Consider the following 208,886-nt stretch of genomic DNA (forward strand, 5'->3'; position numbering starts at 1 on the left):
TCCTGCAGATTTGTCACGTCATGTCCTTCTGATTGCTGGTTTTCTTCTGTTTCCATGCAAGCATGTGAATTCCTTGAGGACAAGGGTAGTGCCTTGTTCACCATGAAATTTCTGGCATCATGCTTTGCACATAATAGTTATCCAACAAATGTGGGTCGAATGAATGAATTGTATGCAACACCGGATCAGGAGCTATGATACAAGTATTTTGGTGGCATAGGCCTGTCTCAGAGAAGCCTCTAAGCCTCCCTAAGAGTTCATGGCCATAAACCAATAGTTTCAGAGCTACTCCTTTTTTGATATGGATATATCTTGGGCTTATTAAATTGAAAGCATATATTTTATTTTTTAAATGTTATTAAGTTAACTAGGGGCATCGCTCCATCCTCAAAATTGTTTTGGAGACACCATTAACCCACCCAAATTATTAATTTAAAAAAGCCATTTATTCCACACAAATAGCTGTTTGAGGCTGTCCTGCTTACCTACAGATATTCGTCTAAGAGCCCATAGACATTCAGACACCCGCAAACACAACTTACTTTCTGGACCTCCCACAACATTCTTCACTTTAGATCTTTTTTTTCTTATCCCCTGTCTTTCAGCTTTCCCATTGCAGAACTGCTGAGAATAATCGAAAATGCTCTGCCTGGCAACTTCCAAGAACAAAACCCCAGGGACTAAGAGAATGCGGTGATTTTTAAGCTGCCAGTTAAGATGTAGCTCCTTCATCATCACAGGTGAAGCACCAATGCCTCTCGCACGTGAAATCCGTACACTCCTAGAGTCTTACTACCTAATGCATTTCCGCAATCCGGGACGCCTGTCATTAGCGTCTCCAATAGTTCTGGGAACGAGGTGGACTGCGGAAGTACTGTATTAAAAAGTTAACGTTTTTCCCTGGGACACCCTCTCCTCACAGCTATTAACGAGGTGAGAGAAATCAGGTGACTCCCAGTCATCATGCAGAGGTTTCCTCACCATTTACGATCCAGTCAAATTAAAGAATAAAAATAAAATCCTATTGGCGCAGCGGCCACCAAGTCTTCGAGGCCTGGCCTCAGTGGGCGGGGCCGAGGCCGGAGGAGAGGGGCTGCACGAGTGGGCGTGACCTCGCGGAAGGAGCTGCGGAGGGCGGGGCCAACGGGGAGCGGCGCGGCTGTCGGGTGGGTGGGACCTCGCCGGAAGAGCTGCGGAGGGCGGGACCAACCAGGAAAGGGCGGGGCTGTCGGGTAGGCGGGACCTTACGAGAGAAACTGCGGAGGGCGGGACCAACTAGGGAGGGGCGGGCCTGTCGGATGGGCGGGACCTCGAGGGAGGATCTACGGAAGGTGGAGCTGGTGAGGGGAGGGGCTAGTCAAGAGGAGGAGCCGGTCGAGGGGAGGGGCTGGTCGAGGGGAGGGGTTTGTCGAGGGGAGGAGCCGGTCGAGAGGAGGGGCCGGTCGAGGGGAGGGGCCGGTCGGGGGGAGGGGCCGTTCGGGGGGAAGGGCCGGTCGAGGGGAGGGGAGGGGTTGGGGGCTGGTTGAGGGGAGGGCAGGGGAGGGGAGGGGAGGGGTTGGGGGCTGGTTGAGGGGGAGGAGAGGGGAGGGAAGGGGAGGGGAGGCGGGGCCTAGCGGGGTCCCGCGAAACAGCCGCTCTCTCGGTTCCCGGGCCTCTCTGTGCGCCTCAGTGCAAAGCGTGCGGGGCACTCTTGACTGCAGCGAGACCTGCGGCGGTGAGGGGGCAAGGCCAGGAGGCCACGGTTCACGCCTCGCCGGCTGCAGAAGTTGTTGCCATACATTTCAAATGTGCATTTCCTACGTCTCACGCTCTGTCTTGCGCCTCCACAGCGGGCCACGGCCCTATCACCGCAATCGCAGCCACACGCTCCCTCCCCTGACTTGGCTCGGCTCTGCTCTGCGGCCAGGCCCGTGCCCTGAGGCCGCGGCCTGCCTTAGGCCGGCTCGCGGCGACTCGCGACGGAGAGCGCGGGTGTGAACGGGTCGCGCGGAGAGGGTGGGGGGAGCGGGGAGCGTTAGGGCACGTGGGGGCGCGTCGACCAATGGCAGGGCGCAGTTGAGGGCAGCGGGGCGGGCCCGGGCGCGGGGGCGGGGCGAGAGGCGAGCAGGCGGGGCGGGGCGGGCGGCCGGCCGGGGGTGGGAGTGCACGCCTCGCCGCCANAAACAGGTCAATTAAGGCCAGCGAGGGGAAAAGACTTGCCCAAGGTCACACAGCAAACCCGGGACAGCGCAGTGGTTCGGACCCCAGGCTCTCACTTCCCCGCCCTCGTCCCAAACAGGGGCCCTGACCACCGCCCCAGGGCCCCCAGGTGGGTTGCGACCCAGGGTGGCCGTGTCTGGGGGTCGGGCCGCGACCTCGCCCGGGGAAGGAGGGGCAAGGCCGTCCGGACGACCAGAGGATGCCCGAGAGGCAGGGCAGAGGATGCTCCGGCTCGCGGGACAGCAAAGCCAGGCGGAGGCGCGGGCGCGGGTCGCAGGGAAAATCCCAGGCGGCCACAGGATAAGCCCTGCTCGGCGGGCGCCCGGCCCCCCCCACCCACCTGCGGCCCCAGCCGAAAGCGGACGGCGGCGGCGGCGGCGGCGGGGGGGGCCGCGGGGGCGCGACGGCCGGGGTGGGGGCGCTGCTGCTGCGGGGGCAGGCGGCGGCAGGGGCGGCGGCGGCGGAGGTGGCCCGCTCCAGCCATGCCGAATAAAAACAAGAAGGAGAAAGTGAGTCCGGGCCCGGCCGGGGGACGGAGGTAGCGGGGAGGGACTGCCGCGGGAGGGCGCGACGGCACCGGGGTCCTGCGCCCGGGCCCCAGCTCAGCCTCCCCGCCCGACACCGCGGGCTCCCCGTCCCCGAGGGCGGCCGGGCCAGGCATACCCTGGCTTCTCTCGCCCTCAAGCCTGGTGGGGGCGGGGAGCCCGGGGATCGCGCCGGAACCGCGGGGCCCAGGCCCGGGCCGCGGGGACCTTCGTGACGGGCCGGGGTTGAGCGTGGAGGGAGGGCGCGGCTCGGGGAGAGGGTCGGAGGGGCGCCGGCCCCCGACAGCGCGCCGTGGGCCTGGGCGGGCAGGTGCGGCCGCCGAGGGGTTTCGCAGCCTCGCAGTCTCCCGGAAAGGAGCTTCAGGGATGGGGGCTGTAGACTCCTGGGGAGAGACCCCTGGACGGGGGAAAGGGAGCGGGAAGGGACCCCGCTGAAAGCTGGTAAGGAATTCTGTGCCGCCCCAGAGGGACGCTCTGAGGCTCTCAAACACTATTATTATCCTGGGTGGCGGCGGCGGTGAGGGCTGCGAGCAAGGGTGCTGCGTTTGCATTCGAGGGGGGCGGGTATGTTTCTGCTTCAGGTGGAGCTCTGTAGCGTAAGAAAGGGATGTGATATGGATCTCAAAATGCCAGAAGCACTGTGTAAAATTGGATATATCTGTTTTCTGCTTGAAGTTTTCAACCTCAAATGCAGATAAAACGAAAGGAATCTGAATGGGGGGTGGGGGGCATTGCACTGTTGGAATCCTAAACAATGTGATATAGAATTTCCTAATGGGATGAATTAAAAATATCAGAAGCTCTAGTTAAGTTGTATAAATCACTTTTAAAACTGCATTTGGCTTATCTGATGTTTACCTGTCTAAAAAGTGAGAAGACTAATTGCCTTTGCTTGATGTTTACCAGGAATCACCAAAAGCAGGGAAGAGTGGAAAAAGTTCAAAAGAAGGACAAGACACAGTAGAATCAGAGGTAACTGTCATCAAATATTGACTTTGTATTTCATACACAGCTTTTAACTTAAGGTAGAAAAACTGAGTGATAAAGCCTAGAATCTTCTAAAATGCTTCTCTCTGTGAGGTTGTTTTTTTTTTGTGGTGTCTTTCATAACCCTCAATTTTAGTTGTTTAGGTATTTACTGTTTTGCTTTGGAAAACTATTAATGATTTTATGAAAATTGTGCTTGCCTATGGAGTTGGTTTGTGGGTCTTTTGGGGGTATTTTGTTTGTTTTTGAGACTGGGTCTCACTTTGTCACCCAGGCTGGAGTGCAGTGGCTCAATCTCTGCTCACTGCTACCCCTCACCTCCCAGGCTCAAGTGATCCTCTTACCTCAGCCTCCCAAGTAGCTGGGACCACAGGCACATGCCCCCACATGCAGCTAATTTTTTTTTTTTTTTAATGGAGTCTCACTCTGCCACCCAAGCTGGAGTGCAGTGGCTCGATCTCGGCTCACTGCAACTTCTGCCTCCTGAGTTCAAGCGATTCTCCTGCCTCAGCCTCCTGAGTAGCTGGGATTACAGGTGCCCACCACCATACCCGGCTAATTTTTGTATTTTTATTAGAGATGGGGTTTCACCATGTTGGTCAGGCTGGTCTTGAACTCCTGACCTCGTGACCTGCCCACCTCAGCCTCCCAAAGTGCTGGAATTATAGGCCTGAGCCACTGTGCCCAGCCTGGAACTGGTATTTTTAAGTTCATTTCCCACACCTCAAACCCAGCAGCCCTCCTGTATAGGTTGGTGTTATGGGGTCTATGGTGGGTGTTGCTATGTTGCTTTTAGCTTTAGGGTCATCCCCCCACCACCGCCACTTCTTTGAAAGCTGCCAGGCGACTCAGTGGTTGGTTCTTTTTCTTCCATCACCTTTGTTTTCCTTCATACTATCTCTGCTACTGACGTCCTGGGCTAGCTCCCTATTTCTGTTGATGATTCCTTGGCCTCTTTCCCCCGTAATGTTGGTATTTGAAAAATTTACCTGATTTTGATATGTTATTGTTGTTCACATTCTGTATGTGTGTGTGTGCACGCCTGTGTGCGTGCACGCGCGTGCACTGGCCACTTGTGAATTTCTTTGCTTCTTGGCTTTGGCCTCATTGAGCAACAGCTGGAATGCCAAGTGAGGACTGCATCTACTTGAACAAGGTTGATACTGTTCCTTCACACCGTGAAGTGCCTTCAGAGGATTTGCAGAGTCACCACTTTCCTTTGCCTTTTCTTCCTTGTGACTTATTGTTGAACTGGAGCACCTGGGGCCAAGGGTTCAGGAGCTGCGTGGACCCAGGCAGAGCTGATGGGTCCTTTTGAATCCATGGGTAGCAGATAATTGGCTTAATAGAGTGTCATTTCTCCAGAGCTGGATCATTGAGGTCCCAGTCTTATCACAAACGACATTTATTTGCCAGTGTCAGACTTCCTCCTGTAAGCCAAATTAGAATGAGTTCAGTTCTGTCTGGGAAGCACAGTGAACTGGCGATGATCTGCAGTGGACTTTTTTTTAGCTCTGCGTTCTCTCTTTTCTATCACTTGGTGTATTCTGAACCTCCCTCCTCTTCAGCAGGTGGTTTATTCCAGCAAATCTGTTGCCCTCCCCAAAGCAAAAAGCAGAAATCCAAAAGGTTCCTTAAATGTCAATAGTTAGGATCATTTGTGCCAGTCTGTCCCTCCCTGTCTTTATAGCAGACAACTGAGGTTTACTGTGCCATGCTTGGATTTCACTTGCTTATTTCTTCCCTGTCACCCTTTTGACTAAATTCATTTAGATGAAGACGAAATGTAGGTGCTTCATGGAGGTGTATGCGATATGCCTTTTTTTTTTTTTTTTTGGTCTTTTGATCTTTCATTAAAACTGCTAAGATTTCTTCTCCCCATAACTTTCTTGCTAATGTACCTATATCCTCTTACTTTAGGGATATTCCTTATACAAAGGAGCATCAATGTGTATATTTCATTTATTCCTATTTTTAGTAGGAAGATCCTGGCTGTAAGGATGAATAATGTTAAGTTTAAACCTGAAAAGTCTGTCAGTAACTCAAAGATACCAAAACCACTACTATGTGAAATGTGTGTTTTGAAAGCAGTTTGCCAGCCATGTAAGACCTGCGGTGTAGCCTGCAGTGCCTGAGTATGATGCCCCACTTGTCTTTTTGTATTTTTTCTAGTGCTACTGTCTAAGAGCTGGAGCTACAGAGCTTGAAATTACCACTGAAAAATACTGAAATGTTGGGCCCTTCACTGCTTCCTCATAAGGATACCAGAGGCAACATGGCATATTAACACTTGGCAGTTCACTGTGTAAATTGTTTTTCAGGAATACAAATTGGGACACTTCTGTTCATTTGACCTTTGAGTTGACCCTTAACTTTTTTATTATTGTTTTTTTTCCCCTCAGTCTTCAGCTGACTGCTTCACTTCTAGTTCCACCCACTTACCAAATATGATTGACTCATGCAGGTGAATTAAACCATTATTGCACACTTTTTCCCTCTCCTCTCTTTCAGTATTACTCTTAACTTGAATATTTTAACCTGAGCGGTTTAAATAGGCTTGACAGTCCCATGCTGCTTTCAAGCCCTTTTATTTTATTTTATTTTATTTTATTTTTGAGACCGAGTTTTGCTCTTGTTCCCATGCTGGAGTGCAATGGCGTGATCTCGGCTCACTGCAGCCTCCACCTCCCGGGTTCAAGTGATCCTCCTGCCTCAGCCTCCCAAGTAGCTGGGATTACAGGCTCCCGCCACCATGCCCAGCTAATTTATGTGTGTGTGTGTGTATTTTTAGTAGAGACAGGGTTTTACCATGTTGGCCAGGCTAGTCTCAAACTCCTGACCTCAGGTGATCCGCCCACCTCAGCATCCCAAAGTGCTGGGATTACAGATGTGAGTCACCATGCACAGCCCCTTTCAAGCCTTTTAACATCATGTCACCTTCACAATGAGCAGTTGCTCCCATTACCCAGTGAACTCACCTTCTGATGGGACAGTTACCCTACTTGGGGCTTCACAGCCTTAAGAGATGTGCAAAGCAGGGACCTGCCCAGGGCAGAGCAGCCAGACGGCATGGAAATAATCCCAACAGAGAAAGCATTCAAGAAGCTGGCCTCTGGTTGACGTAACACACTACTTCAAGTATATGGCAAGTCCGTATAATAAAATCCTGCCTGGCTATTCTTCAGCCTCGTAGAAAGCAAGAAAGCAGGTGGCGTATGTTGCAGAACAATTCTTGGGTAGAACAAGGGGATATTTGATGGTTTGGGTTTTTCAGTAAGAAAGATAAAGTCCTGGAGTATAGGATAGAGTGGTAGAGTGGAAAATATTTCAGCCTGGGGGTTAGAAAATAAACATGCCGATTCTTGCTTTGTCATAAATGATGTCACCTAATTTGTGTGACCCTGTTTTCTCATCCCTAAAATGATTGGATGAGTTTAAGATTAGGCTCTTTTTAAATGTATGGGACAGATGGGGTGCTATCCTTCTTGAAAGACATTTTCCCTGCAGGTATGGCAGGCTGTATCTTTCAGTGTAGCAAAATTCTGTTAAAGGTCATAACTGCTGCCCTGTAACTTTTGCCTTATTCTAGAAACTTCTCTTTCAATGACATGTGTTGGTACATGTTTCTTCTCTTTCAGATAGAATGGTTAATTTTGACTTGTTGCTTATGTACATGTGTCCTGGAAATAAAAGTTTCTTCCCACTCCTTATTGCTGATTTATTTCATAGGAAGTCTAAGGAACGAGGCAACAAATGGGCTCATGGGTCACCTGAAGTTGGAAAATTCTGTGGAGACTAACAAAGGAGACTCACTTTTGAGCATCTGTTCTCAGTGTAACTTTCAAATCTGTGGAAACATAACTAGGCACATTTTCTGATTATTTAGAATGTTAATAAATTGCTCTGAGATTCCTCAAGTCCATTTTGTAAGATCAGACCATAGGTGGGTGGTGTTTCTTTTAAGTTTGTGTACTGTGTCCAATGTTACATTTTTAAAAGTGTTCATGCTTTTTGTAAAGTGATTTGTTTTAAACACATTAAAGGTTGTTTGAGTATTGTCATGTGTTTTACACCTGCTTCAGCTGAGTTTTGTTTGAAAGTCTCTACAGCAACTCTTACATAATATCTGTTGCTGAAGAGAAAGAACAGTCCTCTCTCCAACTCCTTAGCTAGCTTTGCCACCTTCTACCTTTAGTAACAACTTTTTTCCTGTTATAATCTCTCCCTTTACATTCCGGTGCCACCACTCTGATGGTCTAGACCTAGGGAGACTGACAGTCGCCTTGGGTCGCATAGGTGCTAGGCGAGGAGTAATTTTTTTAGAAATTAAAACTGAAATTTAAAAAATATTTATCTAATAATACACCCATTAAATGTTAACAACATTTTTATGAAAAATATCTTTGCAAGAAATACTCCTTCTTTTCACAGTCTCTGTAGCAAGTTTTCACCTGAGTTAGTGGGAGGAAGACAAGGACAGTCCTTTTGTTCAGTATGACCCCTCCAAGGAGGGCTCCTGACACCCTGTAGGCTCATTTCTGAGCTTGGGGCTTGCGCTAGAACCTCCCATGCCTTCGCTTCCATCAGTCTTTTCCCAACTTTTTCCATATAACCCTAAGCTGAACTTCAGTGAAACCCAGAGAAGACCAAGAGAAATAATACTTTAAAAATCTTTTTGAAATTCATATGTAATGATTATGGAGCAAATGGAATCCTTTGCTTTTAATTGCCGCGTCTTGGCTCACTCTTCCCAGCGCCTCCCCATGGTCTTTCCTTAGAGCCCAGGGGCATGGGAAAGAGGTGCTGCAGGGCGGATCCATCCCCCACGGCCACTGCAGCCCAGCGCAGCCCCGAGCTTTGGGGTTGTTAGCAGGCAGCTGTCCTGAGCTTGCTGCCCTTGGGGCATGAGAGAGTGGTGGGTTCTTCCTTAAGTGGCTCCCTCCTCTAGCCCCCATTCCCGTCCTACATCACAAGCTGCAAGGTCGGTAGACCCCAGGTACCTCCTTTGTGACCTCCACCGCTCTAGACCAAGGGTTCCAATCGGAATACTTGACTGTGGGGCCAGATGTTTTGTCGCGGGGCTGCCCAGTGGCCCTGTACTTTGTAGGACATTCACCAGCGTCCCGGGCCTTACCCCTCAATGCCAGTGGCCCACGGCCCCCACCAAGTGTGACGACCAAAATGCCTCCAGACATTGCCTAACATCTCCTGGAGGATCAAATCGCCCCCTGTTGAGCCACTGCACTATGGAGTATGTACATTTGCTTACAAACCATGCCTGGCACATATACATCTCAGCACTGTATTTCCTTTAGAACAGCAGTGAGTGCTTACACAGAAGGGGGATCACTCCTTTATACTCTTCAAAATGATCGAGCACCCCAAAGAGCTTTTATTTAGTGGGTTATGTATATATACTGATATTTTTCCTTAGAAATTAAAGCTGAAAGTTTTTAAATAGTTCAGCTAATAATAACAATAACACCCATCACATGTCGGCATAAAAAACATTTATGTGGAAAGAATTTTTTTTTTAATTTGCTGAGAAAAGTGGCATGGCTCTGTTTTTGCAAATCTCTTTAACATCTGGCTCTGTCGAAGGTAGCTGTCTGCCCCTGCACGCAAGCTGTTCTGATTTTGTATGTGTAGCCTGTGAAAAACTCCCCATAATGACACTTTAAAGGGCAAATCACGTCTTCATGTTATCATAAAAGCAGTTTTGACCTTGTGGACCCCTGAAAGGGTCAAGGGACACCCTCCGGTCCCCAGACCACACTTTGAGAACCACTGTTTTAGAATACTCTTCCCCCATCCTCTGCTGGCCATCTGACTCCTTTCATCGTTTTTTTTGTGTGTGGGTTTTTTTTTTTTTTTTTTTTTTGGAGATGGAGTCTCGCTGTGTCACCCAGGCTGGAGTGCAGTGGCGCAATCTTGGCTCACTGCAAGCTCTGCCTCCCAGGTTCATGCCATTCTCCTGCCTCAGCCTCCCAAGTAGCTGGGACAACAGGCGCCTGCCACCACACCCAGCTCATTTTTTTTGTATTTTTAGTAGAGATGGGGTTTCACCGTGTTAGCCAGGATGGTCTGGATCGCCTGACCTCGTGATCTGCCCTCCTCAGCCTCCCAAAGTGCTGGGATTATAGGCATGAGCTACCGTGCCCGGCCCCTTTCATCTTTGTAGCTCCAACTTAAGCTCATCTATCCAGAAACGTCAGTGAAGCTGTTTCTCACCATCTTGGACTATGCATTTTCCATCTTTTAAATGCTTATAGCAATTACTTACTAGACCAGTGGCTGGCTGTGCATAGTTCTCTGCCACGTATCCTGTGTTAGATGACCTTTGTTCCCCTGTGACTTGCCTTCCTAGCTAGATTCAGTCCTCGAAGGCATCAGTTGAGTTTGATTCTTCTTTGATCTTGCCGTATATATTAGGACCTAGAGTCAAGAAGTATTGAGTTGGTGGGTTCTGAAAGTACTGAAAAGGAGAGCTTCAAATCAGTTAGGTTGCTGATTTTTCTGATACTGTAAATTAGCAACAACAATAAAACAACTTGTTTATTAAGAGGCTTATATATCACTTTTTTGATCCAATAAGGGAATTTTAATGTAGAATTTTTATTCAGTGTAATTCATTTTAAATAAATAACATTATTCTAAAGCAGAAGATTATGGTATTTAGGTCTTTTTCTAATGTCTGGTAAAAAATTTAAAAACTAGAGTATTTTGGTTTTTTCTTAGTTTTCTTTTACATACTTAGTGGAAAAAAGTGTAGTCTCATAAGATCTTGGTTAAAAGGTCAGTGGTAAAAAGTATAACCTCATAAGATCTTATTTTAATTAAAGCATTTCAAAATAGGATTTCCATTTAAATACAGTTACGCATCGCTTAATGAGGGGGGTACATTCTGAGAGCTCCGCTGTTAGGCGATGTTGTCATTTTGTAAACATGATGGCATGTGCTTAACACAAACAGGTGGTACAGTCTGCTACACACCTAGGGCCTAGGGAATAGCCTGTCACTCCAGGCTACACACCTGTGCAGCATGTCATTGTACTGAACCCTGTAGGCACCTGTAACACAATGGCAAGCATTTGTATATCTAAACATAGAAAAGATACCATAAAAATATGGTGTTATAATCTAAGGCACCAGCATCATTTGTGCAGTGTGTTGTTAAATGTTGGTATGTGGCAGTGACTGTAAAGGTTTCCCTGTGATCTTTTGTGCTTTGTATATCTTAATTTAAATTTATTTTGGGAATGTTTCTCAGTAGAGCATAGTTACATATCTATTTAATGTGTTTTATAAGATAGGTTTTGTTTTGAGCACGTCTTGTTCTGTGCGAGCACTGTGTTGAGGATTGAGGAGATAAAAAAGAATAAGGAAGTATTGACCTGTTAGGAACGGAAGTATTGGCCGTTCCCATCATTTTTGAAGTGTAGCACCTGTTGCTTCTGGACATCCAGTACACTTAGGAGTAACTTGGCCCCCATTCAGTTAGATCTTGTTGTCCTTGAGTGGATGGGACAAGATGGAAGCCATTTCATGTAAAGAGCCACCTGGAGTTTTGGGTGAGAAAATCAGATGCTTTAAAGCATCTAAGCAGACACAGGCTCACCACTAAATTATGGAGCTCCAGAAAGCCAGTGGATCCTAGGGTGTGTATTATGGTTAAGGCCAGTAGATAAGATCAGCATTCCTCTCCCTCTTTCAGTAAAAGCTTCGCTACAGTATATGCAATTCTAGAAAGAGCTCATCAAGCAAATGATATGAAATCTGAAGTTTTCCAGTTCAAGAAAGATGCTCAAAGTTCCTACATTAAAGCAACAGCAGGGTGAACAGCAGCTTATGGCCCTGCCATGTGATGGTGGAAGGGTTTCCACCTGCATCCTTAGTGGAGCTGAGTGAGTCCGTCTGCCACCAACATGAAATGCGGTGATGTTTTCCTAAGTCACAGGAAGATTCATCTGGAATATTTCCATTTGAAGACAGGTCTCCAGTGTTTCCTAAAACACTGGGTACCTGCCGAAGGGCAGGGCACAGCGGTGTCTGATTTAGCACAACGTCCTATCTAAGCACCTCGCACGTTCCTATCAGTGTGTTGTGTTAAGCAGAGACTCTCCAGTGCTCCTGCAGTGAAACAAGTGCTGCTTCCCAAACCCAGACAACATTGTCATCTTCATGTTCTCCACCTGGGGGAGTGAGAGAACAAGCCTGGAAATTAAGCTCTCCAGAAGGGGAAAAAATTGCTTTATTAAGGACATTTGGCTTTGTCTTCATCTTGTATGTGTGTGTGTGTGTGTGTGTGTGTGTGTGTGTTTGAGATGGAGTCTCACACTGTCACCCAGGCTGGAGTGCAGTGGCGCGATCTTGGCTCACCACAACCTCCGCCTCCCGAGTTCAAGCTGTTCTCCTGCCCCAGCCTCCCAAGTAGCTGGGATTACAGGTGCGTGCCACCACACTGTCTGGTATATATTTTTTTAATATAAGATTGAGCAGCCGGGCGCGGTGGCTCATGCCTATAATCCCAGCAATTTGGGAGGCCCAGGCGGGTGGGTCACGAGGTCAGGAGTTCAAGACCAGCCTGGCCATGATGGTGAAACCCCATCTCCTCTAAAACTACAAAAATTAGCTGGGCGCAGTGGCAGGCACCTGTAATCCCAGCTACTCGGGAGGCTGAGGCATGAGAATCGCTTGAACCTGGGAGGCAGAGGTTGCAGTGAGCTGAGATTGCACCACTATACTCCAGCCTGGGTGACAGAGTGAGACTCCACCTCAACAGCAACAACAACAAAAATGGCCCTCAAGAGATTAATTTCAGATACCCTGCAGCCTGCAGGTGTTAGCTCTGACCAAGGGCTGGCATTGCCCAGTAGTAAAATCAAAGTACTAAGGGGCTCTGAAGGGGTTAGACCTGCCCTGGCCAAGATGTTCATTGTTTGCTGCATATGGCTATTTTAAATTTAAATTTAAATTAATGAAAGTTAAAATTATGTAAATAATTCAGTCCCTCAGTTGCACAGGCCACATTTCAGATGCTCAGTAGCCACATGTGGCCAGCAGCTACTCTGTGGACCAGCAGATGTGGAACATTTGCAGCTTCACAGAAAGTTCTATTGGACAGAGCTACTTCAGACCCTAACAGTATTTTCCAAAATAATTCTTATGTGAGTGTATTTAATTTAGTTTAACGTATTTTGTTATCTATCACTCTTCATATGAAATATCAAATTTAAGGTTAAATTTAAAGGAAGAGAAGGCATATATTGGCAAAAGAGAAGAGCGAGAAGAAGAGGGAGTGTGTGGTGAGACGGGAGGGAGGCCCTGTCTGCTGGTTGGTCTGTGGTTGGCCTACACCTGATACCCATATGAGAAAGACTCCATTGCCCATAAGAGTGGGACCTGGACAGACCCAAGAGCGGTTAAGACCTTTTGTCCTCCTAGTCTTTTATAGACATTTTCTCTTATTTATTTATTTATTTTGGGGCCAAAACACACATGGTTAAAAAATACAGTAATACAGCTGGGTGCAGTGGCTCACGCCTGTAATCCTAGCACTTTGGGAGGCCGAGTCGGGCGGATCACCTAAGGTCAGGAGTTCAAGACCAGCCTGGCCAACATGGTGAAACCTCGTCTCTACTAAAAATTTTTTTAAAAAAATAAAAAATAAAATTAGCCAAGCGCGGTGGCATGTGCCTGCTGTCCCACCTATTCAGCAGGCTGAGGCAGGAGAATCCCTTGAACCCGGGAGGCAGAGGTTGCAATGAGCCGAGATTGCACCACTGCACTCCAGCCTGGGTGACAGAGTGCAACTCTGTCTCAAAAAATAAATAGATAAATAAATAAATAATACGGAAATCAAGCTTCTCCCTTCATCTTCCTCCCGTTCTCAGACCTGCTTCACAGAGCACAGCCGCTTTGACTGTCCTGCTGATTAGGAATGGGGCCACTGTCCAGATCAGGGAAGCTGTGCAGTGTGGCAGAGGCTGGGCTCTGGAGTCAGGTCCCCCTTCTGTCCCCTGGAGGGATCATACCCTCTCTCTGTATCATGTTCCTGTTTATCTTGGCTGTTTTCTCTGACATTGCGGCTTCCCTCCAGGGGATTCCTTCATTCTCAGTCATCCCGCAGGTTCATTCTGACATCCAGCATGTGCTGAGCACCATGGAGAGTGCAGAGTTCCTGCACTCGTGGACTGTGCCTCCAGGGAGGGCACAAAAACAGAGTGCGGTGCTGCAGGTGTTTTCCGCAGGGCACTAGTGACATTGGGCGTGAGAGTGTCTCACCTTTGCAGAGCAGTGGCCCTGGGGATCTCAACACCATGGTGACAACCAAAGCCCCTCACATGGCTCCACACACTGCTGGTGGACAGGACCCTCTGGCAGCCCCTCTGCTGGAGATTGGGAGGCTGCTTCAAGGGGTCAGGGATGGTCTCACCAAGCAGGTGACATGCAAAGTGAAAATGTAAATGTCAAGAAGGAGGCCACAGTGCAAAGATCTAGGGCAAGATATTCACTCAGCCAGAGGCAGCAGGTAGTGCAGAGGCCCCATGGAAGAAGTGAGTGTGTCGTGTCCACTGCCAGGTGTTCAGTTGGCGAAGGAGAAGTGAGGGTAGGCAGAGCGGGAGGGATGGAGGCAGGGAGCCGGGCACAGACAAGGTGGGGCAGGGTCTTCTGAACTGCCGCCTCTGCAGGGTTTTGGGATTTTGGTGAGGAGGGGGAGTTGTTCTGGGGTTTTGTTTTTAGAGACAGGGTCTCACTCTGTTGCCCAGGCTGGAGTGCCGTAGTGCAGTCATAGCTCACTGCAGCCTTGAACTACTGGGCTCGAGCAATCCTCCCGCCTCAGCCTCCCAAGTGGCTGAGACTACAGGTGTGTACCACCATGCCCAGCTGATTTTTGTATTTTTTTTTGTAGAGAAGGGATCTCACTGCGTCTCCCAGGCTAGTCTGAAACTCCTGGCCTCAAGCGATCCTCCTACCTCGGCCTTCCAAAGTGCAGGGATTACAGGCATGAACCACTGAGTCTAGTTGGGCTTTGAGTTTTTATTCTGAGGGAAGCCACTAGGGTGTTTTGAGTAGGGAAGTAAGAGGATCTTCCTATTTGCTGTGTGGGAACAAGGGGCAAGAGCTGAACAAGGAGACCAACTGGAAGACTCTGCTTCTCAGATGAAGGGTTTCTTTGTTCACACAGGCAAGGATGAGGCACTGGCACAGCTGGCCGCGGGCGGGCTTGTCAGCTGACCACTTGCTTTAGAGGCCTTGGCTGAGAGCTGGCTCTTGTGACTTTTGGCCCCTAGAGACTAAACTGCAGAGAATTTGCTTTGAGGTGCCGGCTCCTGCATTAGCAGCCTTAGTTTTTCCTCGACAGACTGGTTTCTTTGGAGAATCCCTTTTTCTTGTCACAACCACTCAGTTTACTGATGTTCTGCAGAGGAGGTGTGTGGGGATAAGGTGGCTATGGACAGATCAGTATTCAGACCTAACATCAATCTCCTTTTCAGCTGCATATCTCACTCCTATCCTCTGCTATACCCAGTCTCCGAGTGCGTGGCCTCAGGGGGATTCTGTAGGGACAGAGCACCTGCTTTCTCCCTGCAGCCCCACCCTGCTTTGTGGTTGCCAGATGGAAGTTGCATCTGTTGACTGTTCCTATGCTGAGATGCACCAGTGACTGCCTCCGCAGATCTTTTTATTACTGGAGGTCGTAACTTGCCTCTTCCTTCACTGTCACTTGTAAGGCAGGCTCAGGAGGTTTGCTGATTGTGAGTGCATCATCAGACTTGATCAGGGAAATCTGTCCTGTTTTCCATTATTTCTTCCTCTCATCCAGAAACTGTTGTCCTGGCACAAGAATCAGTAAACCTTTTTCTGTAAAGGGCCATATAGTAAATATTCAAGGCTTTAGGGGGCACGTGGTCTCTACTGCAACTACTTAACTCTTGCTGTTGCAGCAAGAGAGAAGTCGTAGACAGTAGGTGGATAAATAGACATGACTGTATGCCAACAAAACTTTATTTACAAAAATAACCAGGAGGCCAGATGTGGCTCATGGGCTGTGGCTTCCCCAGCCCCGGCCTACTGGAATCCAAATCAGGTTCAGCACTTGGAGAAGCTGCTGCTATGGATCCCTGGGCCCGTATCTGAAACCAGTACTAGTTATGGTCTGTGGAAGAGGTATCTTTTGTGTTTAACTCTATTCAGCATCTAAGAGATACTGAGAGATCAGTGATTTGGCCCTGCCCACCTGAACAATAAATATCTTATATCTAGTTGTGAATTTTTAGAATTGCAGTGTTTAAATGAAGAGAAAGAACGGCTTGTTTCATTTGGTAATTCCTTACATGATAAAACATCTAGGAGAGAGGCTTTGTCACAAATCCAGTTGCCCATTTTGCTGTTTCCATGAAATATTTCAAAGTAGAGAGACTAATAGACATCCATGTATCTGCTGCACAGATTGCCTTTTTACTCCAAATATATTGGGGTGCTGTTGCCTGGCTGCATGGAAGGTTGTGCGCTGTGAGGGCAGCTGGACACTTGGACTTGCTGTGTCTCTGTTAGAAACTAATGGGGTGTTGTCCCTGAGCGTGAGGGACGCCTCTGGCGTCATTTCCTCTACCTGAGGAAGTGCGGCCACGCTTGTTGGGAAGACTTGGGAGAGAGAGGGCCATGTACCACTGAGGCAGGCGACGCCCTTTGCCTTTGGACCTCCCTGGGCCTGGCAGCGGGGCTGGGCTCGGGGCCAGCAGCTCATCTACCCTGGCTGGGAACCTGAACTCCTGCATAATTTCAAGGCCCATCTGGGCAGCACCTTGCCTTGCCATGTGGACTGGCCACCTCATCTTCCATCCTCTCCAGACACTCCCACCACATCCTTCCCCCCAGCCACAGACTCCAGAATCCCAGATCCTCACAGCAATAGACACCTCCACCCCCAGGGACCCCGTGTCTCTTCAGTGGAGAGGCTCTGGGAAGGGGAGGGAACGACTTCCTCTTTATTCCCGTAGCTTCCATTTGAGTGGCCGACAAGTGTTTCAAATAGCATTTCAGATTGTGGCCCCCCATCCACTCCACCCCCGCCTTCCTCCTAGAAAATGCAGCTGCTGCTCGGGTGCAGCCACTGTTCAGACAGGTGGGGGCCGCAGTGCTCTCTTGGAACCCTCCGAGACCACCGACTTTCAGTGGCTTCTACTGAAGGGAAAGGCCAACTATTTTGATTTGGGTTTGACAGATAATCTGAGTTCAAAAAATAATTTCCCATCATTAAGCCAGACATCAAGAGGCTAAAGTAAATTCTAGGTCATCTCTCCCCTCACTGAGTGGGTAGAATAAAATAAAACTCCCCATAACCAGCATTCCAGAAGAGGGCGAATGGGGAAGAATCAAGTCCTTTTTTTCAGATGTTGCCCAAGCCGGATCGCTAAACAGTATCATACTTCTTTACAGCGATTTCTTATCGCTTTAAGATAGATATCCAGTTTTTATTTCAGGAGTAAGCACTTAAACTGAGGAAGCACACCTGTTGTTTCTCACTTCGCGTTCAGCCAACACTAATGCCTTCTCTGTGCCGAGAACAGCTGATCCTCCCAAAGCATGTGTGTCTCCCTGGCTTCGTGGGGCCCTTGCTGTTGTCACCATAAGCCCCGAAGACTCAAGGATGCTGAGGGTAGTGCAGCCCTCTCCACCACCTATTCCAGAAAGCCCCCCTCACCCCAAAAGGAAACCCCATTTGCACTAGCAGTCACTCCTCACTCCCCTTCCCCCAGCCTCTGGCAACCACCAGTCTGCTCTCTATGAATTTGCCGATTCTGAATAGTTCATAGAAATGGAATCATGCAATATTTGTCCTTCTGTGTCTGGCTTCTTTTACTTCGCAGAATGCTTTCAGGGTCCATCCGTGTTGTAGCAAGTGTCATACCTCATTCCCTTTTTTTTTTTTTTTTTGAGATGGAGTCTCGCTCTGTTGCCAGGCTGGAGTGCAATGGCATGATCTCGGCTCGCTGCAACCTCCGCCTCCCAGGTTCAAGCGATTCTCCCGCCTCAGCCTCCTGAGTAGCTGGGACTACAGGTGCACACCACCACGCCCAGTTAATTTTTGTATTTTTAGTAGAGAGGGGGTTTCACCATGTTGACCAGGATGGTCTCGATCTCCTGACCTCATGACCCGCCTGCCTTGGCCTCCCAAACCCTCATTTCTTTTTATAGCTAATATTCTATCGTTTGGATATAGCACATTTCGTTTCATCAGTTGATGGAAATTTGAGTTGTTTCTACCTTTTGGCTATTGTGAATAATGCTGCTGTGAACATTGTGTACAGATTTTTGTTTGAACACTTTGTTTTCAGTTCTTTTGGGTATATGCCTAGGAGTGAGATTGCTGGGTCATATGGATGGTAATTTTTGTGTGTGTGTTTGAGATAGTCTCTCTCTGTTGCCCAGGCTGGAGTGCAGTGGCGCTATCTCAGCTCACTGCAACCTCTGACTCCTGGGATCAAGCGATTCTCCTGCCTCAGCCTCCCAAGTAGCTGGGATTACAGGCAAACACCACCATGCCCGGCTAATTTTTGTATTCTTAGTAGAGATGGGGTTTCACCATGTTGGCCAGGCTGGTCTCGAACTTCCGACCTCAGGTGATCTTCCCGTCTCGGCCTCCCAAAGTGTTGGGATTACAAGCATGAGCTACCGTACCTGGCTTTGGATGGTAATTTTAAGTTTAACTTGCTGAAGAACCACCAAACTGTTTTCCTTATCAGCTGCCCCATTTTACATTCTCACCACGATAGACAGGGGTTCCAATTGTTGTTCCACGTCCTTTATGACACTTGTCTTTTTGTTGAGACAGGGTCTCATTCTGTCACCTAGACTGGAGTGCGATGGTACAATGATAGCTCACTGCAGCCTTGAATTCCTGGGCTCAAGCTATCCTCTCGCCTCAGCTTCCTGAGTAGCTGGGACTACAGGTGCATGCCACCACAACTGGCTATTTTTTTCTTTTTAATGGAGAAAAGGGGTCTCACTATATTGCCCAGGCTAGTCTTGAACTTACGGGCTCAAGCAATCCTCCCAAAGTGCTGGGGTTAGAGGCGTGAGCCTGGCCATGCTAACATGTTATTTTTCAATTTGAAAAAGAATAGGTATCCCAGCGGGTGTGAAGTCATTGTAATTTTCATTTACATTTCCCTGACATCTAAAGGTGGTGGGCGTCTTTTCATGTGCTTGTTTGGCCATTTGTATATCTTTTTTGGTGAAATGTCTGTTCAAGTCCTTTGCCTATTTTTTAATCGGGTTTTCTTTTTGTTATTGAGTTGTTAGAGTTCTTTTCATATTCTGGATACTAGACCCTTATGTAATTTGCAAATATGCTCTCCCATTCTGTGGGTTGTCTTTTCACTTTCTTAATAGTGTCCTCTGCACAAAAATGTTTAATTTTTATGAAGTCTGGTTTATCTGTTTTCTTTTTAGTTGCTCGTGCCTTTGGTGTCATAGCTAAGGAACCATTATCAAATCCAGGGTCATGAAGCTTTACCTTTGTATTCTTCTAAGAGTTGTGTGGTTTCAGCTCTTCTGTTTAGGTTTGTGATCCATGTTGAATTAGATTTTTTCCTGTGGTGTGAGGGGGGATTCAACTTCATTCTTGTCCATGTGGCTCTCCATTTGTCCCAGCATCATTTGTTAAAGAGACTGTTCTTTCCCCAGTGAATGGGCTTGGCTCTCAATTGTATTCCATCAGTCTGTATGTCTATCCTTATGCCAGTATCATACTACCTTGAGCCAAATGCACTTTTAAAAGATCTGAGGCTGGGTGCAGTGGCTCACCACACCTGTAATCCTAGCACTTTGGGAGGCCACAGTGGGAAGATTGAGCTCAGGAGTTCAAGACCAGGCTGGACAACGTAGTGAGACCTTGTCTCTACAAAAAACACAAAAATTAGCCAGACATGGTGGCGAGTGCCTGTAGACTAAGCTACTCAGGAGGCTGAAGGAGGAGAATCACTTGAGCCCAGCAGGTTGAAGCTGCAGTGAGCCATGGTTGTGCCACTGTACTCCAGCCTGAGTGACAGACAGACCCTGTCTCAAAAAAAAAAAATTAATTAAAAATAAATAAAATATCTGAAAAGACATACAAAACTAGGTTTTGTCTGGGAGGACAAGTAGTTTGGTATTGCTGGAACATCAGGTGTGCATGGAAGTGGTTGTGTGAAGGCTGGAATTAAAGACCTGAGAGACGGTGACTGTGTGAAGGAGATGCAGCAAGCTCTGGAGCCTCCTGAGTGTTGCCAGATAACGGGGACATGAGATGTGTCCGTGCTCTCAACAAGCTCAGAATCTCTTTGTAGAAGCAGACGTGGGATTCCAAGCCTGACGTTAAGTGTAAGGGAACCCTCCTAAGAACACTGAGGAGATGGTGGGGCCTGACTGCATGTGTGAGGAGTGGGGAACACGTTAAAGAGAATGGCGTTTGAGCTAGAGCTGAAGGCTGAGTAGATCAAAAGCTTTGTGTGGGGGTGAGAGTTTGGAAACGGGAAGAGGGCATTTCATGCTGGAGAAACAGGCATTGAAACAGGGCAGGGTCAGAAGACATTTGAGAATCTGAGAGTGGCCCAGCATTCCTGAAATAAAGGAGAGATGAGTCCTGGAAAAATAAGTGTAGGGGAGACAGCGGCCGAGCTCAACCCCATGCTTTGGAGTTTGAACTTTCTCCTGCAGGCAGTGGGGAGCCGCTGGCATCTCGTGAGCAGGGCAGTGGTCTGATGGACCTTTAGAAAAGTCAGTCCGGTAACCGTATGAAAATATGATCGGAGGCAGCTGTGGTCACCACTGTACCACCAACACTGAAAATATGATTGGGAGAAAGATGAGGGAAGGTGTTCTGATTGTCTGGTCTACAGGAGCTGGGGTTAATGCAGGGCGGAATAACGTGTTCATTTGAACTATTTTCACATACACAGTAGTCGAGGGAATCATATAGGGAAGCCCCAGGTCCCTCTTGCCCAGCCTTGGCCGTCATCCACATGCAACCCGGCTTGTCTTATCCAGGCCTCCTCCTCCACGGGCATGGCCCTCTTCCCACACTACATTATTTTGAAGCAAATCTCAGTCATCATATTTTATTTGTAAGTCCCACTTGTGGTATCCTCCAGCAAGGACTCTAAGAACCAGAACGTGATTGTCACACCTAAGAATATTAACTGCAATTGCTTAGTCTCAGGAGTAAGCATTAAATCTCCTCTCCTCTCCTCCCTCTTTCAGTTGATTGGTTTGAGTCCTGAATTGAATTGAGTCCTGAGGTCCAAATCAGGTACATACACTACACTAGGTTGTGATATGTGCTGGTTCCTCCTCTCCTTCTTCTCCCTGAAATTTAATTGTTAAATCAGGTTGTTCCCATACATTTGAGGGATATGATAGTCAACCAAGGGTGATTTTGCCCCCCAAGGGACATTTGGCAATGTTTGGAGACGTTCTTAGTTGTCACCGCTTGGTGGTGGGGGCTGCTTGCATGTAAGGGTCAGAGCCCACAGCGGAGGCTCACCTGGGCTGAAGTGTGGTGGCGCGACTGCGGGGTGCTGCGGGGAGGACCGCTCCTGCCATTCCCCCACGTTCCCCGCGTGCAGATCGCATCCCTGTTGGTTCACACACTCCCCTCTCTCTTGTATTTTCCTAAGAACTGGTGGTTAGACCTCAGGGCTTGATCAGATTCAGGCTGGACTTTCCGGCATTAAAAATACTTCTTAAGTGGCATATCACTTAGTCCTTAGCACATAAGTGGTGGCAGTTTGTTCCGTTTATGATAAAATTGCAGAGAGGGAGGATTTTGAGAGGCACTGGAGCATGGACTTGCGCGGGTGTCGGGGGTAAGGGGGAGTTGGGGCCCAGCGTTTGGCTCAACCCCAGACCCAGAGTCCAGGGACTGAGGCTCGGGCTTGGCTGCAGCACTGACTGGGTGATTTCAGGCGCTCACCCCACAGCCTGAGCCCTGCTTTCCTCTCTGTAAGCTAAGGATGCACCAGCTCGGCCTGAACCATGGAATAACACGGGGCAGCCGCTCCCCAGCCTTCCTCCCTAGCTGTCTCCCTCAAGCTACAGGTGCCTTGCAGTGCCGCCACCGGAGGAGTAGTTTTACGGGACATCCGAGGAGCAGGGAGGGAGCCGGGTGTCGGGGCTGCGGCAGGGTCCCCTCCGGGCTGTCCGCGAACCAGCGGTGTTGGTGGTGTCTGGCACCCAGGAGGAGGGCTTGTTTACAGCCACCGTGTTTCCCGGGACCCTGGCTTCTGTCCTCTGCCCAGGGACCCCTTCAGACCTTCCCCACCCTCCCAAGCCTCAACCCGCCCTGCGTCTCCCGGTGGCACAGCGACCTTGGCGGCTTTGACCCCTGAGCCGCTAGGCTGCCGGGCGCGCTGTACATGGGGGGCCAGGCTCGACCTCACTCCTGTTGTCGCCGCGGACCCGCGTGGGCTCCCGCTGGGCCCTCCTGCCGCCCCCCAGCCTCCCCGCCCCTGTCCTAGCTAGCCTGCGCCTTCCTGGGCGCCTGACGCACCCCTCTGCCCCAACCACGTTTTCTCGAGTGTCGTCTGTCGCGGCCTTCCAAGGAGACCCTCAGCTCCCACCGGCCGCCTCCAGAGCCTCCGGCATGGGCCCCAGGACGCGGTCCCGCCTCGGCCCCGGAGCCCGGAGGAGGGGAGCCGGCTCCCCGGGGAAGAAGCGGAGGATGCGGATCTGGCCTCCTACACTGCGCCTCCAACCCTCTGCTTGGCCACATGCGAACTGCGCTCTCCCGTTTCCTTTCCGTCCCGTCTCGGGGGCTTCGTCCTCTCGCTGTGGCCGTGGCCAGGCGTCCCGGAGCGGCACCCAGGATCCCGCCCCAGCACCCGCTCCCGCTCCCACCCTCGTCTGCGCCCACCCGCCCTGGGCAGCTGCTCCCAAGGGAGCCCCTCGCCCTTCCTCTCTCCTTCCCTCCTTCCCTCCATTCTTCTCTCCCTGTGTTCCTCCTTCCCTCTCTCTCTCCTTCCCTCCCTCCCTCTCTCCCCCTTCTTTCTCTTTCTCCCTCTTGCCACTCCCTCTCTCCCCACCCTTTCTTCCCCCCTCCCCGTTTCTCTCCCCCTCCCCCTCCCTCTCTCTCCTCTCTTTCTCCCCATCCCCCTCCCTCTCTCCCCCCTTTCTCCCCCTCCCCCTCTCCCCCTTTCTCTTTCTCCCCCTCCCTCTGTCTCCCCTCTTTCTCCCCTTCCCCTCCCTCTCTTTCCCCTTTCTCTCCCTTTCTCCCATCCCCCTCTCTCTCTCTCCCTCTGTTTCTCCCCCTCTCCCTTCCCCTCCCTCTTTCTCCCCCTTCCCCTCCCTCTTTCTCCCCCTCCCCCCCTCCGCCTGTCTTTCTCCCCCTTCCCCTCCCTCTCTCCCCCCCTCTCTCTTTCTCCCCCTGCCTCTCTTTCTGCTTTTTCTTTCTCCACCTCACTCTCTCTCCCCTCTCTCTCTTTCTCCCCCTTCCCCCCCTCTCCTCCCTCTCTTTCTCCCCCTCCCCGCTTCCCCTCCCTCTCTCTTTTTCCTCCTCCCCCTTCTCTCCCCCTCCCCCTCTCTCTTTCTCCCCCTCCCTCTCTCCCCCTTCTCTCCCCCCCCTTCCCCTTCCTCTCTACCCCTCTCTGTCTTTCTCCCCTTCTCCCCTCCCTCTTTCCCCCTGTCTCTTTTCTCCCCCTCCCCCTCCCTCTCTCCTCCTCTCTCTTTCTCCCCCTCCCCCTTTCCTCTCTATCCCCTCTTTTTCCCCCTCCCCCTTCCTCTCTCCTCCTCTCTTTCTGCCCCTCCCCCCTCCCTTTCTCCCCCGTCCCCCCCCTTTTTCTCTCCTTGTCCCCTCCCTCTCTCCCCCTCTCCTTTCTCCCCCTCCTCCTCCTCTCCTTTCTCCCCCTCCTCCTCCCTCTCTCCCCCCACTCTCTCTCTCTCCCTCCCCCCTCCCTTTCTTCCCCTCCCTCTCTCTCCCCCTCTCTCTCCTTCTTCCCCTCTTTGAGCCCAAGTTCTTGGTGGCATCTGCTTTGGGCAGCTCTGCAGCTCCTTCCTCGGGGAGGTCACCTCACCTTCCCAGGGACAGACAGTGTCTCATGCAGACAGAGCCTGCCCTCCTGAGCTGATGTCCCATCAGGGAGGAAGATGTCCCCTCAGAGTTGGTGGGAGCATCAAGTCACAGTGTTGTGGGGCAGGCAGTGGGTGGCTGGTCTGGGCAGGGCCGGCAGAGTGGCTCCTCTCTCTGGCCTTGGCTGTGACAAGAGAGAGGAGTGGGGCGTGGTGGCCAAAGGGCCAAGGGCCCCTTCGGAACTGTGCCCGAGGGCTGACTTCTTGTTGTCTCAGGGGCAGAAGCCTATCCTCAGTGTGTCCCCATGGCAGTCAGGACCCATGGGCTCGCCTCCCAGCCCCCAGGCCGGGCCACCTTCCTTGTGGCTGACCTTCCAGCTGGGGTCAGAAGCCACGGGGGAGCCCTGTCGTTGGCCTCTACCCAAGGTCCTCGCTGTGAGTGCTGGGCTGGCACTATAGTGAAATGAAAAGGAGATGGAGAGGGTTATCTACTGGAGCACGCACATATGTGACTGAACATCTAAAGCCGGGACAGCTCCTAGGAGCAGCTCCTCCAGACTGTGGAATCAATGCCAGGGGCGCCCAGAGAAGGCGGAGCAGAAACTGTCTAACTGGGGGATCTGTGGAGGAGCTGGTTATGGAGGGGCTTTTAGGGAAGAAAGACCCAGGCTTTCATGATAAAAGATTGACAGATGTCAAGCTCAGAGCCCAAGAAAGTACCTTTTGTGAAAAAAGCCACAGACTGAGGGAGAGAAGGGAAGGGAACTGAGGCCCCTGCCTCCCAGGTCAGAGTCTGCCTGCTGTTCCAACAGTCTGTCACATCAGACAGCGCTTTGCAGGAGTTCCTAAGCACCTTAGTAGAAAGTAAAGCAGCTCTTACTGCTTATGAAAATTTCATTCAAGGATGAGAACAAATTAATGTTTGGGGCTGCAGTTGGTGTGTCTGCTCTCCTTGACCCTAAACTGGATGGGTTTGTGTCTCCAGGATGGAGTCTATATTAGTTCATTTTCACTATAAAAAACTACTTGAGATTGGGTAATTTATAAACAAAAGATGTGTAATTGACTAACAGTTTCACATGGCTGGGGAGGCCTCAGGAAACTTACCATCATGGCAGAAGGCGAAGGCGAAGCAAGGCACTTCTTACACGGTGGCAGGAGAGAGAGAGAAAGGGAGGGGGGAGCTGCCAAACACTTTTAAGCCATCAGATCTCGTGAGAACTCAATATCACAAGATCAACATGGGGGAAACTGCCCCCACGATCCAGTCACCTCCCACCAGGTCCCTCCCTCGACTCCTGAGGATTACCATTTGAGATGAGATTTAGGTGGGGACACAGAAGCAAACTGTCTCGGAGTGGGACAGCCTTTTTAAAGAGCACATAGGCAGACACAGACTCCCTTTCTTTGGGCAGACAAGAAGGGTGGGCAACAAGCACATTGTGTAAATCATCTTGACGGTCGACACAGCAGCTGTTGGCTGTCACTGCTGGACAGTGGTGGCAGCAAACAGTTGTGGGCCAGGTCACTGCTTGCTACCCAGAGAGCCCTTCAGCTGGGGGGCCCAGAGGATTGCTGAGCTCCACAGACCCCCTTGGTGAGCTCCTTTGGCCTGTGTGGATGACAGGGGACCCCTGGTTCCTCTGCTTCGTGCATCCTCAGACTCTCTCTGCCTCTACTGAGTAGTTCAGATGGCAGCGTTGCAGGTTGGCCACAGGGGTGTTGACCAGCCCTGGAGCTATGGTGCAGCCTGGGAATGAGCACACACACCAGGAGCCTGGGGCAATGGCAGCAGAACCGCTCCAGCAGAGCCTTTTCCTGGGGCTCAAGGGAAAGCACTCAGAGGCCTGCTCTCCGTGTGTTCAAGGCTGAGTGGTGAGCCAGCAGGGAGCATGTAGCATTTTGTGAGATACTCAGCTGTATTCATCTCCTCGCACCACTGTACAAGTTACACATGCAGCGGCTCCAAAGAGCATAAACTTACTATGTTACAGTTCTGGCATGCAGGTCTGAAATGAGGCCAAAATGAAGGTGTCAGCAGGGTGGTGATGGCTCTGGAGGTTCTAGAGGAGAATCTATTTCCAGCCTTTCCCAGTTTCTAGAGGCCGCCTGCCTGCCTTGGCTCGTGGCCACTTCCCTGCATCTTCCAACCCAGCCATGTAGCATCTTCGGATCTCTCTCTGACCCCTGCTTTTGTCATCCCATTGCCTTCTCTTGTCTCCCTCCTGCCTCCCTCTTGTAAGGACCTGTGTGATTCCCTTGGGCCCACTTGGATGATCCAGGATCATCTTCCCATCTCAAGATTTTTAACTGAATCCCATCTGCAGAGTCCCTGTCGCCAAGCAAGGTCCCATATTCACCAGTTCCAGGAATTAGGATGTGGACATCTTTAAGGGTCATTGTTTAGTCTGCCACATCAACCTATGTGGTAAATATTTAGCAATCAAAAGTTTGAAGGAAGATACGAGAAATTAGGTGTATCTTTGAATCTCTCAGTCTAGCGTTGCTGAAGGTGGGACATAAGCCCCATACTCCAGCCACTGTAAGGAATGATGTCTTCCATGGAGTGCAGGGGAATGCCCCAGAGTCAGACTCGTGTATATGCTTTTCTATATTTTAATAGTGCTAACAAATACAACCATTGTACATATTCATTTGTTTTTGTTTTTGTTTTGGAAGCAAATTTCCGTCAGGAAAAACAGCCTTGTTGCTGTCCCGTCTACAGTATCTGCTAAAATAAAAGTACCAGTCTCTCAGCCCATAGTGAAGAAAGACAAACGGCAAAATTCTTCAAGGTTTAGCGCAAGCAATAATAGAGAACTTCAAAAACTACCATCCTTAAAAGGTAATTTTTATCTGTCTTTTAAAAGTTAAATTGTGGCTATTGGAGTGAAGGAGCAATGTTTTGATAGTGTGCTAACTTATTCCTTTGCTGTGTTTGTATTTTGCAGGGTCGTCTTTTCTGTATTGAGGTGTTTTTTGTTTTGTTTTGTTTTTTTTAGGTTGCATGTCATTAACTTGTTTACTCAATTAACATTTTAAGTTCCAGAGCTATTTAAGATAAAAGTTTAACAACACAATATAGGCATAATACACTAAGAAGACAGGAAAAGCTGAACATTTTTTTATGTATGGTATTAAGCTAGCCAGTTTTTCTTTTAAATTACTTCTCATTTGTTTGTCTTAGAACTGTAGCAATTCTGAAAGGAATTACTCCAAGTAGAATAATTGTAAAAATTATCGTTGAAGTTCTCTACGTTTCTAAAGTAAGGACTGTAGCTGTAGTACATTATGGACTTGCTTTGTTATGAGTCATTAGGGATTACCTCAAGCGTTCCTTATATGAAATTAGGAAAAAGTGCTCTTTACTTTGAATTTCCCCCCAAATGACACAGCCATCCCTTTCCATCTCAGGTTGTTTAATCCCTAAAAGTCTTCCTTTAGATTTTGAGATTGAGGTGCTTAAAACCTTATCAAGGAAAACAGAGTAAGGACCTTAAAGTCAAATGTGAACCTCTTAAAGCCTTTACAATTACTAAAATATAAGACAGATATACTAAATAAAATACCATTTTTCATACCTTAAATTTATAATAATGGATCTTTTATTATTAATTTCCACTGAATATTAATTCAGCAACCAGTCCAGTGACTCTCGCTTATAATCCCATTACTTTGGAAGGCTGAGGCACAAGGACCACTTGAGCCCAGGAGTTCGAGACCAGCCTAGGCAACACAGGGAGACTCTGTCTCTACAAAAAAATAAAATCTGCTGGGCATGGTGGCACACACCTGTGGTCCCGGCTACTCGGGAGGCTGAGGTGGCAGGATTGCTTGAGCCTGGGAGGCCACGGCTACAGTGAGCCATGATCATGCCACTGCACTTCAACCTGGATGACAGAGTGAGATCCTGTCTCAGAAAAAAAAAAGTAAATATGAACTCAGTGAGAGCAGCAGTCTGTCATGTTTATAGCTGTATTCCCAGGCCTTGCACACTGTGAAGCAGATAGCAGATTTGCCAGGTGGAAGGAGGGAGGGAGGACAGGAGGCAGATCTACCAGGTGGAAGTGGGGAGGGAAGACGGGAGGCAGATCTGCCAGGTGGAAGGAGGGAGGGAGGATGGGAGCTGGGTGGATGGGTGGGTGGATTTATGGGTTGATGAATTTTCTTGCGCCCCACTTGCTAGAAATTCAGGTTCTCAGCCGGGCACAGTGGCTCACGCCTGTAATCCCAGCACTTTGGGAGGCCGAAGAGAGCAGATCACGAGGTCAGGAGATCTAGACCATCCTGACTAACACGGTGAAACCCCGTCTTTACTAAAAATACAAAAACAAAATTAGCTGCGCGTGGTGGCGGGCGCCTATAGTCCCAGCTACTTGGGAGGCTGAGGCGGGAGAATGGCGTGAACCCGGGAGGCGGAGCTTGCAGTGAGTCGAGACTGTGCCACTGCACTCCAGCCTGGGTGACAGCGAGACTCCGTCTCAAACAAACAAACAAAAAAAGAAATTCAGGTTCTCGCTTGCATTTTCTAGAGCTTGTATTGTATTTGGCTTATAATTGGTTTACCTTTGTGGTAGATAATATGCATGCTAAGTCATTTTTTATTTGTCTTCCCAAATAGAATATACGTTTCTCATGCTGTTCATTCATTCAGCAAATACGTGTTGAGTGCCTGTGTAAGCTATTCTAGGTACTAGGGGTACAGAATTAAACAAAACCAAGCCCCTATTCTCCTGGAGTGAGCAACCCATTGGTGAGACAGCAAGGAAAGGGATAGGTACCGCCTCCTCCTTCCAGTACCCTCCGGAGGCCGAGAGTCAGAGGGAGGGAAAAGGCTTTGTATAACCATCGTTGGGCCTTCGTATCCCAAGCCCTGTCCCTAATGCCCGTCACAGCTGGGGCTTGGATCTGCCATGATACAGAAGGTTGGCCATGTGCTGCACCTTTCCATGCATGCCCTGCCTCAGCCAGTGCATGCTGGGTGTGTACTGCTGCTGAGTTTGGTCAAATGCCATATGATTTTTCTCCTTAAGATGTTAAGATTATAATTGCTGTGTTGATAGGTTTTTCCGGTTTTGAACCAGCTTTGCATTTGTCACTTTTGTCGTCGTATATTATTCCATGCACGGGGCACAGCCCATGCAAGTACCGGTGTATGCCGGCCTCCAGCATACTTCCTTTACCTTTTCTGAGGAGTCTCTGCACAAGCCTCTTTCTACAACTGTTCTACATCTGTTTTCTATTCTCAATCTCCATTTCCTTCGTTTTTTATTATACCTAGTAAGAATGGCATGCAATGTACTTCCACTGACACTTACATTTTCACTGTTCCCGAAAAGAGTAAATTCTCCATAGTAAATCCACATATCCAGGAGAATTTCACATGGATCAAGCCAGTTCCCCTCACTGGTCTTGTTTGATAACTCTTTCTTGGCTGTTCTAAAACATTAATGTTTCTGTATATATACTAAAATAATTTCGTCTAGTTCAGAAAAATAATTGATTGGAATTAAAGTTATATATTAATTTGGTGAAAATTGAGATCTTTTTTCCATCTAGGAGGATGGTATATATCCCCCATTTTTCTGGGTCTTGTTTTCTGACTTACAAAATTTTATGGTTTTCTTGTGAATCTTTAACTTTCCAGTAAATTTATTTCTAAATACTCTATAGCTTTTGCTTGTCACTCTTGTGACTGGGTTATATTTTTTCCCATTTCCACTTCTGATTGGTTTTTGCTAATCTCATCTAGAGCTATTGGTTTTTAAATATTTTGCCATCACCTTACCACATTTTCATATTAGTCTTAATGTTTCCACCACAGTCTGCATATATAGTCCTGTTGTTTGCAATGGATTCTTTTATCTCTCTTCCACTATTTATGCCAACATACACCAGTTATTTTAATTTTATTCTGCCACTAAGAAGGACCAACGAAACCTAGAACAGAGGTGATAGCAGGCATTCCTGTTTTCTCCTGTTTCAGTAAATGGCTTCAGCGTTTCCTAATTTGATGGGAAAGTGGCTCTTGGTTTCTGGTAAGCGGTCTTTGCAAGGCTGCCAGTGCTCCAGAGTCCACACTCACAGGACTCTTCCTGGACCCATGCAGGCGGGTTGGCGCCATGCCAGTGCATGCTGGGTGGGTACCGCTGCTGAATTTGGTCAAATGCCACATGATTTTTCTCTTTAAGATGTTACTATTATAATTGCTGTGTTGACAGCTTTTTCTGGTTTTGAAATATCTTTGCATTTTGTCAATTTTGTCACAGTGTGTTTTCATAGTGTTTGGAACTAATTTTCTTTAGAGTATTTGCTTCCATATTTACTACATGGAGCTGGTCTATGGTTTACTTCTTTTTCATAAACCTGTATTTTGTCCCATCTAAGATTAATTGTCACCAGCACTTCGTGATGGTTCCTGGGGTGCCCTGCAGAAGCTTTTCCCGCAGCTCCCTCACACTGCCACCTGATGACAGGGATGATGAGATGGACCCAGATTTCAGAAACAATACAATGTGGAATGTGTCCATGAAATAGGGTTGAAAGGTTGACTTGGAACTCAGTGGGCCTGTTGCTTTTCTCTATGAAACATCTGTAGCTTCTTTCCATAGTGGGTTCATTTAGAAGGGGGGGGTCTGTTCACTAGTACATGGTCATTGTTTAACGGCCCTTTTAATCTCTTCCCCATCTGTGGTGGTTATGTCTCCTTGTAAGTTCATTTATTCTTTTGACTGTTCTGTTTGTGTTCAATATTATTCATCTGCACTTTTATCTGTAATTATCCTGTGTCTTTTATTTTAACCTCTTCGTCATTTACTAAGTTGAGTAGAGAGTTCACTTATTTTTAGTTTGCTTTTTAATAATAAAAGAATTTAAAGCCATGTGTGCATTCTGAGTGTAACTTTCAGCCCTATCCCTAGATTTTCTTTTTTTCCTAACTTTTCAAGTCATAGGCTTTTCTTTTTTAGAGTTAATTGAGGCATAATTTACATATCCTAAAATTTACCCATTGTAACTGGAAAATTTAGTTATTTTAGCAAATACATACAGTTGTGCAACCATCACCACAGTTCTATTTTAGAATGTTTCCATCTTCCTCCAAAAGTTACCTTGTGCCCATTCACCATTAATTTCCACGCCCAACCCCAGATGCAGGCACCCACTGATCTGCTTCTGTCTCTAGACTTACTTTCTTCCGGACACTTCATGTAAGCGAAATCATACCATAGGTAGTCTTTTACATCTGCTGTAATGTTTTTGAGGTTCATCTGTGTTGAGTAGTTTGTTTCTTTTTAATGCTGGGTCATATTCAGTCAGATGGATATACCACATTTTGTTTATCCATTCACCAGTTAATGGACATTCGGGCTGTTTCTTAGCTGGTATGAGTAACTGCTGCTGTGAACATTTGCATAGAAGTCTGTGTGAGCATATATTCCATTTCTCTTGAGTAGATACCTAGGAGTGGAATTCCTGGCTTGTATGGTAAGTTTATGTTTAGCTTTTTAAGAAACTGCTGGCTGGGCACCATGGCTCACGCCTGTAATCCCAGCACTTTGGGAGGCTGAGGCGGGCAGATCACCAGGTCAGGAGATCAAGGCCATCCTGGCTAACACGGTGAAACCCCGTCTCTACTAAAAATACAAAAAATTAGCCGAGTGTGGTGGTGGGCGCCTGTAGCCCCAGCTACTCTGGAGGCTGAGGCAAGAGAATTGCTTGAACCTGGGAGGTAGAGGTTGCAGTGAGCTGAGATCACACCACTGCACTCCTGCTGGGCGATAGAGCAAGACTGTGTCTCAAAAAAAAAAAAAGAAAAAGAAACTGCCAAACTGTATTCCAAAGTGGTTGCACTATTTTACGTTTCCATCAGCAATGTGTGAGGATGTGTCCACATTCTTGCCAATATTATTATTGTCTTTCTAATTATAGCTTAATTCTTGTGGGTGTGTAATGGTGTCTCACTGTGGTTTCAATTTGCATTTCCCCAGTGACTGGAAATATTAAGCATCTTTTCATATGCCTGTTAGCCATTTGTCTGCCTTCTTTGATGAGATGTCTACTTGTATCTTTTGTCTATTTTTAAGTTGGTTGTCTTCTTGTTGTTGAATTATAAGAGTATGTTATCCCAGCTATGAATCCTTTATTTTATCAGAAAATAAAATACAATAAAAATAAATTATTACAGAAGTGAAGTACAAAATACACCCACAAGGTTTTTATTATTCAGTAAACATAAGATTGCCCTGTTAAGTTGATATGAAAGTTTCAAAACGCATACTTCTCAATTTTTGTTATTCATTGTAAATCTTCAGATGTGTCTATATGTGTTAAACCCTTCTTTTGAGCTTTTAATTTCAGGGTTTTTTTTTTTTTTCATTGGTGAAAGTTCTGTTTGGTTCTTTTTTCAGTCTGCAGTGTCATTTTAAAATATTTTCCTATTCTCTTGAACACACCATCAAAACTTATCATAAGAATAGTAAACGCAGCTGTTTTATAGCCTGTGTCAGGTCATACTAGTATCTGAGGTGTTTGTTACATTTTGTTCATGATGTCTTATTTCCTTGTGTACCTGATTTTTTTTTTTTTTTTTGTATATTGGTCATTGTATTCAGATATTTGAAATAAATTGAAACCTAGAATCAAAGTGTCTTGTTCAATAGGGATTTGTTTTTGCTCTGCCAGACACCTGGAGGCACTGCCAATCTGGGAGTGCCTTAAACCACAACACTGGTTTGTTAAATTAACTGACCCAGTTGTTCTGCAGTATATCCCACTTACCCCCCTGTGGTTCCTGTAAATGGAAACCTTTTTTTTTGGCTGAAGTACATCGATGGCAATGCTTTATAACTTAGGAGATAGTGTCATTATTGTGAGAGATACATAGCCTCTGGTTGCCTATCATCAGAAATGATGCTAAATTTTCAATTTTACTAGTGAATTCAGTTGATGATAGATTGATATCTCTATTGAACAATTACGTATTTCCCTTTACAACTCAAAAAGTACTAGTAATAATCTGCAGTGTATATTTTGGCGTCCTGCCAATGTGTATTCCCTGTCAACCATATGCTAATGTCTTGAACAACAGTTGATAATCCTTTCCTGAGTCAGTAGTTTCACTAGAGAATTCAACATTTACTCTAACATTCTTCTGAAAGCAGTGATTTTTCTTACCAACCAGAGATACTTGGTTATCTTGAAATGGAACTCCTACTGAAAAAGAAGGATAAGCGTAATTCTTTGCCTTTTATTACCAGTTCCCTCTAATGGTGACAGCTGAAGCTTTTTTCTAGCTTTCTCTTTGTTTTAATATCATTGTGGACTAATGTATTATTGTTGATTTCAGTGCGTTTTTGTGTGCTAAAATCATTAGTCTTTCTGGCGTTCAGATGGCATAATTTCAATCACTGAGTGCCACAGTGCTACTGTGGTTTTTTTTACATAGCCTCGTTTATTTTTGATTCCTTGATTTCTGACACAGTGAGATGTCCCTTGGGCTCATTTAGTACCTTCTCTTCCCCAGACTTAAAATCAGCCATTTTTCTTTTTCTTTTTTCTTTTTATCTTTTTTTTTTTTTTTTTTTTTGAGACAATCTCGCTGTCTCATCCAGGTTGGAGTACAGTGGTGCGATCTTGGCTCACTGCAGCCTCTACCTGCCACGTTCAAGTGATTCTCCTGCCTCAGCCTCTCAAGTCACTGGAATTACAGGTGTGTGCCACCAAGCCCAGCTAATTTTTGTATTTTTTATAAATATGGGGTTTCACCATGTTGGCCAGGCCGGTCTCAAACTCCTGACCTCAAGTGATTCACCCACCTCAGCCTCCCAAAGTGCTGAGACTATAGGTATGAGCCACCACACCTGGCCAAATCAGACATTTTTCAAAGAGCCCAGGTTCCTTTCAGTGGTAAATATATTAGCAACCAAAATCTGGGTCAGAGGGATGTTTATTGCTACTGGTCTGACATTACTTTTAAATGCTTTCAGTGGAGGAGCTAGAATATAAATTTTCTGAATTGTACATTCATATTGATATTTTAAATTTAATTTTAACATTATAGTGTTTTTGAAGCAGGTTATTTCCCTGAGCACTTCACGGCGGAAACTGGAGTGCATGGGTGTGGGAACTAGCTGGCCTCTTCAGCAGCAGCAGAGGCGAACTCCACTTACTCGCTGCTCCACCCCCTATGGGAGGGGGAGGGCAGGTGAGCTGGTGCAGGAGCCAGGGTGAGCACTTTTGGGCACCAGCAGGAGCAAACCCCATACCAGCCCCATGGCAGCATCTTCGGGGGTCCCTGTGATCCCTGAAGCCCCAGAGAAAGTATGGCAATACTCTTTTAGCTCTGCCATCCATGGACAACTTAAGTGTCAACAGCTCAGTGGAGGGTCAGTGTGACCACGTTTTACACCCTCACTCATGGCACCCGAGTTGTTGTCCAGCCATCCAGGAGGAATGAAGTTGCACGAACGAATTGAAGATGGTAAATGAAGGAGATTTTATCGCCAGTGAAAGTGGCTCTCAGTGGGAAGGGAAGCTAGAAAGGAGACAGAGTGGGAAGGTCATCTTCCCCTGAAGTCTAGCTGTCTCCATCCAGATTCATCTCTGAAGTTACGTCATCAAGCTGTCCCTCTGAAGTCAAGCCACTTCTTTCCAACATCCAACTGTAGTCTGCAATGTCCAGTTGCTTCTCTTCTCTCTGCCAGCTGAGCCTGGGGTTTTTATGGGCACGGGATGGAGGTACGGGGCAAGCCATTGGTGGTTTTGGAAAAGGCAACATTCAAGTGAGAAAGCAGGGATGCATGTTCTCACTTTGGGCCAAGGTTCCAGGCTTTTCGGCTTGAGGCTGGGGCCCTCACCGAGGACCTGCCCTCTTCTGCCCAGAACTTCCCTGCCTCCTGTTCTTATCATTTTCACTCATTTCTTGGCTTTTCATAGTTTTATCTCTGTCTTACACTGAAAATGTTGATTTCTAGCATCATTAATATAATTATGGGTATATTCTCTTAAACAGTTCCCCAAAACAATATTGATATTACTGCAAACAGTTGGAACTTTGAATTGACCCATAGTCATTGCAGAAAGAAATGGCTGTTGACTTTATTTATTTATTTATTTTAGAGACAGGGCCATGTGATGTGGCCCAAGCTGGTCTTGAACTCCTGGGCTTAAATGATCCTCCTGCCTCAGCCTCCCAAGTACCTGGGATTACAGGCATGCACCACCATGCCTGGCTACTGTTGGCATTTTTGTTGAGATCCTGTTACATTTTGCAACTATCTGAGGGAGGGCTGGCATCTTGTGATGTTTGCCTCCTCTAAGAGTATGCTGTGACTATTTTCCAAGGCCACTTTCATGTCCTTTATGGCTGTTTTTAAGTTTCCCTTGTAGGTTTTGCATGTCTCCTACTAAGCTAATGCCTAGATAATCAATTATCATTGCTGTTGTAAATGGGGTCTTTTCTTCCATTGTGTCTTCTAGTTATTAGTTGTTTATATGAAGGCTATTGAATTTGGGGGGCTTGCTTTCATAACCTGCTTCCTTACTGAATTACCTGATTGTTTTCATCAGTTTTTCAGTTGATTCTTTTGAATATTCAGGTATTAGAGCATCTGCAGATAATTTCACCTCTGTTTATAATTGTAAACTCACATGTCTTTGTCTCCAGTTGAATTTACTAAAAAATTCAGTAAAACAATTTCAGTAAAATGTTACATAGTGGTGGTGAGAGTGGGCATACTTGTCTTGTTTCTGACATTAGTGGGAATGAAAGGCATTATTTTTAGCAACCATTTATTATTTCATTCTGTGGATACCCCAGTTTTTCAGCCATTATAAATGATACTGTTCTGTTAATCTTTTGTTACCATTGTTGTTCACATCTTTGAACCTTTCCTTAAACTTGATGAAGGAAATACTGGATCAAAGAGCAGGGATTTTCAAAAACCCTTAATAGATATTGTCTACACACTTTGCAGAGAGTGGCACCACATACTCTCCCCAGAGTGTGTGAACTGCCTGTCCATCATATCTCTCCAATGCTGAGATCATGTAAAAGTTGTAGTTATTTGATAAGTAGAAAAAGGTATTTCATATTTTTATTTTTTTTAACAGTGAGGTTGAATATAGCCCTCAAACCTGTTCATTGAAATATTATTCTGAATGAATGCCTTCATTTAACATTTTTGGACCAGAATGTAGAAGGGTTAAATGTTAAATAAAGAGACCCTTTTTTAAAAGATATTTATAGGAGGAGTAAGTTAATCAGGGACTTGTTTTTTTGAGGCCATTTTTAGAAAAGAAAAGACTGGGAGAAGTCAAAGTTATAACGGAATAATGTAAGACTTATTATTGGCTAATTAGAGACCCTGGGGTAAAAGAGTTGCTGAGTATTTGGCCTTTTGTGAAAGAAGTCGTTGCATTATTGTTAGAATTTACTTGAATTGTTTAAAATTGGCTTTTGAATACCAGTTAAATATTTTATATCTCTTGCCTTCCTCTTGTGCAAATACAATACTTCATCCTCATTCAAAGCAGTTTATTTTCTTTTCTGTTTTTTTTTTTGTTTTTTGTTTTTTAAGACAGTCTGTCTCCCAGGCTGGAGTGCAATGGCATGATGTCAGCTCACTGCAGCCTGGACCTCCCAGACTCAAGCAATCCTGCCAGCTCAGCCTTCTGAGTAGCTGGGACCACAGGTGTGCACCACCATGCACAGCTAATTTTTGTATTTTTAGTAGAGACGGGGTTTCACCATGTTGCCCAGGCTGGTCTCGAACTCCTGGGCTCAAGTGATCCACCCACCTCCGCCTTCCAAAGTGCTAGGATTACAGGCGTGAGCCACTGCACCCTGCCTATTTTCTGATACAATTGAAAGCTTTACCATAAATTTAACTGCTTACAAATGAATTATGCATATATTTACAGGAACTTTGGCTTCTGGCCTGTTAGTTGAAGAATAATAAAAATGGACTGTGCGGAAGCTATCGAGTGCCTGCTGCTCTTCCGGTTGGCTTAGAAAGAGCCAAGCAGGGAACCTCTGCTTTCGTTAGTCTTTTCTTCTCTCACGTTTTGACTTTTGTTTCTTCTCGTGATTACCCCTAGTATCTTGAGGAGAGGACACAGTCCCTGGATTGGTGAGGCAGCACACTGGCCGTCTGTGCTGCTCAAAGCAAGGGGAGGTGTTCAGAGCAATGACCCAAGGTGGCCCTTGCCCTCAGGGAACCAGTGGGCCCAGAGTCACAGTGGTGTTCTAGCTTCAGCCCCTCTAAGCCACAGAGAGGCACCACCAGGGCCGCTCCCTCTTTGGAACACTGGGGAGCCCGTTGCCTGTCAGACAGCCTGAGCCCAGCCAGCCAGCCCAGCCTCTCCAGGGTACCCACTCTCCATGGCCCAGGGGCCACACACATGACCTTGACCGTTACTCCATGGTCAGTCTCAGCTCTCTCTGGGTGGCACCCACAGGGTTTGGTTTCCACATGCCAGCTGTAATCTCAGCTCATTATCACACACAGAGACCACTCCTTGGACATTCCCATCCTCTGTCTGGTCCAGAACCTGCTGCCTCTGCTCCTCAAGTGTTTCCTGAACTGTCCTGGCTCAAGCTGTCCTTATCCAAAAAAAAAAAAAAAAAACTAAAAAACAGGTAAAATACACATGTTAAAACATATTATTTATTATTTTAACCATTCATAAGTGTACAACTTGGTGGTATTAAATACATTCAAAATGCTATACACCCATCACCACTATCCATACCCAAAACCTTTTCATCATCCCAACAAAGACTCCATTAAACAGTAAGTTGCTGTCTCCCGCCGGGCGCGGTGGCTCAAGCCTGTAATCCCAGCACTTTGGGAGGCCGAGGCGGGTGGATCACAAGGTCAGGAGATCGAGACTATCCTGGCTAACATGGTGAAACCCCGTCTCTACTAAAAATACAAAAAACTAGCCGGGCGCGGTAGCGGGCGCCTGTAGTCCCAGCTTCTTGGGAGGCTGAGGCGGGAGAATGGCGTGAACCCGGGGGGCGGAGCTTGCAGTGAGCCGAGATCGCGCCACTGCACTCCAGCCTGGGAGACACAGTGAGACTCCGTCTCAAAAAAAAAAAAAAAAAAAAAAAAAAAAAAAAAAAAAAAAAAAAAAAAGTTGCTGTCTCCCCATTCTGCTTTCTGTCTCTATGATTTTGCCCAGGGTAGCAGCCTGTTATAAGCGGAATCGTACAGTATCTGTCCTTCTGGGCCTGGCTTATTTCCCTAAACATAATATCTTCCAGGTCCCCCCACGTTGTAGCATGTGCCAGACCCTCGCTCCCGTTGAAGGCTGATGCCATCCCACTGTGTGGTTGGACCCATTCCGCATATCCCCTCATCAGTGGATGGATGCGTGGGTCGCAGAGCACACCACACACATTCACTCAGTATACATGTTAACAGTTGCACGCGGGTCTGCCTGGGTCGTCCATTCGGGCATCTGCCAAGGACCCAGGAAACACACAGTGTGTCCCCCAAAGGAATGAAAAGCCCTCCTAGCCCCTCTGCCCTCTTTCTCTGCTCCCTCCATTTTCACAGAGGGTGGCCAAAACCTCAGCCAGGCCCACCACTCCCTTCACCTCCCTCCGCCTCGGATTTCCTCTTGGAAAATGAGGCTTCTGACTCGCTTGACCTACTGTGTAGGCTCCTAAGGGTGTCAGCAAATTAAAAAAAAAAAAAACCATTAGCATGAAAGCACTCCGATGTATGCATACTTTTACTTCGCGTTGGTTCCCTACATTCTTAGAACAAGGAAGGAGTGTGAGTACTTGCTTTGGATTGGAAGGTTTTCCAGACTAGCTGTAGGAAGTATGAAAGTAACCAAGGTCTCACACACAGCCCCAGCACTCTGGGTAGATTTCACTTCATCTACTCCCCTCGCCTACGCTGAGCTTCCCTGTGGACAAGCTCGTCCGTCCTCTTTAATCACTCCCAGGCCTCGCTCACACAGCAACAAGTGCCTGTCCCTGTGTGCTTGCTGTTGGCAAGCAGAGGTTCCCTGGCAGCCTTTGAACATGGCTGAATGTTAGGTATCTTTGATCTGTCTAAGGAAAAAGTCTATTTTAAACTGTGAAGTGAAGCCCATTTTTTTAGGTCAGATTCTTACCCAACAAAGCATACATCATCCATGCTCATACAGTTTCCAGTTCAAAAAAAAAAAAAAATAGTGCTGGCCAGCGCAGTGTCAGTGCACTGTGCTCGTGATGCCACAGTTCTGTAGGTTCAGGACACCAGCCTTCTGTTAATTACGATAAAACGTCTTCACTAAAATAGAAGCATATTTAATTTGCCTTCAAAGTTGCTTGGAGAGACTTAAAAAATAAAACCTTCAACTGAATGATGTAGAAAGGAAAAGTTGAAAGTTTTATTCAGAAATACTACCTAGAAATAAAATCAGTGGGATGTATTTACAGGCAGTTTGTTTCTACGTAAAGAATAAAACAGTGACAGAGGGATCAAAGAATAAAGAATAATTCCTTTTCAAGCCAGGCACAGTGGTGTGCGCCTGATTTCTCAGCTACTCACTAGGCTGAGGAGGGGGAGAATCGTGAGTTCAAGCCCAGCCTGGGCAAAATAGGGAGACATTGTGTCCAAAAAAAAAAAAAAAATGAAATAAAGAATTATTTCTTCATTATTGTCTAGTATATAGATTATTGTAGTTATGGCATTTGATGGGAGACCATATTGAGCACTGTGGGCTTGTTGGCCCATTGAGCTGTGGAAGGCATGCTAGGTGGGCTGGGCCCAGCAAAGCGCCCTTCCTTGGTCCTCGCTCAAGCCCTTCACAGGCAGCCGCAGCTTCAGGAAAGGTTCAGAACATTGCTGTGAGGCCAGCGTAGAAGGCAGGTAGGCATGTCACAGGTGGTGAGTGGAAGGCGTCCACTCCTTAGCAAGTGCATCATGGGAAGCCTGGAATGGAGTCTGCGTTCAGGGGAGAGGGAAATGCTGTTCTTGGGATGATTTGACGGCATATCCCTCTTAATTATATGCTACCTGGAGGAGGTGTAAAGGGTAGTGAGGTGGTTTTGTAAGATCAGAATTGGGTGCGACTGCTTGATTCATTCATTCATTCAGTACATTTGACGGAACATCTCCATGCCAGCCATTCTCTAGGAGCTGGACCCAGGAAGAGCTTGTGGACCGAGCCACAGACCCGGAGGGAAGAGGAAGCCTGCCTGGATGAGGGTCATCTAAGCAGAGATTGTCCTCAGGTGGCTCTGCTGCATCCCCCTGCGGCAGCTGAAGGGATCTTTCTGTTGGCTGATGGCCTGTCTTTTTCTAGTGGGACAATGCCCACTGCTTCCTGCACTCTGCTCTGATGGCCGGAGTTGCATTTAGGTGTATCCTGCCTCAGTCCCTCCCAAGCTGTCCACCTCAGCTCAGCATGGAGAGCGCACTCCGTATCTGACGCTGGCTTACCTAAACGTGAGGGGGTAGGGAGATCACATATACGCCCGTTTACAGGTGAGGAAAGGACCAGCAGGGTTTAGTGAAGGCAGCCCTGCTCCCCATGCTGAGCTCCCCCTGTCTAGCCCCTCCCTGAGCAGGTGATGAAAACATGGCCCAGTGCGAGGGGCGTGGTTGCATTATGAGCCTCTTCTGGGTTGCAGTTATTGAGAGTTTGTTTCATCAGTGAGGAAAGTACTCTGGAGACCCAGTTGAACCCTGATAGCTTCAGTGAGCGTACAGTCTCAATGCAAAGGTGACGGGCTTACAGCAGAAGGTCCAGGCAGTTCAAAACTGATTTGAGACGGGGAGTCAACCTCCTCTAATCTATGTTGGTTCCATTTTTCATGCCTCATTTCAGCTAATTTTTGTTTGTGTTTTTTACGTGCCTGATCTCATTTATCCAGATTTCCTTGGTTCAGATTTTCTTGGTTCTCATCACAGCCCTTCCTTTGTTCCTAGCCTGTGCCTAAGAGACAGTATTCATTAAGGGATTCTCCCTGCAGTGACTTAATCTATATCTCTTTGTAAAAATTATTTTTAGGCCAGGTGTGGTGGCTCACGCCTATAATCCCAGCAATTTGGGAGACCAAGACGGGTGGATCCCTTGAGTCTAGGAGTTTGAGACCAGCCCGGACAACCTTGGCCCTACAAAAAATTTAAAAATTAGCCAGCCATGCCGGTGCATACCTGTAGTCCCAGCTACTTGGGAGGCTGAGGTGGGAGGATCACGTGAACTCAGGATGTCAAGGTTTCAGTGAGCTGTGGTCGTGCCACTAGGTTCCAGGGTGGTAGAGTGAGACCCTGTCTCAAAAAATATATGTATTTTTTTAAATTGTTACTTTATGGTGGCTCATGCCTGTAATCCTAGAACTTTGGGAGGCCGAGACAGGGGAATCACCTGAGCTCAGGAGTTTGAGACCAGCCTGGGCAACATGGCAAAACCCTGTCTCTACTAAAAGTACAAAAAGTTAGCCAGGTGTGATGATGCGTGCCTGTAATCTCAGCTACTCAGGAGGCTGAAGCACAAGAATTGCTTGAATCCAGGAGGCAGAGGTTGCAGTGAGCCAAGATCGTGCCATTGCACTCCAGCCTGGGCAACAGAGCAAGACTCTGTCTCAAAATGAAATAAAAATTTTAAAAATATATAAAATAAAATTGTTACTTTTAATTACTCTGAAAGTAATATGTGCTTGTTTTAGCAATACTGAAAAAAAAAAACAGGGAAGTTTTAGAAATAAAAAACATCCATATGATCCTACAGCCTTACTGCTGTGGGAATATATCCAAAAGAAAGAAAATGAGTATATCCCGGGGACACCGCACTGCCGTATTTGTTGTAGCACCACTCACAATAGCCAAAAAATGGAATCAACCTAAGTGTCAATCAGTGGATGAATGACTAAACAAAATGTAGGACGTATACACAATGGAATATTATTCAGCTGTAAAAAAGAATAGAAACTTGTCATTTGCAGCAACATGGATGGAACTGGAGGTGATTGTGTTACGTGAACTAAGCCACGCACAGAGAGACAAATACCATGTAATCTTACTCGTGGGAGGTGGGAAACAAAAGTGGATCTCATGGAGGTAGAGAGGAGAATGGTGGTTACCAGAGGCTGGAAAGGGAAGGTAGGGAGAGAAGGTGGTTAAGGGCTACAAAAATTCAGTCAGAAGGAATAAGTTCTAGAATTCAACAGTACAGTAGCTGATTTGTAGTTAACAATAATTTATTATCTATTTCAAAGTAGCTGGAAGAGAAGAATTGTAATGTTTCCAACACAAAGAAAATATACATGCTGGAGGCGTTAGGTATCCCCGTTCCCCTGACCTGGTCATGACACACTGTTAACAGGTATCAAAATATCACATGTCCCCTCCAAATATGCACAACTATTATATATCAATTTTAAAAAAGAAAAACTCGTACCCATACCAGCCAGTGATGACACTGTGGATATTTGGGGAGTGATTCTTCCTATGATCACACTATTTCTGATTATACACCGCCTCTTTCACTTATATTTTCATTTTATACATTTATAAGTATTTCTGATGGATGTGGAATATTTCACTAGGTATGTGGGACAATCCCTTTGGCATTAAAGTAGTTTCCAGTATTTTAGAACCATAAATAAAACATGCCCTCAAAAAGAGTCAGATAGTTAGAAATGAAGTTATCAAGGAGAGAAAAGACGTGCACACTGCAAACTATGAAATGTTGCTGAAAGAAACAAAAGAATATACCAATCAATGGAAAAACATCTCTTGTTTATAGATTGGAAGACTTAATGTTGTTAAGATGTCAATACTACCCAAAGCAATCTACAAATTCAGTGCAATCCCTATTAAAACTTTTACAACATTCTTTTCCAAAAATAGAAAAGTCCATCCTAAGATTCATAGGGAATGTCAAAGAGATAAGCATAGCCAAAACAATCTTGAAAAAGAAGACCAAAGTTGGAGGACTCACACATCCTGATTTTAAAACTTACAGCAAAGCTACAGTAATCAAGACTCTGTAGTACTGGCATAAAGATGAGCCCAGAAACAAACCCTCACACAGGTGGTCAAATGAGTTTTGATAAGGTTGCCTAGACCATTCAATGGGGAAAACACAGTCTTTTCAACAAATGGTATTGGGAAAACTGGGTACTCACATACAAAAGAATGAAGTGGGACCTGGCCGGGTGCGGTGGCTCACGCCTGCAGTCCCAGCACTTTGGGAGGCTGAGGTGGGCGGATCATGAGGTCAGGAGATAGGGACCATCCTGACCAACATGGTGAAACCCTGTCTGTATTAAAAATACAAAAATTAGCCGGGCGTGGTGGCGGGTGCCTGTAGTCCCAGCTACTCGGGAGGCTGAGGCAGGAGAATCGCTTGAACCTGGGAGGCAGAGATTGCAGTGAGCCGAGATCGCGCCACTGCACACCAGCTTGGTGACACAGCGAGACTCTGTCTCAAAAATAAAAATAAAAATAAAGAATGAGGTGGGACCCTTACCTTCACAACACATACAAAGATTAGCTCAAAATGGATTAAACACCTAAACCTAAGAGTTAAAACTGTAATGTTTGAGAAGAAAACGTAGGGGAAAGATTCCATGACATTGGATTTGAATGATTTCTTGGCTATAACACCAAAAGCTCAGGCGACAAAAATAAAAATAGATAAATTGGACTACATAAAAATGTAAAACGCCTCTGCATTAAAGGGGCCAGTCAGCAAGAAAAGGCAGGCCACAGAATGGGGGAGATACTCGGAAAATCATATAACTGATAAGGAGTTAATATCCAGAATATCTAAAGAACTCCTACAACTCAGCAACACAGCTTGAGTTTTTAAATGTGTGAAATACTTAAATAGACATTTCTCCAAAGAATGTAACATCTGCAAATGACCAGTAAGCACATGAAAAGATCCTCAACATCTCTGTCATTAGGAAAATGAAAATAAAAATTACAGTGAGATACTTGACACCCACTAGGATGGCTACTAATTTAAAAAAAAGAAGAGCCAAGGCAGGCAGATCACTTGAGCTCAAGAGTTTGAGACCAGCCTGGGCAACATGGTGAAATCCCATCTCTACTAAAAATACAAAAACTAGCCGGGTGTGGTAGCACGTGCCTGTGGTCCCAGCTACTCCGGAGGCTGAGGTGAGAGGATTGCTTGAGCCCAGAGGGTCAAGGCTGCAGTGAGCCAAGATCATGCCACTACACTCCAGCCTGGGTGACAGAGCAAGACCCTCCCTGTCTCTAAAAATAAAACTAGTGCTCGCTTCAGCAGCGTATAAACTAAAATTGGAATGGTACAGAGATTAGCACGGCCCCTGCGCAAAGATGACATGCAAATTCGTGAAGCAGTTGCATATTTTTAATAAGTGGTGTTGGGAAAACTGGATATTCATATGCAGAATGAAACTAGACCCCTCTCTCACTGTATACAAAAATCAAATCAAAATGGATTAAAGAAATCTAAGACCTCGGCCGGGTGCAGTGGCTCACACCTGTAATCCCAGCACTTTGGGAGGCTGAGGCGGGTGGATCACGAGGTCGGGAGATGGAGACCATCCTGGCTAACACGGTGAAACCCCATCCCTACTAAAAATTCAAAAAAATTAGCCAGGCATTGTGGCGGGCACCTGTAGTCCCAGCTACTCGGGAGGCTGAGGCAAGAGAATTGCTTGAATCTGGGAGGTGGAGGTTGCAGGTGAGCGGAGATCACATCACTGCACTCCAGCCTGGGCGACAAGAGCAAGACTCCATCTCAAAAAAAAAAAAAAAAAAAAAAATCTGAGACCTCAGACTGTGACACTGCGACAAGAAAACATTGGGGAAAATCTGCAGGACGTTGGTCTAGGCAAAAATTCCTTGAGCAGTACCCCACAAGCACAGGCAACCAAAGCAAACAGGGACAAATGGGATCACATCAGGCTAAAAAGCTTCTGCACAGCAAAGGATGCAATCAATAAAGTGAAGAGACGACCCACAGAATGGGAGAAAATATTTGCAAACTACCCATCTGACAAGGGATTAATAACTAGAATATATAAGGAGCTCAAACAACTCTATAGGAAAAAAATTAATAATCTGATCAAACGATAGGCAAAAGATTTGAGTAGACATTTCTCAGAAGACAGACAAATGGCAAACAGGCATATGAAAAGGTGCTCAACATCATTGATCATTAGAGAAATGCAAATGAAAACCACAATGAGATACTATCTCATACCAGTTAAAATGGCTTATCCAAAAGACAAGCAATAACAAATGCTGGAGAGGATGTGGGGAAAAGGGAACCCTCGTACTCTGTTGTTAGGAATGTAAATTAGTACAACCACTATAAAGAACAGTTTGGATGTTGCTTAAAAAAGTAAAATTGAGCTATCATATATTCAGCAGTCCCACTGCTGGGCACATACCCCAAAGAAAGAAAATCAGTATATCAAAGAGATATCTGCACTCCTATGTTTGTCACAGCACTGTTGACAATAGCTAAGTGTCCATCAACAGATGAATGAATAAAAAAAATATGGTATATATACACAATGGAGTACTATTCAGTCATGAAAAAGAATGAGATCCAGTCATTTGCAACAACATGGATGGAACTGGAGATCTTTATGTTAAGTGAAATAAGCCAAGTACAGAAAGACAAACATCACATGTTCTCACATATTAATGGGATCTAAAAATCAAAACAATTGAACTCACGGACAGAGACAGTAGAAGAATGGTTACCAGAGACTGGGAGGGGTAGTGGGGAGGGGGATGGTCAATGGGTACAAAAAAAGTTAGAATAAATAAGACCCACTTGATAGCACAACAGGGTGATTATAGTCAACAATAACTTAATTGTACATTTTAAAATAATATTAAGAATGTAATTGGATTGTTTGTAACTCAAAGGATAAATGCTTGAGGGGATGAATACCCCATTCCCATTCTCCATGATATGCTTATTTCACATTGGATGCCTGTATCAAAACATCTCATGTGTCTCTTAAATATATACACCTACTACGTACCCACAGAAACTAAAAATAAGTTTTAAAAAGTAAGTGTTAATGTCCTCATGGAGGAATTGGAACCGCTGCTGTGTACTGTTTTTTGTTTTTTAGGGTTGGTTGGTTTGTTTGAGACAGAGTCTGGCTCTATCACCCAGGCCGGAGTGCAGTGATATGATCTTGGCTCACTGCAAACTCTGCCTCCCGGGTTCACGCCATTCTCCTGCCTCAGCCTCCCGAGTAGCTGGGACTACAGGCACACACCACCAGGCCCGGCTAATTTTTGTACTTTCAGTAGAGATGGGGTTTTGCCATGTTGGCCAGGCTGGTCTCGAACTCTTGTCCTCAAGCGATCTGCCTGCCTCAGCCTCCCAAAGAAAGTGCTGGGATTACAGGTGTGAGCCACCACGCCCGGCCCTGTGCACTGTCAGTGGGAATGTGAAATGGTGCAGCCACTGTGGAAAACAATATGGCAGTTCTTCCAGATATTACACATATACCTTGCAACTATGTATCGCTATTATGCATCAATTAAAAATAAATAAAAAATAGAATGGGAAAAAAATAAAAATAGAACTGCCATATGATCCAGCAATTTCATTTCTTGGGTATACACCCAAAATAACTGAAAACAGAGGCATGAGCAGATACTTGTAGCCCCATGTTCGTGGCAGCATTATTCACAGTTGACGAAAGGTGGAAGCAACCTAAGTGTCCGTAAACAGAAGAGTGAATAAACAACTTCAGTGTGTGCCAGTGGAATGTCACTCAGCCCTGTAACGGAAAGAAATTCTAGCACTTGCTACAACATGGATGAACCTCGCAGACATTATGCTAAGTGAAGTAAGCCAGTCCCAAAAGGACAAACACTATAAGATCCCCTTATGTGAAGTACCAAGAGTAGACAAGTTCATAGAGACTGAAAATAGAGTGATGGTTGCCAGCACTGGAAGGAGGGGGAATGGAAGGTTCCTGTTTAATGGGGACAGAGTGTCCATTTTGCAAGATGAAGAGTTATGTGGGTGGATGGTAGTGAGGGTTGCAACACACTGTGAATGTGCTTAATGCCACTGAACTGTATGCTGGAAACAGGTAAGATGGTAAATTCTGCGTTGATGTGTATTTTAGCACAATTTTTTTTATTTTTTTGTTTTTATTTTACTTTAAGTCCTGGGGTACATGTGCAGAACGTGCAGGTTTGTTACATAGGTATACATGTGCCATGGTGGTTTGCTGCACCTATCAATCCGTCATCTAGGTTTTAAGCCCCACATGCATTAGATATTTGTCCAAATGCTCTCCCATCCCTTGCCCCCCACCCCCCAACAGGCCCTGGTGTGTGATGTTCCCCTCCCTGTGTCCATGTGTTCTCCTTGTTCACCTCCCACTTATGAGTGAGAACATGCAGCGTTTGGTTTTCTGTTCCTGTGTTAGTTTGCTGAGAATGATGGCTTCCAGTTTCATCCATGTCTCTACAAAAGACATGAACTCATTCTTTTTTATGGCTGCATAGTATTCCATGGTGTGTATGTGCCACATTTTCTTTATCCAGTCTATCATTAATGGGCATTTGGCTTGGTTCCAGGTCTTTGCTGTTGTAAATAGTGGCACAATTTTTAGACGATTGTTTTTTAATCCATTATAATATTATTAACTCCTTGTATTTATAGCATTTTATTTCCTTTTGCTTGCTTTTGGAGAGAACATACAGAAATTTGTGATTTTAAGGCCGGGCATGGTGGCTCACACCTGCAATCCCAGCACTTTGGGAGGCTGAGGCTGGAGGATCACTTGAGCCCAGGAGTTAAAGACTACTCTGGGCAACATAGTAGAGACCTCATCTCTATTGAAAATGAAAAAAATGAGCAGGTGTGGTGACACAAGCCTGTGGTCCCGACTCTGCAGGAGGCTGAGGCAGGAGGATCACTTGGGCCCACAAGGTCGAGGCTGCAGTGAGCAGAGATCATACCACTTCACTCCAGCCTGGGTGACAGAGCAAGACCCTGCCTCCAAAAAAACAAACCACAGAAATTTGTCATTTTTAATATGAGCACTCTTCCTGAGGGGTTTGTTCAGAAGTATTTAAATGTTCTTTTTTTGTTTGAGAATTGATTATTCACTTTCCCTTTCTTCTAAAAGTTATAGGGATTTGGGGGTGGTGGTTTTGATTGATTTTTATTTAACTGTTTAAGCCATCTCAAATTTTATTTTGGTGTGATGTGAAAACACTTTAATTGACTTTTTTCTGCATGTAGTTAATCAGTTGTCTGCCCCAAGATTGCCAAGCAATTATCTAATTCTTCCCCTTCCACTGATTTGAGATACACTCTTTATTATATTACATTTGTGTCAACATATTTCTCAGTTTGGGGCTGTGGCTTCTGTTCCATTAATCTGCCTCTTTTGCCCCATCACACTGTCATTAATTCATACAGCTTTACAGTTGGTAGGACTAGCCTTTCTCATTAGTAGTGTTCTCATTCTTCTTGTTCTTTTAGTTTTTGCAGGTGAACTTTCGAATACTTTTGCTAAGTACCTGGAAAAATAGAGGCCCACCAGAATTTTAATTGGAAATACTTTAAACCTGTAGATCAGTTTGGGGGAAAATTATCAGCGTAGCTGCAGTATTTATATTTTTATATTTCCAATTCAGAAGTACACCTTACCTTTATTCAAGTCTTCTTTTCTTCCCTCATATTATTTGTTTATTTATTTCTATCTTAGAGTCTGTTTTATCAGTGATGGCCAGATCAGCCTTGGTATTCTTTAAAGAACTACTTACATGCATAGGGTTTCAAAAGAGCGTGGGGTAAATCACTAATAAAGGCGAGATCCTTAGATCTGAGATCATTAGGAAAAATACATCAAAAAGTGTCTTCACTTTCTTTGACTGCTGTTCCGTATATTAGATATAAAGCTCTCAGGAGCCTTTCCCCCTTATTTCTGTATTCCCACTCATCAGCACAGTCATAGGCTAGGCACATTTTTTCATCTTATCTCATATGAAATATTAAATCATTGGCGAGCAGGTCTCTGTCTCTTTAAAGCCCAGATCTTCAATAAGCATCTGCTCCTGGGCTCCTTCCTGAGCCACTGAACGCCTCGTTCCTAATTGTGTCTGAGTTCATCTGGCATCACTCGGAGGAGGAGGAGGAGGCTGGGGTATGTGGCAGTGAGAGCCATCAACACTGCTTCGTAGTGGTCGTTGGTGATCGGTGGCCGTCCCCACCAGACACACAACCCACAGGTCAGCAGTGAAGGCCCAGAGGCAAGAGGGCAGCTAAGATCTAAATTCCTGTTACCCAACTGAAAGCACGTGCTCTTTAAAAAAAAAAATTAATTCTGCTGTTCAGATAGCGGCAAAGCCAGGGCAGGTGTGAGGCCAGCAGGCTGCTCAGGTGGTGCGTGCCCACTGCCCACATGTGTCAGAAATCACATCATCTCCTGGCCAGCTATGGAATCCAGCAGTGTCTTGTCAGCTCTGGGGAAAGAGGGGGAAGAGAGGGATTTGGTTTGCTTTTATCTATTTATTTATTTTAATTGCTATTGATACACACAATAAAAGCTACATTCTTGTGAGGGAGGACTTGATTAGCAGCCCTGACGGGTGGTGGCAGGTCCCTTATTCATTGGATGTACCTGGCGCTAAACCCTCAGCTGGAACTGCGAGCCCTAGCTATGTCTCAGGTGTTTCTTACTCTACTATGAATTATGTTTAGGAACTAAAGGGCTTTTGTATCGTTCACAAGTGGGGGAAAAGAGCAGAGAAGTTGTGTGAGAGACTATTAAAAATGAGGAGCCATAGTTTGGACAAAGTTTCTTGTTGGTGTGAAGAAAGGAGGAATTTTTTTCAGTTCTACCTGCCAAAGAGGCTTTTCTTATAGTTTGTTTTCATTTGGAACTACTAATAACACTGATTTTTGTAGGGAATCATCTCACCGCACCCCCTCATGGGATCCTGCAATACTCCAATTCAGAAATAATGTTTTTCTCCTTGGAATAGCTTTTTATATTAAGCTTATTTGAAGATAGAAAACTAAGATCTGAATAGTAGCTTTTAATAGCCCCATAAAAATAAGTGAAATATCTTTAAGTTTAAATTTGAACAATATCTAAAACTTAAAAAGTATTTAATATGTCAGCATCTTTGCAATACAAAAATAAACACACTGAATTTCATTTTATGCCTTTTTACTCCCAAGGCCAGGTGATACAAATATTTCAATTTGTGTCACTTTCTAGCTATGGAATTTATAAAACAGCTTTCATTTTCTATGTAAGCTTTTAAGCTTAATTTTTTCAGGAAAAAATAGATCTCAAGAAAAAAAGTGTTTGGGATCATAAGTTAATAACTTGTCCTATTGGTAAAGGAAGTTGAATAAGAGTCCAAACTAATGGTTAGAATTGTGTAATATTTGATTAGCCATTTGTTAAAAAACAACGAAACAAAACAAACACTGAGTTGCCAGAATCCTACCTAAGATGCAGATATTAATTAGAACTAGCAAGTCGAAGTTGCACAGGTGGGTATAAAATGAATTTGGGATCCCTAACTGGGAAATGCTGAAGTTCACGCAGATGTATACACACACTTTTTTTTTTTTTTTTTTTTTTGGTAGCTCCCTCGGAATCATTTGTTTACAGTCTGGCCAGGGTTGTGGCCTCCAGTACTTCCCCTAAGAGATGGGACCTTTGCCTAAAAGTTACTGAGAAACGAAGGCTGCAGAAAGCCGGAAAATGTCCAAGCTTTTAATGCACACTGACAGCCAAACAGAACGCTCTTTCCGTTTGCAGTTTTTTTTAGTGTCATTTTAAGTTGCAGCTTCCGGCCAATCAGCGCGCTTCATGCCTGCTGACATCACGAACCAGCCAGTTCCCTCCAGCTGCAGAGAGCTTCAGTTTGCCTTTTTTTTTTAAACTAAAATGGAGGCTGGTTTCTTGCCTTAAGGAGCCCATTGCCTTTCCCGCTGAAGTCTAGATGTTGACATGTAATAAAGCGGGCAGCAGGATGGTGGTGGATGCGGCCAACTCCAATGGGCCTTTCCAGCCCGTGGCCCTTCTCCATATTCGAGGTAAGTTATTGTGTGTTTCACTGAATCGGAACCTTCCGTGGGTAGTTAATAAATGGCTATTGTGCTTCAGATAAGAAAAGCAGGAAGTCCTTTCTAGCAGAATTCCCCCCATTTCGCTGCAGACTGAAGCAGAGGAGGTTGGGTGTGTCAACTGCAGTTTGGCATTTTACGAACTACTTACAGAATTTGAGGCTTGAAAGAGGCCTTGCATGCATAGTTCAAAGCTGGTTTTTCTGCTTTCTGCTCGCTCTCCCATCCCCCTTTCAAAGCTGTGCTGATGTCAAAGGATGTGAAGTCACTGCCCAGGGAAGGTATTGGGTGGGGGTAGGAAGGAGAGGCGGGCCCGTCGCGCCTGGCCAAGTTGTCCGTACGCAGAGTTTCTGTTACATCTGTGTTGCTTAATGCTGCAAAGGTTTTGTCGAGGACACATCTCAGAATTAAAGATGAATTGCAGTCAGAAAATATGCACAATGAATTAGAAAAGAACTTCCTTTAAACGGATTGTTTTCATTCTTGCCGTGGAGCCTGAGAGAGAAATATGCTCCACTTTGAAATACTGAAATCTGTCCTGGGTCATCGTTTTTGAAATGTTAACGTTTTCGTGGAATATTAGGAAATATTTTGCATTTAAATAGGCTCTGTATTGCCATTTGACTTTTAAAATGTTAAATGGCAACAAGTTTTCAAGGTATATGGAGATCATTATTAATAATTACAGTTTGCCTCTTTTTATGCATATTTTGGTTTCAAAACTGAGCCTAAAAGCACAGCTACTCTAGTAATTAATAGTGGTTATATTGAACCACAGGCATCAGGGTAGTAGCCTACTTATTCTTGGTATTTTAAGATCTATGAATTTTTTTGGTCATAATTGAGTGAAATAGAAAAATGATTTTAAGTTTCATCAGATCACTTTAGAATTTATAGTATCAGAGCTGTGCCCCAACAAAACTGTTTCTCAGAATCTCTTTTAAGGACATGTTTAAGGAAGGGTGGGAGCAAGATTTCTAGGTGACTAATAATCTCTCTGACTAAAATGCCAGACCAGACTTTTCAGATCGCAGGGTGTACCAGGCACATGCATACCCAATCTACTGGAATAAAATGGGTGGTGCTTTTCTCTCCACACCATCTTTCATGAAGGTGGAAACCAGCATTCAATGACCATATTATAGGGCAGGCTGTGAATTTATTGTTTTTGTAGTGCACCTAGTAAAAAGCAAAGGTTGCCTATAGGTAACATTCAGGTATTTTAGCTGCAAGAACCAAATGGGCAAGAATAAAATGTAATTGTTTGGATTTAAGTTAAATAGTTTTTGTTTGTTTTTTGGGAGACAGGGTCTCACTCTGTCTCCCAGGCTGGAGTACAGTGGTATGATCACAGCTTACTGCAGCCTCCACCTCCCGAGCTCAGCTGATTTCCCCCACCTCAGTTTCATGAGTAGCTTAGACTTCAGGCACGCACCACCATGCCCAGCTAATTTTTAAATATTTTTTGTAGGGATGGGGTTTCGCCATGTTGCCCGGGTTGGTCTCGAACTCCTGGGCCCAAGCGATCCTCCCACCTCGGCCTCCCAAAGTGCTGGGATTACAGGTAAGAGCCACTGTACCCTGCCAAGTTAGTTCTTAAAAATGAACTAGTTAGCAGTAAGATAAATTGACTGCATATAAAATGTAAATTTTTATACTTTTAAGGTATCCACTTACAAATAACATAAATCTTTTTGGTTTGAGTTTTCTGGTTTTTATTAGATGCCTAATATACTACTCAGTTTTTGAATTATGAACTTATTCTGAAATAGAATCATGTCGTGTTGTATCTTGAACCACATTGATTTTCTTTCTTTCTTTTTTTTTTTTTTTTAATTCCAAGACCTTATTATGGTCAGTTTGGATTTGTTGCTGTTGGTTGGGTAGTTTGTTGCTTGCTATATAATTGTGGAGGGAAAAAGTAGTGAAATGTATTAGCCTGAAAGAGACTTGGGTTTTTGATAACCTTTGGAGACCTAAAACTAACTTCTGACTCAAACAGTGGGGGTGATTTCTAACTTCAAAATTTGAAGAACGCTTGACTTACTCATAAAGACTTTGTGCAGCAAGCATGTTAATGTGAGAGTTAGCAAAATTTGATTTATTTATTGGGCCTTAGAGTCTTAGCTTAACATCCATTGAGCAGCTCCTGTGTGCCAAGTGCTGAGGATCACTGAAGTGATTAAGTCGCAGCCCCTGTCCCAAAGGAGCGAATGGTTACATGGAGAGGCCCAGCATAGGGCTCTGCTACGAGAGGGCTAGAGCAAGAACGCACCGGCAGGGTGCCAGGGAGAGCAGGGGCTGGTGTTGTGATGCCGGGAGCAGAAGGAACCGAGGAGGGCTGCGCCCTGGGCTACCCTGCCCACGCGGATGGGGCAGGGATGCACTGTCCTTCCCGTTTATTTAGGGAGGAGGGGTCTTTCCCACTGAAGGAGAAATAACTTACCCAAGGTTACACAGCCTAGAAGTGGTGGAGCCAGAATCCAAACCCAGATTGTTGTGTTGTTTCGTTTTGAATCTTTTTTAAAAAATCATTTTAAAATAGGAATGTTGGCTGCTTGAAGAATATTTTGCTACAGGATTACAATAGTGGTATTTTCCCCAATGCCTTATCATTTATTTGGCTCGGTGGCCTCTTTTTGTGTAACAGTTTTGTACCTTGGGCTCATTTCTTAATCATTTTACAAATATTGATTGATCCATACCACATGCCAGGCAGGGTTCTAATGTGGATATGAGCAGGGGCTATGGCCCAGCTTTCCCAGTTTACCATCCACCGGGGTGGGGACCAAGTAAGCAAGTAAAGTGATCACCTGATTTGTTGTCACGATCGCTTTGACCGTTATTGTCTACCAAGTAGTCTGGAGTTTGCGATTAAAATGGCGAATTTGCATAACCTAATAAGTTCGAGTGTGAAAGGGACATATTTTTGAGGGTTAGTGTAAGGCCTTCTGTCTGTAGAAGGAGAGTCACCTGGAACTTGATGACTGTGAATGTGGCTTGGTGACGTCAATCCTTACCCTCAGCCGTGTCCAGGAGACCTGCCTGCTGTGGTGGAAATGTTCTGTGCTGTCCTCTGCAGCAGCCCCTGGTCAACTGCGACTGCTGAGCACTTGACATGTACAGCTGAGAAAGTGAATTTTTAACTGTAGTTATTGTAAATGTAAGTGGACACACATATCTAGTGGCTACGATATTGGACAGCACAGTCCTAGACTGGAATTGTTCAACTTTTTTTGGAAAAGGGCCAGATTGTAAATAGTTCTGGCTTTGTGGGTGAAAGCAGCCATAGACAGTAAATGAATAGGCCTAACTGTGGTCCAATAAAGCTTTATTGACAAACAGGTGACAGGCTGGATTTGGCCCATGGGCCATAGTTCACCCACCCTGTTCTAGACTGCTCTTCGACTTTTGGAATTGCCTGTTAAGGATAGGAAAGCATGTTTCCTGCAGGCCTTCGGTCTAGTGCCTCCTCCCTATGCTGGGAAGCTGAGCCAGCTGTGATGCTGTGAGGCGTGGTGGGCGGGCCCGCTTCCCACCCTGCAGCGCATGCTCACTTCAGGAGCCAGGTTTAAGGCAGTGACAGCCAAGCCAGAAGGATGGTAATGGCCAGAGAGGAATCACACAGTTTTGAGCCTTTTCCAGCTGGCCTTTATTCTGGGCTTCAAGAATGTTATTGACTGCTCTCATCTTGTTCTAGTCATTAGCAAACTTATCCAGTGGATGAGTCTGTCTTTGAAAGACTCAGGAGCAGCTCCAGCCTGGTGGGATGTTGGAGGACAAATCATTCTTTTGATGTAAACCCGTTTTTTCTTGGGAAGTGGAGGTCTAATGGAAAAGTTTATTTTCTCACAAGTACTTCCTGAGTCACCAGTTTGTTGAAGGTCTTCACCTTTCCAATAAAAATTCATTAAAAAACATGCAAGAAGCAAGCATAGAACTCAAACCCCATGGTTTTCATTTCCTGCTGCACTAAATCTGGTGACTTAACCTATATTAATAATAATAACAATAGCTATTATACATAATGCACATGGGTTACTAAATTAGTAACACACCTGCATGGTGTGAAGTCAGTAAGTCCTAGTGAGAATGGGTGCCCCTTGTTATCTTTATTCCCTAAAATTAGGAAGGAACAATGTTTGAATGATGACTAAACAGATTCTTCAAATGATTAAACCGGTGATTCTCTGAACAGTGCCTCAGCTCAAGATTTTTGCTGCACAAACATGTATGTACTATGTAACTGTAGCTCCCTGCAAAGTGACCTTATAGAAATACAGCCTTAACCTTAAACCTGTATCTTATCCTGTGTCCAATCCTGTTTCCTATATGTGAAGTCGTTTCTTCTGTATTCCTGGTGGTATAGAAGGTAACCAGAGTAACAGATAACTCTCTGGGGAAACGGGTGGGTATGTTTGTGTAAAGTCTATACACCTTTTTGTTCGTTACACACACATTTATGCTCAGATACACTCTCATCCATCTCCCTTATCCATACGCTCTCAATCTCAGAGGCAAAAACAAAAACTTACCATTCAACTTGGGTCTAATGTCTGCTCAGGAGGTTTTGCCTTGCAGCAAAAGCTATCTTCTAAAATTTTTTCATTAAAGTATGTTGTGTAGAGAAATGAAAGAAAAATAAAGGTAAGGTTATTAGTCAAGAATAGGGTGTGTGTTTTTAAACCCAGGAAAAGAACAGACAGAAACACAAAGACAAAGTGGTTTGGGATACATCCTAACTTTTGGTTCCACATGTCAAATGAAATTGCAAAGTGGTTCTTTTTGGATCCTACAGCACTTTGCCAATTATGACAAGCTGTTATGAACGCTCATGTACTTCTTCCTCCCAGCATTCCTGCCTGGCAGGTGAGCAGGACAGTCCTAGCATTTCCCCTCCCCAAGGTCACCCAGCCTAGAGGGCCCAGTCCAGGGCTGTTGGCAGCACCGAGTATGAGGTCCCGAAGCTGCTGCTGGTGGCTATCCCAGAGGAGAAGCAGTGTGCATTGAGTGCCTTCAGCGTGCTGGGTCATGGCTGAAACCCTGTACCTCTGTTCTCTCTCTGAACCTGCCCAGCACTGTGAGGCATTATAATCCTCCCCCACTCACTGCCACCCCTGCCTTTTTCCCCCCCGCCCCGGGAGAAAAAAAGGGAGCCTCTTGCCCAGGGCCACCGAGAATGTAGTGAAACAAGATTTGAGCCTCAATCAGTCTGATAGCAAAGATCATGTTCTTTGCTCTGCAGACATCAGGGTGTTGAGAGATGCTGGTGGAAGCTCTCACCTCATAGGTACTTTTTGATTTATACTGTTTTCTATACAGTGGTAATATATTTGAGTGTCTGGAGTTCAAAACTCATTTCAGGGTTGAATAGGAGTTTGTTGAAGGTTTACATGCGTATGTTCTTGGTGTGCAGGGAGAAAGTTGATAATCTTCTTACCTGCTGTCCCAGTTCACTTACCAAATCTGCCAGCTAGTAGTTGTTGACTTATCTCCTCCACAAAATCAGGAGTATCCTTAGGACAGTCCTGTTGAACTTGTTCTCTGGTGACACTGAGCATTATTCCTAGAGTAGAAGCATCAGTTAGTGTCAGTGGATTGAAAATTAAAAGTTATTTCTGAGTGATCACTCAGGAAATAGCTATCTACTATTATTTCTTTTTTGAGATGGAGTCTCGCTTTGTCACCCAGGCTGGAGTGCAGTGGCGCGATCTTGGCTCACTGCAACCTCTACCTCCCAGGTTCAAGCCATTCTCCTGCGTCAGCCTCCCAAGTAGCTGGGGTTACAGGTGCCCGCCACCACACCCGGCTATTTTTTGTATTTTTAGTAGAGACAGGGTTTCACCATGATGGCCGGGCTGCTCTCGAACTACTGAGCTCAGGTGATCCACCTGCCTCGGCCTCCCAAAGTTCTGGGATTGCAGGCATGAGCCACCGCACCTGGCCTATCTAGTGTATTTCTTAGATAAATACCTGATCAGTGGAATGAAAAGTTCATAAAAAGCTGTACTTTATTTTTCTCTCAATCCTCTATGCAGTTGATGTATTTCAATGAAAAACGTATAGGAGATGGCTTTTGCTGCAAGGCAGAAACCTGCTGAGCAGTCATTATACCCAAGTTCAAGAGTAAGACTAACTACCAAAAAGGTACCAGACTTTACACAAGGTGGCTGGTTGAAAGAGCAGACACAGGTGCCCACTCCACTCTGCGCCTTGCTCAGGCGCTGTTTCCTCTCCCTGTCGCACTGGAAATAGGACCGCCAAGTGGAGAACTTCTAAACGTGGGGTAAATCGTTTCTCTCACTGACATCTTGGAAAAAAGACACTGGCTAAAATGCGTGGGGACAAACCAATACTCCTACAGCAGGTAGAAGGCTGGCTTTATTTTAGGCCCTTGAATTACACATAAATCAAAAACTCTTCTAGTTTAAAAAAGAAAAAAAGACTGAAGAGATACAATAGTTTGGTACAGTGAGTGAATCTAGATTAGATCCTTGTTCTAAAAAGTGTGAAATCAAACCTATTAGAGACATTTTGAAGGCAACTGGAGAAAGTGGAGTGCAGAATGACATTGGATGTGTGGAATTACTGCAAACTTTCTTGATGTAAAAAGGTGTCCAAATTTTGTGAGGGACTTTTCTTATTCTTAGGGAATGCAGAATGAAGTAGTAATCAGTGAAGGATCATGATCTCTGCAACTTGAAATGATAAAGAGAAAAGTGGGTAAAAAGCAAGTATGTCAAAGCATGAATAGTTGTTGAATCTAGGCGAGTGGATATACAGTATACAAGTATTCGTTGAAATTCTATGGAGATTTTAACTTTTTCATAATGTTTGAGATAATTAAATATATATTTTATATATGTAGAAATATATAAATATAAATTATATATAATATATAGAAATATATAAATATAAATTATATATAATATATAGAAATATATAAATATAAATTATATTTAATATATAGAAATATATATTTTATATATAGAAATATATACATATTATATAAAAATATATTTATATATAGAAATATATACATATTATATAAAATATATATTTTATATATAGAAATATATAAATATAAATTATATATAAATATATAATATATAAACTATATATAAGTATATTTTATATAAATTATATATAAAATATATATATTTTATATATATATATTTTTTTTGAGATGGAGTCTTGCTCTGTCGCCAGGCTAGAGTGCAGTGGCGCAATCTCAGCTCACTGCAACCTCTGCCTCCTGGGTTCAAGCAATTCCACTGCCTCAGTCTCCCAAGTAGCTGGGACTACAGGCGTGCACCACCATGCCTGGCTAGTATTTTGTGTTTTAATAGAGACAGGGTTTCACCATGTTGGCCAGGATGGTCTCGATCTCCTGACCTCGTGTTCCACCCACCTCGGCCTCCCAAAGTGCTGGGATTACAGGCATGAGCCACTGCCCCAGGATGAGAAATATATTTTTTAAAAATAAGGCTGTTTCGCTCTCTTATCATTTCAATATTCACTGGTGAAGGAAATATCTTTAAAAAGGTTCTGCTTTGGAAACAACGTACAAAGGAAATGTAATAACTTAGCTACTGTTTCCTAAGCCATGAGCAGTGGCCTTTCATGTTTGAGTCTTTGCCAGCCAGTGTTGGTCCTCTGGTTATAACTCACAGTAGCTGCACAGACTACCGCACCATCTTACCAAACAGCGTTTTTGGGGTGCATCACCATTTTTGATGTTTATTGCCATTTTTATTGGTCTTTTGGAGTGTAACTGCCTTTAAGGCACACCGGAAGATAAGATAAAACCAAAGTTTCCTGCACACTTTAACAGGCAGGGTGTTTGGTGGTTAAGGGTAGGACCTGGAGCCACATGCCAGGGTCAGATCACCACCACCCCCCATCCCGCCCACCCCAGGCAAGCTCAGCTGTCCAGGGCATGTGACTCACTCTCTGTTTCTAGAAATGGAACGTGAAATGGGAATAATAATACAAGCTACCTCTTTGGGGTTTTTTGAAAGTTAAGTGAATGCACGTAAAGAGCTTAAAATGGCGCCTGGAGTGTCGTGAGACTCAGTGTTTGTGGTGTCTGTGGTTACCTCTTTCGCAGGTTGTATGTGGTATTCCAGAGCCCCGCCACTTAGCCATGATCTGTTTTCTTTTTCTCCAGCTGTATTATCTGTATTTGTTCTCTCAAAGCTCATCTGTCTCTCTGTCTCTCTCTCTTTTACCCAGCCTTTTCGTCTCTTGCAGTTTGCTTGGCATTTCACCATTTGGAAGAAATTAGTATCATCAGTACCTCTGGAGTTTGCACTATGTTCTGCTTATAGATTGTGTATAGTTACCTACTAAGATGGTCCTAAGCACATGTCCACAGCCTCGGTTCAGAATATACTTAGTGCTCCCTATTCAGTCTTTCTGTTCCTGTGCTCCAGTCCGTGAAGTCTGGAGTAAAATAAGAAATTAGCATTTATATACATCTCCCCTCCTCATCTTTAGAAGAAGAGTTTCAGTATCACATTCATAAGAAATTTCATATTTAAAAGTTAGTGTTACAGTCGCAGTGCCTCACACTTGTAATACCTGCACTTTGGGAGGCCACGGTGGGCAGATCACCTGAGGTAAGGAGTTCAAGACCAGCCTGGCCAACGTGGTGAAACCCCATTTCTACTAAAAATATAAAAATTAGCCAGCGTGGTGGCAAGTGCCTGTAATCCCAGCTACTTGGGAGGTTGAGGCAGGAGAATCACTTAAACCTGGGAGGCGGAGGTTGCACTGAGCCGAGATCGCACCACTGCACACCAGCCTGGGTGACAGAGTGAGACTCTGTCTCAAAAAAAAAAAAAAAAAAATTACAGATATCTGTGGTTAATCTCAAATAGGGTGACTTTACATGTCATTTCCCTTTAGTTGTTTTTAAGTGCAGATGTTGCTTTAATTAAATAATATTTGAAATAAGTGGGATCCCAACTCTAACGTTGTACCTTACTGTTTTTAAATGTTGATATTTTGGTGTTTTCAGTAGAATTTGAGCTGTTAACAGTGTTTGATTAGGTTTTTTCAGTTTCTTTGTCATCGACGTTTGTGACCTCGTTATAATACACATGGATTTTTATCTGCTGGTTGTGTTGCTCATGAGCAATGTGTTCTAATTATGGTATTTTAACGTGTAACTTGTGAAACCAGTAATGTTTCACTCTAGGGAACAAGTCCTGGAGAACCTTAAGCCCCAGAGAACCACCTCCACTTCTTCCTAAGCTGCTGGTTCTTTATTCTTTGCGGGCTTCAAGGAGGAGGTGGGCGGTGAGGGTGTCTGTATATGTGTGTTCACATTTGTAGACAGTTTCTGCCCATGTATAATTAGGAATGGGTTGTTGGTTTTGTTTTTTTTTCCCCAGCTTTATGTAGTTGGTCAGACTTCTCAAAGGCGGGTAGCGTTGGTTAATCGTTCTCTTGGAATTCTGAAGCCAAACTTTGCGTGGAGCAGTGTTCACCCTGGGCAGCCCGTGGCCCCTGGGGTCACAGAGCTGCTTTCCAGGGCGTTTGCAAGGCCATCACTGTCTCGTAAGATCACCAAGATCTGATTTACCTCTTTTGCTGTGTGGACGTTTGCCCTGGTGGTGCAAAGGCAGTGGCGAGTAGCATGGCGCCTTTCTTTCATCAAGCAGGACAGCGGTGCTCAGCTAGCAGCATACCAGTCTGACCAAGGATGTCCTTGATGAAGCATGAAATTACTAGTTTTTTAAGTCTCAACTGTTTTGTATACCTTTTTACTTTTGTTTTTGTTTGGGTTTGTTTTGGTTAGGTTTTTTTGTTGCCCAGGCTGGAGTGCAGTGGCGCAATCACAGCTCACTGCAGCCTCAACCTCCCCAGCTCAAGCACTCTCCCACCTCAGCCTCCTGAGTAGCTAGGGCTACAAAGAAGCACCACCACACCCAACTTTTTTTTTTTTTTTTTTTTGTGGTAGAGCTGGGGTCTCACTGTGTTGCTCAGGCTGGTCTCAAACTCCTGGGCTCAAATGATCCTCCTGCTTTGGCCTCCTACAGTGCTGGGATTAGAGGCGTGAGCCACTGCAGCCAGCCTCCTTTTTGATTTTGCGTGACGAAATGCAGAGTTCACATAAAGCCCTTCTAGCATGCTGGAGTGTGATGGGCGTCTCGAAGAAAAGCACCCGTGCTCATGTGTGAGTTATGAGCCAAAATAGCCACTTTTTCCAGGAACTTATAAATTATGAGAACAGTAATGTAAAATCATTTTTACTTGACAGAACAAAAAGCAGACAAACGGTAGATATTAAGACTTAAATATTTGGCTGATATTTTCTAGCAAATCTATGAAGTGAGCTTATCAATGCAGGGGAAAACAACTGCACCACTGTTTTTGGCCCATGATAAAATTTGAGCTTTCAAGAAAAATCTGAACTTTGGAGAACTTTTATCTACCAGTGTAAGTGTGGCAGCTCCCAGTGCCACAGACTCTTCTGCCGAGAGGGGTGGCGACATTAGCAAGTGGAGTTTCTTGATGTATACGGTGGGAGGCCACACAATACGTGCAGCAGTGTGCTCTCAGTGACCGACAAACCATGCTACAAACAAGCGTGGGCGAAGAGCCGCCCCAAGTGTAAGAGATACTGCCGGGTGTTAATGTAACTGACGGGTTCATCAATACGGTTTCAGATTCCTCATTGCAACTAATCTTTAAGGAACTATCACTTGTTGGATTTTAGCGTAGGCAAAGAAAAACATCGGCAATTTTTCGAGAAGCTATTGAAACCTCCCTTTTCCCACCAGACATGTCTGTCTGAGCCTGGGGTGTTTCTTTACATATACTTGAACCAAAATAGCATATCACAGCAAATTGAACACAGAAGCACATCGGCAGATCCGCCTGTCTTCTGTTGAGTATTGAAGATCCATGCAAAAATGTACAACAGGGCCATTTTCTCGCTGGTTTCTTTTTGAAAATAAGTTTATTTTCATAAAATGTTACTTAACATGAAGTGAATCTATTGCTAATTTAAATGAATAAGTAAATATTTTTAAAATTTTCAAATATGGTCAATATCAATGGATATAACCCCCATAATCAAAGCTCTTTAGGGTTCACCATACTTTCTAAGAACGTAAATAGGTCTTGACACCAAAAAAATGGAAAACTCTTGGCCTAGGAAATTTTTCTAGAATGGGCTGCATGTGACCCTTACCCTGTTTTTACCAAGCCTCCTTGGTTTTTTCCCTCTTTTCTCTAGGAAAAAAAAAAAAAAAAAAATTAAGTAGTCAGCAGAATCATCTAAATTGGTCTGTGGGACCATGAGAGCTGAGAGCATCCGGAGCCCACCTAACCCTGGTCCTTCCTCCTGCCTTGGTCAGTTTCCTTCTGTGTTCTTCAAATCTTTTTTTTAAAGCCATTTTCAAGTCATCAGTTAATATGTGAATACAACCACCTTTACATTTTTTCTTCATTGCAAATAAAACTGAAATTTTCGCTAACCTTATCCCCTGAGATTGGTCTACCATCCCCACATCTCAAAGTGACTGCTACTTAGAGTTTGCTGTATGTCATTCCAGACCATTTTCTCCCTGTGGGGTGGGGGGTGTGTTTGTGTGTGTGTATCCACATAAATAATATAAATATATATTTATTCACAGAGTATATAGCATTTTTTGTTTCATCTCTTTAAAAAATTGACATGAGAGCAGTTTTAGTAACAAAAACCTTTTATACGTTCTTAATATCTTGTTAGCCCTCTCGGTTCTTAATGCTCTGACCTGGTGTTACGTCATATATCCTGTATTATACTGTGTATACATACATTGCATAAATGCTTAATGTGGTCTCGCATGTTTTTCTGTGAATTTGGCTTAAACTTTCAGACTAGCAAGGCGTCTAGGAGGCGGCGGCAAGTGGAACGTGGAGCTGTCACAGACACTCAGCCTCCACAGCCTGTGCATGGGTGCTCTAGGCTAATTTTACAGGTGTAATGACCAGGCCAGAGTGAAACCATGTTGTCTGATTTTAGAACAGAGGTCAGTTATGCTTCACCAAGCTGCTGGAAATGTGGAATTTTGTTTCTCAATTCTTGGACCTGGTCCTGAGGAGATGTTTCCCTTTAGAGAACATCATTGATGCTTTTAAAAGTATTTTACTAGATGTTGAAAACATTGAGGTCTTATTAATTTAATGACCCCACCACCACCACCCCCAGCCCCCCCCCCCGGCCCCTCCCCACATCCTTTCCTGAATTATTACATCAAATCATACAGGAATCTGGCGCTATCAGAGCCAGGGTTAAGGCCTAATAGTGTCACTAGTTACTGAGGTTCTTGATTAAGTCACGATACTTTCCTGAATCTCCAAATAAGTTACATTAAAAATGCATTTGATTAAATTACTTATTTTCAAGGGAATTGGAAGAAAGGGACTGTGATTGGTGTTCCGATCTAATCTCCCGAAGATGAAAACACGAATGAAAATGAACATATTTCTCCTTTTATGTTGTTCTTAGTTAAGAGAAATGCTCTGCCGGGAGAAATCTTAAATGACTATCCAATGGGTAGGGTGTTTTAAAGAATCTAATAAATTCAGATACTTTTTCTTTTTACACAAAGTCACAAATGACGTTATGTTGATAAGTGTTTTTATGATTTATCGTAAACATTTAAATTTAAGCCAATGTTAAAGTTGTGATTTTGGGAAATTTTTTACTTATCCTTCCTCTCTTCCCTACTTCCTTCCCTTAAGAACCCCATTCTTATTTTCTCATTTATATCCCAGATGAGGCTATCAGGTATTGAAACTGACCTTTTGAAGACATGTAAACTTTTTGGGGACTGACTTTTCTCATTCAAATAGTCTAATATCAGTGGATATGAACTCTGCATGTTTTTACTTTTAAATCTTACGCATCATTTAAATGTTAACTTTCAAAATATTAATCTTGAATTGTCACATTTTTGTGTGAGTTGGCATTGTCCAATTAAATGAACATAAATTATACTGCCTACATAGATTGGAAAAATATCTTTTGGTGGGCTGTGTATATGCACACGTGTTTATGTAAAACCAAATACCAACTTACAAAAACCAGTTCAGTCTTACAGTCTTGTTTAGTGTAACATACGGGCTGAGACATTTGCTTATTTGAGCCTTTTCACCCTTTATTTGTAAAAAGGAGGAGAGCCCTTAAGTAAAATGTAAACTAAACTTGGAACCCCTAAAATAATTTTGAACACTACTTCACATTTAAATGTTTTTTTTTTTAAAAAAAAGCAAAGTTTAAGAAGCATGTTTGGTAAAGAGTTCTTTGGCAGGAAATGGGGACTTATCAGCCAAGCTAATAGCCTTAGCTATGGCATCCATAGTAACTAACACATGCTGCCGATGTAAATATTTGTTGTCAAGATTTATGCCAGCGAGCAGTGCTGCAGAACCCAGGCAAAGCAGTTCAGGCCAGTGAAATTAAAGCATCAGCCGCCAATGTTTGATTCCTTTTGTATTATCCGGTATTCCAAGCATGACAGCATCATTCATCTCTTCTAGGGTTTTTCAAAATAGTTTAGCCATAAGAAAAATAATCCTGCTGACGAGTTGATGGATGCAGCACACCAGCATGGCACAAGTATACATATGTAACAAACCTGCACGTTATGCACATGTACCCTAGAACTTAAAGTATAATAATAATAAATAAATAAATAAAAGAAAGAAAAAAAAAACTGTTACCGATCACAAAAAAAAAAAAGAAAAAGAAAAATAATCCTAGAGGACCAGTTTACTCGGAGTAATTCGGTACCCCCTCCCCCACAGCATGATAGATACCCAAATGAGAATAGAGAGGCTGTTATTGTTTGTCATTAGCACCCTGGAACCTTTTTCATCTTCAAAGCTCCTTGCAAAAGGGTTCATTAGCCGTCGCCCTCTTTCCTAGGAGACAGTAAACATATATGATTAGTCCTACTTTGACAGTGGTGGAAACCAAAGCAGAGAGGTTCTCCAACTTGCCTGAGGTCCGAGAAGGAGCTGGTGACAGAGACCAGATACCGAACCAGCGCTTGGGTTTTCTGACTCACGGTTCTGGGCTCACCCCTCTCGGAGCATGCACTGAGCCTGCTCTTGCAGGTTTCTTTATCACAGGGATCTATCTACACGGTACTCTCTGCTCTCAGCTTTTTACAGTGGTGTAGAGTGCAGTGCAGCTGAAACCAGGTTAGTTGATCTTATGGTGTCATCTAGAAAAACAAGAGATGCAGATTCTGGGTCACGAAGGTAAGACTGTACTTTGAGGGTTTGTGGTTATGGGTGAAATTAACTTATCTGAGCCTTACATTGTCTCACTAGGCACAGTGCCCACCTGTTCCGTGGCACAGCCCCAGAACTCCTGTTGAAGAAACAGACTCCAGGACTGACTTTCCACTTGATTTTAGGAGCTCGCACATCCCAAGAGATTCATGTTCAAGCTGCATTTTAGACCTAGCTGACAAGGGTATTTTCGTGCTAAACATAAACTTACTATTGGTAAAGATTCTTAATGAGTAATTCTTAGGATTCAGTACAAAATTAGATATATCCTTTTTATTGGTAATGATAGAGCATGGAGTTCTTGCAGGGTGGGGGAGAGAGGCATTCATCCGAAAACTGGCTGTGTTTTAGTGTAAACATTTGTCTACGGGGAAACAGTAGGAAAGCATCAAGAAATACTTCTTGATGTATACAATTGAGGTGTTGTTTACATTGTAGTGAAAGAAAACCTCCGCATGCATGTTCCTGATTTTAATAAAGCTCTGCAGAGATTTCCTTCCTCATTCTTTGCTTTTGACTCTGCGTATGTCCTGTTGCTAATTTAAGTGTTGGTGACCCTATGTCCTTTGTTGTGCCAAACAAGGTTAAAATTAAGACTAAAAAAATTTCTGAGTTCATTTCAAGTGGAAGGACAACATGATACCTAACACAGAAGAGAACAAAATTTAGTTTTGACTTTCTGCCCTATGTCCACCTAAAGCTGTATTTCATTCACTCACTAATATGTAGAAATCAACTGTGCTTAGTGCTAAGAACTGGTCATGTTATAGGTGCTGTGGGTGCGTGTCTGCGCTGGCTTCAGGAGAGAGCAGGCCCTGTGGGGCCCAGCAAGGCCTCCCAGGAGAAGCAGTGCATTAGCTGAAGTTACTAATTGGTGGTTCTAGGATGCAGTTGGGAAGATGGGATGATGTAGCCTGCTGGGGTATGTGTTGGGGGTGGGTGTCGCACTGTGGTGAGAGAAATCCTGGAAAAGGGTGTGTATCAAATAAGTAGCATCCGTTTATGACTGATGAAAGGAGAGCAGCAGAGAGCAGTTAAGTGGAAGGCAGGACACAGCAGCGGTGTCTCGTGCCACCATCTTCGTCACTACACAAGGGGAAGTTGGGCTAAGAATAAATTTGTTTTGGTTCCAGGATGAAACTCAAGAGATACAGAAGAAACTGAAAGTGATACTTTTGGCAGAGAAATAGGATAAGAGAGTTTTCACCGTGTGTGTGTGTGTGTCTTGATGAATGTATTACTTATTTAAAAAATATAAAGAAGTCATAGCATTAAAAGTGGGAGACATATACTGATAATAGAATCCGGGCATTACTATCTTTCTGTGTCTTAGAAGTTACTACTATGATTTTAGCCACTTAACTGGCTAGAACAGTTTTGAAAGGCCAAGATCATGGGTTTAAGATTTGAGACTTGACCAAGAGGTAACTTTCCTAGTCCTTATCATAGAGTGCACGCTCCCAGCCTTTGCCCACCCTGTTTGGGGTGCACACATTCATCAGTGAGGGCAACAGAACACAGCATGCAGGTGGAACTGTGCAGGTCAGTCACCACTCCACCTCCCAGCCAGGGCCTCACTCCGATTCCATCATTTGGATTTTACTGAACTTTCATGTTGGCATTTCATTTAGTTGAATGAACCAGTTTTGTTGTATTTCAGATATTCTCACTGTGTGGTCAGACCTGTTCAGTTTTTGTAGGTGAACGGCAAAGCTGTCAAAACCAGATCTGCTGAAAAACCAAAATGTTCAGTGTCATCTTTGGTAGAGGGGATTATCAGAAACTTCTGGGGCGGGAAGGAAAACTTAAGAAGGAAGTTGGGGAAGATAGGACCTCATGGCTTTGGTTTTTCTGGCGGTCCAAGGGAGGAGGCTTCTGGAGAATTGAGGGGGAACAATAAGTGACAAGCATGAAGAATGAAGAGGGAACTGACCAAGGATCAGTGAGAGTAGGAGGTGGCCCAGAGGGCGTGGTCAGAGGTGGCTATCACGGCTATCACAGCAAAGTCTTTACTCCGAGAACCAAGTCTTTATCATATATATGTTTTGCAGATATTTTTCTCATACTGTGGGTTGTCTTTTTCACTGTCTTGGTGGTATCATTTGCAGCACACGTTTTTAATTTAGAGGAAGACCAGTTTATCTTGGTTTGTCTTCTGTCTCCTATGCTTACAGTGTCATAGCTATGAAACCATTGTTGAATCCAGATTTGCTCTTATACATTCTTCTAAGAGTTTTTTAATATTAGCTCTCTTACATTTTGGTCTTTGTTCCATTTCATGTTAGTCTTTATATAGGGTGTGAGGTAAGGGTCCAACTTCATTTATTTGCATGTGAATATCCAGTTTTCCCAGCACCGTTGATTGAAAAAACTATTATTTCCCCTATTGAATGGGTTTGGCATACTTGTTGAAAATCAGTGGACCATAAATAGGGTTTATTTCTGGATTCTCTATTCCATTGGTCTGTATGTCTATCCTTATGTCTGTACCACACTGTCTTGATTACTATAGCTCTGTTGTAAGGTTTAAAATCAGGAAGTGTGAACTCTCCAACTTTGTTCTTTTTTTCAAAATTGTTTTGGTATTTTGGGTCCCTTTTGGTATATTGGGTCCATTTTACTCAGTGGTGTAACGATATGTGCATTTCCATATGAATTTTAGGATCAGCTTAGCAATGTTCCTTGTCTCTTTCTCTTAATTCTGTAGCCTTTCCTGGGTTAGAATCAGATTAGGACAGTGCTCCCTGGAATCTGCCCAGTAGCTGCTCTGACTGTGAGTAGAGAACCCGTGGGCCATCTGGGCACTTAATCTGAAATGGTCCATGAGGAATCCCTAAAATGTTTAAGTTTCTGAAATCCCTGGTTTTATTGTAAAAAGCTATTTGAATTTAGTATTCTGTTTCATGATTATTATAGTTAAGTGTAAAAATGTGTAATTTTTTTTTTCTTTTTGTTTTTTTGTTTGTTTGTTTGAGAGGGAGTCTTGCTCTGTCACCCAGGCTGGAGTGCAGTGGAGTGATCTCGTCTCACTGCAGCCTGTGCCTCCCGGGTTCAAGCGATTCTTGTGTCTCAGCCTCCCTAGTATTTAGGATTACAGGTGTGTGCCACCACACCCTGCTAATTTTTGTGTTTTTAGTAGACACAGGGTTCTGCCATGTTGGCCAGGCTGGTCTCGAACTCGTGACCTGAAGTAACCTGCCCGCCTTGACCTCCCAAAGTGCTGGGATTACAGGCTTAAGCCACCACACCCAGCCTTATTTAACATTTTTCAACTGCATGGAAAACTGATATTCTAGGATGTATATTGAGTTTATCCTGTGGCTTTATGCATCCTCCGGAATGCATACCCCAGCATAAAAGGCCAAGTTAGGGAGAAACCTGCCTGCTGGAGTTCTTGGATTTATAAAAGTTCTTTCCTTGACTGTCTGCCTTCTGACCTCTCCAGACCATAGCTAGCAGAGCCAAACTAAAGGGCAGAGACGACACGGATCTGCTGCCATCTGCACTGGGCAAGATGGCCTCACCTGACTCACAGCTGTTGCTTTCTCTCTCAAAGCCACTGTCTTTTTCTGCTGATTCTTAAAACAGAGTTGGATCTTGTCAATTTTGGCCATCAAAAAGATTGAACTCTTGCAGGATTAAATCCATTATGTTCCTAAATTACCTTGTTTTGGGAAATCAGTTCTCGGCCGTAAGTGCAGGCTCAGGTGCGCTGAGGAGGGCACCCCAGGCGCCTGTGGTGCTCTGTGACAGGACTTACCTGTCAAAGGCAAAAATAAGGGTGATGTCGTGTGAGTTTTCCATTAAGCTAAATTTATTCAATGTACAGGACTATCTTTTATTCCGAAATTGTCTTCTTGTTCCCCATAACCTTGGAAGTGAGATACTGTCTTTTTCAGTATTGAAATGTCTTTTCTGTAGGATTTTTTTTTTTTTAAACGGATCTTATTTGTGGTTAGGATGACAACCCAGCATCAGTCCTCAGGATTCTTTATGAAATGTTCCCCGTCTGTGAAATTCTAACTCTAGAATTTCAGTTTAGACCGCAAATCCCAGATTTGTACCTCATTTACATTTGTAGTAACCACATCATATTTCAAATGATTTGTGTAACCTAAAAGCCCATTTTTTTATTCTTTTCACATGAAATGTCCAGAATGGGCAAATCCATAGAAACAGAAAGCAGATCAGAGGTTGCCAGGGGCTGTGGAGAGGGAGGAAGGGGGAGTAATTACCTACAGGGACGGGGAGTTCGTCTGGGATCGTGAAAAAGTTTTGAAACTCGACAGAGGGCTGATCGCACAACATTGTAAATGCACTAAATGCCCCGGAAGTGTACTTGAAATGGTTCATTATATGTTATGTAAATTTTCAATTTTTTTGTAAAGCCCATTTTATTCAGTGGATTAATGATATATAAGAAGACTGGAAGGTGTAGGGGGAGTGTTGTATTCAGAGGATATACATCAAGGCAAGGATACTCTGTATGCTTGTACACACACACAAATACATATACACAAAGAACATACCTATTATTAATTTATGTTTCTAAGTATGATCATTAGAAGCTGATTAGGTAAATAAACTTTCTGCTTTGGGACAAGCAGAAAGATTTAACACTTAAATGAAATTCACAGATATTCTTTTTTTTTGTTTTTTTAGACAGTGGCTCACTCTGCCTCCCAGGCTGAAGTGCAGTGACACGATCTCGGCTCACTGCAACCTCCACATCCTGGGTTCAAGCGATTCTCTTGCCTCAGCCTCCCAAGCAGCTGAGACTACAGGCGTACGCCACCACACCTGGCTAATTTTTTGTATTTGTAGTAGAGATGGGGTTTCACTATGCTAGCCAGGCTGTTCTCGAATTCTGGCCTCAAGTGATCCACCCGCCTCAGCTTCTCAAAGTGCTGGGAGTACAGGCGCAAGCCACTGTGGCCTCAAAAGATACTCTTTATCTTACCTCAGAAGCTATGTTTTTCAACCTTTCACACTGGAAAGTTGAAGTTGTGAAAATATCTTCAGGATAAATCTGAATTGTGTTTCTTTTATTGCTGAGTCTGGTCGATGTGTTCCTGGTATTTAGTGGAACTCCGATCAACACAGGCTGAAGTTAGTCAGTGGGGTTCTCTCTGTGGGGTTCTAACCTTGAAATAGGAGCATGAGACTTGCCTTCCCCTTCTCCATTCCTCCAAGAAAGAGAAAGGAAAGGAAGAGAAAATAAAAAGCAACCCTGTATTATTTTTAAGTTTAGTACAACATCTTTTTAACTCTTTTCTCTCCCTCTCCTGCTTCCTTCTTCAATCTCCAGCTACCATTCATTTCCCGATTTCGTTTATAGCTCTTACCAGGCAAGAAGGCCAAGCAGAAGGAACCTACATCAGGGAAGTGCCGGGCCAGGGGCCCCACCTGGACTTGGGGTTCTGGGCAGCCTGAACACAGATTTCTTAGTTTCCTGAAGTAATTGAGCTTGTTGCCTTAATTTCAGTTAAAATACTGATTGTGCTTAATTTTAACTGAGCATGAAGACCTCTTATAATATTCCATAAGGCTGGATATTTTTTTGAGGAAGACGATTTTTCCTCTTAACCTTGCCTCTGTGTGTGTGTGTGTTTGGTCAGTGTTTAGACAGTTTTCCATGCACGGACCCTGATCACAGCGGGAGCAGGCAACGCGAGATGCCCCTCATCAGACATCCAGCTCCACATGGTGGCCTTCCTGCCCGCAGGTCATCCTTACGCAGTGCCTTCAAATTGAGTGTCTTCAAAGGTGCTGCTTAGTCTCAGTTTGGTTGTTCTATTACTGTCGTATTTTTCTTTTTTGCAGTATTGAAATGTTACTCGTAGGGACCGAACACTGGTTTTAGTGTCCATAGCGGCAAAAAAAAAAAAAAAAAAAAAAAAAATTTTTTTTCAAAACTTGTTTCTATTTGGTCCTCTGTGACCCAAGTTATTGCTTAGCTTTCTTTCCTGGTAAGAGCCAGAAACGAGATTAGGACGTGAATGGTATTTTCTGAACCCTCAGAGTGTGCACAATACCATTTTGTAAAGAAAAGCATCTATATTGAAAGTAGATCTAAATAATTCCTAAAAATGCCAAATTGTTCTCCCATTCATTTTTCAAGACTTAAATATGTTCTAATCCATAGGAGAATGAGAGTTTCCAAGTTCATTAATTCGGGTTCCTGTTACCAACTCATATTTTACAGCCCATATAAAGTTTTATTTCAGTGAAACTTTTAGTTATCACAAGTAGAACTTGGGAACTCTACACTGCTGTCTCCAGACAAGACACAGGGTTTCACTTACATTAACAAAGGATGATCCATTCAGAATTGCAAACAAATGCTACATTGTACCCTTGGTAATTGTGACCCGATTCAGTCCTGCTTTGAGGCTGACGACAGCCAAGTGTTGGCCCAAGTCAGCATAAATCAGAGCAACAGAAAATCCACCCGAGGTAGGGCCCCGGATTGGATATGCTTTGGACAACAGGTCCCCAGCCTGCACCTGAATGAATCCTGAGGCAGGCTTCTGTCTCTGCTCTAAACACTCATCCTGAAGTGTATCTGGACCATTTTAAGTACCATTCTAGCAGTGGTACTTAGTTATAATTAATATAAACATGTCATTCTATTAAAAGAAACCTGCAGCTTCTGTTAAGTTGGGTCAAATATAAGATACTGGGGTTTAAAGATGTAAATTGAAAATTCAGTTTCGGCCGGGCGCGGTGGCTCATGCCTGTAATCCCAGCACTTTGGGAGGCTGAGGCGGGCAGATCATGAGGTCAGGAGATGGAGAGCATCCTGGCTAACACAGTGAAACCCTGTCTCTACTAAAAATACAAAAAAATTAGCCAGGCGTGGTGGTGGGCGCCTGTAGTCCCAGCTTCTGGGGAGACTGAGGCAGGAGAATGGCATGAACCCAGGAGGCGGCGGAGTTTGCAGTGAGCAGAGATCGCGCCACTGCACTCCAGCCTGGGCGACAGAGTAAGACTCCGTCTCAAAAAAAAAAAAAAAGGCCGGGCGCGGTGGCTCAAGCCTGTAATCCCAGCACTTTGGGAGGCCGAGACGGGCGGATCACGAGGTCAGGAGATCGAGACCATCCTGGCTGACATGGTGAAACCCCGTCTCTACTAAAAAAAAAAGACAGAAAACTAGCCGGGCGAGGTGGCGGGCGCCTGTAGTCCCAGCTGCTCGGGAGGCTGAGGCAGGAGAATGGCGTGAACCCAGGAGGCGGAGCTTGCAGTGAGCTGAGATCCGGCCACTGCACTCCAGCCTGGGCGGCAGAGCGAGACTCCTCCTCAAAAAAAAAAAAAAAAAATTCAGTTTCATCCAGCAAGGAATACAGAGAAGCAGCAATAGTACCTGCCTGCCCTCAGGGAGCTTGCAGTCTAAGAGAACATAAATATATATAATTTAAAGTAAAATGGAAGTGTCATTAAGGGGGCAAGAGGATGCAAAGATTGCCTTCAGTTAGAGTGATAAGTACATTACCATCACAGCAGCATTTGCAGGTATTGGGGCTTTATTGTAAGTTTCTTCATTCAGCAAACACTTCCGAGCACTTTTGTGTCTGATCCTGTTATAGCTGGTGGAAAATTGTAGACTAACAACCCATGTGCAAATGACAACATCGTGTGTCATGTGCAGGGCTGGCAGCTACGCGGGGACATTAACAGAGCCCAGCAGAAGGGCACCTCACTCCACACCTGGGGAGAAAAGAGGTGTGCTGACTTTTGTTTGTTTATTTGTGCTTGTTTTACCATAAATGAAATATGAGCCTTCTTAATATGTTATCTGTGATATGTTGGCATAGATATCTTAATGTATAAAACATGCTTATATTTATGTATGACATTATGTTTATTTTTGGCTACATCCAGAAAACAATTTGATAAGGCTTAAGCTATTAAAATATGTGCAACAGTGTGTTAAAGGAAACAAAATAACTAGAAGCCAGTTAGGAGGACCAGTTCAACTTTTGAATGGGGCTATTCAACAGTTTCAGAAATTTTTTTTACGCTACTAATGGGCCAATGGGCATAGCATCTTTTTAAGCTTCCTTCCAGTTAGTGGTACTAAAACCATTGCAGATGCATAAAGGAAGATGCTTATCATCCTGTCTAGTTGTAAGATGGGGTACTACTCCTTATCGTAGTACATTCCTTAAATAAGTACAAGAATTACAGTTGACCCCTGAACATCACAAGTTTGAACTGCACAGGTCCACTTATATGTGGGTTTTTTTCAACCAAATGCAGATTGCAAATGCACAAGATTCAAGACCTATGTATACAGAGGGCCAACTTTTCATACGCACGGGTTCTGCGGGCCGACTGTGGGACTTGAATATGCGTGGATTTGGGTAAGCGTGGTGGTCCTAGAACCAATCCCCCACATGGACCGCTGTGGTCTGTTACTTACATTGGCTTTAAAGTTGAGTTTAACTTGTCCAAAGACATTCTTATTTAAGCAGCAATATTATGATACAGCTTTGAAGGCAAAACTTAAAAGAACCCATGGATAGCCTTGGATCCATGGAAATATTCTAATCCTGGGCTTCTAAATAGTATTGCATGTATAGAACAAAAGACTAGCAGGGGATTAGCAAAGGCTGAGAGCAAGTGGTCTGTCTGTCCTCATAATGAAAAGGAGCAGAACAGAACAACAGAGGTAGAGTGATTCTCCTGCTCCTCATTCAGGTACTCATTGGAGATTTGTTGAGCAATAATAGTCAACATAGAAATCTACAGCTTATGCCAAGTAGAGGATTTCTTGTTATCTTCTTTCTTTATGCTGTGGGAGAGCCCAGGATTCCTCCAAGTACAGCAAGTGCACACCACTACTTACGGCAGTTATTTTAAGTGATTCAGAGTTGAGTATTATTTTACTTTAATAATTATGTATCGATGAATGTGAAACTATATAATTAGCACATCAAATCCATGGTTTCTTGAATTACTGTTGCTTAGGACAGGTCTTAGTAAAAAAGTGTATCCATTTAAAGCAAAATACCAAGTAAATAAAAGCATGACTGTACACGGATTTGTGACGATCTTGAAGGTGTTCATGCAGGACTGAAGTACGAGAAACCTCAGGGTGGGTGACTCTGGGCACCACCTGAGGAGTCTGTTCTGAAGACGCCTTCCCATCTCTTTCCTGGGTTACAAGCAGTGGAGACACACTTGGGCTTGCTTTGATGAACACAAGTGTTTTTAAGGCACAGTCATGGAGGGACTCCACACAGAGGAGCAGGGTGGAGCTGGACTGTGGAGCCAGAAGGGTCCAGACTCCAGCAGCGTGAGTGACCCTCTGTGTCCTCGTCCACCCCGCCACTCCCAGTCTCTGCGTGTCATGCCCCTTCTTCCCCACACTTTACCGTGTAATTTCTCTGCATGCTCTTTTGCTTTTACTCAGGGACATAATACAGTTAGCAGTGTGGGACCTCCAGCAAGTATTGAACTGTTGAGTAGCTGTTCTTCATTTGTAAAATGGGAGTGATAACGGTTTCTCTCTCACAGGACAGTTGTGGATGGGCAGGGAGGCTGGGGTGTGAACACTTGGCACAGCATCTGAAACGTGCTGGAATCAGTCATGTCCACCCTGGCAGTGATTAGAGCTGCCTGATTCTTCTCATGTTCCATCTAGTGAAAAGTCGTTGGTAGGTTCAATTTTCAGGAGAAAAACGTTGACTTGGTCAAAACATTGTCCTTGATCAAGTTGTTTACTCTTGCTCCAAGCCGCCCTGGAGTGTGGTCCAGGAAAAACATGGGCGCCTAGGTCCGCCCCTTGGCCAGCCGTGGCCAGAGGCCACCAGTGCTGCTGTTCACATGGCCAGTGTCAGGGTTTTAATTCAAGGTGGAGCCTCCCAGCCATTCTGGTAATGAGGAGTCTTGCCTGATATGTCTTGGCCAGCTCTGATTGGTCAGATGTTTGAAGAAGATAGGGTTGCCAAAGATTCCTAGACTCTCCAAGTTTGGCAGAAGTTGGTAGAGGATCACACAGTTACCTAAAATGATTGGTTTAATTATATGGTTTGATCATTCTTCAGAAACCACCACCTTGGGTCAACCATTGTTCTTAATTTTCCCTTCATTTTTTGCTCTTGTTGTCTGGCCCCAAAGACACGCCCCCTTGCGATTTTGTAAAGGATGCATTTCGTTGGGTTCCATTTTGAGAGGACACAGTTTGAGGGAGCATGTGGACCTAAACTTGAGTTCCACCACCCCCAGCCAGATGAATTGCCGAGTTAGTTCACTGTTCCAAAACTGTTTTTTCAAGGCATTGTGGTAACAGGCCATGTGAAATTCCCTAACATGACTAGGGGTTTTCACTTCCCGGCTTTATTGAATCAAAGGGGTTTTTTTTGGCATTTTGTGTTTTTGAGACAGAGTCTCACTCTGTCATCCAGGCTGGAATGTAGTGGTGCGATCTCAGCTCACTGTAACCTCCGCCTCCCAGATTCAAGTGATTCTCCTGCCACAGCCTCCCATGTAGCTGGGATTACAGGCAGCCGCCACCACGCTCGGCTAACTTGTATTTTTGTAGAGACAGGGTTTCACCATGTTGGTCAGACTGGTCTCAAAACTCCTGACCTCAAGTAATCCACCTGACTCAGCCTCCCGAAGTGCTGGGATTATGAGCGTCAGCCACCACACCCAGTCTGAATCAAAGTTTTAACATTTGTCCCTTCCTCTGGGTGGCAAACATGATCCAGTCAGGACAGATTATATCCCATGTGAAGAGTCACCCTAAGAATTTGAGCGGGGCATGCTGTGTGGTTACTTGGACTCCAGACCCTTGTCTGCAGAACTGGTGGGACCTTGACCTGGTCCTGTTCTCCTGTCTGCACACGCAGGCCATTGAGGTGCTGAGGCTGCAGCAGTGACGGCAGCACTGAGGGTCAGCTTCAGGGGGACGGTCTTCAAGCCAAACAAAAAGTCTTCTAAAAAAATGGAACTAAAGATGGTCCCTTGATGTGGCGTCTCAGTACAGCTGCTGAGGTATCTCACAAGGCCACCAGCAAGTTAATCTGAGGAGGCATTTTCCTCTTGCAATCAGGAGGCTGTTCCAGCAGAAATGGCTCAAGGAGAAATTCTCCTCCCAGACTCAGTGTCTAGGGGGTGACATTTCACTGGCTCATTGCCAGCCCCGGCCTCCAAATCTCTGTAAATTATGAGATCATAGAATGCATGCTTAAAGCCCCAGGCCTGTCAAGTTGCTTGGAGATACTCATACTGAGGATTTATTAAGATATTAATTTGGTTATCAGGAGTCTGGATGGGGATGAGAGGAGGGGATCTTTATTACATGCTGGGAAAGTCAGAAATCAGCTCTAATTGCTACTACTCTTTCCTCTCCCAAGATGAGTTTGCCAAAAAGCTGTGAGAAAAAGTCCTCAAATCTCAGAGATTGACTTGGTACTTGATGATACCCAGCTCGCTGGTGGGCCTGTGGCTACAGAGCCTCAGAGGAAGGTGAGAAGCTCTGGCCAGAGTCCTGCTTTGCTCCGCCTACTTGCCAGGGGCTTGGAGAAGTGTTTTGTTTTGTTTTGTTTTGTTTTGTTTACTTTTTGGGAGTGTATTCAAAGCATATTCACAGTAAGGAAAAAAAAAATGCAGCCTGTGTCTTTAGGGACTGGGAGTCTCTGATTCCAGCACAGCCAACTGCCCAGCAACCCTAGAACTGGTAGGCTGACACTGGGCTGCTCCTCACGGTGGTGGGAGCATGGGCTGCTCAGCTGGGGCCATCTAAGGAAGCAAAGATGTGGTGCTGTCCTGCGGCTGGGGGAGCGGGATGAACTGGGATAAGGGAAGCCCAGGGCAGGGTGTTGGCACAGAGCTGGGGGGTGAATCACACCGAGGAACTGATGTGGCCTGAACTCCACAGTGACTGCCACCTGGGAACGCAGTTTACAGTCAGCGAGTGCTCAGGAGAACTCAGTAGAGGGGAACGTCGATGATTTAGGTATTTGGTTGGTGATCATGTTATCAAGTCAGATTTGCAGTTAAGGTGGTGTCCCAGACGTTTGTTCAGAGGGCTCCTTCCCACTTCTCATCTGTAATACCGGCTAGTGGGAAACCTGGCCCATGTCAGATTTGTATTAGGAACCATTGATTTCAATTCACGGGCTTTTTCCATTGAGGAATTTAAAGGTCTTAGAAGTAATATTCTCGTTAAGGCATCTGAGGTCTCCCAGGACAGACACAGTCTTCATCTTGACCAGGAATGATGAGACCATCTTCTCCCCATAAGGGACCAGTAGCATGTGTGGGACCACCCTGCCTACACAGGTGTCCCCTCATGGGGTGCCCCTTGCCCATGCAGGTCACCAGGTGCTCTAGCCGCCCTGCCTGGGCTCAGGCATCAGCACTGTCCCATCTGAGGTGTTGCCTTAACCTCTCGGTAGACCTCTGTCCTTGTCTGTCTAATGGGGATGATGGTAGCCCCTCTGTGTGTTCTTACTAGGATTAGTGGACTGAGAAAAGTTACGGTAATATATTACCAGCATGTAGAGAATACCCAATAATGATGAACTATTAGTATTCCTTAAAAGAATTAAAAGTGAAAATAGTAGGAAACATTAGTAAGATAAAATACAACGGGAAACTAATTTTTTTTAATTACTTAAGGAAATTCTTCAATCCACAAGGAACAGTAAGAAAGTTAGATTTCCTAGCAGCTGAAAGGTCTTTTGCAGTTGAGGCTATAAAGCTGGGCAGGGTTTCAGCTGAGCTAAGGTTGGAAGTCCCTGACCTTCGACTGTGGCCACCTGCGGAGCAGCAGGGAGAGCATACCCAAGCTCAGGCGAGACCCCAGCAGCCCCCAGGGCATGGACGGAGCTGCCAGCCTTCTCTCCCTTGCCCTTCTCTCTCTACTCCCGACCTGCCAACCTTAGCCTAAAATCAGAGCTACTAGACTCACACACACTGTTGTAACTGGTTTTGTATTGTAAATGAGTCATTCTGTTATTTTGGAAACTTACGTCTCATGCCAGGATCTGCAGATAGTTCTTTTTCAAAATACTGTTTAGACAAAATAAATTCCTTTATATATAATATCCCTACTTTAAATGCCTGGGGTGTTGCATGCATTTTTCTAGGCTAGCAATGCTTAAAAGATGATTTCTATAATTTCAGTTATATTTACCTTTATATATGCGTTACTCTAAGTAACAAATTAAACAAACATGGATCTTCTAACTTTGGCTTTAAATCCTAAGAAGAGATAGATAATATATAAAAGAGTATTAAAAAGAAATAGAGAGTAAAGGTATATGTCGGGCAGATGCAGAAGAAAAGCAAGGGTCATGACATTAATGCCGGGCAAAGCTAAATTGTGAAGACAAAACAATAATCAATGAAACAGGGTTACTCATCACGCTGAAGCCTACAGTGCATAGGATGATATAACTACCATGAATTTGTGTGGCCTAAATGATTGAACATTGAAACATATAAAGCAAGAAGTGTAGGGAGTTAAAGACAAAATTGGTGAGTGCGGTGCTGGTGGGAGACGCGCCTGGACTTCTTGGCCCTTTACAGGACGTGTAGTAGACGTGAGTTGTTATTACTGTGAGCCAGTAGAGACGTTCAGGTTTGGTGGCTGGAAAACAAATGCTCATGGTATACGTTTTTAAACTTAATATATAATAGTTTACAGAGGAAACAGATGTGATTTCCAAAAATTTGACATAATTAGAAACCATAGTCTCACATTATAATGCAATAAAAATAGAAATAAACACACAGGCAGAAACCAGGCATCCCTGCGAGTCCCTTGGGGCGAGAAGAGCTTCGTCACTTGGGCAAAACGTCCACGGAGGCAAGGACCGTAGGCTTCGTGGAAGCTTTATCTTCAACCTCTAGAACACTAGCACTGAGTAGACTCAACAAATCTTGTTAAATGAATAAGAGCTAATAATCCTAATGAATATGTTGAAAGCACTGTTGTAAGCATTGTACATTTATTATGTCACTCACTCCTCACAGTCCCTGTTTGAAGAAGGTGCTGTCCTCATCCCCATTTCACAGATGGGGGAACGGGAAGGGTGAGCTCAGTCACTTGCCCCAGAATTGACAGCTGATAAGTGGGAGACTGAGATTCAGGCCAGGCTGTCGGACTTGGCTGTGTTCTCATGTGCAGAACCACCATTGCCTCCAAATGTATGAAAAAATGAGATAAGGTAATGGCTTACAGAGTGTAAAGATTGTTATTAAATAAGAATGAAAAGAAATGATTTAAACACTAAAGAGGTAGAAAAGAACCAAAGTAAGTTGAAGAATTACTGTGTTCTTTAAAGACAAAAGCAGAAATGATTCAACTAAGGAAAAGAGAGAATGAAACCAAAGAGCAGATTTTGGAAGGGGACAGACAGCCCCTGAAGTGGGGAGAGTAAAGACAAGTAGACCTGGAGCCAGTGGGGTGGAAAACGGTGAGAAATCATAGCGTGCAAGAAGTAGTAATCGTCGAAGGAAGGTAAATGCAAGCGTCTCATGAATCTGAAGATGGCATTTGGTAAAATTCACTTTCCATTCCTGATTTGTAGTTTGTTTGCGTATTTGTTAACTTTTTGAAATGATTTCAAAAGCATGGAAAAGTTGGAAGAATGATGTAAAGAATTTAATCTGAATTTCACCCATTTGTCAATATTTTGCCATATTTGCTGCACATTTCTCTATATGTTGTAACAAGCCGGCGGTCTTACCAGCCCCTCCTTTACCTTCAGGGCCCTGGACTCACCTCTTGTCCCCCTCGCCCCAGGAGGCTGTGAAAAGCAAAGCGCTGTGCCTCCCAGGCACATGGTCTTCTCAGAAGGGAGGAGCCCCAGGGAAAGAGGAGGCAGCCCCTTGCACACAGCCTATCCCTTGAGGGTTGTATTGTACTTTCTTCTTGGTTGTATAAATCTTCACTATTTTAGCTGGGCTCAGTGGCTCATGCCTGTAATCCCAGCACGCTGGGAGGCCATGGCGGGCCATGATCGGCCAAGACCAGCCTGGCCAACATGGTGAAACCCCATCTCTACTAAAAATACAAAACTTAGCTGGGTGCAATGGCGGGTGCCTGTAATCCGAGCTCCTCGGGAGGCTGCGGCAGGAGAATCACTTGAACCTAGGAGGCAGAGGTTGCAGTGAGCCGAGATTGCATCACTGCACTCCAGCCTGGGCGACAGAGCAAGACTCTGTCTCAAATTAGAAAAGAAAAAACAAAAAAAAAAGACCGGGCAGTGGCTCATGCCTGTAATCCCAGCACTTTGGGAGGCTGAGGCAGGTGGATCATCTGAGGTCAGGAGTTCGAGACCAGCCTGGCCAACATGGTGAAACCCCATCTCTGCTAAAAATACAAAATTAGCTGGGCGTGGTGGTGCATGCCTGTAATCCCAGCACTTTGGGAGGCCAAGGCAGGCGGATTGCCTGAGCTCAGGAGTTCGAGACCAGCCTGGCCAACATGTTGAAACCCTGTCTCTACTGAAAAAATACAAAAAATTAACAGGGCGTGGTGGCATGTACCTGTGATCCAGCTACTCAGGAGACTGAGGCAGGAGAATTGCTTGAACCCGGGAGGCGGATGTTGCAGTAAGCCAAGATCGCCCCACTGCACTCCAGCCTGGGCGACGGAGCAAGACTCTGTCTCCAAAAAAAAAAAAAAAAAAAACACTCATTTCCAGAGTCAAGTTATGTGATCACAGGTGGCACAGGGCCTGTGAGAACAGCCTGCAAGGACTTCCTGCCAGTCCTCTTCTTGCCCATCTGTGTCCCTACTCCACAGGCACCTGTGGACACCCTGACCTGAGCCGGTAAGGCTTCATCAGTGCGCGCCTGGCTGCCTCCCTGCCTGCCCTCCGGCCCCGTGATCCCACATCCTGGAAAGTGTAAACTCTTTACAAAATTCCCTGTCTTTTTAGTGGGTTTTAGAAGAGAGTAGACTCAGATAAATATTCCATCCTCCATCTGTAATCATAAAGCAAAGCATTATTTGCGATGTAATATTTTTTAAAGAACACCATGAGAAGCGCGACTTGATTTATTGAATCGTGGCACACATGTCAAGTGAAATTTCAAACAGGTGACGATGACATTACCTATTTGTTGGCGTGTGAGACATCCTGGACCCGGGGTGTGGGTAGTGAACAGAGGAGCCCATGAAGCCTGGCTGCCAGTGGTGCACTCGTCTGCACGCACCCGGGGATGTCCACAGTGTTCTCTCTGGGTTGGCCTTTCCTGTGTTGTTTGGATTTTTTTTTTTCTATTTTATAGTGAGCATGTATTATTTTTCTGAAAAGAAAATTCTTCAAAATAAGTTACACATGTTTACATATCACATTAGCCATCAAATACTCAGTTGTTTCCTGTAAAGACCAATGGTCACCTATACACAGAGTGAAAGATTTCATTTATAGGTTTCTATATGGTCCTTCTTGTAGTGCCCACCTTGTACGTTATTTTCCTGGATTAAAAAACATATATATCACATTATTCTCTTCTCTTTTCCTGTTTAGAGACCCTGTTGTATTTTCATTTTTTGCCCTCTGGGATTTGCTGCTGGCACTCGAGTTCCTGAAAGAAACTTTCTCTCATAGTCTCAAAAGAACCAGAAAGAACCTCATTTTTCAGATGTGGAAACTGAGGCCCAAAAAGGTCAAGCAACTGTTCGCAGCTGGTTAATAGCAGTGTCTCTTGCCTTTTTCGTCTGCTTGCTACTTTCTGGTTTTTATCCTCTTACCCATGTGAGCTTCCAGCAACACCTGCTCTGCCTCACCAAAAAAAAAAAAAAAAAAACTCCACTCCACCGGTCTTTTATAACCTATCCAACTTTAAGGATATTTTTCCATTCAAATCTAGTTATGCCACAGATTGATAATACTAAGATGTCTGTGAACTCACCAAACGGACTGGCTCCCCCATGACCTAGTGGGTACATCTGTAATAATCGGATCTGGGGTTCATTCAGCCTCTTTCAGCCAACATTTAAGTAGTTCCTATTGCACTGCCCTGTTACAGGATCAAGAACAGCAAAGCACTATTGCTGTGCTGTTTATCAGGGCATATGCATAATTGTGTTATGCAGAACCAGACATTGTCAAATTGAGATTCCGCCTTTCATTTGGTACAAATTTAGTTGCTGAGTGCAGTGCATTCGAGGCCTGCTCGGACATGCCTGGAGAGGGTGAAAATGTTGCTTCCGTTAGTTGTTTCCGTTACCATCGGGACGGTAATAAGATTGAGTTACAGATGCTAGTAAGTCACTTGATACATGATTAACAAAAAACAAAAGCAACATTTATTGAGGACACGCTATATTTCAGGGATTTTTCTAAGCACTGTACATCTCTTAATTCACATCAACCCCAGTAAAGACAATGATTCCCATTTTCTAGTTGAGAAAACTGAGGCCCAAAGAGATCATTTTCTGCCCAGGGTCACTAAGGTAGTCAGAGATGGAGCTGGGATTCCAACCCACAGGTTTCGGCTTTCTGCCCGAGTTCTTAACACCTTTGTTTTACTGCTGCTTCCTGTCTTCGAGGCTTTCCAGATACTTGCTAAATGAAGGATTCCAAGTTAGAAATGAAGGGGGCAGCTGTGCCTAGTAATGGCCATGAATGTTAAGTTTTTACTTTAGCTATAAAACTTGGACCATAAAGAGCAAATCTTAGGAAGTACTGGATGTAGAAAAGTAGAATCTAGAGGACGGCCTGTGGAGGTTTCCCCAAATGCCACCACCTCTCAGATCACCAAACCGGGCTTCCACATTGAAAGACATGGGGCCGGCTCGTTCCGTGTCCAGACAGACACTTTCACTCTGCCTCCGGACAGCAGGCTCCCTGCTGAGTGGTCAGTCCTCACCTGAGGAGGTGGGGCGAGGGGAGGGGGTTGCCCACGGTCACTGTGGTGTTCTTTTTGAAATGAAACCTTCCAGCCGCAGACACGAAAAGCCGTAGAGAGTAAGGCAGAGGATCGCCCATGCTTCTGGGAGGCAGGGGAGGGAAGCACCTGTCAAAGGGGGCCCTTTGAGGCCAACTGGGGCAGTGAGGCCAGGTCAGGGAGCAGGGCTCCAGGGCCAGGTGGACAGCCAGGAGGCTGGAGTCATGCAGTCCTTCACAGGCCACCCAGGCTTAGTCTGGAAGGCAGGGAGCACCTCCTCCTTCAGGGACCACTGAGCTCTCAGCTCCCCATGGAGCTTCTTGGCACCCGATTTCTAGTGCCGCCTCTTGCGGCTGCTCTGAAGAGTCCAGCTCGTGGAGGTCCCCCAGAGCCCTCCTTATACCTGCAGGTTCCCCACACCAAACCCTGCTGTGTCAAGAAAACGAATTCAGTGGCAGCACAGACGTATGGGTAGAAAAGGGTCCACTGTCTTTCAACACTTACCCGAACGCTAGAATGTTCCTTGTTTCCATGAATAATAAACATATCAAATCTTTAGGTGACATATTCTTCTCCAGTGGAAAAATGAACCTTTTAGCTGGTGAGCCTCTTGAATAACCTGCCAGCTGTATTACAGTCGTGTTACTTAGGGAGTGTGATTCGATGGACCCTTTGAGAAAGCGGTGGAAAGCCAAGGCTTCCAGGTGCAGCCTGCCCCCTCGAGTCCCCATTGAAACAGGAGGAGAGGGCGGGAGCGCCCGTGGGCTCTCAGTGGCTACTCTGCTTGTTGGTTTGCGTTTCCCGCTGGTGAGCGGCCACTGAGCATCCTGGGGAAAGGGGAGTGAGGAGCAAGCTGGGGTTCGGCCCCGACCGGGGTGCTCTGCGTGCACTCCTCAGGGTCTCCACCCAGGTGTGCTGGCGACAGGCATGAGGGTACTGTCCTGGGGAGCTGCGTGTCACCGACAGTCACCACCCAAGGGGTGCCTGCTTATCTTCTATCCCCAAATCATCCTCCAGATCACGGATCTGTGTCCAGCCCTCCCCAGGTGCGGTCAGTCCCCTGATAGCAGCGTGGCTGTGGTGCCTGCTCACACCTGGCATGGGTAGACCAGCCTTAGCTCGGGAGGGCATGGATGGGAGTGATGTGTCTTTTTTCTTTTTTCTTACTTTATTAAAATAGTGAGTTTTATTTCGCATATTTTTTTTAATCTCCCCGCCATTTCCATGTCTGATCACTGCTACTACTGTGTCCTGTCATAACATTCCATACTTACTTAAAACCAAGCAGAGTGGAGTTCCGTCTTTAATAACTAAACAGGCATTTTGGGCTGGGCGTGGTGGCTCACCCCTGTAATCCCAGCACCTTGGTAGGCCAGAATGGAAAGATCGATTGAGCCCAGGAGTTCAAGACCAACCTGGGCAACATAGCAAGACTCTGTCTTCTACGAAAACAAATAAAAAGATTAGCTGGGAGTGGTGGCATGTGCCTGTGGTTCTAACTACTTGGAAGGCTGGGGTGGGAGGATCGCTTGAGCCCAGGAAGTTGAGGCTACAGTGAGCTGTGATCACACCACTGCACTCCCATCTGGGTGACAGAGCAAGACCTTGTGTAAAACAAATGGGCATTTTGGACAATATACTCTTGATAATGGAACCTGGACAGCATTTATCAAACACAGTAGGGAAAGTTCTCATTCTGCGTTATAAAAAGGACTGCCACATATCAACTGTTAGAGATAGGAAATAAGATGGAAAATTTTTAACTGTTTATTTTCTTAAAGAGACTTCCTGCCCTGCCAGAGATCTTCAATAGCCCCCAGTCAGTCATCCAGAAGCCATTCACATAATTGATTATCTTGGCTTCCACTTTGAAAGAGAACCACCTTTTGCTATACTTGGCTGCATTTTTGCTTTAATGTCTTCTGCAGAACTAGGTTCTTCTGGTGTTTTAGGCATATTTTCCTATTTTTTGAAGGGTTCTTGACCTTTTCTTGACATTGGTGACTTGGAGTCTTTTCCATTCTGGTTTGATTTTTGTGCATGATTGACTAGAGTGTCTCGTATAGATTTCTTCACTGGAGATTTGTCCTCAGTTTCCTTCTCATCTTCGTCATCATCATCTTCAGCAGCAGCCAACTTTACTTTTTTCTGCGGAACCTTGCTACCACCTCCAGGCGGGATCGCTTTCCAGATATTCTGAAGAGTTTCACATCCTCCTGTCTCTCTGACTCTGCATCTTCCTCCCCAGCTACTAAGTGCCATCCATTGATACGCACGGGCCCTGAACCACACTTCACCCACAAGGCCACAGGTGGTGGTATTTCAGAGCCCAAGGGAAGCCCTTGGCTGTACCGATGTTTTCAAAGCCCTCAGTGTTACCTTAATCCAACTACCTTCATCATTCATTGCCTCTGCTTCAACAATGCACAATTCATCCTTTGCACCAGCCCCTACGACTGTTCTTAAAGACAGCTGGTACTCATTTTCATCATCATCCATCTTAAAGTGGTCATCATTTTTTTTTTTTTTTTTTTTGAGTTGATAGGCAGGTGAGGTGGAGGCTGGAACACAAAGTAGGTTAATACCAATACCAGGTAACTAATTCGAATCTTAGAGAGTGGAGCGGTGGGTATGTGACAAGTTCGAGGAGGCTGGTAGCTTGCGGGAGGGGCCGGAGCGCTCTCGCACTGGTTTCTCTCTGTCTCACCTCCCCAGAGATTGGACACACGTGTACATGCACACAGTCCTGATATCGTGGTTTCTGGCATGTGACATGGTACCTGTGTTTCTCTGTGGCCCTGATCCCCAGGCTGCCTCTGTGAGGCTGGAGCTCCGGGAGCAGCCCAGGGCCCGGTAGGTCCTGGCACACAGGCCACATGCTCATTTGGTTGTGTCCTGCACCGACCCTCCCTGCTGCCATTCCCGGGCTGGACGTCATTTGCAGGAAGAGCCAAGCTTCAGCAAGAGTTCGTGTCTAGAAGGAAGCACTTGAACCTCCTCTGTCGGAGACATGGAGAAAGGAAGTAGAGAACATAAAAAGGGACTGAAAAAAATGTGTGTGTATTTTCAGTGTATCTTTTTCACACCCCTGCACTGCTTTGTCTGCTGGTAAACACACTGAAGGTTCTGGAATCAATTTCAAGATGGAATTGAAAAGATATTATTACATCTTCTTGTCAAATGTTAAGAGCTGTTACTTTTCCTGAGATGGTACCTGCCGTTGTTCTTTGGGTAGATGAGCTACTGCATTGCTGGAGCTTCTGGTCACCAGGTGCAGTAATAGTGTTAATAGTCAGCGTTTCACCAGGCGTGCTGGTGTGAGTGGAAGGTGAAGAGATACGGGCTCCTCAGAAGGTGTTGAGCGTTTACTAATCAGTGCCCTGAGTGTCTGTTCTCCACAAGGCTTGCTAGAACTAGAGTCCTAAGTGGGAAATATGGCCTGTATCAGGACATAATGCTGTGCTGGATTTATATCTTTATCCCTAAGAGTTTGTTTGACCTGTCTTAACTTTTCCCTGTTTAAAAAAAAAAAAAAAAAAAAAAAAAAGCTGAATCTTCCAGTTCAGCTAACGCCGTTGAATTTCTCTTGTCCTGCAGCCGGAGTGAAGGTTCATTCTGAATGTGCGTGTGTCCACAGGAGATTTTACAGATGAGGAGCCTGAAGCTGAGAATAATTTCATGAGTTTACCATGTTCTGATTTAGCGGAGTCTGAACCGGGGGGAGTCCGTTTGCTCTTCCGCATGACTCTACCAAAAAATTCACTGAAGAGCTTTTCCGAGGAAAGCAGCCACTCCTGGCCTTCACCCGTTTCAGCCTGACCTCTCTCCATCCGGGCGCCCCTCCACTCCACTCCACTGCACTTCACTCCACTCCACTCCACTCCACCCTACTCCACTCCACGTTTCAGCCTGACCTCTCTCCATCCGGGCACCCCTCCACTCCACTCCACTCCACGTTTCAGCCTGACCTCTCTCCATCCGGGTGCCCCTTCACTGCACTCCACTGCACTCCACTGCACTCCACCCCACCCTACTCCACTCCACGTTTCAGCCTGACCTCTCTCCATCCGGGCGCCCCTCCACTCCCCTCCACTCCACTCCACTCCACTCCACTCCACTCCACCCTTCCCCACCTATTCTCTGGTAGAGGCTGCCAGTCTTCGTGGGCAGAAAGCATGAATAAACTAGAATTGGCTTCAACCACTGCTTTTTGAAATGAAAAATCTCTGCCTTATTAAATTATACTGTTACTTTCGTGAGAAAGGAAAGATGGAGTTGGTGGTAGAAAGTTGTGGGGAAAGTGAATATTACCCCTTTCTTCGTATGCAAGTAAAACCAGGCAAACGAATCAGAAAAACCCAAAGGGCTTAAGGTAGGAGCAGCTCAGGTTTGGGAGGGAACCCCAGCTTGGTCCTGTGGTTAGCAGATCTTTCCAGGAAAGATGATGTAACCTTGGTAAATGTGTACAACAAAGCTGGATAAACCACAGCATTGGAACGTTCATGGTGGATTGTGAGCCACGGGTTGTCTCTATCCAAACATGTAAATAAGAGTGTCAGTGCAGAACCAGCCCCACGTTACCAAATTTATACCCAAATGAAGTGTACCTGGCGGTACTGTTCCTTTTGCCCGAAATCTACCCACACAGAGTGGAAAGATGGTTTCAGCGTCCCTGGTGACAGGAAGGGCTGTGCACTGCCTCTCCTGGTTTCTCATGGAGCCCGGCCAAACAGACCTAGCTGCAGGCAGCCACACGCTGGAACGGGGAACACTTAGGGTGAGCACGGCCTCTTCTAAAATCCTGTCTGCTTTCTACAGCCAGTTTGCTTCAACTCCTTCACATTGGGTGGTACAGACAGATCCGGAGGGAGGCGGGGCATTGGCTTCATTTGAATGAAATGATATCCATTTAGAAACCTGAGCAGAGTCACATGTGTAGGGAAGCTAAGATACCATATCTCATCACACCTAAGGCACTGTTAATTGTAGCCCAAACCATTTTTAAAGAATTACCAAAAAAAAAGTGAAAGATGTAACTTGATTTTAGGAACATTAATATGGAAAATGTATGTATTAGAATGGATAAAATAAGACACTTGCACTTTGTAATTAAGAAAGATTTATTGTAAATTTCAGAAGTCATCAACTGAGTTACAAACAGTGTGAGAAGATTAACCCAATTTTGAAGTTATTTAGGTGCTAAGGGTCAGGGTAGAAGTGAGTCTTGACATTTCGTAGATATATAGAAGTGCGCATTTCATTGTTATGTTTATAGAGCTTTCAAGTGGTAGAAGCTTGGATTTATAGAGTGAGAGATCCTTGTTACCAAAAATGAGGACTGGCATGCCTGTACCTAGGAAGGCAAGTCGGGATTGCCTAGAAGAGGGCTGAGGGCTGGGTTCATGGGCTGTAGCTAAGGCCCTTCTCTTCTGAAGAATTGCCTGCCTCTGGCTTCTTGGTTTCAGTTCTCCTGTGTCTCTCCTGAAATAGGAGATCAAGTTGGATCACTCATCTGCTTCAGATCCCCTGGTTCGAATCTCTCTTCCCACAGTACTTTTTAGATGTTTCTATCAGGGCACCTCTGACTACAGATTCCACAGAGGAGAAATGCCTAAGAGCAGTTTCTCTGAAGACCTGAGTTTTATCTTAAAAGTTTATGTAGATGTTGCATTCTACTCTGATACAGGTGATGTTCTTTTGATATAAATATATTTCAAATTACAGTACCTCTCATTTAAATTTCCTGAGTTTGTTTTCCTCAGATGGATCTGTTCATTCCGCAAACATCTGTGGTCCCACTATGTGCTGGCCAGTTTTAGATACTGAGGATAAAAATGGTGAAAAGACAAAAGGTCGTCCTCTGGGAAAATGTGTAATTAAGCATCCAGTATGATTAATGGGGGGTATGCAAAATATAATCAATTGTCCTCATTTTTAAGGTACTGTCTTTTGAGGAAAATTGATTTTCCGGGAGAATGCAGCCTGATTAATCTCTCCTGTAACTTCAGGCCCCCCATGATTGACAAGTGAGTGCCTCTAGACAGTCCCCCCGTTTAATGCGGCCTTCAGTGCCCTCCCAGCAACTTCAGCCTCTCCTCAGCTGTGGTTCCTGTTCTCCCTGAGCCTTCATCCCCAGGTCTCCCAGCAGAATTCATCACCTCCCGTATTCTGGTAGTTTTAGGTCAGATACTGTGTTTTAATGTATCTCTGTATCATCAGTGCCTAGCACAGTGCCTGGCGTGTATGTATGGGATGCATTTGCGAAAGACTTCCTAGTGATGCAGGCTGTGTCCTCATGGTTGGGGCTGCTCTGAGACTGTAGTTTTCTTTTTTTGTTTTTTTTTTTTTTGAGACAGAGTCTCACTCTTTCTCCAATCTGAAGTGCGGTGGCGTGATCTCAGCTCACTGCAACCTCCGCCTCCTGGGTTCAAGCGATTCTCCTGCCTTAGCCTCCCGAGTAGCTGGGACTACAGGCTCATGCCATCATGCCCAGCTAATTTTTGTATCTTTAGTAGAGACGGGGTTTCACCGTGTTAGCCAGGATGGTCTCAATCTCTTGACTTCGTGATCCACCCGCCTCGGCCTCCCAGAGTGCTGGGATTACAGGCATGAGCCACCGCGCCTGGCCTTGAGATTTTAGTTCTTTTTTTTTTTTTTTTTTTTTTTGAGACGGAGTCTCGCTCTGCCGCCCAGGCTGGAGTGCAGTGGCCGGATCTCAGCTCACTGCAAGCTCCGCCTCCCGGGTTCACGCCATTCTCCTGCCTCAGCCTTACAGGCGCCCGCCACCGCGCCCGGCTAGTTTTTTGTATTTTTTAGTAGAGACGGGGTTTCACCGTGTTAGCCAGGATGGTCTCGATCTCCTGACCTCGTGATCCGCCCGTCTCGGCCTCCCAAAGTGCTGGGATTACAGGCTTGAGCCACCGCGCCCGGCGAGATTTTAGTTCTTATATCCCAATTGCTGCCCACCCATGCTTTAGATCTGATAAACACGTCATACCACAGTTTTTATTTTATCCATTTGCGAGCATAATTACTGATCTTTCTTTTAAGAGAGAATCTTCATATAAATAGAAAAAAAAATAGAGATCACCTAGATCTCCTTATCTTAATTGGGAAAGTTTTTCAATTAAAAAAAAAAAATCGAAGCTTTAATTCTTTTTTTTTTTTTTTTTTTTTTTTTTTGAGACGGAGTCTCGCTCTGTCGCCCAGGCTGGAGTGCAGTGGCGCGATCTCGGCTCACTGCAAGCTCCACCTCCCGGGTTCACGCCATTCTCCCGCCTCAGCCTCCGAATAGCTGGGACTACAGGCGCCCGCCACCACGCCCGGCTAGTTTTTTGTATTTTTAGTAGAGACGGGGTTTCACCATGTTAGCCAGGATGGTCTCGATCTCCTGACCTCGTGATCCACCCGCCTCGGCCTCCCAAAGTGCTGGGATTACAGGCTTGAGCCACCGCGCCCGGCCAGCTTTAATTCTTCAACATGAAACACTATGTAGAGGAACGTTAGAAACTGTGTTGGGGGGCCGGGCACAGTGACTCCCGCCTGTAATCCCAGCACTTTGGGAGGCCGAGGCAGGCGGATCACAAAGTCAGAAGTTCGAGACCAGCTTGACCAATATGGTGAAACCTCGTCTCTACTAAAAATACAAAAATTAGCCAGGTGTGGTGGCGGGCCCCTGTAGTTCCAGCTAATCAGGAGGCTGAGGCAGGAGAATCGCTTAAACCCAAGAGGCAGAGGTTGCGGTGGGCCGAGATCAAGCCCCTGCCCTCCCGCCTGGGCAACAGAGCGAGACTCAGTCTCAAAAAAAAACAAAAAACAAAAAAGAGAAAAACTGTTGGGATTTTGTATGTGCAAGTGTGTCTTCCGGTCTCAGGTAGATCCAGGTGAGTTTAGAGGTCGTCGGTGTTGACGCATCTAAAACCACGCAGGAAATGGCTGACGATCGTGCGCCTGAGTGCAGCCCTGGAGCAGCCCAGGGGTGCCCCGATTGGCAACAGTGGGAGTTGGGAAAAGAGAGGGAGGCCAGAGGGTGGGTGTGTGCAAAGAGACTCATGTCTCACTAGGTTCTTTCCATTTTCATTTTTTAGCCATATGCAGGTATCTTTAGCCTTTTTGTATTTGAAATATAACTTACTTACAGAAGCATATGAAACAAATATGTAGTGAATAATTATAAAGCAAATTCCCACATAACCACCACTCAGGCTGGGCACCCTAAAAGCCCCCGTAAGTCTTTTATAGTTTTAGGGATGTCTGTTTCTACCTATAAATGGAATTATACTGAATAAATCCTCCTTATCGGCCCCTTTGATGCAACAGTATTCTGTAAGGCGTATCCATATTGTGTATAGCTGTATTTCATTCATCTCTATCGCTTTGGAATGTTACATAGACTGCATTTGCATTTACCTAATCCACCACTAATGGGCATTTGGTTGTTTCTAGTCTGAGCTGTTAGGACGGTGTGCTGTGGACATTCTTTTACCTCAGTTGCGATGCACATGTGTGTGAGTGTCCTGAGGTGGCACGCCAGGAGTGCTGTCCTAGCTGTCAGCTGCGTGTATCCTCAACACCACTGATAACGCACTGCCCCGCCCATGGGTGGTGTTCGGGCTCCAGCCACAAAGCAGCTCCTTGAGGCACTATTTGGTGTTCGCAGTAGTGGTTTTAATTTGCATTTCTCTGGTTATTATTAAGAGTGACGATCCCTTCATAGTGATTAGCCATTTGGATATATTTTGTGAAGAACCTGGTTAAGACTTTTGCCTGTTTTTCTGTTTGTACTCTGAAGCTTTCTTACTGAGTTATTGGACATGTTTATGTATTCTGGGAATGAGTCTGTGGGTTATATGTATTCAAATAGTTCTATCCTGTGACTTGCCTTTTCATCCTTGTGGGTGTCTTGGTGAAGAAAAATGTTTAGTTTTAATATAGATCAACCAGTCTTTTAACGATTACTGGCTTTGTGTCTAAGGAAGTCCTTCTCTACTTCTTTCCCTACGTAAGACATTCTTCTATATTATTTTTTAAAAGCATTAGAGTTTTGCCTTTCAGATTTAAGTCTAACCCACCAGCAGTTTGTTTTTTTAATATATACGTATATAATTTGATCCAGTTTCTTCCTTTCTTTCTTTGTTCTTTTCTTTCCTTTCTTTTTTGTCACTGTGTACCTAGTTGTCCCAACACAACATGTTGAAAGGCCGACTTTTCCTCACTCTTCTGCAGCCTGCTGCTGTCACAAGTCAGGTGTCGATTTACGCACAAGCCTGTGTGACAGCACAGAGCCTGGCTGCTTTCATTCGTGAAGCTTTACAGGAAGTCTTGATTTCTAGAACAGCAAGTCCTCCAGCTTTGTTCTTCTCGGGGGTGTCTTAGTTAGTCTTAACCCCTTGCATTTCCACGTACGTTTTAGAATCCATGTATTCAGTTCCACAGAAGTGTGTGTTGGGATATGGATTGGGATAGCATTGAATCCATAGGTCAGTTTCTTACTCAGGTAACTGTTATCCACGGGCTGCCAGAGCAAGCATCAAATCAGTGGTTAGCTAGTAAAAGCTGCCCTCTGAGTCGGAGATGGGTGCACGGGGCGTTCTCACTGCTCCTGTCAGCGTTGCGCAGAGGTTCTGGTCAGTGCAGTAGATAAGAAAGAGATGAACAGTGTGGGGACTTGCAGATGAAAGGAAAACCAGAGGGATTTACAGATGTGTTATCAGAACGCATAAGAGTTGAGCAAGATAGCTACATATAGAAGTGATACTCAAAAACCATTTTTTCTCTATTGCAACAGCAGTTAGAAAATTAAATGTTTTTAAAGATACCATTGATGATGACATCAAAACATAGCAAATACCTAAAAATCTAAAAATTAATGCTTCGCACATTTTTGAAAGAAAATTAGAAGACTTTGTTGGGAGACATTTAAAGAGAACTTGAGTAATTGGCGAAATAGTCCATGTTCGTGCACTGGAAGACTCAATCCTGCCAAATTTTTAAGTTCTCCCCAGATCTGTATGGGAAATACAAAGGGCCACAAGCAGTGAAACCATGAGGAAGGACCAGGCGCAGGAGTCAACCAGACATTAAGTCCTTTAGGGCTCTAGAAACTGAGACTCCAGGTGGTGCAGGATGAGGCAGTGGCCAAGAAGAGAGAGAACCCTGCCTGCACAGACCGTGCTCTAGGACAGAGGAGACACTAGAAGTCATGGAGAAATGGTCATTTCAAAAAATGGCATGTAAATATTATCTTTAAAAACAAAATAGTACTGCTGAGCTTTTGTTTACTTGGTGGGGGAAACTCATCCTCTGCTAAGTTTCCTCATCTGGGACACAGAGGGGAATGGAATTTAGTACATATTAATGACGAATCCCAAATTTGCCTCAAGTTGTTAGTTCAACTTTGTTCCTACTCGCTTTGTACTAAGAATAAATATATTTGAAAGACAAGATGGCACCGTCGCTAAAGGTTGGCTCCTGCCTTTCCGAGAGCTTGAGCACTTCTTTCTGTTTTGCGTGAGATCTCTTGTCTGTGGACTCGCCACTTGCATAGACCTCCCCAGGACCCTGGGAGCACCGTGCATGGAAGAATGCATGTGGGGCTGGCGTGGCGGCTCACGCCTGTCATCCCAACATTTTTGGGAGGCTGAGGCAGGAGAATCACTTGAGCCCAGGAGTTCAGGACCAACCGTAGCCAACACAGTGCGATTGTGTCTCTATAAACAATTTAAAATTTAGCCGGGTGTGGTGGTGCATGCCTGTATCCCAGCTACTCAAAGGGAGGGCAGGAGGATGGCTTGAGCCTGGAAGGTCGAGGTTGCAGTGAGCCAGGATTATACCACTGTACTCCAGCCTGGGCAACGTAGTGAGACCCTGTCTCTAGTTAAAAAAGTAAAAACATACATGGAAGCTGAGGGTGGTGCTTGACCTGATCACGCTGTGGTCTCTGTGTCTGAAACTTGGTTGCGTCAGCTGCTTAGTGAATACTACCTGAGTGACCAGGAAGTACTTCCCACCCTTATGAGCCTGCACCTCCTGGGGTATCTTTTGAGTTGTCACTGTCTAGGCTGGTGGTTTTTGCAGCTGTGTCTCCTTGCTCCATCGGGGTAATGTTTATTTGGAAGACCCCAACATTTGTGCAGCAGAAAGTCCTAGTTCTGCTGCCTTTCTGCAGCTGCCGTGCTGAAAGTTGGTCCTTTATGGTTTCTCGGAGCATTTCTTTTGACCACCAAGACTTGTCGTGTAAATGTGAGCTTGGCTTCTTTTTTTCAATCAGTTTCCTATCCACAGGCAGTTCACATGGTGCCTCTTGGTGCATAGTGACGATTTAGTGATTCAGCCTTACTTCCTCATAGTCTGTGATTTGGTGGCTAAGCATGTATGTCACAGCTCTCACTCCCTTTTGTAATTGAGGTGCATGTTGCTAGCAGCATCAGTGAAGCTGGCTGTGGTATTCACCATTTAGGACTCATTTACAAAAGCCTTCACCGCCCAGTAGTGGTCTCCAAACTCTTCTGTTTTTGCCTGGAAGCAAAAACAACCTCCAGCACACACCTCCACTGCGTCCAAATTCCTCTATTGAGTATTAGTATGTCGTAATTTCTTGTTCTTTGTAGAAGAAAAAAGTATAAATAGACACTCTGCTGTTTTCTTTCTACATCCCAATCTTGAGTAACCCCCAGGCTCACCCCGCACTCTGGAGACCAGTGGCCAGTGAAATGCATTCAATTCCTGTGCCTCCCTGACTGTTGGGGCCAGGGGCATGTAGAAAGCTAGACAGGAGTGCTCCCATCCTACTTTAAAGGACACCTTTGTTAAGCATCTCTATTTATCACTGATTAATAACAGGCTTCCTTTTAGTAAATACATTTTTTAAAGAACAGCACATTTTTTCTCTTTTTTTTCTCTTTTTTTTTTTTTTTTTTGGAGACAGAGTCTCGCTCTGTCACCCAGGTGGGAATACAGTGGTGTGATCTCAGCTCACTGCAACCTCTGCCTCCTGGGTTCAAGCGATTCTCCTGTCTCAGCCTCCTAAGTAGCTGGGATTACAGGCACCTGCCACCAGCAGCTAATTATTTTGTATTTTTAGTAGAGATGCGGTTTCATCATGTTGGCTAGGCTAGTCTCGAACTCCTGACCTCAGATGATCCGTCCACCTCGGCCTCCCAAAGTGCTGGGATTACAGGCATGAGCCACCACGCCCAGCCAGAGTAGCACGTTCTTGTCTCCACTTTCTTTCTGTCGTTTTGGATGTCCTGGGTCTTTTCTCCTCTCCCCCTGCAGGTTTTGCATGAGTATGTCCATGTACATTGCTCCTGGGTATGACTGAGGATTTATCTTGAACTATTTGGAAATTGTCTCAAATTCACAATAACATGTTAATTAGAATAATGGGAAAAGCTAAAATGATCTATACAAGTATAAGGCATTTGTAATAACACTTTACTGTTAAAAATCAGAATGCATAATGGTATAAAGCATATTCTTCCACCACCTCACCCATTTTTATTTCCCAGTGCTACAGTCCTGTTAACACAGCAGAAAATAAGATTTTTAAAATATGTTGATAAAGAAGTTGTTAACTTGCATTCAAAAAAAAAATACGGAAATATTTGATAGGCCCAAGGATGCAGTTTTTTACTTTTGTACCCAACTCATTGTTACAGGTTTTTTTAAAAAAACAGTAAAATTCTTAAAAAAAAAAAAAAAATTGGTCAAATGAGATTTTTTAAATGAAAAAAAGAGCTCATGAGATTATAATCACAAGCGTATCTGCTTATAGTCTATAAGCAAAAATAGTACAGAAACACCCTGTCTGGAAGCCTAGGATAATTGAAATTCACTTGCCTTTTAGAACATTTTGGATAGAAATTTTATTAAAAACAGTGTTACTCTGCTCTTCCTTCTTAATTGTAATAAATTTGCTTTTGTGTTTGGATGACAACTTAGTCTTTATTCTGAGTATCAGTTCCTGTGCAGTGTTTATAAAATGAAGGATGCTTTTAGGGCATTTCAAGGCATATGAGTTATTTAACTCCACTCTGAATGATCCAACATCCTTTTGAGTTTCAGTTCCCTGAAAAGGGTACATTTGGCCCTCGTGTCTGTATCTGCCACTTCATCGCAGCGCGGCCTTAGGCAAGCTATGCTGGCTCTCGTACCTGTGTCCTTGCCTCCAGATGGGGTAACGGCACTGGCTTGGACTGCTGTTAGGAGGATTTGGCGAGGACATGTTCTTGAAGAACTTAACTGACCACTCCTTAGGAGCCAAGCTGTGCATAGCATGGCTCATAGGGGGAATGGTGGACTCTCAGCTCTCTGTAGTGCCAAGAATGTGAGAATGCCAAACAACTCCAAATACACAGGCCGCGACAGCACACATGAGCTCATTTCAGGTAATCCTGGCAAATTAGGATACAAAGGGGTAGAACTGATGGGAATTGAAGGCAAGCAAAGAGGTAATTCCAAAAATGAACTTTTTTCATCGAAAAAGGCTTGGATATCTGAATGTGAAGAGTCCTGAACATTGTAATGACGGTTACTCGTTTCAAATAGTTGCGCAGCCACTGAGTTCTTAGAGTGTTTAGGAATCAAGTTTTTGTTCTCGTGGTGTTTTAGGATCCTACAGGCAGTACACTCCACTCCCGTGGCCTTGCGTGTGTGCTTCTGGTCTCTGAATGCAGTGTAGGAAACGGAAGCGGTAGCTTCCTACAGAATGGGTCTGCTCAGACAGGAGAGTCTGTGTGTGTGCCTGTTATTTGCAAGGCTCAATGTTGGGCATTTGGGCATATAGAGAACTAGAAGACATAATCACACGGCACCTACCCTCAAAAAGCATCTAGTTGGGAGTAAGAGGTACTAAGCAGAGCGCTAACTGTTGAAAGCTCTAACAAGTGCCAAATGACTTGCTCAGAGTCATACATCTTACCTAGGCAGTAGGGAAAGGCTTTGTAGAAGAAACCTCAACAGGAAGTTGACAGTAGGGGCAGGGAAGGGAAAGAGGAGTGTGGAAATGCTCAGCACCAGAGGAAGCGCAGGAGCTGCAGGAAAGCAGGAAATCCCCGCCACCCCCAGGACGCTCCCTGGAGCCAGGCTGGCGTGAGGCAGTGGGTCTCAGGGCCCCAGTGCTCCTAAAAAACTATGCAGGACCCGAAAGAGCACCAATTTGAAATTAAACTGGAAAAATGTTTAAACATGTATTAATTTATTAAAATATGATAAACCTATTACATTTTAACAGAAATAGCACATTTTTAATGATTTAGCCACGTTGACCAGTGGCTAACACTGGTGAGCAGTGGCTCACACCTGTAATCCCAGCACTTTCAGAGGCCGAGGCAAGTGGATCACTTGAGGCCAAGAGTTCAAGACCAGCCTGACCAACATGGTGAAACCCCGTCTCTACTAAAAATACGAAAATTAGCTGGGTGTGGTGGCGCACATCTTTAGTCACAATTGCTGGGGAGGCTGAGGCACAAGAATCTTTTGAACCCAGGAGGCGGAGGTTGAAGTAAGCCAAGATCACACCACTGCATTCCAGCCTGGGCAACAGAGCGAGACTCTGTCTCAAAAAGAAAGAAAGAAAACACCCATGTTTTCCAAAACAAAACCTAATTTAGTGGTAAAAGTAGCATAGTTTTATACTTTTGCAAATCTCTGTAATGTCTGGCTTAATAGGAGACATTAAGACAAGGATTCCCCTGTCCGCTTCTGCATTTGGTCTGTTGCCATATATTGCTCTGGTGGAAGTTTGGAAAAACATGGTTGGGAAGGGAGGAGTATTTTAGTAGCCTTTTCAGATAGTCGTGGACATTTGCTTTGATATTACGCCAGAACTTAGCATGGGTAGTTTCTTAAAGGAATCTGTAATGTGGAATCTGAAACCGTATCAGTGAAAGCTGTCTGTAAATTTTATTCCTTTAAATCAAGTGGTCTACTTTGTCCTTTGAATGGCTCTTTTGCTCTGGAATGGTGTTAACACTATTTATTCATCATTTGGAAAATACTTGTTCACCGAGTTATGCAAATCTCCTAAGTCATCTTGCAAATCTTTGACGCATTTCAGTATGTGTATCAGTCAGTGCCATTTATTAGTATCACCACTGATCTCCTCTTCAGCCCGGGGAAGCTGTCATACTCCCAGTGGCAGACAGTTTTCCAGACTTCCCAGAATACTGGACAGTCATTCAGAGCTTGGTTTGAATTTAGCTTCATCCACTTGTCAGCCCTGCAGTGATTTTTCTAAACCTCTTTCTTTATCTCTGTTGTGCAGTTATAAAGATTAAATGACAAGAAAGTGTCAATCTGTGTAAAGTTTTTAGGATGATATCTGGCCCAGGTAAGCACTCACTAAGTAATCGTTATTGTTACTGCTGTTTCTAAATTGCCGTCATCATTAACGTCAGTCATCGTGTGTGATAAGCCTTGACTGTAGACCAGGGTGAGGGAAATGCAATGTGCTTGGTGGGGCTCTAAGGTGCTAACTCTTTGAATGTTTGGAAGGAACATCAGTTTGGACTGTTACATCTTTGGACTGATGCCAGTTGCTCTGTCTGTCATCTAGCAAGCATGGACAACCACCTGCCCTTCCCATGTCGTAAGCTGAGAGCCTATAGACAGACAGAAGGAGGCACCCTTCCCCCTCTGGTCTTTTTTACCCTGCCTGAACCTAAATTCTGCAGCTATCACCTGGTGTGAATGTGTCCACGCCCTTTCCCCAGACATGGACCTTACTGGTTGCCTCTCATTCCGTTGCCCAACACGGTGCCTGTGATGGTTGCTGCTCAGATAGTACTTGTTGAATGAACACATGTAGATGGAGTTTATTTCGAACAGTGCTCTCAACATGGTTTGAAAGACTTAAAAAGCGTAAAAACTTCATCATACCAAACATACAGTATGACCAGCAACTAGCTGGTTTTTTTCTTTTTATTTTCTTTAGGGAATATTTAACCTTTGTATACCCCACCCCATCTCCTTTTTTCTTGAACCTCTACTCAAAATAAAAATAGCAGAAAGCTTAAATGTGTTTCACAATAACTTTGCATTAAGCACTTTTGTGATCGATATACTTTGCTTTCTGCTTTTCAGATGTTCCTCCTGCTGATCAAGAGAAGCTTTTTATCCAGAAGTTACGTCAGTGTTGCGTCCTCTTTGACTTTGTTTCTGATCCACTAAGTGACCTAAAGTGGAAGGAGGTAAAACGAGCTGCTTTAAGTGAAATGGTGGAATATATCACCCATAATCGGAATGTGATCACAGAGCCTATTTACCCAGAAGTAGTCCATATGGTAAGTGATTGCAGGTTAACCAGTGTGTCCCGGTTCTGGTTTAGAAACAGGACAGGCCAAGACATCTGAGCCTAACACAGTGCTACCCAGGAGAAGCAGCCTCCTGTTCCAGAATTTGTAGTTGTACTTGAAGAATGAAAATTTTCTTTGTATCCTGGATTATAATGATAATAATAGTAAGGGAAGTCAGTTGCCTTCTAGGGACCAGTCTAAGCGCTTTGCATTTATTAACTCATTTAATCCTCACAACTACCCTATGGGGTAGAAATGTTAGAATTTGTATTTCTATGTATTATTTTATGCTCTTTAAATTTTTTTAAAACGTATTTAACATTAATATAGTAGTGCCCTTTTATAGTTCAGAAGTAAAAATTTTGTCCATCCATGTGCAGGAAAATTCTCATGATGGGATAGAGTTGAAATATTGACAGAACCAAACTGCTGTCAGAATAGTTCATACTTATTGGCTGAGAAGGCCTCCGCCTGTCAGTGCTGAGATCAGGACAGCCCATGCTGATTGGCTGGGAAGGCCTTCCTCTATCAATGCTTCCTCTGTCATTCCTCTATCAATGACAGTAGGTCCTGACTGGCTGAGATAGTCTTATCATCCTGCAGTTACTTCCGTGTTGGTTTTTTTCAGCCCCCAGATCTCAGTCCTCTGAAGTGTCATACTTTACAGCCCATTCCTCAGTCAGTACCACCTGGAAACACTTAATTCAGTGCCATTACCAAAATTTGCTGTTTGACACTGAAATCCAGTTTTCTGTTGAGTTTTCTTGAAGTGTTGATATTTTATCTGCCTTTGAAACTAGTGCCCCCCACACACACTTACTGGGGAGTCAGTGTGGCTTAGTGTAAAATGTTAAATCCAATTTTCATTGAGCTCTTTGTTAAGTTACTGATTTTTTTTTCCAAAGCTGTATATTTCAGAATTGACTAGACTTCTTGACCTAAAATACTTTTATTTCCTTCTTTAGTACGTTTGCTTTGGAAAAAGATGAAAGTAATGTTCTTTGTTGTAGTTCAGTCTACTGTGTCAGAGGCTGAGATCAACTTGATTGTTTTAACTTACTGTTATTAACTCTTAACGTTCAGAATTCACTGGCATGGCTACTGTGTAGTCAGCCTAAGGACTGCAAAAGCCATGCGGGTTCCTGTCCCAGACTTGTGCCTGAAGAATAGTTATAGGCATAAACTGAGCAGAGAATATAAACCCTAAAACCTTACCTGTTCAGACTAATGACACTTGAGGAATAGCTTTTTTTCTTTCTTTTTCTTTCATTAATTTTAACTCTCAATTACTTTGGAAGCCAACTCTAGCCCCAGAATCATAAAAATCTTTAATATTTTCTCCTATTACTTTCATAATTTTGTTTTGCACATTGCATTTTATAATCATTTTTCTTTAAGTATGGATATGTAATAGTTGTACATATTTATGGAGCGTGTGATATTTAGATGGAAGCATAGAATCTGTAATGATCAAATCAAGGTAATTGGGGTTTCCATCACCTCAAGCGTTTGTCATTTCTTTGTGTTAGGACATTCCAGTTTTGTTTTGTCTTTTTTTTATGATGTGGGTTAGGGTAGAACTTCTTTTTCTTTTAAATTTATTTTCTTCTAAAATTATTGAAAAATTATTTCTCCCTACATCATGTATTGAATATTTCATTTCCCCCTGTTGCTTAATGCTTCCTTATTATGTATTCATTTTATTGTATTATATGTTAGATTTATAAGTATATAAATTCTATATTACGTTTACGTGTGTGGAAGATTTTCCTGTGTTTGAGAAAGTCTCTGATTCCCACTCTTTAACCTAAGAGGAAAGAGTCTACAAAGAATGACAAGGCTCCTGTTGGCCTGGTTCAGGTCAAATGCCTGCCCTTGAACCAGGTGTGCTCCCCACTGCCTCTCCTCTGTATTTCACAGCAGCAGTGTGGGTTACTGGCACCACTTAGGATACTTAAAAGCCCTTGAGGCTGTTTTTATAGATGAAGTCGTCATTGCCTCTCCTCTCCCTGTTATAATTGTTTCCTAACTTGATTCTCCTCCTGCTGTCTTAACTTGTTTCCCACCCGAACCTCACGCCAGACTGCAGAGTGTTGTCAGCCCCGGGCTCCCTAAGCAGTAAGCAGACACTGACTGAGCATCCACCGTGGGCCAGACACGTTTTGGGGTGAGGAAATAGAATGGCGAACAAGACTTCTGCCCTCCTAAAGCTTTCATTTTCATGTGGGAGACAACCATAAAATAAGCCAGCCAATAATATATCATGTTAGATTGCAGTAATGCCGTGAATAAAAGTCATCCAGGTGAAACAGAGTTGCAAGACTGGGAATGTGATTTCTGCCTTCTGCCCACGTGGGCGGGAAGAAGGCACGGAGTGGAAACTTGGTGATGAATTAGACTGTCCCGTGAAGATGGAGGCACATGAGATGCTTTTCTGTGGTCACTGTGAAAGCAGGGGACAGTTCATTTCCTTTCCTTTCTGCTCTAAGTTCAGCAGAGTTGATGAGAAGTATAGTGAAAGAAGGAAGAACACAGGCGGTGGGGTGGTGCCTGGCCGTGGTTTGTGACCCTCTTGTCAAGAATTTAAGCAGCCTGTACAAGGCGTCTGTCCCAAGCAGTGCCTGGGCCTGGTGTGGCAGGTGGCAAAAGCCTGGGCCTCTTTGTGGTTCACGTCTGGTGAGAAGCTCTGCAGCTTAGAGCCCCTGTGTGCTCAACACTTAAGCAGCCTTTAGCCATGCCTGTTGTTCTGTTTGTTTCTTGTTGGGGGTGGGAGTGTGTATATTTTGGTCATAATATTTTTAGAGACATTAATTTCCACTTTTTTTGAAAAATCCAAAGCTTTACAGTTGTACTCCTAATGCTGCTACTTTTAAGTTTCCTGCTTATTAGGCTGGACTGCTAGATGTGTTGTTTTTTCAACAGATCTACTGATACATTATTCACATAGCTTAGAATCCGCCCATTTAAAGGGTGTGAGTCAGTGGTTTTTAGTATGAGTATGAGTATGGGATTGTACAGCCATTTTCACATCTGGTTTTAGAACTGTTTCATCCCCTCAAAAAGAAATCCTGCACTCATTAATAGTCACTGCCATTGTTCCCTCCTCCCTCACCCGCCCCTAGCCCTGAGCAACCACTGATTGACTTTTTGTCTCTATGGATTTGCCTGTTGTGGACATTTCGTATAAGTGGAATTACAGAATATGTGCCCTTTGGTGTCGGCCTTCCTTCACTTAGCATAATGTTTTCAAGGTCCATCCACATGCCAGTACCTCATTCCTTTTTATTGCCCCGTAATATTCCGTTGTACAGATATACGACATTTTATTTATCCATGTATCCGTTGATGGACGCCGTATTATTTCCATTTGGGGGCTGTTATGAATGACTGCTGTGTGAACACTGATACACAAGCTTTTGTATGAACGTGTGTTTTCATATCTCTTGGGCATATACCTAGGAGCAGAGTTGCTGGGTCATGTGGTAACTTGAACATTTTAAAGAACTACCAGACTGTTTTCACAGTGGCTGCACCGTTTTACGTTCGTATCAGCAGTGTACGGGGGTTCCAGTTTCTCCATCTCCTCAACACTTGCTATGATCTGTTTTATTGCAGCCGTCCTAGTGGGTATGAAGTGCACCTCATTGTGGTTTTGATGTGTGTTTCCCGACAGCCAGTTATGCTGAGCAGCTCCTTGTGTGTTGTGTATTTTTATACATCATAGACTTTAGAGCTAGAAATTAATGGAAACATACTGATCATCTAGCTTGACCCTTTTCTTTTCCAGATAAAAAAGCTTATTGGGTTCAGAGAGATGCGGGTGGTGAGGAGCAATTCCCAGGGGAGCCAGCTCCTGGCATGCAGTTTCCCAGGTCTAAGTTATACCAGCTCCATCATTAATTTCAGCCGTGTTTAAATATAATCAGCCACCTGTTTTTTTCAATTAAATTATCTAGTTAATCTGTTTCTCGGGCATGGACCTTCTTCTGATAGTCAAAACACCAGTAGCAAAACTAACTGTAGCTTTTTAAAAACTCAGTGTCGTAAAAGTAAAGCTGCTTTGTTAACAGTAACTAAAGAGTTAAGGTTAGGGGTTGCACCCTTTCAAAATCTGAAAAATTGACATATCTAGCAGTTTTTACATGATTTCAGAGGGTGCAAGCCTCCTAGAGCCTACAGTAGACCCCAGATTAGGAAATGTAGAGTCTCTTATCTTCTAAATCAGGGTTCTCATCCACATCAGGGGATCGGAGATACCTGGTCTCCTCGAGAGCCTTTCAGAGGGTCTGTGATGTTAGAACTATTTCCATCATACTGCTAAGACTTTCATTGACTTTTTCACTGTGTTGAAATTTGCACCGATGGTGCAGAGGCAGTAGTAGGTACAACATCTGGCACCTTAGCAAGAAGCACAGGGGTGGCACCAAGCTGACAACCACACACCCAGTAGAAACAAAAACTGCCAGTTTCACTTAGTGGCCTGAATGAAGCAATAGAATAGATTAATTTTATTATTTCATGACCCTTGTGCACACATGGCCTTAGGACTCTATGATGAAATGTGAAGTTTTCATAAAACTCTTCGCTGCTGGTGCAATAGTCAGGAGGGAAAGCGCTTGTGCAGTGGCGCTGTCGGCCAAACTTGCTACTGTTTTCATGGAACACCGTTTTTACCTGAAAACTGGCAGACAGACCAGTTATTCAGACTTTGAATATTTGGCGGGCATCTTCTGAAAAAAGAAGCAAAATGAGAAAGTCACTTTAAGGAAAATAACTGACAGCATTTGTTGTCAGTGATAAAATTTGAGCTTTCTAGGGAAGTTTTGTTTCATTTTGTTTTTAGAGATGGAGTCTTGCTCTGTTGCCCCGGCGGAGTACACTGGCATAGTCATAGCTCGCTGCAGCCTCGAACTCCTGGGCGTGAGTGATCCTGCCACCTCAGCCTCCTAAGTCGCTGGGACCACAGGCATGCACCACCATACCCAGCTGATATTTTTTATTTTTTTGTAGACGCAGGGTCTCCACTCTATTGGCCAGGCTGGTCTCGAACTCCTGTGCTCAAGCAATCCACCCACGTCGGCCTCCCAAAGTGCTGGGATTATAGGCATGAACTATCACACCCAGCCAGAAATCTTGATTTTTGGAAAATGTATATGCAGCAGGGTGAGCTACAGCCTCCCAAAGCTGCAGACACTCCTGCTGAGCTCAGTGGTGATGGGAATGAGCAGGATTTTTAATAGATATGAAGTGAGTCACCACTTGGAAGAGCCACATAACTCAGTGAACGAGTATTTTCCAAATGACCAGTAGAGGTTACAGAGTCATTTGTGGCAAGAGAGCCATTCAGAGCGCACGATCCAGTGCTGGATTTGAATGTGAGAGGACAGACCCGCATTGATGGGTTTCAGCACCCATGCAGGAGCTCACCCTAATAAACTACTACTGGTTGAATTTTGGTGTAGACAATGAAAACACTATTAGATAGATACTCCTTCCTTGTCAACTACGTTGTCTGTGTGGGACCAGACTTTCATCCTGTATTTCAACCTAAGCATTCTGAACACAGAAGCAGATATGATAATCCAGCATTTTTCTATTAAACCAGATGTTAAAGAGATTTACAGAAATGTAAAACAATGCCACTTTGCTCACTTATTTGTTTTGGAAAATATAGTTATCATGCATAAATATATATCATTTATACTAAGACATGATATTTTTTCTTTTTTTTCTTTTTTTTTTTTTTCAGATGAGGTCTTGCTCTGTTGCCCAGACTAGAGTACAGCAGCATGGTCATTACTCACTGCAGATTCAAACTCCTGAGCTCAAGCAATCCTCCCCCTACCCCTCACAAGTAGCTGAGTCTACACTACAAGTGTGTGCCACTACACCTAGCTGGTTTTTTTTTTAAGAGATGGAGTCTGGGCCCGGCGCAGTGGCTCACGCCTGTTATCCCAAGGCATATGGGATATGGCCCACTGGGAGGCTGAGGCGGGCGGATCACCTGAGGTCAGGAGTTCGGGACCAACCTGGCCAACATGGTGAAACCTCGTCTCTACTAAAAATACAAAAATTAGCTGGGTTTGGTAGTGCACGCTTGTAATCCCAGCTACTTGGGGGGCTATGGCAGGAGAATCGCTTGAACTTGGAAGGCGGAGGTTGCAGTGAGCTGAGATCGCGCCACTGCACTCCAGCCTGGGCGACAGAGCGAGACTCCGTCTCAAAAAAAAAAAAAAAAAAAGAGATGGAGTCTGGTACATTTCCTGAGTTGGTCTTGAACTCCTGGCCTCTAGTAACCATCCTGCCTCAGCCTCCCAAGTTGGGAATTGTTTTTTAATTTCTCTGGTTTAATTTCTAATATGGCCAATATCAGTAGATACAATTCTTGTAAACAAAAGTTCTTTAGGATTTGTAACTGTTTTGAGGAGTTTAATAGGGGCCTGAGACCAAAAAGTTTGAGAGCTACTTTTCTAAAACAGTGCTACTCAAAGGCTGCAGCTTCAACAGCCTTTAAGCTTGTTAGAAATGCAGATTCTTGGCCGGGTGTGGTGGCTCACACCTGTAATCCCAGCACTTTGGGAGGTCAAGGCTGGCGGATCACCTGAGGTTGGGAGTTCTAAACCAGCCTGGCCAACATGGTGAAACCCCATTTCTACTAAAAATACAAAAAACTAGCCGGGTGTGGTGGCAGGTGCCTGTAATCCCAGCTACTCGGGAGATTGAGGTGGAAGAATCACCTGAACCCAGCAGTGGGTGGTTGCAGTGAGCCAAGATCGCGCCACTGCACTCCAGCCTGGGCGCGGCAGAGTGAGACTCTGTCTGAAAAAAAAAAAAAGAAATGCAGATTCTTCAGGTCCACCCTAGACCTGTGGACTCTCTGGGGGTGTGTCGCAGTGCTGTGTGTTTTCACTATTCTCCAGGTCATCCTCAGGCAAGCCAAAACTTTAAAAACTGTTTTGAATAACGTCCTGCATTGTCCCATCTTTGGATTGTCAGTTCCCTCAGAGAACAACTTATTATGCTCTTGCATTTCTTCCACTGAATTCAGCACACTGCCTTTTATAGACTCAATAAATATTCATTCGATATGAGGTTTTCTGCATAGACTTGGGCGTTAAGACTAGTCTTCATAGTCACCAATGAAAATAACCTGAAGATCAGAAAAGGAATTGCTTGGATTGGTGGTTGAATGAGTCGGATGACTCAGAAGTACTTCGCATTAGGGTGGACCTCTCTAGAATTACCCAAATCTATTGTGCTGGACCACTGAGAAGGCAGCCTGTTGTACTCACTCAATCATGCAAGAAATGTGTATTGCAGGTGCCATGCTACCGCTTGGGGCTACCCCAAGGAAGAAAACAATATAGTCTCTACCTGTATGATATCCACCCTTACTGGTCTGGGAGACGAGAAGAGGCAGCAGACGTTGTGATATGAGGGCCAAGGACTGCAGTGGCGGTCAGTGTGAGGTCTGGTAAGAGCACAGGCATAGGAGGCCTAACCCCCTGTCAGGGCGCCCCAGAGAAGTGGCATCTACACCAGCGGCCAACGCTTCAGGACTAGCTGGCTCAGTGAAAGCAGTATAGAGGAGGGAAGGGAAGAGGAGTGTTCCCAGCAGAAGGAACAGCTCCTCCAAGGCCCAAAGACTAGACAGAGTAAGACGTGTTTGGGTTTGAGCCAAGCCTGGAGCTCCCAATTGGGTGGGGCTGGAGTCTAGATCCTGGGGAGCTTGACGGAAACTGAGGACTTGAGCTCGTTGGGAGAGCTGGGACCACCCCGTGTGCTCTGGCTGCAGTGTGAAGAATAGATGGGAATGGGTGTCAAAATAATGCATGAAGGGACCAGCTCAACATCTGCGGCATTTCAGGGGAGAAGTGGTGGAATGAGCCAAGCAGCTTTGATGGTAGAGAGAAATGGGCAAATGCAGAGATGTTGGGAAGGTAGAAACACAATTCAGGGTGGATTTGGTTGAGATACTTGGAGAGAGGAACCAACATGCAGGTTTCTGACTTGAGCAAGTGGAATGCTGGTTCCGGGAAACAGCATGGGCCCTGGTGTGGGAAAGGCCTGAGATGGGTGTTATCTGTTAACATTATTTAGAGCTCTTTGGGTTAACAGGGGCCGACACCCAATTCACTGTGGTTTACCCTCACAAGGGAGTTTACCAGGCAGACACTGGGTCACTCACACTTAGTCCACAGACTCACAGGGACAGCTTTTCCTTCCATGTCCCATGTCCCCCGCTCCCTGTATGCAGCCTTCCTTCTTTGGGGCATCCCTCTATGACGACAGAGGAAAGCATGGCCCTTGCTGGCTTGCCAGAAGAGGCCTGATGCCTCCTGTCCCCTGCCTGCCCTTGATCCCATTGCTGTAGCTAGGGAGGTGGGGTACTATGGCTGTGACTCAGACTGCGTCATGTGCCCACCAAACCACGCGACAGAGTCAAGGAGCAAGAATTCCCCAGAAGGGAGGGAGTTGTGTGCTTCTCTGGGCAGATGAGACGGTCGGGTCTGTACCCAACTTTCATCCACTAACTGTGTTACTTCCGGTGAGCGGCTTGGTTCTGTAAGCTTCCGTTAGTGCTGCAGACAAATAGCTGTAATGCTTCTGCCTTTCAGAGCAGCTAGGATGAAAGGGGAAACACATGGAAAGCTGGGTAGCCCCCGTGACAAAGTTGTCAGTGTCCTTGGAAGTGGGCCAGAAAGGGACAAGCCTCCAAGATTTCTCAGAACGCTTACCAGGGGGACGCCTCAGTGCAGCCTTCTTTCTTCGTATTAGTATGGGACTTATTTCTAATTCTTGCTCCAGACTCTGATACCTTGAGGTTACTTTTCTTTTTTTTTGAGACTGAGTCTCGCTCTGCCGCCAGGCCAGAGTGCAGTGGTGTAATCTCGGTTCACTGCAACCTCCCAGGTTCAAGTAATTCTCCTGCCTCACCCTCCCAAATAGCTGAGATTACAGGCATGCACCACCACACCCAGCTAATTTTTGTATTTTTAGTAGAGACAGGATTTCACCATGTTGGCTAGGATGGTCTCAAACTCCTGATCTCAGGTGATCCACCCACCTCGGCCTCCCAGCGTGCTGGGATTACAGGCGTGAGCCACTGTGTCTGGCCTCTGTTTTCTTATTTAGAAGGTTATCATGCTGTGGAACTACTTCATAAAGAGTTAGTTAGATTAGTTTAAGTGGTAATCAGAAGATTAAAAATACATGGTCTGAAGTATGATTTCATGTTTGTAACATATAAATAAATTCATGAAAATAAAATCAAACTTAGGGAGAGAAAGCAACTTGTGAAATACTCTGCAGAGTACAGTGACCCAGCCCTGCAGCACCGTCCACACCACAGACTGATTTGGTTCCATTTTATCAATAGATTTGTAAAGTAAAGCTGAAGGCCTGGCCGACATGGTGAAACCTCTCTCTACTAAAATACAAAACTTAGCTGGGCATGGGGTGGTGCACCTGTAGTCCCAGCTACTCAGGAGACTGAGGCAGGAGAATCGCTTGAACCCTGGAGGCAGAGGTTGCAATGAGCCAAGCTCACGCTACTGCACTCCAGCCTGATGACAGAGCAAGACTCCATCTAAAATAAATAAATAATAAAGCTGAAGGAATATAGTACAAACTGTTAATAATAGGTGCCTTTGGGTGGTATGTGAACTTTTCCCTTTTATTATACACTTTTGCAATTTAAAAAAAAAAATTCTCAATGGGCCAGGCACAGTGGCCCATGCCTATAATCCCAGCACTTTGGAAGACCAGGGCAGGAGCATCACTTGAGGTCAGGAGTTGGAGACCAGCCTGGGCAATGTAGCAAGATCTTGTGTCTACAAAGAAAAATTTTTAGGCCAGTCACAGTGTCTCACACCTGTAATCCCAGCACTTTGGGAGGCCGAAACGGACAGATCATCTGAGGTTAGGAGTTCGAGACCAGCCTGGCCAACATGGTGAAACCATGTCTCTACTAAAAATACAAAAATTAGCCAGGCATGGTGGCACACACCTGTAATCTCAGCTACTCAGGAGGCTGAGGCAGGAGAATCGCTTGAACCCGGCAGGCAGAGGTTGCAGTGAGCTGAGATCATGCCACTGCACTCCAGCCTGGGTGACAGAGCGAGACTGTCTCAAAAAAAAAAAAGAAAGAAAAGTTGTTAATAGCTGGGTGTGGTGGGCACACCTGCGCCTGTATGCCTAGCTACTCAGGGCTGAGGCGGGAGGCTTGTTTGAGCCCAGGAGCTTAAAGCTGCAATGAGATATGATTGTGCCACTGCACTCCTACCTAGACAACAGAGCAAGGCTCTGCCTCAAAAAAAAAAAAAAAAAAAAAAAAATTAAGAGTTATATACCACATTTGTTATCAAAAACCAGTAAAGATATTTTTCTTTCTTAAAAACAAGCGGCCAGGCACGGTGGCTCACGCCTGTAATCCCAGCACTTTGGGAAGCCAAGGCAGGTGGATCACCTGAGGTCAGGAGTTCGAGACCAGCCTGACCAATATGGTAAACTCTCATCTCTACTAAAAATATGAAAATCAGCCAGGCATGGTGGCGGGCACCTGTAGTTTCAGCTACTCAGGAGGCTGAGGCAGGAGGATTGCTTGAACCCGGGAGGTGGAGGTTGCAGTGAGCCGAGATGGCACCACTGCACTCCAGCCTGGGCAACTGAGCGAAACTCTGTCCAAAAAATTAATTAATTAATTAAAAACATAAAATAAAAATAAGCTATCTGTATATAATCGTAGTACTGTTTTTATCAGGACTCTTGTGGGTTTCCAGGGAAAACTAGTTCATCACATGATTTTAATCCGCACTGTCTGTAAGTGATTTGATGTTGACTTACACGTTTTATGAGCATGAGACTGTTCTTAGAATCTCTTGGCCAGGGCCTGGGGGAGGTCTCACACCCTGCACCCCGAGATGGGTGTCCTGTGCTTCACTTAGGGACTGATGTAGAGCACGTTCCTTCTTCTATTTTTATAGCTGATATTTACAGTGTGTTCTGGAAAGTTTTACTTGCTGTAAGGGTGATGATAGTTTGGGAGAGGAAAGAATGTGTTGAATTAAAAGGGATAGTATATTGACCAATGGAGTTTCAGTCAACAAATTTATTTCAAGTGAGGTTTTAAATCATGCATTCCCAAGTACTTTTTGAAATCCAAAGAATGATTTTTCCACTTTAAATATCAGTGAGCTGTTTTTGTTTTTTTGTTTGTTTTGTTTTTTTGTTTTGTTTTGTTTTTTGTTCTTTTTTGAGATGGAGTCTTGCTCTGTCGCCCAGGCTGGAGTGCAGTGGCGCGATCTCGGCTCACTGCAAGCTCCGCCTCCTGGGTTCACACCATTCTCCTGCCTCAGTCTCCCGAGTAGCTGGGACTACAGGCACCCGCCACCACACCTGGCTAATATTTTGTATTTTTAGTAGAGATGGGTTTTCACCGTGTTAGCCAGGATGTTCTCGATCTGCTGACCTCGTGATTCGCCCGCCTCAGCCTCCCAAAGTAAGCCGTTTTTTAGAGGTTTGTTTGTTCTTATGATTTTTAGATTTTCCTTTGATATTTTTAAATTATAAAAGAAATACATGCTTATGTGATAACAAATGAAACAAATATGAAAACATTTTAAAAAGTTAGTCTTTTTCCTACTTCACCCCTCCCCAGTTCTAGCCATCTCTACCTCCAGTCAACCAATTCATGTTTATTGTATTTTCAGAAGGCTACTGAGAAACTTTTGGGATGATGAGTATGTTCATTATCTGATTTATATGATTGTTTCACAGGTATATGCATATGTTAAATATCAAATTGTACACTTTAAATATGTACAGTTAATTGTATATAAATTATATCTCAGTAAAGCTGGGTGTTTTCAGATGTCCAAAGTTGTTAGGTATTTCTTTTGGTCTAGGGGTGCAGTGAAGAAATTACTAAGACACCAAGGGCATTGTGAACCAAGACGTTTTGGGAACTTTTGACCCTAGTGAATATCTTTCCATAACTTTTTTTTAATTAATTTTTAATTTACATATAGTGAAATTCACTCTTTTTTGTGGCCAGTTCTCAGAACTTTGGTAAATGTGTATAGTCATTTCTTCCCCACCACAGTCAGGATATAGAATAGTTTCTTTTGTTTTTGCTTGTTTGTTTTGAGACGGAGTCTCTGTCGCCCAGGCTGGAGTGCAGTGGCACAATATCGGCTCACTGCAACCTCCGCCTCCCAGGTTCAAGTGATTCTTTTGCCTCAGCCTCCCGAGTAGAACAGTTTCTTTAACCTCCAGAAACATGGCTTTCTGCCCACTTTGTCGTCAGAGCTTTCCCCGTCCTTTATCTCTGCCCCTCACTAGTCTGTTCTCTATCACATCATTTTGTCTTTTCCAGAATGGAAACTCCATGGAAATGGATTCAGTGTGTAGCCTTTGGGTCTAGCTTCTTTTGCTTAGCATGATGCGTTGGACATTCATCCATGTTGTCACACAGTTTGTTCCTTTTCCTTCTCAGTGTTGTCTCATTATATAGAAATAACACCATTTGTTTATCCATGTCCTAGTTGCGGGATATTTGAGGTGTTTCCAGTTTGGGGTAATAAAACTGTTATAAATATTTATATACAGATTTTAGACTTAAGCTTTTATTTAACTTGGGTAAACATAGGGATGCAGTCGCTAGGTGAATGGTAAGTGTGTGTTGAGCTTTCTAAGGAAGTGCCAAACCGTTTTCCAAAGTGGCTGCCCTGTGATTCCCCCAGCAGTGCAGGAGTTCTCGTGCCTGCTGTATCTTTGTCAGTATTTGGTGTCAGCAGTCCTTTTATCTCATTTTGATTTTAATTTGCATTTCCCTAATGACTAATGATGCCAAGCTTTTTTGTTTGTTTGTCTCTGTTTTTTGGAGACAGGATCTCGCTCTGTCAGCCAGACTGGAGTGCGGTGGCTCGATCATGGCTCACTTCAGCCTCTACCTCCCAGGCTCAGGTGATCCTCTCACCTCAGCCTCCTGAGTAGCTGGGACTACAGGCGCCCACCACCACACCCACCTCATTTTTGTATTTTTAGTAGAGACAAGGTCTCACTGTGTTGTTCCAAGCTGGTTTCGAATTCCTGAGCTCAAGTGATCCCCGCGCCTCAGCCTATGAAAGTGCTGGGATTCCAGGTGTGAGCCACCACACCTGGCCCAAGCATTTTTTCCCTGCGCTTTTTGTCATTTGTATATCTTCATTGATGAAGTGTCTGTTCAAATCGTTTGCCTGTTTTTTAATTGGGCGACCTTTTTTTTTTTTTTTTTTGAGTTTTGAGACTTCTTTATGTATCTGGGTACAGATTTTTTTGTGAGATAAATGATTTGCAAGTATTTTCTCTCAGTCTGTAGCTTGTCTTTTTTTTCTTAAGTGTCTCGTACAGAGCAAAAATGTTTAATTTAGATAAAGTCCAACTTAGGATTTGTCCTTTATCAGTAGTGCTTTTGGTATCATATCTAAGAAGTCTGCCAAACCTAAGCTCACAAAGATCTTTCTCCTATATTTTCTTCATGGCTTCACGTTTTACATTTAGGTCTGTGTGATCTATTTTGTCTGCAGTTCGTTCTTTGGCGTATGGATTTCCAATTGTTCTGTTTGTTGAAAAGACTAATGAACATCCACTGAACTGTTTGTGTGCCTTTGTTAAAAATCAGTTGAGCATGTTGTGAGTCTTCTGGACTCTGTCTTGTTGCATGTTTGTGTGTCTCTGCCAGTCTCAGACTGTCTTCAGTGTGGTACTTAATAGTAAATTTTGAGATCAGGTTGTGTGACTCTGCTATAACCTCTTTCTTCTCTTTCAAAATTGTTTTGACTATCCTAGTTCTTTTACCTTTCCATATAAATTTTAAAATCAGCTTGTTATCTACAAAATGTTCTCCAGGGGTTTACCGCACATGCACTGAACATGTAGACTTGGAGACCATTGACCTCTTAGCAGTATGAGCTTTGCAACCCGTGTACACAGCATGTCTCCCCATTTTGATCTTGTTTTGTAGTTGTCAGCAAACAGATGCTATAAATATCTTCTTAGACTTATAAATTAGTATTTTGGTTTTTAGTTGTCATTGTAAATAGATCTGTTTATTTTCCATTTGTAATTGTGTATTGTCTTTTTTCTTGTAATTCTATCAGGTTTTGCTTCATGTTATATATATTCATATAAATATTTAGTGTATATCCACTTGGTAAATTAACTCTTTTACCACAATAGAGATGACTGTATTCCTGGTAATATTATTTGCTCTGAAATCTACTCTGACCTTAATGTAGCCATTCCAGCATTCTTTTGACTAGTGTTGGTATGGTATGTCTTTTTCTTCCCTTTTACTTTTGATCAGTTTGTATCTTTATACATCAAGTGGGCTTATGGTAGATAGCATCTTGTTGAGTCTTCCTTTTTTTTTTTTTTTTTTTTTTGAGATGGAGTCTCGCTCTGTCGCCCAGGCTGGAGTGCAGTGGCGCAATCTCGACTCACTGCAAGCTCCGCCTCCCGGGTTCACGCCATTCTCCTGCCTCAGCCTCCCCCGAGTAGCTGGGACTACAGGCACCCGCCACCACACCCAGCTAATTTTGTATTTTTAGTAGAGACGGGATTTCACCATGTTAGCCAGGATGGTCTCGATCTCCTGACCTTGTGATCCGCCCGCCTCAACCTCCCAAAGTGCTGGGATTACAGGCGTGAACCATCGTGCCCGGCTGAGTCTTGCTTTTTTATTCAATCAGACAATCCCTGTCTTTCGGGGTGTTCAAACTATTAATTTTTCACATGATTATGAATGTACTTGGGTTTAAATGTACCACGTTCCTATTTTTTTTTCTATTTGTCCCACCTGTTTATCGTTTCTCTTTCCTCTTTGTCTGCATTTTTTTTGGATCAATTGAGTACTTTTTATGATTCCATTCTATCTCATTTGTTGGCTTTTTTAAGATAACTCCATATTGTTTGATTTTAATTGTTACTCTTTTTTAGAATACACCTTTAACTTATCATACTCTACCTTCAAGCGATAATGTACTATTTCGTTAGAAGAAATTTACAACAGTATACTTCTATTGCTCCTCTTCCAGCCTTTCCGCTATTATCATACATTTTAGTTAGTATGTTATAAACCCCACAATCTTATTGTTTTTGTTGTAAAGAAATTTAAGTGATTTTTTAAAAATCTTTTATATTTACCCAGATAGTTACAATTTTCAGTGCTCATCATTCCATTGTGTAGATTCAGATATCCATCTGATATCAATTACCTTCTGCTTGAAGGACTGTCTTAATATTTCTTATAGCACAGGTCTACTGATGATGAATTCTTTTAGCTTTTGTGTATCTGAAAAAGCCTTTTTTTTTTTTGCCTTTTTTTTTTTTTTTTTGAGACAGGGTCTTGCTCTGTTGCCCAGGCCAGAGTGTAGTGGTGCAATCACGGCTCACTGCAGCCTTGACTTCCAGGCTTAATCAGTCCTCCCACCTCACCTCCCCAACCCCAGCTCTGCCCCAGTAGCTGGGATGACAGGTACATACCACCATGTCCAGCTAATTTTTTTACTTTTTGTAGAGACAGGGTCTCACTAGGTTGCCTAAGCTGGTCTCAAACTCCTGGGCTCAAGCACTCCTTTAATCTTGGCCCCGCAAAGAACTGAGATGACAGGCATGAGCCTGGTCCTGCCTTCAGTTTTGAAAGATCTGCTTGCTGGTATAGAATTGCATGTCAACCATTTTATCCTTGAAAAACTTTTGCTCGCCTGTTGTCTTGCTTGCATTATTTCTGACAAGAAGTCTCCTGCCATTCTTTTCTTTGTTCCTTTGGACATAATGTACCCTTTCCCCCTCTGGGGGCTTTCAAAATTGTCTCTTCTATTGCTCTTTTTAAGCCATTTGATTATGATGGGCCTTGGCACGGTTTACTTCATTTTTCCTGTGTTTCGAACTTGTTTATTATTTTCATCAATTTGGGAAATTGTTTAACCATCGTGTCTTCAAATATTTTTTTCTGTCCCATGACTCTTCCTCTCCTTTAGGGACCCCAATAACGTGTATTAGTCTTCTTAGAGTTGATGCTGATGCTTTATTTCTCTTAATTCTTTTTTTTTTTTTTCTGTGTTACATTTGGATAATTTCCTTTGCTGTCTTCAAGTTCTTTAATCTTTTCCACCACGTCTTTTCTGTTAATTCTTATTACAGTAAATTTTTCATTTCACACATTTTTTTTTAATTAAGTGACCGAGTTTACTTAAGCAACTAGAGATCTATGGGTATATATTGTTGTTGTCACGTCATCTCTAGTGGTTTGATTTGCGTCTTTTTAAAATATCTTTCATGTCCTCCTAACTTTTTGGACACAGAATGCTGTATTAATATCTTTGTCTGCTAATTCTAACATTTGTGTCAGTTCAGTTTAGTTCCGTTGATTGGTTTTTCTTCTCATTATAAATCCTTTTCCTGCTTCTTAGCATGTCTGGTAATTTTTAATGGGATGTCTGACGTTGTGAATTTTGGTTTGTTGAGTGCTGTATGCTTACATAGCTCTATTGATGTTCATGAGATTTGTTTGGGGATGCAATTAAGTTACTTGGAAACAGTTTGATCCTTTCAGTTCTTGCTTTTAAGATGTTTTAGGCAGGAACAGTTATATTAAAACCAGAACTAATTATTCTCCACCACTGAGACCTTTCTGATTAGGAAGCCAGTGCCCCATGAATCATGAATTTTTCCCATCTGATTGGTGGGAACAGACACTGTTCCCAGCCCTGAGCAAGTACTGGGTTCTCACTAATCCTTTCAGGTGCTTCTTTTCCCAGCCTCTGGTAGTTTCCTCACACACATATGCTGATCTGTACTCTGCTGAATAGTTGAGCGACTTCCACAAATCGCTGTAGTTCTCTCTGTGCAACTGTCTCCTTTGTGGAACTCTGCCTTGCAAATTCTAATCCCATCTGACTGCTAGATCCCACCTGGGTTCTTTCTCCCTGTACTACAACCTAAAAATCTATCAAGGCAGGAGCCTGGGGCAGTGTGGGACGCACCTCACTTATTCCCATCTCTCAGGGATCACTGTCCTTATCCTTCATTGTCTGAAATCCAGTATCTTGAAAACCATAATTTTATATTTTTTTGCCCACATATTTGATTGTTTCAGGCAGTAGCATAAACCTCATCCTTGTTACTCCATCTCATCTGGAAGCATAAGTCGGCCTCATTTATAATAGATACTCAATAAACACTTAACTCCATCCACCCAGGGGATCTAGCAATTATTATCACAATGAAAGACTGTTTGCAGAATTTATAATGCCATAATCTCATACATCATTTGGCGGTTAGGGGGCATGGCTGTGCATACATGACTGGGAAGTGAAGGAGTTTATCTCTGAAACTTCCCTTCTCAGTTGATTTATATCACGTTGGATACAGAGTATGTTGTTCTGCTATTCTAAAGCATTACTAAACTTTCTCATACCTTACTGCAAAAAGAAATCAGAATACATGATAAAGCAAATATATTTGAATGTTAATGGTGAAATCTAGATGATAGCTATTCACTATAAAATTCTTTCACCTTTATTGCATTGAAATTTTTCATCATAAAAACTTTGGGAATACATCATTCAGAATCTATGCAAAACTAATCTTTGGCCCAGAGTAAATAAGAGCACTTCCAAATCCAGTGTTATCTTTAAATGACACTAGTTGAATTGAATTATAAGTATTATGAATCATTTCTTACATATAAATGTTCTAAACTCAAAAAAAATTTAAACTCAGGCTCATAACTATAAATGATTTATTTTCTTGCTCTCTGAAGATGATACCGTATATTGTTATGAAATTGTAGAAAGTTAAAATATTCATTGTTTGAAAAGTTTAGACTAAATTTCCTTCATTAAGTATTCTACAAAGGTTTGTAAGTTTTTTGTTTTGTTTTGTTTTGTTTGTTTGTTTGTTTAATTTGAGGTAGAGTCTTGCTCTGTCACCCAGGCTGGAGTGCAGTGGCACGATCTCAGCTCACTGCAACCTCCGCCTGCCAAGTTCAAGCAATTTTCTTGCCCCAGCCTCCGGAGTAGCTGGGATTACAGGCCTGCGCCACCCTACTTGGCTAATTTTTGTATTTTTAGTAGAGACGGGGTTTTGTCATGTTGGCCAGGCTGGTCTTGAGCTCCTAACCTCAGGTGACCTGCCCGCCTCAGCCTCCCACAGTGCTGGCTGGGATTACAGGGGTGAGCCACTGCACCTCGCCCGTAAATTTTTATTTCCATATTTTTAACTGCTATTTAGGAACATATTTGAATAGATTGTAAAAATAGCAAGTTATTCAAAGTAAGAATTTTCAATGTGGTTCTTTTCTTGACTGTCACATCATGGCATCTATTTGGAGGTGAAATCGATTCTTTGAAAGCAGCTCTTGCTGTGGAGGAAGCGCGAGGTGGATTTGTGGGAAGAAACCTCTGCTTTCCCTTAGCCTCGCGGCACTGCCGAGTACACATTGTGCGCCGGGGAGACCTTAAACCAGGGACTTCCCAGCCCCCTAGTCGTACTTGAGATAAATATTCCAAAGAAAATGTACAGCATCGTGGAAGAGCTTAAAATTAGGGGCCCAATTAGGACTGTAATTACTTTGCAGCTGAGATGTAAAGGTTTAATGAGACATTTTTCACAGCTTCCAGGTAATTAATTGGTGTTGCAGTTAATAAGGTGACTGATGTGTGCTTTTCCCAGGATCCATTTACTCTCAGCAAGTGTTTGAGGACCTCCTAGGTGCCAGGCACGGTGGTAGGTGCTGGGATTGCTGTACATTTACGTTCTCTAGATGACAGCTGAGTTCTGGCGCCATGAAAGCAGATTCAAACTCACTTTACAAATGGGGAAAGGGGTAGTTTCTCCCTTTACGAATGCTACTACAATGTTTACTATTCTACCTGCATGTTAAGTTCATTGAGTTCATCAAAAATTCAGTTTAAGATTGTGTCTACTTTTTACATTGCTTTGTGAAGTTCCATCTTTGTAATATGATGTCATCCCACATCAAAGGTTCCTCCGTTTATTCGGGCATTCTTCAGTGCCTTTTATTAGAGTTTTCTGCTTTCTCCATCAAAGCCTTATAACTAGGTCAGTAATTCCCAGGCACTTCATAGTTTTTGTGTCTGGGTAGCTGGAGTCTTTGTCTCTGTTTCTTTTTTGTAATTGTTTAATTGTTAGTGGAGAGGTGGTTGCTGTTGGTTTCGTATTTTTGATATTTGCATGTGGTAGTCTAGTTGTGACGGTCTGTCTGTTGCCTCTGTTTTCCAGCTATATCATTTGCAAACAAATGACAATTTTGTGTTTAAAAATACATATATTGTGAAGGGGCTTACACATTCTGCCCTTCCCAGAAATGTATCTCTTAGCAATGTGGCTTGTAGAACCTAACAGTTCTATCACGGGAGCAAGTGCTCTGCAGTAACTGTAGTTTGGTCTTTGATGAATTCGTCTGTTATAAATCCTGCTGAAATGAATAAAACAGAGAATAAATAACACAATAACCCTTGTGGTTTTGAACAGAGAACTGTAAATAATCAAACCTTTCTTTCCTGTTGCCTCTAAAGTTAGACTATCAGTGTTTTGTTTTTTTTGAAATGTATCCCTTCATGTCTTAAAATTTTTATATGTTACACTGCTGCAGTTATGTTATGGCATAAATATTTTATTACTTCACTCATTGGTAATGAATGATAACACATACAGAAAGGCTGCAGGATATTGCTGAATTGTAAGAATTTTCCGTAAAGTTGCTTCTTGGGCCATTCTAGTTTACATCTAATTTAATAAATTTAGCAATTTGGAGAACATCTGCGGGGCTGATGTAAGTACTGAAAGTGGAAGTGTCAGGGAGGCAGCAGATGCAGGTGCTTCCTGAGATTAACCAGAGTCGGTCCTGGCACAGATGGGGCTGTGTGAATCACATGCAGACATACGTGTGCACTCACGTGCGTGCCTTTATTTTCGTGTGCAGGTCAAACAGTCACAAACGTTTGGGAAGTGCTGTGTAATGCTAACTGTTCGTGCATAATGTTTTCCCATTTAGTACGTGCTGTTGCATGCGTTTTCTGTGATTCTCACTACAGCCCAATGCAAAAAATTTAAAAAAGGATTTACCTTTTTTTTTTTTTTTTTTGAGATGGAGTCTCACTTTATTGCTCAGGCTGGAGTGCAGTGGTGTAGTCTCGGCTCACTGCAGCTTCCACCTCCAAGGTTCAAGTGATTCCCCTGCCTCAGCCTCCCGAGTAACTGGGACTCCAGGCACCCACCACCACACCCAGCTAAGTTTTTTATTTTTAGTGAAGATGAGGTTTCACCATGTTGGCTCGGCTGCTTTTGAACTCCTGACCTCAAGTGATCCACCCACCTAGGCCTCCCAAAGTGCTGGAATTATAGGCATGAGTCACCACGCCTGGCCTTTACCCTTTCCAACAGAGGAGAAAATTGAGGCTCAGGCAGGCTGTTTGCTCTGAGGTCCTTCTTCTAGGTGGGAAGAGGATGTAGAGGGACTGTTTCCATGAGGCTGTACTGCCTTTCTTGGGCAGCGTGATTCTGCGTCCGTACCTCTGGGTGTGCACTGGATCCGTAGGTCTCATGTGAGAGATCACAGTGAACCTGTGTGCTGCACAGAAGACCCAGTACTCCCTAGACCTCAGAGCTTCTTCAGTGTTCACTGCATGATGTTGATGTCTTCCCTGTTTCCTCAGACCAGATCCATGCATCCAGGTAGCATGGCAGTGACCCGGGTTTCTGTACCTGAGGCTCCTGCCCCTGATTTGCCCCTGAAGCTTTTGTGCTAAGAAATGTTGCTAGGTTAGAAGCCCGAGAATAATTTGAGGTGATACACTGTTTGCTTTCTGTTCCTTTTTCCCCCCAAAATATTACTTTTTATTTAACCTTTTCTAGAGATGTGTACTAAATTAATGCAATGTAATGTGGTAAGAAAAGTGTGTAGAAGTTAGAAGTGCAAGATTTTTTCCTTACACATGAGAAATGACTTTCGATCGATCAGAATTGGCTGGAATGAACCTTCCTGGACCTAGCTTGGTCATCAGTCAAGGACGTTGTATCAGTCTGCTCAGGCTGCCATAAGAAAATACCACAGACTCAGTGGCTTAAACCACAGAAATGTATCTTCTCTCCATTCTGGAGGCTGGAAAGTCTAAACTCAAGGGTGTAGCAGGGTTTGTTCCCTGCTGAGGGCCTCATTCTGGCTTGCAGACGGCCACTGTGCCCTCCCATGGCCTTTGCTCTGAGCAAGTGCAGAGAAGGCGAATGCGAGTCTTCTACTGTCCCTCCTTACAAAGACACTAATCCTGGAGGGCCAGGGCCCCCCTTATGACTTCATTCACCCTTCATTGTTTTCTTTGAGGACCCGTCTCCAAATCCAGCCACACCAGGGTTTAGGTCTTTAACATGAACTTGAGGAAGGGAGGCCACAACCATTGAGTCCATGACAGATGCTGAAGAGAGGACGTTGTGTTAAGAGCAAGCCATGTGAGTCGCCTTGCAAGCCCTCAGCTCAGCATCAAGGATTCAGTGAGTGTGCAGGTGTTTGAGACGGGGCCTAACTGCTGGACTGACTGTCACTGTGCGGGAGAGCTTCAACTGGAAACCCTAATCACTAGCTTTCCTGCTCGTAGAAACCACCAGTTTACTCAGAAATCTCAGCTGACTGGGTGCCTCAGGGCTGTCCACAGAAACAGCACGAGAGACAGATAGAGATCTCAAGGACTTGCCTTCTGCAGTGGGTGAGTCCAGCGGGCAGGTCTGGACTCCGCGGACAGGCAGCGGGCAGGAGACTTGGCCGTGGCGGACACTGCAGGCCACAGGTGGACTCTCCTCAAAGAAGCTGCAGTTTGGGTCTCACGGACTTCTCAGCTGGCTGGTAGCCCCCACATTCTCAAGGGTGATCACTACTTGAAGTCCATTGATTCTAGGTGTTAACCACATCTGTAAAATGCCTTTACAGCAACACCCACAGCAGTGTTTGGACAGCTGGGCACTGTGACCTAGCCAGGTTGACACATACGGCCAGCTGGCACAGTAGGGGACATTTTACTTTTTTTCAGTTATCGCCTTTAACCATGATGGGTGCAGTCACACTTTCCTGACCCTAAATACATCTTGGGCAAGTTGGTTAACTTTTTAGTAATCCCTGGTTACAGAAATCCAATCTAGGTTAAAGCTTTCTTCTCAGACCCTCTCCAAATGGCATCTAAACTGCACCCCAGGCAGCCTGGCCAAGGAGGGACGTGCCATGGGAGAGGAGGCGAAGCAGGGTTGGCTCCGAGCCCTTCTTGCCCGCCCTTCCCCAGGGCTTTGAGCAGAGCCCGGAGCAGAGGGGAGGGGCAGCTGCCTGTGCTTCTGCTCACTTGCTACCTGTGGCCTTGGCCAGAATGGTGGTCTCTTCCTCTGTGGCATGTCTGTGACTCTCCGGCAGCAGGCCTCTTCCAGAGGGACAGCTGTTTCCTCTCCCCCGAGGCCTACGGCCTCCTCTCTGGGTGAGCTGACATCTCTCTCCCTTGCAGCTTCCTGGGTGGTGTGGCCCTACAGCTCCTGCTCTGGCCTCTGCATCCCTGATGGGCAGCCCCAGAAACCTCAGAAGCGGCGGCCCTGCTTTCCTTCCAGGCGCCATGGTTCCTCAGGCCCTGATGTCACAGGCTGTTCCCAGAGTCTCCTGCCGGGCATGGTCCTGTTCACAGATTCCTCTGCCACCCAGAGTTCATGCCCAGGCTCTGCCCTCCCCACACCGTGCTCTGCTCCTGTCGGTACCAGGCAGGGCTCACAGCTCTAACCCACCGAATAACAAAGTGCCATCTCCCTTTCCTGAAGGTGACCCTGTCCTGTGGGTGGCTGGACCCTGACCCCAATCTTTGGGCTTTGAGAGAGAGGATAGAAAACCCCAGTTCACAAATGCCGCACTCCCTATAGGGGCTAAAGACTCAATTCAGACTTTCCTCTCTCACCCTTCATGGCCCTAGAAGATATGGAGAGCTTCGGCAGTGGCTGCTGCTGACAGGACCAGTTCTGTTACGTCTCCACACACCCTGGGAGGAGACGGCGGCCCGCCCAAAGTGTGTGTGTGGCCTTTCCTTAGTAGTTGAGCTCTTAGCATCTCCTTGTTCACATCTGTGGGCTTTGGGGTCAGGGTGCCAGGAGCGGCAGACTAGTCCCCGTCTGCACCGAGTGCCTGTGGGCCAGCGACTGAGGCAGGACCGTCCACCTGGCAATCACTGTTCTTTGGGAGGCTCCTTGCAGTGACCTGTACACACATCAGCTTCACAGAGGAGGGGACAGTCCCTGGAGGGTAGAAATTGCCAGAAATCATACACCAGTGAGAGTCAGGCTAACTCTTGGTTTTAGATTGCAGACTTTTTTCTTTGTACCTGTGTCTCAGGAACATTACTCATACTTTTACTAATAAAAGTTTTTTTAATTAGTTGTTTCTGGCTTTTCAGCCCCTTTTTTCATCCCTGCATTTCTACACTATCCGTGATGGCCATTACAGGTGGTCTTTACGTCAGCTCCCCTCTCAGATGACTCAGAGACCAAGCTCAGATGCTTGATGCTCAGAGCTTTTATAGCTGATGACTTTCTGAAAAATGATATTAAGGTTTGGAATTCAGTATCAATACCAGTAAAGAAGGGAAGAAGCAGGCAGGTGCGGTAGCTCATGCCTCTAATTCCAGTACTTTGGGAGGCCAAGGCAGGAGGATTGCTTAAGCCCAGGAGTTTTAGACCAGCATGGGCAACATAGTGAGTTCTTGTCTCTGCAAAAAATAAATAAAATTAGCAGAGCATGGTGGTGCATGCTGGTAGTCCCAGCTACTTGGAAGGCTGGGGCAGGAGGATCGTGTGAGCCCAGAAGTTGGAGGCTGCAGTGAGCGATGATGGCCACTGTACTCCAGCCTGGGCAGCAGAGTGACGCCCTGTCTTTAAGAGGAAAAAAGAAAAAGAAGGGAAGAAACAACAGTGGCAACATTGAGTATTAACTTAGTCTTTACAAGACTGGGTATCTAAAGCCAGCCAAGTTTGCCCTGGACTCTCTAGAAACATCTTCTCATTGTTGTCGTAGAGTCAAATTTTAATCTTTTATGTCAAAGGTTTTAATTTTGTGCTTCTAAGAGTGGTGGAACTGGGCTTTTTGTGATCACCTGTAAGAGCCATTCACCAGAGCCCAGTTATATAACTGGCATATGATCCGTTCAGAGATTCAGTAAGGTAACCAATCATATTTAGGCTTAGTACAAAAGAGGACTGGGCACGGTGACTCACACCTGTAATCCCAGCACTTTGGGAGGCTGAGGGGGGCAGATCACTTGAGGTCAGGAGTTCGAAACCGGCCCGGCCAGCGTGGTGAAACCATGGTGAAATCCCGTCTCTACTAAAAATACAAAAATTTGCCACACGTGGTGGTGCACGCCTGTAATCCTAGCTATTCAGGAGGGTGAGGCACAAGAATTGCTTGAACCCAGGAGGCAGACGTTGCAGTGAGCCAAGTTCGCACCACTACACTCCAGCCTGGGCCGCAGAGGGAGACGTTGCCTCAAAAAATAAATAAATAAATAAATAAATAGACTTAGTACAGAATAAAAATAGGTTATAAATGTATGACACAGAAACACTTATCTTTTCTGTTTATGTCACCGATCTGTCAGTATGTGTTATACAAGTCCAAACAGACTGAGAGAAATCGAACAGCCCATGCCTGGACGCACAGCCATGCTGCCCCTAACAATCCTCTGTGCGCCTGAGCAGTCCTTTCTCTGGAAATGATCCTAGCTGCCCCACCCTGCCTGTTGCTTTCCTCGTCGTTGCAGTTTGCAGAGGGTGTTGGTGCCATTGTCACACGGGTCCTCCCTGCGTCATGCAGCCCTTGCTGTTTCCAGCATTTTCAGCTGTGAATCTCTGCTGTGTCCTTCTTCATCTCGTCCCTTTCTTACTCTCATTTTGAACATTCTCCTTGCTCTTGTAGCCACTGGATAGTGTAAGACCTCAGAAGTCATCACTGTGCCATCAGCCTTTGTTGGTGTTGGTTATCATTTAAAGTTTGACAGTCAAGGGTTCAAATGACTTTGGTGGTAAATTTTCATGCTAACCTGTCCAAAGTGATGTTTCCTGCTGCAGTTTTGATCCGGGCTCTCTTTAAGGACCCACACGGCTTCTGTGTTTTGAGGATATGGAGGAGCTAAGTTACCATGGGAAGCGGCTACTGTTAGAATTACCTAAGACTTTTTAAAATGTTCTCTGTCAATATTTTAAATGCCCTGGTTGTAATTATAGAATATGTGGATTTTAGTTTGCAGTTAACATGTTTCGAACATTACCACCTTCCTCCAATCCTACGGGAGCAGAATTTGACCCAGAGGAAGACGAACCAACGTTAGAAGCAGCCTGGCCTCATCTACAGGTATTGGGCTCTGGGGTGACCAGAATCGGAGGGCACCAGTGATGCATGGGAGTAGCCTGGGGTCCACAGAGCAGGCGCACAGGTCTGGGCAGATGGACCTCTCCCCTCAGTAGCATGGTCCTCGCAAACCCATACGTACAAGAAGAATATTTCGGCAGAATACAGTTAATGTGTGTGTTTGACCACTTTACACAGCCAGTGAAGATGTGGAATTGTCGGTGTGCTCTCTGTGGAAATGGCCACTTTGTTGATGGCTGTTGAATTCAGGCTCAGAGGTCCTAAGCGACAGTCTCCCAGTTTTTGGTACTCATATTTAATGTGTGCCTGCTGGGCCCCCAGGTCCCGCACTGGCCACTGCCTTTCCCCAGGGCATTTGTAAGGCAGGAGGGTGGCTGGCAAGGAGGCACCAGGTTCAGCGAGAGCAGAGCAGGAGCCAGGCATGGGAGTGGGAGGGCCATCCACCCGTGACAGGCCTCCCACGCTGTCCTACCCAGTATGTCTGCACAGGGGAAGAATCGTCCCAGCTCCAGGAGGTCACGGTTCAGGGTCCGCCTCTTAGGGCCCTCTTACCTGCCAGCCCCAGAGTTCCTGTGCATTTGGTTGGCTCTGTGCCTTGGCATTTTGGGACACTCCTGGGCGACAGGCTGCAAATCCCCCCCACAGAGTTGGGTCATGGCCTGGTTTGTGGCGTCTGTGCCCTGTAGTCTCTGAACAGTGTACTATAACTGATGACATCAGCCATGGAGATCATTTTGTTTAAATGCTGTTTAAGCGTCTGTGGGTCTCACCAAATAAAATAGTTACATCACCATTTATCATTGAATTAAGCCATGTAATTTAGCATTAATTCTGTAGATATGTGGCTTTAAGAGGCTAATATTTGCAGATCAGTAAAGATTCAATTCCTGGTATATTTTAATCTCCATTCAATAAAATCTCATGTTATTTGACGCGTTGTTGTTGTTTTTTTCTCCTAGCTTGTTTATGAATTTTTCTTAAGATTTTTAGAGTCTCCAGATTTCCAACCTAATATAGCGAAGAAATATATTGATCAGAAGTTTGTATTGCAGGTAAGGTACAAATTAGCTGACACTCTGAAAGCCCTGACGGAGTGGTGACAGCCAGACACTAAGTGTCTTTTTCTTCTCAAAGCTTTTAGAGCTCTTTGACAGTGAAGATCCTCGGGAGAGAGATTTTCTTAAAACCACCCTTCACAGAATCTATGGGAAATTCCTAGGCTTGAGAGCTTACATCAGAAAACAGATAAATAATATATTTTATAGGTAAGTCACCTGTGGATGGCGTTGTCCTCGCGTGTGGTGATGCTCACTTCCCCCTCAGTGCTCCCCCACCCCATCGTCTCTGACAGGACTCAGCACGTGGAGGGGTTTCTCAAAGCCTGTCTGTCATGTGCAGGTGGACCCCCTCGTGCACTGTGTGCGGTGGGCCCGCTGGGCTCATCCTCCCTGCCTCCCTCCCCTCTCCCCACAGCTCCCTCCTGAGCCACCAGGCTCCCCAGCGCCTCACCCTGAGTCCCTCCATCGTTCCTGTTTCTACTGAAAGGTCTAGTTTCCCAGAAATGTGGATAAATTGGTTCCATCCAATCCAACTGTGTTAGTGAAGGTTCTCTAGAAGGGCAGGACTCATAGGATAGATGAATATGTGAAGGGGAGTTATTAGGAGAATTGACTGACACGATCACAAGGTGAAGTCCCACAATAGGCCGTCTGCAAGCTGAGTCCCAAAACCTCAAAAGTAGAGAGGCGGACAGTGCAACCTTCAGTCTGTGACCGAAAGCCCAGGAGCCCCTGGCAAACCACTGGTATAGGTCCAAGAGTCCAGAAGCAAGAAGAACTTAGCGTCCAGTGTTCAAGGGCAGGAAGCGTCCAGCACAGGAGAAAGGTGGAGGCCTGAAGACTCAGCCAGTCTAGCCCTTCCACGTTGCTCTGCCTGCTTTATTCTGGCTGCACTGGCAGCTGATTAGATGGTGCCCACCCAGATTAGGGATGGGTCCACTGACTCAAATGTTAATCTCCTTTGGCAATACCCTCACAGACACACCCAGGGACAATACTTTGCATCCTTCAATCCAGTCAAGTTGACACTCAGTATTAACCCTCACACTAGCTTTTTCCTTCTACCTGTGCATCACCTCGTTCTTCCCGTGGAGTCTCGGTGAGAGGAGGCGGGGCGAGGAGTGATGTCATTCATCTGTAGAAAGCCTGAGATCTGTGCACCTCGGTTAAAGGTTTGGAGACTCCCACTGTGCACCGGGGAGGGAGAGCCCCGCAGGAGCAGCGGATGGAGGAGGACAGCGTCCAGTGGCAGGCCCACCTCCAGGCCCGCCCCTCCCCAGCCAGCCTCTGCTCGGTGCCAGGCTCCTTCCACGCCAGGGCTCTGCAGCCAGTGTTTGAGCCTCCTGCGGTGTCTTTTTTCACCAGCCCTTCCCTCAGCCTCCCAGGTTTCCTGAAACACCCCTTCACTGGGAGGCTCTGCCTGACTTGGCGGTGGGTCTGGTCTCGCGCGAGGGCAGCCACCATGTCGGCTGGTCTGTCACACGCCCCGCCCCACTGCCAGCTTCATGCCCCGCCCGCTGCGGTAGCACCAAGTGAATGTTAATAGAGGAAACAGTTCCTGTCGTTTCTTTTTGTTCCTAGAAAGTTCACTAAATGAGCAGTTTCTTCTACAAGTTGTAGCTTCTCGGGTCAGCTTGCCTCTAAGGCACCTGACTCCAGGATGGCGCGAGGTAGTGACACATCCTGGTGGTGATGGGGACAGTATGACGGTGTCTTCCTGCGAGATAAGAGCATGAGCAGGTCCTACGCAGCCTCACTGCAGGGCCAGGGTGTGGACAGAGCATGGGCCATGGCCTGGAGAAGGGGCCAGGTGTCAGCCACGGCCAACATAGACCTCACGGTCCTTTCTTAGTCACAGTGACCAAGCACAGGAAAAGAACAGGGGCATCTGAGACAGATGGCAGATGAGACCCCCCCCCCCCCGCCGAGACCCACAGCCCCGGCCCTTCCTATCCCTTGCTGGGATCCCATGTCGGGAGCACCCCGCCCTTCCCCTCTGTGGTCATTAGGGTCACGTTCCCTCCCGGCCTCCACACCTGATAGGGCATTTTGGCATGAGAGCCTTTGACTCTGTGTGTGACTTTCCTTTGAACTCCTTCCAAGTTCCCCACATCTCATTTATAAAATGGAGCCCGGTGCCGGGCATAGCCCAGACCTGACACATTAACTGTAACAGAGAATGGCGTCACTTTCCTAAACGTTATGTTTCTGGTTTATGTTTCTTGGTATCATGATTCCTTTTCAACAAGATCATTACTTGCCTTGTGTGCTTGTCTATGAAAACATAATATACATGATTTAATTAACATACAACAGGTATAATTTAAATTTCAGTCGTCTTGACCTAAAATTAAAGCTCTACCTATTTCTGTTTTCTTAATCCTAGTAGGTTTTGTTCAGATAGCAGAATCACAAATCTATTGAACACCTGCATTTAAGAAGTAGAAAATGTTTCATACCTTAACCTTATGAAATACTTAAATAGATGAGTATTCAAAAGTTATTACACATGATTTAGTTCAGTTCTCACTAAAGGTTTGGTGCTAGAGTTTGGCATTTGTGTCTTTGTGCATGCGTTTAATCTTTTCTGTAATTGTCCTGATATATGCAATCAAAAGCAAGCATACTATCTAGATTCCATAATTGATTTGGGTCCTCATTGTCAGTACCACTACCTCCTCATTTCATGTGAGAAAAAAATAAGAAAGATCTTGAGAGATGCATTCAGCTCATCTAACTTTTTTTTTTGCCTTTTCTTTTCTCTTTTTTTAAGGCAGGGTCTCACTCTGTCACCCAGGCTGAAGTACAGTGATGCTATACTCCATAGCTCACTGCAGCCTTAAACTCCTGAGTTTAAGGGATCCTTCTACCTCAGCTTCCCAAATAGCTGGGACTATAGATGTGTGCCACCACATCTGGCTAATTTTTTAAGTTTTTGTAGAGATGGGGATCTCACTGTGTTGCCCAGGCTGGTTTCAAACTCCTGGCCTCAAGTGATCCTCCTGCCTCAGCCTCCCAAAGCACTGGGATTGCAGGTGTGAGCCACCACACCCAGCCAGCTCATCTAAGTTCAATATAGTACAGCTGTGTCTTTTAAGAAAAAAACATTTTGAACATATTTGGTTCAACTTAACTGAAAATGTAAATATCAGGTTGCTGTTTATTTCTGTAGTTTCTCATTATCGTCAGCTTAAGTGTGAGTTAAACGGTGCTGTCCATAACCCATGGTACCTGCTGTGGCACACAGTGGGACCTGGAGGCTGGGCGGGCAGGGCAGTGTGCCTTTCCTTCTCTTGCTGCATAACCAGCCATGGGTCATGCACCGTCCTCACCCTGGCCCTGCAGCGAGGCTGTGCAGCACCTGCTCATGCTCTTATCTCCCAGAGAGATGCCATCAAACTGTCCCCATCATCGCCAGGATGTGTCACTATCTCACACCATCCTGGAGTCAGGACCCGCCCCCAGCTCAGTGGCTTCCGTCAGCATGGTCCGTCACTCCTCGTGATGCTGTCATCTGTGCAGGGCTCATCCAGACGGTTCTGCTCCGTGGCGTGTGCTGGGGCCGGAGGGTTCCCAGGGGCTGCTGAGCAGGTCCGCACGCTGCCTCTGTGATGCCTTGAGCTCCTCCAGGTTGTGGCAGTTTCTACAGCCATGGCCACATCCAAGAGGGGAGAAGCAGGGCCCCCAGTCCTCCTAAGAGTTTGGCTTGGAACTGGTGCAGAGTGACTTCTGCCCTTTGTATTGGTCAAAGCAGGGCACGAGGACAGCCCAGCTTCAGAGAAATAAGTAGAATAATAAGTAAATAAGAAAGAAGTAGAATAAGAGGTGTTCAGGAGTCACTTCTACCCTTTGTTCTGGCCTCGCCTCTTCCCATGAGTCCAGAACACATCATACAGGCAGGAAAGGCATTTAGAATCCCTTCTGGAGACTCCCATAGCCAGCAGGTTCCCAGCTCAGTGTCTGGGGGGTCTGATTCCCTTTCTGCTAAAAGAGAGAGAAACGCTCTCGCGGCTCCCAGGGATCTCTGTTTCCCTCCCATGGTGTCCCTGTTTGTCTTCTGCTGGAAAAGGAAGAAGGAAAAGAACTGTCTTTGTTTTCTCTTTCTTCTGCCTACTTCAAAGCAGGTTTAAAAAATTAGAAATTAAGAATTTATCAGTAAGAATGTAGTAACATTGATTTAGGAAAACAAAATGGCTTGTAACAGCAAGCCACCCTCATGTAAATGTTAGAGCTGATGGAGCTAGACCAGAAGGGGTTCAGGGCTCTTTGCCTCGGAGGGGCCCAGAGCACAGCTCCCCAAGGCCCCTGCGAGAGGAATAGTAAACTGAAGCCACACGGCTGCAAGGGAGCCTGCAGGGTGAGTTTGGTAAATTAAAGCACCTCTCAGTGTAGACACACACACTGACCTCTGCTTGGGCGCAGCTTCCAAACGTCAGGGTAGGCGCAGGCCCAGGGACACCAGGGGAGAGCATTTTCTGTTTCTTGTCATGGCACCACTGTCGTTCCTGTCACCCACGGCACCAAGCTTTGCCCTCGTGACGTTTCTCCCTCACTCTCAGGCTTTGGCCACATGCGTTGTTGTGCTGCTGCGTCTCGCTGCTAAAGGTTCTGCTTTCTGGCGCGTTGCAAGAGCAGATCTCAGGTTTTTTTGTTTTGTTTTGTTTTGTTTTGAAACAGGGTCTCTGTTGCCCAGGCTGGAGTGCAGTGGCACCACCTCAGCTCACTGCAACCTCCATCTTCCGGGTTCAAGTGATCCTCCCACCTCAGCCTCCCGAATATGTGGGATTACAGGCATGTGCCACTACGCCCGGCTAATTTTTATATATTTAGTAGAGATGGAGTTTTGCCATGTTGGCCAGGCTGGTCTCGAACTCCTGATCTCAGGTGTTCCGCCTGCCTCGGCCTCCCAAAGTGCTGGGATTACAGGCATGAGCCACCGTGCCCGGCCAGATTTCGGTTTTTCTAAGCTGGCCTTCCACCCTCTCCACGCATCTTGCCCACCCAACTCCACATCACCGACCTTTGTTCCAGCCAGAGTTCTTCTCCCTGTCCACACTGCCATTTAAAAAAAAAAAATCTGTTAAAATCCTCCTTCAGGACCCAATTCAAGCACCACCTCTCAGTGCATTCTGATCGTTTGGGAACATAGAAATGTTAAGACCCATGCTTCAAAAATATTTCACGCCTGTGGACGTTAAGGTCACTCTATTTCATTTGTTTACAACAAAATAAATGAAATTTCAGAGTTGAATTTTTTAATCTTCTCAAACTTATTTTTGACTTAGAGCTGTCTCTAATCAAATGGTTTTCATCTGATGGGCAGGGATCTTTCAGACCCTCTCACTTCATGCAGGACACCCCTCGTGGACTGCTCTAGACCAACCCCAGGTGCACAAGGCTTGGGGCGGGAGAGATTTCTTTGTTTCTTAAGGACCCCTTTTTGGGGAGGACATTTTCCTGTTTCCTCACATGTCCCTGTTCCCTCTCCTTGTCCCCAGTTTATTCAGCAGACGTGTTTTCATCATCAAACAGATGCCAGGCTTGCTCCTAGTCCCGGGAACATAGTCACGAGAAGTCCTTGGCCCTGTCTTCATGGTGGCCCCATCTGAAGGGAGACGGGCTGGCACAGAGGGTGGGGTGCATGTCCCGGGGGTCCCCTAGAAGCAGGTACAGTGGACAGAGACATCTCAGAGGAAGGGAGCTGGGTCTGTCGCAGATGGGTGCTTCAGAAAGATCACACCTGAGGCAGCACGGAGGATGTCTGGGGGTGTCAGTGGGAAACTGGGCAGGTAGAATAAGAGGTGTTCAGGAATCACTCCTGCCCTTTGCAGGAACTGTGCTAAATATTGCAGGCTTTAAAATTAAGACATAGGCTTACGTTGAAATATGGCAGAAGCGTAAGATAGGTTAATGAATGAGTAAAAGGTGGATGAACAGATGTGTATGTGATCAAGCAGATGGAGCGCATTGCTCGTGGTCGAATCTGGGTGTTGAAATGGGTGTTCACTGTAGAATTCTTTCAGTTTTCCTAGATGCTTGAAATTTTTCAAAATAAAATATTGAGAAAAAAATTTGTGCAAGACCTGCCCTTGAGGCATTTACAGCTGCAGGCCTTGAGGAGTTTCTTTGGTTCCTGACGGGCTGTGTGTTTGCACAAATAGACGCGTTTCTTGTTGCCTGGCTCCGTGGCTCCCCCTAGAGCATTGTTTTCTTATTCACGTTAGTTCGGTGTCCAATTCTAATTGGAAAATTGTTTTTTCTAGGTTTATTTATGAAACAGAGCATCATAATGGCATAGCAGAGTTACTGGAAATATTGGGAAGGTAAGCCTCTGTGTTATGGGTAGCAAACGGCTGTAGATGGAATTTATACCAGAGTGATCCATTTCATTGAGTTCGGCTGCCCCCTTTAAAGCAAGGCAATTTAAACCATTCTCTAAAAGAACTCAAATAAAATTTCACTTAGAGCAGGAGTTGGTGAGCTCTTAGATTAGAACATGCCAAATGACAAATCTCTCCCATTTTTATGGGTTCTGTACGTAGATTCTGCTTCGTATACCTCAATATCGTTACTATGGAAACAATTCCGGTTATTTCCTCAAGAGCAATGTTAAAAATAGTTACCTAAGAAGGTTTATATTAGAAGCTTGGAAGAAGAATAGATTGTGTATTTGGGGTGTCATGTAAATGCTAATATTTTCAATTACTTTGGGTTTTTATATGTATATTTATAAAATAATTAACATTTCAAAACTTTCATCATCTTTATCCAAGTAAAGTTTTTACTCGCCTTTTTTTTTTTTTCTTTTTCTTTTTGAGACTCTTGTTCTGGCACCCAGGCTCGAGTGCAGTGGTGCCATCTCAGCTCACTGCAGTCTCCGCTTCCCTGGTTCAAACGATTCTGCTGCCTCAGCCTCCCAAGTAGCTGGGACTACAGGTGCCCGCCACCATGCCTGGCTAATTTTTGTATTTTTAGTGGAGATGGGGTTTTTCCTTGTTGCCCAGGCTGGTCTCGAACTCCTGGCCTCAGGTGATCTGCCCGCGTCACCTCCCAAAGTGCTGGGATTACAGGCATGAGCCACCAGGCCCGGCCACTTTTATTTAATTGATAACCCGTAGATTTTATATTAGACCTTCTAACCCACTGTTTGCCAGAGTTCCTCAGGGTCCCATGGCTAGTAAGTGTGGAAGTGCTTTTTCCTGCACCTTTTTAGGGAAGTAGTGTAGATGGGCAGTTCAGGGTTCTCGGGAGTCTGTGGTGGAGAAGCCTGGCGCTCTGGGTGGACCTGGTGACTCCCTGCAGCTCCTGAGCACAAGACTCTCTTCTCACAGTGGATCAGGTCCCGCCCAGTAGTTCTGAGAAAAGCTATTCTTGCCATTTTAGATGTAATTTGAAAAAATGTCCTCGTTGACAGTTCTACTTTTAGTTTAGACAAACTTGGGTGGGGTTTCTCCTCAGTGCAGTGCAGTGAGTGGTGAAGAGGATGCTTCTTGCAAGATGTGTGACTGTGGGCAGGTACTTCTATAAGATGGGAGAATCGTCGCATTTGCCTCCTAGGTTGTTGCAGGGACCGGAGCGCTGTATGACGTGTGTTCCACAGCCCGCCACGCTGCGTGCATAGGGCCCCTGTGTGTGTAGGGCCCCCGTGCAGCTCCCACCGAGAAACTGATTAGTTGTATCCTTCTTCCAGAAGAGGTTGAGCCTGCGGGTGACCCTGTGAGTGAGCACACCCTCCTTGATGGGCCGTTCCAGGCTCGCCCTTCCCGCATTGCCCGCTATGCCGAGCAGAGTGAATAATGGAAGACCAAGTTAGAGACAGCTCTGTCTACTTCTGCAGCTCAGTGACAGTCACTTCCGTTTGCCTAATTACAAAACCAAGACAATAAACTAGTTGTTTGAGACAAAAACTTTGCTTTGGAGGCTCTAGGTAGGACCACCTTTTCATGCACAAGAGAACAGCTTTCTAACTGATTTTTGTTTTTGTTTTTGTTGTTTTGTTTTTCTTTTTGTGTGTGAGACAGAGTCTAGCTCTGTCACCCAGGCTGGAGCGCAGTGGCTGGATCTTAGCTCCCCGCAAACTCCGCCTCCCAGGTTCAAGCAATTCTCTGCCTCAGCCTCCCAAGTAGCTGGGATTACAGGAGCCCGCCACCACACCTGGCTAATTTTTTGTGTTTTTAGTAGAGACGGGCTTTCACCATCTTGGCCAGGCTGGTCTTGAATTCCTGACCTCAGGTGATCCGCCCACCTCAGATTCCCAAAATGCTGGGATTACAGGTGTGAGCCACCGCGCCTGGCCCTGATTTTTAACCAGCCCTCATCCAGTGTCCACGGGTCTCTGTTACCAGTAATAGAATAACGTACCTGAATTACTCCAGGCAGCAAGAATTCCTACAGATGGATAAGGCTGAGGGAAGGTGCTGGGTGGGGGGTTCCGCGTGAACTGTCCCGTCTTCCTGGCCTGTTTAGGGAGGAAGATTTTGCCACCAGGAGCTCCTGCTGTTGAGCCAGCCTCCTGCTGTTCTGGGTAACACCTGTTAACCCAGAGTTTTTAAATCGTGTAGTTACAAGGATAAAAATAAATATGCTTCCTCATAGGCATTTAATATTTTTAAACTTTTTGCTGGTATCCTCTTTTTTCTGATACACACACATATGTATATATATATAGGAAGAATCCTCGGATTTCCCTTGTAGACTGTTGCGGGGACCGGAGCGCTATATAAAGTGTTCCACAGACCCCTGTATAGGAGCTCACCATACTACCCAGGCTAGGGAACAGTGGCGCTTCACAGGTGTGATTATGGCACACTACAGCCTTGAACTCTGGGCTCAGATGATCCTCCCACCTCAGCCTCCCAAATTAGCTGGGGCACAGGTGCATGGCAACATGCTTGGCTACATATATTTTGCCTGCTGAGTTTTGATGGTGAAAACAACAAAAATTGAAAGAAAAACAGCAAGATGTTTGTTTAAAACCTGGAATTTGGGCCAGGTGCAGTGGCTCAAGCCTGTAATCTCAGCACTTTGGGAGGCCGAGACGGGCGGATCACGAGGTCTGGAGATCGAGACCATCCTGGCTAACACAGTGTAACCCCGTCTCTACTAAAAAAACACAAAAAACTAGCCGGGCGAGGTGACGGGCGCCTGTAGTCCCAGCTACTTGGGAGGCTGAGGCAGGAGAATGGCGTAAACCCGGGAGGCGGAGCTTGCAGTGAGCCGAGATCCGGCCACTGCACTCCAGCCTGGGCGACAGAGCGAGACTCCGTCTCAAAAAAAAAAAAAAAAAATACTGGAATTTGTAAATGTTCAAACCAAATAAATGTTCTTTTTACAGTATAATTAATGGATTTGCCTTACCACTCAAAGAAGAGCACAAGATTTTCTTATTGAAGGTGTTACTACCTTTGCACAAAGTGAAATCTCTGAGTGTCTACCATCCCCAGGTAAGGGGCAGTGGGGAACTCTAGGAACACAGCTGTTGGCATTTGATCAGGATTGAATACAAGATAGTGAATCCAGCCTTAACTGAGAGTGCTTTCTTCTTTATACGACACTACTGACTTTGGTAACACACTTCTGGTGATAATTGAAAGAGTAAGGGGATAAAGAGAGATTCCTTTTAAGAAATTCAGAAAAATCTCTGTAATACAGAATTTTTCAGTTAGTTTTAAGCATAGAGAAAGGAGTAACTCTCGGAAAGGAGTCTAGGAAGACTTCTGAGTGGAGTTTTTTGTAGTGTAATCTAAAATTCAGCACCTTTAAGAGAAAAGCCTATATAGGTCCATGGCCAATGAATGGCCTATGAAAACGTTTTTTAAAAAAATAAAGCTGCCTATAATCCCAGCACTTTGGGAGGCTGAGGCGGGCAGATCACCTAAAGTTGGGAGTTCAAGACCAGCCTGACCAACATGGAGAAAACCCGTCTCTACTTCAAATACAAAACAAGCCGGGCGTCGTGGCGCGTGCCTATAATCCCAGCTACTCGGGAGGCTGAGGCAGGAGAATCGCTTGAACCCGGGCAGCGGAGGTTGCAGTGAGCTGAGATCGCGCCATTGTACTCCAGCCTCGGCAACAAGAGTGAAACTCCGTCTCAAAAATAAGTAAATTAATAAACAAAACTGTGAATTTTTAAAATTGTAGCAGTCTAAGTACAGCTGTACTGAAAAATTGGTCAGTACGTGGTTAGTGGGCTGCATTTACCTAGATTTGATTTTCTTTCACTCTGGCTGCCGTCAGCGTCTTTGTTCACGTTCGGTGGTCACAGGGCCAGGCGCTGAGCAGGCACGCCCCAGCACAGGCGCAGGGCGCACAAGCCTCCTTTCTGCCAGGCCCTACGTTCAGAGCTTGTGGTAGGAGCTAAATGACAAAAGGTATATTCTTTAATTGATTCTTCCTCGGAAATATTTATTTTCTCTGACTGCTCTTAACTGGTAATATCTTTGCATCCAGCCAGATTATCATATTAATTGTTGTACAAAAGAAATAGTTCAGAGATTTAAGATGGAACCAGATTTTAATTTGTTCTTCGCACTGTTAGGTGACTTGTTGATTGTAATCTCCACAAGGACCATAAGAAAATCCCATCATACTGGATTGATTTAGTGGTAGTTAGACTAAGAAGACTGTTTCCTGATTTATTTTTCTTATTTTTATTTTTCAGCTTTCTGATCTATCACCAATTCATGGGCATTAGTGGTAATGCCCTTTAACATGAATGTTGAGCATTGCTCCTGGGGTCCTTCCCTGAAAGTCCCACTCAGAGCCTCCTGTGGGGCCTGCCGGGGGGTGGCACACCCTGGGGGCAGCATCATGATCACACGAGGGCTTTGTCTATACTGTGGGTCCTTGTCTTGCTGTGGGAAGTTGTTTAACCACAATTCTAGAAGAAGCACAGCAGCATTTCTATGTTGAAATGGTAATACTCTTTCTCCTTTTACTTTGTAGCTGGCATACTGTGTAGTGCAGTTTTTAGAAAAGGACAGCACCCTCACGGAACCAGTAAGTACTGTTGCTAGCGCATCTTGTAAGATGTGTGTGTTTCACTAAATGTAAATATTACGACATCTGCTTCACCAAATTGCCGTTGAGACTTTTTCATCTTAAATTGCAGTACTAATAAACAGGCTCATTTCGTTCATAGGTTATAGGTTTTCAAAGTATAGTCATTTTAATTGCAGGTTCCTTTATTACAGTGATTATTTTATGTGATGAGATTGCTGCCTTATCCCTCATCACACTTTGCTCTTTCAAACGTAAAACACTTGAGCAGTCGTGGCCACTGAATTTTAGTGTGCAGTTCAGTAGTTTCACATCTGCTTGGTTTGACAACATATTGAACTGATTTTGATGAGAGGAATTATAATTAGGGTTTGAAATTCTTGTACTGAAGAGGCTTTACCGTCTTGAAAATACTTCCCAAGTTACACCGTAACTGTTTTATGATCATTGAATCACAAGTGAACGTTAGATTACTGCTGTTCTGTGTGTGGATTTGAATTTTTTTTCAGCCTCCATCAGTTTGTCAGAGGATTTGTAATCTTGTTTATTAAAAGTAAAAGGCTGTCATAGCCAGGGTTAACAGACATGTCAGGTGCCAGTTTAAACATTTAAATACATTTTTGAAGCAACTTTATTGAGATATAATTCACATACCATACAATTCACCCATTTAAAGAGTACAATTCAAAAATTTTTGATATGTTACATTTTGAATTTGTTTAAATAATGGTAAAATATGTAAAACATAGAATTTGTCATTTTAGCTGTGTTAAATGTACAATTCACCAGCGTTAATTACATTCATAATGTTGCACAGCCATCACCACTATTTCCAAAGCTTTGTCATCGTCCCAAACAGAAATTCTACCCATTAAACAATAACTCCCCGTTCCCCTCCCTCTGGCCCCTGCTGACCTGTAATCTGCTTTATCTCTGAATTTGACTATTCCAGATACTTTATATAAGGAAAATCATAGAATGCTTGTCCATTCACACCTGGCTTATTTCACTCAGCGTAACGTCTTCCAGGGTTCATCCTTGTGTTGCATGTCAGAACTTCATTCCTCATCGTGGTTGAATGCTGTTCTACTGTATGGATAGAACACATTGGGTTTATCTATTGTTTTTTCAGTGTACACTTGGGTTATTCCCACCTTTCAGCTATTGCGAATAATGCTGCTGTTTGTATACTGGTATACAGATATTTGCTATAGTCCCCATTTTCAATTCCTTTGGATATATATCCAGAAGTGGAATTGCTGAATCATATGGTAATTGTATGTTTAGCTGTGGGACAAACCATCATACTGTTTCCCACAGCGACTGCCCCATTTTACATTCCCCGCAGCAATGCACAAAGGCTCCCGTCTCCCCGCATCCTCACCAATGCTTGCTGCTGCTGCTGATGCTGCTGTTGTTTTCTTTCTATCTATCTATCTATCTGTCTATCTATCTATTTATTTTGGGGGGAGAGAAAGTGTCACTCTGTCACCCAGGCTGGAGTGCAATGGTGCAGTCTTGGCTCACTGCAACCTCTGCCTCCTGGGTTCAAGCGATTCTCCTATCTCAGTCTCCCGAGTAGCTGGGATTACAGGTGCCTGCCCCCGTGCCCGGCTAATTTTTGCATTTTTAATAGAGACAGGGTTTCACCATGTTGGTCAGGCTGATCTCAAACTCCTGACCTCAAGTGATCCGCCCACATCAGCCTCCCAAAGTGCTGGGATCACAGGCATGAGCCACCGCACCCGACCTGTTGTTTTAATTATAGCCAGCCTAGCGGTGTGAAATAATATCTTGTTGTGGTTTTGATTTGCAGTTCCCTAATGACTGATGATGTTGAGCATCTTTTCAGTGCTTATTGACCAAAATCTGTGTACCTTCTTGGCCCGGGTGTGGTGGCTCACTCTTATAGTCCCAACACTTTGGGAGGCTGAGGTGGGTGAATCACTTGAGCCCAAGAGTTGGAGACCAGCCTGGGCAATATGGCGAAACCCCATCTCTACAAAAAATACAAAAATTAGCCAGGCATGATGGTGTTTGCCTGGGCAACAGAGTGAAACCCTGTCTCCAAAAAAAAAAAATTGTTTATCTTCTTTGCAGAAATGTCCATTTAAATCCATTGCCCATTTTTTGAATTGGGTTTTTTTTTTTTTTTTTTTAATTATTTGAGTGTCAAAGTAAGGAATGTTAGGAGCCAATTCACATGTTTGAGTGCTCTTTTAAAAGTCACTGTTAGACTAGAGAAGGTACATCTTGTCATTCCTCGTCCCTTTCTCTCTTTCACAGTTCTCTTGTGACATTGTAATTTTTATAGTGCAATTGTATGAGAAATTCTTAACATTGAATTTCTGAGTAAAACTGGCTTTTGGGCTCTGCTTTCTTCTAAGCTTTTAAATTCTATGTGTAGATTCCCTCCATTTCACCAACAAAATTCAAGAAGAGCTCTTGTCCTATGACTGCAGAGGTAGCAGGGGCTACAGAGCCGCGAGCTGGGCCCGCCGTGCCCTGCCAGGCCCTCGTGGAGGGTCGCATCCCTGCACGCTCTCCCTCCGCCCCTAGATGCCTCCACCCGAGATTTTGGGGACCTCCCAAGGAAATGTACCAAATCTCATCACACTTCAGCATCAAGCATAGTCAAGGCTTAGGGTGAGGAGGTGTTATTTTTATCCTCCTTAACTGACTGAAGACATGTTTAGGTAGGAAAAAGAAAAATGAACAGTGTTAATAAAACTCATTGGGGATTTTTGTTTAACTGTATTTTCACCAGTGGTTACATGCCTTAACTCTTCTGCCTATATTTGAGGTCTTCTCCACACTGAAGGGTGCGAGGTTGTATTACTATTATTATTATTATTATTATTTGGAGACAGGATCTTGCTCTGTCACCCAGGCTGGAGTACAGTGGCGTGATCTCGACTCACTGCAACCTCCACCTCCCAGGTTCAAGAGATTCTCCTGCCTCAGCCTCCCAAGTAGCTGGGATTACAGGCGCACACCACCAGGCCTGGCTAATTTTCGTAGTTTTAGTAGAGATGGGGTTTCGCCATGCTGGCGAAGCTGGTCTCGAACTCCTGACTTCAGGTGATCCACCCACCTCAGCCTCCCAAAGTGCTGGGATTGCAGGCGTGAGCCACTGCACCTGGCCAAGAGGTGGTATTATTCAGAGTTTTCTAGAGGGACAGAACTAATAAGATAGATTATATATAAAGGAGAGTTTATTAAGGAGTATTAACTCACATGATTACAAGGTCCTACGATAGGCCATCTGCAGGCTGAGGAGCAGGGAAGCCAGGCCTGTTCCACAGCTGAGGAACTTGGAGTCTGATGTTCGAGGGCAGGAAGCATCCAGCACAGCAGAAAGATGTAGGCTGGGAGACTGGGCCAGTCTAGTCTTTTCCCATTCTTCTGCCTGCCTCATATTCTGGCCTCTCTGGCAGCTTAGATGGTACCCACCCACATTAAGGGTGGGTCTGCCTTTCCCAGCCCACTGACTCAAATGTTAATCTCCTTTTGCATCACCCTCACAGACACACCCAGTGCATCCTTCAATCCAATCAAGTTGGCACTGAGTATTAACTATCACAGAGATTTTACTAGAGAAAGTAATATGTAAAAAAATAAATAAATAAATTTCTCTCTCCCCTCCTCTCCCACGTTTTCCTATTCAAAAAAGAGAGCTGGGCACAGTGGCTCATGCCCCTAATCCCAGCACTTTGGGAGGCCAAGGCAGGAGGAGCCCTTGAGGCCAGGAGTTTGAGACCAGCCTGGGCAACCTCCTCTCTACTGAAAAAATAATAACAATAATTAGCTGGGCATGGTGACACGTACCTGTGGTCCCAGCTACTCAAGAGGCCGAGGTGGAATAGTGGCTTGAGCCCAGGAGGTCAAGGCTGCTGTGAGCTATGAATGCACAAACTGCACTCCATCCTGAGTGACAGAGTAAGACCCTGTTTCAAATAAATAAGTAAGTACAAATAGAAGGAAAAGAAAGATATGGAAGGAGATATTTTTTGAAAGTCTGCAGTTTTCTTTCATGAATTTTCTTTGTGCGTATTTCTCATACTCCTGTAGTGGCTGAAGAATTCACCAAATGCCACATTGCATTTACCACAGACAGAGGCTGCTCCCACCTAAGCCGCTGTCCCAGCATCTTTATTCCCCCATCCACTGTCTGTCAGGCTGACCCTAATCCTTCTCCAACAAGGGCTCAGTGAATGATCCCCACCCTATTCTCTCTTCCACCGAAAAGTAACAAAAGCAGAGAATGTTTGTAAATGTTTTTAATTCCCATGAATATAGTAAATAAAGTGAGTATCACTTTGCAAGAGTGAGAGCTGTTAATTGCAGTCACATCTAAAAGAGGGCAAGAGACCCAGTGCCGGCTTCAGTTGGGTCCTTCCAGCGTAAATGTTACATGCAGGACTCTGACTTGGCACCAGCACAAAGAAGGTACAAACCTCACCAACCCAGGCCCCAGTGTTCCCACCCAGGGACACTTCACTGCTTAGTTTCCTGCTGTACGGATAATGTAATGGTACTGTCCCAGCTTTAGAAAGCAGATTTAATTTCCTACATATTAAGAACATTCAGACTCACATGTCAGTAAATTCTGTCTTTTGAAATGCCTATTTTATGAAAACACAAAAGCCATTTTGTCTTACTTCAGCATTGAAAGCTTGTTAATGATAAGATCAAAGTATAGGCTTTTGTGCAGGTGTGCCTCTCTTGGTAGCACATAGGACACCTGGTGTCCACGTCCATCTCACAGGCCTGCACCAAAGGGACTCCTGAAGCCATCAAATGTCCAGGCTCAGGAATGTTTAAAGTCAGATCCACTTAGAAGACTGAGATATGAAGGACATGTGTTGCCCCATTTGTAGTAAATACTGTAATTAGTGTTTTTCATTTGCTGATTGTGTGCAGTGCTCAAAAGCTTTCTGGGCACATGAAGCACTTTCTCTGTTGGAAGAAGAACAGAAGCTCATCAGAGATTGTACAGAAGTAAAACTGTGTTCCGTTTTCACCCACCTGCCTCTTCAGTCTCATCACGTTTTACTCCACGGCGTAGTAGCAGCTCTCCTTTCTCCTTCGTCTACCAGGACAGGAAGGGGGCTCCCCAAGACTCAAGGCTGGGGCCACTGGCTCACCTGCCCTCTGCAGGGAGCGGGCAGTCCTTGGTCTTCCATAGGAAAACCCAGCAGCACACAGCCATTGTTGCCTCGGATTCGCGTTCCCTGAGCAGACACCCTCCTCCACAGAGCACGCCGCACTGACGCGACAAAATAGCTGGTACCAATCACAGCTCATTCCAAACGGTGTGAACAGGAAGGCCCGTGTGTGAATCCCATCCCAGAAATGATACCTTTTCCAGAGAAATGGAATAGCTAAATCGGTTGTGTTGTGTAGTTCACAAATTAACATATTTCTTCTAATAAAATTCCATGTGACAAATGAAGAGAAATAGATGTAGGAAGTGATTTGCATCTGCTATATCCTTAAGAGTGATTCCAGTACACACGGAGTGTGGTAGGAAGACAACGAATATTTATTCAATAGTTTTGAGGTAGGAGAACCATTAAATGATGCATTTTTAGAAATAATTCCTTTTTTGTTTGTTTTTGTTTTTTGTTTTTTGTTTTTTGTTTGAGACGGAGTCTCGCTCTGTCGCCCAGGCTGGAGTGCAGTGGCGCAATCTCAGCTCACTGCAAGCTCCGTCTCCCAGGTTCACGCCATTCTGGGACTACAGGCGCCCGCCACCACGCCCGGCTAATTTTTTGCAGTTTTTGTTTAGTAGAGATGGGGTTTCATCGTGTTAGTCAAGATGGTCTCAATCTCTTGACCTCGTGATCCACCCGCCTCGGCCTCCCAAAGTGCTGGGATGACTGGCATGAGCCACCGCGCCTGGCCAAAATAAGTCCTTTTAAAGACACTTGTATGGTAGATTTTTATGTCAGACTTCAAAACTAGCAGCACTTCGTTTTTTATTTTTATTTGGCTTTTTTGGGGTTTTTGTTTGTTTGTTAGAGTCTTGGAGTACAGTGGCACAGTCATGGCTCACTGCAGCCTCAACCTCCTGGGCTCAAGCAATCCTCGCACCTTAGCCTCTCGAGTAGCTAGGACCACAGGTGCCCATCACCACACCAGGCTAATTTTTAAATTTTGTGTAGAGACAGGACCTCACCACGGTGCCCAGGCCAGTGTCAGACTCCTGGGCTCAAGCATTCCTCCCACCTCGACCTCCCAAAGTCCTGAGATTACATACATGCGTGAGCCACCACCCCAGCCTCACTTCCTTTGTTTCGTAGATTTTGGAGTTTTATAAAGTGTAATATCATAAAAGATTATTTGGGAGCCCAATGCCAAAGCATCAAAACAAAATTTTTCTAAATGGATGTTAAATGTCCACCCTTTTAAAAAATCACTGTAATGATTAAAAGGCTGGCCTGCTAAGCCATGAGTTGGTGTGATCTACTGAGCTGGAAATGACTAGTGAGTGAAAATGACCAGGTGGTCCCAGGGGCCAGCATTTGTGGCAGTTGCACAGCACAAGAGCCGTAGAAGCCCCATGATGTTGCTGTGACTGGGCCAAACAGCTGCTCTAACGTGCTGGACTGCACTTGTACGATTTATGTGTGTAAGCTCATACATGTACTTCATATATAAATGCCTGTTTTGGATTGTAGTACTTTTTTAGAACTAAGATGGCTACACTGTAAAAATATTATGAAATCTGCATGGATTCAAATTCAGTATTTTGTACTGGTGTGATTGTGGTAAGATGTTTGGAGACTACAGGAACATATAAAGAAAGAAAGGTTGCCCAGTGGAAATCCTTTCTAGCTGTCTGACTTGGCCAAGGAACATAAAACAGCCACTATCCACAAGCTGGGAAACCACTGCAGTCCGACGGGCTGTGCCTGGCAGAGAGCTGGTGGCACAGACCCTCTGGGTGGTGACAGTCCTAGCTACAGCTGCCACTGCAGCCTGCTCACTGCAGGCCCAGCACTGCTCAAGCTGTTGCATCTGATGCCTACAAGTGTGAGCACAGAGAGCACAGTGCGCCCTGCCCGGGGTCCCACCACAGCACCTGCGGATGCAAGTTAAAAAGGTCAGCTTAGTTCACATCACTATTTTTGACATATTTTTTAACACAGTTGAAAACACTGTCTATGCATACAAAAGTACGTATGTTTGTATATAAATACATATGGATGGTTGATAAATTTGAGAAAGAAATGGGTTGTGTCCACGTGGCCAGCAGTTTCAGTACCAGCTGCTTCCACACTAAAATGTACATATGAATTGATAATGCTCTGTGTTTTCTCCGTTGATCTTATTCTTTCTAAATTGCCCCAACTGCTATTTTTTTAAAGAATGGACTCTTACTGAAATGGTGTTTGATCAGAGAAAGTGGGTTATATAAATTAAAATTGTATAATTTCTGAAGTATATAAAATTAAGCCAGGCAGGTGGTATGTGCCTGTGGTCCCAGCTACTCAGAGGCTGAAGCAGGAGGATCACTGGAGCCCAGGAGTTCGAATCCAGCCTGGACAACGTGGTGTGACCTGTCTCTGAATAAATTGATTGATCAGATAGTTAGATAACCAGACAGACAGACTGATTTCTCAAATACAGAAGATCGCGTACAGTGACTGAGTCACTGTTCCCTCTGTAAGGAAGACAGCAGCATCTTCCTGTGTTGCCTTGCAGTGGGGCAACCTCAGTGAAAACCCAGACTTCTTCCCCTGCAGGTGTTGGGGCCTCATGGGCATCAGTCACTCCATGTGTCATTTCTTTTGTAGGTGGTGATGGCACTTCTCAAATACTGGCCAAAGACTCACAGTCCAAAAGAAGTAATGTTCTTAAATGAATTAGAAGAGATTTTAGATGTCATTGAACCATCAGAATTTGTGAAGATCATGGAGCCCCTCTTCCGGCAGTTGGCCAAATGTGTCTCCAGCCCGCACTTCCAGGTATGTGGGGCTTGGGGAGACCTGATGAAATTGTTCCCGTGTTCATTTGGGAAAGGAAAAGTTCCATGTGTAGCTGGCCATGGTTTGCCTCTCATGCAATTTAAAGGTAAAATCCAAGTTTTTACTTGAATTATGCTTCAAATACGATGCTGCAACTATGAATTCTATAGAATACCCTTGAACGTCCTGTCCCCTCTGCCGCAAGACTTTTTCTCAATGAGAGCAGTCATCTGGCTTCTCTAAAGCTATCTTTGTCTTCATGTTCAGCGTGCTTCCAAGTTCATCAAACCTTCCTTTCCACACCTGAGCATCAATGTTGATAGACAACAGGCGGTCAGAGCCTCGGCTCTGAGATGCCCTGGCTGCTGAGGCACTTCATTCCTGACACTGTGTAAACGCGTCTCCCTTTACCTTTCAAAACGGCTGACAGCTCTGGCTTTTGTCACTGCCAGATTCCTGTGCGAGAGGACGACCTTGGTCAGAGCTACTTTCTACTTTCTTTTCCCCATTTCCTTAACCCTTCAAGCCAGCCTCAGCTCATCACCTCTTTGGAAGGCCACCCCCACTCACCTTCCCGGCCTGCCTGCCTCTGTTGGACGTGCTAGCCACCTGTGCTTTTGCATCATTGAGCGGATATTTATTGTGCACTCATCATGAACAAGGTGAAAATAGGCACAAAATGAGCACGACTTCCTGGTGCCCAGGGAGCAGGCCACGCAGTGGAAGACGGTGACCGTGTCACACCACCACCTTACAGCCAAACGTGAAAGGCCAGGTGGCGTGTGCAGCAAGCAGGCTCTCGGAAGCACATGAGCAGTTACCTTAGCACAAGTCTAAGCGGTTAGAAAAAGTCCACAAGAGTGAGGGGTCCTCCGAACTGAGCCTTTCAAGATGGTTTTGAAAAGAGGTCATTGAAACCAACAAAACTAAGACAAGAAGGCAAGTGACAGAGGAGTGAGAAGCTCTGGAGCGTGGGCAGCCGTAGTAAAGTGAGGCCAGGCTGAGTCAGGTTAAAGGAGGGAACTGCCGTGGTCTCTTCCATTACAAATATTCAGGTTATTTTCATTTTATAAATTTCAGTGAGTTTTCACATTAGGAACTAAGAAAGGAAAATGATGTTTTGGGTTTTTTGTTTTTTTTGTTTCCCATCAATCCTGGCCTATAGAGAAAATAGTTTTTCAAGACTTGTGTGAGCACTTTGCACAAAGGAGCATGGTTTCCTAGAAACTGTAGAGACCAGCGACACAGAGCCCTGGTCGAAGTACAGGAGACACTGGCAGTCGTGGGAAGTGTCCTGAAAACTTGAACTCCTTCCCTAGATGCAAAATTAGCTACCGACATAGGTAACATCAGAATTCCGAGAGAAGACAGGGACGAGCGAACTTACAATGTGCTGTTTTGCATAAAAGCATGTGACAGGGCAAGGAGGAAGGGAAGTCCAGATGGGGAAAGCAGAGCCAAGGTGACCATGCAGCTGCCAGGGGCTTGGGTGCCACTCCACATGTCACAGAAGCCTTCACATCCCTGCCAAGAACAGAGCATGAAGGCTGCCAGGGTGGCCTGCCATGCCTCTGATGAAGGAGTTGAGCGCCAGGACCCCCTCGGACCTTCAGCTGCAGGCCCAGTGCCCCCACTCGCCCTCATCTGTGTCCCCCATGCACGCTTGCACCCATCTTGGCTTCTGCTTCTTAGAGGACCTGATCAGCACAGAGTACATTCCAGAATCTTTTCCAGACACATATACATAAGGCCAACTCATTCTTAATTTTTTTTTTTTTTTTTTTTAGATGGAGTCTCACTCTGTTGCCCAGGCTGGAGTGCAGTGGCACCATCTCGGCTCACTGCAAGCTCCGCCTCCCAGGTTCAAGTGATTCTCCGCCTCCCAAGTAGCTGGGATTGCAGGTGCCCGCCACCACACCAAGCTAATTTTTGTATTTTTAGTAGAGACGGGGTTTCACAATATTGGCCAGGCCGATATTGAACTCCCAACCTCGTGATCCACCCACCTCAGCCTCCCAAAGTGCTGAGATTACAGGTGTGAGCTACTGCACCGGCTCATTCTTAACTTTTAGATGTTTTTTTCCCACCCAAAAAAAGTACTGGTCTTAAAAACTGGAAAAAGTTAAAGTTTAAACCATCAAGCATCTTAAGCTTCTATTTTCTAAATCAGGCTTAAAATATTACCCCCACATATATTGGTGGGTGGTGGGTGGGTGGGTGGATGAATGGATGGATGGATGGTTTTATTTTTTGTTTGTTTTCTTTTGAGACAAAGTTTTGCTCTTGCTGCCCAAGCTAGAGTGCAATGGCATTATCTCAGCTCACTGCAACCTCCGCCTCCCAGGTTGAAGTGATTCTTTTGTCTCAGCCTCCCGAGTAACTGGGACTACAGGTGCCTGCCACCACACCTGGCTGATTTTTGTATTTTTAGTGGAGACGGGGTTTCACCATGTTGGCCAGGCTGGCCTTGAACTCCTGACCTCTAGTGATCCACCTGCCTCGGCCTCCCAAAGTGCTGGGATTATAGGCATGAGCCACCGCATCTGGCCTAGATGGATGCTTTTTAAAGTACAAGGTATTGAACTCTTAAGTAACAACTAGCCCAGGAGCTGTGCTACGATTGTGCCTTGTTTTGAATCCACACCTCACTCTCATGCGTGCCCTCCCCTCCCCCATTACCTGCCTCCCTGCTGTTCTGCAAAGTTCATCCCAGCTCACTGCCTCTGAGGAATCGGCCCTGATTCCTGAGCCTGGCACAGGCTCACCCGCCATTCTCAGCATCCCACCCATACACACTGCACCGCAACCTCAGGATCTCTAAGCTGTAGGCTTCTGGCAGGAGAAACGTCAGCCCCACGCTGCTCAGAGGCTGCAAGTGCTACTGTGAGTTGTGTGCAGATGGAGGTGGTGATAGTAGTAAGACGGGAGAAGCTCCTCTTCCCAGAGGCACGCATGCTGTGGTGGGGACAGGCCAAGTGTCCTGGTGACTGCCGCGAACTCCCAGATAGTTCTGTGGAACATGCACATGCGTGCTGGTTGACTATGGAGAGAAAACGCAAATAGGGCAGGGTATGAACAGTTGTTGAATCTGGGTGGAGGGAGGTGGGGGGCACTCATTATATTAGTCTTGCAGCTTTGTCTGTTTTTGAAAGTTTTAGTAATAAAAATGGGGGTTCGAGTGCAGTGGCTCATGCTTGTAGTCCCAGCACTTTGGGAGGCTAAGGCAGGCAGATCACCTGAGGTCAGAAGTTCGAGACCAGCCTGGCCAACATGGTGAAACTATGTCTCTACTAAAAATACAAAAATTAGCCGGGCGTGATGGCACGTGCCTGTAGTCCCAGCCACTTAGGAGGCTAAGGTAGGAGAATCGCTTGAACCCAGGAGGCAGAGGTTGCAGTGAGTCGAGATGGCCCCACTGCACTCCAGTCCGGGCGACAGAATGAAACTCCATCTCAAAAAAAAAAAAAAAAAAAAAAATTAAAAAACAGAAATGGATGGGCCAGGTGTGGTAGCTCGTGCCTGTAATCCCAGCACTTTGGAAGGCCGAGGCAGGTGGATCACCTGAGCTCAGGAGTTCGAGACCAACCTGACCAACATGGCAAAACCCCGTCTCCACTAAAAATACAAAAAAATTAGCCGGGCATGGTGGCGGGCACCTGTAATCCTAGCCACTCGGGAGGCTGAGGCAGGAGAATTGCTTGAACCCGGGAAGCAGAGGTTGCGGTGAGCCGAGATCATGCCTTTGCACTCCAGCCTGGGCGACAAGAGCAAAAATCCATCTCAAAAAAAAAAAAGAAAAGAAAAATGGGGGAACCACCCTCCAGTGGCTTCCCATGAGTAAGGGCCAGTGCACTCAGGCCCTGTTCCCCTGCCCTCCTCTCGTTCCTGCCCCCACTGGCCTCTGCAGTGGTCCTCAGCCAGCCCCGTGCTGACAACTCAGGACCTCTCCTCCCTCTGGTCCTTGCTCAGATGTCCCCTCCTCCCCATTGAAGCCACCCTACCTCACACACACCGCCACTCTCTGTCCCCCTGCCCTGCTGCCCTTTGTGTGTGACTTATTGTTTCTAGTAAATTAATAATCATCCATCACCTGTCTCCTCCCCTCTAGAATGTAAGCTCCATGGAGGCAAGGATTCCTGCCTTGCTTTGTTCAGTGCCAAACGCTCAGCAGAACACAGCGCACCCCCTCGACCTGACAGATGGGGGAGGCAGACGGATAGGTGCAGCAGCCTACTTCGAGTTGTCTCCTCAGCATCTAACCAGCGTCTAGCATAAATGTTTACTGAATAAGTGGAGAAATATGTGGCAATGTTCTTGATTGCTTGATGTACAGAAATTATCTGCCTCTGTTGAAGGCTCTTCAGGGTTACAGGTCACAGTCTAGAATATTTTGAATTTATAGAAATACTCATAATTTTCTGGTCCAAGGTAGTTCATTACCCGACTCACAGGTTTAATAGCAAGGACAGCTGCCCAATGTCTCAGGCACAACCTCCAGCAAGCCATCCACTTGTGTCTTTCAGGTGGCAGAGCGAGCTCTCTATTACTGGAATAATGAATACATCATGAGTTTAATCAGTGACAACGCAGCGAAGATTCTGCCCATCATGTTTCCTTCCTTGTACCGCAACTCAAAGACCCATTGGAACAAGTAAGAAAGAACTGGCTGCCATCTTTTTCAGTCATTTTAAAATGTGGCACGTTTTACTGCTATTTCAGTTAGAATAAATATCAGAATTTTAAATATCAGTTAAGAAACAAGAATGTCAATTGATTTGTGGACTTATAAATTAAGTAGCACTGTGGGTTGTTTCTGTGGCCTTTGATTTTACCACCTCACCTTCGTTCCTAGCCAGTAGAGAGGCACATTGGTTTGCAGCCACCTCCCAGTAACAGCAGCTTCTAGGCCTCTTCCTGAGCACCCTGCAGAGAAGCTGAAGGTCTCCGCGGAGCCTGTTTAGCTCAGCCCCCGCAGGGGCACAGTGGCCGCCGAATTCTCAGGGTGTCTCTTGAGCTCTGCGGACATGCACCCTGGAGGAGCCCCTGTGTGAGAGCCAGGAGCCACCCCACAGTGGCCACTCCCTGGAGAAAAAAAGGGAAGCCAGGTGACCTGAACACAGCCGCATTGCCCCAGGAGCAAAAAGCATTTCCTCCTCCTCCGCTCCTTCATCTTTTGACTTAAAGAGGATGAATAAATGTGTTTACTGAGCAATAGTCTTCTGAGACTTTAAAAGGAAACTGTTGATATGGGTGCCACGTTATTTATTTATTTTTCTTTTTTAAATTTTGTATTTTATTTAGACAGGGTCTTGCTCTGTCCCCCCAGCTGGAGTGTAGTGTGACAATCGTGGCACACTTCAGCCTGAACCTCCTGGGCTCAAGCAAACCTCCTGCCTCAGGGTCCCGAGTAGCTGGGACTACAGGCACCCACCGCCACCCCTGGCTAATTTTTGTATTTTTTGTAGAGATGGGGTTTTGCCATGTTACCCAGGCTGGTCTCGAACTCCTGGGCTCAAGTGATCCACCCACCTCAGCCTCCCAAAGTGCTGGGACGACGTGAGCCACTGCACCCAGGCCATCTTATTTATTAATATGGTATCATCTAATACTCCTGTTATTTAAAGAAATATGAGTATCTGAGTTTTTCTTTCCCCACCTTCTTTCATCTCTTTCCAACGTACATTGTAATTATAACTCAGAACTTAAAGAAGAGCAGCCCTCCTCCCTTAGTTTACAGGTGAGGAAGGGGAGACTTGGAGGGCATCCGCAGCCCAGTCTGCGGTCACAAAGCTGGTGAGGGGCACTCTGGCCCAGTGCGATCTCCTGACTCCCAGTGTCTGTTGGGGCAGCCCTCCTGCTGTGCTGCACAGTCACCCTACTGCCGGCGGACTAGCCCTCTCCCATGCACCCTCTCTCCTTGTCCGCTCGGAGCTGCCGGTGGCACTGCCTCCTTCCCAGAATTCTGCAGGACAGCAGCCAGACAGGTGTTAGCCCTGGAGCTCTGAGCCAGACCCCCAAGCAAGGGTCCAGCCAGTCCACTTGCATCAAGTCCTCTGAGGGTTGCCGCCCAGGAATTGAACAAAGAAGGGCAGGCAGATCAGAGTGAGGATGACTTTGGTTCACATTCCTGCCTTCCTCCTGACCAGCTACCCAGGGAAGTTAGCTCCCACCAGATCTTTCTCAGCCGGAAAAACTGAGAAAGTAAAGTGCTTTACCTTGCAACAATCTTCACTTGGAGGATTACAATACAGTTAAAATGCATAAAGTACCTGGCTTATGATAGGCACCGAGGAAGCATTTGCTGTCGCTTAGTGTCTGTAGGGCCAGCAGCCGTGCTGACAGCAGTGGAAACAGCAGCCAAGACCCTGGTGGCCATAGCGTGGTGGTTGTAGTTTTTAGTGCAGCACATCCACCCTCAACAGCCTGTTCTTTGTAGCATTAGTTTGTTTGTTTGTTTATTTATTTTTGAGATGGAGTCTTGCTCTGTCGCTGCCCAGGCTGGAGTGCAATGGCACAATCTCAGCTCACTGTAGCCTTTGCCTCCCAGGTTCAAGTGATTCTCATGCCTCAGCCTCCCAAGTAGCTGGGACTACAGACACGAGCCACCACTCCTGGCTAATTTTTGCATTTGTAGTAGAGACGGGGTTTCACCGTGTTGGCCAGGCTGGTCTTGAGCTCCTGACCTCAAGTGATCCACCAGCCTCAGCCTCCCACCGTGCTAGGACCACAGGCGTGAGCCACCACGCCTGGCTTGCATTGATTTTTTTTTTTTTAATTGAGCGCAACAATGGCAACAGAAGCCCCTGGAGCGTCGCCGTGTTTCTTGTGTGTGGTTTAGTGTGGTATGAAAGTCAGCACAATCCATAACTGACTCAATCCCTGCCCATTGCAAAGAAAAAAATGTTCTTTTAAGTGTTTTCTAAGTATGATTTGGGTTTTGTTAAAAAGTGGATTAAGAAGTAATTATGATTTGAGGGTTAGGTTTTTTGGTATTTGTTTTTTAGCTACTGGCAATTATTGCTCACAATCCTACGGGCCGAGCAGGCTCTGCTGTGCAGGCTTTCGCTGGTGTCTACTGGGGGATCGGGGCTCTTATGTGGCTGCAGTCCGATGGCAGCTAGGACTAGAGTCACCTAGAGGCTCAGCTGGGACAGTTTGGCCTCTTTCCCTCTCCATGTGTGTCAGAGCCTGAGAACTAAGCATTGATTAAGCTGTTTTATGCTAATTTTATTTTCTCTTTCAAAGCTCTGTGTTGGCATTATTAAAATTAATTTTTCTGTCCTCAGGGAATAAGCTGAAAAGAAACTGACATTTATAGGAAATAAAGTATTGCCATCATTGTCCTCTTTATAATTTTGTCTTAATTATATTTGTTCAGGTTTTAATGTTTTTAGTTCAGTTTCTGAGCAAGGTGGGTTTTGGCCACTGTCAGCCGGAGACAGTAAGTGGAGTGGCCTCCGTGGCTGTGTGAGAGCCACGCTGAAGAAAGTCTCCGGATGCGTGGCTGACTGTCAGAAAATGAATAACTGGGAATGAGCAGGCCTTGCCTTTTAGAGCTTGGGAAACCTGTGCAATGTGGGACTGTTGGAATATGGAGCAGCCTGAGTGTGGAGAGGCGAGGGCTCAGCAGGAACACGTGCTCCCAGGCTCACCGTGCCGTTTTCTTTACAGGACAATACATGGCTTGATATACAACGCCCTGAAGCTCTTCATGGAGATGAACCAAAAGCTATTTGATGACTGTACACAACAGTTCAAAGCAGAGAAACTAAAGTGAGTTGTTCCTTTCACAAATTACTGTTTCCAGGATTTTTTTCTTAATCCTAAGTAAACCTCTTCCACTGTTTTGTCCTAAAACGTTATTCTTCACTCGAAAGCAAAACCAGGCCTCTCATACTTGGAGAGCAAATTAAAACTGTGTTATGATAACGTATTTTGAAAGAACGGTGTCTAAAGTTAGCAGTTCTCCCCCCTTGTATTGCCAGATTAATCATCTTTGCAATAAGTGCTTATGTAGGCAAGAATCTAACATTCAGAATTTTTTCTTTTCTTGGCTATATTGGGCTTAAAGGCTATAATGTGTAGTCCATTTTCATGTTTATAAGGCAGGGATTTGAATTATATCCTGTGAGGTTTATACAAGAGAGCAGGAATCTTCATTTCAATGTAGCTTTATTCTGATTTAATTAACTCAGTAATGTGGGCGTTCTCTGGAATCTAGTCTGTCCTTTGCAAAATCAGGGTCCTGCCCTCATGTCTTTGAGCCCACATGTGTCCAGGGATGATCTAAGTGGCAAAGTACTTCGTCCCTAGGCTGTGCAAGTCATAATGTGATTAAATAGTTGTTGGAGGTCTTCTTCCAAGTTGAGTATGGACTATTGGCAGATTTTATTTTTTGCTTGTCACTTAACTGGCTAAGGTAGATAAGCTTTGCACGAATGTAATTCAAAATACGCTGTGTATATATGTGCGTATGTATATGTGTATATATATATGAAACAACTGCCATTTAGTCATTCCTTAGACAAATACGTGAATATTTACCTGTACACCAGGCCCTGTTTTAGATTCTGGCAATATAGCAATGAATAAAACCCACAAAAATCCTTGCCCTTTTTTTTTTTTTTTTTTTTTTTTTTTGAGGCGGAGTCTCACTCTGTCACCCAGGCTGGAGTGCAGTGGCCGGATCTCAGCTCACTGCAAGCTCCGCCTCCCGGGTTGACGCCATTCTCCGGCCTCAGCCTCCCGAGTAGCTGGGACTACAGGCGCCCGCCACCTCGCCCGGCTAGTTTTTTGTATTTCTTAATAGAGACGGGGTTTCACCGTGTTAGCCAGGATGGTCTCGATCTCCTGACCTCGTGATCCGCCCGTCTCGGCCTCCCAAAGTGCTGGGATTACAGGCTTGAGCCACCGCGCCCGGCCAATCCTTGCCCTTTTGGGGTTTATATTCTGGGTAGTGTGGGGGAAAAAAAGCAGAATACACCTAAGTGAACCATAGAGCGTGAGAGATGACGGATCCCTCAGGAAAGGGCCGGGGAGACAGGCCAGCCACTCCTCTAGAGCTGCCAGCTGCGTGGTCCGTTCTCATCTCAGCGCTCAGAGCGGTGTGCAGGTGGGAAGCACACAAGCAGCAGGGCCTTCTGACGGCGGATCCTCCTCTCATGGAATCCCACAGCTTTCCCAACAGGACCTTAAAGGTTGTGTAGTACATTTTCTGGGTTAAAAAGCTTGGATCCTGGCCGGGCGCAGTGGCTCACACCTGTAATCCCAGCACTTTGGGAGGTCATGGCAGGTGGATCATTTGAGGTCAGGAGTTCGAGACCATCCTGGCCAACATGGTGAAACCCCGCCTCTACTAAAACTACAAAAAATAGCTGGGCGGTCGTGGCGTGCGCCTGTAATCCCAGCTACTCAGGAGGCTGAGGCAGGAGAATCGCTTGAGCCTGGGAGGTGGAGGTTGTAGTGAGCTGAGATCACGCTACTGCACTCCAGTCTGGGCGACAGAGTGAGGCTCTGTCGCAAAAAAAAAAAAAAAAAAAAAAAAAAAAGACTTGGATCCAAGTTAAGTGATTGACTGAAAGTCACGTGCCTATCGCAGTGGAGTCAGTCAACAACCCAGGTCTCCTGGCTCTTAAGACGTTTCCTTTTTAATATTGTAGGAATGGGAATACTGGCTGCTTTGACACTGGTCGCTTTACACTGTCCTGCAGTCTCGTTTCTTCAGTGGATATATGAGCTTCTCATCGAAGTATGTAGGTCCCATGAAGAAACAACCGACCAGGGGAAGGGCAAGGATGGAGACATAAGACTTACTTAGATTAGATTTCTTTTAAGAATTCCAATTCTTGGTCATGTTAAATGTTCTGATATTTTCTCATGTTTAAATCTCGGTTCATTCTTCATGCTGTGCTGAGCACTGTGCAGTGTGGGGAGATGGAGCGGAGGGGCTGCGGGAGGAGCCACTGGCTGTGCCCAACATGCCTGTGCCTTCGCCCCTTCAGCGTGTTCTTGTGTCTGATTCATCTCTAACACAGATGACATTTTACTGTTTTTCAGAGAGAAGCTAAAAATGAAAGAACGGGAAGAAGCATGGGTTAAAATAGAAAATCTAGCCAAAGCCAATCCCCAGGTACTAAAAAAGAGTAACATGAAAACGCCCAGGGTTACTTGAATGTTTTTATAAGATAGGAATATATGTCTTCACCATGGCGGGGGGACGTGATTTCACTAACGTTGTATATGAAAATGTCTGCAATAAAAAGTACTTTTAAACTTTGTAACCCTCCTCTTGTACAAGTACTTATTTTGCCCCATATCGTTTTTACCACAGAATTGACTTTTTTTCTCTGCTTTTTAAATAAGATCTGAATCTGATTAATATACTGTGGTAAAAAGAAAACTCGAATACAGTCCAAGACTATGCTTCCTCTCTCAAATGTCATAGATGCTGTCGCTCAAACAGCATTTCCCTTTCTTTTTCATATGAAATTATTTCTAAAAGAAAGGAAGTTAGATTGAAAATAGAGTAAGTATGACGTTTTGATGTCTTCTTCTTTGTATGAGGTTTCTGTAAGCCCAGCCTTTTATCATTAAAAATTAGCTGTATTCTGCCACGTTAGCAGCTAACCCTCCTTCCCTCCCCAGCAGCGGGTGCCAGTGTGCTCTGGTGAGTCCGCGCCGACGGCCAGACGTCCCGGGGCTGCCGGGGCTGCTGGGGTCCGGGAGGGCTTGCCGGTGTCATGGTCTTTGGGTTTGATGTACACTGGTCTAAATGCTTAGAGCATTATGACAGTTGTTTCTTCATGTTCTGTGTGCCTAATTATAACAGTGCCTCTTAAAAAGAAAATCTTTTTCAGAAAATCTTTTGTCTGAATCTTTGCCACTCTAAGAATTCTCAAGCTTTCCTTCAACTCTCCAGAAAAGATTTTACCAGACAATGTGTTTCTTTTAGCGAGAGATGTGCGCAGTTATCTAAGTTGGTTTTTAAATTTCTCTGACATTTAATAAAAAGTTATACATGAATATAAAGTTAAAAGTATATATTTACCTATATAACAACATATTGGTTTGTATATTCTGATAAAACTACAATCAAGAAACTCAGATCAGGAAAACTGAATGACATTTCTAATAGTGAGCCCTTGAGTCCACCTAAAACCGGTAGCCAACATTCTTCTAGCAGTATTTATTCGCACTGACATACAAATGCTGTTTTAAGATTACTGTCTAAAACTGTATGGTCCTTAATTGAGGTACATAGCTATAGGCATCTACTTTAATGAATTGAATGTATGTTTAAAGTGTGCTTAAAATACTGATACTTGTTTAAAACATGGTAACACTATAAACCTGGGCAAGTTTATAAGGCCCAGCCCTGCCTGGCGCTACGGTGCCTGTCTTGCTTTGTTCTGAAGAGCCACAGACAAAGTAGGTGCTGACAGTCCTCAGGATTGTCAAGGACCTCAGCACACATGCAGTTGAAATCAATAGCCTCAAAAACATGTGAGAAATGAATACACACACACACACGCGCGCGCGCGCGCGCGCGCGAATCAGAAGGTCTGATTTTATGTACCTAGAATATAGAAATAGCTTATTGAAAAAATTGCACAAAATCGTTACATTACAAATCAAGAGCTGGTTGTTTGTATTGACAAACATGGCCCAGTTTCACTCCCATACATACTGTACATAACCAGTGTTTCTTCCGAAATACGTATTGCTCTCTTTTTTCTTTTTCTCAACTTTTGCTGAATGTTCTCAAGTAACTTTATGTATGCTTTTTGGTTGCTCTCTTTACAAACGTCTGTGGTGATGGCAGGCATGCCGTGGTTTTGCCTAGGAGCTTTGATGAACTGTGATGCTGGGAGCTTAGCCCTGCCTTGTCCTCATCTCTGTGTTGACACCATCTGTGACACAGTCCCCATGAGTCTCATCCACATGCTCTAGTTGCATGGCACATGGTCTCCAAAACAGAAAATACTTCATGGGTCAATACCTCAGAGCTGGAAACTCTGGCCTCGTACTTGCTTCTCATTCTCAGGAGAAAATCTCTAAATTCTCATCACTGCTTCGCATTATAACAGCAACAAAAAGTCACCAATTTTGTGGATAATACAGTCTGTTTATTTCTGTAGTGAAAACAGGTTTTCAAAGTTTGGTTTTCCATCTCAGATCTGCCTGTGGAGAATGGGCTTGCGGGCTTTGTTTTTAAGGTGGGTTCCCAGGGACTCCCTGTGTGTTCCCCCATGCCCCCCGTCCTTGCAGACTGAGCCTTCATCCACTCAAACGCGTGACAGCACGTACCCAGCAGGCGTTGGGGACCCGGGAAGGCTGCGGTGCCCTCAAGACTGCATCTTGTTTGAGCAGTTGTGGCAGCTTTGTTGGGGTTTTTAATGTCACACATGATTTAATTTTCTAAAATCATGAAATATTGGCAGTGTCTAACATAAATGTGTTTCTCCTAATCTATCAAAAGGGGCCGTATAATATTTTACTACTCACTTACCCCAGCTTTTGTGGGAACCGTATGAAATGAAGTCAGGTACTTCTGTGAACTCAGAGTAGCTGTGGCTCAGTGTTTGCAACGACCAAAACTGCCGTGAGCGGCCTAGGGCAGGGTTGGGATGGATGCCTGCCTTTGCTTTGAGAGAGGAGCTCATGTGAGGAACGCACCTCAGTGAAGGTTTTTCTTTTGTTTTGTTTGAGACGGAGTCTTGCTCTGTCGCCCAGGCTGGAGTGCAGTGGTGTGATCTCAGCTCACCACAACCTCCGCCTCCTGGGTTCAAGCAATTCTCCTGCCTCAGCCTCCCGAGTATGCTGGGACTACAGGTGCCCGCCACCACGCCTGGCTAATTTTTGTATTTTTAGTAGAGACAGGGTTTCACTATGTTGGCCAGGCTGGTCTCGAACTCCTGACCTTGTGATCTACCCACCTCGGCCTCCCAAGGTGCTGGGATTACAGGTGTGAGCCACCACACCCGGCCTTCAGTGAAGATTTTTATTCCTAGTCGGAACCCTCTCCTGCCGGTGCCCGCTATGTAAGGTTTATTTTGCTGTGAACATCTGGTGGCATTCTCGTGTGGGGACACTGTCCTTTGCCCCAAGGACAAACTCCAAGTGAACCAAACTCCAAGCAAGGGCTGTTGGTGGGTCCCGTGGAAAGCACTGCTTGTCGCCTGGAGTAGTCAGAAGCTCTAGAAGTGCTGGTGTGAAACAGTCCCCGCAAGTCTCAGGAGTCTTGCAGCCACTTAGGTTTCTGTATCTCCCCACCTGACTGTGAGCCCCCTCGAGGACAAGGTGCTGTGTCCTGAATTGTGGTTCTAAGGACACAAAGATGAGAACAAGACATAGCCCCCAGCCTCAGGGAGCTTACAGTCCATTAGGAGAGGCAGGTGAATTCAGCTCAGATGATGAGATTGTATTAAGAAGACACCGGGGGGAGTGTGCTGGAGATGGCAGGACCGGCTTATTCGTTCCCATCTCTAAAGAAAGACACACACAGTACGGGGCCTGGCCTCTTGGTTTGACTGAGGGGGTCACCCAGTCAGACTTGAGGGAAGGTGCCCGCGGCAGAGGTAGAGAAAAGCAGGGACATGGTGGGTGGCAAGTGTTGGCCCTGGTGGGGTGTCAGTTATGGGGAGGGCTGGTGTGATGTGCTGAGAGGTGAGGGTGGAGAGGGAGCAGAATTCCCTCAAAATGTGAGCAGATATTAAAGAGCCATAAGGGCAACATGGCCCAGCCCGACTTGCATTTTTGCAAGCTCTTCTGGCGCAGCATGGACGGAGTGCTGGGGCCGTTGGGGTAGGGGACGCGTGTGGAGATGTGTGGAGATCGTGGTGCTGGGCGGAACTGTGGGAGTGAAGGCACAGGGCGCTGAGGACCTGGTCCGACTGGCATTCGAGGAAGGAACCCAGCCGAAGGTGTGCGCCCCGGCTGTTTTGGGAGGAAGGGGAAGCCAGGTGGGTCCAGAGTTGAGCAGCAGGGCCTAGGCCTGGAGGCATGGAAGCCGGGGTGAATGAGGAGGGGCAGGGGGTTGGGAAAAGGCTGAAGACGGCCCACAGAGGAAGGAGCCCAAGATGCCTGGAGGAGAGGCTGGGGTCACAGAGACCAAGAGGGTGCAGGTTCAGGGCTGAATAATGGCGTTCACGGTCTTCATTCCTCAGAGAGGTCCAGTGAGGCAAGGCCGGGAAGGGCTTAGCAGCCACAGGGCACCCATAGGCCTCATGCCAGAGGAGGCTCCATCAGAGGTGAGGGCCGACACCGGACGGTGGCTGAGAACAGAGCTGCTCTGGGCTGGCCGGGTGTGAGGGGCAGGGGTGAAGCAGGTCGGCAGGAGGGCGCTGCTGTGACGGGGGTGCAGCCTGAAAGAGGCCGAAGCTGTGGGACTCTCTGGGCAGAGAATGGAGGGGTGTGGATGAGAGCAGCCTGGGCAGCAACCCCCGCTCCCCTCTCCTGAGCTCAGAGGCCCTGAGCAAGCTACCAGCCCCTCCATGTCCCAGTTCCCCCATCAGCCAGGTGAGGGTGGCAGCACACACACGACCATGCAGGACAAACAGGCGCCCCGCTCACAGCAGACACAGGTGCCGCTTCCTCCGCCTGTGCCCTCAAAGCGAGCAGACGCTCGTCACAGTCATGCTGTCCCGCACACCCTGTCTCATGGAAACTTCAGGGTGACCTTACCCCTGCACTACACTCATGGAAGCGGAGTCAGCCGGGCCCAGTGACTGCAGGCTGAGCCATCTGCATTTCCATCCAGAGCACAGGGAGAGTGAAGAAGTCCCAGGGCCACCCGTAGTGAACGGAGAGGGAACGTCAGGCTCACCCAGGCTGTGTTTGTTTTGGTGGAGAGCAAGTCACCCAGGATGTGATGAGAGGGTTTCATAAGCAAGCCGGGAAAATGGGATAAAGGGGAGAGAGAACCATGCCAGCTGCCTTGATGAGAGGACATGATCGTGAGAGGAAAGGGAAGAGAATCATGAGGTTGGAGGTCGCTGGCAAAGAATGGGCGGCCAGAGGTGAGGGTTCCAGCGGTGAGACAGCTCCCGCCACCGAGCCCAGGGCGCGCCCTCGCGCTTGGCTGCTCACGTGGTCAGAACTGCAGAGGCTGTGGGGTGTGGGCCAGGGTATGGGTCACTGTCCATCAGGTGCAGAGGGGCCAGGAGGGGACCAGCTGCTTTGCTGTCTCCACTGAGTGCTTTCTGGTTTCAGAAGTCAGCAAGGCGCGTCGTGTTGCAAGTGTAGGCGAGTGTCCCACTGAGTGAGCTTCGTGCGGGAGAGGGCCCTGGGGGGGTGGCAGGGGAGATGCGTCCCCGGCCAGGATGAGAAGCTTGGAGTTCAGAGCCTGGGCACCTAACACAGTGACTCCACACTTTGCATTGCAGTACACAGTGTATAGTCAAGCCAGCACCGTGAGCATTCCGGTTGCAATGGAGACAGATGGGCCTTTATTTGAAGATGTGCAGATGCTGAGAAAGACAGTGAAGGACGAGGCTCATCAGGTAAAAGTGCACTGAGCTCAGCTGGGCGCCCATGACAGATAATTGCTTAAGAAATGCACATACTTTTGGTAGGCGATGTGATTTGCATCAGTGCCTTCTGTTTAAGCTGAAATCAAAAATTAAATTTTGCTAGCCTTATAGGAAATATTGTATCTATAGATCTTAGTGATCAAATTACTAGAAACAGTTTTTAAGGATTAAGTATGTGCCTAAGTTTTGTATCTCCATTTACTAACAGTAGTAGTAATCCCAACTCTTAACTATTCTTTAAATGTTAACGCCAGCAAAATCGAAAGCTTCACAGCCATATCCACCCCTCGCTTTTTTCTTCACAGCCCTCTGGCTTCTGCTTTGGCCCAGAGATGCTCCCTTTTAGCTCTTCACAGCAGGTGCTAACAACCCCTTCCCCAGGACACCTCATGCCCCTTGCCCCCCTCACCCCCCTCGCCCTCCGCATGCCCCTTGCCCCCTCCCCCCTTGCCCCCTCACCACCCTTGCCGCCTTGCCCCCTCGCCCCCCCTCCTCCCCCTCACCCCCTTGCCTCCTTACCACCCTTGCTCCTGCCCCCTTCCCCCCCACCCCCCTCATCCCCCTCGATCCTCTCGCCCCCCTCCCCCTTGCCCCCTTCGCCCCCCTCGCCCCCCTCGCCCCCCTCACCCCCTCCTGGGCACTGTCTTTCAGTGCTTATGTCACAGGCCAGCTCAGGTAACAGCCCTGCTCGAGTGGTTTTCTTTCCTTTGTTGTGGAATAAACATGTAGATCACCCCGATTCAAAGAGAGCCTCCTACCACTCTTATTCCTCAACTGGGCCTGTAGACACTTAGGACAACTTACTCAGTTCCTGCTTGAGTTCAAGGAGCCTTTCAACTGCTGTGTTTCCCTGAGCATCCCTCCCTGTTTCAAATGCCTGTAAACTAAAAAAGGAGTCCCAAGTGGTCTGGAGACATTGGCCTTTCTCCCTGAGAAACTTGAACCTCTTTTTGACCAGGGAAATAATTCCTGAAGACATCCTGTTCTAAAATTCTGAGGTGAAAAGTGAAAGTAGGCACCCTGCCTGTGGAGTGGCCATTCTTTTATTCCTTTACTAGATTAAATAAAATACATTATTTAAATGAATGCCCCCCATTTTTTTTTTACATTTTGAATGTGACTCCTAGAAGATGGGGAATTAGCACATGGCTGGCGCCATATCCCAGTGGGGCTGCACTGGTCCCGGCTGCTTTCTTGGAGTTGCACAGGAAGGGGCTCGTGGTGCCAAGCCCCCACGGTAGCCACGGTCATTGGTCTCTTCTGCCCCTCTAATTCCTCAACTCAGGTTAAGAGCAAAATAGATGACTGAATGCTGCTTTTAGCTCATCAAAGCCTGAAAGTACTAGAAATACAGTGGAAAAGCCCACTGAACACTCCGAACATCAGTAACTAATATTCTATCTAATTCAGTTGGATTCCATACTTTCCTCACAATGAATGTTCTTAGCAATGAATAGATTTCATCACAAATATGAAAATCTGTGTATATTTCTCTCTTTGTGGGAGTGTTAATGTTCTCCCTTCTTGATATTTTTTTTAACTCAGGGATTTAAGGTCACCTTTTTGCCATTTTGATTTTGTGGCTTCAAATTTGCTAAAGACTTGTAAGCTGATCTTGTTACTGCACACAGAAGGAAATCACAGTTAGTGTTAAGACACGAGGCTATACACAGTTAAAAAGCCAGTTCTTGGCCGGGTGTGCTGGCTCATGCCTGTAATCCCAGCACTTTGGGAGGCCAAGGCAGACGGATCACCTGTGCTCAGGAGTTCGAAACAAGCCTGGCCAAGATGGTGAAACCCTGTCTCTACTAAAAAATACAAAAATTAGCCAGGCGTGGTGGCAGGTGCCTGTAATCCCAACTACTTGGGAGGCTGAGGCAGGAGAATCGCTTGAACCTGGGAGGTGGAGGTTGCAATGAGCCAAGATCGCACCATTGCACTCCAGCCTGGATAACAAAAGCAAAACTCCGGTTTAAAAAAAAAAAAACAAAAAAACGATTCTTACACATTAAATAGCTTAGAGTTAGGGAATTTTTCTTTTTGGTGTAGCCTTTGACTTAGGTTAGAATTAAAGCTAGACAAAGAATAAACTATGTCCAAAATGTAATGTACCTGAAAGGTATGTACATATTTGCAATTTAGGTCCTGCTCTGTAGTAGACCAAGAACTTGATCAAGAATGCAAACCAAAATAGCATTCTGTCCTGCGTTTGAAAGTCAGCCCTAGTATCTGTGTGATTTTCAGGGCCCCGGAACTTCCAGCTGCTCGGTCTGTCCACTGCCCTTGGAAAGGGGCACGTCCCCTCCTGGGAGGGTTACCTTATACGGTGACAGGAAGGAACAGGTCCTGTGGCCATCCACTTGTCTAGTTCTAAATACACACACAGGCAGGACAGTTGTTGGAGAACTTCTGTAGCATGTCTGCTTCCTTGTTTTCACAGTTCTTGCCATTGTGTTCTGTCACCGGGTTTCCTGTGTGACTGACATTCTTACAACAGTGATTCCCTCACCTCATCCTTAGATCGCTATGAATTATGTTCCTGAGTCAAGACTCAGTATCATTGAGATGTCAGTTTTCCCCAAATTAACATACTCTCCATTAGAATCTCAGCAGGCTTTTTATCCTCAAGAAATTGAGAAAGCTAATTCTAAAATTCACATGGAAATGCAAAGGATGTAGAATAGCCAAAACAACTGTGAAAAAGAATGAAGTTGGAAGACTAATAACACTATGCAATTCCAAGACCTCTTATAGTTTTTGTTTGTTTGTTTTTGGAGACAGGTTCTCACTGTGTCACCCAGGCTGGAGTGCAGTGGCACGATCACAGCAATCACAGCACACTGCAGCCTCAACCTCCTGGGCTCAAGCAATCCTCCTACCTCAGCCTCCTGAAGTGCTGAGATTACAGGTGTGAGGCCCTGTGCCTGGCCTGACTCCTCGTAGATTTCTGTGGATCAGTTGAATCAGTTGAATTCAACATATCCAGATGAAGGTATTTATGGAGTGCAGTGTCTAGGTATAATATTTGAAATGATAAATTCTACTCCTTTTTTTTTTTTTTTTTTTTTTCTTTTGAGAGACAGGGTCTTGCTCTGACACCCAGGCTGGAATGCAGTGGCAGTCTTGGCTCACTGCAGCCTCGGCCTCCTGGACTCAAGCAATCTGCCCACCTCAGCCTCCCAAGTAGCGGTGACTACCGGCACCACCACATTCAGCTGATTTTTGTATTTTTAGCAGAGACAGTTTTACCATGTTGGCTAGGCTGGTCTCAAACTCCTGGTCTCAAGTGATCTGCCTGCCTCGGCCTCCCAAAGTGCTGGGATTACAGGCGTGAGCCCACCACACCCAGCCAATAAACTTTTCTTAAGTTGAAAAATGTTTGGAGTGGTTTTCCTAAAATTCTGAAAAGCACTATTGTTAAAGCAAAAAGAAGGTACCAGTTCAAGGCTGCAGTGAGCTATGATCGCACCACTGCCCTCCAGCCTGGGTGGCAGAGCCAGACTCAGACTCTCAAAACTTTCTTTAAAAAAAAAAAAAAAGGGGCCGGGCGCGGTGGCTCAAGCCTGTAATCCCAGCACTTTGGGAGGCCGAGATGGGCGGATCACGAGGTCAGGAGATCGAGACCATCCTGGCGAACACAGTGAAACCCCGTCTCTACTAAGAAATACAAAAAATAGCCGGGCGAGATGGCGGGCGCCTGTAGTCCCAGCTACTCGGGAGGCTGAGGCCGGAGAATGGCGTGAACCCGGGAGGCGGAGCTTGCAGTGAGCTGAGATCCGGCCACTGCACTCCAGCCTGGGCGACAGAGTGAGACTCCGTCTCAAAAAAAAAAAAAAAAAAAAAGGTACCAGGATGCAGGAAAAATGTATATGCACAATTTGGTGACCAAATTGACATAAGAAATTATAGCTAAAAATTAAGCTTTTTTGGTTTTTATATATAGTCATTTGAAGATATTCAGTGCCCTTTTAATTTTATTTTCAGCTAACTTTATTTTTCCAAAATAATTTCACATTTCTCTGAGATGACGTGAGGGTTGGCTTGGGACTGGTGTGAGAGGTGGTTGAAGGAATAGCTGGAGAGAGGGAAGCAGGCTCTGATGCTGATGGATGGAGTAGGCTGGATTTTTGTGGAGAAATCAACCATGTATTTACCTATCCTTTATTTACGTTTCCTTCAAGAAACTAGTATAACCCTAGTCAGAACATTCAAAGAAAACTAGCACATATCATGTGAATGGCATTTATATCACAGACATTTAAAATGTTTGCAATTCTCATTTTTAACAGTTGGTCGGGAGAAAAGCATCACCAACCATGCAAGTAAGGAAGGTGTAGAGAGACGGAAGGTGGTCAGTGCAGGTACTCATTATCCAGCGCATAGAGCACATGGAAGGCCTGTTCTCCAGGAAAAGAACTGATGAGTTAACATGTACATGAAGTATTTTCCCTTTTGTCCATGTCATTCCAGCTTGTGATGGTCAAAACAAAGAAATTTGGCGACTGGGAGGCCGAGCACAATGGCACACGCCTGTAATCCCAGCACTTTGGGAGGCCGAGGTGGGCGGATCACCTGAGGTCAGGAGTTCGAGACCAGCCTGACCAACATGGTGAAACCCCGCTTCTACTAAATAACAAAAAATTAACCGGACGTGGTGGTGGGCGCCTGTAATCCCAGCTATTTGGGAGGCTGAGGCAGGAGAATCACTTGAACCCAGGAGGCCAGGAGTTTGAGACCAGCCTGGGCAACACAGCAAGACCTCATCTCTAGAAAAAAAAAAATTAGCCAACCATGTGGTGTATGCCTGTAGTCCTAGCCACTCAGGAGACTGAGGCAGGAGGATCCCTTAAGCCCAGGAGTTCGAGGCAACAGTGAGCTGTAATCACGCCACTGCATTCCAGCCTGGGTGACAAAGACCCTGTCTCTAATTTTTAAAAAAAAATTTTTTTTAAGAAATTTGGTCCCTTAAGAAATGTTGATTATTTCTATCCCAAATTAAGTAGTAAAGTTTGAATGTACACCTTTAAAGAGGAAGAAAACTTGCATAGCCATGTATGCCCAACCCCTGGTGTTCTTTCAGCACTTAGGGTTTACACTGAGCCTTCCGGGTCTGCCCGTGGGCTGCAGAAGAGAGGCCGCCTCTCACTGACCTGTGTCTCCCGCGGTCCACTCCGCCCTTGCCAGCATGTTCACCTGCACATCCCCTCCGCCGGCCCTTCCTCGCCCACCGTCTGCGTGCTGTCTTCTCCCTGCCTCCTGTCCTCATTTTTTTGCCTTGTGGATAGTAAAATTATTCTCTGCTTTGCACATCAGTTCAATTTAAAATGTCTAAGCAGAAAGGCCCAGATATGTCCACCGGTTTTCTGTCCTTTCAGAAGTTCTGGGGTCATGTGTGTGTTCTCAGTTTGCATTCACTGGTTCCAGCTCCAAGCTTTTTACTGTTGCCTTTTTCTAGGAAAATGTTTCTTCTCTTTGGAGTGCCTATTGCAGCTGTAATTACATATTTTAAGTATATAAAAATCTTGGTTTTGTTTTGCTTTACTTTGTTTTAGAGATCCACATAGAATGGGCATAAAATTCAGGGTAGGATTTCACCTCTGAGTTTCTCATGGGTTGAAGGTAGACATGCTCTGCATCCTCACACACTAACACACTCTCACAAGTACCGTGACGGGTGAGGGGACCGTGAGTGACCTTCACCATCTCCAGAAGTGGAAGGTTCTCCCAAAGCCCTCACGCTGGTTTCCAGGGGGAAAAAAATCCAAAGTCCTGCCCCTACCATGAGTCAATGTGAATATTCCAATAACATTTCTAGAAATCATCCTAAAGTGATGTGACACAAAATTCTTTTTAAACCTTGACATGATTGCTGTTTTCATCGATACATTTGCAGAGAACCCTGCTGGGAAACACTTAGCAAAAATTTGAACTTTTCATTCAGGACTTCTGCAGATCCTTGAATTTTTCATCAAAGCGAAGGAAAATGTATTTTACATCCATACCAAAATCAGACATCTGGAATCTGTGAGGCTTGTGTTCTTTCTGTTGTCAAATGATTGACTTAAATTTTGTCTGCTAGACGTACCACCAAAGTAACTTAGTCTCTTTGAATACACTGAACAAAAAGGAAGACTTAACTCTGATTAAGAAGCTTTATCCAGAGAAGTTTCTAACTAACTGGCCATCAAGTCGTCTGGCATATACATCATGTTTGGGTGATTTAGATGGTTTATTGTTTTGTTTCAAAATATTGGTATTAACACAGTGTCTCTACTTTTAAACTGGATTATGTGTTTATTCGTGGAAATGGATGCTTTGATATGTAAACTCTCCAAATTAAGTTTCCCTTTTATTGCAGATACAGTTATCCAAATCCTCATGCAGAAATGGGATTCACTTAATTTTTTTTTAAGTGAAACCAAAATTTCCTAGACTTTACGAAGACAATGGATTGGAGAAGAGAGGTTTTTTTTTTTTTCCAATTTGATAGATGTTTGAAATCCAATTTAAATATGTTTTTCATTCTTTTTTTTTCTTTGCCTCCAAGGAAATTTCTACTTCTTTTTTTTTTTTTTTTTTGAGGTGGAGTCTCGCCCTGTCACCCAGGCTGGAATGCAGTGGTGCAATCTCGGCTCGCTGCAACCTCCACCTCCCGGGTTCAAGCAGTTCTCCTGCCCCAGCCTCTCAAGTAGCTGGGATTACAGGCATGCACCACTACACCCAGCTAATTTTTGTATTTTTGGTAGAGACGAGGTTTCTCTATGTTGGTCAGGCTGGTCTCGAACTCTTGACCTCGTGATCCACCCGCCTCGGCCTCCCAAAGTGCTGGGATTACAGGCGTGAGTGACCGCGCCCAGCCGGAAATTTCTACTTCTTGAAATGCTTCTGTAGGGGACATGCCGATGAAACGGCTTTAATGACATTTATGAAATAGGAGGTTACTTATGAGATTTACTAAAATGCATGAATTCTGCAAATTAGAGGTACTGAGTCCTTTGTATAAGCACTGCACATTTCAGAAGACCAAAACGCCAGTATTGAACACAGAGGCCCTCACACGAGTCACGATTTTTAGTAGCAAGACATTTTTGGCGAATTTCCATGATAAGACATACCCCGTTTCCCTGTGGCCAGGGTGCCGACAGTGAGTGGGTGAGGCACACGTGCCTCGAGGTTATCCTTTGACTTCCACCTCAGAAGTAAGCTTGCTTTTCAGATAGCTTAGTTTGTAGCCAACGCCATTGCATTTCTAATTCCAGGCACAGAAAGATCCGAAGAAGGACCGTCCTCTTGCACGCCGCAAGTCCGAGCTGCCTCAGGACCCCCACACCAAGAAAGCCTTGGAAGCTCACTGCAGGGCTGATGAGCTGGCCTCCCAGGACGGCCGCTAGCCTCCGGGGTGCCGCATCGGGGCTGGGCCCGCCAGTTCTTTTCTGGATTCTGTAGAAAATACATACTTTCTGTGCCATACCAATCAGTTACACTCAAAGCTTTCTTGGACCCCGTTCTGTAGGCAATAACGTGCGTCCGCCTCAGCGCGAGATTAGGAGTTCAAACAATGGTGACTTCCCAGAGCCCGCTGGCAGAGCCACGGGTTGACGACGGTGTCCTCACAGTGTCGTCGCCACCCCAGCATAGTCCACGTCAGACTATTTCACAAAGTCAGAGCTATAGGAAAGCACCCTGCCCTTCATCTTCATGTTCTCCCAAATGCAACTTAGGATCTTTTAACATAGGTGGTTCTGTGATAACGTCAATGTTTTCCAAATCAAAGGAACACTTTTAAAAGTATGACCTATTTTTTAAGACTTTACAGCCTTTGAAATGGTTTCCACGCGATTGTTACGCCAGCAGTTCTCGTTTGTTTGTTTTTCAATCTCAGTGAAATGGCTCTTTGCTTTCGAGTTCTCACACAACGTACTGGGAAAATGACAATCCTCAACCGCTGGTATTTTCTAAGGGGTCTCTTCACTTTGATGAGTGACATGAATACCGTGTCTCCTTCTCTTGTGTGTACCTAAAGCCATATTTCCAAGTCTGTGGTACTCCAGGATTCCAGGAGTAAGCTTGTAGAAGAAATTTATTTTAAAAGAGATTGCTCTGAAATTTATCTTAAAAGAGCTTGCTCTGTCTACCTTGACAGAAATTGGAGTTTAAAAATTATGTGTTCATATTGTTATTTGCAGATTTCATTTCCATCAACTTAAACATTGTTGCCCTTCAACAAGGCTCTTGAATTCATAAAATTATAGTCTCTAAGAATTCCACATGCGATGGAAAGTTAGAGCCAAATCACTTTGAGTTAAGCCAGTTCTTAGCCTAACGCAAACTGCAGCTGTCTTTGAGCGTAAAGTAACACAACAGCGTTGCACGGGACCGGCAGTGCCGCTGCCTTCCCCAAAGGCTGCAACGCGGTTCTGAGAGCTTGGAGGAGGCACCAGCGAGGATGATGTTCAGTGGGGCTCTTTCTGTTGCAAAGAGCTCACATTATCAACACCTCGTAAGGAAAATACAGTGTCTGAGTTTTCATCGGTCTTCAAATGCTGCTATGTATTCCACAGACTTCCTTGCATGTACTGAGCTTTTTTAGATGGAATAGCACAAGGAGAAAAATCTTTAAACTTAGTGCTTTGTCTATTCTTTATTTCTCTCAGGGTGGCCAGTATTTTGACTTATTTATCCTGCTTGAAAGCTACTTGAGATGTGTACTGCTATTCTAAACACGTGATTCTAGTTTCTTTCATCTCTGGCATAAGATTATATAACTTAATGTTAAGTGTCTTGATGCATAAAAGACAAAATCTGGCTTTTTTTTTAGGATCTGGTTTTTCATCGAGGTCTCGGGTATCCTTTTAAAGATTGTGAGAAGCAGACATTGCTCCTTGTGCAGCTCTAGTGCCTGCTGCCCACTGCTGTCATTTCAAGCCACTGGCAATGCTTCTGTCCTCGTGTCTTGGAGGAAAATCACCTGGGGGGAGGGGACTTCTTGTGTTAAGAGCAAGTGCAGGTATGAAATGGGAAGACTGCCCCAGCTAAAAGTGGACAAGTCCACTTTGTGAGATGAACACTTCCTGAGAAACTTGACGAGTATCTCTCCATTTTACCATTCTGAAAACTTATCATTCAAAAAAACAGTTTCGATGCCTTCTCCTTTTGAGGGAAAAAGGGTGCTTTTTATTGTATAAAGCAGCGTCTTATGTATTTTGATATACCATTGTTTGAACTTCCGTCTTTAGCTGATAGATTCTCAAATATCCTTGATTTTGGATGTTCAGTATGTTTGTGAGAGAGGTTTCTGGGAAGACTCTCTTTTCGCCCTAGGGAAAAAGCAAAATATCAATGTTTGGTTGACTGTGTAAAGCTCAGTGTGTAAGAACATCTTTTTGTCTAGGTTTTCTTTCTGCTCTTTATTGAAGACAAACACTCACCAAAAAGAAAAATAAAAGTTTTCAGAGAAACCAATTTTCTTTGGCAAGAGTATTACTTAATATTCTGGCCTCCTAAAGGTTCCCTAGTTAGTACTTGGACTCCTGTGCTAATTGTCAGCTTCCATATCATTGTATAGAGACTGTTTATTCTGTACCAAACTGATTTCAAAAGTATTACATTGAAAATAAACCGGTGACTGTTTTTCTTCATAAAGTTCTGCGTTTGGCATCTTCACTCTTTCCAGAATGTATCTGTACATCAGAAATGTCACTATTCCAAGTGTCTTTTTAGTGTGGCTTTAGTATGGCTTCCTTTTAATATTGTACATACATTGTATCTTTGTTTTATGGTAATAAGTAATAAAAATGTAGACTTCATATTTTGTACAAAATGTCCTATGTACAGAATAAAAAAATTCATAGAAACAGCAAATATAGGTAAGTGGCACAATTATTTTTCTTTAGAAAATACCTGTAACTTTATGCATTAGTGAAATGTTAAGTACCGACATATTTTTTAACATTTTGTAATTCAGAACTTTTTGTTTTGACCTTGTTTATCAAGAGAAACTTCAGACACCTGCCATTTAATATGCTCTTTTATCTAATTTTCAAAAACTAAGAAAACGGTGTATCATATGGACTAAATAAAGAACATGTGAATTTTATTGCTCATCATGAAACTAAATTTAGCCATGGTGTTGGGCAAGCTGGCTCTGACGTGATCGGGTTCCCGTTAGGTCAGGGCCGCCCGCACACAGGGACGCTGACTGCAGAGGGGCTGGCCATCTCCACCCAGCCCGCCTGGAGCGCTGACTGCACCAGCTGCTAGCCACAGCTGTTCAAAGCTAAGTCTATCCGCTGATTTTTTACTTAGTGGAAAAGGCAGTGTGCCTTTTTATAGACCACCTCTTGGTTTGGTTTGGGTTTGGGGGCTTTTTTGAGTAGGAAAAGGTGAATCAATACAATTTATAGAAATGAAAGTCTTGAAAATAGGGAATTGCTGGAAGTATGAATTTGGGATCCTAGTTCACCCACCTCCTCAATGGAGAGATCATTATCCTCGCTGATGCTCTCGCGAGAAGCCCATGGAAACAGGACTAAAGTGTTACCTCCTCGTGTCGTGGTTATAACCTCACCTTTCCATAGCTGCGTGTGGTCAGCACGCCGGCTGGCGTGGGAGGGCAGGCTTTGTCCTCAGCTTCCTTCTCTCCCCAGTGGTGTCTGTGCTCCCTTCGCACTGACAGAGGTGCAGACGCCGTCACTCTGCAGCTGGGGCACATGGACGAGGCTGCGACCCAGGCAGAGTGTGGTCTTCGGCCCAAGGGTCCAGTAACTTTGCTGCTCCACTTCCACCTAAAAGTGGGCACGCCAGCCAGAAGACTCCACCTCCTGCGCCGGTACCCAGATCAGTGTTCCGCAGACTAGATGTTTGCCCGCTGCGGTCCTTATCCCCCATCTTAACACTGCAGGAAACCTGGTGTTTAGTAACTTCCTGCAGCACAAGAGTTCGAGAGGACTCACTCACAGAGGCATGCTGCGATTCCAGCCCAGCTGCACGCTGCTGCTATTTGGGGGTAGCAAGAAGCATAAAGGCAAAACGACTGGCTTCGTGTCTCCTGTGAGGGTTGGCAGCAGCCATCAGCAGTAATGACAAGGAGAACTCGTATTTCTTACCACTGCCTTTATGCCAGGAGCTGTGGTGGGTGCCTCATTTCCCTGGGTTAATTTGCTTAGTTCTCACAACCCACCAAATAATTTACTACTCTTATCCTCATTCACAAATGAGGAAACTGAGGCACACAAAGGTGAAGTCACTTGCCCGAGGTCACGCAAATACTGAGTGGAGCCAGGTTGCTACCCAAGCAGTGTGGCCTGGGGTCCAAGCCCCGACCATCACATTACATGGTGGAAATGCCTTCTAGATGGGCAGCGTCATGGGTGATGGTGAACACAGGTGAGGGCCTGGGGACATGCTCGCAGCACCATGTCAGGCCATAGGAACACCCCCAGGTGGACAGTGTGAAGTTATGGTATTGTCAACCTAAAGGAAGAAACTGAGACAATTCAGGGAGAGGCCAGGCCCCACGGCTCGTGTCTGTCATCCCAGCTACTCAGGAGGCTGAGGTGGGAGGACCACTTGAGCCCAGCAGGCTGAGACTGCAGTGGGTCGTCATCTCACTACTGCATGCCAGCCTGGGCAACAGAGCAAGCAAGACCTTGTCTCAAAAAGAAGATACAGGGAGAGAGCTTATTTGGGCCAAGGTCGAGAGCTGCAGCCTGGGAAACACTTGCAAGCTGCCTTGAGAAATGCTCTGGGGGAGAAAAAGAGGCTTCAGCATTTAAAAGAGAAAGGACAGATAGGGAAAGGGGCAGTTACTCAGGTTGTTTTTCAGGAGTTCTCGCTGGTTGACAGAAACACTTGAGTGATTGGCTATACGTGGTTGAACTACAGGGCGCAAGATGCGGTGTCCAACATGTGGCATTGTTAGGTACATGCATAGCTACGGGTGCCAGTCTGCAGCCCACACAGCGAGCTTCAGGAGATGATCTCCCAAGGCAGGCGGGGGAGTGGGGCGTGGGGGCTCACCTTCCTCAGGAAAAAAGTGTCTTCTTCTCATCCTGAACTCCAGGTGAAACCCTTGCATCTTCATTCACCATCACTTGACACTGGGGAGAACCCCGGGCCCTGCAAGGTCGAGGGGTAACCACAGTCATGGACCCCAGGGTCTGTCCTTCACAACCATTGCCCCATGGAGATACCCAGGGCCACCCAGAGCCCGTGCTCGGCCCCGACATTGCACTAGGGAAGCAGCCTCTATGGAGACAGTGTCAAGGGACTGCTGTGACGGCTGCGGGCTCTGACGGTGTACTTGAGCCCAGAACCAGAAGAGCTTGATTCCAGTCCAGTGGCCCCCCTTCCTCAGAGGCTATTTTTGTTTGTTTGTTTTGTTTTGTTTGGTCTTGTTTTGTTTTTGAGACAGAGTCTCACGGTGTCACCCAGGCTGGAGTGCAGTGGCACGACCTCAGCTCACTGTAACCCTGCCTCCTGGGTTTAAGCAATTCTCCTGTCTCGGCCTCCGGAGTAACTGGGATTACAGGCGCCCGCCACCACACCAGCTAATTTTATAATTTTAGTAGAGACGGGTTTCACCATGTTGGCCAGGCTGGTCTTGAACTCCTGACCTCGGGTGATCTGCCCGCCTTGGCCTCCCAAAGTGCTGGGATTACAGACGTGAGCCGCCACGCCCTGCCTGAGGCTTTTGTTTTTATGTAAGTTTAGATTTTATAAAACTTTTTTTTTTTTTTTTTTTTGAAACAGAGTCTCACTCTGTCACCCGGGCTGGAGTGCAGTGGTGCAATCTTGACTCACCACAAGCTCTGCCTCCTGGGTTCAAGCGATTCTCCTGTCTCAGCCCACCAGGTAACTGAGATTACAGGTGTGCACCACCACACCCAGCTAATTTTAGTACATTTAGTAGAGACAGGGTTTCACCATGTTGGCCAGGCTGGTCTCGAACTCATGACCTTGTGATCTGCCTGCCTCGGCCTCCCAAAGTGCTGGGATTACAGGCATGAGCCACCGTGCCCAGCCCGAGGCTTTTGTTTTTATGTAAGTTTAGATGTTATAAAACATCAGCATTTTTGTAAACAAACATGCTAAATTTCAGCACTTTGGAGACCACCAACACATTAGCCTCTGTTCTCATTATATTACTAATGTGAACCTATAAAATTATCAAAGGTTCAGCTCTTATTTAATATGTAGTTTTATATAAGATTTCATTTGGAGGAAAAAAAAATGGATTCCACTGTCAAAAAGTTTGAAATGCACTAAGCTTAATTCAGCTCCTTTTTTAGAGAAGGGAACAGACCTAGAGGTGCAGAGATGGGCCCACACTGACTGGAAGCCAAGTGTCCCCTACTCTCATAAGACTTTCTGCTTCGGGCCGGGCACGGTGGCTCAAGCCTGTAATCCCAGCACTTTGGGAGGCCGAGACGGGCGGATCATGAGGTCAGGAGATCGAGACCATCCTGGCTAACCCGAAACCCCGTCTCTACTAAAAAATACAAAAAAAACTAGCCGAGTGAGGTGGCGGGCACCTGTAGTCCCAGCTACTCGGGAGGCTGAGGCAGGAGAATGGCGTGAACCCGGGAGGCGGAGCTTGCAGTGATCTGAGATCCGGCCACCGCACTCCAGCCTGGGTGACAGAGCAAGACTCCGTCTCAAAAAAAAAAAAAAAGACTTTCTGCTTCGTATAAAAAGTATGATGTAAATTCCACAGAACTTGGGGGTGGAGGCGCGAGCCAAATAACTCCATAATCTCTAGAATTCGTATTTTCCTACTTACAGGTCTTCCTGATCATGTCTGGTGTGGGGTGGTTGCTCTTGAGGGGCTTCTAGAAATACACGGGTAAATAAACATAAGCTGGGGCTGGCCCAGGTGTACTGATTTGTGTATTTTATAGGATAATATGTAACAGATGGATTCCTGGCCAATCCAAGAGGGGTTTTTGTTTATGTTTTGGGACCTTTTGTGTTTTTTAGAGATAGGGTCTTGTTGCCCAGGCTGGACTCAGACTCCTGGGCTCAAGCGATCCTCCTGCCTCAGCCTCCCAAGTAGCTGGGACCACAGGCCTGGCAATCCAAGAGTTTTTTGCCACCTGTCTTCTTAATTTCTGTAATAAAAGCAACCAGTAACAGATACTGTTGGTGAACAAACATGCAGCACAGCTGTGATGGAAAAAGACTAGTGGAGGGGGAATGAGGAGAATCAGTGCCCGGGAGCCCCAGAGATGCTAAATGAGCACTTTACAGCCAATAGCGCTGCTCAGGTGCTTCTGCCTCCCAGAAGTGTCGCACACACTCGCACACACACCTGCCACCCCCGAATCAGAATATGGATCAGAGAGGGTGCCAAGCAAGGGGGAGGATTAGGCCGGATCCTGGCGCTGAAGCATAACATGGAAAAGTCAAAGGCTGACATTCTCCCCGACTCCTCCCTCCCTCCCTTCCTCAGGTGTGGTGACCTCATCTGTCTTCATTTCTGCCTCCAAAACAAGGCTCCCTTCCTGCTGGCGAGCCCCCTGCTGACTCTCCCTTGGGTTCCCCTCTGTGCGCTGCCCTAAGGCGGAGCTTCCACGTCTAATGCAACGCAGGTGAGTCCGTCCACTGGGTACTTCTTGGGTGTTTAGGTGCCTGTTGAAAATGGGTCCTCAATCGGCCAGGCACGATGGCTCACACCTGTAATCCCAGCACTTTGGGAGGCCGAGGTGTGCGCATCACGAAGTCAGAAGATCAAGACCATCCTGGCTAACAAGGTGAAACCCCGTCTCTACTAAAAATACAAAAAATTAGCCGGGCGCGGTGGCCAGCGCCTGTAGTCCCAGCTACTCGGGAGGCTGAGGCAGGAGAACAGCGTGAACCCGGGAGGTGGAGCTTGCAGTGAGCCAAGATCGCACCACTGCACTCCGGCCTGGGCGACAGAACAAGACTCTGTCTCAAAAAAAAAAAAAAAAAAGAAAAAAGAAAACGGGTCCTCAATCAAGGAGCGACCCCCAGAGTGAGCGCCGTGCCTGAGGCTCGGAGCAGGGTCACCTCCTCCTTTCAAACAGGAATCCATGCTGAGGCTGGAGCCTCTTTAGACCCACGTGGCCCCTCAGCCCACAAAACCGAGGCTGACCCCAGGGCTTGAGCTAAAGGAAACAGTCACACATATCACCTGTTGCTGTCAGATGACTTGTGAGAAGCCGCCTTTTTTCCAGTGCTGTCAGAGCCCAGGTGATTCTCTAGTAAATGCTTTGCCAGGAAACCTGGAGGTTTCTTCCTTCGGGGTTGCTTCTTTGTGGGTTTCAAACAGACTAGAATAAAAAGCCTGCTACAGAAAATTGACATCATAATTAAAGGCCCAGAGGTCGGTGTGAGACTGGTATGAGGGGCAGAGGAGGGACATGGGGCCCCCCCAGAGTCTCCGACCACTCCCAGGCTCAAGAGTTCCCTCTGAGGACTCACAGGGGTGAGTAGAGCTCTCGGACACATGGCTACAATTATGCCAGTGAGCAGACACTGCTGAAAATCAGGAACAGGACAAGATGCACAGGGCAGGGCTGTCCAGGAGACGTCAGAGCTGCCAGCCATCCTCTCCCCGTGGAGCCCTGCAGCGCACTGGCTTCTCCCGGTGACGGTGTGCACCAGCTCGCGTGGAGTATCGCCCACCAGGGAAGCTCGCCTGAGCATTGGCGTCCACAGTTTTACTGGGGGTTTATCATGTGTACATGGTGGCCTCGGTGTCCAGCCCCTCCAGAGGTGGAGCCATCCTGTGTGGCCCGAGACCCCCAGCATAAATCATGTCATTTGCCTAGACTGGCCAGCAGGGCCCAAGGCCGCCAGCTAAACAAAGGCGCTCTCACCGGGCACAGCATGCCAAGGGCCTCTCGGCTGCTGCAAAGTCGGGGAAAAGGCCAGACCTCTCTTTGGACAAGGTTGAACCTTTCCTGAACAGCTGTCCTCCCCACAGGAGGAACCGGAGTAGAGAGGCTCATCTGCTGGGCCGAGGTAGCTAAGGGCAATGTGGGGGTCCCACAGTCAACCCAGGACCTCCCTAACTCAAAGCTCTTCCCGCTACACAGCAAGAAGGGACTTCCCAGCTAAATGGCGATGTCTGCTTTCCAGTGAATCTGAGAAAGGAGAGGCTTCCAGAATGAGAATAACTTGCAGAGGAGAAGGAATAGAACCTGCCTTCAGAATGTGAACCACTGCCCGTAACTCAGAGACAAAACAATCCCATACTTTGAAATGGCTTGGAGATGAGCGTTCTTTTATATCAACATTAAATACATATGGGTATACCTAGCTTTATTTCCCCCCCTCAACTTAGAGTGTGAATGTGTGGTAAGCGTGTCCATCGCTGGATAAGCATCTGGTATGGTTTAATTGGCAATAAGTAGGGGAGTGGGGGCCAGGCACCGTGGCTCACGCCTGTAATCCCAGCACTTTGGGAGGCCGAGGTGGACGGATCACTTTGGGTTAAGAGTTTGAGACCATCCTGGCCAACACAGTGAAACCTCATCTCTACTAAAAATACAAACGAATTAACCAGGTGTGGTGGTGGGAGCCTGTAATCCCAGTTACTCAGGAGGCTGAGGAAGGAGAATTGCTTGAACCTGGGAGGCAGAGGTTGCAGTGAGGTGAGATGGCGCCATTGCACTCCAGCCTGGGTGACAGAGCAAGAGTCCGTCTCAAAAAAAATAAAAATAAAAATTTAGCTAGGTGTGGTGGTGCACACCTGTAATCCCAGCTACTTGGGAGGCTGAAGCAGGAGAATCACTTGAACTCGGGAGGTGGAGGTTGTAGCGAGCCGAGATCGCGCCACTTCACTCCAGCCTGGGTGACAGAGGGAGCCTTCATCTCAAAAAAAAAAAAAAAATTGTAGGGGAGTGGCAAGTTTTCAGGGAACCCAAGAGCCTGAGTCTTCCTGAATGAGCTCTCCAGCAAGGTGAAAGCCCAGCAGAGTCTCTGGAGGGCAAAAATCTCAGGCAGAAGAAACTTCTGTGACTGCATTCACTCATTCGTAACAAAAACCCGCGGCCCCCCTGCCCCAGCTGAGGATGAGGAAAGCAACCACGGCTGCCGCTCTCCCTAGCTGCTTTCTCCAGCCTGGAGACCGGCGCGACTCCATCTCGCCATGAGGAGCTCGGGTGGGAGGAGGCCTCACGGCCATGTTAGGCAGCCCGTGGCTTTATGAGTGAGGACAGACAGGACCACTGAACCCCAATACCCTCCACAATAGTTAGCACAGCAACAGTGTCAGGCAGACCCCAATCTCTCAGCTCCTGGCCCCGCACTTGTGTCAATATGGTACCGCGGTGAGACCCTAAATCTGCTCCACCAAAGTTGACCCGGGAACCAGTGTTGGGTTTCTGATGACCAGGAGGATCTGGTGGTTGCCAGGGTCCCTACAGCCAGTCTGCACACCTGCCCCGGGCACGACAGTGTTTCCATGTCCTTATCAAAACAAGAGAAAAGACGACTGGGTGAGGTGGCTCACGCCTGTCATCCCAGCACTCTGGGAGGCTTAGGTGGGAAGATAGCTGGAGCCTAGGGGTTCAAGACCAGCCTGGGCAACATAGTGACACTGACTCTGTCACTACCAAAAAAAAAAAAAATTAGCTGGGTGTGGTGACGCATGCCTGTAGTCCCAGCTATATGAGAGGCTTGAGGTGGGGGATCACTTGAGCCCAGGAGACTGAGGCTTCATTGAGCCATGCACTTCAGCCTGGATGACAGAGCAAGACCCTGACTCAAAAACAAAACAAGAGAAAAGAGCAATGGAATGGTTCCTCTGGAAACTCAATTTGAAGAAGGATCCTTTTTCTGACATGCTCTTCCTCCACTTTTAGCATGGAAATATACCTTTGGAAATGGCAAGTGTAAATACTAGTGTCTTTTATAATTCTCCACTTGAAAAAAGTTGGCAATACCATTTTAAAATTTAAATAGTACGATAATGCTGACCAGCTTCCAGACCTATGAAATCCCAATTTCTAGGAACCCCGGTCTAGTTCAAACCCTGGTTTTACAGAAAATGAAATAGAGAAAGGAAAGCCCCATAACTGGTGAGCCAGCCCCTGTTGTGTATCTGCTAAGATCTCACAGAGTTAGCTGGGCGTGGTGGCTCACGCCTGTAATCCCCGCACTTTGGGAGGCCAAGGCAGGTGGATCACTTGAGATCAGGAGTTTGAAACCACCCTGGCCAACATGGTGAAACCCTGTCTCTACTATATAAAAAATTATCTGGGCATGGTGGTGCACCCCGGTAGTCCCAGCTACTCGGGAGGCTGAGGCAGGACCATCACTGGAGACAGAGGTTTCAGTGAGCTGAGATTGTGCCACTGCACTCCAGCCTAGGTGACAGAGTAAGACTGCATCTCCAAAAAAAAAAACTCACAAAGTTGTATGTTGGCGGGTAGTACTTTATCTTGACTACCATTTGGTTTCTTTCTAGGTTGTGAATTTTTTGAAAGTCTAGGAAAATGCACATTTGAAAGATTTATTTGAGACAGGCAATGGATCTCATATAGAAATGTTTTACTTTACCAAGTAAAAATTCAGATATTTCTTACATAGAAAATATTTCCCGTATTAAAAAGCTAAATTTTGGCCGGGCATGGTACCTCATGCCTATAATCCCAGCACTTTGGGAGGCCAAGGTGGACATATCACAAGGTCAAGAGATCGAGACCATCCTGGCCAACATGGTGAAACCCTGTCTCTACTAAAAATACACAAATTAGCTGGGCGTGGTGGCATACACCTGTAGTCCCAGCTACTCGGGAGGCTGAGACAGGAGAATCACTTGAACCCGGGAGGCAGAGGTTTCAGTGAGCTGAGATCGCGCCACTGCACTCCAGCGTGGGCGACAGAGCAAGACTCCATCTCAAGGGAAAAAAAAAAAAAAAAAAGCTAAATTTCTCAGAATACTTGAGAAAAGATCTTTGGAATCATCTTCAGTCTGCCATACAGGATGTACCAGAAATGCTCCGTCATGTATAGTCACACATTTTCTATTTTTAAAAAAGTGCCCTAGAATAAATAAGAAGTAGCCAGGCTTGGTGGCTCACAGCTAGTAATCCTAACACTTCAGGAGGCCAGGGTGGGTCGACTGCTTGAGGCCAGGAGTTCAAGACCAACCTGGCCAACATGGCAAGACCCTGTCTCTTTAAATAAAAAAATATATAATTTTTTTTTTAAATAAGAAGTACCCATGTTTTCCACCAGTTGACCTTGAAAAACTAGGGTGTCAAAACTCAAATCCGGCTGGACATGGTGGCTCATGCCTGTAACCCCAGCACTTTGGGAGGCCAAGATGGGCAGATCCCTTGAGCCCGGGAATTTGAGACCAGCTTGGGCAACATGGTAAAAGCCTGTATCTACAAAAAAATATATAAAAATTAGCCAGGCATGGTGGCACATACCTGTAGTCCCAGCTACGCAGGAGGCTGAGGTGGGAGGAACACCTGAGACTGGGAAATCAAGGCTGCAGTGAGCCAAGATTGCGCCACTGCACTCCAGCCTAGGCGACAGAGTGAGAACTTGTCTCAAAAAAAAAAAAAAAGAAGAAGAAAAAATCAAATCCAACCCCCTTGGTGAGGATTTGACCCAAATGAAGACAGTGAAAAGAATTTCAATCAACAGGTATCTGTGGGGTGGCACATGTGGGCACTGGGGACTCAGTATGCCCTGGACAGTATCACCCTCTTGGTAGACAGAGCGGACACCCACAGCATAGAGGGGTCAGTGCTAGCAGCATGGGTCACACCTGCCCACCCGCCCCCAGCCCAGTCCCTGTGATCTTCTTCACCTCAGGAACTGACACCACCACCCAGCAGACTCACCAAGCCAGAAACCCGGAGGTTGGCCATGATTCTTCCCTTCCTAGGATTCTTAGATCCTAGAGACTGCATCTTAGCCTAGCCTTTCTCTCCTGCCCCGGCCCCGCCCCTTCCCTAGTCTGCAGTGACAGCTTTCTCTCCAGAACATGTTAAAATAGAGATCATGTCGCCCTCTTGCTTAAAACCCTCGAGTGGCTTCACATGGCACTTAAATAAAGCCTGAGTCCCTCCCCACGCTGACCTCTGCAGCCATGGCCAGCCGTGCTCCCACTGGTCCATCACTGATTTCTGCTTCTCACCCACCAACCTCCTTCCTGCCCCAGGGCCTTCACACACGCTGTCACTGTCACTTCCTACTTCTAGCTCCCAAAGTGACGGCGCTGACTGTTTTCAACGGCAGGTCTAAAATGCAATGGTTTCTCTCGAAAGGGGCTTTCTCTGACCACCCTCCTGAAACTGGAAATCCCCCATCCCCTTACTCTCTATCAGGGCACCCTATTTTCATCAGAGCCCTGGTACAATTTGTAATTTCATTTATTTCTTAGTAGAGGGCCTCCGCCACGAGGCAGGGAGCTCCTCTGCTTTTTCATGGAGGTGGCCCCAGTGCCCAGCTCCATCCCTGGTGCACACGGGACAGCTTGCTCAGCTTGTGAAGTGAATGAGACGTGAAGAGCAGGATGCACACCCCGTAGTGACTGTGCCTGAAGGGGGCAGAACCGTGGGAGGACATTCACTCATCCCAATGTCTATGGAGCATGCCAAGCAATGACAGCAGTGAACCCAATGCAGACGCCCCAGTTTCCATGTCCTGAGACAGTCCAGTGAGTCAGGCTCCATGGCAGGAAGCCGGCATCGCAGTGGGGAGAGGCTAGGGCACTGCAGGGAGGCTTCCCACTGGGCTTCCCCTGATGAAAGCAGAGAATGCCCCAAGCAAGAGAATGCATTCAAAGACCTGAAGATGAAGGAGGCTGGAAGATTTGCCAGGGTTTGGCTGACAGAGTGGCAAAGAAAAACAAAACAAGGAAAAACTACTTATGACAATTACATACATACAAAAGTCTTCACAGGTAAATCTTTCCAACCCCTTTTTTTTTGGAGATGGAGTCTCCCTCCGTCTCCCAGGTTGGAGTCCAGTGGCATGATCTGGGCTCACTGCAACCTCCGCCTCCCGGTTCACACCATCACACCGTTCTCTTGCCTCAGCCTCCCGAGTAGTTGGGACTACAGGCGCCCGCCACTTCACCCGGCTAGTTTTTTTTTTTTTTTTTGTATTTTTTAGTAGAGACGGGGTTTCACCGTGTTAGCCAGGATGGTGTTGATCTCCTGACCTCATGATCCTCCCACCTCAGCCTCCCAAAGTGCTGGGATTACTGGTGTGAGTCACCGCGCCCAGCCTTAACCAACCTTTAAATATATGAATTTTCCTTAAACTGATCTGAAGCATAGAAGAAGAAGGAAAACTGCTTTTTTAATAAAGCAAATATAATGATGATACCAAATTCCAATAAAGACTGCACACAAAAAGAAACGATACACCAATCTCATTTATGCATACTGATGCAAAATCTTAGCAAATTAACAAATACAATCCAATGTATATTACAAAAGGAATACAACATATCCTTACTCAAGTGAGCAGGCTTGTCATTGCCAATAAGGAGACAAGCTGACATTAGCTCCTCCTCATGCAATGCAGCGGGGAGTCCCAGCACTGCCTACACATTATTCTTAACAAAAATGTTCAATCTGAACCTTACCATGATCAAACAATCAGACAAATCCAGACTGTGCAAAATTCAACAAGACAACTGGCACGGATGCTTTAAAATGTGAAGGCCGAATCCTGCTTTTGCCCATAGGCAGTCCAGAATTACCCTCCCACCATAAAGAACTACAGAATTAGAAAAATCCATGAAGGCCGGGCACAGTGGCTCACGCCTGTAATCCCACACTTTGGGAGGCTGAGGTGGGCAGATGGCTTGAGGCCAGGAGTTCAAGACCAGACTGGCCAACATGGCAAAACCCCGTCTCTACTAAACATGTAAAAATTAGCTGGGCCTGGTGGCAGGTACCTGTAATCCAGCTACTTGGGAGGCTGAGGCGTGAGAATAGATTGAACCTGGGAGGTGGAGGTTGCAGTGCGGAGATTTTGCGCCTGTGCCCCACCCCGGGTGACAGAGTGAGACTCTCCCTCTCAAAAAAAAAAAAAAAAAAAAGATAAAAATACATAAAAACTTGTTCAGACCTTGGTCAGGACAAAGTGTAGGCTGTGATTTTGGTATCCACAGAGGTCCTGGATTCAGTCTCCCACAGGCACTAAGTGTGACTATAAACTAATTGTGATGGTTTATTTTATGTGTGGACTTGACTGGACTAAGGGATGCCCACATAGTTGGGGAAACATTGTTTCCGGGTGTGTCTGTGAAGATATTGCTAGAGGAAATTAGCATTTGAATCAGTGGACTGAGTAAAGATCTGCCCTCAGCAATGTGGGTGGGCCTCATCCAATCCGTTGAGGGCCTAGAAGCTGGGACACCCATCTTCTGCCCTCAGACGCTGGAGCTCCCGGCTCTTGGACCTTCAGTCTCTGAGATTTATACCTGTGGCTGCTCTCTCCACCCCGTGACCGCACCTTATCTCTCTGGCCTTCAGCTTCCAACTGGAAGTTATAGCATTGACTCACCTAGTTCCCAGGCCTTCAAACTCAGACTGAATGACATCATGGGCTTTCCTGGTTTCCAGCTTGCAGATGCCATACTGTGGGACTTCTTAGCTTCCATAATCACACCAGTCAATTCCTATTATAACTCTCCACTGGTTTATATTTACCAGTATATAACCTACTGCTTCTGCTTCTCTAGAAAACTAATACACTGATCGCTGATTGAGCAAATAAATACATATATCAGAAAAACAAAAGCTGGATCTTTCACTGAGACAGGGTTTGCAAACACAGGAAGAAGCTAGGAAGATCCCGGGGAGATGCTGAATCAGAAATATCAGTCAAATTCAGGACATGTACATACACACACATATACAGACAAAGATAACAAAAGAATTATAGATTGTGTGTATATATGTAAAGCGTTTGTACATATATATGTTTCCTAGCCCTCTTCTAAGAGGGTCTAGAAGCACCAATCTCTGGCAACTCTGAGCACACTGAGTGCCAAGAACTTCATCTCTCAATTCTGTTCCGTTCTGTACTCCACTAAAAGGAAACATAGTTCGTTTTAGTCCTTTCTGTTGCTTATAGCAGAATACCTGAAACTGAGTAATTTGTAAAGAAAAGGAATTTATTTCCTACAGCTCTGGGGGCTGAGAAGTCCACGGTCAAGGGACCACATTTGGTGAGGGCCTTCTTGCTGGTGTGGACTCTGCAGAGCCCTGAGGTGGCACAGGGCATCACACGGCGAGGCGGCTGGGTGTGCCAGTTCAGGTCTCTCTTCCTCTTCTTATAAAGCCACCTGCCCCAGTCCCAGGATAACCCAGGAATCCATGAATATATTTCTCCATTCTTGAGGGCAGAGCCTGCATGACCCAGTCCCCTCTCAACACTGCCACATGGGGGATGAAATTGCAACATGAGCTTTGGAGTGACAAATATTCAAACCATAGCACAGTGCCTTGGAGAGATGGCTGAGTCTACAAGTTAACCCTGGAACTTTTTTTTTTGGGGGGGGGACCAGAAATTAAGGAAGAACTCAAAGAATGATGGGGACATATTAAAAGGACACAGGGGCCAATTTGCAGGTTCTCCCACTCTTCAAATCTAGGGTAATTTGAGTTTCAATACAAATAATGAGACTATCAGATTACAACCCACTGAACAAAATAAGATTCATGAGTCCATGCTAGTAAATAAAGGAATGAAAAAACTATATGAGGGAGAAGGGAAAGGTCTTCCTTATGATAGAATGCCAATTAATAAATATCAAAAAAAAAGGATGAAAATAGATCATTATGGTATAGCAACCACTACATAGGTGGTTGATAAAGGCAAGACTCATCAGTAGATGCTAAGGCTAGTGGGTGGATGTCTGATAAGACACAAGGTATTAGTGGAAGAGTGGAATCTCTCTCTGCAACATGCCAATCAAACATAAAGTGGGGGCCAGGCACGGCGGCTCATGCCTGTAATCCCAGCACTTTGAGGGGCCAAGATGGGAGAATTGAGCCCAGGAGTTTGAGACCAGCCTGGACAACATAGTGAGACCCTATCACTACAAAAAAAAATTTAAAAATAAAAAATTAGCTGGGCAGTGCCTGTAGTCCTAGCTACTCAGGAGGCTGAGGATTGCTTGAGCCCAGGAGTTGAAGGCTGCAGTGGGCTATGACTGCACCACTGCACTACAGCCTGGGAGACAGAGCAAGATCCTAGTAAATAAATTAATTTAATTAATTGGGGAATGGTGACTTCACATTGGAGAAACCTGGCAGACACCGCCTTGGTCAGGTGACAGAGGCTAACATCAGCAGCAGTGGGCAAGGAGAACATGAGCCCCCTGATGCAATGCACTGCGCCACCAGGAACACACATCTGCAGTTGTCTTGCCAAGAATGGGGTCATGAGGACACATCGCCTGGACCCAGGTGGGGGGGCCAGCCCGCAGAAGAAAGGTTTGTATTCTGTAAGAGAATGCCATGCTTTCAACGTTTTTGCCCCTTCCAAATTTTATATTGAAATGTAATCCCTTGCTATCCCACTGGTCTTTAAAAGAAAACGATTTTATTTTATTTATTTATTTATTTTTGAGACGAAATTTTACTCTTGTCGCCCAGGCTGGAATGCAATGGCGCGATCTCGACTCACTGCAACCTCCGCCTCGCGAGTTAAAGCAACTCTTCTGCCTCAGCCTCTCGAGTAGCTGGGATTGCACGCATGTGCCACCACAGTCAGCTAATTTTGTATTTTTAGAAGAGACACGGTTTCTCCATGTTGGTCAGGCTGGTCTTGAACTCCCAATCTCAGGTGATCCGCCTGCCTCAACCTCCCAAAGTGCTGGGATTACAGGTGTAAGCCACCGCACCGGGACTTTTTTTTTTTTTTTCTGAGACGGGGTCTCGCTCTGTCGCCCAGGCTGGGGTGCAGTGGTACGATCTCGGCTCACAGCAAGCCCCGCCTCCCTGGCTCACGCCATTCTCCTACCTCAGCCTCCCGAGTAGTAGCTGGGACTACAGGCACCCGCGACCACGCCCGGCTAATTTTTTGTATTTTTAGTAGAGACGGGGTTTCACCATGTTAGCCAGGATGGTCTGGATCTCCTGGCCTCGTGATCCACCCGCCTCGGCCTCCCAAAGTGCTAGGATTACAGGCGTGAGCCACCGCCTGCCCAATTTTTTGTATTTTTAGTAGAGACAGGGTTTTACCATGTTGGCTAGGCTGATCTTGAACTTCTCAGGTGATCACCTCAGGTGATCTGCCCACCTCAGCCTCCCAAAGTAGAAAAAATATTTTTTAAAACAAAGGACAATTAAAAAAACAAACGTAATCCCTAGGGCAGCAGCACTGGGAAGTGTGGCCTCTGGGAGGTGACTGAGTCGTAGGGCTCTGCTCTCAGGAATGGGATTTGATGGCCTTATAAAGGGGCTTGATGGAGAGAGTTTGACCCTTTTCACCCCTTTGCCATGTGAGGACAGAGTTCATCCCTGTGGGAGTGCACAGCCGTCAAGGCACCATCTTGGAAGCAGGGGCCAGGCCCTCACCAGACAAGAAATCTGCCAATGCCCTGATGCTGCACTTCCAGCCTCCAGAACTGGGAGCAATCAAGGTCTGCTCTTTTTTTTTTTTTTTTTTTTGGAGACAGAGACTCGCTCTGTTGCCCAGGCTGGAGTTACAGTGGTGTGATCTCTGCTAACCACAACCTCCGCCTCCCGGGTTCAAATGATTCTCCTGCCTCAGCCTCCCAAGTAGCTGGGACTACAGGCATGCACCACCATGCCCAGCCAATTTTTGTATTTTTAGTAGAGACAGGGTTTCACCACGTTGGCCAGGATGGTCTTGATCTCTTGACCTCATGATCTGCCCACCTCGGCCTCCCAAAGTGCTGGGATTACAGGCATGAGCCACCACACCTGGCCAAAGGTCTCTTCTTTATAAATGACCCTGTCTGTGGTATTTTATTATAGCAGCACAAACGGACTAAGATAGACTGTCAAGGACACTAAGAGACAAAGTGAGGCTAAGGGGCTGTTCCTGCCAGGAGGCTGACGAGACATGGCAAGGAATTACCATGCAATTCTCTGGATAGAGAATGGGACAGAAGGGAAAGAAGACTTTGTGCGTATCTGGTAAAATGGAATGGAGTCTGATGTTGATTCACTTTTGTTTTGCTTTGTTTTGAAGGCAGAGTCTCACTCTGTCACCAAGCTGGAGTGCAGTGGCGCAATCTCAGCTTACTGCAACCTCCACCTCCTGGGTTCAAGTGATCCTCCCACCTCAGCCTCCTGAGTAGCTGGGATTACAGGTGCGTGCCACCATGCCCGGCTAATTTTTGTATTTTTAGTAGAGACAGGGTTTCACCATGTTGGCCAGGCTGGTCTGAAACACCTGACCTCAGGCAACCTGCCCACCTTGGCCTCCCAAAGTGCTGTGATTACAGGCGTGAGCCACCGTGCCCAGCCAAATTCACATTGTTTTTAACAGTGTCAATTTCCTGACACAAGGTCCGTAAGAAAGTCAAGTAGGAGAGGGTTCGTGTTTGCGGAGGTATACTTGGGGAATCAAGGGTGCCGGGGCATCAGATCAGATAAAGACAATGTATCTATACATCTATAAGAGAGAAGGTGGGCTGGGCGAGGTGGCTTATGCCTGTAATCCCAACACTTTGGGAGGTCGAGGCAGGCAGATCATGAGGTCAGGAGTTTGAGACCAGCCTGGCCAATATGGTGAAACCCCATCTCTACTAAAAATACAAAAATTAGCCAGGTGTGGTGGTGCATGCCTGTAGTCCCAGCTACTCGGGAGGCTGAGGCAGGACAATTCCTTGAACCCAGGAGGCAGAGGTTGCAATGAGCCCAGATCGCACCACTGACTCCAGCCTGGGCGACAGAGCGAGACTCCATCTAAAAAAAAGAGAGAGAGAGAGAGAGAGAGAGGAGGTGAGGGAGCAAATATGATGAAGGGGGTATGTGGCCCCTGAGGTAGTCCTGAGGGACTACAGGCAGACGCCACCAGGCGCAGCTAATTTTTATATTTGTTATAGAAACATAGTCTTTGCCAGGTTGCCCAGGCTGGTCTCAAACTCCTGAGCTCAAGCAGTCCGCCTTCCTTGGCCTCCCAAAGTGCTGGGATTACAGGTGTGAGCCACTGCACCCAGCCAAGACGTTTCTTGATGTCAGAGTGGAATTGCAATTTCAGCTCCATTTGCCTCTCAGTGCTCTCATCCGCGGAAAGGAGATGATGATTCCTGCCCTGTATGTCTTCGGAAGGATCACGTAACGCACGCAGAGGAAGCTCAGCAGATAACACCTGCTGTCATTATTATCATTGTCCTATCCCCCTTTCACACTGAGAAAACAAAGGCTCTGAGAGGGAAAGGGGTCCGCTGAAATTAGCAGCCCTGACCGGGCGCAGTGGCTCACGCCTGTAATCCCAGCACTTTGGGAGGCCGAGGAGGGCAGATCACCTGAGGGCAGGAATTCAAGACCATCGTGACCAACATGGAGAAACCCTGTCTCTACTAAAAATACAAAAAATGGGCCGGGCGCGGTGGCTCAAGCCTGTAATCCCAGCACTTTGGGAGGCCGAGACGGGCGGATCACAAGGTCAGGAGATCGAGACCATCCTGGCTAACACGGTGAAACCCCATCTCTACTAAAAAAAATACAAAAAACTAGCCGGGCGAGGTGGCGGGAGCCTGTAGTCCCAGCTACTCGGGAGGCTGAGGCAGGAGAATGGCATGAACCCGGGAGGCGGAGCTTGCAGTGAGCTGAGATCCGGCCACTGCACTCCAGCCTGGGCGACACAGCGAGACTCTGCCTCAAAAAAAAAAAAAATACAAAAATTAGCCAGGCGTGGTGGCACATGCCTGTAATTCCAGCTACTTGGGAGGCTGAGGCAGGAGAATCACTTGAACCCGGGAAGTGCAGGTTGCGGTGAGCCAAGATCGCGCCATTGCACTCCAGCCTGGGCAACCAGAGCAAAAAAAAAGAAGCTGAGTGTGGTGGCTCACACCTATAACCCCAGCTCTTAGGGAGGAAGAGGCAGGAGGATAGCTTGAGCCCAGCCAGGAGTTCGAGATCTGCCTGGGCAATATAGCAAGACCCCGTTCTCCACAAAAAGGAAAAAAAAAAGACAAAAAAAAAAAAAAAAAAAGAAATTAGCAGCCCTGGTGGGACAAGAGATTACAATGGTAGTGGGGAAGATGGGAGGAAACAGCATTTTAGTTTATTTTGATGGCTACGCAGATTTGTACAACTCTTTGGAAGGGTAATTAGGTAATGTTTAAAATGTTTAAAATGCTAAACATTTAAAATGTTTAAAATGTCATACATTTTGACTCTGCAATTCTGCTTCTAGGAATTTAGCCACCAGCACTTGTACAAAAGAATGACAGCTACAAGCCCGAGAATGCTCACAACAGCACCATTCTCCATATTGAAAAAGATACAGAAGCCGTGAAGAAATTACTAAATGAATAAAAGTGCATCCTGGTCAGGCGTGGTGGCTCGCACCTGTAATCATGGCACTTTGGGAGGCCGAGAGGCGTCAAGAGTTCAAGATCAGCTTGGCCAACATGGTGAAACCCCATCTCTACCAAAAAAGAAATACAAAAATTAGCCGGGTGTGGTGGTGTGAATCTGTAGTCCCAGCTGCTCAGGAGGCTGAGGCAGGAGAACTGCTTGAACCAGGGAGGTAGAGGGTGCAGTGAGCCGAGATCATGCCATGGCACTCCAGCCTGGGTGACAGAGTGAGACTCCATCTCAAAAAAGGAAAAAAAAAAAAGTGCACCAAGAGCTGCAGACTTCTCAGCACATGACAACTCCATTCTAACCTCTGCATTAAGAGATGACAAAACAGTAGCATGCTTCTAGAAGCACAAGGTCCTAGGGTGACCCCAGCACCCCCATTACAATGCCTGCCAGAGAAGCTCAGTGATGCCAGAATTTACTATTTGTTTTTAGCCAACACCTAATGACAGACCCCTGGCACCCCCCTTCGAGCATTTACTAAAAATGGCTTGCAAATATGAATCCTGCTTCTATCCCTTTGAGACATGTATGTATCTCCTTCAGCTCTGGAGTGTTTCTAAGGACCTGAAAGCCGTCCTTTTGAAATGTAATCATGAGGAAGGTTAGACTTCCCAGTCTCTGTGGGAAGATAGAATCCTAACTTCTGTAATTGACAGCTGGCCTAATCACATGACATTGATCAACCCTTTGTGATTTTTCACTGGAGTCCCTTCTTTCGCAGGTATCCCCTTTCCTTGTTTCCTCCCTCCCTCCTGCCTCCTTTCCTTCCCATCATTTTTCTCCCCTGTTTTAACCACTTGTAAGTTCTCACCTACCTGAAGTGTTGGTAAATTTTCTTTTTTTTTTTTTTTTTTTGAGACGGAGTCTCACTCTGTCGCCCAGGCTGGAGTGCAGTGGCCGGATCTCAGCTCACTGCAAGCTCCGCCTTTCGGGTTCACGCCATTCTCCTGCCTCAGCCTCCCGAGTAGCTGGGACTACAGGCGCCCGCCACCACGCCCGGTTAGTTTTTTGTATTTTTTAGTAGAGACGGGGTTTCACCGGGTTAGCCAGGATGGTCTCGATCTCCCGACCTTGTGATCCGCCCGTCTCGGCCTCCCAAAGTGCTGGGATTACAGGCTTGAGCCACCGCGCCCGGCCAGTAAATTTTTTTTTCTTTTCTTTTTTTTTTTTGGAGACAGAGTCTCGCTCTGTCGTTTAGGCTGGAGTGCAGTGGCACGATCTCGGCTCACTGCAGCCTTCACCTCCTGGGTTCAAGCAATTCTCCTGCCTCAGCCTCCCGAGTAGCTGGGACTACAGGCGCATGCCACCACACCCGGCTAATTTTTTTGTATTTTAGTAGAGATAGGGTTTCACCGTGTTGCCCAGGCTGGTCTCAAAGTCCTGAGCTCAGGCAATCCACCCACCTCAGCCTCCCAAAGTGCCAGGATTACAGCAGTGAGCCACCGCGCCCGGCTGAGTGTTGCTAAATTTTAATCAGAGGTGGGAGCATAGAATGAGACCACCACTTCTCCTGTTATCCTTCCCAGCTTTTCCCCACCTCCCCTTTTCCCTAGTTTATAAGACAGGAGAAAGGGGAGAAAGCAAAAAGTTGGAAAGAAACAGAGGTAAGATAGATGACCTTGGCGCCACCACCTGGCCCTGGTGGTTAAAATAATAATAATAATATTAACCCCTGACCAAAACTACTAGTGTTATCTGTAAATTCCAGACATTGTATGAGAAAGCACTGTAAAACTTTTTGTTCTGTTAGCTGATGCATGTAGCCCCCCGTCACGTTTTCCACGTTTGCTTGATTTATCACGACCCTTTCACATGGATCCGTTAAAGTTGTAAGCCTTTAAAAAGGCCAAGTATTTCTTCTTCAGGGAGCTCAGCCCTTAAGACATGAGTCTGCCGACGCTCCCGGCCGAATACAAAACCTCTTCCTTCTTTAATCCGGTGTCTGAGGAGTTTTGTCTGCGGCTCGTCCTGCTACAGGAGGACCTTACCAAAGATGAGTCCACCTCCCAATTCACAGATGGGCAAATTGAGGCCCAGAAAAGTTCCCACACATGTTCAGAATTCTACCTCCAGCCTCTGCTCTGGCTGTTCTCTCTCCGCCTCTGGCTGCCCAACTCCCTCCTGCCCTTGCACCCCTAACATTAACAGCCAGAGTGATCTTCCAAAAACACCCATCTGATCCATTCAGAACCCTGCCTAGCCACCACCATTCCAGAAAGCAAATCGCTGCCCCAGCCACCTTCTCTCCTCTTGTGACAGGTCAAGTCTTACCCCAGAGCCTTCCAACCTGCTATTTCACATCTTGCCCTGACTTGGCTTTTTTTTTTTTTCCCCCGAGACAGAGTTGGGTCTTGCTCTGTCGCCCACGCTGGAGTACAGTGGCTCCATCTCCGCTCACTGCAACCTCCGCCTCCTGGGTTCAAGCGATTCTCCTCCCTCAGCCCCCCAAGTAGCTGGGATTACAGGCACCCGACACAATGCCCGACTAATTTTTGTATTTTTAGTAGAGACGGGGTTTCACCATGTTGGCCAGGCTAGTCTTGAACTCTAGACCTCGTGACCCACCTGCCTGAGCCTCCCAAAGTGCTGGGATTACAGGCGTGAGCCACCGCGCCAGGCCCTGACTTAGCTATTGACTGCTTATCCTGGAGTCTCTCTCTCTAGTGCCAGATCTGAGACGCCCGCAGCCTCTCCCCCATCTCCAACCTGTCTCACCCGCTAGCTGGTGAGCTCTGTGGGAACACTGCCCAGGCTTGTCTTGTTCACCAACGTGTCTCCAGTGTCTGGCACTGTGCTCAACCCCTCCATGCCCTCGCTCAAGCTCAATCGATGTTTGATAGAAAGAAGAGAGACTTGTTCGGTCAGAGAACAGCATGATCACAGGAGGAAGGCATACAATCAAAAGCTGTGTGCAGGTCCAGGAGCGGTGGCACACGTACTCCCAGCACTTTGGAAGGCCTAGGTGGGAAGATCGCTTGAGCTCAGGAGTTCAAGACCAGCCTGGGCAACATGGCAAAACACCGTCTCTACAAAAAATACAAAAACTAGGCCGGGCGCAGTGGTTCACGCTTGTAATCCCAGCACTTTTGTGAGGCAGTGGCGGTCAGGAGTTCGAGAACAGCCTGGCCAACATGGTGAAACCCCGTCTCTATTAAAAATACAAAAATTAGCCGAGTGTGGTGGCGAGCGCCTATAACCCCAGCTACTCGAGAGGCTGAGGCAGGAAAATCGCTTGAACTCGGGAAGCAAACGTTGCAGTGAGCCGAAATCACGCCACTGCACTCCAGTCTGGGCAACAGAGCAAGACTCTGTCTCAAAAAAAAAAAACTAGGCGGGTGTGGTGACGCAGGCCTGTAGCTCCAGCTATTTGGGAGGCTGAGGCAGGAGTGTCGCTTGAGCCCGGGAGGTCGAGGCTATAGTGAGGCGAGATCGCGCCACTGCACTCCAGCCTGGGCGACAGAGCGAGACCGTGTCTCCAAAAAAAAAAAAAAAAAATGTGTGCAGGTAACAGCAAGTAGTCCCAAAAGAGTAGACCGAGGTGTGTGCAGAGGGTAACAGGGGGATATTCGCTTCTGTCTAATTAGCACTTTTGGACATCTGCGTCAGGCTCTCTGCTGACAAAGAGCGCACTGACGGCCACAGTAGGGCCCTGCCAGTCCTGTGATGGTACCCAGCACTTAAGTGTGATAGCAGCCACGTACCACCTCCAAAAGCAGCACCCACAACAACCTACATAGTGCATATAACTTGAAGGGGGTCACGACCCCAGAAGCCCAGCCACGGACCACGGTTTAAGAATCCCTAGTCCATCTGGAACAATAAACATGAAATGAGTGCCTGGCTTGGAATGCAAGCCAGGCCGTGACAAAAACGAGGAAGGAGCCGACGGTTTCAGAGGCTGTCGCAAGGAGAGGGCCTTAGAGGCAAGGAGGGGACGACGACGAGCCTAAACTCCTGGGCCCAGGGCAAATTCGTTCTCTTCTCCAGGCTCCCCAGAGCGGAGTGCAGGATCTCGGCGAAACATGCCCCAATCTCAACGGCGACACCTAGAGATGACGCAAACGGCGCGCCAGGCTGCGCCAATGCAGGACCGCCCCGCCTCCGGCCGGTGCATTGTGGGACCTGAGGGCACCAGTCACACGCCCAATCTCGCGAGAGAGCGAGATTCACGCGGAACATAGCTGTGAGAACGGGGAGGGCCCTCCTCAGCAAGAGTCCCGCCCCCTGGGGGCATGGACCAATCACAATGTCTCTCCTTCCTGGCCGCTGGGATTGGTCCGAGGGTGCACATGACCGGACTGCGGGACACGTGACCGAGCCGACCTGGGTCGTGTGACCCGTCTGGTGTAGTCTTGGAACAAGGCTTTTGCTGCGGCGGCCAAGGGTCAGAGAGACCTCGTTCTGAGACCAGGGTTCGGAGACTGGCGGGCCTCGGAACAGCAGAGCTAGCGCACTTCCTGCCTGGCCCTCTGCTCGCGGCTTTGGGCAAGGCGGGTTAGGTCACTTGCTAAGGAAAGAGCTCAATACGTCATGTGTTCCTCTCCCAGTGACTTGGACATCGTTTCCCTCTCTAGTGAAGTGGGCACAGTGTGGCCCGAAAAAGGGTTCTCTGGGGCTTGCTTGCCTGAGTTGGGACGCGTGGAAATGCCCTGCCGAATATGGATGGGGCAATGGCCTCGCGGGACGGAGCAGCCCGGGAAAGCTGGCCGTGGACTGGGTTGTGGAGCCAAGCTCCAGGGCCTCGGCTGACTTAGCGGCCAGTCGTACGTAGTGGGTATGCTGCGGGCCCGACGCCACCAGTTGTGGACCACTGACTTTTGTCATCTTCACGACCTCAGTGAGGGTCAGAAGTGTCCGCAAGCCCTGTAAGCGAGGAGAGGCCTAGCTGAGGGCGCACAGCCTGGCGGTGGGGAAGCTAGAGCTGGACCCTGCTTGACCCACAGACCCTCCGCCGGCTTGCTCTTGCGAGGCAAGAAGCGAGGGTTGGCGAGCCAGCTGGGAGTACCCACCCTCTCCATGCCTGGTGGAGTCACCCAAGCCCCAGCGACAGCCCGGCCTGCCCAAGATACTGGTGACCCTGCAGGCCGGGGCCCTGGCTTCTCAGTCAAGGTCTCTTCCCCACGGTGGCAGAGCTGTCCGGTGTTTTGAGCCCTTTACACCAGGGGCAAGAGGGCTGCAGGCCAGAGCCAGCAAAGAGGAGAAGCAGAAGGAATGAGAAACCTAGAAGCTGGAACGAGAAGGAGGGAGTGAAATGGGCAAAGGCCCGAAGAAAAACAACCCCTCCCAAGCTTAGTTCATGTAGCTCTATAAATATCTATCGAACACCTACTGGGTGCCAGGCACTTTTCTAGGCACTGGGCAGCTAGCGTTAAACAAGAGGCAGAAATCCCTGCCTTCAACAGAATCTATGCCGTGTTGAAGTAAGTGATACAGGGAAAAGCTAAAGATGGGGAGAGAGGTGGGAAGGGTATAGAGGGTGGGGAGAAATTTACAAAAGAGGCAGGGAAGGCTTTACTGGGAAGGTGACTATGAAGGAAGTGAAGGAAGGGCATTGCAGGCCTGGGGCTCATTGTGTGCAAGGGCCCAGGGGTGGAAGTGATCACGCAGTGGTGTGAGCTTGGGTTTCAGTACTAGGTGGTGGTCAGAGAGGTAATAAGTGGCTACCAAAAGGACTCAGTGGCATAAAGCCGTTGCAGGATTTTAAGGACTGCCCTGGTCTCTGCATTGTAGCGGGTGCACTCTGCTGGTCTGTTGAGAATTAACTCTTTGAGACCAGAGTAAGGGCAGAGAGCCTTTGGAGGGTTGGGGGGCTACAGAGATAATCCAGAGATGAGGGTGGCTTGGACCACAGTGGCAGCAGTGCAAACGGGAAAGGAGTTGGGTTTGGGAGGTATTCCAAAGGTAGAATTGGATGCATGCCATTCCAGATCACCAACCGTAGGCCTACTATCCTGGAAACCTTTCTTCCTCTTCATGAAGGCACCTTCCCTTCACTTTTGCTTCAAGTTTCCATTCCACAGAGGGACAGAAACTCAATCTCAGGATCCCACCCTTCAGTTCTGGGGGTTGTGGCAGCCAAGTCATGGGTGGTGTGGGTGGGGAGTCTGGTCCCCTGTCACCTTGTCCATCTCCACTGGCATCTGTGGAGGCCATCTCACTCCAGGAAGGTCCACACGGGGCACAGCGTTTCCCACTCCACATCTAGCTTCCCTTCAGCTGCCTCCACACCCTGCTGCCTTGTAACTGCCAGGTGGTCTTAGGCCTCCTTCCCAAGCAGCCCCCAGCAGCTTTCTTGCTGTTCTCACTGAGCTGGACACCTCTCAGGAGCAAGAAGGAGCTATGCCCTTTGCTCCCAGAACCCCAAACCACCCTCAGTGTCTCTATCATCTTTGCCCAGGCCAGGGCAGCTGCCCCTGTTCAAGCACCTCACCTTCCTGCCTGTCCTCTGATTCTCCCATCCCTGACCCCACCCTGGCCTGTGGGATATTCCCAGAGAAACTCTGGCTCTGATGTATCCACTTCCCTCCACACCGTCCCTGGCTCAGCTCTCAGCTCTGAGGCTGCCCCACAAGGTTATGCAGATGTTTAGTGAGCTAGTGGCGGTGAAATTGGCACATTGCCTGTCCTGGCTTGGACCTGCATACAAAGAAGTGGAGAGGCGCTTTTCCTCATTTCCACAAAGGCACCTCTGAGCCACCATGGGCCTCGTGTGCGCACAAACCTCTGGAAGGTGAAAAGCAAGGAACTGGCTCTTGCTCTTCTGCATTCTGTTGTAACAGTCCCTGCTAAGAGCCATGGCAAGCTCTGGCCTAGCTGCCTGAATGAGGGGAGGTTTGGAGGGGAAATTATACTGGTTCATAAAGAAAATAGTACCCCCTTTCTTTGCTGGTAAGTCCCTCTGAAAGGGAAGGAATGTTGTACCGTACCCCAGTACCCATGACCTGGGGGCCCCAAGAGGCTCAACAGTGACAATTTTGACTTTCTTTGTTAAACAGACATTACTATATAATTTTTTTTTTTTTTTTTTTTTGAGACAGAGTCTTACTGTGTCACCCAGACTGAAGTGCAGTGGCACGATCTCGGCTCACTGCAACCTCTACCTCCTGGGTTCAAGCGATTGTCCTGCCTCAGCCTCCTGAGTAGCTGGGATTACAGGTACGTGCAACCAGGCCCATCTAATTTTTGTGTTTTTAGTAGAGACGGGGTTTCACCATGTTGGCAAGGCTGGTCTCGAAGTCCTGACCTCAGGTGATCCACCTGCCTCGGCATCCCAAAGTACTGGGATTACAGGTGTGAGCCACCACGCCTGGCCTATAGTCATGATTTTATTTATTTATTTATTGTGAGACACAATCTCCCTTTGTTGCCCAGGCTGGAGTGCAGTGGCGCAACCTCAGCTCACTGCAACCTCCACCCGCTGGGTTTAAGCGATTCTTGTGCCTCAGCCTCCCAAGTAGCTGGGATTACAGGCATGTGCCACCACACTCAGCTATTTTTTGTGTTTTTAGTAGAGATGGGGTTTTGCTATGTTGGCTAGGCTGGTCTTGAACTCCTGTACTCAAGTGATCCGCCCGCCTATAATTTTTTTTAAGTGATGAGGTCTCATTCTCTCACCAGGCTTGAGTACAGTGGCATGAACACAGCTCACTGCATCCTTGATCTCCTGGGCTCAAGCGATCCTCCTGCCTTGGCCCAGGAGTTGCTGACATGAGCTTCCACGCCCAGTGTGTTCAGATTTTCTTCATGTTTCTTTTCTGTTCCAGGATCCCATGCAGAATACCACATCGCGTTTAGTTGTCCACCACAATTTTAATTCTGAAGGTGTAGTATTAAGAGAGGAGGCTAAAGAAGCACATACTTGCTGAATTTTCCCTTCGTTATATGCTGCAGATGGCAGCAGCAGCTTGTGACTGAGTTTCAGCGTTCTGCCTGACGGGTGACAGCTGAGCAGGCACTAGCAGGACGCTGGGGAGGGTCTTCACCTTGCATAGTGTCCCTTCCCACACTGCCCGTTGAGTTGGGAGTGGTGGGGAGTTACTGTTTAATGTGTACATAATTTCTCTTTGGGACGACAAAATGTCTGGAAATGGATGGTGGTGATGCCTGTACAACTTTACAGATTTACTTAATGCCACTGAATTATACACTTCAAATGATTGAAATGGTAAATTTTATTCATCATTTATCACAATTTTTTTAAAACCTCAAGAAATAGGCCGGGCACAGTGCCTCACACCTGTAATCCCAGCACTTTGGGAGGCCAAGGTGGGCGGATCATGAGGTCAGGAGATCGAGACCATCCTGGCTAACACAGTGAAACCCCATCTCTACTAAAAATTAAAAAAAAAAAAAAAAAAAAAAATTAGCCGGGCATGGTGGCGGGCACCTGTAGTCCCAGCTACTCGGGAGGCTGAGGCAGGAGAATGGCGTGAACCTGGGAGGCGGAGCTTGCAGTGAGCCAAGATCATGCCATTGCACTCCAGCCTGGGCGACAGAGCGAGACTCTGTCTCAAAAAATTAAAATTAAAATCTCAAGAAATGAAGATGCAACTTAAGGCTTCTGCTTTTTGCTTTTCAGTAAAAGAAACTTTTTTTTTTTTCAGTCTGTTGCTTGGAAGCCTTTTACATTCCTCAAGTAAGGTTCACCCCCAGAACGGAGTTCTGGGATCGGTGCCGATGGGGCTAAAGCACCACCGTCAGTCATTGCTACTGCTAATGACAATGGCGATAGCAACAATGGCCGTGATTGATCGATCATTGTGCCAGCAGCTGTATCACGTGGTGCCATCTGTTCTTCACACAGCCCCGGGGCAGGTACGCTCACGGGAACATAGCACAGGGTAGTTAAGGGGCTCATCCAAGGTCATACAGCTGGGAGTGGCAGCACCAGGATCCTTCCAGAACCAGAGCTCTTTCTCACCACCCATGTCAGTGCCAGCAAGGCCTCCCAAACTCCTCCGAAGTCACCTCAATAGCAGGAGAGAGGTGTCCTTGGCCAAGCCCAGGAGGGAGGCTGCCAGCTGCCTGTGGAATAAGCCCTCTGGTCCAAATGAGGACTAGCAAGAGGAAGGGCTGTTTGCCTTCTTTAAAAAGATTACAGTAGTGACTGGTGTTTATTAAACACATACTATGTTCCACAACAGTGTTCTCCAGGCTGACGTCACCTGTAGATCTCTAGCCCCACAGATGCTCCATCGACAAGTAGTTTCATAGCTGGGCACAGTTTTGTGCACCTGCAGTCCCAGTTACTTGGGAGGCTAAGGTGGGAGGATCACCTGAGCCTGAGAAGTCAAGGCTGCAGTGAACTGTGATCACACCACTGCACTCCAGCCTAGGTGGCAAGAGTGAGACCCTGCCAAATGAATAAATAAATAAATAAATAAATAAATAAATAAAAATAGTCTCATAGCCAAGTAAGTTTGGGAAGGGCCTCCTAGAGGATTTGAAAGGAGCTGCAGTGATGACACCCCTTCGGCTTCGTCTAACTCGGTGATTCCCAAATCCCTTTGGCCCCAGCAGCCCATTTTCATTGCAAGATCCATCAACAGGCCTCAGGCCTCCAAGTTGCTATTCACAGGCTGTCTGAGCAGTGCTACTTTTTTTTGTTTTTTCTTTTTGAGACAGAGTCTCATTCTGTCACCCAGCCTGCAGTGCAGTGGCACAATCTCAGCTCACTGCAACCCCCACCTCCCAGGCTCAAGCGATCCTCCCACCTCAGTCCCCCATCACCACCCAGTAGCAGGGACCACAGGTATATGCCACCACGACCAGCTACTTTTTACGTATTTTTTATAGAGACAGGATTTTGCCAAGTTACCCAGGCTGGTCTTGAATACCTGGACTCAAGCCATTTACCAGCCTTGGCCTCCCAAAGTGCTGGGATTATAGGCGTAAGCCACTGCGCCCAGCCTGAGCAGCGCTCCTAAACAGGGTCTCGCTGTGTCTTCCCCTCATGCTCGAGGAATGGAAGTCAAGTGTAGAGAGGTGAGTGGCTGATGCACTCCACTTAGAAAATAAATGCTAAAGAGTTTTAATATACACGAAAGGTAGTTACAGGCTGGGCACAGTGGCTCACATGTGTAATCCCAGCATTTGGGGAGGCTGAGGCAGGAGGATCGCTTGAGCCCAGGAGGTGAAGGCTGCAGTGAGCTATGATAGTGCCATTGCACTCCAGCCTGGACAACAGAAAGAGACCTTGTCTCAAAAGCAGGAGAGACAGAGAGAAAGAAATAACAGTTAGAATAAGGCTGTCTGGCAGCACCAGGGGATTCTGCAGTGATAAGGGAAAGAGTAACACTATTTTCTGATAAATCCTTTTATGTTCTATCACCTTTAAGGGTGAAATAGGGTTTTGTTTTGTCACTAAAAATGTCAACATGTCCCCCCACTGCCATGGTGAGAAGTGACCGCGGTCCTGAGGCCCAGCAAAGTCCCAGTCTTGCAGACACAGGCAAGCCTCTGGGAACTTCGGATTGCCTGTGAAATATGCACATCCTTTGGAGTAAAGTGGGAGGTTATTTCTTCAAAGTGAAGCTGGGTGCGGTGGCTCACGCCTGTAATCCCAGCACTCTGGGAGGCCGAGGCGGGCAGATTACCTGAGGTCAGGAGTTCGAGACCAGCCTGGGCAACACAGTGAAACCCTATCTCTACTAAAAAGACAAAAATTAGCTGGGTGTGGTGGCAGGCGCCTGTAATCCCAGCTACTCATGAGGCTGAGGCTGAAGAATTGCTTGAAGTCTGTGGGGTGGTGAAGGTTGCAGTGAGCCGAGATCGCGCCACTGCACTCCAGTCTAAGCAACAAGACCAAGAGTTGGCCGGGCATGACGGTTGTTCTAGGCAAGTGACCTAGGTCATTCTAGGGTGTCCAGTCTTTTGGCCTCCCTGGGCCACGTTGGAAGAATAAGAATTGTCTTGGGGCACATAAAATACACTAAGGACAGCTAAGAGCGGGGAAACACAAAATCACACAAAATAAAATAAAATAAAATGCTTTAAGAAAGTTTACAATTTGTGTTGGGCCGCATGCGGGCCGCGGGTTAGACAAGCTTGCTCTAGGTGGTTCCAGGCCTTCCTGTGTGACCAGCTGGCGAGGCAGATGGAGGAGATTCTGCTGCTGCCTCTCCATCAGTCCTGGGAGGAAAGGTCTCATGGAATTAAGGGAAGCGGCTACGTTAATATCTGCCAGCGCCTGCTCGGTGCCGGGCCCAGCCCCACGTGCCAGGACAGCGGGCAGCTGCAGGTGCTGTGCGCTGGTGGGGGCCTGCAGGTGTCGGGATACTCTGGCCCCGCTGCTGCTGCGCGGGCATCCCGGCCGGGCTGTTGGCATCCGGCTTTCTGCACTGGACGCTGCCGCCCAGAGAGCTCGTCGACGTTTGGGAGAGAGGGAGGGAACGCTGGAGGATTCCCAGCCCTTCTGCATGGGGTAAATGGAAGGAGAGGACCCGGCCCATGCCCCTTGGTGGCTTGAAGGCTCTAGACACAGTCGGCCTCCGGGTTCGAACCCCTACTCAACCTCCTGTTATCTCTGAGACTTCAGCAAGCTACTGCCCTTTCCAAACCTGTTCCTGCCTTTTGCATTGCGGAGTTAACCCATCTGGTGGATGTGGGGATGCTGGACGAAGCCGTTAGACGCCCCGGCGCGTGGTGACGACGCAGCTGGAGACGCAGGCCTCTCCCTCCAGCAGCGGGGCGTGCCCGCAAGTCCGCCCTCTCCAGTGTATGCAACAGTCTAGTGTCTGTCCAGGCTCCCATTCCATGACTCCGCGATTCCACGGCCGGCACATCCCAGGATTCAGTTTCAGGGTTCTGCCCTTTCCTGAGTCAGCTAAAGCGCAGCAGGGACAGGCTCTGTCTGGGGAGAACGTGCTGGCCCAGGTCATCTGTCATCTGTCACACCAGTATTGACGCAAGAAAAGCATTCGACTTTTTTTGTCTTTCTCTTTTTGAGACAGCGTCTCACTCTCGCCTGGGCTGGGGTGGTGTGATCAGGGTTCACCACAGCCTCGACCTCCCAGTGCCCAAGCAATCCTCCCAGCTCAGCCTCCCAAGCGGCTGGGACCACAGGCCCATGCCACCATGCACACCTAATTTTTTGTAGAGACGGGGTTTCACTTTGTTGCCCCAGCTGGTCTCAAGCTCCTGGTCTCAAGGGACCTTCCCTCCTCAGCCTCCCTAAGTGCTAGGATTACAGGCATTAGCCACCGTGCCTGGTCCCTGCCCAAGCGTTTAAACACATGTAATTTTATTCAGAAGCCTTACTGAAGCCTAGAGGCTGCACAGGCCAGGAGAAGTCTGAGAGAGGTACTGTCAGAATGCTCCAGAACAGCATTTCAGATCATAGCTTATATCCAGGTAGTGGAGGTTCAGTGCATGCAAAAATCACATCAAAGTCTGGGTACAAGAGTGTATCTGTTTATAGGCCAGGCACGGCGGCTCACGCCTATAATCCCAGTACTTTGAGAGGTCGAGGCAGGTGGATCACAAGGTCAGGAGTTTGAGACCAGCTTGGCCAACATGGTGAAACGCTGTCTCTACTAAACATACAAAAATTAGGCTGGGCACGGTGGCTCATGCCTATAATTCCAGCACTTTGGGAAGCCGAGGTAGGCAGATCACGAGGTCAGGAGTTCGAGACCAGCCTGGCCAACATAGTGAAACCCTATCTCCACTAAAAATATAAAAATTAGCTGGGCGTGGTGGTGGGTACCTGTAATCCCAGCTACTTGGGAGGCTGAGGCAGGAGAATCACTTGAAACCCAGAAGGCGGAGGCTACAGTGAGCCGAGATTGTGCCACTGCACTCCAGCCTGGGCAAAAGAGCAAAACTCTGTCTAAAAAAAAAATTATATACAAAAATTCGCCGGGTGTGGTGGCACACGCCTATAGTCCTAGCTACTTGGGAGGCTGAGGCAGGAGGATCGCTTGAACCCGGGAGGTGGAAGTTGCAGTGAGCCGAGGTTGTGCTACTGCACTCCAGTCTTAGTGACAGAGTGAGACTCCATCTCAAAAAAAAAAGAGAGAGAGAGTACATCTGGTTATAGATTGTAGATTTATAACCACATCAGGTTATCATCAGCACTAACCCCGTCATACATTATCTTACGTGCAGGAAAAGGCAAGGCTAGGGCCATTTATCTTTTAAGGATAGATTGACTCCAGCAAGACATGTGGGCTTGTGCTCTGTCCCATTTTGTCCTCAGAGAATCCGAAGGGGCAGGGCTTTGTGAAATTCTGCTGGCAAGCAGAACTGAGCGCACATGGCTTCTTACACTTGCTACTTTTTCTCCCACCGGTTACCCTGGCCCCCTGGTCCCACACCTCTCCTGCTGCTCCTGGCCTCAGTGGGTAGGAGGGCCTCTTTGGCCAGCCTGCCTGGGGTCTTGTCACCTGGGTGCCAGCTCCCACTTTGCCAGCATTGCTCTTCAGGGGCCGGTGGGCAGCAGGGCCCCCTCACCTGCCTCTCCTCACCCCAGCCTGGAGAGTCTTCTTATGGCTCTGTCACCTCCTGCTTCTCCAGCACGCTTTGCCTACATGGGGGATTCTAACTTTCTCCTTTCTCCCCCATATGCCCTTTTACTCTCAAGGGCTTGGACTTTTGGGGGGAAAAAAAAAAACAAAAGCCTGAAAGACCAACAGGCACCTTCTACTTTCAGTCCTAGAACCACAGATCAAGCTAGGTTCCTGCATGAACGGGCAGGAGGAACATGAGATGGAGGGAGAAAATCAGTCAGTATAGGCAGTCCCAGCTTTGTATGGGTCCAATCTATGTGGACAAGATTTCCTTATCGCGGTTTAGTTCAGTAACACCAGTTTCCCAGCAACACGGTTCAAGTACCAGTTACCATGGTAAATTACCTGTGAGTAACTGAATAAAATACAAGCTTTGCGGCCAGCTCTTCAGTCCACAAATCACTGCATCATAAAAGACAGAAGCACGTTATGATCGATGGTCAATTACATCACTGACCCACAGAGGTGAATGTGTGATTAAAAAGAAATAAAATGCGATGGCCCTGGAGCGAACATTCCAATCAAATATAAGTGAGGTCATAAGAAGAAACAGCTGCAGGAGTGAAGGTGGACACTGCCACCAGCCAGGGGCTCCAGCAGTGCAGCCAGAGGGGTGGAGTGAGGGCGGCCTGTCCACATAAGTAAGGAAACAGCTGAGATGAGAAGGATGATGATGTCCTGGGGGTGTGATGCCAGCAAAAACAAAAACAAAAACAAAAACCTCACACGAAAGGAACTCTGGGAGATATTTTGCAACTCTGGAAGTGCAAAGGATAAAATATGGGAAGCTGATCCAACTAGAAAGGAGCGTGGCAACTCATCAGGGCCCAGAGAAGATGCTTGGCCCTGGCTGGGCGTGGTGGCTCATGCCTGTAATCCCAACACTTTAGGAGGCCGAGGCAGGCAGATCACTTGAGGTCAGGAGTTCCAGACCAGCTTGGCCAACACGGCAAAACCCAGTCTCTAGTAAAAAATACAAAAAAAAAAAAATTTTGCCAGGCATGGCGGAATGCCTCTGTAATCCCAGCTACTCAGGGGGCTGAGGCAGGAGAATCATTTGAACCTGGGAGGCGGAGGTTGCAGTAAACCGAGATTGTGCCACTGCACTCCAGCCTAGGTGACAGAGTGAGGCCCTGTCAAAAAAAAAAAAAAAAAAAAATTATCAGTGTTTCTAATGTTTTAAGTTAGAAAGTACTAAATGAATATTTATTTTACTATTTTTTAAAAAATAGAGACAGGGTCTCTCACCCAGACGGGAGTGTAGTGGTGCAATCATGACTCACTGTAACCTCAAACTCCTAGTCTCAAGCAATTCTCCTGCCTCAGCCTCCCAAAGTGCTAGGGCTACCAGCGTGAGCCACCATGTCCAGCCAATAAGGATATTGAAGACTTGAACTTTCAACCAACATGGCCTAATTGACATTTCTTAGAACATTCCACCCAACAACAGCAGAACACCGCCTTCTAAGGTTGGGAGTCAACACATGGCTGTATTGAAGATCCAAGGAAGACTTGGGCGGGTATAGTGGCTCATGCCTGTAATCCCAGCACTCTGGGAGGCTGAGGCAGGAGGATCCTTGAGCCCAGGAATTTGAGAGCAGCCTGAGCAACTTGGCAAAACCTCATCTCTACTAAAAATAACAACAACAAAGAAACAAAAATTACCTAGGCGTGGTGGCATGTGCCTATAGTCCCAGCTACTCAGGAGGCTGAGGTGGGAGGATCATTTGAGGCTGGGAGGGAGGTTGAGGCTGCAGTGAGCCATGATTGTGACACTGCACTTTAGCTAGGTTGACAGAGTAAGATCCTGTCTCAAAAAAAAGAAAAGGGCCGGGTGCGGTGGGTCACGCCTGTAATCCCAGCACTTTGGGAGGCCCAGGCAGACGGATCACCTGAGGTCGGGAGTTCGAGACCAGCCTGACCAACACGGAGAAACCTCGTTTCTACTAAAAATACAAAATTAGCCGGGTACTAATTTTGCACATGCCTATAATTCCAGCTACTTGGGAGGCTGAGGCAGGAAAATAACTTGAACCCAGGAAGCAGAGGTTGCAGTGAGCAGAGATCGTGCCATTGCACTCCAGCCTGAGCAACAAGAGTGAAACTCCATCTAAAAAAAAAGAAAGTGGCCGGGCGCGGTGGCTCAAGCCTGTAATCCCAGCACTTTGGGAGGCCGAGGCGGGTGGATCACGAGGTCAGGAGATCGAGACTATCCTGGCTAACATGGTGAAACCCCGTCTCTACTAAAAATACAAAAATTAGCCGGGCGTGGTGGCGGGCGCCTGTAGTCTCAGCTACTTGGGAGGCTGAGGCGGGAGAATGGCGTGAACCTGGGAGGCGGAGCTTGCAGTGAGCCGAGATCACGCCACTGCACTCCAGCCTGGGAGCACAGCGAGACTCTGTCTCAAAAAAAAAAAAAAAAAAAAAAAAAAAAAAANAACCTGGGAGGCGGAGCTTGCAGTGAGCCGAGATCACGCCACTGCACTCCAGCCTGGGAGCACAGCGAGACTCTGTCTAAAAAAAAAAAAAAAAAGAAAGAAAGAAAAAGAAAGAAAGAAAGAAAGAGAAAGCAAGCAAGAAAGAAAGATAGATCAATCCAAGGCTAGAGGGCCACTGAAGAGGGCATGTTGATAGAACACAAAGCAGCCAGGGGGCTTGGGCCCCTCCAACCTTTAGAGGTCGCGAAGAGTGGGATCCAGCAGAGGAGACTGGAGAAGGAACCTTGGTGACGAGGAGGATCTGGAGAGTGCGGCCACCAAAAGCCAGGTGAAGGTGGTGGTCAGAGAAGGAGGGAGTACCGGCTGCATCAGTGTGTCCACAGGTCAAGCAAGATGAGGACTGAGAACTGGTCACTGGATTTGGCCACACGGAAGCCACTGGTGACCTTGCCAAGAGTACCTGTCCATGAGTGTGGGGATGGGGTGGGAAAGGCAATGCCCACATATGCTTATTCTCAAGGAGTTTTGCTGGAAAGGGCAGCAAAGCAGTGGAAAGGTGCTGGCAGTGGGCTACGGTAGGGCTTCCTTTTTTTCATTTTAAAGAAGGGATAGAATAGCTCCAATATCAGTGGAAAAAATCCAGGAGGGAGAGAGAACATCTGGGAGCAAGGGGAGAATTTTAGAGGTGACACCCTGGGAGGAGATGGAGCCCAGCACACCAGGGAGTAGTGGTCCTGGCTAGGGACACCGACAGCTTTTGGTTAGAGAAGGGGCCACACACCACCAGAGGGAAGGGCCAGGGCGGTGTCAGAGGTTTTGAGCGTCTGCAGGCAGCCTGGGTTAATCCAGGGGTCAGGAGAGCCAGGTGGGAATTAATTGTCTGCCCAGGTAGAGACAGGATTCACTAACGTCTTCCCCGTGGGCAGTGGGGTGCAGGCTGCCATTTTCCTTCTGGTCATTGTCATTACTTGTTCTGTGACCCTGGACAAGCAAGCCAGGTGACCTTGGGAAGGTGAGCCTGCTGGCGTCACCAGCATGGATGCGCAGCGGCCTGGGGAGGTGGGCCCCCCACAAGCAGAAGAAAATTCCATGCGACACGTCCTCCTCTGCCACTAGACGGCGCCAAGAGACCGTTCTGTTCTCACCACGAGCTTCAAACTCCAACCTGCTGGGGTCAAAGCCTCCAGGAACCAGATCTGGCTCAAGTCTCACCCTGAAGCTCATTTGACAAGGAATCAAGACAGAAAGGGGGTGGATCCTGGAATGAGCCTCCTCAGAAAGCGTCCTGTAGCCCTGCGAACCCTGTGAAGTCCCAGCGTTGCCCTCCAGCAGCACCCTGACAGCCCCAGAGATGTGGCCAGGAAGGTCCTGATCCACAGTGCACCCCGTGTCCTCACGGCCACCGCTAGTGCCCCTTCCTCAGGGTAAGGCATTAGTTTCACACCCACCAATCAAGTGCACACTTTGGTCCAGGCCCTGCTGGTGCTGAGAATCCCGAGAAGCTTAGACCTCCCTGCTGTCACAAGTGGGGATGAATGAATGAATGAACGAATGAGCCCAAGATGGAAATTCTTTTCCTTTAAATTATTTATTATTATTATTATTATTAGAGACGGGGTCTCACTCTGTCCTGCGGGCTGGAGTGCAGTGGTGAGATCACAGCTCACTGCAGCCTCGACCTCCACCTCAGCGTTCTGAGTAGCTGGGGCCAAGGGTGTGCGCCACCACACCTGGCCCAATGTGGAATTTCCAGGGAGTGGAGGGGAGATCCTGGGCATAGAGCCCAAAAGGGCTGGGGCAGCAGTGGTTCCTCTGAGGGGGTTGGTCCTGCCTGAGGGTTGGGAGAGGGAGAGGAAGGATGGTATGAAACTGGGCACCCGACTTGAGACTTGGACTTGAGACTGAGGAGACACTGTGGTATTTTTAAGAGAAGGGTGGGAATGGATGGGATCTCATCCATGCAGACAGTTCATCACTGGTTTCCGATAGGATACAAGTGCCCTACCAGCCACTATCATCCCACATCAACCTAGAACGAATTCTCTCTCCAGCTTGCCCTGCCCCCTACCCTGCCCAGAGTCTGTCCAAGCAGACTCTACCACAGACAGGAGAAAGCTGAGGCAGCAGAACAAGAGATGGGAGAGGCCAGGTTTGGGTGCGGGGCCCTACCCCCACCAGGGTCAGCTTGGGGTGTGCTGGAGCCAGAGTCCTGTGCCAGGAGGCAGAAGGAGCACCTCAAAAAAAGCTCCCCTTGCCGGGCGCGGTGGCTCAAGCCTGTAATCCCAGCACTTTGGGAGGCCGAGATGGGCGGATCACGAGGTCAGGAGATCGAGACCATCCTGGCTAACACGGTGAAACCCCGTCTCTACTAAGAAATACAAAAAATAGCCGGGCGAGGTGGCGGGCGCCTGTAGTCCCAGCTACTCGGGAGGCTGAGGCCGGAGAATGGCGTGAACCCGGGAGGCGGAGCTTGCAGTGAGCTGAGATCCGGCCACTGCACTCCAGCCTGGGCTACAGAGCGAGACTCCGTCTTAAAAAGCAGAGAAAAAAAAAAAAAAGAAAAAAGCTCCCCACACCCTTCAGCCCTGGCACAGCCCAGCCAGCCACCCAGGTAATGCACTTAAAGTGCTCAGCACCCAGGCAGTGTTGACCGCTCTTCTCATTATATATTAAATACAACAAACATCTTTCAAGAACAAAAAGCAAGCATGTTTGGTCCATTTATGAATCCTTGTACACTGATTGTTCGGGTTCCTTCAGTTCCCATCCAGTTAGAAATAACAAACATGTTTCATTTTGAGCCTATTCTGCAGGGCGGCAAATCCGGAGCCTGCAGTTTGTTCTCTTGGCCTGGGGCCAGGTTGCAGATGTTTGAGTCCTTTGGATCCCCGAGTGGCTGCGTCTCCCAGCCTGGTGCTGATTCACGGTGCAGCCGGCATGCAGCCTGCCCATCAGCCAGGTCCCTGCGGGTTTCTGAGTCTCAGATGGTGGATGGCCTATTCAGAGTTCACTGACCTGCACCTAACAGAGTTTCCTCTTTGCCCCTCTTTCTACCCCTAAAGTACATGTGAGGGGAAACCCTCTGCCTAGTGCCTAGCATGCAGCGAGCACTCAGCGTTCGCTGTCAGTGGTGTGTTATTATTATTCATTACCATTAGGATCATTGCACAAAGTCATTGCAGTCGCCTATTTATTTTTTCCGGGAAGATTATTCAGAACTGCTTGGGCACATTACACCAGGGTGGACTGATGGAGAGCAGGAAGATGGGGTATTAATCTGTCCCCTCTTTCACATGCTCCTTAAAGACAAGAATCATCTGATTAGTCTCCGTGTTCCAGCAACCCTCTGGGACCCAGCAACCGGTAATTAGGCAAGGAATAAGCTTATTGTATGTTTCACAGTTTTTCAAAGATGATTTGGGAGAATCAGATCATACCATCATCATTCCACCAATCAGGACTCAGCACTCTGACAGTGCACTTTATTGTTAAAAAAAAAAAAAAAAAAAAAGCCATTGCTTCCCTCTCTCCACCCAACTTAAGAAAGAAGTTATGAATGTGAACTTTCAAAGGCCAATTACTACCCCTTAGAAGAACCTGCCATCTCTAAACTACAAATATGGGCAGCCTGGATTCTATTTTTTTATTATTTTACAAAATTTTTAATTTTTAAATATACACAGACATGAGGGTCTCACTATGTTGACCAGGCTGGTCTTGAACTTCTGACTTCAAGCCATCCTCCCATCTCAGCCTCCCAAAATGCTAGGATTACAGGCGTGAGCCACCGCACCCAGCTGGGCAGCCTGGATTCTGGCCCTTATGTAGTCATGGTGTAGGGGAGGAGGTGGTGGTGGGCCAGAACTAGGGGGAAACTTGGTGGGCAGGCAACCCAGCCCCTGCCTTGTACGGACTCAGATACTGAGGCCCACAGAATGACAGTGCCAGCTCTAGGTGGCTGGAGGAGCACCACTGCTGGCTGTTCTCAGTAGGTCTCCCTCTTGTTCCTCATAGCGACCTTGGGGACAATGATTTTTGTCATTAGGAGCCAGATCCCATCACAGCTTGGTTTTACCTACAGTGAAGGTGTCATTACTGGCTTAACCT

General features: G+C 46.1%; 1 protein-coding gene and 1 pseudogene across 8 annotated transcripts; both read left to right on the forward strand.

Moving 5' to 3' along the window:
• The first annotated feature begins 1,233 nt into the window (after positions 1–1,233).
• Positions 1,234–170,415, forward strand: PPP2R5C (protein phosphatase 2 regulatory subunit B'gamma). 8 transcript variants are annotated; one of them, XM_025391320.1, is made up of 16 exons: positions 2,594–2,708; positions 3,651–3,716; positions 26,460–26,625; positions 99,102–99,301; positions 124,632–124,742; positions 125,720–125,812; positions 125,895–126,025; positions 132,082–132,141; positions 135,153–135,261; positions 136,763–136,816; positions 144,619–144,789; positions 149,313–149,440; positions 152,461–152,562; positions 154,846–154,918; positions 160,173–160,289; positions 167,579–170,415. In XM_025391320.1, the coding sequence occupies exons 1-16, from the start codon at positions 2,682–2,684 to the stop codon at positions 167,708–167,710; spliced, it is 1,740 nt and encodes a 579-aa protein (XP_025247105.1). In that variant the 5' UTR covers positions 2,594–2,681; the 3' UTR covers positions 167,711–170,415. The 8 variants fall into 8 exon arrangements, with proteins under 8 accessions (XP_025247106.1, XP_025247105.1, XP_025247107.1 ...); XM_025391321.1 differs by lacking the exons at positions 2,594–2,708; positions 160,173–160,289 and adding an exon at positions 1,234–1,340; XM_025391322.1 differs by lacking the exon at positions 160,173–160,289.
• On the forward strand, positions 44,028–44,128 carry LOC112629498 (annotated as a pseudogene).
• Positions 170,416–208,886: the final 38,471 nt, after the last annotated feature.

The sequence above is a fragment of the Theropithecus gelada genome, chromosome 7b, assembly GCF_003255815.1.
Source record: "Theropithecus gelada isolate Dixy chromosome 7b, Tgel_1.0, whole genome shotgun sequence".
Lineage (NCBI taxonomy): Eukaryota > Metazoa > Chordata > Mammalia > Primates > Cercopithecidae > Theropithecus > Theropithecus gelada.

What these genes read in the sequence shown, in the direction of transcription:
- PPP2R5C (XM_025391320.1), top strand. Translation starts at nt 2,682, where the DNA reads ATGCCGAATAAAAACAAGAAGGAGAAA. An exon ending in AAGACACAGTAGAATCAGAG is followed by an intron (nt 3,717 to 26,459) that starts GTAACTGTCATC and finishes TTGTTTTGGAAG; the next exon opens with CAAATTTCCGTCAGGAAAAA. An exon ending in TAGCCAAAGCCAATCCCCAG is followed by an intron (nt 154,919 to 160,172) that starts GTACTAAAAAAG and finishes TTTGCATTGCAG; the next exon opens with TACACAGTGTATAGTCAAGC.